Source organism: Artemia sp. Qi Xiang Cuo, chromosome 9 (assembly GCF_049724085.1).
Source record: "Artemia sp. Qi Xiang Cuo chromosome 9, ASM4972408v1, whole genome shotgun sequence".
Classification (NCBI taxonomy): Eukaryota; Metazoa; Arthropoda; class Branchiopoda; order Anostraca; family Artemiidae; genus Artemia; species Artemia sp. Qi Xiang Cuo.
This window is the reverse complement of record NC_142802.1, coordinates 45,751,882-46,040,239: the sequence shown is the minus strand read 5'-3', so window position 1 is coordinate 46,040,239 and position 288,358 is coordinate 45,751,882. Positions and strand designations below refer to the sequence as shown.

At 36.4% G+C, this 288,358-nt stretch overlaps 4 protein-coding genes across 5 annotated transcripts in view; 1 reads left to right on the top strand and 3 right to left on the bottom strand.

Moving 5' to 3' along the window:
- Positions 1-26,575: 26,575 nt before the first annotated feature.
- LOC148948713 (uncharacterized) lies at positions 26,576-39,164 on the top strand. The gene is made up of 2 exons (XM_089094057.1): positions 26,576-26,709; positions 37,329-39,164. Exons 1-2 carry the CDS (start codon positions 26,584-26,586, stop codon positions 39,096-39,098), a joined length of 1,896 nt encoding a protein of 631 aa, XP_088950183.1. The 5' UTR covers positions 26,576-26,583; the 3' UTR covers positions 39,099-39,164.
- Positions 39,165-69,708: 30,544 nt separating this feature from the next.
- On the bottom strand, positions 69,709-94,816 carry Rab8 (RAS oncogene family member Rab8). Its single transcript, XM_089094622.1, has 5 exons — positions 94,638-94,816; positions 78,001-78,061; positions 74,457-74,661; positions 71,606-71,746; positions 69,709-69,996 (listed from the first exon to the last, which is right to left on the bottom strand). The coding sequence occupies exons 1-5, from the start codon at positions 94,759-94,761 to the stop codon at positions 69,898-69,900; spliced, it is 630 nt and encodes a 209-aa protein (XP_088950748.1). The 5' UTR covers positions 94,762-94,816; the 3' UTR covers positions 69,709-69,897.
- Positions 94,817-98,445: 3,629 nt separating this feature from the next.
- Positions 98,446-221,565, bottom strand: IntS3 (integrator complex subunit 3). Its single transcript, XM_089094056.1, has 17 exons — positions 221,445-221,565; positions 213,311-213,478; positions 199,417-199,682; positions 183,575-183,846; positions 180,440-180,585; positions 169,005-169,236; positions 152,865-153,137; positions 151,206-151,376; positions 143,799-144,006; positions 136,213-136,356; positions 132,186-132,350; positions 129,070-129,160; positions 127,620-127,827; positions 122,475-122,637; positions 117,090-117,331; positions 113,406-113,740; positions 98,446-98,675 (listed from the first exon to the last, which is right to left on the bottom strand). The coding sequence occupies exons 1-17, from the start codon at positions 221,514-221,516 to the stop codon at positions 98,604-98,606; spliced, it is 3,228 nt and encodes a 1,075-aa protein (XP_088950182.1). The 5' UTR covers positions 221,517-221,565; the 3' UTR covers positions 98,446-98,603.
- A 29,749-nt stretch (positions 221,566-251,314) lies between these two features.
- The window catches only part of gish (casein kinase I gish), a 156,404-nt gene continuing 119,360 nt past the window's right edge, over positions 251,315-288,358 (bottom strand). For both annotated transcript variants that reach the window (XM_089094620.1, XM_089094621.1), the window contains exons 9-12: positions 277,836-277,919; positions 259,470-259,553; positions 255,365-255,471; positions 251,315-253,762 (exon numbers count right to left, since the gene is read on the bottom strand). In XM_089094620.1, coding sequence (XP_088950746.1) covers positions 253,711-253,762; positions 255,365-255,471; positions 259,470-259,553; positions 277,836-277,919 — 327 coding nt within the window. In that variant the 3' untranslated portion in view covers positions 251,315-253,710. The remainder of the gene's footprint in view (positions 253,763-255,364; positions 255,472-259,469; positions 259,554-277,835; positions 277,920-288,358) is intronic.

Genomic DNA, 288,358 nt, shown 5'->3' with positions numbered 1-288,358 from the left:
CAAATTAAATAGAGGCTCTGCAGTACAAATTGAAGGATGTAATTCGTGTCTTGAAGAGGTGTGTGACTCTCACCTTAGAGGGCACCTGTGCTCCAATTGTCACTATGATAAATATGATCAGTGGGAGAATACTTACCCCGCTATGATTGGAAAGAATCCCAAACGTGATTTTAGTTTATTTCTACGAGATTGGTATCGTCGCGGATTTAAATTATTCTGGGAAGAGGAATCTGGTCTACGATTCAACTGTTGGAGTAACAAGACAATTTGGTTTCTACGTCATCGATGTGACGACACTGCCTACTATGACTATAAACCAAGTGATTTTTATTTGGCAGTTACCCAATTTGATTCACCATTTGAAAACACTGTATGTGATATTGCTTCAAATAGACAGATTGAAACTCGTGAATTTCATAATATGAATGTAAATAGTATCATTGACTATACAAAGAGATATGACAAGAGTGAAGTTACATTATACTGTAGAAAATGTGACCCTGACTTTGCAGTCAATCAAGATCAATATATAGTGAATCCAAATGATTTACCAGCATTAGTGGATCACGACAGTTGCCTATACACCAAAGAAGAAGAAATCTAAAGTGAAGATTTAAAGACATTGTTGTATATATATATGCATTTTATTAATAAACAAATTCATAAACATTTTTTAAGCACTTTACTCTTAAGACACTGAAATCAATACTGTATAGGTCGTAGAGGATATTTTCCACTAGAAAGTCGTTCAGACGTGGATTTTCACTATAAATGTGGAGAAACTGCTTGTAAGTATAGCCGCGACATCGGAACACAAAATATAGTAGTGCATTGAAGCCACAGCTTTTAGTCGTTAGATCCTGAACCCTCTTCCGATTTTGAATAATAGTTTTCCCACTGCTCTCAATATAGTTGCTGATGTGAGGTGTGTAGAATGTATAGGGTAGGCCAAGAGGATCAAAAAATTAGATCGTCTTAATTGTTTGAAAGATGCACAGCCAATGACCCATCAGCACAGTCGACGGACTGCTATTAACAATAATCAAAGTGTTGTTGACACATTGAATTTTTCCAAGAAAGTCCGAGGGTAGACAATAGGATTTGTACTGGGACATGTAGGGGTCCATATTAAATACATTGATTATTTGACTGGCGTTCATGGCGCCAAGTCTAGTAGAACACTGCCTTCGGGAGTGATTTTCCAATAGGTTTCATATTGATTTAGTGAGATTAGTGCAATACTCTCAGCCAATGGGTCGGAAAATGTAAACTCTAAACGCACACTCCTCGTACGTACTATACTCATATCCTGTGTACCAGAGAAATCCAGTACAATGATACCATGTGTTTTAGCAAACATATCTTCGGTTATACCATTTTCAAATAGTTGCGAATCATGATCTAGGGTTTGCATGGTCAACTCATACAGTTTTCTATAGGATTTATCAAAAAATAGATTGTAGAGTGAAATACTGTTTACTTTGCACACAAGAGATGAAAGTCCAAACATCTCGAATTTTTGTGGGCATCCAGTCCACGAACCTATTGCACTAGCGCTTTTTACAAATGCCAAAGCAAGTTTTGACGGAATTTCACCATTGATAAAGGATGAATCGGTGAAGGTGCGTGAGCCCATTGCAATATGACGTTGATTGGTGATTGTATGAGGAACAAGTAGTTTAATATTATTTCCATTGGCTCTCAGTTTTTCCACGGCCAATGCCACAGAACTTATAACTTGTTGCTTTCGTACATGAAGTATGGCCAAGGTGAGGGAGAGACTTACATCAGGATTGGCAGCAACTTCCTTTCTCAATTTGAAATGGGATGCTGAAAGCGTCAGTTTTATATCCACTTTAACATTGGGTATATTAAATATTTCATGATATATTTTTCCAACTAGATGTAATTCACTAGTTGTAGCATTTTTAAGTGCATCTGTACTATCAGTATTAGTAATATATTCATATCCATTGAAACTGCCTCTCAGTTCTTTGTATCACTTGGATCTCATAAACAAGAATTGCATATAGCTTGTATAATTTGAGAGATTGTTGCTAGAGCTCACCAGTTTGTCATTGATGTACACAGATTTGACGAAATAAATTATGCAAAATACAATTTTGATAGGATATTCCCTCGGCCCCAATTGGCAGTGTATTATTGGATTTTCGGACTTTCATTTGCAAATCTATAAATTTTGAAGACATGTCCATAAAGTAGTCTTCATTGGAATAAATTTGAAAGTGGATATTATCGGAGAGGGGTTTTTGTGGATAAAATTGATCATAGTATCCATGCTTGACACTCACCTCAACATTTTCAGCATTGAATAGATTCAATGAGGCGGTGATTGAAGGTTGAGAATCCTTATGCGGTAGGTAGGACATCTTAAGAGAAAAAATCTAGTTTTGATGTAACAATTTTCTTCCTGTGGCTTCTTCTTCTGTTTACCGTACGTTTCGGCTTTTTCCTTATTTTCTTTGACAAAATGTGGGATATCTTTCGTTACCGACATGAGTGGAGACTGATGAGTGATGCATTGTTTCTCGACCATTTTAAGCCTTTACCATTTTGTTTTAATCTCTCGCCAAGGGTTCGCGCACTGGACCTAAGATTTTCCGTAGCACTTTTTGTAAAATCCTTGCCAGAGCCCCAGTCGTATAGTGTAGAGGATACAAAATCTGTTGCAGCCGGTACAAGATATTTTCTAGCCAGTGGTAGTGAAGAGCGAAACAGCTTAGCAAACCAACTGCCAAGACCGTAGCCAGACATTTACGAGCGACCTTTGTAATAGTCCATTCCATTACCCTGTTGTCTTGGGCCAAGAGTATTAATATAGCAGTCAATATCAGGACAAGTGAATACCACTTTTTTATTGGACATCTTGCTACTGAAAGATGGGACGAAAATGGCATGTAATCACAGCCAAACCTTTTGAAATTGCTATGGGATCACCCGATTCAGTTCTTAGTTTTAACTCACAAAGTTCCAAATAAGAAGTGTTTACGGAAATATATTGAAAATGCTTTAAATTGCAGTGGTGAATATGTTCTTGATTGGTTTTTCGTTCAAGAACTCGTAGGAGGGGATTATTTGAATTACCGACTCGAGATGTTTCAACAAATGAAGCGTAGAGAAATATACAAGTGTCCGTGGAGAAGGCAGGTCTGTGGTGAATATGCTCTTGATTGGTTTTTCGTTCAAGAACTCGTAGGAGGGGAACATTTGAATTACCAACCCGAGATGTTTCCACAAATGAGGCTTAGGTAAATACACAAGTGCGTGTGGAGAAGGCAGGCGGGTAGTCAGCAAAAATTAAATTAGTGTTACCGACCCTTTTACCATTGATTATACTGAGCTCAAAGCCAAGAACATCCTTTAGGTTATCATTGAGAATAACCTTTTCGTCGGCAATAGGTGAACTAATGTAGATCTTGCCCTCCTCCTTTGAATAGTTGAAATGACAAGCTCCTTTTTACGAGCAGAAATTCATTTATTATTAGAACGACATAAATCATTCATACAGGTGAGTTCCTCATAGGGTAATTCAATATAAGGATAATCCATCCAATTGATCTTATGAATTTGTTCTTGATCACTTGAGGATGGTGGTTACGGCCAATCATAGGGTCTAATTTGTATTTCATATTTAGGATCCCTTCTCAAGATGCCGTAGGTATTTTTGAGAATAAAGTCGACAAGAGCCACTTCATACTTTTCGTCAAATTTGATGGTGGGGGAGAGTTTTGTCCAAAAATCACTTGTTCCATTTTAGTCATTATAGAGAGGATAAGAACTGTTAGACATGAAAGGCACATGAAAATTATGGTACATTGCTAATGTTTTTAGTCCTAACTCAAAAACAAAAATCTGAGATGTATCCTAGCCAGCAAACAAGCAACTGTCTCTTGCCCCTACGAGTACGACTCTTTAATATCTTTTCAATTTTATAAATTTCACTAGTGTTTCTAACTTTTTGCAGTTCATATTCGTAAAAACCACCGAGAATGATTCCATCTTTTGTATCTCGCAGTCGATGTGCCGTGGGCTCGGTGTCCAGGATTTTGGACACTTTAAAAGGTTCGATGCTCCATAAATAATTCCCCTTTTCAAAAATATTGGTGGTTCTATTAATTCGAACAGTATCACCAACATTGAATTTCTTCTTCACATTTTTTTTTTCTTTTTCACCATTGGAATATTGCTTTAGAAAAGCGTCAAATATTTTTTCGCTGCAGTGAACTTCCCGAGGGCTTGAGTTGGACAGAGATCGATGAGGTCGCTGATTGTATATCTGCATGATTTTATCTAAATCATGAATAAAAGCCGGTGTGTTTTTCAGAGGACAATATCTTGAAATTAATAGACGAATCGTTCTTATTAATCGTTCAGCCAATGCAGCCTTTATTGGGCTGTGACTATGATAAAGTGAAGTATTATATTTGAAAAGAACCTTTTGCACATGGGGATTAACAAATTCACTACCACGATCCGATTGAATTTTTCTATATGAATCCTGTTAAAGAATACTTTCAATGGCCTGAGCAACTTCAACACCTCTCTTTGATCGTAATGGAATGGCATAGGCATAATTACTAAAGACACTGATAGCCACCAGAATATATTTGTAGGGTGCATTGTGACGCCATTGAATTACGTCTAAAGTTAAAATATCCGTTTGCATTATATGCAGAGGGAAAAAGGCTTTAGTTTGTCGATATTGTTTGCCGCGAAGCCTGTGATTCTGATGTAGTGTGTAAATCGGCTCATTTTCTAGACACTCTTTTGCATTTTTCAATGAGGTGCCAGAAAAAACTTTAGAAAGCGTTTTGGTAAAACTTAAACTTTCCGCTTCGCCGACATTTTCATTGAAACCTTTCAGAACTTCATCCATTTTGAACGTAAACGCGTAGTGTAATGTCCACTCCCCTTTTGCACACGGGAGGGTGAATCAATTCGTCTTCGCTTTTGACTAGCTGCCACAGGTGTTGTAAAATCATTACTGCTGCTGCTAGTATTTTCAAATATTGAATCTTCTTCTTCTTTTTTAAATGGTGTTGGTGCTGGTATTGTTGGAGGACTATATTCTCTTAGTTTCTTTAGAATTTGTTTATTGCCAATAAGACTTTTGTGGAAGTTTGATACACTTATAAAGGCATATAGATTATTTTCTAAGGATGTAAGTCCTTTACGATTCGTCACCATATCACGAATTAAATCAACTAGATTATAACTTTTTCCCTGAATTATAATTCGTTTCTGTGCTGTCGACTTGAACTTGATCACCAGTTTCCAACAGGAGATATGATGAATACTCTTTTACTTTGTTTACGATAGGTGAGTGGCAATAGGTTTTCAATTTTCATTACAATCGAATTCAATTCTTTCTCCTTTGAATGCACTGCTGCAGAATCTTGAGGAGATGTTTCCTGTTTAGAGGGATCAGTGGCGACAGCGACGGTGGGTCTCTCACGATAAGGTTTATGTTTGTCCACACGTCGCAATGCATCTTGAAGTAAAAGCAGTTTTTTGTCATCGGCAATATTCTCATCATTAATGAATTTGCTTAGATTGTCTTCAAAATGTTCGACGGGCAAAAGGACAGATTCAAATGGTGTCAATTTAAAGGGTTCAGCTAGGCTCTCTTTTTAGAGAAAATTGTTTACAAGTTCTGCAATTATTGGCAGTGAAAGTGTGAAAAATCTACTGCCTGCTTGAAGGAGCCGTGTTCGTTTAAAATTTTTCCCTTGTTTTTAAAATCTCACGCGCGCTCAGTAGAACGATGTTGCTTTGTCTGTTGTCTAAAACCTTCTGGCAGTTGAATATTACCCTCAGTTAAATTTAAACAAAGCTCAGATATTAGATTAATGAAATCATTGTCAAGACCATGTTTGAGTATGGCCCTCCTAAGCAAAGGTTTTGAAGTGCTTAAAACGGAAAATAAATGCCGTTGTTCGTGAAGTTTCTTCAGTATCATAATGGCAACTAATAGCCTGTTCTACGGTTCATCAGAAGATATACTGTAATTTCATTGTCAAAAATGTCGGTGACTACACGTAGATCCTCAGATGTGCTCTGATTAAGATCCAGCAAAATGTAACCTTAGGGTTTATTAGTCGCATGAGTGTACGCTGACCACAGAAATTTTGGGGCACCTGGATGGATTTGTTTATTGAGAGTTATGAGTGAGCTAGAATAGCGAACGACTCGATAGATAATATAGACGGTACAATTCAAAGCAAGTGTTCGCATACATTTGCTCTGATGAAACAGATTGTGTAGAACCAGAGTAATGGAAATATGTTAATAATGGGAGCAAACGGCGAACAGTTTTAGCAGTTTCTGCGAGAACTGTTCAATGGATTTAGCTAAATAATCAATTATCAGCGACGAGTTCGGGTCAATAATATCGGAAACAGCATTCATTAGCATGAATGGTATTGGTATGGTTTTGGCAATAGCTTTTATTTGATCATAGGACTTCTTCGAAATACTATAAGAATTAGTAAATTTCTTTCGCCTTTCCCAAAAAGATTTTATCGCAATTTTGAATTATTTTAGTTAAGAGTGATGTTTTCCCCGACATTGAGGGACCACACAGAAACGATCTGAAGGGTGTTTTAAATTGATACATGCTGCTGCTGCTGTTGACAACAGTCGGACTATAACTAACTGTAAATCATACGTGTCCAATGAATAAGTAGTAGTATTAACTTTTCCATAGATCTATCTAGTACGTTAACAAGAACAGCAACAACAAAAAACAATATTTCATGGCATAATTTATTTCGGCAATATGAAAACAAATATTTGTTCAACATGAACAATGATAAAAATAACACTTTATGTACAACATAAATAAAAACACTTTTTGTCCATCAACAACAACACTTATTGTCTTTAAACACTTTTTGTCCATCAACATGAACAACACTTATTGTCTTAAAACACTTTTTTTTGTCCATCAACATGAACAAGAGCAAGAACAACACTTTACGTACATTAGCACAGAGTAGCACACTTTTCTATACAACAAGAGCACTTGAAAACAACACTTGAAAAAAACAACAGAAAAAAAAACACTTGGAACATGAACTAAGCACAGTTGAACATTATCGTGAATTTAAATTAACTAACCCCCCCCCCAGAGCCGCGGGGCCGGAGGCCGGCCGCGGGCGGGACCCCCCCCCCCCGGGAGCCGCGGGGCGAAAATGGACTGTACACAATAGTTGTCTTCACTACTGCTACAGGTTAGTGGTTGGGTTAGTGGTGGTTAAGTTGGTTAGTTGAGGTTGGGTTAAGGTGAGGTTGGATTAGTTAATTTATGAAGGGGTTAGTGGTGGTTAGTTAATTTATGAATGGGTTAGTGGTGGTTAGTTGATTAGTCAGATTATGTTAATTTATCCAGACCAAGTTAATTGCGATAGTTTATGCAATCAACTCGGTCTGAAATACGGTAGTGGCCATGAGGCAGGACACTCACACCATTCTCGAGCACATAGACTTTGTCGGATATACACGACATTGCATTCTTTTCCACTCTCACAGTATAATTTCTATACTGTAGAGAGCGAATCGCAAGCACTTGTGCTCTCGGCACTAGGCTACTTTCTACACAGTCTATGTACACGCTCATGTTGAAATTGCTCTTTACAAAGTGTGTAGGCACCCCTTTACACGCCTGCTTTTCATCCCCATTATGAGTTTTAACGCAATAAACTTTAGGACCCGGGAACACCCCCCTGCATATCAAATCACTCCCCGTCTCTGATTTTAACATTAATAGTTGGTTGGGGGCTTGACGTTTCACCAACTCGGGGTAGAGGGACGGATTTCAGTTGGTGAAATCCATCCGCGAGCTGATGTGTTCCCCCTTTTCTAAATCACCCAATAAATCTTCGGTCCCATTTACCTTTAACAGCAGAGAATCTGTATCCCCATAGTAAACTTGAACCTCCCCTCCCGTGGCCATTGCACCTTGCACACATTGTAAAAAAAACGACAACATGAGCTTTTTTGAAATTTCTAGTACTGAACCGCCATCCGCTATATTCTTTTTCGGTACCACATTTCTCTTTCACCTGTGTAGAAGAACCATGCTAGCCTCTATGCTTGTTAGCGATGTAAAATTGTGATTAACACATATTTGCGCACACTCTCGAGGATCGGTCATGATATCACAGAGTGGTCTATTACATACGCTTTCCCTTATTTACGAGTCGCCAACTTTTGAATCAGCTCTTACAATTTCTTTTCCATCTTGGAGTTTTCTCTCGAGCATTTATTAACAAAGGTGTTAATAACAGTTTTTAAGTAAGGTCAATGATTGAACTGTAGGACCCTATGTATTTTGGTGATTTTGAAACCATTGTTCACCATCAAGTGCACAAGCACATCGTGAACAACGATATTCTCCTTAGGGTCCAAATCAGCAATCAGTTTTTGCTTAGAGGGAGTCCAGTGCATCCCCATATCCTCAACCAATGATCGATTGTAGGGGCTCAATGAGTCCCTGCTCACGGGTCGATTGATACAGGGAAAAACAAAATCTTTAACTGAGTCGTGAAGTACCAGCGGAATGTGACCGTCAATTTCAAAGAACCATCCTTGTGGCCCATTGTCCTCAACGGTGGTAATGTCGGGGAACTCACAAGGATTCTCAAGCCATTGATAGTTGCCACACGGCAAAGAGTAGTGAGACATTGCCGAGGGGTACAATGAGTTCATGTCCAAGAACACTGCATTTGATTTTGCACCGGTGCTTTGGCCGCTCGGATCGGTTGACAAGACGCAGTCCCCATGAAAAACATACCCTCCCCTCATTGAACGCTCTACAAAAAGGTGCTGATCTACGTCGGTGATTAGGCCTATTTCCTTCCTGCTAATTTTTAAAATCAAATCCATCACCAAATGTGGTGTGGAAAAATAATATCCTATATCTAACCCAAACTGTGAATAGATTTGGTCTGTGTTCTTACAGGCTATATCTAACCGAGTTAAAATCTCACTTGCTAAGTACAGTCTACAATAATCCAACCCAATTAAACAATCTCCTCTAGCCCACACCTTCGTGGCAAACTCATACTCCTTGACTCTGCATTCACTACTGGTCAGTGAATTGTAAAAAGCTTCAATTGGAGGTGGTTTCACCTCACTTAAGCGAGTGCCAGAACAGTAATTATCGTATGCGTTTACACCTTTGATGGTCAATAGGTCATACATTTCACTGTCTGGAAAGAGCTGTTTTAGAAAGGAAAAGCTATCGAAATTGTCGATTTTCTGCACTTGAATCAATTGACTCAATGCTTTGGGAAAAAACTAAAGGAATCTAAAAACCTGATTGTATTCCAACATGTATGCCAATTATCCACTGCCTGCCATTTCAGCTCGAGAAGCAACAACTTCTCGGCCGATTTGGGGATAATGTTATAGATAAATGAATTGTTTACCCATGGACTGTCTACTCCCCCTCCCTCTCCATGCGTACATGCCAGTTCCGGTAAAATAAAGTTAAAGTCATAACAGGAATTATGGATGAAAAAAGAAATAAAAAACTGTTGGCTAGCATCTGAGATACACGATTGATGCGCTATCCTTATAAACTTACTCCCCACTGAAGAGATTTCCTGCCACAAGTGATTATGGTCTCTGAATTTCCCCCTCCCCCCTCTTTTCCCTTTAGTACCCTTATCCCCCTCTACAAACTCCCCCTTACAAACCCAACATATTTTTTGATCTTTAATCGCGAGATGATCCTCTGCAGACAACACCATTGGGTAATAGGTATTTTTCAAACGAGAAATAGCGCCATTAGCCGTGCCAATTATTTTAGTCAGTGCCTTGACCATGCACTCGTTCTCATCTAATGTTTCAATTATTTCTAACAACCGCGTGGTGTTAGAACTATCTCTTTGCGTATGAGCACAGGACACTGCAATAGCTTGATGTTCTTTGACTCGGTTTGGAAATTGGGGATCGTTCACCTCCACCAGCTTAGCTTCACAATCCAAAGATATTTTGTTGCACTGGAGGACGGTGTTTTGAAAATTTTTAAAACGTAAAATGGACCTATCCCCTGATACTGTTTCCACTGTCTGGTATCCATGTCGGCTACAATACTTCATGTGATTGTGCAACTTTAGTTTACTTCAAAATCTGGAGAGGCCTTTCTGACAGGAGAAAGGCACCCCCCTCTGTTTCCCATCCCCCAGGACTCTCAAACGGGCTGTAATATGATTCATTTGACGACTTGCATTGGCAAGTTCATTAGGTGGTGTATACAACAAAAAAACACAATTTCTGACCAAATCAATTGACGGGTCTCTTACTGGGAATACTACCCCCTTCTTTTTTGAACGAGCCCCATCTTCAAATTCAGTTTCATGCTGAGCCACAGTAACGCCAATATTTAAATGGGCATTAGCCCTTTCAAAAATATCAATAGATCTTAGCGTTACTAGGTATTTTCCCTCTAAACAAGTGAAATCTACAATGGGGAAATTGGACCCTTCCTTCCCATGTACAGCCCAATCGTCTAAATTCATCTTGGTAGCGTCACGTGCTAGAGGCTCGAATGCTGATGGAAGAAAAGCATACTTGAAACATTTTTGACCTGCTTCAAAACAGATTCGCTGGACACCTTTATAACCTTCTAAATCTGGATTATATTTTAAAACTGTATCTCTTTTATACCCACCAGCCTCCCCTCTTAAAATAAAATCTTTCGTAAATTTACAGATATTAACACTTAAACTTTCAAAATATAGAACTAGAGAGCCGCTCCCATTTTCATTAAAGTTCTCGAGATGCGAAATAATTTGACCTACCCACTCCGAAAAAACACCCTCAAAATTTTCTAAATTCAGATAAACCAAACGCATCTTGGAATGTACATAATGATAATAAACTTCACTTTTCCTCTCATTTAAATAGAAAACTTTTAAAGCAATATAAACCTTAATTGAATCCCTACCCCCCCACAATTGAATTTGGTTCTCCAGCAGTGCACGAATTTTATCTACATATTCATGCACAATTTCTATGGGATCAAACACAAAATTTCCTCCTATAAGTGAATTAAAAGGGTCCCAAAAAGTCGCAGTGTAAACAACTATTGTATTTAAAATTGTGTTGGACAGCTGAAAGTCTGGCAAAGTTGTACCCCCCTCCCCCTCTTGTATATCATCCCCTCCCCCTTCCCCAAGTTGTTCAACAATATCTGGGGTATGTGAATGCTCCACTTCAGTTGTTTGAAGTGGATTCGTTAGGGTATCGGAGGTTGGAGGAGGAGGAGGAGGATTCCCTGTTAATTCCCGGGTAAAATCGTTCAAAAGATGTAGCGTGTTTGGACTTAGCAAAGGTAAGTCCCCCTACTCACCTGCGCTATAATCTATATTAAAATAATCCACGAAAAACTCATCAATATTTAACGACAACGACGGTATTTCCAATGAATTGTTGGAAAGGTCCTCTCCTTCTCCAACTGATGATGATGGTGATAATGAATAAGGGACCAATGGTCGTCCAACCTATAAATGAAAAATAGCTTATTTTCAAAGTGTTCAAATCATCCCTACTGTTTTTAAAATTTGGATTATTATTTAAAGTCAGCGCTTAGTAGTAGTAGTAGTAGTATGCACATAGTAGCATTTGGTTAATTCAACTGAAATTTGCAAAATATCAAACTTAATATAAGATATTTACAATCTAAAACACCGCTTTACATAAAATTGACAATTTGATTTTGTTCAAAAAATAGCTTATTTTCAAAGTGTTCAAATCAGCCCTACTGTTTTTTTTGTTTGTTTTTTTCGCGGCGCTTCTCGATCTCGCGACGCATCCTGTAGTATATCCCGCAGCGCTTCTCGGGCACTTCCCGACCCCCATCGCATGGCTCCCAGTCCCTCTACATAATGTTCAAAAGTTGAGATATTTGCTTAGACGGCATAAGTCGCTATTTCTCTCTCTAATTCCCAGTTCTACAGGTTTGGTTAACTTCTCATTGGCTCACAAATATTGTAAGCCGCCGTGCGAGTGTTCCGATTTCCAAGACTGAACTTCAACAGGCAGGAAAATACGCAATTAAATGCCGGGAACCGTTAACTCAGTATATTGTCAACATTTTTCCCCTCACTAAAATCTTGGCAAGGGTTTGTAAGATTGAAAGCTATTTTAAAAATATCCTTGCACAAATTAGACAGTCCATACGTGCCAGATAGATATATGAGATAATCTCTCAGTTTCTTCTTCTCTTAAAACTAGTGAATATTTAATTGTGGAAAAAATAGCATTCACAGAGTTTCAATGGCGATGAGCATTAATTGACTAGAAATTACCCATGAAAAATATTCGCTTATGAGATAGCGGCGAAGAGATAGCAACAGTGCAGTGGGGAATGCATAGAAAATACCAAAGATTAGAAAAAAGAGTGGAGGTTTCTTTTGACTAGCAAGCAAAAAAAAATACATTATATTTTGATATCTCTGAAGTGGGGGGGGCAGAGAAAAAAACGGTTGGGGGGGGGGCGAGGGGTTAATATTTTAATATCCCGCTGAGATAAGTTTATATTAGGTTGAAAATAAAAGTTTTGTTTTTATAAATTTCTATAAGATAGGCGGTAAGAAAAAATGCTCACATTTGCAAAGTCCGAGGGCAGTATTTGAATGTCCGAAGGCTCAGGCGAAACATGTTGTACCATCGGCAGCGGGCCTTGTGTAGACGGGGCAGGTAGTCCATAGAAAGCAGCTGTCCATTTACTCTTTAGTTTTTAACCTGGCTGCATTGTTTTCTGCACAGATGGTTGCACTTGGGCAGTTAACACTTGTTTTGGGGTCGGGCCAGCCTACTTAATAATGGATGGTCTTAGTTGGGGAGCTGCCTCATCCTCTCTTCTTTTCTTTGTGGGAGGCGGCATGCATACTTCATAATTATCCTTAAAAAAAGAGAAAAAAGTTAGTATGGACAATAATTTCACCCTTTTTTACAGAAGGAACACTAGTAACCCCCTCCCCCCCCCACACTAACCATAATTTTGTCTAGAAAAGCATTTATCTCATTTCAGTAAAGCAAAAAAATTTCGTGAAATATACAAGTCGCGTCCTTTTTTGAAGCTGAGAAAGATGATTTACGGCTCACTGGCCGTTCAAAATTCAGCCTATAAAAGTCGGCCTAGTTTGTTTCTAAGCTGTTTGAAGAAAATCTCCCTAATATTAAACGTTGAAAATGTGAATATATAGTATTTAATTATTTAGCAAAACATTGAAGCATTGATTAAAGCTGTGGTTTTTTTTCAGTTATCTAATAAATAAAAACAAGTTTTTTCTAACTGAAAGTAAGGACCACTACTAAAATTTAAAACGAACAGAAATTAATCTGTATATGAACGAGGGCTAAATAAAAGCTCAAATAAGGTATAATTCCCCCCTTTTTTTACAGAAGGAAAATTAGTACCCCCATCCCTCCACTAACCATAATCACTTGTCTAGAAAAGCATTTATCTCCTTTTAGTAAAGCACAACGTAAACAAATTTCGTGAAATATACTAGTCGCATCCTTTTGAATCTGATAAATATGAATTACGGCTCACTGAGCCGTTCAAAATTCAGCCTATAAAAGTCGGCCTAGTTTGTTTCTAAGCTGTTTGAAGAATTTCTTATTTTTAGGCGTTTCTGTTCTTTTCTGGTTTTAATCTGCATTGAGCATGCCTCGTTTGATGCATTTAAAGCATTAGCGGTATTTTTTTTATCTTTCCTTATCCTTTTTCGATAGCTTGTATTTACCTCCACGCCCAGAAAAAACAGCCCGAGGAAAATAATCCCCACGGAAAATATCCCTGAGAAAAGACATGGAAAAATACCCCCTCCCCCCCGAAAGATATCATCCCATGCAGCAGATTGGTCTCCAATCTCTTTGAAAATAATCCGTTTCACTTCTCCAAAATAGAACATTGCATAGGACTATGCTCAATTATTGCAATTGTCTGAAAGTGTTTTAATTTTGACGGAGAAACAGTTCCTTTGACTTGGCACCGCGTTCATAAACACATAGGAAAAGGGGGACAAAACTCATTATGTCAAACCAGAGCGGCATATTGCATTAAGAATTGGCAGAAGTCAGTGGACACTTTAAATCACAATAGAGAAAAAATAAAATTTACCGAAAAAATAATTATTTCTATTTGCGAGAATTTTGGTTGTAAAAACAATGATGGAGGGGGGTTAGGTTTTGAGGGTAAAAAGAACATATTTTATGTTTTCTATCGAGTATAAAGATTGTATAGTGATGTTTGTACTAGAGTGGGAAGGGGGAGGGAATTTACCTGAATATACTGGAGGTTGACCAAGGAAAATAATTTTATTTTGAAAATAAAAAATGAAAATTGAAATTGCCAAGGCTTCTAAAGAGTCAAATTTATCCATTCTTATGTCATCAATTATGTCAGTTGTTATATCCATTGTGTCACAATAGTTTCTGATAATTTAATCACAATGCATGTCCGTTATATACGAAATCTCAAGGGTGAATTGTTATGTAAGCAAGCCCGCTGATTGGCTGAGAAGGAAACACGTGATCTAACTGTTTCCTATTTCTGGACACCTTGACAATCGCTTCGAGCGTGCACTTACAACAACAACAACAAATAAATCGACCTTGGAAATTTAGGTCATTGACCCCATAAACCACGTGGGTCGTACCGGACTATAAGCCCTTATTTGGTGTACTGACAGAGTTAGACTAAATTGTAGATGGCAGCAGGGGTGAGCGTCACGAGTATAAGATAGCTTTCTACTGTCTTATGCAATAGTTTTTGAAACAAATTTTAATTTGCCATGTTTTTCTTTGGGAGGTACTTATATTCAGGGGTAGGGTGGTTTATGGAGCTAGGACATTCCTAGGCAAGGAAAACTTCTCCATTTAAGATATGTGTTACTATAAAAAATCTTTTTACGAACTTTCATTTTTCTTGTTTTGACATGGAGGGTTTGAGAGGAAAGGGGAGATGGGAGGCAAAAGAGGATTTGTGTGGTCCTTTTAGGTTTAATGTAGAAAACAACGCTAGAAACATGTCCAGAAGAAGGATAGCTTCCAAATGATGTGCTGTTTGATAAGCTTTGACAAAAAAATGAAAGACCTCATTAGGTCTACCTCTATACTACCTCCATAACAGTAAAAATAAAATTTAATTGAATATAGTCATGCGACACCTCATTTGAAAGCTCCTGACATAAAAGTTTTAAATATTCAAGTCTTATCCAATAGTTTTTGAACCAAATTTGAATTTGCCATGCTTTTCTTCGGGAGGTACTTATATTCAGGGGGGTTTATGAAGCTAGGGCATTCCTGGGCAATGAAAACTTCTCTATTTAAGATATATCTTACTATAACGAATCTCTTTACGAATTTTAATTTTTCTTGTTTTGACATGGAGGGTTTGAGAGGAAAGAGGAGATGGGAGGCAAAAGAGGATTTGTGTGGCCCTTTTAGATTTGATGTAGAAAACTACACTAGAAACATGTTCAGAAGAAGAATACTTTTCAAATGATGTGCTGTTTTATAAGCTTTGACAAAAATGAAAGACCTCATTTGGCCTACCTCTAGACTACCTCGATATCAGTAAAAACAAAATATAATTGAATATTGTCATGCAACCCCTCATTTGAAAGCCCCTGACATAAAGATTTTAAATATCTAAGTCTTATGCAATAGTTTTTGAACCAAATTTGAATTTGCAATGTTTTTCTTTGGGAGGTACTTATATTCAGGGGTAGGGGGGTTTATGAAGCTAGGACACTCCTAGGCAAGGAAAACTTCTCCATTTAAGATATATGTTACTATAAAAAATCTTTTTACGAACTTTCATTTTTCTTGTTTTGACATGGAGGGTTTGAGAGGAAAGGGGAGATGGGAGGCAAAAGTGGATTTGTGTGGTCCTTTTAGGTTTAATGTAGAAAACAATGCTAGGAACATGTTCAAAATAAGGATAGCTTTCAAATGATGTGCTGTTTGATAAGCTTTGACAAAAATGAAAGACCTCATTTGGCCTACCTCTAGACTACCTCCATAACAGAAAAATAAAGTGTAACTGAATCTAGTCATACGACACCTCATTTGAAAGCTCCTGACATAAAAGTTTTAAATATTCAAGTATTATCCAATATTTTTTTAACCAATTTTTAATTGGCCTTTCTTTTCTTTGGGAGGTACTTATAGTCTGGGGTGGGGTTTTTTTGGATCTAGGGCATTCCTGTGCAATGAAAACTTCTCTATTTAAGATATATATTACTATATCGAATCTCTTTACGAATTTTCATGTTTCTTGTTTTGACATGGAGAGTTTGAGAGGAAAGGGGAGATGGGAGGCAAAAGAGGATTTGTGTGGCCTTTTAGTTTGATGTAGAAAAAACTAGAAACATGTTCAGAAGAAGGATAGCTTTCAAATGATGTGCTGTTTGATAAGCTTTGACAAAAAGCAAAATACCTCATTTGGTCTACCTCTAGATTACCTCCATAACGATAAAAAATAAAATATAATTGAATATAGTCATGCAGCTACTCATTTGGAATCTCCTTACATAAATATTTTAAATATCTAAGTCTTATTATATAGTTTTTGAACAAATTTTGAATTTTTCATATTTTTATTTGGGTGGTAATTATATACAGGGGTAGGGGGGGGGGTATGGATCTAGGACATTCCTAGTCAAGGAAAACTTCTCTATTTAAGATATATGTTAATATAATAAATATTTTTACAAACTTTAATTTTTATTGTTTTGAAATGGAGGGTTTGAGAGGAAAGGGGAGATGGGAGGCAAAAGAGAATTTGTGTGGCCCTTTTAGGTTTGATGTAGAAAACAACACTAGAAACATGCTCAGAAGAAGGATAGCTTTCGAATGATATGCTGTTTGATAAGCTTTGACAAAAAATTAAAGACCTCATTTGGCCTACCTCTAGACTACCTCCATAACAGAAAAATAAAATGTAACTGAATATAGTCATACGACACCTCATTTGAAAGCTCCTGACATAAAGATTTTAAATATCCAAGTCTTATCCAATAGTTTTTTTAACCAAATTTGAATTTGCCATGTTTTTCTTTGGGAGGTACTCATATTCAGGGGTAGGGGTTTATGGAGCTAGGGCATTCCTGGGCAATGAAAACTTCTCTATTTAAGGTATATCTTACATTAACGAATCTCTTTACGAATTTTCATTTTTCTTGTTTTTACATGGAGGGTATGAAAGGAAAGGGGAGATGGGAGGCAAAAGAGGATTTGTGTGGCCCTTTTAGGTTTAATTCAGAAAACAACACTAGAAACATGTTCAGAAGAAGGATAGCTTTTAATTGATGTGCTGTTTGATAAGCTTTGACAAAAATCGAAAAACCTCATTTGGTCCACCACTAGACTACCTCCATAACGATAAAAAGTAAAATATAAATGAATATAGTCATGCGAAACCTCATTTGAAAGCTCCTGACGTAAAGATTTTAAATATCTAAGTCTTATGCAGTAGTTTTTGAAACAAATTTTAATTTGCCATGTTTTTCTTTGGGAGGTACTTATATTCAGGGGTAGGTGGTTTATGGAGCTAGGACATTCCTAGGCAAGGAAAACTTCTCCATTTAAGATGTATGCTACTATAAAAAATCTTTTTAGGAACTTTCATTTTTCTTATTTTGACATGGAGGGTTTGAGTGGAAAGGGGAGAATGAATGCAAAAGAAGATTTGTGTGGTTCTTTTAGGTTTAATGTAGAAAATAACGCAAGAACAACTTCCAGAAGAAGTATAGCTTCCATATGATGTGCTGTTTGATAAGCTTTGACAAAAAAATGAAAGACGTCATTCGGCCTACCTCCATAACAGTACAAATAAAATATAATTGAATATAGTCATGCGACACCTCATTTGAAAGCTCCTGACATAAAGTTTTTAAATATTCAAGTGTTATCCAATAGTTTTTGAACCAAATTTGAATTTGCCATGTTTTTCTTTGGGAGGTACTTATATCCAGGGGTGGCGGTTTTATGGAGTTAGGGCATCCCTGAGCAATGAAAACTTCTCTATTTAAGATATATCTTACTATAACGAATCTCTTTACGAATTTTTATTTTTCTTGTTTTGACATGGAGAGTTTGAGAGGAAAGGGCAGATGGGAGGCAAAAGAGGATTTGTGTGGCCCTTTTAGGTTTGATGTAGAAAACAAAACTAGAAACATGTTCAGAAGAAGGATAGCTTTCAAATGATGTGCTGTTTGATAAGCTTTGACAAAAATCAAAATACCTCATTTGGTCTACCTCTAGACTACCTCCATAACGATAAAAAATAAAATATAATTGAATATAGTAATGCGACACCTCATTTGAAAGCTCCTGACATAAAGATTTTAAATATCTAAGTCTTATGCAATAATTTTTGAACCAAATTTGAATTTTCCATGTTTTTCTTTGGGAGGTACTTATATTCAGGGGTAGGGGGGTATGGAGCTAGGACATTCCTAGTCAAGGAAAACTTCTCCATTTAAGATATATGTTAATATAATAAATCTTTTTACAAACTTTCATTTTTCTTGTTTTGACATGGAGGGTTTGAGAGGAAAGGGGAGATGGGAGGCAAAAGAGAATTTTTGTGGCCCTTTTAGGTTTGATGTAGAAAACAACACTAGAAACATGTTCAGAAGAAGGATAGCTTTCAAATGATGTGCTGTTTGATAAGCTTTGACAAAAAGGGAAAAACCTCATTTGGACTACCTTTAGACTACCTCCATAACAATAAAAAATAAAATATAATTGAATATAGTCATGCAACACCTCATTTGAAAGCTCCTGCCATGAAGATTTTAAATATCCAAGTCTTATGCATTAGTTTTTGAGCCAAATTTGAATTTGCCATGTTTTTCTTTGGTAGGTACTTACATTCAGAGGTAGGGAGGTTTATAAAGCTAGGACATTCCTAGGCGAGGAAAACTTCTCCATTTAAGATATATCTTACTATAACGAATCTTTTAACAAATTTTCATTTTTCTTGTTTTGACATGGAGGGTTTGAGGGGAATGGGGAGATGAAAGGCAAAAGAGGATTTGTGTGGCCCTTTTAGGTTTAATGAAGAAAACAACGCTAGAAACGTATTCAGAAGAAGGATAGCTTTCAAATGATATGCTGTTTGATAAGCTCTGACAAAAAGTGAAAAACCTCATTTGGTCTACCTCTTGACTACCTCCAGAACAATAAAAATATAATATAATTGAATATAGTCATGCAACACCTCATTTGAAAGCTCTTGACATAAATATTTTAAATATCCAAGTCTTATCCAATAGTTTTTGAACCAAATTTAAATTTGCCATGTTTTTCTTTGGGAGGTCCTTATATTCAGGAGTAGGGGGGTTTATGGAGCTAAGACATTCCTAGGGAAGGAAACCTTCTCCATTTAAGGTATACCTTACTGTAAAGAATCTATTTACGAGTTTTCATGTTTCTTGTTTTGACATGGAGGGTTTGAGAGGAAAGGGGAGATGAAAGGCAAAAGAGGATTTGAGTAGCCCTTTTAGGTTTAATGTAGAACACAACGCTAGAAACATATTCAGAAGAAGGATAGCTTTCAAATGATGTGCTGTCTGATAAGCTTTGACAAAAAATTAAAGACCTCATTTGGCCTACCTCTAGACTACCTCTGTAACAGTAAAGATAAAATATAATTGAATATAGTCATGCAACACCTCATTTGAAAGCTCCTGACATAAATATTTTAAATATCCAAGTCTTATCCAATAGTTTTTGAACCAAATTTGAACTTGCCAAGTTTTTCTTAGGGAGGTACTTATATTCAGGGGTAGGGGGGTTTATGGAGCTAGGACATTCTTAGGCAATGAAAACTTCTCCATTTAAGATATATTTTACTATAACATATCTCTTTACGAATTTTCATTTTTCTTGTTTTGACAAGGAGGGCTTGGGAGGAAAGGGAAGATGGGAGGCAAAAGAGGATTTGTGGGGCCATTTTAGGTTTGAAAATAAACTAATATGTAGAAAATAACCTTTGAAACATGTTTAGAAGAAAGATAGCTTTTAAATGATGTGCTGATTGATAGCTTTTGAATAAAAAACGAAGCAACAAAATTGGTCTGCCTCCACCTCAATAGGCCGAACAGTCAAAATAATATTTTTTTTGAATATAGTCATGTAACACCTCATTTGAAAGCTCCTGACAAAGTAATTCCAAATAACAATGAAAAATTCTGTGAAAAAAAAATTCAGTCATTAGTTTTAAGTTCACGCTTATATTTGTACTTTTAAGTAAAATATCAAATACAGCTAAAAAATTCAAAAACTTAGTATCAGTTGAGAGCTGTAAGTGTCAGCAGTTTTTTTAAGGATAATTTTTATTTTCAGAGCTATAGGGTAAGCAATTTCAGGTCAGGGAGATAAACCCGGAGATGGGAGCCAGGAGATAACTTCATCCTGGTATTTCAATGTCTATCTCAAAATTTTTATTGGATACATTTGGGGAACTGGTGGGCATGAAAGAGGGGGTTAGTTGCCCTCCCTCCAATCACATTTGACAATTACAAAGGGCATTAGCCCTTTGAATTTCCAATTGAATGAGCCCTTTTTGTAGTTTATATGAAAGCACCTTCTATAAAAACCTTATATGCCCCCAGGGCATAACTTACAATCTTTGAACTGAGGGTTGTGGGGGGAGTGTCCTCCTCAAAGACATAATTTCCAGGTCTTTCAACTACTTTGAACAACATGGCTATCTCAAAATTTTGATTGGATGTGTTTGGGGAAATGGTGGAATATATACCCTGAACTGGTGTTTATAAGAGTGGGGGTAAAATATATTTCCAACAATAATAGGCCTATTTTTTAGCACAAAGATCTTACATCTTTCTACAAAGATTATGGTTTTTTAACTCATCTTTGTTCAACAAAAAAGAAAGGAATAAGTACCGCAGTACCGGTACTTATTCATAGTACCGCAGATTTCATCCAGTTCAAACAGCAACCTTATAAGAAAATCGAAATATATTTTCTTGTGATTATTATCTCTTCTAATCAGCAGTTGTACTAAACCAATTCTGCTAAAGTCATCCTCAGGGCTATACTGTGGTGTTTATCCTCCCCATAGTATATTGCAGACGGTTTGATATCATCTATTTTCCCTTCTTGTTTTGGTTTTATTTTTGTGTTTAAAGCTTTTTCCAATAGACAACGATTAGAAGTCCTCCAAAAAATAAGTCCCCCCAGATCCCAAATCAAATTCCAGTGCAAGTGTCACAGTGAATGATACCCATCCTGGCTGGTCAAGCACGCTATCTCAAAGTTCAAATGACAGCTCCCATTTGGAGAATAGGACAATGATAAGTGTAGGGGCTAATGTAACCATAAATGATGATAATGGGTTTCAAGAGGTCCTCTCTAAAAGTTCTAAAAAAAGGAAAAAAATCTTCCAAATTAAAAGCATGTCCCCTCTCCCTTCCCAAGAACCTCCCTCCAAACACTTAGGAATTTACCTTAAAATTACTCCCACTACCCCCTTTGACATAAAAATGATCACTGCAATAAGAGTTGCAATTTTTAAATTGCTAAAATCAATGTTTTCTCTTAACATTAACCGTGATGGATCTCTGCTAATAGCTGTAGAAGATCAGAAATCAGCAGATATAATAATTAACCTTAAATCCCTTCTGAATAACCCAATTATTGCATCTAATTGGAACCCAAAACAATCACCAACAAAAATAGTAGTTTATAATGTTCCCCCAGAGATATCTACTCAGGAGTTAAAAGAAGGCCTTTCAGATAGGGCTGGAAACACAATCCCTGTTGAGGATGTTACCCAACTTGGAAAACCCAACTCTAATGGCCTAAAAACTAGTAGATCCTTCTTATTCACACTGAAGGATAAAATTGATATCCCAGAAAAACTATTCCTATTTGGGCAAATCAAACCACACAAGGAATACAAACCTAAGCCTATTCAGTGTCAGAAGTGTTTCAAACTGGGACACACGACAAACAAATGCAATGAAATTCTCCAAGAGTGTAGTAATTGTAAATCTTTCCATCCTAAAGAGCTGACAACTTGCAACAACACTCAGCCTACATGCATCAATTGCAAAGGCCCACATGAATCTACAAATAAATCATTATGCCCTGCATACAAGAAAAGAGCTCTAACACTCCAAATATCAACAGAGAAGGCCATCCCATACCCCTTTGCAGCAATGGAAGCAAATGCTGCCCAACGATACCAAATAAAGCCTGTAATGAAACAAACAAAAACTCCCAACTCAAATGCCCCCAATCCAGCAAGCATCCCATATAAAGCACCATCTTCTAATCCCTCTAGCTTAAATCCTTATAAGACGGAATCACAAAGCTAACAAGCCTTCTTTTTTTGTGAGATGAGGCCAGCCTGGCCCTCCCTCCCAAGAAGAAACAAACCAGAAACACTACCAGGAATCAATCCCTTAAACAACAAACAGGATGCACTACCAAAAATGCAATCCCCAAATATATGCTTATTCATTCTAAACTGTAATGCAGTTCAGGCCATGAACATACATCAACTACAGAAAACAAAAATTATTGCAGAATTGGCAAAAATCTACATCCCAGATGATATGCTCATTCAAGCAAAAAAAGATCTTGCTTTACTCTTAACAAAGCTGAACATTGATACACAGTTATATGAAGAATAAATCAACAACACAACCTTTATCAATACTCCAATGGAATGTAAGATCACTCACAGAAAATAAGCTAAATGAACTAATATCATTTATGAATAATAATTCAATTAATATTGCTTGCCTCCAGGAAACTCATTTAACCCAAAATCAACAAATTAAGTCTCTGGGATATACTATCCTGAGAAAGGATAGATCTTCAGAAAGAAAAGGAGGTGGTGTAGCTTTATTAGTTAATAATAATATAAAATTTTGTGGGATCAATATTCCAGATTTTGATAATGATGTTGATGTAATTGGTATAAGTGTTTGGCTGAATAATTTAAAAACCTACATAATAATCTTTTATAACACTAATGGCCAAACTACAGATGCCAAGGATTTATTTAATTATATAAATAATTATAATATGTTAAAAAATATAATTATTTGTGGTGATTTGAATGCCCACAGCCTTTTGTGGGGGAATAAACCAGCAAATAAAGCTGGTAAATTTATTGAGCATATGACTTCAAATAATAATGAATTAGTTGTTGCTACCCCTCCAAACCTGAATACTTATTTCAACCCCAAAAGTGGCAATTTCTCCACAATTGACCTACAAATTGTGTCTTTAAATTTTTTGAACAAAATTTACATAAATAAAATTGATAGTCTATGTACAGACCACTTTGCTATAGTTTGCTCCCTAAATGAACCTGCTGAAACTTTATCTCATACATCCAAATATATCAATACTAAAGCAAATTGGTCTATTTTCCAAAATAAGCTAAATGATGAAATTACAAGTTTCACCCAAAGTTCATGCATTTCTAACACAACAGTTGACACACATGCTGAAGCGTTGACATCTTTACTAATAAATACAGCTAATCATGCTATCCCCAGGACAACACCTAAGAAAACATTCCCTAAACAAATTCCTAAAGTATGGTGGACAAATGAGTGCCTAAATAAATGGAGGATAAAAAAGGCAGCTAGGACAGAATTCATAAAAAAACAAACACCTACTACATATTTAAAAAAATTACAAGCAGAATCTAATCTAAAAAGGACTATAATAGATGCTAAATATAAATACTGGAATAATTTTGCAAATAATCTCTCCAGAGAAACAAACGAGCCAATTATACATAAAGTCATAAGCCACATATGTGGGAAAAAGACTTCTCCCAACCCACTCCTGTATCAGCTTATACATAATAATACCCATTATGACAATGATACTGAAAAGGCTAATCTATTTGCAACTCTTTTTGTTAATAAGCTAACATCAAATAATCAAAGCAAACTGTCCACAATTCCTATGAACCCTTGTTGCCAACCACGCCCTGGATCCGAGTACATAACTAATCCATTTTCAATCCAGGAATTGAATAATGCAATACATCATATTAGGTCCAAAACTAGCAGTAGCTATGACAATATACACCCTACATGGATAAAGAATCTCACACCTTCATACAAACAAGAACTGCTAAATTGTTATAATCACGCTTGGGCATCTTCTAGGTTCCCCAATATATGGAAATGTTCGTCCCTCCTACCAATCCTAAAGAAAAATAAACCAAAAGATAACCCTGAGTCTTATAGGCCCATAATGATTACACCTGTGATGGGGAAAATAATGGAGAAAATGATTTATCACAGACTCCTCTGGTTTGTTGAGAAAAATAACATGATCCCACACACTCAAACTGGATTCAGGAAATACCACTCCTCAACAGATGCTTTCATTTTGCTAACAAATGCAATAAATGAATCTTTCTCAAAAAATAATATCCTAGTGGCAGCTTTCCTAGATTTTGAAGGAGCTTATGACAATGTGAACCACCAAATCGTTTTAAATAAACTTGCAAACCTTGGAGTACCTCCTAAGCTAGTATCCTTCATTAAATCCTTCATAGAAGTGCGAAGTTTCATTGTTTGTGTTGGTTCAGCCTCTTCACCCGAAAAGACAATATCCAAAGGCCTACCTCAGGGAGCAGTCCTCAGTTGCCTCCTTTTTGCCCTATATCTCTGGGACATGAACCTACCCCACACGAATCTACAATATGCTGATGATCTGGTGCTATGGTCATCTGGCAACACCTTTCAGATAGCAAAGTCAAATCTGCAAAAGTCACTTTTCCAGTTTGAAAAATTCTCTCAACATTCAGATTTACCCATTGCACCCACCAAGTCAAAAATAATCCAATTTCACCGGAAGCGAAACCATGTTAATGCAAACTAAATAAAACAACTATTCCAGAAGATAATAATATTAATTACCTAGGTCTCATGCTTGACCAAAAACTTAATTTCCACCTCCACATTTCAAACACAATAAAAAAATGCTAAAAAAAAGCAAATATACTAAAAAGACTTCTTTCCACACCCTGAGGATGTAAAGAGAAAATCTCACTCCCGTTTTATAAATCTCATATAAGACCCCATATTGACTCAGGGCTCATCGTCTATGGTGCATGTGCAAAGATCCAGATGCAAAAAATTGAAACAACACAAAATGATATAATACGTCTGATATTTGGTCTTAGGAGACCCACAAGCACCAAGTTTCTGCCTATGGAGAGTGGTTTAACAACAATAAGGGAGAGACGTAGCTTTCTCTTGACAAAACATCTTACAAAAATTGAATCAAAAAGCTCACAAACATTACATAATTGGTTAAGAAATCCAGCCATGTATAGAGGTATTGCAGATGAGTATGCCAATATTCAAAAGAAGTTCCCTGTACCAGCAAAGTCTATTGCACCTACTTTCCCCCAATCCCCTCCATGGAATTGGTCATTTCCCATAATAAATACTGAATTTTCAAAATGGAATAAAGATTTAACCCCCATTGCTTATGTCCAGAAAAAATTTGCAGAACTTAATACAATTACCCATAAAAATCACTTCCAAATATTTGTTGATGGGTAAAAAATGGATGAGAAGGTTGTAAGTGGTGTTTTCCTTCATCACCTGAAAATTGCAATGGGAGAGAGATTATTTAATAATTTATCTATAATGTCTGCTGAGTTAAATGCCATAAGCATGGCATTAGAACACCTTAAGCAAAACCAACCTCTGATTGAAAATTCGAATAATATTATCATCTATTCCGACTCTTTATCAAGCCTTGAGTTGCTGGCCTCAGCTCCTCAATATAAGTTGGACATTGACACTTATCATTGTCTCAGTATTATTGATAATCTTGCTTCAAGCGGCATAAAAACTTACTTTCAGTACATTCCTAGCCACTCTGGCATAAGTGGTAATCATCAGGTTGATGAAATAGCAAAAAATGCTATAAATATTGACCAGCCAAGTGGGAGACCAATCCCAATTAGAGATATTTACCGATGGAGGCTATCAGATATTAATTTTAATAAGATTAATCCTATCCTTTCTCCCTTTCCCAATAATCTTCTAAAATTTATCATAGAATTCGTTCTGGAACAAATGGACTAAATTTCCTTCATGTTTTCTAATTCAAGTGGTTCAACTCCCCTGTCCCCTCTTTGCAGGCATTGTAATATGAATAATGAAACAATTGACCATTGCCTATTTGAATGTAATATGCTGACGGCTGCACAACATACCTTGCTTTGTAAACTGTTAAAATACTTCAAACACCACAAAATCCCACTATCAGCCAAGAGCCTAGCCAACTATACCTGCACACAGAGCATAGAAATCGACATCTATCATCTTATATTTGAACTCCTAGAGTCGAAAGATCTGCTGAAAGATATCTGAATATATCTAATAAATATGAGGCAATCAAGCCAGTAGCTCTGTAGCCCACAGAGTGAAGCAAAAGAAAAGGGCTAAATAGTTATACTGAAAATCCCGCCTGCTGTTAAATAGAAGAAGAAGAGCACGTGGTTAAAAGCTTGCAAATATGTTAAAAGTGAATGGACTCGACCTTACCCTTTCTCCCTACAAGATAGCTTTACTTGCCATAATACCAGAAGTAATTAAAGATCTGGGGAAGTTTTGTCGACCATGCAATACAGGAAATTGTAGTGTAAGCCCTAAAAATAGCCTACTTTGGTTTTACCTTATTGTTTGACCACTTCTTAAAGAAGTAGTTGAAGAAACAAAATTAATTCCATTAACTTTCTTATTTTATGCTCTTTTTGTATATCATGGATGCTGTTTTGGCAATGCATTCTGCCCTCTCCCCCTGATGGTACTAAATACAGACTAGTCTATTCTTAAATATCCTAGGGTAAAAAACCAGTATACAATTGAGCAACATTATGTAAAACTAAACCCCTCCCATCTTGTTAGGCCTACCAAAGTGGAATTGAGAAGAATTTTATATATTAATGGATAGCTAAAAATTTGGTCAATATATACAAAATCATATTATTGAGTTAGGACTAAAGTGAATACACATTTCGATGCCTTTTTTTATGCTGATTACGAATATAATAAGCATTTCTATCGGAAATGAATTTCAGCCCCCCCCCCTATATATGCCAATTCAGGGTTAGGTTAGGTTGGGTTAGGTTAGGTATAGCCTATATAGGGGGGGGGCTGAAACTCATTTCCGATAGAAATGCTTATTATATTTGTAATCAGCATAAAAAAAGGCATCAAATGGTGTATTCACTTTAGTCCTAACTCAATAGGCCTAATATGATTTTGTATATATTGACCAAAAATTTAAGCTATGCATCAATAGGCTATGGTTATTATTAAAATGGTCAATTTTTTGCAGTTCATATTATTGACTTATGAATAAATTAAACATACCACTTGATGGCTTTTTATGCTCTTTCCAAATATAATAATCATTAGGTGCATTTTTTACTCATCAATATGCTAAGATCTTACATCTTTTGTCAGAAAATGCTTAAAAGTGAAATCTTTGAACAAAGATTGTACATCTTTGGTCATTTTGTGGAAACGTCTTTCATCATTCTGATCAGTGGTCTGAGAATAATGATGAGTAGATCATCAAAGTTCTCTCATCATTGTTCTATATGGCAGAACAGTGGCAGTCTTCACACTTTTTGCTAACATCAGTGAGCTGTAAGACCTTAGAACAAAGATGAGTTAAGAAACCATAATCTTTACAGAAAGATGTAAGATCTTAGTGCTAAAAAACAGGCCTATTATTGTTGGAAATATATTTTACCCCCACTCTTATATACACCAATTCAGGGTATATTTTCCACCATTTCCCCAAACACATCCAATCAAAATTTTGAGATAGCCATTTTGTTCAAAGTAGTTGAAAGACCTGGAAATTATGTCTTTGAGGAGGACACTCAGCCCTCAGTTCAAAGATTGTAAGTTATGCCCTGGGGGCATATAAGGTTTTTATAGAAGGTGCTTTCATATAAACTACAAAAAGGGCTCATTCAATTGGAAATTCAAAGGGCTAATGTCCTTTGTAATTGTCAAATGTGATTGGAGGGCAACTAACCCCCCTTTCATGCCCACCAGTTCCCCAAATGCATCCAATAAAAATTTTGAGATAGACATAGAAATTAGGTCTTTGAGGATGACACCCCCCCCCCCCCACCACAACCCTCAGGGAAAGGGTTGTAAGTTATGCCCTGGGGGCATATAAGGTTTTTAAAGAAAGTTTTGTCATAAAAACTTCAAAGAGGCCTCATTTGATTGGAAATTGAATGGGATAGAGCCCTTTTTAATAGTTGAAAGTGATTGGAGGGTAAATAACCCCCTCTCATGCCACCATTTCCCCAAACAAATCCAATCAAAATTATGAGATAGCCATTTTGTTCAACATAGTTGAAAGGTCCAGAAATTATGTCTTTGTGGATGACAAACCCCACATAGTCCCCAGGGCAAAGGTTTTAAGTTGTGCCTTGTGGGCATATAAGGTTTTTATAGAAAGCATTGTTGTACAAACTTCTAAAAGGGCTCATTCAATTTGGAATTGAGAGGGCTAATGCCCTTATAAATAGTCAAAAACAATCAGAGGGCAAATGCCCCCTCACACCCATCATTTCTCCAAACACTTCCAATCAAAATTTTCATATAGCCATTTTGTTCAATATATTTGAAAGGGTTGGAAATTACGTCTTTGAGGATAACAAATCCCACCAGCCCTCAGGCCAAGGGTTGTAAGTTATGCCCTGGGGGCATATAAGGTGTTTACAGAAAGCATGGTCATATAAACTTCAGAGGGGGCTCATTGGATCAGTAATCAGATGCTCTAGTGCTCTTTTTAAGAGTCAAAGTGATCAGAGGGCAGCTACTTCTTCCTCCCACACACAGCATATTATCCCAAAATACATCTAATAGAAATTTCGAGATAACCATTCTATTCAAAATAGTCTAAATATCATACAACAAGGCTTTTGGGGTTGAAACCATCCCCAGAGATTAGGGGAAAGGGTTGTGAGTTATGCCCAGGGGGTATTTAAGGTTATTAGGGATAGGGTGGTTTTTTAACTTTAGAAGAGGCTCAGTCTTTTTCCCTGAAAAAGACTATGTCAATGTAAACAGAACATTAATTAATTAAAAAAACTTTATCCACAAAATTAATTTTTCAAAAAAAGTAAAGAACTCCATTAAGCCAAAATGAAAAAAATAGAATCCAATAAACTACCAAGTATACAACTACCACAAATCAATAAATAAATGAAACCCAAGACAAACAGAAATTAAAATAAATAAAAGAGTCAAACTCAAAATAAGTAGAAATTCATATGAGTAGGGTTCTAAACCCCCATGCTTTCTAAAAGCCAGAATATATCAGCATATTATGTTTTAGAAGTAATTACTTGGCAAGAAAAAAAAAACTGTCATCCTAATCCAGCAATTGAGACAAATGTGCACTTGAACGAGGTTTTGACCTTACTCATCTATCCAACTACCTAGGACCAAACAGTATAACCGAACCATCAACCAAATAGAAATGTCCAAATCCATGCAAAGCCATTGTAAATTTAGCAATTCATTTGAATTTTTTTTTTTTCAGTAAAGTACAAATTATATTCTGGCTTTTAGAAAGCAAAGGGGTTTAGATCCCTACTCATATTAATTTCTGCTCATGTTGAGTTTAGTGTTTTGAGATTATTTTAATTTCTGTTTGTTTTGAGTTTCATTTATTTATTGATACTGATTTGTGGTAGGTGTATGCTTGGTAGATTATTTGATTCTATTTTTGTTCATTTTTGGTTTAATGAAGTTCTTTACTTTTTTTGAAAAACTTATTTTGTGGAAAAAGTTTGTCTTAATTAATTATTAATAGAAGCTAGACCATATGGGACTGTAAAAGTTCCTTTTGCTTTTTCTTCTTTGCCTGCAGTCATCATGTTAAATTTGAAATTTGGTTTCATTCCAAATGATTATTACATGAATTTGGTTTCTCAAATTGTCTTGAAATTTAGCTTCTTGAATTTTGAAAAAATCAAAGTAGGAATTTCTGATCAGCAATTTTTTTTAGATTTCAGGAAAGATAAAAAAGACAAGAAGAATATATTATATAAAAGTACAATTCAAAGAATCGATAAATATCTTGAAGAACGATACTTAATCTCACACACCAAAGAACATAACAAAACAAGAATATGAAAAAGGGAAAGACTTGTTAATAAGACAGTTAAAAAGATATTGTACCAACAATCAAAGACAAAATATTTTGACTTCACAAACAAAAGGCTTTATCAGCAGGGGCTGGGCTTAGCTTGAACCAACTTATAAAAAAAGGGAGAAAACATGACAAATTTAATTGATAAGAGCTGTACAAGAACAATCTGAGCATTAAAAGAAAAACTCAGACCTATCAATTTGTGTCAGTTCAAGAAAATTTATCATAGGGTAGGGGAATTTACTGTTGAACATCCCAAGGGAGGTGAAAATTTGTTGTTTTTTATATTTTTCTTTGAATACCAGGGCAGTGTCACGAGCAACCAATTTTCAGGTGGGCAAGCCTGTATTACATTAATTGCACCACATGTAATTTATATTAACTGCCATCCTCATAGACTCAACTTTGTGTTGGGTGATTCCATTCAGAGCTTGAGATGAATGGTTTCTTTTTTCTCAACTCTTCAAGAGCAGTACTGTTTAATTGCAAATAGCAGTACACCCTACCAACTGTTTGTTAATTATCTGAAAGCCATTGGCATAACTGGTTTTTATCTGAAGAAATCAATTACTACAAGATGGGCATACCGGAATAGATCGATGAACATATTTCTGAATAGATACAACTGTATTTTGGCAGTTTTATCAAATATTATCTAGTGACAGAGAATCTGCAGCTCAGGCCCGCAGACTCATAACCATACATCAAACATTTGAATTTATTTTTATACTCCACATAGCCGAAATAAAATTTGCACCACAAACTCTTTCTGAGCAGCTGCAGGAATTAGACCTAGTTTTATCTAGTAGCTACTGGTCTTATTGTAGGTACACAAGATATAATTATAGATATGTGAGCTGACAATGCTTTTGATAAAACCATTCATAAAGCAAAATAATTTTCTTTTGAGTGCAGTCGCACTAAAGACCTTTTCAACATTCTAATTCTTTATGTAAAATACCAAAGCGTCCGTAGCAATTAATTTCCAGCATTTATGATCTCGCAATCATGGCGACTTTGGGGAAAAGGAATCTTGCTGAAGTAAAAGTACCAACTGAAAATACTTTCAGAAAGAATCAATTATTTGTGACAGAGAGATTGTGCCCTTAAATTAAAAGTCGCTTCGTGAATCCACCTTGCACTGTACCAATACTAGCTGACTAGCTAGTATAGCATTGCAATACAAAGAAGCTTACATTGACACAACTCTGTTGGTCTTGCAAATGGATCTTGTGAGAAGATGTACAGTACACTCATTAGTTAATACGCAAAAATATTTCTTTGAACTTCACGATTGTCTGAAAGCAATGTCAATAGGTATTCCGAAGTTTCGACAATTATGTAAATCTTCATTGCTCTGTCTATTACAATGGCTAGTAATGAGAGATTCTTTTCTACACTAAGTCTGATTAAAACCTATTTAAGATCAACAGTAGGCAACAAAAGGTTCAGTGATCTGATGTTGATATTTAATGAAAAGGCTCCTATGAAATTGTTTGACTTCAATGCTATGGTTAAAAGATATATCGAATTATTGTATAAAATTAAAGTATATAAAATATATGGTTAGAAAAATATTTGTAGAAAAATGAGACCTTGTCAGTTCTCAGTGTTACAATAAAACTGTGAATTTAGTCCAGGACTTTTAGGGTTTGACCCGGACAAAATTGCAATATAAACGAAAATAGTACCAAACTGATCAGAAAAAAAATTCTCTACAACATACCAAAAGTCCCCATAAATCTGAGTGGGGCAAGTACCCGAAAAACAGGGGGAAATGCAGGGGAAATTGGGAAAAATGCCAAACATGCCCAGAAAATAGTTCAAAGTGAGTTTTCTGGGGCTTCCTCATACGCTGATCATGAAACTGACATCTAAAATTCAGTATAGAATAAAAGTACTACGGAAGACGGGGGGAAGAGGGGACAAAATTCAAAAATACAGGGTAGGGGTAGAAAGCACTTTGAAATATGTTTTCTGGGGTCTTTCTATCTACTGATCCCGAAACTGACATCTAAAATGAAATAAAGAACATGAACCCACCATAACGGGGGAAAAGGGGGAAAGAGGGGAAGAAAAGGGACAATTGAAGTCAGGGGTAGAAATCAGTTTGAAATGTGTTTTCTGGGGTTTTCCTATCTGCTGATCACGAAACTGACACCTAAAATGAAGGAAAGAAAACGAGAACCAGGAAAACCGAACAAAACTGGAGGAAATAACGGACAGGGGGAAGGGAAGCCTGACTCCTGAGCCAGGTTCTAATGGCTAATAAGTGGGCCTATGGACAAAATAACTCGCTTAAGTATCAAAATTTTACTTTCTTGAATCACAGACATTTCTTACAACCATTTTAATTACTAAACATAAAGAAAACAACCGCTTGGCAGTGATCACAGTATAAAACTTCCGATATTATACGTAAACTTTGTACTTTCGTAGGCAATATCGTTGAATAAAAAACTAAAAAAAGAACTTCAGTAACTATAGGTAAAATCTGCACTTTTTAAGGCAGTAGAATTGACTTGAAAAACACAGCATTGATGTCACTAGTCGAGCTCTTCGTCTTCGACAATCTCGTTGTCCCTGTTCAAGCAGTTGATATCCTGACATTCTCCGCACGCGAACGTACACGCTAATCCATTTTTCTTGCAGCTGCATCGCGAGTTCTCGCAGCCTGTCTTACAGTTGCATCTCACGACACTCAAAGGAGTCTGAGGTGCGGGCAACAAATCGGTCATCACAGGTGAGTATTTATGGTCTCTGAGGACCCAACCCGAGTCAGCCGAGTCGAGGTCAGCTGGTTCCCCTTTCCAACGGGATACTTCGAGGCACACTCGCTGGGAGTGGAATGAAGCTGCAGCTTTGGTTGGTGGAAGCCATTCGGGCTTAACAAACGCCGTAGTATTTGACAAAGAAACTTTTTCCAAGAAAATTTGATGTCGCAGCTTAGTGATATCTTCGTTTGGTCGTGCTTTATACAAGCTGAGGAGAAGATATTCACCCGCTTTCACAATTTCATCTTTAGACGATGATTCATCCAGAAACACTTCGCATTTTTTTTCTGAACACTTTGCTCTTCTTCAAAAGAGGTAGCACAGCTTGCTTTCCAAGTCCGAAAACTCGTGAGGTCGTGTCACATCCGAAGAGTTCGTGCCCTACCAGAAGTTGCCTAGATACTTCTCCCATTTTTTTTTTAACTTCGTTGAGGCACCAGAACCGTGTTATCGCTTCTTTTGCGTTCGTTGACGATTCGAAGTAAAGTGTTTTTGCATTAGGCGGGAGATGATACAAGAGTAGAATCAGAAGGTCAGTGTCGTTGCCAAGAACTATTGTTTCAGAGTTTTCTGCTTTCGTTACGGCAGTCTTCACGATTAGATAGTCAGCATCGTCTTTCACATGGACGACTTCAAATCCTTTGGCTCTGAGTTTTTCCCCGATGTAGCTTATAATTCGCTGTTTGTTCTGAGAGTTGCTCAAAAACTCTTCCTTCTTTTTCTTGAGCTTCATCCCTAAACTGAAATCGATCACTTGATGCTGGCTTCCCTTACACCGTCGGTTGTGGGTAGCATCTTTCGTGGTTGGACCAGCGCTGTATCCATCAAAGACAACAGTAGGGGAGGTACAGCGCCGAGTAACGAAACTAACATAGCTGTCACAGATTGAATCATAAGTATCACCAATCTTCCAAGGTACTTGCTGAAGCAGCCAACCTCCGTCAACTGCAGTGACACGATTTGACATTGGCAGGTGGTGAATCGAGTCCGTTTTCGCTTCTTACCATATTGCTTTCGCTAGTGCATGTTTGTCTGGTTGACGCATTATGCCAGAATTCTCAAACAAAGCGGGCGGATAACTGCACAGTTCGTAACGTAAAGTTTCTGCCATGTCATTTTCGGATGTATGGGTAGCAGTCGAAAGACGTTGAAAAAGCAGTGCAGGGTCAATACGCAAAATCTCGCCATCTATCCGTATGTTCCCGTCGGATTCCAGTGTAACGACTTTGTCTTTCTTCCTGAATGAAAAACTTTTGACAGATTGACCATCCATGCACGGGAACATCAGCTAACCTACAGCTTTAGAATCCTCTGCATTGACGCCTTTTTGTGCAATATGCCCGGAATCTATACCTCTAACCTCTGTGGAACTAGTGAAAGGACAGTTCTCTAGAAGGAATTCAAGAAATGTCAGTAGATCCTTAGTATCTCTCTTTATTCGTGCTGCGGTTGCAGTAACGTGCTGTTCACTAGAACTGTACTTTAGGCCCGTCAGTTTCTGCATTAGATCATTCAGTGAAGCGAGTACTGGCACAAAATTATGCTTGACTTAACAAAAAAATCTCGTCGTACCTTGATTTATCCTGCTACCATGTCACATGTGTAAGCATCCACGCAGACTGGGGACTATTGGATCCACTAGATGTCATTCCGTCAGGAAAGGTTTTGTCGTCGGCACTGGAACTCCGCGGTGACTAGTCTACCTTGCTTCTCTTACTGAATGTCGAATTAGAACAGGATTATGTTGACGAACCCACGCTCTTGTTGATAACGGCGAGGAATACGGAATAAAGTAATTTCAGTATCTTTCCGTATTTCTTTCTCGAGTTTTTTTTTGCCTTTTCCGAACCTATGGGGTAGCTGAACCTCTATAGATCTCCTGTATTAACATTTTTAAACATTTCCACATGCTTTCTACCCCTACCCTGTATATTTCCCTTTTTCCCCTCCCTCCCCCCCCCCTATTTCCCCGTTTTATGTTAATCATTTTTTTTATATCATTTTAGTTCTCAATTTCGTAATCACCAGATAGGAATACCCCAGAAAATATCTTTGAAACCACTTTCTAACCCTACCCTGTATTCTTCTCTTTTCTCCCTCTTTCCCCTGTTCCCCCGTATTCCTTCGTAGTCTTTTTCTATACTGCATTTTAGATGTTAATTTCATAATCAGCGTATGTGAAAACCTCAGAAAAATCACTTTAAACTATTTTCTGGGCATGTTCAGGTATTTTTCCCATTTTCCCCCGCATTTCCCCCTTTTCCCCTGTTTTTCGGGTACTCGCCCCACTCGGATTTATGGGGACTTTTAGTATGTTGTACAGAATCTTTTTCTGATTATTTTGGTACCATTTTCGTTTATATTGCAATTTTGTCCGGGTTCGACACTTTTTTGAGCTAAAAGTCCTGGACTAATTAGTTTCCTACTTAAGTTCTCTATGTATTCATGAAACACTTTTGAAATGTTTCTTACTATTACTAGTCGATCATGGAAGAGATCTGGGCTAACCACTATGGAGAAATATTGTCCTTCAACAACTGTGAGCCCACCCATTAGGGGGCCCATAGAGGTTGCTTTGCCCTCCCCCCCTTAGTTCAGAATGAAATGATGCCACTGATAATCAGTTACTTTGTGTTCTTGTTTTAACCATATAACCAAATTTCTGAAGTTGGTTTAATAATCACTTTGAATAAATGCTTCAACAATAAAAATTTGTAATGTCAAAAAGGTAGAAACTCTATGGTTAAGCCCTAAGATAAGCCTTGGCTATTCCCAAGAACAACTGGGTCACAAATTATTATACCGCAGTACAAAAAGAACCAGAGTACTATCATACATGTTTGCTGTAACTGTTTTATCAGCAAAGAGGACAGACAACTGCTATATGTGCCTTGACAAATAAGGGATGTTCTATACAATTTTGGTATGACCTTTTGACCTGGTAAATTTTACTAAACAAAACCAAAATTTTACCGACAGGTCTCCCGGCCAAGCAGCTTTAAATTGGCACTTGATTTATTTTCCTATGTATCATACCTTTACCTCAACAAAAATTGATTTTTTGAATTGTGTTTTTCTCAAAATTTAAAAAGTGTAGATACAACTTTTTTGCTATCAACCAGTAATTTCTCTATTGTTTTGCCTTTTTTGATGCATCATATTTTCTTCTTTATTAACTGGTTTTCTTACATTCCTGTGCTAGTGAAAACTGTAGGCTACACCAACAGATTTCAGTGCAAATTTTTGATAAATGGTATTTGAAATAATTTAAAGAATATAGATAAAAACGGTCAGAGAAACTATTTTTTCATTAACTGAAACGTATTGCATGGTAAAAATCAAGAATTTCATTTTGTGTGTGTGTGTGTTCGTGTGTGTTTTCTTTTGGTTTTATATACCCTAGGATTATATCTAGAAACATCAGAGAGGGGGGGGTGTAGAGGAATGTACAATGTTAGAAAAGCAACTGTAATATTTGGAAAGAGAATAAAATAAGGAATCCAATGATACTAGTTTTGTTTATTTCGTATGTTCTGTTAAGAAATGGATAACCAATAAATTAGTATTCCTACTTTCTTGCTTGCTAAGGCTGTATAAAATTTCTAGTTCAGTTATTCTGATGATATATATATATATATATATATATATATATATATATATATATATATATATATATATATATATATATATATATATATATATATATATATATATATATATATATATATATATATATATATATATATATATATATATATATATATATATATATATATATATATATATATATATATATATAGAGTTTTATTAATAGTTAGTGCTTTTTTTTCATAGGGAAAGGAGCCCTTGTAGAGAATGGCCGATATCACCTATACGCCCTCAGCTTATAGACGATTCGCATATGTGTTTGTTGTTTTTGTTTTTTTTTTCAGTTTATTGGTGATTGACCTGGAAATGAAGAAATGCTTTTATATTCCTTCAATAGTAATAGGTATTTATCTGTTTTCCTTCTAGATGCACGCATTAAAATTCTAGCGGATCTTTAGCGGATGCTACAAAATATTTAAAAAGTTTTTAATTTGTTATAAATATATGTTTGACAGACAAATGAATTTCTAGCCCATATAGGCAAATATGTTGACTTAGTTGTTCTAAGTTATAGATTAGAAATTCGTTTGTTCAAATTTCCTTAGCTCTTCTATGACCTTGCTACAATTAAAGGATTAAAACGGTTAAGACATCAATTCTTATATTTCAGTCTCTTTTAGTTTTGTCCTTTGTCATCTTTTTTTTTCGTAGGCACATATAAATACCTTGAAGATTGTCAAAGAAAAGAATCTACATTTTCTTTTGAAATGTCTCTGCCATGTTGATGATGGGGTTTCATTTCCAAATATTTATAAATGGTTAGAAGATATAGATATCCGAGGTCATTCATTGTTAGATCATGTTAAAAGGATACTCTCAAATTTGGCATCACTAGGTGTTGAAGGACTCACTGAGTTGATGGATACATGTGATAACTTGCTTGCTGGAGTCAAATCAGACCCGCTATCAAGAAACAGTGTTGTTGGGCTATTCATTAGGAGTATGATTCTTACATTCCAGAGAACTACATTTTCTGACAAAGTCAAAGTTATGGAGCGATTTCAAGAATATGTTGATACAAAACCTGTTAGTTTAAAAATGCCTGAAAAACCTAAAAGCAAATTGCTGACAATATTTGAAAAAATAGAAAAAGCCTGCCTCTCTGAAGCCATCCTTGAAACCCATTTACTTTTTGACAGACTTCAAGGGAAAAATGCAAGTTCAAAACTTCCAGATAAAATGGGTCAAGCCTTGCTTGTTCTTGCAAAAGTGTTTGAGCATTTTGGTCTTAAAAACGAAATTGCATACTCTGCAAGAGAGGCTTTGGTCTCAAGCCAGGAACTTCACATGGTTTCTACCATTGAAGAATCTAAAAAAATTTTGCTTATCAATGGAATTATTTCCTCGAAGCAATTATTACAGTTTAATCCATCTACTTTCGCTAATGATAAGTCTTGCTTGTTTAATTTAATTTCAAAACTGTCTGAAGTGAATACGGACAGAGCCAAGTTAATATCATTTCTGAATTCAGTTAAAGAAAGGAAGCATAATGTGAATTCAAAAATGCAGCTATCCAAGCTCTGGAATCTCTTGGGACAACCTGTGCTTGGTTCAGTGATTGAGAATATGCTGACGATTGTCACTAATAGTCGCAAATCTGATGGATTATCTCTTCATTCGAAATATGGCTCTGTTCAGCTACTTTATAAACTCTTAAGTTTTAACAAATCGCCTCTTAATATCCATTTAAACGGCGAGGACATCGAATATGCATTATTAAAACTTATTGCCACTGTTGAAAGTATGAATTATGAAATGAAAAAAATTGCTGCTACAACTTACATAGAAAGCATTTCAGGTGTTGTTCCAGCTATAGGTTTTCAGCTGCAAGGGGAAAGCAATGAAGGATTTGGAATCTTGGAGTGTTGCTCACCTCCACATAAGAGTGGAACACGTGTTGGATTTATTTGTGACAAACTGTCTGAATATGATTCTATTGTGTTACAACTAAAACATTTCTTATTCTGTGGTAATTATGGGAATGCCATATTAAAAGGAGCTAGTATTGATGGCAAGATACATAATTCTCTGAAAACATCTGACCTGAAAGCTATGTGTTCATTACTTAGATCAAGTAACTTACCAACATTTTCTGTTCAGCTCGCCATGTATTACCAGAATAGACCCTTTGGTAGTGATCTAGGCTGGGCAGACCTGCTTTTCGAGAGAGTTTTCTCGGAATTATGTGCTGCTGATATTGGAATGAGCATGGATAGTACAATAAGCATTGTGAAGGATCTGGAAAGATGTGCAGTGATCTTTAAAAATAATCAGTCATATCTTAAACTGAAAGATACTTACTTTTTGCTTTCTGTTGTGTATCATCAAGTTGGTTTGTTTGAAGACAGAAATTGTGCTGCAAAAAAGTTTAAGGATCTTGATGAAACCCATAGGAATTGTGATTTTGAGTTTTTCTACTAATTGGTCATATCTATTCATGTTTTGCAGTATTATTGTGTTACTTTGTTTTTGAGAAATAAATATGAAAACTTATTAGCAGTTCATTGTGTTTCAGAGAAATATGCCTTGGCATTTACTAATATTCCATATGAATTTCAACTTAGCTCATTCCAATAGATAATTCTGATGGTTGCTGTGATATTCAGGTAGATTAAACATCCTCCCCGCTAAGAATATTACAATATTGTAAGGAGTGGGAGGTACAGGGTACACATTGGACTTTTCCTCTTCGTCTTAATTTTTCAATATTGCTGCATTCTTTCATTTGACAAATTGAGTTTTGTTTTATATCTGTTCGTTTTTAATGTAATGCTCAGCCCTATCTAAGATATTTCATGTTCACAGCTTCTTTTATAACAAGATATTTAGGTGATTATCTTTTTATTATGTCACGAATGATTACCATCATATTTTTTTCTTTTTTTTATATATAGGCCTATATATAAGAACCGACCATTGAAGTTTTTTATTGCTTCTTGTCCTGACCAAGTAAAGATCCGTATAATTTCAATGTATTATTAGATTTATTTTCCTACAATTTCTAAACTTCTACAACCATCCCTTCCTTGTGAAGTGGGAACACTTCACAAGGAAGGAATTGATGTAGAAATTTTGAAGGGGGCTCATTTGAATGGGAACTGGAAGTTCTAGTGCCCTGTTCATGAGTCAAAAGTAATTTGAGGGCAACCTGCTCCCATCCAATGCCGGTTTTCGACATCGCTCATGGGCGCCGGCAAGGGGGGCAGGGGGGCCATGGCCCTCTTTGGAAATTTGGGAATATAAAGTAATTGTAAGGAAACCAAAGGAAAGAAAGCAAAATAAGGAAAAAACATGAAAAAAATGTTTGTTGCCCCTTTGTTGGCTGGCTGTCAATAGATTTTTACCCATAATAAGGAAAATAAAGGTTCTAATTTGTGACAGAGTAAACCTTAATCAGTTTTTCACAAACATTTTTTCTATATAATTTGGTTGGAGTAAAAAAAATCAAAATTCTTCAGAGTAATGAATGGTAAGTAAATAACCATCCTTGTCAATGACGAAAGTATAAGAGCATAACTATTGATAACATTCAGTCTAAGAATCAGCTTTTATGGTGATCCTAAATATGTGTTTGTTTATTAGTAATTAATGCAGTTATTAGAACACAATAGAGTTCGTATACTTATAGAAAACACAAGGAAAATAACTTAATAAGGGGCAATTTCGGTAAGAATATGCCGTCAACTTTTGCTGGCATTGCAAGAGTACCCATGAGCTGATATATGAAGAAATGTTTCCCCTGAACGGGATGCTGGAAATTTCTGTATTTTCCCCCTGAACGGATACGTTTTTTGTGTTTTATTATTAATTTTTTTCCAGGAGTGACGACATTTATTTAGTTGTCACTTTGAAAAAGATATAATTTTTTATAGTTATGAAGTGTAAAAGGTGTCAAATATACTGGCCTTTGGTATTCAAAATTAAATTAAAAATATTGAATCGAAAATTTTGATTTGATTTTCTTAATCTTAGTTTTAATGTTTTACTTTGAACAAACTACTTTGATAATGCGTTACGGTACTTCTTATAAACACTAAGTCTAAAGGCATTAATTATTTTTGTGTTTGATAACCAAGTTTAAAACTGTCGAAATTGTTAAAAAAATATTTTTAACAATGTCAATTATTTTTAAATAAATTGGAATTTGTTTTTTTTTTATGTGTTGTTTTTTGTAACCGAATGCCGTGGACATTTTATATGTTTTATTTGTTCCCTCTTTCGCACGCAAGGTTTCTTGTAAGAATTGGTTATAATGAATGAATCACCTCCAGGTACACTTGATTTTAAGGAGTTGGAAAGTAAAAAAGTAAGTTTTGAAAGATATAATGAAATTTTGAGTGAGAACGTTGATCCTGGTGGATGCTGTCGGCTGGCATGTGAGGATTCAAGGTATGTGTTTTTGAGTGATGTCCCTTCGGAGAGCCGGGGGGATGAGAAGCAGATCAGTATTTTCCATATAAATTGCCAAGGGTTGAATTCCAGCTTTGATTTTATTAATGATATATCTAGTCTCTCTGTATTTCAGGTAATAGGCCTTACGGAAACCTGGCTTAACAAGCATAATTCTGAATTGCTGCGGATTCCTGGATACTCTTTATTCACCAAAAATCGGGAGCTTCGTCAACATGGGGGATTGGCAGCGTATGTTCGCTCGGATATTAAGGTAACGGTAAAAAGTGATATGTCGGTTTATAAAGAAATGGTCTTTGAGTCGTTTTTGTTACAGTTGAAGATTTATAAATTACAATTTTTTTTTATTGTTGCATAACGCCCACCATCGAGTGCGTTTGATGAATTTGTGGACCTCCTTGAGCAGCAGCTAGAGAAGATTCCAGTGGAGACCCCTTGTTTTTTGATGGGTGATTTAAACGTTGACCTAATTGATCCTGGTCAAAAGACTAATCTTCTATTAGATATGATGATTTCTTATGGCCTGATTCCGTCAATTAATGTAAGTACTCGAGTAACTGCGTCAACTGCGAAGTGCCTTGATAACATTTTTACAAATGTACCGTTTTCTAATCCGTGTGTCCTGGTTAGTGATACCTCGGACCACTTTGGTGTTTTTGGCTCATATTCAACATCGACGCAGACTTCTCCTTCGGTAAATGGCAGGTTTAATAAGATTACACAAGTACTGGATCCTAGTGCCCTCCGTGATTGTAAAAACAAAATAATGGATGTTAATTGGGATGAAGAGCTAGCTCTACCTGATCATGCTGATGCGAAGTTTGTGAAATTCTATAATAAACTGCATAATCTGCTGATTAGTTGCACTAAAGAGGTACGGAAAAGAGCTCGCAGAGAAATGCCTAAGAAGCCGTGGGTGACAAAAGGATTGCTCAGATCAATAAATCGAAGGGATTTGCTGTTTAAAAAGAAAATGTTACAACCTAGTGATGTTAATGAAAGGATATACAAAAACTACAGAAATGCATTAAATAGACTTTTGCGAAAAGCAAAGGAAGCTCATTATAAGAAAAAGTTTGGTGATGCAGCTGGAAACCCCAATAAAACATGGCGGATAATTAAACAGCTCATAAATCCTCCCCACACAGTCGCCCCGGATCAGATTATTGGTCGAGTAGGTGCAGAATTATGTGACCCGTCTGATATAGCCCAAGAATTTGTTGACCACTTCGCTACAGTTGGACATAATGTGGCTGAGGGAGTAAGAATAGTGGATGGCGACCGCCCTTTCCAACATTACCTTGGAAATAGCGAAACAGAATTTTCAGTTTACCTGAAACCGGTGACCGAGAGTGAAGTAAAAGAAATAATTTTCGACATGAAAAATAGTGCAGCTGGTAGTGACATTTTGTCTCTACGGATAATTAAATATCTGTGGCCAGCTATATCGCATGTATTAGTTAACCTAATAAATCTTTGTTTTAAACAGGGAGTATTTCCATCTTGTTTCAAGTTGGCACGAATTACACCGGGTCATAAGGGGGGTGATCACAGTGAGGTAAGTAACTATCGCCCGATTTCCGTTTTACCGGTCATGTCAAGACTTGTGGAAAAGTGCTTTTCCCGGAGGTTGTACCATTATTTAGAGTGCCATTCAATACTAACATCCACCCAGTTTGGATTCAGAAATGGACGCACGACCGAACAAGCTGTGGCTTATCTCTGTGGTGTTGTGAACACTGCCCTGGACCTTGGTTTTAAAGTGTCTACCATCTTTTTGGACATTATAAAAGCTTTCGACACTGTAGACCATGGTATATTGCTTGAAAAATGTGAATTTTATGGGATTAGAGGGCCTGCTCTTGATTTCCTACGTAGTTTTTTGTCTAATAGGCAGCAGTATGTGCGAATAAATGGATCTACTTCTTCCGTTGTAGATATGAAATGTGGTGTGCCACAAGGGTCCGTTCTTGGCCCCTTGCTATTTTTGATATTTGTAAATGATCTTGTACTGTCCCTGAAGGATGCGAAAACTAAAATGAGCGACATGTTTCACAGTGACAGTGACGTTACAGTACCTCTATTTGCCGATGATACTTCATTGATTTGCATTGCAAAAACAGAACGCCTTTTAGTTGAATTAATGACACAGTGTTTAGATCAAGTGTCTAGCTGGCTAAGAGTTAATAAAATAAAAGTAAACCCATCAAAGAGCAGTTTTGTAATATTTTCGCGTACATCTAATTACTACCCATGGATCCAAGAAGTGAGTTACCTGGAAGGTAAAGTTAAGCGTGATCAGTGTGTTAGATATTTGGGTATTATGCTAGATGAAACACTATCTTTTAGGAAACATGTTGAAAAGGTGTCAGGAATCCTGTGCCGTAATCTGGGAACACTGCGTAAATTGAAACATGTATTACCCCCTTCTGTTCTTCGCACTTTGTATTTTTCTATTATACATCCACATATATTGTATTGCTCATCTATTTGGCTGAGTACGTTTCCATCAATTACTAATCGAGTTCGAGTGATCCAAAATAATGGAATCCGTGTGTTGACTGGTAAATCAAATCTTGTATCCGTTAGAGCTACCTATATTGATGTAAAAGTATTACCTGCTGCAGGCCTTAGAGATTTTTATAGCCTTCAATTTATGTTCAAATATAATAATGAATTATTACCGTCTTGCTTTTCAGGAATGCTAAAAGCTAGATCTTCGATTCATGATCATGAAACTCGCCAAAGGGAAAATTTACATGCCCCGCTCGTGGTGTCTGCCAGGTCGACATTCTCGCCTATTTATAGGGGATTAAAGTTGTGGAATGGGGTTAATAAAGAGTTAAGAGAAATAGGGGATCTGAAGGAATTTAAAAATAAAATAAAAGGAATGTTATATGAGAAATATGATTTTTAATTTTTTTTTTTTTTTTTTTTTTTTTTTTTTTTTTTTTTTTTTTTTTATGTACCTGGAGGACAAGTATGGTGATTTTGTGATTGGTGGTAGGAACTGCGTGCGAAGGGGAATGATTTTTTCTTTTATTTTATTTTTTTTTAGGCCTAGGTTGTATATTTCTGCTGTGAATATTAAATTTTGACATAGGCCTACCCTTAGTACAACCGGACCCCAGGTTCTTGGGTCGGTTGTGAGTAAAATTTTTTGTCCTTGTGTGTGTTAATAAATTAATATTAATATAAAAAAAAAAAAAAAAAATGCTGGGAGTTTATATCTTAATTTTTGTAAGTAGGCTCTTGTTTTCTGTATTTTTTTGTAATTACTTAATTTTTTCATTTTTATATTCTTTTACTTTAATTGACATACTTTTTCCATTGCCTTAAAAAAATTATTTGTCTCTAAGCTTCATTAAATAAAAAAAAAACATGTTTTTTCAACTGAAAGTAAGGAGCAGCATTAAAACTTAAAACGAATAAAAAATATTACGTATATGACGGGAGAAGTTACTTATTGTTCTAATTAAACGACCCTTGTGTTTCAGGAGTTGCTTATAAAGAAATGGGACGAAATTTAAACTTTAGCGTCAAGAGCGAGATGTTGAGGAGGGGACAACCCTCCCCCCATATACGTAATAATTTCTGTTCGTTTTAAGTGTGAGTGTTGCTCCTTACTTTCAGTTCAAAAAACTCGTTTTTTCTGATCGTTTTTTAAATAACGTCAGGATACCTGGCTCCACGTCCACGGAAAAATTTCCTTCCCCATAAAAGCATCCTCTGGAGAATTCATTCCAGGGAAAAATTTACCTTAGCAATTACCCATAAAATCTCCTCGCTTAAAATTGAATCAATAAAGAGAAAGCAGGACAAAGAAATTTCGTATATGAATTCTAGCAAATTCACCCAGTGTAAAAATTTCCTCTGAAAATTTTCACCCTCTGGAAACTATCCTCTCCATTTAAAATTCTCCCAGCAAAAAATTCGTCCTCGCCTCCCTACCCGAAAAATGTATGCATACTTCCCAATAAGAAAAAGAACAATGGGCGAATTTTATAGCCTTTCCCCAGGGGCTGTTGGGGGTAATTTTATCTCCAAAGACATAGTTATTGGGCCTTTCAACTATGCTGAACAAAAAAGCTATCTAAAAATTTTGATTGGACGATTTCGGGAAAAAAGTGACATGGGAGGGGGCATAGGTGCCCTCAAATCTTTTTGGTCACTTAAGAAGGACACCAAAACTTTTCATATCGGTTGGAATGATCCCTTTCCCGATGTTCTAGGCCCACTGGGTCTGTACGATTACCCCTGGTTAAAAAACACGAACTATTTGATTACCCATCAAAATCCAAACAGAGATAATTGAAATATTGAACGTTTTTTTTTGCGTTACCAAAATTATTGTATTCATAAAACTTTACAGTTTTACGAAATGTAATTAAACAAATAGAAATGGTTTCTCATCTAAAGTAAGGAGCAAGTTTAAAACTTAAAACAAATTTAAATTACTCTGTATATAAAAGGGACTGCCCCCTTCTCGACGCCTTGCTCATTAAAAAAACATTTTTAGTGCTTTGAATTTTTTTTCTTTAAAAACTTGGAAAAAAGCCAAACTTCACAGCAAAGAGTAAGGATCTAAGGAATAGACAGCCCCCTTCATACAAAGAATAGTCTGTTCAAATAGGTTTCAAATATTTTCCTTGCTTTCAGTTGAAAAGCTCTTCTTTTTATTTAATTTCTGATTGTTTTCCAAATCATACCCAGGCCTAACCAGCAAATAATTTGAGATACCGTTCCCTTACATCCCTGGTCAATTGCTTTTAAAATGTTCAAATCAATAATTGTACGTCGATAAATACCGTCCAACGTTTAAATTTGTCCCTACGTTTAAATTTATAATGTTAGGTTTGTATAAAATTAGAATTTACTTACAAAATTGGTAATGAATAACAAATTCGATAAAAATTCCTTGTTAATATTACTAATAAAGAAGTTTGGTTAGATGAAAAGGAGTATTATTGTTTGTATGGATGGAAATTCTATGAGACTTTTGATCTTCTACATAACTGAAGCCATCACAACCTCTACAATAGGTTTTCCATATCGATCAAAACATTGCATATATTTTTTTTAATACATTGAAGTACTTCGTGTAAATAGAAAACGAAAAATATTACCATTTAAAATTACTGAAGACTAAGTTCCTAGCAGTGCTTGCCACCCTAAAGAAATTTCATGGTAGGGCTGATGATGATTTGACTCGCATTTTCCACCTCTCTCCTGGTAAATATGGGAATGTAACATATTAGGTGTATAGATAAACATTTTAATTAGTTCCTACTCCCCCTTCCTCTTTTAACGTTTATCTGAAGCCTCATGAAGAGTAAGCAGTTTGTCCATTAAAATGTACTTTTGTAGGAATCTACCCTACCCCCACCTGGGCAATGACTCACCCCCCTCCCGCTTCATTATAGCTGATACGCAATTACAGATCATCAGACGTAGCCTAATTTCATTACAAATAAAGGGAATCAATTTGGTTGAATCCAGCACTACCACTGTGTGGCATTACTTCTTTTGCAGCTTGGAAGCCTAAAATATATTTATCGATACTTTGAAATCAATTAGCTTCTTAGGATTTTAAATTGATTGCAAATTCGTCCTCTTCGGGGTAAAGTCATAGTTTGGTGCCCTAAACCGCCTAAAGTGTCACCCAACCACCACAGCTATTTTGGCGTTCCCCCTGGAAAATTTTAGCCGGCGCCTTTGACATCGCAAACCCTCTCCCCCCCGCCAAGTAACCCTCGAGACACCTGATCAAAATTTTGAGGTTCCCATATTGTTCAGAATAGTCAAAAGGACCAATAAACATGCGTCAGGGAATGACAAAACCCTCAATGACCATGAGGCAAGGAACATAAATACTGCAAATTGCCTATTACTTACCCATTGGTTTTATAATGGAAAAAAGGATGCTTGTTTAATATTGGGTATTTAATTGGTTCGAAACGTCCACGAATCGTTCTCTGAGTCAACAGGATCAAACAATTTTTGTGGGGGGGTTGAGTTAGGAAGCCCAGAAACAAACCTAAAAACTTCCATCCCTAATTAGTTTGAAGGCTAGAGCCATCTACCTCGGACCAAGAAGAGCTTCATTAACAAAAACAAGTTCCTGTGCATCTTACCCCTCCCCCCCCCCCCAAAAAAAAAACAACAGCAACGGGGCCCAAAAATGGCCAGACAATTTTGTCCTAATTGGCTTGAAACATATCTTTCAGTACCTGGCCTAAGGGGGCACTAATGGAGAAAGCAAAATAGAAAAACAAATACTGGTCCCTCTCCAAAAGGAGGCATGATAAAAAGCCAGAAAAGGACCAAAAAATGTTTTTCCCCAGCAACTTCATATGGAAAGGGTAATCATCAAATCTTGGGAGAGGGCTCATACGATTTATAAGGACCAGAAGTGATTTGAAAGCAACCAGCTTCCCTTCTTGCTGTTCTGCTATTCTGTCCTCACAGCACCGTGATATTGTATCACAATTTGTGACAGCCATAAACACCAAAAGATCTAATAAGTAGGCCTCCGGGGTCAACATCATCATCCCCACAGTCCCAAGGTATGTCCATACATTATGTAAATTACCCATTATTCAGAGATAAGTTGTAGAAGGAAAGGTGTCCATGTTTTGTTTTTGTGGTCTAATCAGCATGGAGCTTTTAAGAATCGTTCATTTGGCCAAGATTTCCAGGTTTTCCCAAGGATATAATCTCGAAATGAAGTGCAAACCTGAGTCAATCAAAAGACACTATATGCATCCAAGGTCTCAAATTATTTACAATGAAACTATTTGCAATGCATCGGGAATTGCTTAGAAGGTCAAACTAAAGCTTTCAGGTAGTACTAGGGGGGGGGGGATTAAATGAATGGACTTAAAATTTTGACTTAGGGAGGGGTTAGATGTAAATTAAAAGAAACTGTGTTTATCCAGGTCCTTGAAATAACATATCTGTAAATTCTCAGGTATAGCTTGGAAAATCAAGTTGAAACTTTCAGGTAATGCTGGAGATAGGAAGGGCGGAAAGTAGGACAAAGGGATGTAAAATTTTTCGTTACAGGAGGGGAAAGGGTCTGAACAGTTTTTTATCTCTTATCGACCCAAACTTTTGTGCATCATATCGTCATATGGTGCTTCGATTCTATGTGAAGTTAAGTTTTGAGGTGAATCAAAGGACACTATGTGTTGTATAGGTATCAAAACGGTGTGTCTGCCGTATCTTGGGGAATGCCTTGGTTGTAGACTTGAAGCTTTCAGAGGTTGTTGAACGCGGACAAGTGGTCATTCAATTACAATTTGGGGGAGAGAATAGAACTAAATCAGAGGGCATTGTGTAAATCCAGGTCATCATGTCTATAGAAAGTACCATGTCTACAATCTCTTGGAAACTGCTAAGGGATGGATTTGAAACTTTCAGGTAGTGTAGGAGAAGGAAGAAAATGAGGTAGGGGGACTTCAAATTTTGTACATGCAGCGGGGGAAAGGCTAAAATGTTGTGGGTTTAATAAACCTAGATGTTTTTGCACTATACGCCCCAATGACAATTAGAATTTATTCAAGTTTTAATTGCAAGATAAACGCAAAGAACTGTGGTATAACGTTGTCAAAATAGCGTATCTTTAATACCATAAGCAGCCTAATAGCGCTTTTTTCAAAACGTTTTTTAAGACATTTTTTCTTCGAGACGTTTCAAGGCATTTCAGGACGTTTTTTTAAGACATGTTTCTTCAAGACCTTTTTCATCATAATCTCTTTAGTTTTTATGTAATATGGAATGTTTACCAGTGTTAAGTATGACGCATTCTAACATGGCTTGTTTCTTCAGGGATAGTGGGGAACCCTCGTATGTAACTGAGCACAGCACGCACGTGGGATGTTACATAATACTTTAAGAGATTTTTTTTCGGGATTTCTTTTTTCTTTTTGAGATTTCATTTTCTTTCAAAAGTTTTTCTTAGGCTACCTTTATATTCCAAAGATTTTTGTCCGCATTTGGATTCGAAAGGGCATTTCCATCCAATGGAATGGATCGCTAACCAGCTGGACCAAGAAAGCTTTTGTAATATTTTGATTTGAGAAATAGATTCTACGAAATAACCAATTCCACGCACGAGAATTGGAGAATCCCCTGTTCCACTTTCTAGAACAATTAAATGGATTGCATGTTGCCGACCCTTTCAACATGCAAGTGTCCCAAAGCTGTTGATTTTTGGTCTATTAGATACACCTGCCTGTTCTGCGTTATTAATTTCTAACATGATCTTGACAGGTTAAGTTAGGTATTGAATCAATGTACCCACCACCCCCCTATTGTGCAAATATATACACTGAATTGGTATATATATAGGGGTGGGGGTAACATTCATTTCCGACAAAAATGATTAATATGTTACTTAGCATCGGTTAGAGTCGCGGACTACCGTGTTTTAGGATTGACATATGACCGACAAGTTCCCTGGAGTCGCAGGCGAACGGGGAGACATCTAGTTTTCGAAGTGTTTGGCTATATGGCACTGGTAAACTGCGGGAGTAAGTTTGACTCTCTTATTGGACAAATGCTTGTGTGTTAGCTTTTGGAGAGGCACGCCCACCTAGAGTCTCAAGCAGTCGGACCAAGTTTTAGAATTGACACATGACCGTTAAGTCGGCTGGAATCTCAGGCAAACAAGGGTCCAGTCCAAAGCCTAATAGGGCTCATCCGCCTAATGTGTCAGGCCAGGTTTAGCACCCAATTCATTAGCTCACGCAGTTACGCTAACAAAAAATTAATTAAATATTAGTTAACCGAATAGTCACCTGAACTAGCAAGATAACAAGCGCCCGAAGCCTAAAAGTAGGGCCCGTCTGCCTAAAGTGTCAGGCAAGTGACCCAATTCACAAACTCAGACAGTTGCGCTAATAAAAAATTAACTAATATTGTTGGACCAACAAGTCGTCTGGAATTGTAAGGTAAACAAGCATCCAGAACCTAATAGGGCCGTCCACCAAGAGTGTCAGACGAGTGACCCAATTCATAAGCTCAGCCAATTACCCTAACAACAAATTAATTAAATATTCGTTGACCGACAGGTTGCCTGAACTCGCAAGGCAAGACGCGTCTAAACCCTAATAGGGGGGCGCGCCTGCCTAGAGTATCAGGCATCAAACATATCTAAAACATGAATAAAAGCATAGGTATTTTTCAATATGTAATATCTTGAAATTAAAAGCCGAATAGTTCTTATTAATCGTCCGGCCAATGTAGCCTTTGTTGGACTATGACTATGATAGAGCATTGTATTATATTTCAACAACGCCTTTTCTCCATGTGGATTAAAAAATTCACTACCACGATCCATTTGAATTTTTCTATAACAATCTTGCTCAAGAATAGTTTCTAGAGCTTTAACAACTTCATCACCTCTATTTGACCGCAATGGCATAACATATGCATAGCGACTAAAGACACTGATTGCAAGGAAAACATATTTGCACGGGCCTTTGAATCTCTTATAAAGTCAAAAGATCTGCTTGCATTATTTGCAAGGGGAAAAAAGCTTTAGTTTTTCGACAATGATTGCCACGAGCAATATGATTTTAATTTAGAGTGTAACTTGGTTCGTTCTGTAGATACTCTCTCGCTAGCCCCTTTTGAAGTCCAGTGACTTGAGAAAGTGCGGTAGGGGGAGTTAGACTTCCCACTTCACCAACATTCATAAACATGTTCCAAAACTTCAGCCGTTTTGAACGCAAATACGTAGTGAAGTGTCTACACTTTGCATACTAGTGACTGAGGGTAATGGCGATGAGTTGATACAAAGACGTCTTCGCTTTCGGCCCACCACCGGTGTCATCAAACAATTTATAGTGTCATTGTTTCTACTAGCGCTAGGTATGCTAGTATTTTCAAGAATGATTTAAAATCTTCTTCTTCTTTTAATTTGTAACTTCTGCTGCAGCTGCTATGTTCCATTAATCGTTTAGAATTTGTTTATTGGCAATAAGACTTTTCGGAAAGTTTATTGTGACTAAAAAGTTGTAGAGATGATTGTCAAATGATAAAAGTCTTTTAAGATTTGTAACAAAATCTGACATCAAATCGAGTAGATTGTAACTTGTGCCTTGAATTATAATCTGATTCCTTTTACTATCAATTTGAATGTGTTCACTATCCGAGAGATATGTCAAGAGTCTTTTACATTGCTTACGGTATGATTAGGGCAATAGGTCCCCAACACTTGACAAAATATTGGACAACGTCGACTCTTGTTCTTTTGGTCGTGCTGTTGCTGCTGTTCCAGAATCTTGATGCGTTTCCTTTTTGTCAGGACACTTATATTAACCGGTCTCACGCGATAGGGTTTATGTTTTTCCGCTCGTCGAAGGGTATTTTGAAGAAAAAGTAGTTTTTTTATAGTCGGCAATATTCTCATTGTTAATAAATTTACTGCAATTGTCCTCAAAATGTTCCATTGGTGAAAGGACGAGCTCTATTTGTGTCAATTTGTAGGGTTTAACCATTTTTAAAGAAAACTGTTTATAAGTCCTACAATTATTGGCAGTAAAAGGGTAAAAAAGCTACTATCCGCTTTGAGAAGACGTTCTCTTTTGAATTCCAAAATCCTTTCCCCTTGTTTTTGCTTACTGTTGCTTTGTCTGTTGCTTAATTAGTTCCAGCAATTGAATATTGCCCTCAGTTAAATTTAGACAAAGCTCTGATATGCGATTAATGAATATTTTGTCAACACCCTGCTTGAGGACCTAGGATGTAAAATAAATGAATTTTCATGTAGTTTCTTCAGTGTCATGATGGCAACTATTGACATTTTTTACTGGTCACCGAAAGATATACGGTAATTTTATTGTTAAAACATCTCTGACTACACGCAAATCTATAGGTGTGATCTGATTGGGATCCAGTAGAACGTAATCATGTTGTTCCTGAGACTGATCAACGGGTAAGCCCATTAGGCTTAGGTCACTTGTTCGCCTGTTCGTCCATGCAAATTCAGTCCCCCGTTCTGCATACAAGTCCAGTGGACATTGTCCGTCATGAGTCAACCCAAAAATCCCGATCATCCCATAGTTCTATGACTATCTACCTTATTTGTGACTTGGGATGGATACTTATCTATCAATAAGTGAAAATGACATCATTCTTAAACAATCCTGAAAAAGAATTGTTGAGAGACCTACTCTATATTATCATGTTCAAGTTTGAAATTAAAATCATTTGCCATCATTTGAATTAAAATCAAATTGCTATCAAGACATGGCTAATTGGAGAAAATCCAAAGACCAATACTCGTTGGGGGAAGAGCTGGCATAAGCCTTTTTCGGAATTGTTTAAAAATGATGTCATTTTCACTTATTGATAGATAGTCTATCATCCATCCATCGTTCTCTTTTGAATTCCAAAATCCTTTCCCCTTGTTTTTGCTTACTGTTGCTTTGTCTGTTGCTTAATTAGTTCCAGCAATTGAATATTGCCCTCAGTTAAATTTAGACAAAGCTCTGATATGCGATTAATGAATATTTTGTCAACACCCTGCTTGAGGACCTAGGATGTAAAATAAATGAATTTTCATGTAGTTTCTTCAGTGTCATGATGGCAACTATTGACATTTTTTACTGGTCACCGAAAGATATACGGTAATTTTATTGTTAAAACATCTCTGACTACACGCAAATCTATAGGTGTGATCTGATTGGGATCCAGTAGAACGTAATCATGTTGTTCCTGAGACTCTCAACGGGTAAGCCCATTAGGCTTAGGTCACTTGTTCGCCTGTTCGTCCAAGCAAATTCAGTCCCCCGTTTTGCACACAAGCCCAGTGGACATTGTCCGTCATGAGTCAACCCAAAAATCTCGATCATCCCTTAGTTATATGACTATCTACCTTATTTGTGACTTGGGATGGATACTTATCTATCAATAAGTGAAAATGACATCATTCTTAAACAATCCTGAAAAAGAATTGTTGAGAGACCTACTCTATATTATCATGTTCAAGTTTGAAATTAAAATCATTTGCCATCATTTGAATTAAAATCAAATTGCTATCAAGACATGGCTAATTGGAGAAAATCCAAAGACCAATACTCGTTGGGGGAAGAGCTGGCATAAGCCTTTTTCGGAATTGTTTAAAAATGATGTCATTTTCACTTATTGATAGATAGTCTATCATCCATCCATCCCAAGTCACGAATAAGGTTGATAGTCATATAACTAAGGGACGATCGTGATTTTTGGGTTGACTCATCACGGACAATGTCCACTGTCAATGTCCTGAAAAAGTCTGAGTGATAGGCTTTGCCTCTCACTCAGACTATCTGTCTTAGCTTTTCTCCCATTAGCCATGACCGGATGGCAACTTGATTTTAATTCAAAGTTCACCTGTGAGTCCATGCAAATTCAGTCCCCCGTTCTGCATACAAGTCCAGTGGACATTGTCTATCATGAGTCAACCCAAAAATCCCGATCATCCCATCAGTTCTTTGACTATCTACCTTTGTTCGGCCCAAGGATGATGATAGACTATCTATCAACTAGTGAAATGACATCATTTTTATACAATCCCGAAAAAGGCTTACGTCAACTTTGCCTCTCGCTCAGAGTATTGGTCTTGGGATTTTCTCCAATTAGCCATGGCTTGATAGCAACTTGATTTTAATTCAAATGATGGCAAATGATTTTAATTTCAAACTTGAACATGATAATATAGAGTAGGTCGACGAATTTACCTATTGATACCAATAGATATATCAAAAGAATTGGATTTTTATCCTGATTTTAAATTTATAGCTTTCGTCAAGTTTAGCCTTACCCTTCAAAATTACAAGCATGAGAAAATGTGCCTTAGGGAAACACCCACTAAAAGTCATAGAATCTTAATGAAAATCACAGCATCAGATTCAGCGTATCAGAGACCTTATTGTAGAGGTTTCAAGCTCCTATCTACAAAAATGTGGAATTTGGTATTTTTGCCAGAAGAAAGAACACTGATGCGTGGTCCCCCCCCCCATGGGTGATCGTATCAGCCAAGTGGTCCTAAAATGAACAGCTTTCTGTGATGTTCACGTGCCCAGCTAGCTACATAGGGAAAAAAACGAAAAAAGATGCTTTCGATGCAGAATAGCGTGGTTGCAGCCACTTTCCTTGTTTTTTAAGCCAATACATTTCCCTTCTTATTCAAGCCAAGGTACTGTAAGTCTCTTAAACAGGGTTTTCAGCCAAGGCTGTTCCAGTGGTGTAATTTTTGTTTCGATCAGACTCCATTTTTAGGGGGTTTTCAGGCTATTTTTTCACTATGGAACGTGTTTGGCTCTTGCTAGGGTGCAGCTACCACACCAACCACAATAAATAGTTTCCTCCTCTCTAACGTCTAATACTGGTTTCAACCTCCTGCAACCTCTAATAGGGAAAAAAACCCACTGTGCTATTACCTCTAGAAGAAATGGGACAAGAGCGAGTGTGGTAATTACAGAGGCATTAGCTTAGTCTCTGTAGGAAGCAAATCACTTACTACAATAATTCTTTTTAGACTTAGAGACGTTGTAAATAAAGCGGGAAGAGAAGAACAGTATAATTTGTAAAAAAAAAAAGAGAGGATATATTGACCACATTTTCAACCTTAGATGAATAATTGAGAAGTATCTGAGTCATTGGATACCTTTAGTCTGTAGCTATATAGATTATGAGCAAACGTTTCAATAAAAAGAGTTGTAGGTCCTGTAGTGGCGCAGTGGGTTTGATCTAAGCCCGGTGGTACGGGACCCAAAGATCGAGCCTAGCTGTAGCAACACACTGCAGGGCCTAGGATTTTGATCCCAGTGATGGGATTATGCGAACGCGTCTCCATATTAATCCAAATAGGATGAAGAGGGAGAAGAAGAAATAAAAGCTTTAGCGAAGGCACTATCCTTGTATCAACCCCCCTGGTTGATGCCTAAAATCAACCCTCTTACCTGCAATATACTGTGAACTAGGACTGACAACATTAGAAACTAAAATGAAGTAATTAGAAGCACAATATTTTACACGGAAGATGTTGATCCCAAATGACATCATCTACAAAGAACTTATTGAAACATATGATCAGAACCAAAGATTCCAACCTAAACCAACTCCGCCATACTGTTGAATGGTGAAACACATCTCTGAAACACCTACTCCTATCCCAACTCCTGATGTCATTGATGAGGTAGGCTCAGCTTCTAGTACAGGTATAAAGTCAAATATAGCACTACCCCCATTCTCAAGGGGTAGTCCAGAGGAACCACCAGAGCTGGAAAGAGCTAGGTGGCATGAATGGGTAGACCAGTGGACACAGACTGCATATTGGATGGTATTCACTCATGGATCATGCTTTGCCACTGGGGGTGGGGCTGCAGTTGTGGTCCCTGGACTAAGTCATGCACTGTCTTTTAAAGTAACAGAGAAGTTGTCAATCTTTTCACTTGAGTTGTATGCATTATTGAAAGCGTTTTAATTTATCGCAAGTGTTTTGCCAGTAGGTAAATATTTAATATGTAGTGACTCATTTTCAATATTGAACTATTTGATGCATCGTCATAGGCCAGCAAGAAAGTCAGTGCTGCTCTTAGAAAAGATACTGCTAAAACTGATGACAGCCAAGTATGAGATTGTAGCAACAAGGGTACCAGCACATGTTGGAATTAAGGGAAATGAGCAGGCAGATAAGCTGACAAAATGGGGTGCTAGGTATGGGGAGAATTTAGTGTGTCAGTACTCAGTGAATGATTTCTTATGTCATTATGATAAGTCTCTAAAGGAGAAGGAGAAAGGTTTTTTTTTTTTTTTATCAAAGGTCTCAGAACCAGATCCTTGATTTGTATGATTATGGTACCCCACCTCCTGATCTATGCCACCCAGTCAGACACCTGGCTATCAGTATATTCGGGCTCCATGCTCGAAATCACTGCTGCTTTTAGAAAAGATACTGCTAAAACTGATGACAGTTTTATTTAACACTCTGTTTTATTTAAATAAAACAGTGTTTTATTTAAATGGAAGTGATTAGATTCTCCATTATGTGAGGTCTCCAATGTGGAAGAGGATGTTAGGCATATTTTAATGTACTGTAAAAAATATGGGACACAGAGACTGCCACTTGAAAAAGCTTGCCTAAAGTGTTTTGGTGCATTCACACTCAGAAGTATCCTGGGTCATGCACAGGCACCACTGTGGGCTAGGAAAAAATATGTGGAAGTATTAGGTCGTTTTATTGTAGATACTAAGCTACACTTAGTGCTGTAGTATGCATTAATAATTGTATGTATTAATATTATTGTACATTGTTTTAACATTGTACATGTAAATTAATGGTATGTATGCGTATGTGTATAAATTGCAAGCCAATCTCATCGGTTTAAATTGTCATATCAGCCAGTTGTGTTTGAATTGTAAATATGGAGTCTCAAATGTGACATTAGATGGAGTTGAATATAGCTTGCCATTGATTTTGCCTTGAGACTCTTCAAAACCCTCTATAACCACAGTGAAAAAATTCAGATGGCTATTTATATTGTTTGACCCTTGGTCATGACAGAACGACAGCTGGACAGCTGAATATTGACGTGGAACACAATTCACCCTGAAAGGCTCTGATAAAATCGAGGAGACGTGTACAGTGGGCAGCTTGCCCAGGAGTGCATAAAAAAAAACAACAACACGATAACATGATGTGGTTCACCTAGTAAGAGGTGAACCACAGCCCATAGTAACAAAAAGTTGAAAAACGCGTTTGAAAAAAATCTGCATAATGAAAAAAATTTGCCATCTGGCACTGATTCAGAAATGGTAACTATTATTACGGTTAATCTTAAACGAAAAGTTTATTCGAATCAGTATGTTCGAAAATATTGTATAGAAGAAATACTGTTTTCTACCTGGAACAACAGGGAAAATCAGTGTTTATTCCGTTTGTAGCAATGGTGTGTCTCCCTTTCTTCCACATATCACCAAAAAAAAGCAATGAACCCCAAATCGAACAGAAATTACAATAAATAACTTGATATTATAATTTGATTATAATATAAGTTATTTGATATTACTGCCAATAATCTAAATAAATTCCTTGCTTCCATTGTCCAGAGCCTTCCAGCATTATCCGACCAATTACCAACAGGAGCCCTTTACACTTCTTCATCCACTGTTTCCCCGTCTGAGATAGAAAGAAGAATTCGAAAACTAAGAAAGACAAGTATTTGTCCTTTGGAGATCACCTTTCCTCTTAAAAGTTTTTCCGGTGATTTCCTTTCTAAGCCCTTGTCTTTCATGTTTAATGAGATTACCGAGTGTGGGCGAATTCTAACAATTTGGAAACAGGGTTTCATAGCCCCTTTGATAAACAAAAACAGAAAGCCTGGTTTTGAAGGCGTTCATCCTATTACTCTTACTCCTTTTTTTGTCGACACTTTATGAAGGATTCCTTGCAGACTGGCTGAAGCAAAAAGTCCTACCTTTTACTGACTTGAAGCAATTCGGGAACCTAAAATCCACCTTTACTTCCCACTACCTCGTTTCTCTTATTGACCACATCGAGAAAATCATCGAAAAGACTAATTACTGGCTAAATTTAATTTCCATCGACCTTCAAAAAGCATTTGACCTTGTTAACCATAATTTTTTAAATAAGAAACTTCTCAGCAAGTTCAATATTGATCCTTTACTGGTGAAATTGGTTGCCTCCTTCTTAACAATAGATTGCAAGTAGTCAAATACCAGAATCATTATTCAAATCCTCTCCCTGTTCACAATGGCATACTCCAAAGTACTCCTCTAGGTCCCCTACTTTTTTCAGTCATGATCAACAGCCTCACAAAGGAATCACCTGACCGATGTAATTCTGTTCTTGACATAACGGTTTTTTAAAGTTGATTCATAAATATAATACGCGACAAAATGAGCATCGTCAGTGATATTGAAAATGAAGTATTAGACTTATACATGATAGTAAACCGCTCAAGTCCGTGATTATGCCGATTTGTTTTCTCAAATCCTCACCCTATTTTCTTAATCCTATCCCTCCGGAAATTTCTGTGTCCTCATTTAAACTACTTGGCGTCACAATTTCTTCAAATTTAAAGTGAGATATCTACGTTAAAAACATCATCCACAGAGCTAATGTGTCTATCGCCCTCCTTAAGCTCCTAAATAAATTTAGTATCCCACTTCCCACTCCTTAAGGATTTACACGTCTTTTGTCCGCCCGCATCTAGAATATGCTTGTCCAGTTTGGCACCCTGGTATCTCTCGCGAAGAATCGCGAAAAAATCGAATCAATTCAAAAAAGAGCTTTGCAAATAATTTTCAAAGAAGGCAAGGTGCCATACTCTCTGCTCCTAAAAAAGCTAGTGTGGGAACCCTGCAGCGAAGGAGGGTTTCGTTGTGCCTCCGTTTTGCAAAAAATGCAATAACAAACACTCGGACGGCAAGCATTTTCCCCAAACGTCACTCCCCATCCAGCCTACGGCTGCCTCGAGCTGTTTCTGAGCCCATCCCTGTTTTGTCCCCCATTCGCAGCGTTACTTCCAGATACGAAAGAGCTTTTGTCCTCTTCATTACAGAAAAAATGAATAAAATATCCCACTAGTTTCTTTTTTTCTTTTTTTTAGCTGATGGTGCCGCCCAGGTTCTTGCAGTCATTTGCTTGTCCCTTCTCTTTTTTTTATGTTTTAGTTCCCCCCCGAAATTCTTTTATGTTTTATATTTCCTTCTCTTTTTTTGTTGCTTATTTATTTATTTTTGTCCCCTCCCCCCTCCCTCTTTTTTGACCAGTTTTTATCTTTTCAACTCTTTTATTGACTTCGTGTAGCTGAATTAATGACACTTTTTTAGTGCCCCTTTTAATTTATATGTATTTATGTTTCGTTCTTGTTTGTATTTATTCGCATATTTTGCCCCCCCCCCCTTTTTTTATGTCCCTTATAATTCTTTTTCTGATTTGTATTTGTGTAAGTTTAGTTTGACAGGTTTTTATCTTTTTAACTTTTTTAATTGAGTTTTTACAGTGTAATTATTGACTCTTAAATGGTTGTTCATTATGATTTTCTTTTTTGTTGTTTTTTGCATTTTTGCCAGTTTTAGTGCAACCATTAATATTGTCGACTCCGAAGTCAGAATTCGGTCCTTTGTGGGCTTGTGATAGAGATTTTTTTGAAATAGATATCTTATCTTATCCTAACAGATTTAAACTCAAAACGAGCATAAATTAACATAAGTAGAGCTGAAAACCCCGATACCTTCTCAAGACCATAATTTGCACTTTACTGAAGACAAAATACATTTTAAGTGTTTTCACTTTTTTTAACTTTACTAAATAAAAAATTATTAATTCTTTAAAGGAATAAATATCAGTATATGTATATTAAACTGACAACCCGCATTAATTTTTTTTTATAGTTATTAACATGAGTAGGGCTGACCACCCCCATGCCTTCTCAAGACTAGAACATAATTTGCACTTTACTGAAAAAAAAAAACAAATGAATGTGGCCTTAGATATCGCTTATATGCTCTTTGAAAATCTGCATGCATATAGTTTTTTCGTTTAATTGAAACTACCCCTAAAAGTTTCACCTTACTACCCTTGGTGTCATTAGTCACATAACCGTAGCAGTAGTATTAATTGTATACACATAGTGTTTTCTGGCTAGCCCAAAATCCACCACAACTTACCGTGAAAGGTCTTACTCAATAATGTAAGTCGTTCTTGAAATATTGCTTTGTCACCCTTTGACAATCTACATACTCATGGTTCGTTTTGATTTAGTTCGACATCTGCCTAAATATTCCGGGAAAATTTCACCCAGACGGCGTGTTGAGATTCAGTTCACTTTCCAACCTCCAAATTCCCTGAAAATTTCACCTGCATACCCTTAGGCATAGTTGTAATAATATTCACAGCAGTAGTATTAACATATTGCCTTTTGGTCAATTGAATACCCCTATCTTCAAGTCCTGGGAGTTTCAACTCAATAAAATTTGCAACTCAAACCCAGACATTATTCTGAGTAGATCCCGACCCTATACAGAACATCCGCAGTATGCAGCCGAAAAAAAACGGTGCTGTACCATCGCAGGATAATTATCGTGCTTACACTACTGGTGATTCTATCGTTAGTTGCGGCCCTACTCAGACACCGTTTTTTGTTTTGTTTTTTTTCTCTCTTTTTTGGTTATCGCGATCAACCTCCGGGTTTCAAGTGGCATCCTAGCTAATCTTTTTCTTAAAAAATGAATACTGTCATCTTGGGCTCGCCATGTATATCGGTTCATAGGAAGGAGAAGAAGAAATTTTTCTTGAAACAAAAATTCTACCTTCCACTTTAAAATTCTGTTCTTTCTGAAGTCTGTTCATTTTTCTTTCTGATTTTTCGGATGAAAAGAGGTAGGTAAAAGACCATTAGGCAATTCAGGATGTTGTCATAGGCAGTGCAATCGAGCTGTCTAAGTAAAGAACAATGTTGGCACAATGTATTATTTTTTTTTCCATATCAGGACAAATCGTATCGAAGGAGATGTCACAGAAACTTAAAAAAGGGCGCATTCGATTGGAAATTGGAATAATTAGTGCCCTTTTTAATAGTCGAAAGTGATTGGAAAGCACCTAACACCCCTTCCATGCCCACCGTTTGCCCAAGCACATCCAATAAAAATTTTAAGATAGCCATTTTGTTCAGAGTAACTGATTTCCAGAGAGAAAATATGTTTTTTGAGGAGGTTACTCCCCCACAACCCTTAGGGCAAGGGTTTTGTAGTTATGCCCTGGAGGTATATAAGAATGATGTTGGCACAATGTATTGTGCTTGTGCCCTTTTTAATAGTCGAAAATGATTGGAAGGCATCTAACACCCCTTCCACGCCCACCATTTCCCGAAACACATACAAATCAAAATTTTGAGATAGCCATTTTGTTTAACGTAGTTGAAAGTTCTGGAAATTAGGACTTGGAGGATGACAACCACCCTCACAGCCCTTAGGGTAAGGGTTGTAATTTATGCCCTGGGGGCATATACGGTGTTTATAGAAAGCGTTGTCGTTGAAACTCAAAAAGGGATCATTAGTTTGGAAATCGAAAAGCCTAGTGCCCTTTTTAATAATCGAAATTGAGTGGAAGGCTTGACATTTTTATAGTAAAGATCAATGTGGATATAATGTATTGTATTGTTGTTGTTCTTTTTGTTTAGACCAGGGCACTTCGAATCGAAGAAGTTGTCCTAGGAGCTTCGAAAAGGGCTCGTTCAATTCAAAATAGAAAGGGCTAATGCCCTTTTCAATAGTCGAAAGCAATTCGAGGGAAACTAATCCCCCACCCACCCCCACCCTCCCATTTGCCTTTATGTTTAAAAGGTAAATGTTGCCTTAAGATTAAATCAAAATGCACTTTGTTTATGCTAATTCCCAATAAGGCATCTCAGCAGTATTCCAAGAACGACTGAGGGTATTATTTTCAAACTTTCAGGGCTTCTTCTGCTCTTAAAATTTGACCAAATCAAAATAGCGTAAGTGTATTCAAGCTATCAAAGAAAGTAAACAAATTTTTTTGCGAATGTTATCAAGTTTTCCATTTCAAGTCAACTAGAGGAGGTATGAAACTAAATTAAACACTACTATTTGTGTCCAGATTTGTAAAGTACATAATTTGTACTTTACTGAAAAAAGTACGAATGAATATGCATTGTCAGTTTAATAAAGATAATTTCTTAAACCACATTGGCCTGACATCACATAAAGAAAGAAAAACGAGCAAAAATGGGGTTTTTATACGCCAAATGAAAATACTGAAAAAACAAAGCGAATATTTCGAGAGGACAAACGCCTCTCTTCTTCAGTGCGAAACGAGGTCTGTAATGTGGTCTGAAATCCCTTTAATGTATGGGAGACCAAGATAAACTAAATTTTCCCTTTGATTTGTGTTTTCTGTGGAACTATCTGATAATCGTTTAATGCGTTTTGCAATTACAGAATTTATTAAACTAATTGGATAACCATTCCCAAATAAAATATCTCTAAGGTGGTTGAGCTCTAAATCCAAGAAACGAGCTCTAAATTCCTTTCTTAGATGTTCTGGTGCACCGAAATGATTCATGTTTCGAGTTTAGTGTATATATAAAACCCACACATAATGACCGTTACTTAAGTTATTCCTCCAATCATTCTCCTGATGTGAAAAGAGGAGTTGTCACTTCTCTAGTTGATAGAGCATTGAAAGTTTGTTCAACACGTCGGCGCGCCGCCGGTACTTAATCACACATTCGCCGCCGTCATTTCGGCGTGGCGCGGCTTCGGGGACTACTTCTGATACTAGCAATTAAATATGCAATATTCGTTGAAAGGATTAGGCGTAAGATGCCATACGTACAAATTTATCAAAGCCAAATACAATATCACAGGCTTGATATTGCAAAAATGCACAATCACATGCTTGTGACATAGCTTTCAAAATTATTTGGATCACTCTATGAAGCAAACCTGTTTCAAAGCATCAGAGTGTCTCTCAAGCAAACCTGTTTCAAAGCATCAGACAGTCTCTCAATTTGTAAGAAAAAATGTGAGGATCCTTGTATATCCAAACTAAATTATTCACCGCATTCAAATTTCAATTTTCCATTAGAAATTCAGAGTTTTTCCACCGTAAGCATTGTACTATCAAACAAAGAGCTAATAGATAACCTTTGAATTATGCCCAAGCCATACGATAGTCACAACTTGTCTATATAAAGGCCAAAATTTATTAATTATATTCGTTGTTCTTGACTCTAATATCATACTTGTACTACAGAAGCAGAAAATTTAAATGAAATGAACTTGGTTTGAAAAGCTAGAATCAACTTTAATTTGTTCCCAACTATCACCTACTAAAACTTTGTCCTTGTATCGTTTTCCAGATTCATCTTACAGATCATAGGCAGCGCAATTGCGCTGACTAAGCAAAGAACGATGTTGGTACAATGTGTTATTTTTTTTTTTTTTATTTAGGCCAGGGCACTTCGTATCGAAGGAGTTGTCGTAGAAACTTCGAAAAAGGCTCATTCGATTTTAAATTGGAGTGGGTTGTGCCATTTTTAATAGTCGAAAGTGATTGGAAGGCAACTAACACCCCTTCCACGCCCACCATTTCCCCAAACAATCCAATTAAAATTTTGAGGTTGCCATTTTGTTCAGCGTAGTTGATTTCCAGATAAAAATTATGTTTTTGAGGAAGACACAGCCCTCAGGGCAAGGGTTGTAAGTTATGCCGTCGGGGCATAAAAGGTTTTTATAGAAAGCTTTTCGTAGAAACTTCAAAAAATGCTCATTCGATTGAAAATTAAGGGCTAGTGCCCTTTTTAATAGTCAAAAGTGATTGGAGGGCAACTTACCCCCCACTCACGCCCACCTTTTCCCCAAACACATCCAATAAAAATTTTGAAATAGCCATTTTGTTCAACGTAGTTGAAAGTTCTGGAAATTGGTTCTTTGAGGGTGGCAACCCCCCTCCCCCCCAGCTCTTCGCATACGGATGATTAGTATGGCCCAAGGGCCAGATCAGTTTTTTACTGAAAGTGTTGTTGTCTAAACTTCAAAAGGGTTCACTTGATTGGGAATTAAAATGGCTAGTGCCTTTGGGATAGTAAAAAGTGAATGGAGAGCAACTAACCCTCCTTCCATGCCCGCCATTTATAAAAAACACATCCAATCAAAATTTTTAGATAGACATTTTGTTCAAAGTAGTTGAAAGGTCCGGAAATTATATCTTTGAAGATGACACTGAGTCCTTTTTGAAGTTTCTACAACATCACTATCTATTAAAACCTTATATGCCCCCAGGGCACAACTTACAACCCTTGCCTCGAGGCAAGGGTTGTTATAAGGTTTTCATTGAAAGCTTTGACAACCCCCTAGCCCCAGCCCTCATGGTAAGAGATGAAGTTTTTTACTGTGAGCACATGAGGGTTTTAAAAAACGATTTTGTCGTAGAAACTTAAAAAGGGCCATTATGTTTAACTTTTGAAGTAGTTAGTGCCTTTTTTAATGGCTAGAAGTTATTGGAAGGAAGCCAACAGCTCTCACGCGCACACCCTTTCCCCAAACACATCCAATCCAAAGTATTAGATAGCCATTTGCTTGATAGTAGTTGAAAGTTTGGGAAATTAAATTGCTGAGGATGACGACCCCCGCACGACCCTCAGGGCAAGGATTGTAATTTATGCCCTGGGGCATATAAGGTGTTTATAGAAAGCGTTGTCGTAGAAACTCAAAAAGGACTCATTCGATTGGAAATTAAAAGGCCTTGTGTCCTTTCCCACAGTCGAAAGTGATTGGAGGATAACTAACACCCCTCTCACAGCCACCGTCTTCTCAAACATATCTAGTAAAAATTTTGAGATTGCCATTTTGTTCAACGCAATTGAAAGGTCCGGAAAATATGTTTTTTGAGGATGACACTCCGCACAAAGCCCTCAAGGCAAGGGTTCTATGTTTTTCCCTGGGGACATATAAGGTTTTTTTTATAGAAAGGGTTATATTAGAAACTTCAAAATGGAATCATTATATTGGAAATTCAAACGGCTAGTGCCCTTTTTAATAGCCGAAAGTGATTGGATGGCAAGCAGCCCCCCTCTCAAACCCACCATTTCGCCAAACACATCTAATAAACATTTTTAAAGTGCCACTTTTTTCAACGTAATTGCAAAGTCCGGAAATTATGTCTTTGAAGATGACACCCCCCCCCAGCACTAAGGGCAAGGGTTGTAAGTTATGCCCTGGGGGCATATAAGGTTTTTATAGACAGTGATGTTGTAGAAACTTCAAAAAGGGCTCATTCGATTGGAAATTAAAAGGGCTTGTGACACTTTGACGAAGACACTCCCCCACAATCCTCAGGGCAAGGGTTGTAAGTTATGCCCTGGGGGCATATAAGATGTTTATAGAAGAAAGCGTTGTCGTAGAAACTTCGAAAAGAGCTCAATCGATTGGAAATTCAAAGGGCTAGTGGCCTTTTTAATAGTCAAAAGTGATTGGAGGGCAACTAACCCCCCTCTCACGCCCACCTTTTCCTCAAACACATCCAACTTAAATTTGGAGATAGCCATTTTGGTCAACGTAGAAGAAAGTTCTGAAAATTAGGTCTTTGAGGATGACAACCCCCCCTCCCTACAGCCCTCAGGGCAAGGGTTATAAGTTATGCCCTTGGGGCATATAAGGTTTTCATAGAAAGAGTTGTCGTAGAAACTTCAAAATGGGCTAATTCGATTGAAAATTGAAATGGTAGTGCCCTTTTTAATAGTCGAAAGTAATTGGAGGGCAACTAACCCCCTCTCACGCCCACCATTTCCCCGAACACATACAATCAAAATTTTGAGTTGGCCATTTTGTTCAACGTAGATGAAAGTTCTGGAAAATAGGTGTTCGAGGATGATAACCCCCTCACAGCCCCCAGGGCACGGGTTGTAAGTTATGCTCTGGGGCATCTAAGGTTTTATAGACAGCATTTGTGTAGAAACTTAAAAAAGGGCTCATTTGATTGGAAATTGAAAGGGATTGTGCCCTTTTTAATTGTCGGAAGGGATTGGAGGGCAACTAACCCCCCTCTCACGCCTACCTTTTCCCCAAACACATCCAATCAAAATTTTGAGATATCCATTTTGTTTAACGTACTCGAGAGTTCTGGAAATTAGGTCTTTGAGGATGACACCCCCCCCCAGCTCTCAGGGCAAGGATTTTAGGATATGTCTTTAGGACACATAAGGTGTTACTTGAAAACGTTTTTGTAGAAACTTCCAAAGGGTTCATTTAACCGAAAATTTGAAGGGTTGGTGGCTTTTTAATAGTTGAAAGTCATTAGAGAGCAACTAATACCCCTCCCACGCCCACCATTTCCCCAAACACATCCAATCAAAATTTTGAACGGTCATTTTGTTCAGCGTAGTTTCAAAGTTCTGAAAATTAGGTCTCTGAGGATGACCAGCCCCCTCACAGCCCTCAGGGCAAGCGTTGTAGTTTTTGCCCTGGGGGCATATAAGGTGTTTATAGAAAGCGTTGTCGTACAAACTCAAAAAGGGCTCATTCGATTGGAAATTGAAAGGGCTAGAGCCATTTTTAATAGTCGAATGTGATTGGAGGGCAACTGACCCACCCCTCATGCCCGCCATTTCCCCAAACACATACAATCAAAATTTTGAGATAGCCATTTTTTTCAACATAGTTTAAAGTTCCGGAAATTAGGTCTTTGAGGAAGACAACCCCCCACAGCTCTCAGGGCACGGTTGCTAAGGTAAACCCTGAGTGCATATGAAGCTTTTTCAGAAGAATTTGTCGTAGGAACCTCAAAAAGGTTTCATTTAATGTGAAATTGAAAAGGTTATAGCCCTTTTTAACACTCAAAGGTGATTGAAGACCAACTTACCCACCTCTCACGCCCACCATTTCCCCAAATACATCCAATAAAAATTTTGAGATGTTTGTTTTGTTCAACGTAGTTGAAAGTTCTGGAAATTAGGTTTTTTAGGATGACACCCTCCCCCCAGCCCTCAGGGAAATTGAAAGGGCTAGTGCCTTTTTTAATAGTTGAAAGTGATTGGAGAGCAACTAATACCCCTCTCGCACCCACCATTTCCCCAAACACATCCAATCAAAATTTTGAACGGTCATTTTGTTCAGCGTAGTTTCAAAGTTCTGAAAATTAGGTCTCTGAGGATGACCAGCCCCCTCACAGCCCTCAGGGCAAGCGTTGTAGTTTTTGCCCTGGGGGCATATAGGGTGTTTATAGAAAGCGTTGTCGTACAAACTCAAAAAGGGCTCATTCGATTGGAAATTGAAAGGGCTAGAGCCATTTTTAATAGTCGAATGTAATTGGAGGGCAACTGACCCACCCCTCATGCCCGCCATTTCCCCAAAAACATACAATCAAAATTTTGAGATAGCCATTTTTTTTAACATGGTTGAAAGTTCTGGAAATTAGGTCTTTGAGGATGACAACCCCCCACAGCCCTCAGGGCACGGTTGGTAAGGTATACCCTGGGGGCATATGAAGTTTTTATAGAAGGAGTTGTCGTAAGAACTTCAAAAAGGTCTCATTCGATTGGAAATTGAAAATGCTAGAGCCCTTTTTAATAGTCGAAGGTGATTGAAGAACAAATAACCCACCTCTCACGCCCACCATTTCCCCAAATACATCCAATAAAAATTTTGAGATGTTTGTTTTGTTCAACGTAGTTGAAAGTTCTGGAAATTAGGTTTTTTAGGATGACACCCTGCCCCCAGCCCTCAGGGAAATTGAAAGGGCTAGTGCCCTTTTTAATAGTTGAAAGTGAATGGAGAGCAAGTAACCCCCTCTCACACCCACCATTTCCCCAAACATATTCAATCAAAGTTTTGAGATAGCTATTTTGTTCAATGTAGTTGAAAGTGTAGTTCAATGTCTCGAAATTATGTATTTGAGGATGACAAACAACCGAGAGCCCCCAGGGCAAAAGGTTTTTATACATAGCGTTATCGTAGAAACTTCAAAAGGGGCTCATTCAATTGGAAATTGAGAGGGCTGGTGCCCTTTTTATTACTCGAAAGTAATTGGAGGGTAACTAACCCCCCTCTCACGCTGACCATTTCTCGAAACACATCCAATCAAAATTTTCAGATAGCCATTTTGTTCAACGTAGTTGAATAGTCTGAAAATTATGTCTTTGAGGATGAAAACCCTCCCCCCCCCCATAGCCATTATGACAAGGGTCATAGGCTATGCCCTTGGGGTATATAACGTTTTTATAGACATTTTTGTCGTAGAAGCTTTAAAAAGGGCTCATTTGATTGGAAATTGAGACTAGTGCCTTTTTTATCTGAAAGTGATCAGAGGGCCAATGTCTGCCTCCACGCCTATCATTTCCTTAAACACTTCCAATCAAAATTTTGATATAGCCATTTTGTTAAGCCTATCAGAAAGGTCTGGAAATTATGTCTTTGAGGATAACAAAACCCCCCAGCCCCCAGGGCAAGGGTTGTAAGTTATGCCCTGGGGATATATAGGGTTTTTTATAGAAAGTGTGGTCATATAAACTTCAAAGGGGGATCATTGGATTGGTAATCAGATGCTCTAGTGCCCTTTTTAAGAGTCAAAGCGATCAAAGGGCAGCTACCTTTTTCCCCCTACACACACGCCATACTGTCTCAAAATGCGTCTAATAGAAATTTTGAGATAGCCATTCTATTCAAAATAATCTAAATATCATATAACAAGGCTTTTGGGGTTGAAACAAACCCCAGAGATTAGGGGCAAGGATTGTAAGTTATGCCCTGGGGGTATTAAAGGTTTTATGGAAGGGATGGTTATTTAACTTCAGAAGAGGCTCACTCTTTTTCCCAGAAAAAGACTATGTCAATATAAAACGAACAGAAATTAATTAAAAAAACTTTTTCCACAAAATAAGTTTTTGAAAAAAAAGTAAAGAATTCCATTAAACCAAAAAAAAACAAAAATACAACCAAACAACCTATCAAACATACAACTACCACAAATCAGTATTAACAAATAAATTAAAACAAAAACAAACAGAAATTAAAATAATTCAAACTCAAAACGAGCAGAAATTAATCTAAGTAGGATTCTAAACCCTATAATTTCTAAGAGCCATAAAATAATTTGTACTTGATTGAAAAAATTCTTTTAAATATTTTCACTTTTATAACTTTAAGAAATCCAAAATTAATTAACATTTTAAGGAATAAATATCAGCATATGTATATTAAACTGACAATACACATTTTTTTCTGGCTTTTAGAAGCATAGTAGGGTTTAAAACCCTACTCAGATTAATTTCTGCTCGTTTTGGGTTTGACTTATTTTAATTTCTGTTTGTTCTGGGTTTCATCTATTTATTCATACTGATTTGTGGTAGTTGTATGCTTGGTAGATTATTTGATTCTGTATTTGTTCACTTTTGGTTTAATGGAGTTCTTTACCTTTTTTTTGAAAAACTTAATTTGTGCAAAAAGTTTGTTTGATTAATAGGAAAAAACGGCTATTCAAAAATTGCATCTTTTCTAATTCTAAAAACACTATGACTGAAATATCAACTCTAATTGGTTACTCACAAATTTTAGCCTTGAAAGTTGAATATTGTTCAGTTCGAAAAATAAAGTACAAAACGGCCCATGCATTATTTTCCGTACTTTACATCACTAAACATCTCAAACAACGGAATTTCTTGGCAACATACTCTGCATAAAAAACACGAATCAAACCTTCTCCCTCCGTTCCATGGTAAAATCTTTGGGAATGCACGTTCAAAATGCATAAAACTAAAATTTGGGCAATATTAAGTCCTCCATAATATCTCCTGAAATAGACCTCCACCTCCCTCATTCTCACAAAATAGGTCTGGACTCTGTGAATTTGCGGTTATAAGTACTATCCATCTCTTCATTTTTCCCCTTTACTTCTTTTTTTTTAGATAATCGTGTAAGTGAAGAGGCGCACATCAAAAAAATTATTAGCGATACTGTCGAGAGCCACTGCTTTATTTATGTTCCTTATTAGCTATAGCTAAATCATGAAGAAAAAAAAATATTCAAATACTAATTTTAAAACTGAATTGAAGACAGAATTCACAAAATCAGACTCCAATCGCACAAATAAACAAACACAGTTCGTATTTTCAGTTCTTACAAAAAAATGTAATGAGTCAACAAGTTTGTGCCTGCCATCTGTTTCATCAAACACAAAAAAAAATCCGACACAAGAACCTTGTCATTCGATGGCATCAACGGTTGGTCAAAACAAAGCACAAAAAAAGAAATCACAAAATAATTTACAAGCAGTTTATTAAAGGATAGTGCATCTCGACAACCAATTCGTGACTTTGCTTTTGGGTGAATCGCTGGCTCGTAGCTGATGAACATTTCTTGTCAATTGATTATTTTCCTGAAAATATTTGGCAAAAAATTAACTGATAAGCAAAAACAATGGAAAAATCCTAACTTTTAGGTGGGATCTCGTGGCTTATAAGTTGTGTCACGCGCATAACCACTGGTCTATATGATATGACCTATCAACACACGATCTAGTCAACCTAATGAACTCAATTTAGAACTGTGGAGGTAATGTTGAATATCAGGCCAGTCTATTGACTCAACTTGCGATAACACCCCCACAGAAATTGTTGTTTTTTTTGTATTTTCTTTCTTTTTCTTTTTTTTAAGCATCGATCTTGGTTGCTAGTACAAAGGTGAACATAACACATGCAGAGAGGAATAAATGTTTTGAAGAATCCAATTACTGATATAATTTGAGCTAATCATAATTTAGATGATTGCATTCTCTCTGAAAGACTTTCCTTACTTTTAGGAGTTGCTGTAGGCTACATATTAAAGCTGAAAAATAAACGAAACATACTCAATGTACAAGTAAATATATACGAAACATACTAAAACATACTCGTAGTTAAAGCTGTATACGCTCAATGCTTGATATATACTCTATTTGCATGTAATTTTTCATTTGAATTTCAGACAGAAAACTTGTTTATTGTTCCTCCTTTATAATTTTGACGTTTTTATCATCATTCCTCAGCAATTCGAGTATGATAGTAAAAAAGTCGCATTAATAATAACAAATAAACAAACTACTGACTTGAAAAAAAGAAGTGGTTAGCGGTTTTTGAAAAAAAACATCAATACAAGCAAAATAAGACAATCGCAACACAATTAATAACGAAAGATCATCGTTGGATATCTTTGAAGAATGTTTTGTGTAAATCCTAGAAGTCAATATTTTCCAATTATTTAAACCAAGACAAATCAAAGAAAAATTTTCTGTTAAAAACTAAATTTAACAGCCCGTTTCGCTACTTAAGCAACTACTTCCATTTCCTTTACAAGAAATTATAATCACTGGTATCAAATTTGAATTTCCCCAAGAGTGGCTGGGGGTCATCATTTTCAACTTGATCAAATTGTATTGTAATCACAGCAAAGGTTTATTGATCCTGCAGATGATTACCTTAGTTGGCATGTTTTTAATATTTGTTTTTGAAGCGGAAGGGCTTCAACGGCCTATTAGTAGTCTCTTGGAGCTCCTGAGCGCGATCCTACGCGTCGGTATTACTTACAAAAAGATCAAACAGTAAGATAAACTAACAATTTCATCAGTATTATTGATCAAAATTTATTATTAAAGGTAACACTAATATGCAGATCAATCAGTCAAGCAGTAAGGATCTACATGCACCAGTGCATTCGTCCCAAATGTATTCCAGCGGTTAACCACATTAGACGGATGCTTATTATTCAATATAGATAAGCAGAATTCCATAGCACTACGGGTACTAATAGCCACGTAATCAATACAATTTTTGAGTTAAAAGAGGATTAAACACCAGGAAACAAAATAAGCCTCTCGAGTGATAAACTTACAATACATAGGAGGGATCATCATAAAAAAAAGAGAAAAACTTTAAATTTGCTGATAACCAAAATTTTGGCTGATATATAACATACAATGAAAAGAAGAAAATGTAAAGATGAATTAATACCATTTTCTTTTCAGTTTTCAACTTGATATCCCTGGCCAAGGTAATGAAAGCGTTTTCCACATTAATTGATGCTTTGGCAGATGTTTCCATGAATCGAATTCCATATTCTAACGCTAGTTGCTCCCCTCTTTCCTTTGATACCTATAATAAAACTAAAGTAAAAGGAAGAAAGAAAAAATCAGGAGGCATACTAAGAAAAACGTGCTTATGATCAAAAGCAGGCAAAATATTTTCCCTTTGACTATTTAAAAACTTATTTTCGCTTATTTTTTAATTTCAAAGTTCGTAAGGGGATATTACATAAATTTTGCATTGTATAACTTTTGGTGTTTTCGTACAAGCCATTCAGAAGTCAGTTTGGCCAAGTCCACAAGCTAAACAGTGAGTAAAATCCAAAAAGCCCATCAGTTGCCATTGTCATTCAGAAAGTGCCTGCGTGTGCTTATGTGCTTGAGCATGGAGAACGGATTTAATTTTTTTTAGTGAAAAGTTCTTAATTTGATCCAAATACCAAAGTCATATTCATTCTTAGCAAGAAAGATGACTCCAAGACTACAAATTCCGTTTTCTTGTAAAAAAAAAATATTTTGACTGAGCTATATCTAAAGGAAGACCTTACTTCATTGATTGATCTTCATTTAAACTTGTTTACTTGTGAAACTAAATGAGCTGCAGGTAAGAGATATATCACGTAAATAAGATCAAAGCCAGAGCCGTATTTAACTTCGTATCACCCCCAGGCCAAATGTTGTGGCGCCCTACTTGATAATTTTTTCTATAAAGTTGAATGATATTTGAAACCACAATTGAAGTTAAAATGATTTAAGTAATTTATTCAATGTTGAATAACCACTTATAAAAAATTATTTCTAAGTGATAAAAGTGTCAAGTTATCAACTTTCTAAAAATTTCAAAACTTCCAAAAATCTTCCTTGTAGAATCCTCAATTGTGGTACACTGAGGCAACAGATTAGATCGAACTTATTGTAAATACGACACTGATCATATTTACACACACGTCTGACCCTTGGGAGAGGAATAGTAAATCACTGCATTCTAAAGCCACCATTTCTCAATTTTCAAGTTAGTCCTTTGGATCAATCTTAAGGTGGATTGCCCCTCTCTGTGTGAAGCTTTTTTCAGAGACCATTCAGAGCAAAAAATGAAATTAACCTGAAACTCACGACCTATATACAAGTTACCCAGGACCACCAACAGGATTTCCAGGTCCACATACGATGCCATCAGGTTCACTGAGTAAATTTTTTAACAAAGCTTTCACTGTATATCTTTGTTATCACATATAGCTGATCGATGGCAAAAAGGAAAAAATAAAAGAAAACTAGAAATATGCAACAGAAGCAAAATATCACTGGATGATGGTGAAACAATTGTTTCTTTGTCTTACCACGTATTACAAAAATAGGAGTTTGGTTTTTGGATTGGAGACATCTAATTAATTCACAACCAATTCAAAAATAATTATTGTTTTAATTTAAGTGGAAAGCCAGCAGAAATGCTGGCTTTCCACAAATGCAAATGATGGCATATTCCATTTATGGAAAAATTGCAGGAAAATAATTTTTGAAATTGCTGATGATGTCTTAGGCAAGAAAGTTAGGGACGCAGTTAGGAGTATTAGTGAAAATGCTTTATGCTTAATAGAGAGGAGGCGGGACATGTACAGGAGTTATATGAGTGATAGATGACATGAAAATATGAGGAGTGTAAAGAAAGTAGAGAAAGCATTAAAATATGAACTAAGGAGGTGTGAAGTGGAGGCCATGGATAAAATTGCCGAGGATCTGGAAGATGCAGCTAGACGTCATAATCGTAAAATATTTTACGGGCATGTCAATAAATTGACAGGGAGTAGTCAATCTGGACTTTGTCCCAGTTAAAGATAGGAACGGGGCCACAATTAGTGATAAGGAAAGAGTTAAGGAGTGGTGGGCAGAACATTTTAAGAAGGTGCTAAACTAGGATAGAATTACAGGAAAAGATATAGAGGAAAATGAAGAAGTTTTTGACACCTTGGATGTGAAGGAAGATTTATTTTATAAGGAAAATTACTGAAAGGGTACTTGCTAATTAAATGAATCACACTCAAGAATTACGCTATGTAAGATCTGTTGAAGAACCGGTTCGACTAATGGTTAAGGGTGACAAAATCCATTAGACTTATATAATTTGGGCTATATATTTGCACATTAGGGGGATGGGGGTAAAGTATATCGGGTCTTCATGCAAAATGTGTCACCTACGATTATTCTGCATGAAATAAGAACTGTTTTCTAATTTCATGCTATCCAAATACATTAACCCCCCCCCCACTAATATGCAAATATATAGCCCAGATTATATAAGTCCAATGTATTCAATAGATCTTACGTAGCATAATTCTTGAGTGTGTTTCGTTTAACTAACAAGTATCAGTGAAAATACTAAAAGGCTTAAAAATAACAGGTCCCCAGGTGCTGAAAGTGTGGTAAATGAGTCTCTTAAATACGGTGGCTATAAATATAATGTAGAGAGAAGGGGCGATCACCCTGGGCCCGATTACGGTTATCAGCGGCCGTATGTATATATTTAGCTTTTTTCTCTCTTTTTTTTTGTCTCCTTCCACCTACTTGGGCCTTGGGTTTTGACTGTGTTTGACTCTATCATCAGATGGAAGAAATTTTTTAAACTGTGGGTTTCAGGACAAGAAACATATTTAACAATAAAGTGGTTTCTACCTAAAATCTGTAAGACTAACCAATTGCCTACTTGTGAACCACAGCTGCAGACTGAAAAATTTAAACACGTTAATCGGATTATTAGAAGACTGAAAAACTAAGCAACATCATACCTGTCGACGGTCATTCATATCACATTTATTTCCTAAAATCATTTTTTCTACGTCTGAAGAGGCATGTTCTTCAATGTTACGGACCCAGTTCTTAATGTTTTCAAAGCTTCTCTCGTTGGTAATATCGTAGACTAGCATGATACCCATTGCACCTCTGTAATAGGCCGTTGTTATTGTTCTGAATCTCTCCTGTCCTGCTGTGTCCCTAGAAAAAGAAATAAACGTTCGAAATCAAAAATTTATAACACTGCATTTTCTTAGTTGAAACGCGTTATAATTAATTCTTCTTCGATGCCGAAGTAAATTAAATCAGTAAAGCAAACAACAGAAAAAGAACATATTGTTGGTTTTGACTATACCTAACTATTTACGACTTAATGGAAGCATTCTCTGGCTAAGTCTAGGGCATTACTCCCTATTTTTCAAATTTTGTTAGATATTTAATAAAGTTCGTGGGCTAATGCAGCAATATTAATATCTATCCAAAGGGAAATATGCAGTTTTGACGTCCATCATCCAATGATTCCTACCTAAAGAGTATCTTCAGTGACTTAAAACATCTGTGCTTGGCGATTCAATATGGGATATGAAGAATCATTTTAGACTTTACAAGACCTGACATGTCTAGAAACTTTGACTTGAAATATGCCCCAAAGCCATCTTAAGGTAAAACTGCAGATAAGGAATCTTTCAATAACGTTTCAAACCGTTGAATTGAAAAAAATGAAACTTCCAGACATTAGTTAGAGCCGAAAGTGAACCCCGGGAAGGTATTTTCAAGTCCAAAAGAATTTCATTTGCAAAATTCCTCAAACGCTAGACAAAGCTGGTGATTTTTTTTTAAACCAACACCAGTTTTAATTCTTCCGCCAGTTTCTCCCACACTTTACTCCTGCCATTTTTCAGAAGAAGAGACTACAGTTTAGACATGTTAAACAAGGGCGTAATTTTCAATCGGGGAGGGGGGGGGGAACTGCCCTCCAGAGCAGACTTCCCCCCCCCCCAGCAGAAATTTATTTTCAAAAAATCTGCAAAAAATCTTGTCAAAATAAAGATAAGCCAACATAACTCAAGTATCTAGAGAAACAAGTCAGTTTTCTTTAGAATATCTTTATCTCTATGGTATTGTCTGACTTATTTTTCAGTTTTCACTGTGCCTTTCACTTGATTTGGAAAAATTGGCTCCAACTTTGCCCCCCCCCCCCCGAATTTTGACAAAATTACGCCATTGGTTTTAAATACTTCGGTTGTTACGCACAACATAGCTTTCATTTCTTAAAGAAACCTCCTAAAGATAACTAGGCTTATGTTGTCAGGCAACATAATCTTTTAAGTGCTACAAAAACTTTTAATCGGCTTCACCGACAAGCGTGTTGCAGGAGCAACACGGTCATTTACTTCTTTGGTAGTTTTCAACCCGTCAAAACTCTAAAATAGGTACATATCCAGAAGTTGTCCATAAAAAAAAAAAAAAAAAAAAAAAAAAACACGCACCAAAATAACAACCACCAAATACACCGTTCTTTGTTTCCTGATCCCCAATCAATGGTGTTACTTTTACGTTGCTGAGTCTAAAAAGACAAAACAAAAAAAAATTAGTTATTGTTCCCTATGCAATTATTAATGATAAAAGCGATCTGACTGTAAGTGTTTGCCTATTATTAAGTGATTGCCAAATCAACAATTCACTAGTAAAAGCAATACTACGACATTGAGTAAATTGAGTTGCATTATTACTTATTACGTAGGCATCTGCAAGAGGACAAGTTTCCCAACCCTAAAATGTATCAGTAAGGAATAAAAGATAGATAGCTAGATTTATTCAAGAATAAATTTCAACAGTACTAGAAAATGCCTCATCAAATTCTCAATGCAAGGCTTTATGGCCGGGAATAGAAACAAAAAAAAACCCACCCAAATTGAAACAGAAATGACAAGAGCAACAGATTACCAACCGAAACCAAGCCAGAACGATGTGCCATACGTAATAAACAACACCAACATATATTTCCACACATTTATCCAGAAAACCTCCACACTCGGGAATTACGATAAAATAAATAATAATAATAATTAATAAAGAAAAAAAAATGGAAATTTTTTTTCCAGAAATCATTAAAATGCCCCCCCCCCCCCAGAAATACAATCCTCCCAAACCTCAATCAGAGACAACACTGTAGTGTTACCTATAGTTAAAAGGCTCATTCAAAAGGAAATTAAAAAGTCTAGCGTCCTTTTTAAGTCCAAAGTGATCATAAAGCAATCAGCCCCCCACCACGCGCTTTTTCCCCAAAGACATCCGATCAAAATTTTGATATACTGTAGCCATTTTGTTCAAAATAATCCAAAGGTCCAATACTTATGCCTCTGGGGTTGACATAATCACCACAATCCCCAGGGCAAGGACTGTAAGTTCTGGAAGTTGTCCATTGTTTACATATAAGGTTTTTCTATAGAGAAAAGGGGGCATGGTTGATCCAGGGTCTCCAAAAAGGCTTAGGGTATTAAGGTGAAACACTAAGGAAATGTTGAGAGGGATTTCAAACAAAACACTATGTGTATGCTTGTTGTTAAAATGCCCTAGCAGCAATATCTAAGGAACGGTTTTCAGTATATGTTGAGAGAGATATTGAAAAGTGATTGGAGAGCAACCAGTCCATCACTCTTTTTAGATAACCTCCTCCCCTTACCACTGATTAATATTTTGAAAAAGCTATTTTGCTCAAAATGGCCAAAAGATCTGTCATTTTTTTCATTATTATTATCAGATGCTAAGTTGAGTTTCATTTTCTATTGGTTTCCCAGAATCCTTGCAATAAATAACCTTTTATATGACGTTTAACAACAAACATGAGTAGTTCGTTTTTAATTTGAAAAAGAGGGGGTATTTACATAAGTAGGCTATATTTAACTGATAAGTCGTCACTCCTTGAGGGAGGAGGCCCTGCTACAGATGGGCTAGCTATTTTAGCCTATTGGGAAAAGGGGTTCTTTTCAATTCAATCCAATTAATATTAAAGAGATAAAAAACACAACTAATATTTTTACAAGGTTTGGTAATTAACTTTATGAATATGCAGTAATGCTTTACTTTTCTTTAAAAACCTATTTTTGGAAAATATTTTTCAAATTAATGTATAAAGCATCTGTTTTGTACAGAGAATCTATATAATTTTGGTCCCTTGGCCCTGGGGCTGGTCCTTATTACGTTTCCCCTTGGGGTATATTTTTTTTTACTTTTTAACCATTCCAATTGAATTTGTTAATTTTAAATTTTGATCCGAAACCATATAGGGGTCTGGGGAACCCTGCGGGCGAATGAAGCATTGATGGGAATCAGTTTGTTTTCCAATTGGTTTTGAACCTTGGAAAAAAAAACTAAATATCAGAATTGGCAATCAAACGAGCAGACTCCTGTACTTTTTACAACCATATGTTCTATGTGATGACCCATGGGACAAATAATAGAATATTTTGGACACACATCACTCTTTACAAAGCAAATGCTATTGCATTCACAATAAAATGACTAAAAATAACTTACCATATCTGCAGCTTTATCCTTTTCCCATCTATTTCTATTGTCCTTATTTTGAAATCAATGCCTGGAAGAATAACAATATAAGCCCAAATTAACCTGCTTTGTGTTTTTAATCGAAACCAAAAAATTATTCTGTTCAAAATTGTTAATAATTATTCTTAAAGTTACCTATCTATTCAACAGGTAGACAGTGAGGTGGAAACGGGAGGAAAATGAAATCAAGGGAAACTCATTTTCCGGCAGTAATTTTCCTTTTTTATTGGAAGAGGGTTCTTTAAAAAAAATTGCAAGAACCGCAAATCCCTGTATTTACGGGTGGCCAAAATGATCATGACACTAATATACAAGTTATTTGTGGCCATGTCCACCAGCGGGAATTTAAGGTTTCTTTGCTCCAACAGCTAATAGGTCCCAATGCTTAGATTCTAGACCCAGTTATAAATCCAGGTTTTTAATTCATAATGCAGTTAATTAACAATAAAACAGGGGAAAATAAGCCCATATTTTAAAACAAAAATCAAGTCAAACCTTATTGTTTAAGAATGAATAAACGAGAAGTCAAAGGAGCACTTAGTTGACTTCCCAAAATATTTCTTGGCCCAATAGATCTGAGTAGTTTTAAAGTAAATTTAAAATTTTTGGATCATCCTCAAAAATCTACTATTTACAAGATTTTTACCCTATAGACTTTAGCAAAAGTTTCTGTCATAAAGGAAGATTTAAATGAAATAGGAATTTCCAGGGAGGGTCTAAAAGGGAGGCTTTGAATAGAATGGGATGGAGGAGGAGGGTGCGTAGCTGTGTTGGCCTCAGGCGGCTTGGTGCTGCGATGAGTTGTTAGTAGTAGTAGTAGTTTCCCCTATAATGTGTATATTGATGTCCATTTCAACCTAGCAGTTAATGTTAGACTACTGTTTTTTATTCCAAAATACTTTCTGAAACTGAAATGGCCTAATTTGCAGGGAATTGATTCTAGTCTTTGCAGGTAATAAAACCTCTTATCATATTATGTAAATAATCTCCTGAACAGTACCAAACCTGAGGAACAGCTACACAACCTGAGCACCAGAGAGAGGGCACCAAACCTCCGACACTAATGGTTACATTTCTATTATTTAAACTATAACAATTAAATACAACATATTAAAAATAAGAACATGCACTACAATTGTGTCTCAAAAAAAAGAAAAAAAGCCTGTTTTTTATAGAATTTCACAAATTCCACAATGAAATCCAGATAACGTTTTCTTTATCTATATTTTTGATGCATTTGAGTAAAGACAAATGCTGTACCCAAGAACGTTAAGACCTTTTTACTCAAATTAATCACAACAGGACCCAGAGGTTTTTAACTTTATATACGGATATGTTTTTATTGCAGAAATTTTAGGGTTTGTCTTTGTCTGGATAATCTCTAATCATGCTCAAAAGAATTTAGCTCACTTCATCATCTGTAAAATCAAAAAAATGGACTTGTTGCTATTTGCATGATGAACATAATCATATTAGACATTATTATGATGTGTTTTTTGTCGTTTTTGATTTTCCTTTTCTTTACATGTTTTCTTTAATTTATCGTAGTTGGAGTATTTTTTTTCTACTGTCTTAGTTAAAACATTATACCCATTTTTCTTTATTTTAATTTCGTTTTAATAAAGGGAGGGAGGAAGAATTTACAGGAAAAATTTTCCACAGAGAGGAGGATTTCCAGCAAGATTTGAAAAACGATTAGAAATAAAAAAAAAAGTCTTTTTCAAATGAAAGTAGGACTAAAAAAAATTTTCAGGCAGAATTGTCTGCACGAAATTTTTTTAGGGTAATTTTCAGCAGGGATTGAATTTTGTGGAGGAAGAGGGATCTTACATGGGAGGAACTTTCCAAGGAGGAATTTTCGTGGGGGCGGGATTTTCCATGAAGGGAAGAGCCAGGCTTGCCGGCATTATTTGAAAAACAATCAGAAAATAAATGAAAAGATTGATTTTTCAATTTAAAGTAAAGAACAACATTAAAACTTAAACAAAAAGAAACTATTATGTATATGAGGGGGGAGACCCTGTCCTCAATACCTTGCTCTTGACGCTAAATTTTGACTTTTTATCCCAATTTTTTAAATAATTGTATTTGTTATTGGGAAGAACAGATATTTTTCAAGAGGGGGGAATTTTGTGTTTGGGAGATTTTCCAAGGGGAGTATTTTCTGTGGGGATGGAATTCTCAAAATGGGAACTTTTAAAGAGATACTTTACACTAAGGAATTTATCAGAATCCCTATACAGAATTCTCTTTATTTGACTTACTTTCTCTTTGCCAATTCAATTTTACCTGTGGAGATATACCAGAGAAACTGCACAGGGAAAATTTCCAAAGAGGTTGAAATGATTTGGGGAAACTTTCCATGGGGGAGGGGATTTTCCGCGGGAGAAATTCTCCACGGGGAGTTTTTCACAGGAGAAACTTCCTATTAGGGCATTGGGAGGGCAAAGTTTCCAGGAAAATTTTCCACAGATATAGGATTTCCGGGATGATTTGAAAAATGACAAAAAAGAAAACGACCCCTTTTTTCACGTGAAAGCAGGCTAAAAACAATATTCCAGGCGGTATTGTCAGCAAAAAACTTTCTGGCAGGAATTTTCAGCAGGGATGGAATTGTCTGGGGGAAGAAGGATCTTATGCAGGGGAAACTTTCCAAGGAGGAATTTTCATGAGGATGGGATTTTCCATGGAGGGGAGAGGCAGAATTTCTGACATTATTTGAAAAACGATTAGAAAAAAAACTATTTTTTCAACTAAGAGTAAGGAACAACATTAAAACTTAAAATGGACAGAAATTTTCCTGTATACAAAGGGGGATGTGCCCTCCTAAACACGGGCGTCGTTTGGGGGAGGCAATGGGATGCAGTTGCCCCCCTATAATGTAGAGACTAAAATTATTATATATCCCATGGCCCTTCACTATCCAGATATGGACCCCTCTTGCCCCTCAATAAAAATGCTAGAGATTCGCCCCTGCTCCTAAATACCTCGCTCTTTATGCTAACTTTTGACTTTTGTCACACTTTTTTAAGAACAACTCCTGAAAGACAAAAAACTCTGGCGGGAATAGCAAAGTATTAAGGAGGTGTTACTCCTTCACATACTAAATAGTTTCCATTCTCTAAAGTTTTAATGTTGCTCCTTGCTGTCACTTGAATTTCTTTTATTTATTTATTTAATCACTGAAAGGCCCAACCAATTCTCAGGGGAAAATATTGACATGTTACTGATTTTGGATAACCAAAAATAGCCAGTAGTTAATTTTTCTTTATCCCAAGCTCAAGTAATTCTAAATCAAATGCTCAAAACGAGCAGAAATTAACGTAATTTGGGCTCAAAACCCCTATGCCTTCCCAAGGCCAGAACATACTTTGCACTTTACTGAAAAAAATATAAATGTTTTTAATTTTATAACTTCAATAAATCAAATAATACTAACATTTTGATTACTAAATATCAGTATATGTATATTAAACTGACAATGCACATTCATTTGCATTTTTTTTCCGTAAAGTGCAAATTATGTTCTGGCCTTGGGAAGGCATAGGGGTTTCTGCTCGTTTTGAGTTTCACTCGGTTATTTATTGTAATTTCTGTTCGTTTTGTGTTTCATTTATTTATCGATGCTGATTTCTGGTAGTTTCTCGCTTGGTAGATTATTTGATTTGATTTTTGCTCATTTTTTGTTTAATGGGGTTCTTTACTTATCTTTGAAAAACTAATTTTGTGGGAAAAGTTTTTTTAATTAATTTCTGTTTGTTTTATATTGAAATAGTCTTTTCACAGAAAAAGAAAATAATACTTTAAACCTTTTTTTTTTAGACTTTAAGGTTTGGCCTGCTATTTGTATGCTGGAGAAAAATTTTCAGCAATTTTTAACAATTTAACTTTAAATCTTTTCGTTATTTTTAAGAATTTACAGTTTGGTCTGATAATTGTATGCTGGAGAAAAATTTTCAGCAATTTTTAACAACAGACACCCTCTTAAAAATCTGGACACAAATAGTAGTGTTTAATTTAGTTTCATACCTCCTCTAGTTGACCTGAAATGGAAAACTTGATACCATTTGCAAAAAAATCTGTTTACATTATTTGATATCTAGGATATAGTCACACTATTCGGATTTGGTTGCATTTTAATAGCAGAAGCAGCCCCGAAAGTTTGAACATAATACCCTCAGTCGTTCTTGGGATACATCTGAGATGCCTTATTGGGAATTAGCATTAACACAGTGCATTTTGATTTAATCTTCTGGCAACATTTAGTTTGAAGCCCTTTTTGAAATTTCTATAACAACTTTCTATATAAACTTTAAATGCCCCCAGGCCATGAATTACAACCCCTGCACTGAGGGCTCTGAGGGGGGTTATCATCCTAAAAGACCTTATTTCAAGAACTTTCAACTACGTTGAACAAAATAGATATCTCAAAATTTTGATTGGATGGGTTTGGGAAAATGGAGGGGCTTTAGTCGCTCTCCAATCACTTTCAACTATTAAAAAAGGCACTAGCCCTTTCCATTTCCAGTTGAATGAGCCCTTTTGAAGTTTCTACGCTTTCAATAAAAACCTTATACGCCCCCAGGGATTAACTTACAACCCTTACCCTGAGGGTTATGGGGGGGGGGGTTGTCAACCTTAATAACTTAATTTCAAAAGCTTTAAACAAATTTGAATAAAATGGCTATCTAGAGAATTGTCTGGATGTGTTGGGGGAAAAGATGGGCAGGAGAGAGGGGTTGGTTGCCCTCAAATCACTTTTGACTATTAAAAAGGGCACTATCCCTTTGAATTTCCAATTGAATGAGCCCTTTTTCAAATTTCTATGACAAAGATATCAATAAAAACCTTCTGTGCCTTCAGGGCATAACTTATAACCCTTGGCCTGAAGACTTTGGGGGAAGTGTCCTGCTCAAAGGTATAATTTCCTGAACTTTGAACTGCATGGAACAAAATGGCTATCTAAAAATCTTTATTGGATGTGTTAGGAAAAATGGTGGGCGTAAGAGGGATGTTAGTCACTCTCCAATCACTTTCAACTATTAAAAAAGGCACTAGCCCTTTCAATTTCCAATTGAATAAGCCCTTTTGAAGTTTCTACGCTTTCAATAAAAACTTTATACGCCCCCAGGGCATAATTAACAACCCTTGCCCTGGGGGCTAAGGGAGGGTTGTCATCCTCAAAGACCTAATTTCCAGAACTTAAAACTTACATTGAATAAAATGACTATCTCAAAGTTTTGATTAGATGTGTTTGGGGAAAAGGTGGGCGTGATAGGTGGGTTAGTTGCCCTCTAATCACTTTCGACTATTAAAAAGAGCACCAGCCCTTTGAATTTCCAATTGAATGAGCCTTTTTTAAAGTTTCTACAACAACACCTTCTATTAAAAAACCTTATATGCCCCCAGGGCATAATTTACAACCCTTGCCCTAAGGGCTGAGGGGGCCTGTCCTCAAGAACATAATTTCTATCTGGAAATCAACTATGCTGAACAAAATGGCTATTTCAAAATCTTGATTGGATGTGTTTCGGGAAATGGTGGGCGTAGAAGGGGTGAGTCACCTTCCAATCACTTTTGAATATTAAAAAGGGCACAAGCCACTCCAATTTCCAATTGAATGAGCGCTTTTCGAGGTTTCTATGACAACTTCTTTGATACGAAGTGCCCTGCTCTAAAGGATAAAATTAATAAATAATACATTGTGCCAACATTGTTCTTATATGCCACCGGGGCATAACTTAAAACACTTTCCCTGAGAGTTGTGGGGGAGTGTCCTCCTCTTTACTTAGTCCCTGTTTCTTGTCTTGTTCTCGAGTGTCCCCGTTCTGTACTTAGGCAGCGCGATCGCGCTGCCTATGATTTATACAACAAATTTATATATAAACCTTATATGCCCCCAGGGCATTACTTACAGCCCTTGCACTGAGGGCTCTGAGGGGGTTATCTTCCTAAAAGACCTGTTTTCCAGAACGATCAACTATGATGAACAAATGGATATCTCAAAATTTTGATTGGATGTGTTTTGGAAAATGGTGGGTGTGAGAGGGGCATTATTTACTGTCCAATCACTTTCAACTATTAAAAAAGTCACTAGCCCTTTCAATTTCCAATTGAATGAGCTTTTGAAGATTCTATGACAACGCTTTCAAGAAAAACTTTATTTGCCCCAGGGCATAACTTACAACCATTGCCCTGAGGGCTGTGGGGGAGGGGTTGTCATCCTTAAAGACCTAATTTCCAAAACTTTCAACTAAGTTGAATAAAATGGCTATCTAAAAATTTTGATTGGATGTGTTTTGCAGAATGATGGGTGTGAGGAGGGGGGGGCTAGTTGCCTTCCGATCACTTTCGACTATTATTAAGGGCACTAGCCCTTTGAAGCCTTTGGAAGTTTCTATGACAACGCTTTCAATAAAAACTTTATATGCCCCATGGCATAACTTACAACCCTTGCCCTGAGGGCTGTGGGGGAGGGGTTGTCATCCTTAAAGACCTAATTTCCCAAACTTTCAACTACATTGAATAAAATGGCTATCTAAAATTTTTCATTGGATGTGTTTTGCGGAATGATGGGTGTGAGGGGGGGGGGGGCTAGTTGCCTTCCGATCACTTTCGACTATTATAAAGGGCACTAGCCCTTTGAATTTCCAATCGAATGAGCCCCTCTTAGAGTTTGTATGACAACGCCTTCTATAAAAACTTTATATGCCCCCAGGGCATAACTTAAAACCCTTGCCCTGAGGGTTGTGGGGGAGTGTCCACCTCAAAAATATATTTTCTATCTGGAAATCAACGATGCTGAACAAAATGACCGTCTTGAAATTTTGACTGGATGTGTTTGGAGAAATGATGGGCGTGGGGGGGGGGGGGCTAGTTGCCTCCAATCACTTTCGATTACTGAAAAGGGCACTAGCCCTTTGAATTTCCAATCAAATGAACATTTTTTGAAGTTTCTATGACAACGCCTTCTATAAAAACCTTATATGCCCCCAGGGCATAAATTAAAACCCTTGCCTTGAGGGTGAGGGGGAGTGTCCTCCTCAAAAACATATTTTCTATCTGGAAATCAACTATGCTGAACAAAATTGCAATCTAAAAATTTTAATTGGATGTGTTTCTGGGAATGATGGGCGTAGGAGGGGGGCTAGTTGCCCTCCAATCACTTTCGAACATTAAAAAGGGTATTAGCCCTTCGAATTTCCAATCGAATGAGCCTGTTTTGAAGTTTATACGACAACACCTTCTATAAAAACCTTTTATGACCCCAGGGCATAACTTAAAACTCTTGCCCTGAGGGCTGTAGGGGAGTCTCCTCATCAAAAACATATTTTCTATTTGGAAATCAGCTACGCTGAACAAAATGGCTATCTCAAATTTTTGTTTGGAGGTGTCTGGGAGAATGATGGGTGTGGGGGAGGGGGGGCTAGTTGCCCTCCAATCACTTTTGACTATTAAAAAGGGCACTATAACTCTCAATTTCCAATCGAATGACCCCCTTTTGAAGTTTCTACGACGACCCCTTCCATATGAAGTGCCCTGCTCTAAAGGACAAAAAAATAAATAGTAAATTGTGCCAACATCGTTCTTATATGCCCTCAGGGCATAACTTAAAACCCTTGCCCCGAGGGTTGTGAGGGAGTGTCCTCCTTAAAAACATATTTTCTATCTGGAAATAAACTATGCTGAACAAAATGGCTATCTCAAAATTTTTATTGGATGTGTTTGGGGGAATGATGGGCGTGGGGGGGGGGGGGGCTAGTTGCTCACCAATAACTTTAGACCATTAAAAAGGGCAATAGCACCTCGAAATTCCAAACGAATGAGCCCTTTTAGAAGTTTCTACGACAACTCCTTTGATACGAAGTGCCCGGGTATGGAGAAAAAAAATAAATAAACACATTGTGCCCACATTGCTCTTTACTTAGGCAGCGCTAGCACACTGCCTATGATTAAAACGGTGCATTATATGACAGATCACCTCCTCTGTTCATCCATATCAGATTTAAATGTTTGAATTCAAATTTCTGAAAATTTAAAGATTAAAATTTTTTTTAATTAAAAATCTATCACAGCCTGAAACCCTAAGAAATTAAATAACCAATCTATACCTATCAAATAAAAAAAAAACACACATAATTATTTGTTTTTTAAGGAGTATTTTGAGTCATATAGCCTACTTAATTTGAAGCGCACACCTACATGCATCTTTACCAGAGTTTATATTTGTCTGACAATTTTGGTCTTTATTTGAATATTTAAGGATGAATAGAAGAGGAAATACTAACGAAGAGCTCTAGACTGACAGGACTAGCCATTATCACATTCAGGGAAATATTGAGGTAGACATCAACCATGTAATAAATAGATATGACAGGAGTAGAAATAAAAAATAGAGTTTTTCTTATAAAATTGTGAATTCTAAAATTTAAGCAACATTTATCAAACTTGAAAAAGTGGAAAAATACACTAGGCTACATTAGTATGAAAAGTGAAATTCTGATTAGTAAATTTTTGAGATTTTGTTAAAGTGGACACTGTTTATAAAACACTATTTTTAAAAAGAAATAATGATTAGTTAATGTTTTATTGCCTAAACTTAAAACCCTTGTTTTAAATGTCTTCTATGTATTTCGATCTCTTTGTTCTATGTTTCTTGTTACACCCCCAAACAAACTAGTATTTAATGTTTAATCTTTTACACATACAATTGTATCTTCATCCCCATTTCCTACTCTTCATTGCCATCATAATGATTTAGCAATGCCACATAGTTAGGTATTAATTATCGTATTTTTTTTGTAGATGGTGAACAGCTCTTTGTTATGGTGGAGCAACTTTTACAACTAACTATTTTTTGTACCAAGATTTTTGCATCATTTTAATTTTAACAGGTTTATTATAACTTTCATCTTCACCAAATTTTATATTACATTTAAAACCATTTTCAATACCTACTTACAACATATAATATCAAAATTCCCTCCAAATTACTTGTATTTCTTTGTTTGCAAGTTTATCAGAGCAACCCATTATGCACCCTTACTAAAAAAAAAAAAAAAAAAAAAAAAAAAAAAAAAAAAAAAAAAAAAAAAAATCTTGGATCCACCCCTGACTGGTGTGTTCACCTTATTGGTAGGTCAGCAATATAAACCAGGGGTGGATCCAGGATTTTCTTTGGGGGGAGGGGGGGGGGTGCATAATAGGTTGCTTTGATGAACTTACAAACAAAGAAATACCCACAATTTAAAGGGAACCTCAACAATTATACTTCGTAGGTAGGTAGTGAAAATTGTCTGACATTGAATATAAAATCTGTTGAGGGTTAAAGTTCTAATAAATCTTTTGAAATTAAAATAATATAAAATATTGATCCAAAAATAGTAACTTATAAAAATCCCCCCACCATAAAAAAAATATAAAAAGCTGTTCACCATCTTTTGAAAAAAATGATGTTTAATATTTTCTACATAATTTTTTCTTTTGAACTTCTGACCTCTATAGCAAGCGAGTTTAGCTTTTTATTGTCAAAAAAAATAAGGTCTTGAACCATCTTTTGGGGTCATGCATTCTTTGTGACAATTTGTATAGGTCAAACCATTTAGCATGTTGCCTAACTTTGTAACTATGATAGTAATGAAGAGTAGGAAATGAGGATAAAGATACAACTTGTATATTTGTAAAAGATATACTAAACATTAAATAATAGTTCTTTTAGGGGCACAATAAGAAAAACAGAGCATAGGGATTGAAATGCATAGAAGACATTCAAAACAAAGGTTTTAAGTATAGGCAATAAAGAATTAACTAATCACTATTTCTTTTTAAAAATAGTGTCTTAATAAACAGTGTCAACTTTGACGAAATCTCAAAAATTTACTGACCTAGTTTTAATTTTCGTAACAACGTAGCGTATCTTTCCACTTTTTAAAGTTCGATATATTTTGCTTAAATTACAGAATTCACTATTTTATAAGAAAAAGTCTATTTCCCTATTTCTACTCCCACCATATCTATTTATTACATGGTTGGTGTCTACCTCAAAATTTTGGTGAACATTTATAATATCTAGTCCTGTCAGTTAAGAGCTCTTTGTTAGTATGTCCTCTTCTGTTCATCCTAAAATATTCTAATAAAGACCAAAATCGCCAGAAAAATATGAACCCCAATAAAGATGCATGTAGGTATGTGCTTCAAACTAAGTATACGAGTTGAAATAATCCTTAAAAAACAAATAATTATGTGTTTGTTATTTTTGTGTTTGATAGGTATAGAGGTGATTTAAATTCTCAGGGTTTGAAGCTGTGGTAGATTTTTAATTACTTTTTTCTAATCTTGACATTTTCAGAAATAGAATTCAAATGTTTAAATCTCAATATGTCTGTTGAGCACAAAAATAAAATTTGACTCAGATTTAGCACCAAGTAAGAGAATTGTCCTGTAAAAATTTTGATTCGTGAACAACTAATTGTGGAAATATGATTAGAGGGCATGTATCAAAATAAGTATAAAAATCCTCAACAGTATATATAGCATACAAAATTTATGGACAAATATATGCAACCCCTATACAAAAACATAACTAAATTTTATGACTGTTTGGTATTGAGAAGGTGAGAAATTCTGAAGTAACATTGTAGTTATATTCCGTTTCAATGGTCAACTCAAGTTGTGTGAATTTCTCCTTTTTTTCAATATTTTATTAGTAAATATTTGAAAGAAAATTGATGCCATTCTACAGATTCAAGATGAGAATTCAGAGACCCATCTATACCAGCTAAATAAAAAAAATAAACACATAATTATTTGCCTTCTTTTATAAACAATTTTTTTTAATCTATTCTTCTTAAATGATTACTTGGGACTTTGAAGAAGTATTTTGACTCTTATGCTTAGTTTTAAGTATATACTTATACAGACCTTTATTAAAGTTCTAAAAATTTGGACTTTATTTTAATGTTTTAGGATGAACAGAGGAGGTGATATGTCATATAGTGCAGAGCTTTAATTGGAGGAAAATACTCAACCAAAGAAAGAAGCAAGTAAATCAATATTTCTCTGCTCTTATAGCAAACGTTGACCAACTACCAAACAAAATTAATGAGCTGAAATCTTTGATATATGCAAATGATTATGATGTAATACTTCTTACTGAGGTGCATCCCAAGAATTCAAGAAACCAGCTTCTAGATTCACATGTCAGTTTGCAAGGCTACCATAAAGTATCCAACTTGTCATCCAATTATTGCCATCAGGGAACACTAACACTGGTCAAAACCTCTTTCACTGTCACCCCAATTAGCTACTCTACTGGATGCGCCCCTATGCTGAAACAATTTCCTTTGATATTTTAGTTACTGAGAATAAATGCCACCCTCCTGTCAGAATTGGCTGTGTATACAGAAGTCCATCTTTGCCATCACCAGAGGAAACAGGTAGGAAACTAGCAGAGCTCATCTGCAAGATTACAGACAGCCACCATGGGGACCTACTAAGTGCAGGTGACCATCAACCTGCCTAACATAACCTGAAAAGACCAGTTTCCCTCTTTATCTTCTGGTCCTACAAGCCCAATAATTGACATTGTTCATGATGTTCTTCTCCACCAAATTGTCAACCAGCCAACATATTTTAGGTATGGTCAGCAGCCAAGCCTTCTTGATTGGATATTTCTCCAAAGACCAGAAGCTCTGCTGTCCACCTCATACATGCCCCCAATTGGGAAGAGTGACCATGTGGATACACATATTAGAACAACTTTCCTCAGAACAACAAATTACAACATCAAGAAGACCTTCATTAATTATGAGAAGATTCAAATTGATCTTGGCAGTGTTGCATGGGATGATGTCTGGCCCTTTACCTTCCCCACCAAACTGTAATATAAAAGCCCCAGTGGAGAGCACCACGGTATCATTTACAGAGGTCCTTAAATGTTTATAAAAGTTGAATCCTAACAAGTCACCAGGACCTGATAATATACATCATAGGCTACTAAAATAAATTGCAGAAGTGATAGCAGATCCCCTGACAAGAATCTCCCACACATCACTTACCACCATAGAGCTCCCAGCAGACTGGAAAGTAGCCAACATAACTCCAGTATTCAAAACAGGTGACCACACCAAGCCTGAGAATTATCAACCTATCAGCTTAACCTTATTTGTGCTTAAGATGCTTTAACGCATAGTCAATGATTCATTTCTCGAACATTTAACCACAAACAAAATCTTGTAACCCAAGCAGCATGGACTCCAGTCAGGAAAATTGACTAAACCAAACTTGTTGGAACCATTTAAGATAATTACAAACATGATTGACCAAGGACATCCAGCTGACCAACTGCTGCGAGGCTTTGCTCATGCCTTTGACAATGTGGCCCCTATTTCAATGGTCTCGAAATTATCGGCTGTTGGTACCAATACATCCCTGATAGGCTGGCTGCAGAATTTCACCACTAATCGCAAGCAGAAAGTCCGTTTATTTGAGACAGGTGGCCAGCCAATCTACTCTGATAAGGCCATAGTAATGAGTGGGGTACTGCATGGAACTGTATTAGGCCCAACACTTTTCCTTAATTATATTAATGCTATTTTCAATCATGTGGATAACAAATATGCGTGTGTTTGATTATGATCCAAATTTTTTGGCATTGCTAAACCATATAAACTTCAACAAGGTCTAGACAGGTTACAGAATTGTACTTAAGGCTGGTTTCTCAAATTCAATACAAGCAAATGCTGTGCTTTACACCTTGGAACTAATAACTCCATGGCTACATACTTAATTTTAAATCTAATCATTAATAGAAAGGACCATCTAGTGAAAAAAGACAATGAAAGGGACCTTGGTGTGATTGTTGATGAGGGGTTGAGGTCCAGCATGTTGTCTCCCAAGCAAACTGTACCCTTGGCCTATTAAAAAGGATCATCAGTAGCCAAGAGGCAACAATATTCATAAATCTTTTTAAGGCTCTTGTTACATGCCATCTTGATTTTGGCAAGTGCCTGTCTGGTACTTCTTACTGGAAAGATGTTAGGCTTGTTGAAAATGTCCAGAGGCAGGCAACAAAGTGCATGAAAAGCCTAAAGTCAGCTTCATATGAGGAATGTCTCAAGCAGCTCAAGCTACCTACCCTTGCCTACAGAGACATGCATAGTGGATATGATGCTGACTTATAAACTCCAAAAGGATAACTCCATCATCTTCAAGGATGACCACAGTACCAGCCATCATCTCACAAGAGGACATTTAAAGAAGCTACCAAAATTAAGCTCCAGATCAAGAATCTGTCAACTTTAATTTTCAGTAAGAGTAATTAACCAGTGGAACAAATTGAGGGACTCAACCACAGTTTATATAATTAGGCAGTAAGTTTACTGCAGATGATTTCTGGCTCTTCATTCTTGGTGCAAACAAAAAGCTCCTCCCACTTATTTATGCATTAGCGGGTTAGTGTGTATGTGTCAATCAATGAAAAATGGTTAGAAATTGCATTATATATATATTATATATATATATATATATATATATATATATATATATATATATATATATATATATATATATATATATATCAGTGCATACAAACAGCTTCTCTCATTTGATCTGCCATTAGCAGTCCAATTACCCTGGAACACATATTTTGGCAGAAACTTTCTCAAAATGCCTTTAAAACCAATTCAAGACTTCAAAACCTACTTGTAATTCCTATAAACATCTGAACTAATTATATATATATATATATATATATATATATATATATATATATATATATATATATATATATATATATATATATCAGTGCATACAAACAGCCCCTCTCATTTGCTCTGCCATCAGCAGTCCAATTACCCTGGAACATGTATTTTGGCAGAAACTTTCTCAAAATGCCTTTGAAACCAACTTGAGACTTTGAAACCTAATTTTAATTCCTAAAAACATTTAATAATAACATTGCACAACTAATTACCAATTTTCATATATGTATTGGAATAAATTAATTTAAAATTAGTTTCTTCAAAATTAGTGTTCCAATGTTGAAGCCAAGTTTGGCATTCAAGAGAGATCTGACTTGTCTACCCATGAAAAGATCTAATGTCACTTATGTTTATATGTTCTCTGGAGCACTTGCACCTCGGTCCGGGTTTTTATAATGGGTGAGAAAGAGAAAGATCATACTGCTATTATATATACTGTAGACTCTACTGTCAGCACTCCTTCCATCTGGTCTTTCAAACAACAACTTGACAGGAAGTGGGAGAAAAAGCAGTGGAGGTTCAATTTGGAGTCATCAACTAAAGAGCACTACAGGTCCAGAGGACCTTAAAGCTCTCAAATGGATTAAGGTGATAGGCAGTAAAGTGGCAACCATTTGATCACACAAAATCCAAAAACTTAAATTAGTAAATTTTGCACTTCTTATACATTTACTTTCTATTATAAAAAATCCCCTAAAAAACAACAATGTTGTAAAAACCACCCCACTCAGCAAAAAAAGCAAACCCAAAAATCAAAACAGACAGCCAAAAAACTAATGATATCAATTTCTATGCCTTAGTGCCATAGCAAGACTCAAAAACAAATTTTTGACAGTAAAAAGAAATAAATATTTTGCTTTGTCAGCCCTGTTGTGACAGCACAAATCTGAAATATCATTTCAACAACCTAAAGAGGTTAGGATTTTAAATTTCCCCTTCTTGTTATTACAAAATGAAGTTTTTTGCCTCTCTGGTGGCGTTTGTGGTAATACAGACTGATTCCCTTGATAAACCTAAATTTAATTAAATACTTTTTGGCAGTATGTGCCATTAGTAAAATCTAACAGAGACCACACAAAGTAACTAAAATCTTGTTTCAAACTTGTTTACAAAAAGAACAGTCTTAATAATCAAATCTTAACTATTAAAAACCAATTACAAAAACAATAGCTTTTGTCCCAAACCAGAGCAAGCTGTCCCAACCACAAATCTGCCACTATGTTAGTGGGGGGGGGGTCCCTCTGCCCCCCTCTCTCCTGGATCCACCACTGCTATAAACTGCACCAAATTCACCCTAATCCTTAGAAATCAGAAATGGTAAACATAATTGCTCAGAAATAGCTTCCTAATCTTCAAGATAGCAAGAAGCTCCTGAACTAGAATACTAGAAGTATGTACTGTTATTTAGTATGTACTTTTTCAAATGTCATGGTTGCTTGGTAAATATATACCAAATCATATTATTGAGTTAGGAATAAAGTGAATACATCATTTGATGCCTTTTTTTAAGCTGATTACAAATATAATAATCATTTCTATCAGAAATGAATTTCAGCCCCCCTATACATGCCAATTCAGGGTATATATTTCTACATTAGGGGATGGGGGGTAAAGTTTAAACTTATCTCTCATTGACATCACAACCTAAATTTGCCCCCACCCCCTCTAGTGTAGAAACATATACTCTGATTTGGCATTTTTAGGGGGGGGGGGCTGAAATTTATTTCCGGTTAAAAATGTTGTTATATTCGTAATAATCATAAAAAAGGCAGTAAAATTCTACTTTAGCTACTTTTGACTATCTTGGCAAGGGGTTAGGTTAAGAAAATGAAACTTTCAGGGATGGGTCTAAGGGCTAAAGTATGTCCTGGGAAGATATTTTGAAGTACCCACCTCCACTCCTTCTCCCTCTAGACGGTCCTGACCTTTGATGACCTTTAAAAATATGTGAGTTATAGAAGTGAAACCTAGCAAAATAGATCTTCTGCTTAAATGAAGTACAACAAAATTGTTTTCAGCTTCACAACTTTGCTCAATCCCAATTTATAAGGTTTTAAAGATATGCAAATAAATTTCCTAAATTTTGGAAATAAACTATTTATATCTCTTAAAATTCTGATCAAATATTTGAAATTGCATTTTCAGAGCTAATGCCAGAGAAAAAGAAACTGATAACTGAAAATAAAGTTATAATGTTGTTTTTTCAAAATTTCAATGGGTACAGACCAGTCATATAGGCAAATTTCAGGACACTGTAGAGGGAGAAGGAGTGGAGGTAGGTACTTCAAAATACCTTCCTAGGATATACTTTGGCCTGTAGACCCATCCCTGAAAGTCTCATTTTCTTAACCTAACCCCTTCCCAAGATAGCCAAAAGTAGCTAAAGTAGAATTTTACCCAAATGGTGTATTCTCTTTATTCCTAACTCAATAGTATGATTTGGTATATATTTACCAGTTGTTTTTCTGACAATGTGCTAGGCCTATATCCCCCTGATGGTAAAAATATAGCCTAAGCATATTTATTGTAGGCTCTTTACTAAAACAAATTTCTGTAATTTTGTTTTGTCTGTTTGTTTAGCATGTTTTCTTAGTAGGTGAAACCCCCCTAAATATTTAATTAAAAATAATTTTTGCTTAAATTTAAATGTTGAAAAAAGACATTTTCCAAGATTGTAGTCAGCCAATCCAAACAAATCTATCAAAAAAAACTACACCAGATCCAGGTTAGGCACCTGTTGTTGATGTTTAGAGAAGATACACTTTAACAAGAAATTTTGTCCAAGACTCAGAACTGGGGGACTGAGCCTAGGCTAACCTACCCAATTCAAGAGCAAGATGTACCAACCTATGGTAGATATGAATGTGGAATTAAATGCATCTTCAGAAAATCGAAACAGAATGCATGTCTTCCCCACGCCTGAATCACCAATTAATAGTAGCTTAAATAAGTGGTCATATGTTTTGGCCATGTTTCTATTTTGAATGTGACCAAACCCAGCTTTTCACTTTTATCAATTTTAAGATTCTAATTGGGTAAGTCAGATATAAAGAAACTAAATTAATATAGATAGCATTGCATATCAGTTTAAAGCATTTACGTAGCAGGGTTGCCGACTGCCAACGTCTCAAGAGTGCAAATCGACCCAGACAGAGAGACTTGGCTCAAAAAGAGTGCAAGTGAAAGTCGGCAGCCGCTGAGCGCGAAGCCCCTATTATTGTAGTGATCTCTCTTTTACTTAGTAAAAATCCTTGAAATGGCTTATAATTATACCGAAATAGCACGAATTGCATTTTCAAAAACTAAAGCCAATGAAAAGAGGACCAAAACTCAAAAGTGAGGTAAAATATTTATTGCCAGAATTAATACAGATTCAAACCTGTATAGAAAGTATGCTTGGCTTTCACCATCTGCAAAATCCGTCATGTATACAATCGTCAAAGAAAGGGTAGATCCTTTGTTTTAAGAACTGTAGCTACGCTCTTGGTTGCGCCAAACATCTTTTAACTTCGTTCATTAAATTTGAATTTTCACTTCCCATGTTTCCAATTGTTATTTTGGCTAATTTACTTCTTCTTCAATGGTCGTTGGAAATGCTTGAAAGACGACTGGAAGTATCTACTGTTGTATCTCTTGGACTCAAATAATTTAATTTGAAGTTTTTAATTACGCTAGTACTTTTTTTATAATCATTTCCTAAGATTGCAAAAAAGAGGGATTTTCACTAAAAATTGACAGAAAGGGTACTTTTTCCATCTGTGGAGAGCAATGAGGCAAAAAAGAGTGTAAAAATTAAGAAAGTGCGCAAGTTTGCAACCCTAGTGCTGAATCTAAATTCAGATTTACCTATGACACTTAAGTAACACTGGGTGTCACACCTCAAATATATAAGAACTCTTCAACTATAAATTTATATAAACTTATTAATGTAATAAGTATCACAAGAGGTGATGGCAGTTTTCACACCTCACTTTTTATTGATTTTTAATGCTTTTATAGGAAATGCTCTAAAGTACCTTAGGTTATCATAATTTCTGCTTGCAGCAGGCTAATGATTTTTCCCTGCAGATAGATACTAGCGACACTAATTACAGGTGAATCGATGAATCATTGGGTTTTCAATTATACTTCTGTTTTAGGTTAATAAACTCTAAATTGTTAAATAAAAGAATTGAAAACTGATATCATATCTTCCCTGACTGGATTTCCGAGGCTGAAAGCTCCATCGAAGAAAAAGTGGCTATGCTGCTGTTTCAAACAGACCCTTTGGATGAGTGTATTTTATACCAGGTGGGGTATTTAACAGCGGAAGGGGGATCAGGGAATGTTTTTCTTGTGACTTGGCTTTTTTAGTATTGATCAAGTCCCGTCGTTTACATCTATAGTAAAAGTTTTGGACGCATAAATGATTTTTACTGTTTCGACTACTTTATCTGATAAGGGTGCACATAAGGGTGAAATATTCACCTATAATTGTGCTACTGCTACAACACTATTGTAAAAAGATCCACTATTCCTCTTATAGATTACATCTAGTGGATTGGTATGCCGTTTACTACCACTAGTTCGAGTTTGTCAGCACAATATTGGCAAAAGGACACAATTTGGTCATGCGAAGATTGTTATAAACTATGTATAATAGACATGCTCTGACCAAACTCTACCCTAGTTTTTGTGACCACTCTATAGTTTATTTTTTTGCCCCCCCCCCAGTTATTCCATATACGCCATTTTGATAGCCTGGGAGCACATAGTCTTTTGACTTACCTAGCTACTTATACGTGAATTGATTGTAAGTTCCATAGGGATTTCTAGTGCAAAAACGTTTATTTGGATCGGATAAAAAACCTTTCAGCCTCCCCGTCTTCACATTAAATTTGAGGTCTACCTGTCCCCTCTCCACCCCAATACTCCCCGAAATTACAATTTGAACTATACAGAGGGGTGGTGGTCCCTTCAATACCCTCGCTTTGCCAGCTTTTTTACAGAAAGGTAGGCATGTTGCACCTTGTTTTGAGGCACGATTATGCAATGACTTTCAATCTGTACATGTCTGTAGACATAAATTGGATGTGTGGCCACGTCGACCCCCCCCCCCCTTCCACAGCCTACTTTTTAGATACAATTTTTAAAATAAAACAAGCCCTGTCCGCTTTTAAAATCTCTTGTATTCTGTGGATAGTCTAATGTGGAATTTTAACGGGGAGCATTTAACTTCAAATAACCGTAAAATGACTAAAACTGTTCTGTAATTTTCTAAAAGGACAATTCTGCGCTTTGCTAATTACAAAGCTGTTTTTTTCTCTTGTGCATCTTTTAATTTATCTCACTATTCAAAGCTAGTGACAAAAACCATTTTTTGTAGCAGTACTTTTGGCCAAAATACAAACACCAAAAATCCGTCATGATTGATAGTCAGATTATTTCTGAAATTCATCTAACAATTAAAGCGCCACTTTGGCCAATTGAGAACAACCAACATCCACCATATTCAGGGATAAGATCAGTAATGAGCATCTTTTTTTTTAGTAGTCGGCAGAATTAGGGATGCGTCGTTGAAACTCTCTTGGGTAGGTAAAGCATAGATGAGCAGTGCATATTTTTTGTACCCACGCCGCACTAGGGACATTAAAAACAACTTCCAAAGATAGCGAAAAACTTGATTTGTCTCAGTGGTCCAGCTAGACCTCTGAGGGAACTTGTGTAACCTGTAGGTTATACATACAGTCTTGTCGTCTGTCATCACTAGTCAAAGCATATCAAAGAGCTAATGCATAGGGATTCTTGATTCGTTACTTTAAACATGAAAATAAGTTTAGAATAGTAAAAGATTACAGAAAATTATTGCATCTTATTCTTCCATTTGAGCCCCAGATTTCTAATATATTCAAGAGATAAACGGATGACAGAAGAGCCATAAGCGTCTTTTTTTTTAATCAAGATCAGCGATTTATTATTTACAACGATCTTGAGAATCTGGAAATAAGAATAAGGAACGTGGTAGACCGTATTCGAATTCCCGCTTTTCTTCACCGAAAAGATTTAACAATTATTTTTACATCTTGTCACCGTTCCAACACTTTCGATGATTGTTTTTCTTCGTAAAACAGAATCCCCCCCCCCCAAAAAAAAAAAAAACTGCAAAGCAAAAACAACAAACAAACACAACAGCAGAATTATATGCTATACATTTTGAATAATAATTGTAGACAAACCTAAAAGAGCTTGTGTATGAGTTTCTCAGCGTTCGCCAATCGATAGAGTAAAATCAATGTTCTACATGACAGGTCTAACCCCCATCCGTGAAAAACATACATTTCTTTTATTTTATTTTATTTTGTACAGCCCTAGAGCTCATTGGCAAGAGAGGCACAGGTAATTATTACTTTAAATTCATCTATATTCGGCATTCAGATTTGATTTTTCATAAGGCTTTTTTTGGAAACCTGCACCTCAGGCACTTCAAACTAATTAGGAAACTTCTTTTACTGAAAAACAAGCGAACATATTGTTATCGTTTCATCCTTAGTTGTCATATATGTGTACAAAAGAAATTCAATTATGGAAGAACGTAACCTTTGCTAAAGATCTAACATACTTTTCACTTCCCCTCTAATAGAAAATCCATCTTGGCACAATATAGCAAAGACACAGATGAAAAATTTGAACAATATAATTCCTCGGAAAAAAGGGGAGCGCATTAAAAACATGATAGAACAGACTTCCGTTAAAACGCCAAAAGTGTAACATATGACGTTACAAAAATTTCTTCGTAGAAAAACTGACAATGCAACATCACAATTGTTTAAAATTTCAATCACTATCTGATCCAAGTTGCGCAGCTTTCCGTCGCTTTTTGACAGGTCGTTGTTTTATCACCTCTTCCTGAAAAAAAAACCCAACAACATTCAAATAAAACTAAAAGAACCAATAAAGTAACAAAAGAACAGAGATAAGCAGGAGTGTAATAAACAATGCGTGACCATTGGTTAGCATAGTAAAGTCACAATGTCCAATATCTTTCTTATATCAATAAAAATTCAAAATAAATAACGCTCGAAGAAACATATTGTAGCAAAAAAGAGAGAAAAGTTAGATTCCGCAAAAAACAACAGCCATCCAAGTCCGTTCCTGTTGGATCACCGATTACAGGACACGATCGAAAAAAAAAAAACCTTAGTCCGCTAAAAAAGAACCGAACAATAATTTTGAAGGAGGGCTATTTGCCACACAATTATTTGCTTAAAAGCACTAATGTGACTGACCTTAGACAAACACAGCAAACCATAAGGTTTCACTTCTGTTTTAAATCAATGAGTAGCCTTCATGCAGGCATATTCTGCCCAAATCCTGTGTAGGATTTGGGTAGGAACAGGCATATTCTACCCAAGGAACAGTCAGTCCCTAAATTCACATCAGTTCACGCTAGGATTAGTAGGTATACATACAGAAATTTGTGCCAACATTCATTAAAAATTAGTATGAATGAACCTAATTAAACCTCAAAACTAGAAATTAAATGGGTCATCATATCAAATACCAAGCTGCACTTTCAAAATGTTTGAATTTAGCCTCGTGAACTGTCTTTCAATATTCCGTGCAGGAACTTTGCCTGCCTTCAAGTCATATCACCGTGCTCTGTTCAGACACGCAGCCGAAAATGACAACACAACTCTCCAACCAGTAACCTCAAACCGGATTCTGGTCGTGAATGATTTCTGATTTGAATAAAAATCCAACTTTTTAGCTTTGATGTTATTGAGGCTAAAATCTTAACATGAGCGTCCTAAAACATAACATAATATGCAGCATAAATCATCCGCAATTTCGCTTTGCGCATTTCAAATGCTAGGATGAATTACAGAAAAATGAGATTTATTAGTAAGAATTGTCAATACAATTGTCCTACCAATTTTTAGTCTCTTTGTTTACGATCTTGCTTTAGAAAATATTGCTAATTTTATTAATTAACGTTGAATTATTCATTCAAAACACATCTACAGGGGTCAGGAAAATAAGGCATATTGTGTGATTTTTCTAGAGTTTAGCCCAATGCCATTCCACCCAAGGCAGTTGCAAAACTGAGAAATTTGGAAAAAAAGAAATTTAAAATTTTGGTGGGATCGACTGTCGGGTGCTTGGTGGAGGGAGTGAGTGAGCCTCAAACGCAAGGATAGCTACATAGTGTTTATTGGTTTAAAACAGTCAAATTATGATTTTAGCTTCATATTTACAGTTAGTAACTTCAAAAACCATAGAATACCAATATTTTCGAAATCAACAGAATGTATGAAATAGCGGTTTTGTGACATCAAATTCTATATATCACTAATGGCTTTACGATCAACAAGCATAAAAAGCAATGGAGAAGGATCGTTGCAGAAAGTTTTATATTGCAGAAAGTTTTAGATTTTATATGTGAATATTGTAGACCATCTATCCATTGTGGTATTAGCCACACAATCCTCAAAACAGAATGCTTGGACTTTAATGCAAGTTGGAACCTATTTAAAATTTAATTGGTAATAAGTTTTGTGGGTGAGGAATTGAGTGCTGGGGAGTTGAGCAGAGAGCCAGCAAAACTTCTGGGGTTTCTAGGGAGGAGAGCCCTTAAAAAGCCTTCAGAAACCTGAAATATATCGAAAGAATTGCATGTTCACAGTGAATAAAATTTAAAGTTCTAAGGACAGTAAAAATAAAATCTGATTCTTTAAAATGGTTCAGTAGAAACGTCTTGAATAATTAGGAAAAACCGGTAAGCCAATTTTTAATGAAAAGACCAATTTACCGCCATGCAGTTTTAGCGTTTAGCGAGCGCCGAGTTTGAAAATAAGGAACGTGCAGGAAAACGAACGAAAAAATATATCATCGTAAAGCTCTAGAAAGCGTAACTTTCCTGATTGCTATAACAGAGATCAAATGTTGCCGTTAATTGGCAGTAAACTGGATAAAAAACAGTGATAAAATGGGTTAAATTGTGTATTTAATTGAATAGCTGAAAATCTCAGCTATTCATTAACTCAGCTATGCATCGGTTATTGTTAAAATTATTCAAGATCGACGCTTCAAATTATTAGTTAATTGAGGTCCCAACAAGACCATCTTTTTACAAAGACAAATTATCCTATTTATTTATATTTATCCCTTTGCACATATCCACAGAATCCTTATTTCTTCAGATTCTAAAAATGATTTTTTTCTTAACTTTTATTATTGAAAGTGCTCAAATATTAAATCCAATATTTTATGTCAGAAGTCATGACAAATATTTTCCAAACTGCGTTTCTTGTGTCATAGGCTAATAACACTTAGTGTAAACATTGGGAGTATTAACTTGATGTGAAATAACGTATGATTAACAAACTGGAAATCAACATATTGTCTATGTTTGAATTTTTACGAACGAGAAGCATCGTCAAATCCACCAAGTGAGTTTACGTCTATTTTTTTTTTTTTCTTTTTTTTTCACGGCTCAGTGTGAATACAATGGTGAAACTTTCAAAACCAAAATCTTGTTCATAATCTTGCAACAAACAAAAGAAAAATCATAAAAAATCCCGATTTCCAGGTATGAATATACCTAAAATGGAGCAAGGGGGCCAAAAAAAACCCTGTAATTCTTTTTTTACTTTTTGTGTCATGAAGCAATTGAATTGATTTATCGTCTTCAATCTGTTAGTCATACAATCTCGAAAGTTGTACGACCTCGAATATCCTATGTACATGTTCTTGGCAATGATATGCTAAGCAGGTAAAGATACAAATTCTGACAGGTTGATGGTCTCTGAACTTCAAAAGGAACCTCCATCTAGAATCATGCTGTGAGAGAAATATGGGATCATGGGACCAAGAACAGATGGGGCAGCTGTAATTACGTACTATCATTGCAAAAGCAATACAATAAGCCTCAACGCCCTGTATCTGAACAATGCATAATTTGTTTGCTGTTTCATGCTTGATACTATTTCCACGATGGGGTAGCACTACTCTATTTCCCGAAAAGAGTATATCACAGGGAAACAATGAAACACAAATCAACTAAATTTAACACCAGCTTCCTAGAGATCCAGCTCATTCCTAGTTGCTGACTGAACAATTTATAGCAGTCCCATAGTAAAATAGCTAAGAAGATGGTCCATTTCTTGAGTCTTAATACAAAATTTTATGTTCTGGGCATCGAACACTTGGACCGAAGGATTAGCTATTGTATGAAACGCGTCTCCATCTTGTAAAAATTGGTAGGAAAATGCAAGATGTTCAATGATAGGCTAGCTGCAACTTGAAACTTATCTTGTGTCATGCAGTTCTGAATCACCGACTCCATGTCAAGTAGGGCAACTGCAACAGGAATTGAAGCATAAACGAATTGTGTCCCAATTCCTAAGCTCTTGTTAATCTTCTTTGCCTCTGTCCTGGAAATTGCCAAGAATGGTGCAGTAATCTAGAAATCCCATAAGAGCAAGTAAGACTACGGGATGACAGATCTCAGCTTCAAGACCTTCAGACAAAATATTATTTAATCCATTTGTATCACCAATTAATTCTTATTTGATATCCTGAATACTTCCAATCACAGAACCTCTTATGTCAACTGAGGCAGATCATAGGGATTCCCACTATTTTTATGAAGCTCACAAATCGAAACGCACCTCAAGCTAGCGATGACTGTCTCGAAAAACTATGCCATTTGTTACTAAATTAATTAAAAAAACTTTCCGAAAAATAAGTTTTTCAAAGAAAAATAAAGGCCATTTTAAACTTAAGCTCAGCAGATAAAAATACCTGTTAAAATTCAAACTCAAAACGACCAGAAATTATTATTAAAGAATAAATGAAACCCAAAACGAACAGAAATTAAATAAAAAATCATAGCAAAAACATAGAACAAGTAATAATATAAATGAATAAATAGATCTAAATCGAGTAATGCTTAGATTGAATATGAATATCAAACTTAAAAAAAAAGAAGAAAAAAAAAAGAATATTTTCCTATTGAAGTATAAATGAAACTCAAAACGAACAGAAATTAGATAAAGAATCAATGAAAACAAACATAGAATAGATATTAATGTAAATGAATAAATAAATCTTAAAACGAGTGAAACTTAAATTGAATATGCAAATCAAGCTTGAAACGAACATAAAATTACCACAAACAAGAGTTTGGGTATGAACTCCTTCTCTCACTGAAAAAGTCTAAAACCTACTGCGTCATTGGCGCTTAACTGAAAACTATATGCGTCTTGAACAGTATTGGAAAGTATAAACAACAACAAATTGAACATTTGATGAATAATGATATTAATTGTTGAAAGATCCATCAGTTCAAGAATTTACAGTTCACTATAATTGTATTTTTATTTTCAATACTGTAAGAACTGGAAAAGAAAATATTTGTAACATAATCCGTTTTCAGTTAAGCGTCAATGACGCAGCAGGCTTTTGGTTTTTATTTACAGTTAGGAAAGGAGGCATTATCCAAACACTTGTCTGTAGGTAAACTATATTCGTCTTTAACAACTTTATAACGAGCTAATAGGTTAAACTGAATATTTTATATATAATGATATTAATTGCTGAAAGCTCAGTTCAAAATTTTACTATAATGTTAATGTTTATTTTCAATATTAAGTACAAAAGAAAACATTTGTCATAAAATTGGTTTTCAGTAAAGCGCCAATGACGCAGTAGGTTTTAGACTTTTACAGTGAGAGAAGGAGGTCATAACCAAACTCTTATTTGTGGTGATTTTTGTTCGTTTCAAGCTTGATTTGCATATTCAATTTAAGTATCATTCCTTTTAAGATTTATCCATTAATTTACATTAATATCTACTGTATGTTTGTTTGCATTGATTGTTTATTTAATTTCTGTTCGTTTTAAGTTTCATTTATACTTCAATAGGAAAATATTTCTTTTCATTTTACGCTTGATGTTCATATTCAATCTAAGCAATACTCGCTTTAATATCTATTTATTCATTTATATCATTACTTGTTGTATGTTTTGCTATGATTGTTTATTGAATTTCTGTTCTATTTTGGTTTTACTTATGCTTTAATAGTAATTTCTTGTCGCTTTGATTTTTAATTTTGACATGTATTTGTATTTGAAGAAACTAATTTTAAAATAGCCTTAACTTTTTTTTGAAAAACTTATTTTTCGGAATGCTTTTTTTTTAATTAATTTTTGTTAGTTTTTTATAACAAAAATTTCAATTTTTTCAAAATTAATTATTTAAAAAACAAAATAAAAAAAAAAAAAAAAAAAAAAATCAAATATTCATCAATGTATCAAAAATGATATAAAAGTAAAAATATAAAATTGAAAAAATGGGCTTGTGTCAACATCGGAGTTTTTATTATCTGATGTTTGAATTATTTTTAACAAAATTGCTATCTCAAAATCTTTATCGGATTGGTTCGGGGAAAAAGGGCTTGGGGGGGGGGACTAGCTTAAGCTTCGGTCCCTTTTGACTATTTAAAAGTGAACTAGAACTTTCTATTTTCAATCAAATGAGCCCTCTCTGAAATTTATACGAGTATCTCTTATATAAGAACCATATATATCCCCAGAGTATAACTTACAACGCCTATCCTTGGGCCCTGGGGGGTTGTGTCGACCCTGGAGTTTTAATATCTGATGGTTGAACTATTTTTAACAAAATGGTCACCTCAAATTTTTATCGGATGGGTTTATCCATCCGATACGCCCAAAGGCATTGAGGAAGGGAGGGGCTAGTTGCCCTCTGATCTTTTTTTACTCTGAGAAAATGAACTACAACTTTTAATTTCCATTCAAATGAAACCCTCTCTGAAGTTCAATACTTACAACGCCTTCCCGGGCCCTGGAGGGGGGTGTTTAAGATAAGATAAGGGTTTATTCCAAAAACAACACAACACAAAAAAAAAACAAATGACCTTCCATAAGCTAACGCTTATGGAAGGAGAGGGGTGGTGTTGACACAGAAGTTTTCCTTATATGTTCTCTGAACTATTTTTAAAGATATGACTAAACGTAAAGGTGTTTTTGTTATATAATCTTTGAACTATTTTTAACAAAAGGCTACCTCAAATTTTTTATAAGATGTATTTGGGGGAAAAGGGCTTGGGGGGCCAGTTGCCCTCTGATCATTTTTGACTCTTAAAAAGGGCGCTAGAACTCTCAATTTCCAATCGAATGATCTTCCTTTGAAGTTTATCAGACGACCCCTTGTATATGAAGTGCCTCTGGGAAAAAAAATAAATGGAGTGTGGGGGGAGGCTAGCTGCCCTCCGATCACTTTTGACTCTTAAAAAGTGAATTACAACTTTCAATTTCCCCTCAAATGAGCCCTCTAGGAATTTTATACGATCATCCCTTCCATAGCAACCATATATGCCCCCAGGGCATAACTTAAAACGCCTCCCCCCAGGCCCTGGGGGGTTGTGTCGACACCAGAGTTTTTTTTTATATCAGAACTTTGAACTATTTTTAACAAAATGTCTATCTCTAAGTTTTTATCTGATGCATTTAGGGCGTGGAGGAGGGGGGGGGCTAAATACCCTCCGATCTCTTTTGACTCTTAAAAAGTGAACAAGAACTTTCAAATCAAATGAGCACTCTCCAAAGTTTATACGAGCATCCCTTCCATAAGAACTATATATGCCCCTAGAACATTACTCATAACGCCTGCCTCCGGGCCCTGGCGGGTTCCGTTAACTCAGGAATTTTTCTTATCTGACCTTTGAACTATTTTTTATGAAATGGCTATTATAAAAATTTTATCGGGTGGGCTTGAAAAAAAAGGGTATGTTTGTGTGTGTGGGGGGGGGCGCCATTTTCCGAGCGATCTATTTTGAATCTTAAGATGTGAAATAGAACTTTAAATTTCCTATCAAATAAGCACCCTATGAAGTTTATATGATCATCCCTTTCATAACGCCCCCAGGACAACACTTACAACGCCTATCCCCCGGGCTCTTGGGGGTGTTTTTGTTATCTAATTTTAAAACAATCTCCAAAACACTGACTATCTCAAAATTTTTAGCGGAGGGGTTTTGAGAAAAAGAGCGTGGGGGGGGGGGGCTAGGTAAACTCTCTTGCCTCTTAAAACTGGACCTAGAACTTTCAATTTCCAATCAAATGAGACCTCTATGAAGTTTATACGAGCATCCCTTTCATAAGAACCATACATGCCCTTAGGGCATAACTTAGAACGCCTTCGCCTCTGCCCTGGGGGGGGGGTCTATTGACACCGAATTTTTTCTTATCCGTCCTTTGAACTATTTTTAACAAGATGCAGGGGTCGGACAGGTCGGTTCGTTTCAAACCGTAGGCTGTGTCCTATTTTTATAGGATTTCCCGGGCCTAAATATAGGCCTAATAAAGGATTCGGAAGTCTTCGGGATCTGATCTGTGTTAGATGGCGTTGGATGCCTAGTCACATATATTCGTCATTTCCCGAATGTTTGCATTTTTTTTTTTCACATACAAACTTTACAAATATTAAAAAATCAGATACACAAACTGTGCCAACGATTGACTGATACAGGTAAAATATTTGGAATCACTCTTGCTGCTTCTTGGGCATCAATTTCAATATGAGGTCAGTTTTTCTCTTTGCAAGAGACTGTTCCATCCTCGCAGATTCCACCATCTGTTCTCTTGCACTTGTTCTGGACTTCACAGCTCCTTCGAGCAAAGAAACAGCTAGGGCAATGTCTATGGAACTCTTGGACTCGGCAGCCTTCTTCATTCTGTCGGTCGCTTCCTGAAGTAGAGTATCTGCTACTGTTCTCTTTTCTTACTCTGATGCTCTAAGTTTTTTCCTTTTGCTTTCAAGGTCTTCTATTTCGTTCTTTTTGTCGTGGACCTCCTGCAACTTCCGCTTGCTGTCCTCTTCAAAAGCTACTTTCTCCTTCTCGGGATAGCTCTTCTTTTTTCTTTTCATACAGATATTGTTGATACCGAGGCCGTGCAGAAAGTGCAAGATTCAACAGCTCTTTTGTAATAACAAACCGTTCTGGTTTTCCTCCATAAAGCCTCAACGTGTCATATACCATGAGTCTCGCATCCAGAACGCGTTCAGACATCAAGGTCTGGTCTTCACCGAGAATCTTAACAGAACGCGAGAACCCACGCTCAACATATGCGTTGTCATGCGACAACGTAGGCACCGCTTTGATAAGCTTGGTAAATTCCGGGTACTTGCTGTCCCTATACTCATTCATAAGTTCAAAATAATGGCTCCAAAAATGATTGATCAGAGTAGTGTCCTCACGGGGTTCAGTTTCCGTTCGCAAAAGTAGCCACTCAGCCTGGGCGACGTCTGAGCTTACTCCAATCGCAATCTCGCGCGCCACAACCGCTATGTCTGCAATACTTCTTGAATCCTTCATGTTGATCAGACTCAAACAGCGTAAAGCCTCTAGAAAACCATCCTTTTCCAGAGGACATTTGTTCAAAATATGGCGAATACCCGCAATAAAATGTTTTCGCACACATACAAAATGGCCTTGTCTTTCAGTGTTGCTTTCTCACCGAAAGTTCGTTCCACATTTTCTGAAACTATGGGCTTTTCTGCAAATTTTTCAGCAAGGTTCAACATTTCTGGTGAGAAATTTTCAGTCTTGGTCACGAAATCTGGAGTAAAGACCCGTCCACAAGGGGTCACAACTATTCTTTTGATCTCTGAGTGCAGAACATGAATGAGAGGCTCTTCACTCTGGAATAGTTGGGTGAAACTCATGAACAGTTCTGCTGAGGCTAGAACAAACTCGAGCTGGGCCTTCATCGTCGCACTTTTGATATAAGCAACAATCTTCAGAAATTTGGGAGTGGACAGAAGATTCTTTCGTTTTTTCTCTCTCGGCACAAAGTTCAGGAAGTACTCTAAGATTGCCGGCAACTGCTGCAGGATTCTAGCGAGGGCACGTCCAATCGTCAGCCAGCGGCTTGGGACATGCTTCATGAAAGCATTCTCTGGCACTCCCTTTTTCTTTTGGTACTTTCGATAGTCATCACAACATGCAGGCCAGCCGTCAAAAAATGTATGCACAAGAATAACAAAGTCGGTACTTTCTTCTCTGAACACCTGAAGACCTTTCAAGAAAGCGTTGTGAATTATATGGATGCTGCAAGTACCAATGTTCAACATTCCCTTTCCCGTCACTTTCTTTTTTTCGGCATTGAACTTGTTCCAAACGCTTTTGTTGATGTTTGGTCCATCACTTCCAAGCGTGATTAGTTTTTCAAGTGGCAGCTGATTCTGCTCAATGGCTGACATAATCTTCCTATACAGGTCATCACTTGTCGCATGGCCCACAAAACTTGTGCATAAATGTCTGCTCTGGATTTCGATTCCGTATGAGGACCAATATCGAACACATATCTGTAACTCTTTCATACCAGCGTTGTTGGTTGTCTCGTCATATTCTAGTACAAAATATGACTGAATGTCTTTCAAGCATTTGCTTACAGTAAGGATGCAGCGCATCGGTGATCAGATACGTGAGTTTCTTCGCACATAGGGACATTCCGTGGGGGTCTTACCGGGGAACATCGCATGGAAGGTTGCGACAATATGGTCTGAAGAGTTAGGAGACATGGAACTCTGTACCGTCTGAAGTGCCCATATTAACTCAGCTTAATAAGCGGCATCCTAGGGATCATTGATCAGTCCCTGGAGTTGTATTTTATTTGTGTGTTTATATTGAATAAAGTCAAAGTTCAATGTTGGCATCACGCTCACAAAACATGTTTGTACCAACTAATGGTTTATCCTTGGTTGTTTCATCAACTCGAGATTGTCAGGTGAAGCTGTAGTGGATGTAGTTAAGCAGTAACTGCGGCTTTGTGTTATGCAGATCACACATGTTGGTTTAGCCGAGCAACCCCAGCTGTGCAACCAAGATTTTTCGAGCAGAGTTTGCAAAAGAACGAGTACTGGTCGTTCCCAGTCTTACACTATTCGCCAACCTTTCTACCGCTGTAATCCGTCTTAGCAAGCCATGAACTATTGAACTTGGTAGGCCCCATACTTAATTATCAAGCATCAGATTCAAAATAGCATCCTGCGATTAAAAGGCCATAAAAAGAAAAATGTGGATATGTCCGAAACTGGGCTGTATTCGCATCAGCCTTTTATAGCGTTCAGCCAGGTAACGCATGAGTCGCAAGAACTCACAATCTCATTAAGCAGAGACTGCTAGCCTATATACTGATCTCCGCTCATTTCGAACAGGCCCAACATGACAAAAAACAAAACATATGCTACTAAGTCAACACAACAGCATAGCCCAGACAGAAGTAACTTACTAATCCCAACACAAAGCATTAGTTAAGTTCAAACAGCTCAACAATTGTAATTAATTATCAATCTACACCGGACTCTTAAAAAAGGGCACTATTTATCAATCAATCTTGACTCTTAAAAAGGGCACTAGTACTCTCGATTTCCAATCGAATGAGCCCCCTTTGAAGCTTATACGACGACCCCTTCTATATGAAGTGCCTCTGGAAAAAAGATAAATGGAGTGTGGGGGGAAGCTAAATGCCCTCCAATCACTTTTGACTCTTGAAAAGTGAATTAAAACTTTCATTTCCAATCAAATGAGCCCTCTAGGTATTTTATACGAGCATCCCTTCCATAACAACCATATATGCCCCCAGGGCATAACTTACAAGACCTACCTCCGGGTCCTGGTGAGCTGTGTTGACAGCGGAGTTTTTTACTATCAAAATTTTGAACTATTTTTAACAAAACGTCAATCTTAAAATTTTTATCTGATGCATTGAGGGTATGGAGGAGGGGGAGGGGGGGCTAGTTGCCCTCCGATCTATTTTTACTCTTAAAAAGTGAACAAGAACTTTCAATTTCAAATCAAATGAGCCCTCTCCGAAGTTTATACGAGCATCCCTTTCATATGATCTATATATACCCCTAGGGTATTGCTAATAACGCTTGTCTCCGGGCCCTGGCAGGTTCCGTCGACACAGAAATTTTTCTTTTCTGACCTTTGAACTAATTTTTGTAAAATGGCTATTATAAAAATTTATCGGATGGGCTTGAAGAAAAAAGGGTGTGTAGGGGAGGGGGGGGGCTAGTTGCCCTCGGACATCTTTTGACTCTTAAAAATTGAACTAGAACTTTCAATTCCCAATCAAATGAGCCCCCTCTGAAGTTTATACGAGCATCCCTTTCATAAGAACCATATACGCCCCCAGGACAACACTTACAACGTCTATCCCGCGGGCTCTGGGGGGGGGTGTTTTTGTTATATAAATACTGAAAAATTACCACACCCTGGTCTGTTTACCACTTGGGCTCAAATAATCTTGGGGAAAAAAGACCGTGGGGGGGGCTGACATGACTCTCTTGACATAGACAACTTGACCCATTCCTTCACATGTACGATCCAATGATCATTCTAAGAAGTTTATGAGACGATCCCTTTCAGAAAAACCATACATCCCCTCAGGGCATAACTTAGAACGCCTTCGCCTGTGCCCAGGGGGATTCTATCGACACCGGATTTTTACTTACCCGACCTTTAAACTATTTTTAACAAGATGTCTATCTCAAAATTTTCATGAAATGGGTTGGGGGATAGCTGCTCTTGGACCTCTTTTGACTATTAAAAAGTGAGCTCGAATTTTCAATATCCAATAAAACGAGCCCTCTCTGAAGTTTACACGAGCATCCCTTTCATACGAACAATATTTGTCCCATGGCATAACTTACAGCGCCTGCCCCCGTGTCCTGGGGGGTTGTGACGACACCTCAGTTTTTTTATCTGACTTTTGAGTGATATTTAACTTCATGGCTATCTCAAAATTTTTATTCGATGTATTTGGGGAAAAGGGGCGTGGGGGCTTATTGCTCTCCAATATATTTTGACTCAAAAAAACTTAACTAGAACTTTCAATTTCCAATCAAATGAGCCACCTCTGAATTTTTTACGAGCATCCCTTCAAAAAGAACCATACAATCCCCAAGGGCATAAATTACAACACCTGCCCTTGGGCCCTGGGGGGCTGTGTTGACCCCCGAGTTTTCGTTATATGGTCTTTGAACTATAAAAAAAAAAACTATCTCAAAGTTCTTATCGGATGGGTTTGAGGAAAAAAGCGCGTGGAAGGGGGGGGGGGGTAGGTGCCCTCCAATCTCTTTTGACTCTTAAAAAGTGAACCAGAACTTTCAATTTCCTTTCAAATGATCCCTCTTTGAAGATAATACGAGCATCCCTTCCTTAAGATCCATATATGCCCCCGGAGAATGACCTCTAACGCCTGCCCCCGGGCCCTGGTGGGTTGTGTCAACAACGGATTTTTTGTTACATCAGCTTTGAACTATTTTTAACAAAATGGCTATCTTAAAATTTTTATTGGATGTATTTGGGAAAATAGGGTTTAGAGGGGGGAGGGCTGGTTACCCTCCAATATCTTTTGACGCTTAAAAAGTGAACTAGAACTTTCAATTTCGAATCAAATGAGCCCTCTCTGAAGTTTATATGACAATGTTGTCTATACAAAACCTTATATGCCCCCAGGGCATAACTTATAACCCTTGCCCTGAGGGCTCTGGGGGAGTTGTCATCCTCAAAGACCTAATTTCCAGAACTTAAAACTACGTTTAATAAAAAGGTTGTCTCAAAATTTTGATTGGATGTGTTTGGGGAAAAGGTGGGCGTGAGAGGGGGGGGGGCTAGTTGCCCTCAAATCACTATCGACCATGAAAAAGGGCACTAGCCCTTTGAATTTCCAATCAAATGAGCCTTTTCTGAAGTTTCTACGACACCGCCTACTATAAAAACCTTATATGCCCCCAGGGTATAACTTAAAACCCTTGCCTTGAGGGTTGTGGGGGAGTGTCCTACTCAAAAACATATTTTCTATGTGAAAATCAACTACACTGAACAAAATGGCTATCTCAAAATTTTGATTAGATGTGTTAGGGGGAATAATGGGCGTGGGGGGGGGGCTAGTAGCCCTCCAATCACTTTCGACTATTAAAAAGGGCACTAGCACTTTGAATTTCCAATCGAATGAGCATGTTTTGAAGTTTCTACGACAACACCTTCTATAAAAACATTATATGCCCCCAGGCCATAACTTAAAACCCTTGCCCTGAGAGTTGTGGGGGAGTGTCCTCCTCAAAAATACATTTTCTATCTGGAAATCAACTACGCTGAACAAAATGGCTATCTCAAAATTTTGATTGGATGTGTTTGGGGGAATGATGGGCGTAGGGGGGGGGGGGGCTAGTTGCCCTCCAATCATTTTCGACTATTAAAAAGGGCACTAGAACTCTCGATTATCGATCGAATGAGCCCCCTTTGAAGTTTCTACGACGACCCGTTCCATATGAAGTGCCTCAGAAAAAAAAATAAAATAAAAAAAATAATAATAAAACATTGGAGCCATATGGCCTTTATTATAGGCAACGCTACAGCGTTGCCTCTGATAGGAGCAATCTTGGGTCATGTGGTGGGACACTGCAACGTATGTATTAATTTACTTCGAGAGAGAGAGAGAAGGAGGAGGGGAGGGGTAAACAAAAGAAAAGAAGGCAAACTAGGTGAAATATGTGCAAAATCATCTAAAAGTCATAATATTTCGAGATATTATGACGGATCCAGGTCAGAAGACCCCTGCATACATGACTGACGAATTTATATTTTTCATACATTCTCGAACAAGCAGATGAATTGACGAGGGCGAGCCCGATATTTGGAAGGTGGAAATATTTTGTTTTCGTTACTAAAGTACCCAGTTTATTCAGGCTATACCAGTTAATAGAAATGGCGTTGATCTCTAAAGACGTTCTCGTCTGCATCCATAGGCAGGCATGATATACGTTGTCGACCAAAAATTAATGTGAAAGATATTTCCAAAATCGCACCCTTGTAAGAACAGACTAGGTTTAACCATAACATTTTTTATACCTAAACCTTAAATCTTGCTACTTTTAAGAGCTTTTCTAGCAAGTTTGACCTGAAACATAGCATTTACGTGTAAGCTACCTAGTGGTAACTTACCATGGGATAATATACGTTTCACACTTTAGGCCCAATAAATGCACGGATATGACAGTCAAACTAGATACAAACTTAGTGGTCATTTACAGTATCTTTATCGAATTCTATGCTCATTAGTCATATTGCAGCATTCTCTATTGACACATTAGTGAAACCAACGATTTTAGTGAGCCCGTTTATCTTGTTAAGGTGGAAAAATTCACAAGAAACACAGTCAAAGACTTCAAGAAATACTTTTTTTTAAAACTTAATTCAGCTGCCTTTTTATTTTTTTTCTTGGGAGAGATTGGCTCTACTAATTTTGATTTTTCAATCAGTTGTGTTCGTTCTTTTTACTTTCAAGCTATGGCTCTTGAAGTCATTTCTTTCCCTTTTACGGAATGTTTCTCATGGTTTTCACAATTTCGTTTCTTCTACTGTTTCGTCTTTTTGTGCTTCTTCTAGCACTAAGGACGACTTAATGGGGACTTTTGTAAAAGTATCTGCACTTTTCCTAATTTTCTCTTAAATAGCTGCAAAGTGCTGATGTTATTGACTTTTAGTTAAAAAAAAAAAAAAAAAAAAAAAAAAAAAAAAAAAAAAAAAAAAAACTGACCTCGCTGCTTACATCTGAGGAGTCAGAATCCTGTTTAACTATTTGTCGACCTTTCGACTTTGCTGGTTTTCGTCCCCGTTTCCCAGGAGGAGCTTCAACGTCGGTGTCTGCTAAGGCAAACAAATCACTAAAACGCCCTTTTTGAGGGTCTGTACATAAACTCTGCACTTGGGCTAAGGCATTTTGTAAATTGTCTAAACAAAAGAAATTCTCTTGAACCTTTTGATTGGCAGATGAGAGTCCAAGATTGTACACTAGGCACCCGTTTGTTCCAAGAACACATTGTCGCATTGAATCTAAATGACCAAGCATTCTTTCTAAATTTGCGTCCAAACCTAAAACACAGAAGGAAAAAGGTACTAAACAGATAGATAGGGCTATTGACCAATTTGATTATTCTAAGATGCAAAAAGTAACTATTTGGAGAACCAGAACACATTTTTCTTTTCAAGGGTAATGGCCATAGCCCTTTTTACACATACAACTTAATTTTGTCTCAAAACAAGCTTGTGTGATTAGAGCATCAGTGTATTTAGCTTCATCATAAACGTGAAAATGGATACACTCAAAAGCTAAAACATTTTAGGCTATCACCCTGTAATGTATTGAGTCAATGAACTAGTTAATGTAATCTGTCTTACTCAATGACGGTGAGTTCCAACCACTGTTGTACTTATGGAAAAAGAGCAACGGTTTAATAAAGACCTGAGTACTTGCAGTCAGGTTTAATTTAGCTTTACAATCAGTTTCGAGGATTTCCTAACTTAAACAACGAGTTTTCTAGGAGGCATTGGGCAAGTTCAACTTTAGTTTATAAAGAGGAATTGGTGAGCCCTCGTCACATTTATGGTAATATTTATTCCTTTTAAGCCTTAGCGACACTCTTTACTTTCGTTCTTTACTAGGTTGCGGTGCATACGGCAACGATGATGAGAGAAAAAGAACTTTCTATTTAATCGAACTGAAGGGAGAGGTATATGTTACCCCCTCTTGCTATGCCAACAATTTCCCGATGCATTTGACGAGAACATCTTTCCCATTCGCATCGATTCAACCCTTCTCTCCCAGCAACCAAGCCCCTAACGCAGCTGAAATGTAAAGACAAATTACATCACTTAATTTTATTTTCTTGTATGAATTTGGCTTGAAAAACAAGAAAATTTGCATAAAATACGATATTCTGCATCGACGGCATCTTTTTTTTCCGTTTTTTGCTTTCTCCTCAGCTAACTGGACACTGGAAAATCATAGAGCTGTTTAATGGCTCATTTTAGAGGAAATTACTACATCTAGTGCCTTTTGTAACCAAAAAATAGGTTTTAAAATAGAATCAGTTTTTACAAACAAACTGCATTTTCGTGCGCAAGCTTGATGAACGACGTCATAAACCTAGGTTGTAACCATATATGACATAATAAGTGAATGCAGTATTTATACACGCTTATCTTTCGAAAAGATAATATAAGAAACACATAATCACAAGAATCATTATACAGAACGAAATAGTGGTAGCCTTAGCTTTAGTGGCATCATTATCATCGGTAAACTTTTCTATTGTATTAATTCGACTTACTTAGCTGCTTGATTTTCTGAGGTTTGTCTCTTACTATTCAAGCTAAGAAAAAACCTACCAATATGTAATTTCAACGTAAGGGGAGATAAAGATTACATTAAGATATTATGTCTACTAAAAAAAATAAGTACGCTATAAGATATTTTGTTATTATGTAAACTGCAAAAATATTTATAGTATCAGGGGTACAGCAGTATCATGAACAATACCGATCCTTAGTGTAAAATAGAACATTTTATAGTAAAGAACGAATTTTGGCTCATAATAAATGAAAAACTATCATGGTTTCAGCTGTAGCTGCATCCTGGTTGCAGCGGTAGCTAACAACCTAGTAAGAGACGATCACGTCCCATATTAAAAAATAAAATGGCTCTTAACTCCTAAAACTAAAGTCAGATAAAAAAAAAGAAGTATACTATTAGAACCACCTTGTTCAATACGCCTATATAGGAAACTAACTGTCTCTTGGCTTGAGTAACTTGAAAATAACTTGCCTCTTGGCTTGAAAATTCATTAGCTTGAAAAACAAGAAAAGTGGCTCCAAGCAGAATATTTTGTATCGACGGCATCTTTTTTTTCCGGTTTTTATGTGTAACTGGCGGGGCACTGGAAAATCACAGAGAGCTGTTTAAGGGCTCCTTTGAAAGAAAATTGAGGCATTTAAAAACCTTTCATAATTAACAAAAATAATTTTTAAAACAAAATCATTTTTCTACAAAAAAACTGTGTTTTTCTATAACTCTGTAGTTGAAAATGTTATTAACATCTTCCTGCATACGAAAATCAAAATAGAATTTTTACCATTATAAAAAGCACGTAACTATAGTTATGTAAAAATACAGTAATTTTTTGAGGGTTTTGACAAAAATCTGGTTTGCCAGCTGAAACTAGAATGATTCTTGAAAATTTTAAATAAAATAATTTTATTTAACTGCAAACTGGAAAAATACTTTTGGTGTCTGAGCAATAATATCAATTTTTTAATTCAAACCAGACAAATACCTGGAAATTTTTAATTAGTTTTGTTTTTCGTTATGTTCAACTTTACGCGTGATTTTACTTTACGCGTGATTTTACTTTACGCGTGATTTTACTTTACGCGTGATTTAATGGGTATAACTTTAAACCCTGAAAAGATATGGTCTCAAATGAATTCAGACAAAAGGACCCAAAAAAGTTAAGGCTAAACGAAAAAGAGAAATACTATGCTAAAGAACTAAAAAAAAAAAAAAAAAAAAATCTTGAACACAAGCTTGGGTCTCAGAACTTACTATAAGACAACAAAGATACATAACCTAAACAAACTGAAATACTTCAAAAATCACCTTTCCCTTTACTTATTTTGAAATTTCAACTATTCGCTGCCTTTCTACGACTATGAGGGTTTATTAAAAGGAAACTTGAACAATAATATGGCTAAATATTTGATTCATTGGATTTCAGACAAATATAGTAAACGATATGGGACACATATAATCTGCATCTCAAGTCCACCATTATACAAAAATGAATACTTTGAGGCCCTTCATTCAAAATCAAAAGAAGATATTGAAAGTATGGTAATAAGCTCAAAGGAACTACAGAGCCTCAAATACAAACTACTCAATTTACCGAAAACCACTGATATACTCTTTCTTCCCTTACCGATAAGAAAGAAAGATTACGTTCTAATAACTTGTGATTTTCCACAATTCAAAACCATGGTGTTCACAGAAACTTCCGAAGGATATACAGAAGCACTTACTAGGTATATCCAGCACATGTTTTATCTTTTAACATCTTCAGAGAACAGATATAGAGGTCTAATTAATACGAGGATGCCAATGGAACCCCTCTCACCTAATAGTAGCACTCCAGTAGCACCACATACATAGACATCGTGTTAAGTCTTGATGATCGACATTAAAAATCTTAAAAAATATACAACTAATATAAAAAAGAAAGAAAAAAGCAGGCAATATGATCTCGTTGTGATAAAATGGGAACGGTGATTAACATATTAATAGCTATGTTCTATGTAACAAATTAATAGAAAGAATCACGTCTATCCAAAAACAAATAAGAATCAGATAGGTGTATCTTCTACACAAAACACATTCCATTTAAATTACCTTTAGGTTCGGGGGGAGGTTCGGGATCCTTAGTTTTTCCAGATTGCGTTGCCCTCTTCCGTTTCAAAGGTGAACTGATACTCGGCTTGGACTGAGATATTGACGTCTGCAACTGGTTAACAACTGCATCCGACAAGGCGCCTCTATACTGTCTTGACCAATAGGCAAGCAAAGAAGGAACTAGAGTGTCAGAATGATGAACTTGTCGCTTGAGAAGTAATCCAACCAGTTCTGAATTCGGCCTTCAAATTATAAAATACGAATTTTACTTTAAAAAAAAAATTAACGCTAAAGCATATAGAAACATAATAACTATGTTTATCTAATTGTTGATAATGTTTTCGAAACTAGGCAGGTCAAGTTCAAAATTGCGGGTATGAACTACAATCTATTAAAAAAAATATAAAATAAGGTGAACTATATTTAAAAGTATTGTTAGTATTCCAAATAAATAAAATTTAGTAATAACATTTTTTTCAATTAAAAAACAACAAACAATTGCTACTTCAATTAACTTGGAGATTAGAATCGGAATCACGCCCTTTGTATGTCAGACACCTCAAATGTGGAAAATGCTCACACAGATCCTTTAAAATTTAACAGCAATGGTGGTGCCTGTATGTAAGACAGCGGATTGACACATTCTGTAAGAGAAAGCGTTTGATTCAGAAGATCGTCAAACAATGGGGAGAGTCTTCCGGTCCTACAGCATTCTTGAGAAAGTAGTTCGTTCAACAGTTGCTATGTACGAAGAGACAGAATGGTATATCAAAACCTCTGATAGTAACACGCGCTACTTCAAAGTCTGATGCCAAGCAAGGTCGTGCCCTTTCACCTCCTCTCTTCGTCCTAGCTGTAGACTACATCTTTAGACAGGTGAATGGACATGGGATCTGAATTACAGTAAACATCTCCAGAATATTCGACGTCACCGACAATGCTGCGCTCGTAGGAGCCGACCAGCAGAAGCTTCAGGAATTCCTGAGCAAACTCTCGAAGAAAGCTGAACAGTTCCAATCATACACCAATGCTCCAAAGACTAAGGCAATGTCAATTAGCAGTTTACATACAGGTTTACATACATATAAAACAAACGACAGACTTCAAGTACTGAGGAAGTACAGTAACTTCCTGAGGCACTGAAAAAGGACTATGCATCAGAATAGCCCTAGCCAGAGCGGCATTTCAGAGACGTTTAACAGTCTTGAAATCCACAGTGAACTTTAAGAAGATGAAACTGAGGTTGTACCAGAGCAATATTCTGCCTTTTCTGAGTTACTCCATGGAATGCTGAAATTAACTGCACAACAAGAGCAACACATTCCTGCCTTTGAGAATAATTGTCTTCGCTGGATCCTAAGGATCCGCTGGAGTGGCCACGTCAGTAACGCTGAGATTCGTACCCACACAAGCCAACCAGAACTCGCCTTCGTTGGTGATATAGAAGTTGGCAATACCTTGGAAATATTCTTTTCATACCGGACATTAAACTTCCAACAATACGCCTCCATCAGCAACCGAAAGACAGCCATCACCAAGGAAGACTAAGGAATATGCCTCGTAATACGTACGGACCTGAAAGATGAGCTCTTCTTGAAATGATTTGATTGTTTTGTTACTTAAGAAATTGTTGTTTATTTGTATTTTTGTTTTTCAGGTGCTTGGGTCTAATATACTTACCTACAAATTGAATTGACGTAAGCCTAGCGACGAATCCATTGCATGGTGTCAGAAGCAGAAGTTTCAAGAGTTCAACATGGATAGCACAACAGTTCCAGCAATCAATTGGTCAAGCCCCAATCTCAAATCCAAATGGAGAAAATTCAGAAGACATTGTGAGCTCATGTTCTCGGGTCCACTAAGTGGGAAAACAGATGCAGTCAAAAGCTCGTACTTACTGATTTGTACTGGAGAAAAAGGGCAAGATATATTCTCCACTTGGACTTTAACCGACACATAGCAAAATAAGCCGAAAGTTTATCTGGATAAGTTTGAGAACTATATTCAACCAAGTGCAAACCCCATCTTTGCTAGATAGATTTTCCACCAGAGAAACCAAAAGAATGGAGAGACCATTAAATCATATGTTACTCAGTTGAAGGTGCTAGCAAAATACTGTGAATTTAGAACTCCAGAAGACCAGCTCGTTCGAGATCGATTGGTCTTTGGAGTCAAGAATGCAAAAATTCAAGAGCGGCTGCTCAGTGAGAGAGCCAAACTTACTTTGGCTCGAACAATTGAGTGCAGTCGAGCTATAGGAACTGTACAAGAGACGCAAGCACTAATGCTCAGCGAACAGTCTCAAATTCCAATAAAACAGGAGGTGGAAGCGGTTCAAAGACAGGAAAGTTCCCCTGCATGTTATTTCTGTGGTGTCCCACATTCCAGGAGCCACAGGTGCCCAGTAAAAGGGAAGCAGTGCAGCAAGTACAGGAAGACAAACCACTTCGCCAAAATGTGCAAGAGCAAGGTGGTACACGAACTTGAAACGAGGAGCGAAGCTGAAGAAGGGATGGGATTCATGATTGAGTCTATCTTCAGTGAAGAAAAGACGGAAAAGCCTTATGCGCTAACAAGGCTGATAGGGCATGATATGGAAGTTGCGTTCAAGATCGATACCGGTGCAGAGGCCAACATTTTACTAGTCAAAGACTTTAATAAACCGGCAAAAGAGGCAGCAATGTTGCCTAGTGCGGAAACGCTGACCAGTTATACTGGAGAACAGCTGAAGGTACTGGGGACGGTCAACCTAAAAGTTCAGTACAAGAGCCAAAATCCCCAGATCCACACTTTCCATGTGGTCTGCACGAATAGAGCACCCATCCTCAGCCGCCATTCAAGTGAACGGCTTCGGCTGATCAATTTTGTCCTCAGCATAAACAGTCCTGCCCCTATTAGACTAGGAGTACAACACCTTTTAGATTAATTCAGTGAAGTTTTTTGGGCATAGGAACACTGGCTGGAACCTGTAAGATACATCTGAAAGAGGGTACAATCCCTACTGTACAACCACCAAAGCAAATTCCGTTTGCTCTGCAAGCTAAGTTCAAAGAGGAACTGGAAAGGCTGGAGTCACTTGGGGTTATAGAAGAAGTGACCAAGCCAACACAGTGGGTGAATTCTTTGGTCCTGGTAAAAAAGACAGACGAGTAACGCAGGATCTGTTAAGACCCTGTTGACCTAAACAGAACAATTGAGAGACCACATTACCCTATACCCTTATTTGATGAAGTAGCAGCAAAGTGCAAAGGCGCCAAGAAATTCTTTAAGATGGATGCCCGAAATAGATACTGATCGACGGTGTTGGACGAACCATCCTCCGATTTGAAAACATTCAACATCATGTACGGCCGGTATAAATTGAATCGATGCCCATTTGGACTGATTTCGACGCAAGACGAATACCAGTGAAAGATGGAGGAGGTCTTTGGGGAACTGGACATCGAGCTGATCGCTGATGATATTGCAGGCAAGGACCGTAACGATGCTGAACATGACGCCAAGCTGAGAACAGTACTCCAAGCCGCAAGAGACAAAGGAATGCGGTTCAATAGAGAGAAATGTGTCTTCAATACTACTTCCATCACCTACTTTGGACACAGACTAACAACGAGCGGCATCGCCTCAGATCCAGAGAAAACCAAGGTGTTAGAAAACATGCCTGCACCCCAAAACCAAAAAGAACTACAAACGTTGTTAGGAATGTATACTTACCTACCCAGGTACATCCCCAACCTGTCGACTTTGAATAAACCCCTTTGAAACCTATCGAAACAGCAGAAGTTCGAATGGGCTCCAAGCCACGGGGATGCCAAGAGAGATTCAGGATGCAATTTATCAAAACCTCTCATACTTCGAACCGGAAGCCAAGGAGATCGAGGTGATTACAGATGCCTCCCAGCATGATCTGGGCGCACTACTGATAGCAGATGGAGCAACCGTCGTTTTTGCATCTCGCTCTTTAAGTGAGACGGAACAGCGTTATTTACAAATTGAAAAAAAAACATGCTTTGAATAACATTTACTTGTAAAAGATTCCAACAATTTATTTTATTTATTATTTATTTATTTATTGAAAAACCCGTCAAATTAACATACAACAAGACGGAGCACTTAAAAGAAAAAAGCAAAAAAAAAGAAGACACAAACTATAACAAACTGAACCAACAAAGAAAACGAATCACTGATTCACTGAATGAGCAGATGGGACCATTCGTGTAGTAATATCTGTTTGGAAGAACCATCTGCGTGACCACGGACCACAAGCGTCTGGAGTAGATCTTTGGGAAATCAATACAAAAGGCCCCTCAAGGCTACAGCGAATGATGTTGGCTGTTCAGCCATATGACATCAAGCTGAGATACAAATCTGGAAAGACCATTCCTGTAGCGGACGCCCTATCTCGCCTGCATCTTGCGGATATAGACATGGAGTCACAAGTGGACTTGGAAGTTGTGGTTCACTCAATCCTTCGAACTATACCCGTAGCAAGCCAAAGGCTAGTCCAAATACGCCAACAAACAGCAAAAGACGAAATTCTGAACCTCCTGATACAGACAATACAAGCAGGCTGGCTAAGCAATAAAAAGGACCTAGACACAAAACTTGGGCCCTTCTTCAATTACCGGCAAGAGCTGGTAGAACTCAATTGCCTTGTTGTAAAAGGAGAGCGTATAGTCACGCTCTCAGTATAGAGACAATTCCCACGAGACTGTGGGCGCCGTTGCAGCGGAGCCTCCACACCGAGGGTAGGCGTTAAAGAGAAAGAAGCAGAGGCCACAGACCCGATTCAGGCAGAACCGAATAGCTACGGAAGAAGCGCGACGGTCAATCGTTCTGTTCGTCAGGTCAAACCCTCGGCCAGGAAGTCATGGTTGAATTACACGAGAAAAAGAAGGAAGATGAAATGATTTGATTGTTTTGTTACTTAAGAAGTTGTTGTTTATGTGTATTTTTGTTTTCAGGTGCTTGGGTCTAATATACTTACCTACTATTTGAATTGACGTGAGCCTAGCGACGAGTTCATTGCACTTCTGTCGAGTCTCATCCCAGATTCGGAGGACATCAATATGGCAGCCCATTTGAAGGTAAGTTTGAGGGTGCTCACCAACACCCTGTGTGCCACTGGGAGCACTAATGTCTAAAGCAAGGGCGTGTTACAATCGCAAATATATGGTAGTGAATCCGCAAATAGACCAATCCATCGCAACACTAATTTAAGATTTTCTATCCCATTTCCCCTCCATGAAAAGTCTTCTGGTGCTCCCCCCCCCCGAAGATTTTGGCTCAACGTATGCATGATTCCAAGAATAAAAAGGCTAAATTTTATGCAGTGATTTTTTTCTTTTTTTTTACGAATTATGAAATGTACTGGAATAAACATACCTTTCTTTCCTTAGCATTATTAACAAAGACGTAATGGCTTCTGAGTTCTCTGGATATTTGACTAATGGTATAAGTGGTAATAAAGATTGTAGTGACACTCCATGAGCAGCTACAAGCTGCCACAACGCCATCTGCTCAAACGTGTCCCAACTTAAACTGGAATCTGAGAAACGAAGCTTAAATTAAACAAAATCAAAGTAACAAGAATAATCAATATAAAATGAACGAACAACAACAAAATACAAACCTCCCACCCCCAAAAAAAAATTATTGCTGCACCGATCACTCTATCAATACATGCCGCCAAGGGTACACAAAGGATTTTTTTTTTTGGGGGGGGGGGGGAAGAGGTTACGCAAAACAAAAATTTAAAAAGCGCATCAGAAATTTGTTTATATGCATTTCTGTTACATTTATACAAGTTGGGTTAAAATTTCAGGGGGGGGGGGTACAAACCCTGTATCCCCAAACCCTGGATATGGCCTTGTATGCTACTAATCTTGTCAGTTGCTATTTCTCTTCGGCTAATAGAACATACAAAATGTAATCGTTTTATGAGGTTGGATTGAGGTATGAAAATTTTTAAACACGGTTGCGTGAGAATAAACATAGCCCCCTCATGATTCTTATAATAATAATAAAAAATAATATTAATGGCATCAGATTTTGAACTGTACAAGCTTTGAAGCTTTATAGCAGAAACAATGGTTTTAGCAGAAATTAGATTTTATTACAAAGAGTTTTTTTTTGGTAATTTGTGTTTTAAACTGACAAAATGATGGACAAAATATTCTAAGAATTCAATTAACAAATTCCATTATCTGATTTTTAAATTGAATGCTATAAGAAGAACAGCTTTTTTTCAAAGAAAAGTTTATGTTTGAAATGTTGTGACTTGTTAGTTTTGTTGAATAGCGTTGGATCTAGATTATAAAAAACATCTAGGATCTAGATCTAGGAAAACATCTAGGATCTGGATCTAGATTATAATCTCCACAACTTATACAATATGTATACTCTTAGAAAGCCTAGCCTTTCAAACTCCAATGTAGATTTTTCGAAGCTCGTAGCTTACCAAGGTCAATGCATCTTCTTCCCCACTTGTTCACGAAACTTATTATCGTAAACGAAATCAGGGTGCTATTGTATCAAGTTCAAGATTCCAGCAAAAAAATAAATAATAAGGTAAACTATATAAAAAATGCTCCCGAACTCTAGTTCAAGTACTAAGGACAGTGAAATTTAAATCTCACTGAAATTAAAGTTTCTGAAATGAAACCTAGCAAGCCAACAAATCCAACAAAATACAAATAAAAATAGACTATCCAAAAAGCGAAACCAATATTACTATTACTTTTTTTTAAAATCTGGACACTTTATAAATATTTTCGAACATTATGGTCAACACAGTAGCCTTGATTCAATCAGCAAAGTGCGAAATGCCTTCCATGTATTTTTCCCTCTCATCATAAAGAACAGTGGTTCGTATTTGAGTTCGTATAATACCAGTTACTTCGTATAGTTTGTAGTTGGACTCATTTGATCCCAAAGTAAAAGTTGCTCTTTCTGTCGGCTGAAAACCAGAGGGAAGCTTGTCACTCGTTCAGCACCATGTATGAACCCACGCCCCCACACAGCATCAGTTCGAAAATGCTTTAATCTGAACGGTATTAAGATTAACAAAAAAGTACACCCAGGAGTTTTATGATAAGTGCAGTCGCATGGGTAAGTGACCAAGATAATATTAATAGAAAGGCGGAGATGTTACAACTTAAATGAGAACCTCTTTATGAAATCCAGATTATGGTTTCTAGTGATGGAAAATCTTTAAAACCACAGTATGTGGTCTGGACCTGGACCAAAAACACAAAGTGCACATTTGACAAATTGGGTTTAGTTTCCGCCAAAATTGAATTAGAAGGATTTTCAGCTTACTGATTACACACAGAAGACGAATAAGGAAATATAGGCTTCCAAGATGAAAACCCGTCAAGTAAATATGTTGTAAATGGCAGTCCAGAGCCTTTTGTTGAGCTATTCTCAAAGAGAGGATCAGAAGTGAAATCTTTGTTAAATTGGGGTTTGATTCTCCAGATTCATATTGGCATGCTGATTTTGTCTTTGAGAACAGCTTAGTAAACGGTTTTTGGCAATTATATCAAACGTGCGAAAATATCGGATATGACCATTGGACTCGACAGCTGGAAAATTGTTATTAATCATGGATCATTTAATAAAAATAGCTATCGTTGTCACAAATAGTGCCACAACTAATTTACGCTTTTACAACATACTAAGCACTAAGCACGATTTATCACACTAGTAAAAAAGAAAAAATGAATTAGTGAAACGATTAGTTCTGTAGTGCACTGGTTCAAGCTTGTTCTTGTGGCGTGTTTCGGTTGATTGCGGCGGCGAGGGGTAGTAGGGAACGGTGTTTATTACTCAAAAGCATGGAGTATTCGAACTTGTGCATCAGATGGTACCTGCGTTCCTAAACAATTGGAACAACAAAAACAGGCCTCAAATCAAGAGTTGAATGCGACGGTATAAAAAAACAATATATAGAATTGCATAGAAAAGACAGAACAATATACCTTGACAACTTCAAAAATAAGTTATTTTTTCTTTTGGCTGTCATTAAATACACTTTCAGCATATGTTAGCGGTTCAAAATATTCTATGTCAATTACTGAAAGTTTCTATCTTACTATACGTAAACTGAGATTTTATTTTCTTTGTGAAATGGTACTTAATCTTTCATCTTCTTTAGGTTAATTTTGTCGACATAAAAGCAATTGTCTAGGTTGCAAATTCCTATCATGCAAAAAAATTAACCAAAGAATAAAAAAAAGAGAAGATGATGTTCTAAATAATATGCTTCGGGATAGGAGATTTCTAAGAGAAAATTTAAAAGTCCTTCTTTTAAAATACACTCGGCGATCCTTAAAAAATTCAAAAATCTAATTATCGTTGGGCCGCCAAAAACTGAAACAATTGTATATAAAACATATTATAGGAAATGTGCATTGATTTTAAACAGCCTATTTGATCCCACAAATCGAATAGCGGATTTTCAACCTAGAATGTCCTCTTTAGATTGGTCTAAAGCATTACCCAAGCAATCCTGGAAGAAATTGAGCCTAAAACACATTTTCTTTAGTTTTGGACTTGAGTCTTTCTTCTTCTTAATGTTTAATCTATATAAACTAGTTTTAGCAATGTGGTGCAACCCTATTAAGCAGCTTATATCATGAATGACCATCGTTGAACTAAGCGTTTTCCCAATCTGGGTCGTTTTGAGTTTGGTTTAGTTTTAATGTCTCAAAAAATCAAGAGAAAAAGCCTAGATTGTATACAGAGTCAACCCAAATTTTAAAAAATAGGAACAAAACAGCCTGAAAGAAAGAACTTTGTAGACTTGTGGAGGTCGGAAAAAGGGATCAGATTATAGATCAACTTCCTATACATCGTAAATAGCTGAAAATAACCACCACTGAGCAACAATTTTATTTTAGCTATGCACCCCATCTCGGACCAGTATCAAGTGTTTTGGCAGGTTCTTATAAAAGATTGTCTGAAACCTGTTTTTCTTTCTATCCGCATCATTTTTAAGACAGCTATAGTTCTTTCTCCTTTTCAAGACTATATTTCAATACATAATGCTCTGTACTCCAGCGCAGCCAAGAGTAAAGCTCTTTACCGCACCCCTGTACAGTAAAAAAAGCTACACAACTATTTTCGACTTTTGCTAAGTAAATATTTAGACTATGGCGCAGAATCAGATGGTTTGCCCCCTTTTTTTATTGCTGGTTAACGAAGACCAAACCTTAACCTCAACCATCTTGGGAATATAGTATATCATAGGAGTGTATTTTAGTACTTCAGGACATTTCAACCTATTTATTTCATACAGTTAAAACACACTGGCCCAAACTGAGTCTCCATATATAAATTCTTAAACCAAATTTGTTAAAAACTGCTCTTAAATGAGATCCCACATTACTTCACCATATAAGCCCTGTAGTAGTTTTTCTGGAACTGACCTATCCGTCAATCACACCATCCAAGATCTTAAACATATCAAGATCAAAGTTTTCCAGTATACCTTTCAGTAATTCTTTTTTACCATCCATGTGGTGAAAGGGGTACTATAATAAATCATAATCTGGTGGGGCCAAAAGGGGATTTAATACCCTTGTAGGGAAATTTTTCCTATGAATTATTCGTTCTTTACTCGGTTACAGCTATCGCTGCAACCACAAAATTGAAAAAACACAGACAAAAAAAGAAGGTAAAATCAATAGATAAACAAAAATTCTGATAATCAATCAAAAGCCAGTTATACAACAGACTCCAGCAGATTTTCTGACAAAAATTCACGCGAATTTAGATTTAAAATTCCAAATTAAGACAAACCGCCATTTAAGCAACATACTTCTCGCCACAGAAAAAAGATGAAAGGATGAGTGACAGGTTACAACTAAGTATGAAATAGAAACAAAAACTATGGACCAAAAAGGAAACGTGTTGGCTAGCAAACACAGTGAAAATTAGGAGGGGTATTTTCAGAAAAAGGCATGGGCGTCCATAAGCTGAATTCCAGGGGGGGGGGGCAAACCTCGTCTAATTGGCAGTTTTAATGCTATATAATAGAAATCTCAGCACAAAAGTATACAAATAAAGCAACATCATTCACCCAGGGGGGGGGGGGGCGGTAGCCCCCCCCTGCACCCCCATATGGGCGCCCATGGAAAAAGGTAGTATTTTTCGGGACTATTGTGGCTTTAAGGATCATCCAGGAGTTTAGCGACCAATTTAAACACTACATACATTATTCAATTAATTATAGTAATGTATAGAAAAAGGTATCCCACATTGTTTCGAACTACTACATATAGAATAAACCTGGTTCAAAAGACTGATCAAGATTTCAAACCCAAGCTGAGCAAGGCTTTCGCATGAAATATAGCAGAATGGCTTGAGGCCATATCATGGAGCCGCGATTTTGTCATCAGTGCGTTTCAAAGAGCAGATGAAGCTAAAATAAATAGGGGAAGAAAAGGGAGAGAAATGTAAGATTAAAGGAAGAAAGATTCGTGATTCTACTACTATGCTACCCTAAAGAATTTCCAAATGCCTCACCTAATAAAGAGATCAAGGTACTATCTGGGGGAAGGATAACGAGTCTTCCTTGTAAAACTAAGGAAATGAGATCCACTAACTGTACCGAATCCACCGTTCCAACGACTAGTCGAAGCAGCTGAGAATTCCCCACTGTAACTAGAGGAAACCATGTATATAATACAGGAACAAGCCAGCAAAACAGTTGCACATCGTCTTCTTGACACACCTAGAACCAGGAAAATAGCGGTTCAATGAAATAAAAAGAAGGAAAAGCAAAGAAAGAAAAACACAGAGATGAAAAACTTGTCAACAGAGAAGCATAAGACAGCTTATTAGAAAATAATCGTCTTGGTTGCAAAGAAGAAATAGTAAAAATAAAAGACACCCCACCCTTCACTTAAATTTGCTTTCATTGGTTTGTTGTGGAGGAAAATCTTTAAACTACTTAAAATCCTCCTTACTATAGTACTGCATTAGGAATAACCTCCCCACTGCACTATAGCACAATATTTGCAGATGTTAATACATAATGAGTAGGAGATAATATTTCTAAGATAGTTCAAGCCTCAAAGATAATTAGCCTTAAGTTGCTTGGTGTTAGAATAAGTTGTTACTAGTACTAATAGCAATTCAGCTTAAATTGCATTAATACTGAGCTCTTAAATTAGTCAATAGTGTTAAGTCCTAAGTGGTCTAGTGTTAAGATAAGTTCTAGTGTTTCAATCATTTAATGAAAATTTTGTCCATATTTAAGATACGTTTCATCAATAACTCATTTTTGATTGAAATTTAAAGCAAGATCAATGCTTAAAAAATTGACATTTAAAATAAAATAATAAAATGAAGGATAAGCAGCCAAAGAATTGAAGAAGCTCGACTTTGTCGAAAATGACCTCCAAAGTGCATTTATCACTAGTTTTTTTTGGCCATTCAAGAGAGAGACAATTAGCATAAAGAGGTAAACTCTAACTTTCTCCAAGGATGCCTTAGTTGTAAAAACACTGATGAAAAGGCAAGGACAAATGAATATCAGTATCAAGAAGAAGAAAAAACACACACAAACTTAGCAAATGCCTATGGTTTAAAGCAATTTTACATATTCTTACTTTCATTCTTAAGAGTAATTTCGCTTTGCTATTAGGATAAAAAATAAAACAAAAAAGAAAAACCTACAACATAACATTAAGAAATTAGCACCGTCACTCACCCAAAAAACTCGATCAAAACACCATTCTGAATTGAACAAATGGATAGCTGGTTTGAAAGGGATCGCCAGTGGTTTTTAACCAGAGTACGTAGGGGGAGTTAAGGCTGGAAATAGGGCATTTGAACAGAGTTCAAATCTTTGTGCGTTTTTACATATTTTTTTCCCTCAACATCTTCAACAGGATGGCTGAAGAAAAGAAGTTCTAGGAAAAGCTCCTAGTGTTTACAGATATGCACTAAAACAATAAAAAGGTCTATTTACTTTCATGTCGGCATACAATGCTTCCATTAAAGGAGTCGCTCTGGCTTGGCAAAACGCCTCATAGACTGTAGAACGACCCTCTGCAGATCGACTAGAAAAGAAAGAGGAAACAAGTGTAAGATACGAATCAAAATTATAAATTAAAAAGTTACCAGCGGACTGAGTAACTTTCGCTTACTTCAAATCTTTCCTTCAAGGCTAAAATAGGATGTAGTCGGGGTCTCATGGCTAAACATGGCTGGAAATTGTGATCCAACCCTTGAAGTACCCCTTATGTCCTTACAATGCGATATTGATGGAAACTATGCAATCAAATTAAAAAAAAAACAAAAAAAACTTTGTTTTTTCCCGATACAATTAGCGCTGTTAAGTCGCTTTCAATGCATATTTCTTTTTATTCCTTGCTCTCCTATCCTTCATTTCTCTTTTTTATTACTTCAGCATCATTTAGACGCTTTTCGCATTAAACCAGAAGTCGTCATAGTTATCCCGCGCTTCAGGCCCCGCAGCCATGAAGTAAACATTAGATATTTTGCATTTAATGTAGGAGTGGGGGGGGGGGGAGGTCTCTTAGTGTGGTTTAAATGTCCAGTAACTAGTGTGTCTATATTTATAACTGAAAACTTTTTGGATTGAGAGGTCGTAACAAGGTAATTTAAAGCTTCCCTATGATGATTGGAAAAGCTTCCCTATAATGATTGGAAATCATCTTAATCATCCAAACGAGAGCATGAAAGAAAGGTACATGAGAAAAAAAAAAACATTCATACTAAATTTGAAAACTTTGCCACTTCAAGTTTATAGTCTTAGTCACTTATAAGTCGGAAAGTGACAATTCTTAATAATAGATTATAGGAGTGTTGAGGCTTCGCAGCATAATATTCATATTTCTATTTAAAATGATTTACTTTCTAGTTAAGATATTTGAAGAGAAAAGAAAAAAATGGGCGTTGGTCGCTGAGAAAATCGCCCTCCTTTCACTGAAAATTCTAAATCAACCTCTTTTTTCCTTTCCAACTCTTTCTAGTTCTATTCGCTGTATTCTCTCTTCTGTTTTTCTCTACTTCGAATAATGTTGTATAATTTATTTTCTCTTTGCGTTGTCGACTTACAGATGGTAAGCTAATGAGTCATAATATTTGCAATAATCGTTTTACTTCATTTGTTGTCTGTTAAGAAATAAAAATTGTTCAACTGATTGATCATCAATTATCTCTTGCTTTTATGACTGTGTAATAGATAGACTGATCCCCCCTCCCCAGGTGAGATCATGGCTACGTCACTGCTCAGGGACGCAACTAGTTCTTAATCCGCTACAATCACTCAAACAAGAATAGAAAAGAAGGAGGAATGCAAGGGGAAAAGACGTTTCTTAATGATAAAATGTTTTTTTTTCTCCTTTTTCTTAACAAATCACAGTTCATAGGCTGAAACTCACGTTAGTGGGAGCCTTCCTACGATAGTGAGGTAGAAATCCGAGTTCTCGCAAAATTCCCGTGTAACAAAAATCGTAGCATTACAAATCAAGTTTTCGGGGTTTTTGGACCTGTCAAGGGAAATACATTCCGTTTCATGGATGCAGCAGCAGCTGCAACCTAGCAAACGGCAAATCACAGCTCATAGTAACCAAAAGCTGAAAAACCCGTAAAAAAAAATACCTGAAGGGAAAAAAGTGCCATCTAACTGTGATTCAGGAATGGTAACTATTATTTCGGTTAATCTTAAAAGTAAAAGTTTATTGCGGAAACGAATTTATGGTTATTTCAAAAAAAAGCCTGAAACCACTCGAAAATGCCGTCAGCTTGAAATGAAAAGCGGCCTAGTGCATTAATCATGGCTGCAACAGTAGCTGCAACCTAGTAAAAGGCGAACCACACCCCACAATAACCAAAAGTTGAAAAACGCGTTTTGAAAAAAATCCCAGGGGAAGAAAATATGAAATTACGCAACTGTTGAAACGTATACCCAAATAAATAACCCGCTGTTCAAAAGTTGGCGAATGTATCTATATTTTTCTTGAGGAGAGGAAGTACATTTTAGGTCATAGTATTCAGTCCAAACACAGGGAAGGGAGAATCTCCATCTACATTCTAAAACCTACATGCAGATATGTAGATGTAATTTTTTAGCTTGAGACAGTTGAACCCCAAATCCTCGTTGTCAATGTAGCCTGTTAAGAGGCATTTGCTATTAAAATACCCTACGTTAAAACGAAACCTCTAATTTTCTTTTGAACGACGTGTAACCATTTGATATTTTGATTTTATCGACTCTGCAACTTGTTTAGCTTCGCTCAAAGATACAAGCATCAACTTGAGAATAAACACGCTAAAGGCCTTTGAAACATGAGAATGTGACGCAAATTTTCCAGACTTTCTGACTATGACTGACAAGAATTCCTAATGGTTTCGCCTGACTGCAAAAAAAATAAATTGACCAAATCGATGTATGCGAATAAAGGATTTTCGATCGTTACATGTTGCACACCTGCACGCAGAAGGAGGAGATAGAGGGCAGTCCCTTTGATTTATTTTTGTAAACAAGCAAATGCATGAGAATGCAAAGCTGAATATTTGGACTTGATAATATCCATTTTCAATAATCAGAACCACTTCATCTTTAACATAAAAACCTCTTGATCTTACACCTACAGGTGTAAAACACCAACAAATCAAACACTTAAGATTGCCAACCCCTTGGCAATCTGATAATTTTCGTCAAGCTAAAAACGTGGTGCCATTGAACAATTTAGCGAAGAGCTATACATATCTTGGTAATCCGTCATATAAGATACTATTGTCATATTAAATTACCAATGACATTTTATTTTTACTCAAGTCACAGGGAAAGTAAGTATATAGTACCAAATTAGCTGGGACTTAACACGGACATGATTTCATCTTTTCTTACACTGACATACATCTTATTAATACCATTTTTATCGGTAGAAGAATTTTCAGTATAAATTTCCAACAATGCACCCGAACTGTAGATGTCAGAAAGTGTGATTTTCCAATAGGATTTGCGAGTTAGAAACTTACTTTGGATAATATATGGTCTAAATTGAATGCAGCTATACGGCAAAGGCTAAAATCATATGGAAAATGAAGACCTACCTTGCTCTTAAAAAATAAAGAAGGTGGTAAGCAATTCGAGATTGAACTTTGTGAAGGCTTGCTAGGAAATCTAATAAAGGTTCTCTTCCAGGGTCATCATCCGTCATCTCACACAAAGCACGGAATAATACATGAAACGGTGAACTCGTAGATTCCTCCAGAGATCTGAAAAACAAAGTTTATTACATTTAATTTTATTCGAAAACGAAAAGAATGGAAACAAATTACCGAGTACTAATAGCAAAACCAATCGAACCATTTGCGTAAAAAGTAAAATACAGCAAAGCAACAAATTTTTAAATAAAAACAAAAATTGTGTTGAACTGATTGTTCGTATGATATTCCAACTTAATAATCCAGGCCTTGGCTACCCATGGCAATTCTTTGGATATTGTGTTGATTGTCGGCTGTCTTTTTTTGATACTAGACAACCATGTATGGATTATCCCTCACTGAAGTACGCGCTTGTTGCGTTTTCAATAAAGGAAGCAGTTCTTTCTTCTTCCGTTTGATCTTGTTTTATTTATTTTTAGGATTGTGATCTTGAAACTTTGCAAAAAGAAGTCCATCCTCCTTTGTCCATCTGTTCCAATGCAGTCCAATTCTCCTTTGTGGATCTTCCGCTCTAAATTTTACTGTATATATTTTTGCAAGTGTCTTTTGAAGGGTAAATATGTACCTTTTGTTTAGCCAGGCTCCCCTTCTATCATAGTTTCAGTGCACATTTTCGTTTTTTTTTTTTTTTTTTTTTTTTTTTTTTTTTAAATGCCTCCTAAAATAATGAGTGATTCTATTCCAGCCTTTTCTCCAGTAATCATTTTGGTTGTAATAATCTTGTTTTCTTTGTGATTCTCGGTCGTTGCACGTCATTTCGTTTACGATTCGATGCGATCCTCACTGTCAATTGTCTTTTAAACTAAATTTGCATGCATTCCAAAACTAATCGACCAACCGTTACGAATTATTGGACATATACTGTAGTTAACATCATAAGAAACACAGGCCGATCAGTTTTTATTTATACACAAAGTAAAAAGAAAAAAACTTAGTCTGCATTATTAGAGTGCTTAAAGTGGGATAGAAATACTCTGCTTCAAACACCAGCAACCCATACCTCCGGCTTCGTACATATACACGTGCTGTAACTATTCAAACTCAAGGAACCTCAGGGAATATTTTGCAAACTGCTTCAAATGACATCAGCTTAATTATAAAACATGATTTAAACCATGGTATGGCTCTGTCTAAATCTGTGATTCCCAACGTGGGGCGCAGGTCCAACCGCGGGGGCCCGACAATATTTTGGTGGGTCATGGGCAGGTCATGCACCTTTCGGCTAACTATACTTTAAGGACTTAATTAAAAAAAAAAAAAAAAGCTTGATGTCAATGACGTCACGTTCAAACGCTTTAATGAGCAAAAAATGTACATGATAGTATTGGAATGATGTTATACATAGTATAAAAGGTGTTGTATTCAGGCAATATTTTTCCTCAGTATAATATATGCCTAGAGGACGATCCCAAAAGATACCAAGTTAATAGCCTTTTAAGTTTCTTTCAGATGAATACACGTAAAAATTTGAATAATAAAATCTAAATATCAAGGGGGGATCAGGGTTTTAGAAATGCTCGGGTGGGGCATGGTCCGAAATCGGTTGGAAACCACTGGTCACAAACGGTACCTATTTATAAAAAAAGGGTTTCTACCAAATTTGTTATTTAAGAGTTCCTGTGTTTTCAGATAACATATCCGAGATTAATGCCTCGAGGAGAAAACCAAATAAAGCTAAGCGTGTCACAACAGGCATTAGCACATAACACTGTTGATATCAAAGTTGTGCAATCACTTTCGATCCATGTCATTGGAGGGTCCGAAGCGGGCCCATGTACCAGTGCCTCTTCTAACACCACAACCCACCCGAAATTCATAGAACGCTGAATGTTGTATCATTCGACCCAAGACCATTCAAAAATTATTTAGGGAATGGTCAGAAATGATTAAATGCGAATCTTTAAAAACAGTAATATGATTGCCTCAAATTAAATACACTGAGTGTATATTTCAGTCCCATAGATTGGTTTCAATCGAAATTTTTGATTTTCTGATCTAGTTGATTTCAGTTCCGAAGTTATTATTGCAAAATACGAGTCCAAAATCAAAACGAATAAAGTACATATTTCACAAATAGTGTTCGATTTCCAACAAAAATGGTATTTAAGGATTTCCGACTTTGACGAATAAAACTTTGGGTCCATAATCAGCTTAAACTGAAGTACATATTTTACAAATACTAGAAGCGCTACATCCCATGGAAAATCTGTCACCCAATATCTTTCAATACGCACGATTAACCAGGTAATTAAAGCATAATAAAAGCAAAAACTGACATTAGAAAAACTTACACATATTAATTAGTTAGTAATTTGATAAGAAAACGAACAGATATTCTTTTGCCCCCCCCCCCTATAAATTCTACACACACCCAAGATAAAGTCGAAAGAAGAAAGCGCTTTAGGTTTCCCACTCCGTAACTTACTGAAGTAAATTCGTAAAAAAAAAAAAAAAAAAAAAAAAAAAAAAAAAAAAAAAAAAAAATCGATTCCACTGGATATTAGAATCTAGTCGGAGAAGTAAATAAGAATTTCAGTCTTTTTAGATATGAAGCTACAATTCATGCCGACACGCCTTTTCTGAATTATTAATCAAAACAAACAATCATCAATCACAACTAATATTCCCTTTTTATTACTTGCGTCTATCACATCAAAACCCCGCGGAAATGCCCCTCAAAACGAAAGCCTTGATCAACTAACAGCTAGAGTATTTCTATAAATCCTTTTTCTTTTATTTACTTGGGCATGCTTTAACTTTAATTTACCAACATGCTAAAGACAAAAAGAAGGTTTTTATGAACAATTCAGATATTTGAACACAATTGAGCAGTGAATGAAGCATACTGGGTATAACCTGAAAATTTAAATTTTGCTAATATTTGTCTAATTGATTTGTTGAAAAACTAACCTTAAGCATCATTAGATCCACACATCACTAGCATAATTTATATCGCAGTATAACCGTCATCCACGGAGCAAAATTTCACAGACGGTATTTTACTTCTGCAAAAGTCCGTATTTCAATGTTTCTAAGTTTGTTGATTACAACCGGATGCTAGTATCGTAATTGAGGGATGCAACACCGTGTAAAAGTATGATCTCTGGAACTGATGGGCCATCTTTATTACTTTTCAATACTTCTGAGCCTAATGGCAATATCGCAATTTACTCGATGTAATTTTGGCCCTAGCTGTTTGGCTAAAGTTTTCGTTTGTGGCACAAAGTGGTAGAGAACAGCAATTTGCTGCGACAAGGTCTTTACTTTAAGAAAGGCACCACAACTATAAATTGTCATTCCAGTGAGCCCTTTCCCGATCTTTCTATGATCATTGGTTCGATAAGATAACAATACTTGAAGAAACCTTTCCCCCTTATTCCCACCAAAAATTCGAAAAAACAAAAACAAAAAAAACACGCATGTGTGTGTCTTACTTCTCGGAATAAACAAAAAATCTCGGACTTTTTTTGCATTTAGGATCTTGAGACCTGATGTACAGGGTCCTTGGAAATGCTGAATTTGATTATGTAACTTTCGCTCAAATCCCCTTTTCCTTGGAGTGCTCTCTCCTTTTCTAAAAATTATGCAATGTTTCTTATGCTAACAATTCTTAGAGATCAACTTTAAATATATTGAACTTTATATATTTGGAATCCCAATGAAAGGACATTCTTACGATATGTGCATTTTTATCCTAGTTCCTTTTTTTGAGTTTTCGTTACTATTGGTAAAGACCATTTTTACGTACAGTTCGGCACTACTGAGCGCTAGATCCCTCAAAGCTCTTCCCACTTTATTACAGGAGCTTCAGACAAATTATACAAAAATTGCTAGCTTTTCCAATTCTAAGGACGAAAAATTTTCGCTGTTAGACATTGAAATCTGCTATAAGAGAAGATAGAATAGAGCTTACTCAGGAGTTGGTAATTCTGGATAAATTTTACATTCCATTTGTGGAGATAGTATCACAGCAACACATTCAGCCAAGGCTAATCTCTCCTCTGAATCAACTTCGTCTTTTACTATTAATTGTACTAATTCTTCCACTATTTCACACCTGAAAAAATAATTAAGTTCAATTTACGACACAAATAACCATATAATCTATTGTTTTTTAGTAACAGGTCTAATTTGGTTTACTTGAGCTTTCTCCAGTTTCAAAATACTAACTTGACCAAAATAATTGTAACTACGCAGGCTATCAAAATACTTTTTTTTAGACGTTTGCAGAGCCATTGTTCAATTACTTCTTCCTGAGAGACAGCGACAGAAAAGATAAAAAAACGTGGAAGGTTAGAAAGCCCTAATAAGAGAACATAATCTGAAAACGAGTCGAAAGATTAAAGAAAAAATAATAAGAGTGCTCTGTGACCATCCCCTAGACAGGGTATTGTACCCAATACTTAGTATTGTGCTTTGATTGGGGAAAGGTGAATTAATTTTGAAAGTCAGTTTTAGGTAGACTTAGTCACCAAACAGTTCGCATTTTTAAAATAGTCATCTACATATCGGGGAAGGGAGTGGGCTACATGCACGAAAGCCCTCCTTTGGCGACAACCAAGGCTGTATCCGAGGGGAGGAGGGTGTTAGGGGGTCCCCCCCCCCCGGAATTGTTTGTCCTACTCTTAAAAACGTAACAAAAATGAATACAAACAATTTTTTGAGTTTTTTGTAATCTCCCTCCCCCGAAAAAAATCCTTTTACCCCCCCCCCCCGCCCCCAGAAAAAAATCCTGGGTACAGCCCTGGGTACAACCATAGTCCAAAACCTTCTTAAAATCAGGGATGTAGTCAAATCTTCTTCCAATATGAATCCAACTTATTCCAAAATCATTTCAAATTTTTCATTTTATCGGAAAACTTAATGTTATAAATTCCTGCAATTTTTTCCACTTGTTTTTGCAACGTTAAATATAAGTTCAAATTTAAAGCTTGAAAAGGTTGCAACACGTAATACTATCTCAGGTTTTTGTGTGTAAAAAAATGTACCAATTTAAATATAAAAATTATATCGGTATGAAAGTGCAGTCTTCCTTGCTTAATTAATTTATTTCCGTAAATATGAATTGTCATGAAATAAGTTTGAATATTGCCATTTTAGAGTCAGTGTCACGTAAAGGACGAATCTCGGCTGATAGAAACTCAAATTAGTTATTTTGAAATCTAATGGGACCGAAATATAAAATGCACCATCGGAATCACCATGGCCGAAAACCCTATACATGAGAATTACAGTACCCTGGCTTGAACTTCAAGGAAAATCACTTTTTTTGCATAGGAAGCACTTATGTGGCTTTTTTTTTATGAGGGCCTCCTATATTCTTATTACTTCCATTATACAGCTATGAAAATTTGGTAATCTTTTCTGTAGTTATGTCAAAATTAACCGCATACCTTTCAAGATATTGTTGAGAAATTGCGAAAAAAGGTAGCAAACATTAAACATGTTGTTTAAAACTTGGTAAACAAAAAAAAGTTTGATAAAACGTAGTTAGCAGAAACATATTGTGTTAGAAATTACATATCGAAAATAAACAAATGGTTCAGTACACTGAAACGAGATAATCTTCGACTTAATAATGAATAGCCTTATGATTTACTCATATTAGATCATGGGTGCAGCAGTAGCTGCAACCTAGTTCCATACAAACCTCGATCAACTGATTTTAACAACAATTTGGGAGCATTTTAAATTTATTGATGACTTAACTGCCATAGCACTGCGACTAAGCCCACTGACTACCGAACAGTCTGACTTGAGGAAAAATTTTAATGATTAGAAAGCTAAATTAGGACAGGTAAGACTGATTGTCAGTGAAACTTAAGAGCTCTTTTATGAATTTTTCCTTCCTAAACAGTCACACTTCTCATAATTCCCTACTACTGACAAAGAAAACAGTTAAAATACCTGGAATACTTTTTGACAAAATTTCAGATGGAACTCGCAGGTTGACTGTCTGACTAAAAACATTGCCCCGCTTTTACGTTATTTTTCCAACCTGAACAGATATGGTAGCCCAACTGAGGTATTACCTTAGTTGATCGTAGACATCTAGACACCGACAAATCAAAAAGCCTTACCCACAATTAATAACTTACCCAACCTCTCGTGATATCGTAAACCATTCGTCCCTTATTGGAACATTAAATGTTTGATATAGTTTATTTCAGGAATATACCTGTAAGCGTTTTAGAACTTAATTTTATGTTGAAATTATTCACTTAGTCCAAAGCGGCGTGCCAACTCATGTCTACGACTATCAAGTGAATTCAAGTTGAGTAGTTTCAGTAGATCATCATATGTTGAGTAGTTATGTTCAAGTATAATTTTTACAGCTCTTTTTTGTACCGTCTCAAGTCTATCTGATTGATCTTTCCTCAGTCTCGAATACCGAGCTGGGCATGCACATTCAAAAGAAGGTGTAATTTAACTTCATTATACAGATTTTTTTACACATCAGTTGGATAACCAAATCTTTTCAGGATAGAAAAAGAATGTAAAAGTGGGGCACCTTTTTTAGTTGGAAAGTCAACATGCGAGTTACTATAGGGCAGAGTCGCTCCTTACTTACAGTTCGTTGCCACAAACTGTTTGATTCAATGTGTAACTTTGACAAACGGGGCGAAAGAATTCCTTTCTTCCCTCATTTTCGAGGAAGAATCTTAACTTAACGTTAATGGTGCTCGTCCAAAGGCTGCTTACCGGCAGTCTTTGCGATTGCAGATATGTCGTAAAGTGCCACTGGCTATCGGGCTCGCCATCGGAGAGCTAAATGCACCAAGGGACGGATGCCCAACCTAATCTCCCAATTGGACCCATGCCTGCCCAAGGACGTACCCCTTTGAACATCGTTGACCAAGGTGGCATGGAATGTCCTGACACTGAACCAGCCTAGTTCTATGCTTCTTTTAGCAAAAGAATTAAGAATATACAAAGTGACGATCGCAGGAATAACAGAAACCCACCTTACGGGAAGTGGCGAAGAAGATATTGGAGAAGGCCGGACACTGCTTTGGTCTGGTGGACCCCAAAGAAGAGTTGGCCTTGTTCTCAACAGTTTCGCTCGGAAAACCTTATTGTCATTTTCGCCTATCTCATCACGTATACTGAGAGCGAGAATCGAGGGCAAGCACGGGAAGATAACTGTTCTTACCTGCTATGCACCGACATACAGAGGTACCGAGCTCGGCAATGCCGACCATCGTCTCGTCTCTGCAAGGATAAAACTCCGGCTGAGGGCCAATAAGAGTAACTCTTCATCCCCCATGAAGATAGACACCTCTCGGCTGAAGCAAGATCCATCGGTTCGCGAGTGGTTTGCAGCTGAAGTCTCTCACCACTTCGAGGCTCTCCAGCTGTGTTCAGATAGCGAGTCAGCATGGACCACTTTCAAAGACAATGTTCTCAGAGCAGCTAACGAAGTTGTTGGCTCCAGGCAACGAAAGAAGAAAGAGTGGGTTAGCAACCAGACGTTTGAAATAATTGGGCAGAGACGGCAAGCGAGATTAAGAGGAGATATGACACTCTACAGACAGCTCAACAAACTACGCAATTCCTTGCTCCACAGGGATAAGAAAGACTTGATCCTGCGCGAGCTGACTGACCAACATGCGATGACATCCACAAGCCTGAAAGCAGCGAAAGGAGAAACTATATACGATCATTCTCAATGTGTATATCTCTGGGAGAAACACTTTAATAAGCTGATAAACTCGGATCTATCCGGTCGCATTGACCAAAGGCTTGATCCTATTGATACAGAAGTTACCCCTGCTCCCGACGGTGCCAACTTTTTTCCTAATGATATTACATCGGCCGCAAGGAGAATAAAAAACAATAAAGTGGCTGGCACCTGTGCCATCACTTCACCGCTACTTACTACGGGCGGCCACGCAATGATACCTTGGCTGCAGATGGTGTTCAGCATAATCTGAGTCACTGAAACTACACCGTCATACAGCAAGAAAGAAATCCTCGTTCCAGTTTTTAAGCAAAAGGGCAGCAAGACAGATTGCAGCAGCCACCGTGATATCGTCTTACTCTCTCCTCCTTGAAAATTACTTGCAGTACTACAGATGAAACGTGCAATAGGTTTCCTAAATGCTTTTGCGCCACCCCAAACAATTCGGAAGATCGACGACTGAACAGGTTCATACGGTCAGACAGACCGTGGAGAAGACCTGCAATTCAGCAAGAAGGCTTACATACCTTTCATTGACTTCCGTTCTGCCTTTGACACTGTCGACAGAAAGTTCCTTTGGCTAATCCTGAGGGCTTCGGGCCTACCAACAAAGATAGTCAGCCTCTTTAAAGAACTCTACAGCAGCAAACAAAGCACCGTCCTTGTTAACGGGAAACTTTCTTCTTCCTTCTCCATCAAAAATGGTGTACGACAAGGATGCGCTGCTGCACCTGACCTGTTTAACTGTATCACCGACCACATTTTGAACAAGACGCCCTTTACATATTACTTCGGCCTAAGTTGTGCTAGAAGAAATTCGTCTGATTCTGGTTTTGCCCACAATTTAACCGTTTTTAGTAAATATCTTGACCGGCTTAAGTCTTCAATTGAGATGATCTCCTCAACTGCCTCCGCAGTTGTGCTGCAAGTCAACTGGAAGAAAACGAAGATCATGCCTATAGAAAAGACAGCATCGGCGTCACCCTTAACTGTTGTGATCAATGGCCAAGCTGTTGATGAGGTAAGACAGTTCACATATCTCGGATCAATTATATCATCAAACGTCACACTTGACGCCGAAATCTCAGCCAGATTAGCTAAAGAAAACTTTGCATTCAGATAGCTTTCTAGAGCAGTCTCCAAGAAACCAATTATCAGACATTGTACTCAAATCCACTTCAATAACGTTACGATATTATGCATCGGAATACACTCGATTGAGACATGGCCAATAGTCTTTAAGGAACTCAGAAAGTTCGAGTCCTTCTTAACCAAACACCTGGTTTGAATCCATAATTTCGAACGCTATGGGAAGACCTACACCAATAATATCATGTAGACCAATAAGCTAGCGAAACTCTCCACCCGTGTAGAAGCTCGTTCTCTAAGATGGTACGGACACTTACTCCGCCTCCCACCAAATACCCCTGCAAGGATCATATCGGACTTCAATCCCTCGATTGTCTGGAAACGTCCTCGAGGGAGGCCGCAAACCAGATGGGCTGATGTTATAAATCAACGCCTCTTTAACCGCAACATCGACCCAAATTAGGCCCCATCCTTAGCCCTGGAAAGGGCTGCTTGGAGAAGACTGACAACGCTCTCAACCAGTTCCCTCTACGCTGGCGACCTTGATGAGCAAGAGCGATAAGTCAAAAGTAAGTTAAATCTTAACTCAGCACATAAGGTGACTTCATATAAAAATTTCAGGGTTCTGTATAAATCTTGGTTTATGTAAAATGTGACAGACTAATTTATTTACTTAGAATGTTTATAATGAACTCAATTATTATTCTTGTGGCTCTTTACAGCAGCAATATTGATCACTTGATATATATATATATATATATATATATATACCGAAAGTATTCCAAGTACTTTAACTGTTTTCTTTGTCGGTAGTAGGGCATCTTCGTATGATGAATGACGTCATTATCATATGATTACAACCATAAATGACGTCATAGCAAAACTATTTGATGGTGGCGTCAGTTTCAATGACGTTAGTACCATCATAAAAGGTCTACAGGCCAATCCAATGGTGAAAGCTACTACAAAAAGATTCAGATCTGCAAAGCTGAATAAAAAAAATAAATAAAAAAAAATAAATAAATCAAATAAACTGAAAGGAAGCACCAACATCAAAACTTAAAACGAACCGAGATTACTAAGTATACGAGTGTAGTTGTCCCTACCTAAAGTTTTTATCAGTATAAAAAAAAACATACTGTTCTAATTAAACGGCCTTTGTGTTTCAGAAGTCATTATTAAAGAATTGGTACAAAAAGTCAAACTTTAGCGTAAAGAGCGAGGTTTTAAGAAATGGGCAACCCCTCTAAGATACGTAATAATTGCTGCTAACTTGAAGTTTGATATTGCTCTATGCTTTCAGTTGAAAAACCTTGATTTTCTATTTTATTCTCAGGTCGTTTTTTAATTAATGCCAGGAAATTCGGCTGTACCTCCATGGAAAATTCGCTCCCCCACGGGAGTTCCTCCCACGTAAAAAATCCCTGCGCCAGGAAAATTCCCCCAGGCAATTCCATTCTCGCTGAAAATTTCCCCCGGAAATTTTTTTGCACACGATTCTGCCTGAAAAATTTTTCACAGCATACTTTCATTTGAAAAAGACTTTGGTATCCTAATGTTTTCCAAATCATGCCAGAAATCCCCCTCCGTGGATAATTTTCCCCGCAAATTCCCACTAGTAGAAAACCACTCCCCTACGGAAAGATCCTCTGGATAATTCGAACCCCGTGAAAATTTTCCTTTAGTAATTCCTCTTAACATCTCAACATATAAAATTGAGTCAACAAAGAAAAAGTAAGACAAACAAAAAGAATTTCGTGTTGAAATTCTGGCAGATTTATCCAGTGTAAAATTTCCCCTCGAAAGTCCATTCCCGGGAAAATTTTCCTCATGGAAAAATTCTTCTAGAAGAAAATTCACTCCCCCTTCCAAAAAAATCGTTGTATAATTCGCAATAATAAATACTATATGTAAACAATAGACATACTTCTTGACTTACAGATCATTCCCTAAGAGCTGTGGGGGGGGGGGGGGGGTCATGTTATCCCCAAACGCATACTTGTAGCTACTGGACCTTTCACCTATGCTGAACAAAATGGCTATCTCAAATTTGATCGGACAGCTTTTGGGAAAAAGGGGCGTGAAAGAAGAGCTATTTGCCCTCCAATCTTTTTGGTCACTTAAAAAGGGCACTAGAACTTTTAATTTCCATTTGAATGAGACCTCTTCCGATATTCTAGCACTATTGTTTCAATACAATCACGCCTGAAAAATAAATAAACAAACAAGCATCAATGATCTTTCTTCTAGCAAACAAAATACAGGGGGTTTCCCCTCCATTATCTAAAAACAGGCAAATTTTTCGAAGTCGTAGCTTTCGATATGTAACACTAAACTTTACTGAATCTTATATATTTGGAATCAACATAGTACGCCGATTCTTTTTATGTATCTATTTTTAAGAGTTTAGTTACTATTGAGCAGTGCTACTTCTTACTAAAACCTCGTAACCACGAACTGTTTGGTATACTTTAAATGGTGCATTGGGTAGCGAAAGTAGGCATAAAAAATCAAAGACCAAAATTCAAGAATAAAGACCGACAATTCAAATCTGATTGCGGCTGCATAGTCAATGAAAACAAAATATCACCTAAGAAGGGAATTTACTTCAGAATCAATACGTGTCAATACGTGTAAGATCCGATAGGAATTTGGCCTTGTAAAATATTACAAATAAGCTTTCAAATTAAGTTGTGAGTATATTTTAATCTAAACTTCTGTTTGATTACCTTGTTTCGTCATCAACTTCGTCTCTTAACTTCTCAATGCATGAGGTAAGAGAGGGCTGCCCTTCTAATGCTGCCATAGATGTAGGTAAATCTATTTGGTCTGAAACAACTGACGTTAAGATCTGATTCAAAGAAGGCAAAGGAGCTTTTGAAATTGATACTTTAGGTACAGGACTCGATCTTGGCTTCTCTTTAACTTCCGAAGTTACTGTAGAAAAAAAGATCAAAAAGTTTATTCTGGGTTATAAGAACTAGACAACACTAAATCAACACTGTTCGTAGTGCATAAGATGCATCTCAAATTCTTGTATTTGGCTGTTTTGATATCACAAATTTCAAGGAATCAAGCTACCTTCAATCAAAACAAACAGCCATGGTGGCATGGGAAACCATACAAAAGAAATAATATTAATAAGACTTATGTTATGTAGACGCAGTAGACACAGAGACTAAAGACATGTGGGCCCCGGGCACCTTATTTTTAGTCGCTCCCTGACAAATGCAATGCTTCAATATTTACAATATTCCTAGAGCTACTTTTTCTAAAATTTTATTTGAACTTTAAAATTTGTACTATGTTTAATTAAGTTTAAAAACTTCAAACATAAAAATCTGCAGAAGTCTTAATTGGACCCCAACCTGAAATGGATCCCCATCTAAAGCAAAGCTCCAGGATAGTTCTTGCTCATTCTTGAGCCAGAAGTGGAGTTTGTTAGACGGGTTTAGAGAGCCAACGTTTTTTCAACCATAATTCTGCTTTCGTTCAAGCAGACGAGCTCCGTTCAAGTTAACAAGCAGTTCCAAATTGAGGTTAAACTAAAATCTAGAAATTTTAAGATATACAGGAGCCGTTGCCAAAACATCTTCTTAGGATAACAGATAGAACAACTAAGAGATCCAAAGAAGAAATTTTTCCATGGGCTTGAAAGGGTTGTCATCTATGATAGTGATCATTTGTCCCAGAATCACGTAAGAATTACCGTATTATTAGAAGATCTTGTGGATCAATGGCCCTTCAAGCCTCCTGCCCGTCTAGATTTTTTCCAGAAATTAAGCATGATAAATCTTGCTGGAAACATTATTCTCCAAATCATCAAAATGAGCCCGTGGCTTTTCTGACACCCGTCCTCCACCCAGTTTTTAATATGGAATTTTTTTTTTGCTCAAATTATAGAACAACTTTAAAACTGATATGTGTTCCCTCCACCATATTTTTTTGTAGAAAATTCTGCTATCGTATAGCACCTTTTTTTTAGAGACATCACGGAAGTGTTTTCAATCAGTATGACGAAGAGTCGAAGTGCTGATCACCAACCCTGCCATCTTTGACGGTCAGTACAAAAGTAGGCATGTGGACCACTGTCTGAACCGGAGTCATGCAAGAATTTTCAACCTGTCTGATTGGCGGCAGACGCGGGCACCATTGCAAGTAAATGCTACAATCTGCTAGAAACTAATGTCTTGGGGTTAAGGTAGGAAATTAAATGAGGTTAGCAGCTGATTTTGCATTGAATCACGAATTAAGCAGGGGTGGGTCCCAACTCAATTTATAAGGATCATTTTGATGCCTTATTTCCTAAAGAACAAGACAAAGGTTATGGTAGAGCATGGAATTAAATGGGAAGGTAAAAATTTTTCCTGCGCTTAGATTATGTAATGATTCGAGTGTCCTAGATAAAAATGTCCGCAAAATGAATGATCTTTTGGAAGTTTTAAGAGCTCAGGGGGCAATAATAAGTTTGAAATTAATCTTAAGAAACGCAAGAGGCTTAGAATAGGAATAAGTGAAGGTGAAGAGGTCGTGATGGGTAACCAGAAGATCGATCGCGTGGATAACTTCACTTGCTCGTCCTTTTCGGACATTCACCTAGGGCCAAACGACGAGCAGGTAGTCCCTGGGGTGGGAGGAGGTTGGTAAGGAAATATTTAAGGGAAATTGGAACGTCCTTGGAAGGTGTAAAGAAGGAAGCTTTGAATACATTAGAAATGGAGGAGTGTGGCAACTGTGTTAGCCTCGGTCAGTTTGGTGCTTCAAGGATTATTAGTAGCAGTAGTGGTAGGTCAAAGGATGCATACTTGTACTTATTGGTCAATTTTTTAAATTGTTTATGAGAAATTTGAGAAGAGGAGAATTGTTCTTCATGGAGACGATTACACAACAGTTATAAATAATAATGCAATGCCACAGTTTCGCAACTATTGGTGAAGTACTTAAGAAGCAATCGAAAGGTGATTAACACAGAATCAAGTTATTCTTATCACCAATTACGTCAAAAACAAATAATAGGTACTGTTTTGAGGTAGAATAACGCAGCCGTAGCTTAAGCATGCTGCATTTTTAGAAATAAAAGTATTTGTTGTGTGGTTTTATGTTTTGGGCAAAGTAATAAACATTAGCTTGTATACATGGTGCATGTTAAAAGTAACAGCATTTATTCACTGTCAATAAATAAAGAGTAAATTTGGTTTCAGCGAACACAGTGATTTTCAGAAAGATTATCTTTTCAGGAACACGCTATAACTGTTTTTCTCTATTTTAGAAAAACAATCCCCTGGAAATATAACATTTTTTATTTTGCGGGGTTTAAGGTTGCAAGATTAAATCGATGGCCGAGAATCAAAAGCAAATTTTTGCTTCCAAGTGTACTGGTTGTTTCCAAAGTGTCTTGCTTCGCCGATAATTCTGTCAGCTACGTTAACATGGAACTTAAGATTGCACAAGCAACGGTAAATCAGGTTAACATTCATGCTAAAAGTTATTCCAAGGCCGATTCATTCTCAACCTTTCTTTGAACCCTTTACTGGAAATAAAAAGATATCATAAAAGATATTTTTTCGAACGACAACTAAAAAACCTGTAGGCCTTGGAATTAGCTGGTTTACAAAAAAAAAGAAACACTGTTGTGACGATTCATTTGCTGAGCCTAACAGTCGCTCTAAGATAAAAATACTATGACAAAGAAATTATGGCAATTTTAAAGCAAAATAATATTGTCCCTTTTCTATTAGAATTTTTTAAAAACACTATGTATTTTATAGAAAAAGATTGTTTTCCTGTACGACACATAACATTTTTGTAATGATATAGATCAGATTCGCCCTTTAAAAACCATTATAGATGTTCATTTTTCTGATGGATGTTTCTGTTTGTTGTGAAAACTGCAAAATGTTTATGTGAACTTGATCACCAATTTTTCAATAACAATGTTCCATCTCCAACAACTGATTGATTCATTAATGTTACTTGGTTCCTAAAACAATTACTATGGTTACAGTTTTTACATCCGGGTTGCAGCCGTAGCCAGCAACCTAGTAAGAGACGATGACGTCCAATGTTAAGAAATATAAAAACCCATAATTCCTAAAAAACAGTCAGATCAAAACAAAAAGTACACCATTAGAACCGCTTTGTCCGAAACCTCTAAAAAGGAAACTTTCTGTCCTTTGGCGTGAACAACAAGGGAAATATATTGGCTTGAAAATCAAGAAAAGTGGCAGATACTACAGCATTTTGCCTAAACGGCATCTTTTTTTCCATTTTTCTTTTTTTTTCCACAGATAGCTTGGCACTGGAACATCGTAGAGTTGTTCAATGGCTCATTTTAAAGTAAATTAATGGGGCTAAAAACCTTATGTAATTAAAACAAATTATTTTTAAAATACAATAATTTTTTTCGAAAAACTGCATATTTCATGTTAAAGATTGATCAATGACGTAACAATCGTATCACAGTAAATAACAAACTTCCAGTCCATAGTAACTAAAATAATATTATAATTTCATGTTAAAGATTGATCAATGATGTCATAATAGTAGGTTGTAACCGGGTCGTCTCTTACTATTCCAATTAAGAAAAAACCATAGGCTTTTTCATGTTTGTAATACAGTAAGGATTTCAGTAAAGGGACGACAATAATAATCCCCATGACAGAAATGACGACAGCAAATATGAAAATGATAATGAAGGTGATGACGTCAGTCTCCAGAAAAGTCTAGGGATCATACGGTTCAGTTTTCTCCTCCCAGACAAATAGAACGATTTAGCCCTACGATTGGCTTTGCTGACCCTTGAAATAAATCTGCAATTTGCTATAGGATTCTGGTAAGCTTAGAGGCTTACTGTATATAAAGATTAAATAAAGGATCGATTAATTATAAATGGGAATTATGTAAGTTTCGTTGGTATCATGACTGCAAACTTAGCTGAAACTTAGTGAAGAACAAACCATGGCACATATTGGACTTAGTTAGTGGCCTCATTATCTCAGGTTTGTCTCTTACTATTCCAAATAAGAAAAAACCACAGGCTTTTTATTAGTGAATCATAGGCAGCGCGCTGCCTAAGTAAAGAACGATGTGGGCATAATGTATTATTATTTGTTTTTCTTTTTTCTTCTCCATACCCGGGCACTTCGTATCGAAGGAGTTGTCGTAGGAACTTCGAAAAGGGCTCATTCGATTGGAAATTGGAGTGGCTAGTGCCCTTTTTAATAGTCGAAAGTCATTGGAGGGCAATTAGCCCCTCCCCCCCCCCCACGACCATCATTCCTCCAAACACATCCAATCAAAATTTTGAGATACCCATGTTTCAGCGTAGTTGATATTCAGACAGAAAATATCTTTTTGAGGAGGACACTCCCCCACAACCCTCGGGGCAAGGGTTTTAAGTTATGCCCTAAGGGCATATACGAACGATGTTGGCACAATGTATTATTTATTATTTTTTTCTTTTTAGAGCAGGGTCTTTCATATGGAAGGAGTCGTCGTAGAAACTTCAATAGGGGCTCATTCGATTGGAAATCAAGAGTTCTAGTGCACTTTTTAATAGTCGAAAGGGATTGGAGGGCAACTAGCCCCCCCCCCACTCCAGTCATTCCCCCAAACAATTCCAATCAAAATTTTGAGATAGCCATTTTGTTCAGCGTAGTTGATTTCCAGATAGAAAATATGTTCGTGAGGAGGAGACTCCCCCACAGCCCTCAGGGCAAGGGTTTTAAGTTATGCCCGGGGGCATATAAGGTTTTTATAGAAGGCGTTGTCGTAGAAACTTCAAAACAGGCTCATTCGATTGGAAATTCAAAGGGCTAGTGCCCTTTATAATAGTCGAAAGTGTTTGGAGGGCAACTATCCCCCCACACCCATCATTCCCCCAAACACATCCAATCAATATTTTGATATAGCCATTTTGTTCAGCGTAGTTGATTTATAGATAGAAAATATCTTTTTGAGGAGGACACTCCCCCACAACCCTCAGGGCAAGGGTTATAAGTTATGCCCTGGGGGCATATAAGGTTTTTATTGGATAGCGACTAACGCCCCTCTCACACCCATCATTTTCCCAAACACATCCAATCAAAATTTTGATATATCCATTTTGTTCAACGTAGTTGAAAGTTCTTGAAATTAGGTCTTTGAGGAAGATAACCCCCTTAGAGCCTTCAGTGCAAGGCTTGTAAGTTATGCCCTGGCGGCATATAAAGTTTATATAGAAAGTTGTTATAGAAATTTCAAAAAAGGCTCATTTGATTGGAAATTGAAATAGCTCTTTTTAATAGTCAAAATAAAGTGGAGTAATTAACCCCCCTCTTACGCCCACCATTTCCCCAAAAAAAATTCAATCAAAGTTTAGAGATAGCCATCTTGTTCAACGTAGTTGAAAGTTCTGGAAATTACGTATTTAAGAATGACAAACCCCCCAGAGCCCCAAGCGCAAAGGTTGTAAGTTATGCCCTGGGGGCATATAAGGTTTTTATAGTTAGAGTTGTTGTAAAACTTGAAAAGTGGCTCACTAAATTCGAAATTGAGAGGGATAGCGCCCTTTTTAATAGTCGAAAGTGATTGGAGGGTAACTAATCCCCCTCTCACGCCCATTATTCCTCTAAACACAGCCAATCAAAATTTTCATATAGCCATTTTGTTCAACGTAGTAGAAAGCTCTGGAAATTAGGTATTTGATAATGACATTCCCTCAGCACTCAGGGAAAGGGTTGTAAGTTATGCCCTGGGGGCATATGAGGTTTTTATTGAAAGTTTTGTCGTAGAAACTTCAAAAGGGCTCATTTAACTTAAACTTGAAAAGGGTTAGGGCCATTTTTAATAGTTGAAAGTGATTGGAGAGCGACTATCGCCCCTCTCACGCCCACCATTTCCCCAAACACATCCAATCAAAATTTTGAGATAGCCATTTTGTTTAACGTAGTTGAAATTTCTGAAAATTCGGTCTTAGAGGATGACAACCACCCTAAGACCTTAGGGTAAGGGTTGTAATTTATGCCATGTGGCATATAAGATGTTTATCTTCATTCTCTTACTGCTTTCTTCATTTCTGGGGATCTGTAAAATTTGAATAGTCTGTTGGCAATTATCGCAACTCATTGTCAAGTTTTTCGAATGGATCAACCTGTTTACTACCAGTCATCTTTTTAATTTTCGAGAAATTGGTGGTCTTTTTGTCCATCTGAGCTGAATTGTCACTTTCCAAATGCAACTTTTTGACATCCGGTTCCAATTTAGAAGGTCTAGTAGATTTAGAGACATTCCTTTTCTCCACTACTGTGCTCTTCTCTTCAACAGGAAGCCTTATATCTTTTTTCTTCGGAAAATTTGTCATTTCTTGATGAAGTTCACTTGACATGATATCTTGTTTGCTTTGCGGCATATAAAATACTGATTTTAATAGAGAAGTTTTTGCGGAAAATTTTTTGTTTTGAAGTTTGAAACCTTAGTTTACACTTGAAGGTCCCATTTTTTAATTTCCATTCAAAACGCTTATAGAAATTGTAACAAACCTTTTCTTTCAACAATTCTATTTCTTGCAGATTACAGAAAGTTATTACTAGCAATAGGGATGTTGGAAGTAAGCCTATATAATCTGAAAAATATGGAAACACAAGTTGATAAACTGAAACAATAGTTTACTGCTATTTCTTTCTTAGTTCTGTTCATCCTTATTACTATTAACACTGTCACTTTAACTAAGGACTTTTTAAAACTAGACTGCTCTGTTGACTGATTCATTTTTATTCCTACAAACGAGAAAACTAAATTCAAGTTCTTCTTCTTTCCCAAATTAAGGCATCCAAAAAGAACTTGATATAAATTGGCAAAATTTCAAAATTTATTTAAGCCTTGCCAAGCCGGGTGGTGCGGGCCTCCCTTAAATCTACCACAGCTTCAGGACACCAAAACGTTCAGACTCTCTGGTAAATTGCCCTTTTTAGTCCAATGCTGCAGGTTATATGAAAAATAAATAAAATTTAATTGCATCAAAACAGGCAATCAAATCATTTTTATTAAACGAGCAATAATTCTACATATCTACATTTCCAAAAGAAAATTCTTTTAGAAGAAATAATACGGAAGTAATGGTAAGCAAGTTAGAAAATGTTTCTTGCATTTGATTTTACCTTGTTGAACTTTTAATTTGGATTCGTCAGAAGATTCTTCGTCGTCACTGAAAACTGGTTCATCTAGAACGGTTGACCCGTGATTTGTTTCCATTATGTCGGAAAGAACATCACCAGGAGTCGGTGAACCGAAATCAGTTCTTGCTATGGTTGCATCGTCTAGTCGATGAACTGAAACAAAACAAAAAATACTATACATTCGGACGATAAATTGTATCAACAGCAATGATTTTGAACTACTTTAGAAAATGGGCTCAACAGGCTATATCATGGAATCCCAATTTGTTGGTCCATTGTAGAGGTACTTAACCAGAGATACAAGTATACCTTAAAGACACTTATTTTATATTCACAGACATACGTCATACCAAATTAATCTGAAGAATAGTGACTATTGTTTTGACAGTCAAGGGAAGGAACAGTCAGATTTGGGCGGAGGGGTTGGCTAGAATTTCGATGAAGTTTATCTTATGCAAAATTAAACTGGCCCAAGCCGGGTGGTGCGGGCCTCCATTAAATCTACCTCAGCCTCAGGACACCAAAACTTTCAAACTCTCTGGTAATTTGCCGTTTTTAGTCCAGTGCTGTAGGTTATATGAAAAATAAATAAAATTTAATTGCATCAAAACAGCCATTCAAATCTGTTTTATTAAACAGGCAATAATTTTACATATATCTGTATTTTTTTTTCGAAAACAGCATAATTCTTTTTTCTTTGAATTGTCATACCACCATTTTCCGGTAAAAAAAAAAAAAAAAAAAAAAAAAAAAAAAAAAAAAACGATCTAGACAGTTCACGACTTTGGGAAAATTCCCCTTACCCCCTCCCAGTACCCTTAATATTTTTAATAAATCGTCTCCTTGAAGGTTAAAAGCCTTAAGCATGAGTAGGAGTTCCCAAAATAAATTTTTTTTTTGGAAAATCAGTTGATTCTCAAGCTTTTAGAGAAAAAACATTCCCGTTTGATAGCTGTGAAGTTAGTCGATTCTTAATTGCTTCGCATTAACTACTACACATTGCGGCAGAAAAATTATAATACTAATTTGTATACCAGAGAAAAGAGCTTCGCTCGGTGATTATTGTTGCTTTTCCAGTGTGAAAAACGATCTAGATAAGACACGACTTTTGGAAAATTTATTGAAGGCTGTAATTAATTTTGGAAAAATTGTTTTCGTATAAATGACGTGACAATTATCCAGAGGTTCAAAACCCTAATGGTTTTCCGTTCTACAGCGAATAAAATAAAATATAACTAAATTTGTTTTTGCAAAAGAGAATAAAAAACTGCTTCTTTTCACCGAGTGAAGCTCGGTTCCCTGGTACAATTCCTCACAACAACAAAGAATAAATTTTGACCTAGGGTATGTCATAGTTCTACTCCAATTGTCAGAGAGGGTAAGACTTTTGAAACACACACGAAAAGAAAATATTGGTTCCAACCTTTATCTTGAAGGGCAGCAATATCATAGATGTCATGCGCGTTTGTTTGCCATGTTTGTCCACGTTTGTTTCCCTAGGCTGTTTGTCCAACAGACTCTTAGGGTAGTTAATTGATATATGGTCCACGGGCCAATTAATATGTGGTTATAAATAAACCTTTGACATATTTCAACACAAATTATATTTACAATAAATAAGACTTTGTTTAAAGTACATACCTTCACCGTCGTTGGAAGTGAGAAATTCTGGGAACATTTCAATCGCCAGGCTCTTTAGATCTCTTTCAATTTTTTGATTGTCCACAATCGGAGTTAAAGATGGCAGCACCCCCTTTTTCAATATTTGCCTCAATGATGTTTGAATGCCTTGTCTCACACGGTCAGATAGTGATGGATAAAAGTTTGGCGTTATCCGACATAAAAAGTCGAGCAAAGACACCGTCGTTAGCGGGTGATATTTCATGGAATTTACCATGAGCAGTATAGCTGGTTCTGAAAGAAAACAAAAAACTTGAACGACCTAAAATACAGAGTATAGAAACATATGTCATCAATTTATTAGCTACTGAAATCCCGGAACATCCAATAAAGATAACCGTACACCAGGGAAAAATTTTGGTACCTGCAATTTTCCTTATAAATGACATAGACCTCAACCTTACCAAAACTCTGCATCACTTTGCTGATATCACCTACACATGCAGCTGTCCCAAAACAGGAGAACCCAGCCTAAGCTTCCCTACCCCTCCAGACAGATCTTTTGAAAATTGTGGTCCGATACACGGATAACCAAATTCAATGCATCGAAAACAGACGAGCTATTCATCACCCGATCGAACGAGCCAGGCATACATCCCAGCTTCATCTTCACGAATGATGCTATGAAGAGACTCGACGAGCTTTGCCTCTTAGGGTTCGACTTCTCCATAGATATTTCTGGAATACACACGTCGGTCTAGTGAAAACCACCTACGCCAGAAAGCTGGAGGTCAGTCTTCGATGCGAAACCTTTCACAACCGAGCTTGATCATCCCACTTGTCAGGTCTTGCATAAGACCCATTGCTGAATATTAATGTCCACTTTATGCTGGTGCTCCGAAAACTTGCTGGCACCTCTTCAAAAAGATCCAGTGAAAGGCTAATATGGCAGGTTAACTCGTTACCTATGACTCTCCAGTCTGTTAGTGAAAGGTTTCATGTCGCGTCGATGGCTGTTTTCGACAAGTGCATAAATTCCACCTTTTTCTGTAGAGCTTTCTCGTGTTATGCACCCCACAATACAAACATGAAGAAACACGATTCGTCCGTAATTATCTTAAGGTTGACATGTCGAGAATACAGTACATGAAAAATAGCTACATTTGACGTTGCAGTTTGATCTGAAACGATCTTTGAGGACACATTTTCCCTGAAAGCTTCTCTACTGACTCCTTCAAAAGAAGATTCAACAGTCATTTAAAACCTCATGATGGAGCGATATACAATAGTAGCTACAAATCATACACTTAAGAAGTACCTAGTGCTACAAATGTAGGAACAAAAAAAAACAAGAAAAAAACCATCAGCATTTCACAGAAAAAAGGCTGTCTTGTCAACCCTTGAAATCTAGCCAAATACCCAGGGCCTTTCATAACCGCCCACTAAGCTCATATAGTTGCTTCTTTGGTCTTCGCGTCCCTTCCATAGCAAATAATTCCGATATTTTGGTAATACTATCCTTTGATTTTTACATAATTATCTTTTTCTACTTCTCTATTCTGCTTCTGCTTCATTTAGGTTGTCGCTTCAATGAAGTAAATACAAAGCAACTGATTATTTCCCACTACATCATCTCAACTTCATCCTTCAAACGAAGCCATCAAGAGAGTTGGCAAACCTCTACTAATTGGATTTTAATTCCCAGCTGATCTTTCTCGGAGTGCCGACCTTGATTGGTTCCGATCCTCCTATGTTAAAAAGTTGTGCCTAATTCTCAATCAATCCTTAATAGGACAATATTACTTCATAAGATCAAGGGTAGAAAAGGTTGCGTCATTTTGAAAACGATATATCAGGCACATGTTTAACAAAAACTCACATATGCCTTCCCTGTTTAGACCCATCTGGGAGCAACACCCACTTACAAGGTAAGTTCAGGAAAGAACACTATCAATAACAAGCGGTAGGGAGTCATGGATTACGAAAACAAACTGATGACTATTATGCTAATGCACTTAATACTAGAAAAAAAATGCCAGTTACTTTTAACTCTTTAGGAGGACATTGGACCTCTTAATTTTCAATCGAATGAGCTCTTGTGAAGTTTCAACAAACACCTATTGCATGTAAAGTATCTCTGGGGGAAAAATAGAGTAAATAATAATGACAAATAATACGGAAAATGTTTATGGCTCTTTACAACAGGCAACCTTAGAGCATCACCTATGTTGGTAATTTCTGTTTAAGTTTGAATTATTATATAAATTAATTTTTGCTCGTCACAAGTTTTAACATAGCTCTACTTTCCTTTAAAAAAATTTCTTTTTTTAACCTCTTTTTTAGTTATTCTGTTTTAAAACTTAATATGTTTTACTGGTTTTAAAACTTTATGTTCTTACAAAATGCAAAGTTTCTGTCACAGACATTAAAGACTTGTAGCAATAAATATAAAAAAAATAACTGGGAGCGGAAGGTATAGATCCCTACACCTTTAGCACACTAAGCGAGAGCGCTTATCCCTGAGCTACACCCCCTTGACAAATCTGTTGCTAAATTCAAGTTAAAATATATATCGAACTTTTAGACAAAATAAGAGAATCGAGCGCTAAAACATTTAATTTTGAAATAGAGTTTAGATTGCAACTAGTGCTATACATATACACAGACAGTGACTAATTGGGCAAATAAACGAGAAGGTAATTTGTACTATATGACCACTTCTAAAGGCACTTCTTTACTTAGGCAGCGCTATAGCGCTGCCTAAGTAAAGAACGATGTTGGCACAATGTACTATTTCTTTTTCTATACCCGGGCACTTCGTATCGAAGGAGTTGTCGTAGAAACTTCGAAAAGGGTTCATTCAATTGAAAATTGGAGTGGCTAGTGCCCTTTTTAATAGTCGAAAGTGACCGGGGGGCAACTAGCCCCCCCCCCCACGCCCATCAGTCCCCCAAACGCATCCAAGCAAAATTTTGAGATAGTCATTTTGTTCAGCGTAGTTGATTTTCAGATAGAAAAAATATGTTTTTGAGGAGGACACTCCCCCACAACCCTCAGAGCAACGGCTTTAAGTTATGCCCAGGGGGCATTTAAGAACGATGTTGGCACAATGTATTATTTATTATTTTTTTCCTTTAGTGCAGGGCACTTCGTATCGAAGAAGTGGTCGTAGAAACTTCGAATAGGGCTCATTCAACTGGAAATTGGAGCGGCTTGTGCCATTTTTAATAGTCGAAAGTGATTGGAAGCCAACTAACACCCCTTCCACGCCCACCATTTCCCGAAACAAATACAATCAAAATTTTGAGATAGCCAGTCTGTTCAGCGTAGTTGATTTCCAGATATAAATTATGTTTTTGAGGACAATTCCCCATAGCCTTCAGGGCAAGGGTTGTAAGTTATGCCCTGGGGGCATATAAGGTTTTTATAGAAGGAGTTGTCGTAGAAACTTCAAAAAAGGCTCATTCGATTGTAAATTCAAAGGGCTAGTGCCCTTTTTAATAGTCGAAAGTGATTGGAGGGCAACTAACCCTCCTCTCTCGCCCACCATTTCCCAAACACATCCAATAAAAATTTTGAGATAGCCATTTTATTCAACGTAGTGTTAAGTTATGGAAATTAAGTCTTTGAGGATGACAACCCCCACAGCCCTCAGGGCAAGGCTTGTAAGTTATGCCCTGGGGACACATAAGGTTTTTATAGAACGCGTTGTCATAGCTTCAAAAAGGGCTCATTCGATTGGAAATTGAAATTGCTAGTGCCATTTTAATTAGTCGAAAGTGATTGGAAGGCAACTAACACCCCTTCCACGCCCACCATTTCCCCAAACACATCCAATCAAAATTTTGAGCCATTTTGTTCCACGCAATTTAAAGTTCAGGAAATTATACCTTTGAGCAGGACACCCCCCCCCCCCACAGTCTTCAGGGCAAGGGTTATAAGTTATGCCCTTGGAGCATATAAGATTTTAATTGAAATCTTTGTCGTAGAAACTTGAAAAAGGGCTCATTCGATTGGAAATTCAAAAGTCAGTGCCCTTCTCATCTTTGTCGTAGAAACTTGAAAAAGGGCTCATTCGACTGGCAATTCAAACGTCTAGTGCCCTTTTTAATAGTCGAAAGTGATTGGAGGGCAACTAACACCCCTCTCACGCCCACCTTTTCCCCAAACACATCCAATCAAAATTTTTAATGGCCGTATTGTTCAGTGTAGTTGATTTCCAAATAGAAATCATGTTTTTGAGGAGAACAATACCCCACAGCCCTCAGGGCAAGGGTTGTAAGTTATGTCCTGGTGGCACATAAGGTTTTGATAGAACGCGTTGTCGTAGAAACTTCAAAAAGGGCTCGTTCTATTGGAAATTGAAAGGGCTATTGCCCTTTTTAATAGTCGAAAGTGATTGGAAGGCAACTAACATCCCTTCCACGCCCACCATTTCCCCAAACACATTCAATCAAAATTTTGAGATAGCCATTTTGTTCCACGCAGTTCAAGGTTCAAGAAATTATACCCTTGGGCAGGAAACTCCCCCACAGTATTCAGGGCAAGGGTTATAAGTTATGCCCTGGGGGCATTTACGGTTTTTATTGAAAGCTTTGTTGTAGGAACTTGAAAAAAGAGTCATTCGATTGGCAATTCAAAGGACTAGTGCCCTTTTTAATAGTCGAAAGCGATTGGAGGGCAACTAACACCCTTCTCACGCCCACCTTTTCCCCAAACACATCCAATAAAATTTTTTAGATAGCCGTATTGTTCAGTGTAGTTGATTTCCAGATAGAACTTATGTTTTTGAGGAGGACACTCCCCCACAGTCCTCAGGGCAAGGGTTTAGGCCCTGGGGGCACATCAGTTTTTGATAGAAAGCGTTGTCGTAGAAACTTCAAAAAAGGATCATTCGGTTGGAAATTAAAATGGCTAGTGTCCTTATTAATAGTCGAAAGTGATTGGAAGGCAACTAACACCCTTTCCACGCCCACCATTTCCCAAACACATCCAATCAAAATTTTGAGATAACCATTTTGTTCCACGCAGTTTAAAGCTCAGGAAATTATACCTTTGAGCAGGACACTCCCCCACAGCCTTCAGGGCAAGGGTTATGAGTAATGCCCTGGGGCATTTAAGGTTTTTATTGAAAGCTTTTTCGTAGAAACTTCAAAAAGGGCTCATTCGATTGGCAATTCAAATGACTAGTGCCCTTTTCAATAGTCGAAAGTGATTGGAGGGCAACTAACACCCCTCTCACGCCCACCTTTTCCCCAACCACATCCAATCAAAATTTTGAGATAGTAATTTTTTTTCAACGTAGTTTGAAGTCCTGGAAATAGGTTCTTATGGAAATAAAGATGACAAACCACCCCCCACAGCCCTCAGGGCAAGGGTTGTAAGTTATGCCCTGGGGCCTATAAGGTTTTTATAGAACGCGTTGTCGTAGTAACTTCAAAAAAGGCTCATTCGATTGGAAATTGAAATGGCTCGGGCTCTTTTTAATAGTCGAAAGTGATTGGAAGGCAACCAACACTCCTTCCACGCACACCATTTCCCCAAACACATCCAATCAAAATTTTGAGATAGCCCTTTGTTCGACGCAATTTAAAGTTCAGGAAATTATACCTTTGAGCAGGACACTCCCCCCGCAGTCTCCAGGGCAGGGATTATAAGTTATGCTTTGGGGGCATATAAGATTTTATTGAAATTTTTGTCGTAGAAACTTGAAAAGGGGCTCATTCGATCGGAAATTCAAAGGCTTAGTGCCCTTTTTAATAGTCGAAAGTGATTTGAGGGCAACTAACCCCCCTCTCACGCCCACCTTTTCATCTAACACATCCAATCAAAATTTTTAGATAACTGTTTTGTTCGTAGTTGATTTCCAGATAGAAATTATGTTTTTGAGGAGGACACTCCCCCACAGCCCTCAGGGCAAGGGTTGTAAGTTATGCCCTGGTGGCATATAAGTTTTTTATAGAACGCGTTGTCGTAGTAACTTCAAAAAGGGCTCATTCGATTGGAAATTAAAATGGCTAGTGTCCTTTGGAATAGTCTAAAGTGATCGGAAGGCAACTAAGACCCCTTCCACGCCAACCATTTCCCCAAACACATCCATTAAAATTTTGAGATAGCCATTTTGATCCACGCAGTTTGAAGTTCATGAAATTATACCTTTGAGCAGGACACTCCCTCCCTATTCCACAGTCTTCAGGACAAGGGTTACAAGTTATGCCCTGGGGGCATATAAGGTTTTATTGAAATCTTTGTCGTAGAAACTAGAAAAAGGGCTCATTCGCTTGGAAATTCAAAGGGATAGTGCCCTTTTTAATAGTCGAAAGTGATTTGAGGGCAAATAACCCCCCTCTCACGCCCACCTTTTCCCCAAACACATCCAATAAAGATTTTGAGATAGCCATTTTGTTTCACGCAGTTTAAAGTTCAGAAAATTATACCTTTGAGCAGGACACTGCCCCCAAAGTCTTTAAGGCAAGGATTATAAGTTATACCCTGGGGGCATGTAAGTTTTTATTGAAATCTTTGTCGTAGAAACTTAAAGAAGAGCTCTTTCGATTGGAAATTCATAGGGCCAGTGCCCTTTTTAATAGTCGAAAGTGATTAGGGGGCAACTGACCACCTTCTTACGCCCACCTTTTCCCCAAACACATCCAATCAAAATTTATAGATAGCCATGTTGTTCAATACTGTTGAAATTTTTGGGACTAATGTCTTTATTAATGACACACCCGCCCCCCCCCAACCCACAGGGCAAGGGATGTAAGTTATGCCCGGGGGGCATGTAAGGCTTTTATAGAAAGCAATGTTGTAAAAACATCAAAAAGAGCTCATTCAATTGGAAATTAGAAGGGCTAGTGCCATTTTAATAGTCGAAAGTGATTGAAGGGCAACTAACCCCCTTATCACGCCCATCATTTCCGCAAACACATCCAATCAAAGTTTAAAGATAGTCATTTTGTTCAACGAAGTTGAAAGTTCTGGAAATTATGTAATTAAGGATGACAGACCACCCAGAGCACTCAGGTCAAAGATTGTAAGTTATTCCCTGGGGGCATATAAGGTATTTATAGATAGAGTTGTCGCTCAAAACCCCTATGCCTTCCCAAGGCCAGAACATAATTTGCAATTTACTTTCAAAAATACAAATGAATGTGCATTGTCAGTTTAATATACATATACTGATGTTTAGTAATCAAAATGTTAATACTATTTGATTTATTAAAGTTATAAAAGTAAAAACATTTATATTTTTTTCAGTAAAGAGCAAAGTATTTTCTGGCCTTGGGAAGGCATAGGGGTTTTGAGCCCAACTTATGTTAATTTCTACTCGTTTTGAGTTTGACTCGGTTATTTATTGCAATTTCTGTTCGTTATGGGTTTCATTTATTTATCGATGCTGATTTGCGGTAGTTTCACGCTTGGTAGATTATTTGATTTTATTTTTGCTCATTTTTTGTTTAATGGAGTTCTTTACTTTTCTTTGAAAAACTTTCTTTGTGGAAAAAGTTTTTTTTTTTAATTAAATAAAAATAGTACATTGCAGATTAAGGAAATAGCCTGCTGAGAAAAAAGCATATTATTCACCAACTGTATGCCCCACCAAACAGGACGAGATTTAATCTCATAGTTGAGCAGATAAGGTTCCAAACCAATCAACTGTTACATCGTTTTGCTCAATTATTGAACTTCTGGGTTTTAGAGTTGATATTGGACCAAATTAGTCACTCATATACTTAAAATCCTCATTCTAAAGAAATTGCCAAATTATGCTGCGAAATCAACCCACGTCACTTACGATTTCAAACAATGATTTAAGATCAACAGACCTCATCAGCTTTTTAGAGTTTTGTCTAAGGGGCTGAACAAAGATGTTGTCTGGACTGTAATTTATCACTTCCTCACTTATATCTTATTTCAATGATTTTTGTTCTCAAACTGTATCACTACTAAGCTATAGAAGTATTACTTCATAACTTTAAAAAAATATTATAAAATATGAAGCACTAAAATTTGCTTGTATTGAAATAGTTCTCGTCAAAAACGCTAAAATGTTTTATAACAAAGTTTCTAAACACATTTCTTTTCATTGTGCATCTTGTTTACTGACCCATAATATATAAGTGATCCTTTCTGCTGTATTCGTATTAACGATTGTGTTGTTAATTTTGCTGCAATGGTAAACAAATTAGCCATGCTAAACATTTGTTTACTGACTAAAACCATACCTGTCTCTATGGCTGCAGTATTTATGCTGGGGCTCCCAAAACACACTTGGCAACCCTTCAGAAGATCCAGAAAAGGGCTAGCGGGGCTGGCTTTAGTCCCAAAAAGATCAAGTATTATCTATAAAGACAACAACGTTTGATATGGTTTCAAACAATGTCTTCTATAAGTACATTCTCTACTCGTCATTTTCTAAGGGATTTTTTTTTTCCTTTTTCGAGGAAGCAGCATAAACGTGTAGTCACACACTTTGCTCTGACTTCTTCCGATGCTTAGCATTTTTAATGTAAGAAGACCCAACTTCAATTGTCATCGATAACGCTCATATCAATGGATTCCTTGCATTGGCTGCCAAACACCAAAATAAATATTAATGAATCTATGGAAACACTTATTATAGATGATAACATTTTCCTAATATTGGTTAAGGCAGTGACGTCTGCGTTAACTGAACAGAATCCCTTCGTTCAACACAGAAATAATGAAACTAAAAGTTTTCTTCTTCGATTTCCATACTTAAAGATTAAAAAATAAATAAAATAAAAATACCAGGAAATACTAAATTTCTATTCAAAAGTCAGCCTGTCACTGTTACATCTTTTCTCATCAAAATTCATAGGAACTATTCGGAGCAAAGTATCTCCGGGCAATTAACACTTTTTGAAATGCTGAATAGATTAACGAAGGGTATTTTTATCTTGATGAATCAGCATAATACTCCCTAGCAAGAATAATTGCGTCATTGAGTCTTCCTAAGATCGAGTGACATCTTTCAATGTCTTCTGTTATTAATCCTAATAGATATAGACAACGTTTCCATTTACCAAGTGTAGGAAAGGTAAAAAAGAAAGTAGATATGATTTCAAAATAAATAGCAAGATGATCATTTTTAAATATATTAAAAAAAAAAGATTACAAAAAAAAACAACTAAACTCCTTCTAAAGTTTCCTCCTTGCTAGACAAATTTCCTAGCCAGAGGGATTCTTCAGTCCTATACACAGATTACTGAGTTTGTTACACGTGGTATTTCCGTGTGATTTAACAGACAAATGCATATTTCAGTCACTGATCACATTTCTGCACGGTTGAACTATAGCGCAAGTGTTAGTACTTTGACTAATTGAAAAAAAATGACCAGTTCACTCCCCCCTAGATTTGTAAAATGCATTTTGACATTTCAGACGCTATTGATACTATTACTACGTATAATGAATTTGGAAAAGAGCCCGAAATAAATTTTTTTACTAAGAAAAGGAAGTACAAACTACATCCCATCTTTAATGTCCAATTATGAAGATAGGACGACTAAAGTATATATTTATGGTACCCTAAAGACTAATAAAACTGGGTCACACTCGAAAAAAAACTTGGCACAGGCATCATTTAGGCCTCAAAATAACCGAAAGACTGTAGATGGAGTGTCCCTTCTCCAATCCCTTAAGCTATCTTACAGAAGGATTGACATGTTGAACAGAAATGAACAGGGAGGGAGAGTAATTTTTGTACGACTCTTAAAAACGTAACAAAAATGCATTTAAATAAATTTTGCTGCGTTTTTTTGTGCCCCCCCCCCAAAAAAAATCCTGGATGCGCGCTTGATTGTTCCCCTAGATTCATTGTTCAAACAAGGCTCAGGAATGAATAAACATTATTTTTGCCGAAAGTGGAGTATTACAGAATTAAAAGAAAAAAGTAAAACGCGTTTGTGGAAATGGCTAAAACCCTATCCTTAGACCGCATCGCAAACAGATGGTGAATGTGTTAAATGAGCAAATAGTAACTTCTACTTAAATTTACTTTCCAGTGTCATAAAATGACCAATTTTAATTCAAAAGTATTGGTAATTGCATTTATTTTACTTAGTTTTGGGAAAAGCTCGTCCACAATATAAGCTAAACGAAAGAAGAGCCCCATAATCAATCATGAAATTAAAATCAAGATTACGGTTGACAAATAATGAGAGTAACTGTATTCTCTCTGGATTACCAATATTCAACTTTTGCAATTTCGTTACTACTAGTACTTAGTAATATACGTCGTTTCACGTTATTAATTAAAAAGAACTTTCCGAAAAATAAATTCTTCAATGAAAAGTAAAGGCCATTTTAAAATTAAGCTCAGGAGATACAAATACCTGTTAAAATTCAAACTCAAAACGACCAGAAATTACTATTAAAGAATAAATGAAACCCAAAACGAACAGAAATTAAATAAACAATCATAGCAAAAAACATACAACAAGTAACAATATAAATGAATAAATAGATCTTAAAGCGAGTAATGCTTAGATTGAATATGAAAATCAAGCTTAAAACGAAAACAAATATTTTTCTATTAAAGCATAAATGAAACTTTAAAAAAACAGAAATTAAATAAACAATCAATGAGAAAAAACATACACAACATATTGACGTAAATGAATAAATAAATTTTAAAAGAAGTGGAAATTAAATTGAATATGCAAATCAAGTTTGAATCGAATAAAAATCACTACAAACCAGAGTTTGAGTATCGTCTCACTGCAGAAGCCTAAGACATACTGCGTCATTGGCGCTTTACTGAAAACAATTCCTTGAAATATTTTCACTTTTTTAACTTTAAGAAATCAAAAATTAATTAAGATTTTAAGGAATAAACATCAGCATATATATATAAAATTCACAATGCACATTTTTTTCAGTAAACTCATTTGAATTTTTTTTTCAGTAAAGCACAAATTATATTTTGGTTTTTAGGAAGCATAGGGGTTTTGAACCCTACTCACATTAATTTATGCTCGTTTTGAGTTTGACTCTAATATTTATTTTAATTTTTGTTCGTTTTGGGTTTCATTTATTTATTGATACTGATTTGGGGTAGTTGTATGCTTGGTAGATTATATGATAGTCCGGACGCTAGGTGTTGAAAATGTGAACCATACCACGACGGAATGGGGCTGCTACAAGAATTAGCCTACCCTCCACCCCCTAAATTGACCATGCGGATTCAAAAATACCAATGGCACTTGCTTGCGAGTGGTGGAACACTCCGAAACTTGACATTTTATTATATTTTGGTGTTTCATGCAAGAAATGCAGGTTGCACAAAGTTTGAGGTGCAGTTTTCCGCTCAAATGGAAATGCCTAGAAGCAATAGAATGTTTTCATAACAAACTAACACGATTAGTTACAACAAATGGCAGAGTTAAAAAAAATGGCAAAACTATACGAGTCTTGAACAGTCTTGGAAAGTATAAACAAAATCAAATTGATTATTAGATATATAATGATATTAATTGTGGAAATATCCATCAGTTCAAGATTTTTTTTTCATTTTAATTTTTATTTTCCTTTTTAATGCTATAAGAACTTGAAAAGAAAAAAACTGTAATATACGAGTAATTCGTTTTCATTGAAGCACCAATGACACAGAAGGCTTTAGGTTTTTACAGTTAAAGAAGGGGACAGTATCCAAATTTTGCTTGTAGTGAAACTATATTTGTCTTGACCAATCTTGAAAAGAACTAATAAATTAAGCTGAATATTTGACGCATAATCATATTAATTGCTAAAAGCTCATCAGTTCAAAATTTTACTGTAATTTTAATATTTATTTTCAATATTAAGTACAAAAGAAAACATTTGTAATATAACTCGTTTTCAGTAAAACGCCAATGACACAGCAGTTGTTATGCTTCTGCAGTGAGACGATACCCAAACTCTTGTTTGCAGTTGTTTTTATTCGATTCAAACTTGATTTGCATATTCAATTTAAGTTTCACTTGTTTTAAGATTTATTTAGTCATTTACATTAAAATATATTGTATGTTTGTTCGCATTGATTGTTTATTTAATTTCTGTTGGTTTTAATTTTCATTTATACTTTAATAGCCAAATATTTGTTTTCGTTTTAAGTTTGATTTTCATATTCAATCTAAGCATTACTCGTTTTAAGATCTATTTATTCATTTATACTATTACTTGTTATATGTTTTTTGCTATGATTGTTTATTTAATTTCTGTTCGTTTGGGTTTCATTTATTCTTTAATAGTAATTTCTGGTCGTTTTGAGTTTGAATTTTAACAGGTATTTGTATCTCCTGAGCTTAAGTTTAAAATGGCATTAAGTTTCGTTTCAAAGACTTATTTTTCGGAAAGTTTTTTTAATTAATTTTGTTCGTTTTTGATTGCAAAAAGTTTCAAGTTTTTATGGCATGGGGGGGGGGTGCTTACTGTCCGATTATTATTGACTTTAAAAAACGGATCTAGAACTTTCAATTTAAATCGAATGAGGCTTTTTTCAAAGGCGATACGATTATCTCTTTGATAGAAACCTTATTTATGAACAATAGACAGCTAGCATAACTTGTGGCCAGCGATTGACAACAATGAATGGATTGAAAAAATAGCCCCAATATGGGGGTTTAGACCATTTCACTTGCTGACACAAAAGGATCACGACTGTTTGGAATTGACCTTAATAGGATTTTTTGTGCCAATCACAGAGTATGTATTTTATATATATAATTGGACAAATATTTTAGATGTCTTCTTAGTTTTCCGCGTTCAAAACCCTTTCCATAGTTTATACACCCATCATAATAAGTGGTGCTACAGGGGATAACTTAGAATGCCTCTCCCGGGGCAATGTTTGGCTGTGTCGAAAGTGGAGTTTTTTGCTACCAGAACTTTGAACTATTTTGACAAAATATCTATTTAAAAAGTTTTAGCTGATACATTTAGGGCGGGGACGAGGATGAAGAGCTAGCTGCCCTTCAATATCTTTTTCCTCTTAAAACGTGAACTAGAAGTATCAATTTTTAATCAAAAGAGCCCTCTCTAAAGTTTATACGAGCATCCCTTCTATAAGAAATAATATGAAGGATTCGGAGAATCCTTAAATTACAACCCTTGCCCTGAAGGCTTTGGGGGAGTTATAATCCTCAAAGACCTAATTTCCAAAACTTAAAACTACGTTTAATAAAATGGGCGTGAGAGAGGGGTTAGTTGCCCTCAAATCACTTTTGACTATTACTAAGAGCACTAGCCCTCGGAATTTCCAATCGAATGAGCCTTTTTTGAAGTTTCTATGACACCGCCTTCTATAAAAACCTTATATACCCCAGGGCTTAACTTAAAACCCTTGCCCTGAGGGTTGTGGGGGATTGTCCTCCTCAAAAACATATTTTCTATCTGGAAATCACCTACACTGAACAAAATGGCTATCTCAAAAGTTTGATTGAATGTGTTTGGGGAAATTAGGGCCGTGGGGGGGGGCTAGTTGCCCTCCAATCCCTTTCGACTATTAAAAAGGGCACTAGTTCTTTAATTTCCAATCGAATGAGCCTGTTTTGAAATTTCTACGACAACGCCTTCTATAAAAACCTTATATGCCCCCAGGGCCTAACTTAAAACCCTTGCCCTGAAGGTTGTGGGGGAGTGTCCTCCTCAAAAATATATTTTCTATCTGGAAATCAACTACGCTGAATAAAATGGCTATCCGAAAATTTTCATTGGATGTATTTGGGGAAATGACGGGCGTGGGGGGGGGGGGGGAAGGGGGCTAGTTACACTCCAATCACTTTCGACTATTAAAAAGGGCACTAGCCCTTTAATTTCCAATCGAATGAGTATGTTTTAAAGTTTCTACGACAACACCTTCTATAAAAACCTTATATGCCTCCAGGGCATAACTTAAAACCATTGCCCTGAGGGTTGTGGGGGAGTATCCTCCTCAAAAATACATTTTCTATCTGGAAATCAACTACGCTGAACAAAATGGCTATTTAGAAATTTTGATTGGTTGTGTTTTGGGGAATGAGGGGCGAGGGGGGGGGCTATTGGCCCTCCAAACAATTTTGACTATTAAGAAGGGCACTAGCCTTTTGATTTTCAATCGAATGAGCCTGTTTTGAAGTTTCTATGACAACGCCTTCTATAAAAACCTTATATACCCCAAGGGCATAACTTAAAACCTGCCCTGAGGGTTGTGGGGGAGTGCCCTCCTCAAATATTTATTTTCTATCTGGATAACAATCAACTACGCTGAACAAAATGGCTATCTGAAAATTTTGATTAGATGTGTTTGGGGAAATGATCGGCGTGGGGGGGGGGAGGGGGATAGTTACACTCCAATCACTTTCGACTATTAAAAAGGGCACTAGCTCTTTAATTTCCAAAAAACCTTATATGCCCCCAGGGCATAAATTAAAACCCTTGCCCTGAGGGGTGTGAGGGAGTATCCTCCTCAAAATATATTTTTTATCTGGAAATCAACTACGCTGAACAAAATGGCTATCTCAAAATTTTGATTGGATGTGTTGAGGGGAATGATGGGCGTGGGGGGGGGCTAGTTGCCCTCCAATCATTTTCGACTATTAAAAAGGGCACTAGAACTCTCGATTTCCAATCGAATAAGCCCCCTTTGAAGCTTCTACGACGACCCTTCCATATGAAGTGCCTCAGGGAAAAACAAAAAAATAAATAATAAAACATTGGAGCCGTATGGCCTTTACTACAGCGTTGCCTCTGATAAATTCTATTTTTGGGGCAACCTCCTGATGTAAATGCAACCTACTTTTCATGCATGGTTTCAAGTTTATTTCGTGCGAACAATCACCATAAAAGGGAGTGTTTCTTAACCAATTCTTCCCCTGTTCACGATTTAACTTACTTTGTGCGCCTTGTTTAATTTCCCCTAATTCACCCCCAAATCAAGTTAGGGATGAATTTGTTCCAAAACAAAATCAATTCTGTTTTTTTCATTACCTTTGAGCGAGATAGTCAATTAACTGCAGGATAAAATAAAACTAGAAACCTAATAGGATTTCTTCAAAACTTTTGCTCAAGAGATTAAATCATCATCAAACGATACTAAGAATAATAACAAATAACAAAAAGTGGCTGGTTTGACTCAAGAAGTACCAATGATTCTTTTAGCCTTGAAAGGAAAGACTAAGAGAAATTACACGAAGTTAAGCTTTGAATTGTAATGAATAGCATACAGTCATGTAATTAAACCTAACATTTACCTTGTCCAGTTGAAAATGTTAGTTCAACCACGTAAAAGCTTTAATCAAGAGAAGAAAAACAACAAATATAATTTTCAAACAGATTCAATGGGACGAGCAGTTCTTTTATCTCAAAAGAATCTCAACATAAAGTAACAAGAAGACGTTGATGCTAGTGATAGTGGCCAAAGAGGCCAAAGGAGTAGCCGAGGATGGCACCAAAGAGTATGAGCAACTTATAAGAGTGGAAACTGGCGCTAGGACCTAAACCACTAACACCATCTAGCATTTGGTATTTTTTCAAGCCTCGTAATTGCGCGTTGTTTCAGAATCTGAGATAAGACACTTATTACTACAGAAATTGTGCCAACTACAATAATTTGCCTTATCATGACACTGACAAAAAAATATTCAAGAAACGGCGATGCTGTTTTTTTTTTATCAACACTAGCGTCAGGGGTGGTACCAGGGTACCACTCTTGGGGGGAGCTGGAACAGCACAACCATCATAACAAAACATTTGATTTCCAGCAATATTTTCTAGATATATTTTATACGTGCGTGGTAGAAAAAAAAATACAAACGGTTCTTTGCAGCACAAAACCACCTAAGGCCAACAAAGCAATGTCGTTAGTTGTTGAAAGAAAATTACAGGAAAGCGAATTGAAAAACAATTTACGGCAACACTTCGATGTATTATCCCAAAGTCTCAAAATCATTTTTTTTTTTTAGATGTGCCATATTAGAGTACAGCACCGGCAAGATAGAAACGAAGAACAAATCAACTTAAATATAAGTCTCTGTTAGAACCACAATATCTTCTTAGCATAATGTATCGTCTAATTTTCAATGAACTGTGTGGGAAGTTTTTTTCTGTAAGTAACAGACCGAATCTAAAAGTAATTAACAAAACGTTGGAAATTCAGAGAAAATGTATAGATTGTCTTACCAATATTCATTATATTATCTTTTTCTACATCGTAAAAGAACCAATCATAAAAAAGGGCGAGTTTACAGTTAGCTGTAACAACACTAACTGTACACGTGGTGAGAAGCCAGCCAATAACCGCCCAACGTGGCATTATATCCGATGAAAGTACTTCGTTGGGTGGATGTATAACTCCAACTATATAGCGTATCAAGTCGCACCGCAATGTTTGTGATTCTGGTGTCGATAAATACTGAAATAAAAAATAAATGAAAAAAAATCCGGCTGGAGGTTAAAGTCAAGTCAAGCCATTAAAGCTAAATATCCGACATACTAAAACATCAAAATTATGAACTAGTTATCCTCAAACCTCTTGCGGCCAATGGGAATCGCAGTTTATTTCTAAAGAAGTTAGGGATGTTCACAGCTAGTTTCGTAATTTGTTTCAGTTCACAGGAAAATAAAATATCACTGTATGCCCACATTTGCCTCCCGCCCTCTGCATAATTTTTCTCAAAAACGACTCGATATTTTTTCTGAAAATTGACACACTAAAATTTTCTGGCCGGCGAAAAAAGTACGATCAGAATATGTAACGACTTTGGGAAAATTTGTTTTCCCCACCCCAGCGCCCTTAATATATTTTTCTATAATTTTCCTAAATTGGAGACTTAAATACTATTATCAGAGGTTCCGATCTGAGTTAATTTTGCATTGCATAAATTTAAGTTGGCAGAACAGGTTAATTGAAATTCGAAAGGTTTTTTAGCAAGATATTCAATTATAAGTATTATTACTTCGGACAGGATTTTAAGTAAAGTAAATTTATATTTACTTTGCATAGTTCGGGGACACCAATTCACGAGCCGACTGGCCAAAAAATAAACGAATGTCAATACAACTAAATCTATAAAAATTACACAAAAAGATTTTCCCTTGCGTAAATCAGAACATGGAGAGATTGAGTTTTCATGGGTTTAATTTCCCCGGGGGGGGGGGGGGGTTCAATGGTTGGGAGAAACTCGCTAGACACCATTTTTATTTTTAAAATTCGCTTTACTGAGCGAAGTTCGGTCATCTGGTATTCAAACTTAAAACGAGCAGTTCAATAATGGTTCAAACTTATAACGGCGCTTGATTAACGACTAATAATATTTTTTTTTTTTTTATTGACAAACCCTGCAAAAAAAAGAGTAAGCGATTATTACAGAAATTAGGATTTTTGTGTACAAGATAAGCTAATCCATAAAATTACCCGGGACTCTTTATTTTTATATGTGTTTTTCTACAAGCGTCGAAATCTGTATTTTGGGTTTGGTTTGATTTTGTCGTTTGCAAAACTACATGGCATTTAATACAAGCAACTTACAATTAGAATAAGATCTTCCAGCCTCTACACTTGCCAGGGATACCAATTGGAGGGGAAGAACTGACCCCTAGAGTTTGATAGATACTTCCCCTTTGTGTCTTTGTTTCATAAAACAAAATCTAGAAAAATTACACAAAGAAGCTTTGCGTATAAAGAAGCTTAATGCCATCCCAAGGCCAGAACAAAATTTGCACTTTCCTGAAGAAAATATAAACGTTTTTACTATTATAACTTTAATAAATCAAATAATATTAACATTTTGATTACTAAATATCAGTATATGTATATCAAACTGACAATGCACATTCATTTGTATTTTTTTCAGTAATAATTTGGGACCCACCCGAAGGATAGTGCTCTATTTCAGTTTGTGAGTGGTCAGTGAAATGACCGAGATTTTTCTGTACCAAAGGACAGAGCATGACCTGCTGATCCCGGGAAGGCCCGCTATACCGGTGTCAGATGCTAGCATCAGCAGCTATAGCAGTTCAAAGTTGCCTTTTCACTTTTTTTCTCGGCTAGCAACGCCATCTTGAGAGTACAAGATACATGCCCTAAGTAGGCAACGCTATTGTCGAGGGAAAGTATCTGGATAGAATGATCCCACAAAAGCCAACAAGCTAATTTCATTATCTCATACATCCAGCATATATCAGTATTTGTCAGCGTGTTTCAGGCTTCATCAGTGATTTATCAAGTGTAGTGTATCTAGCAAGCGTAGCCTAGTATTAGTAGGCTATAGCATAGTAGTAGGCTATAGCTATAGCATAGTAGCCTAGTATTTCAGGGGTTGACAACCTTTTGCATCAGCTTCCTGTTCAGTTCCGAGCACAGTTTATAGAATTAGCTGTATGATCATTCCCTATCTCACCGATTATAAAATTAGTGACTTACAAATAAAGTAAACATACTACTTGATGCCCTTTTTATGCTGTTAACCAATATAATAATCATTTTTGTCAAAATGAATTCTCTCCCCCCCCCCCTAGGCTATATATACCAATTCAATGGATATATATTTGCACATTAGAGGGAGGGGGGTAAGTTTTAAACTTACATCTCATTTGTATCAGAAATAAACTTTACCCCCACTGCCCTAATGTGCAAATATATACCCTGAAATAGTATTAATAGGGGTGGGGGTAAAATTTATTTCTGAAAAAAAATGATTGTTATATTTGGAAAGAGCATAAAAAAGGCATCATGTACTATGTTTACTTTATATGTAAGTCAATAATATGAACTGCCAAAAATTTACCCAATCAGAATAAGAGGGGTATTGTCTGGGTGACAACTATCATGCTGAGAAAGTATAAATTTAGGAATTTAAAAGTTTCAGTTGTATTGACATGCTTCAGGATTTAGTTGTAATAGCACTATTTCTTACATTTAGAAACAGTACGCTAACAAAGGGGGAATAATTGATATTTTTTTTTTTTTAACCTTGTTTCCATCAGGGGCATAGCTCCAACATTTGATAAAATTCTACTTAAGCTACTTTTGGCTATCTTGGAAAAGGGATAGGTTAGGAAAATGAAACTTTCAGGGATGGGTCTACAGGCTAAAGTATGTCCTGGGAAGGTATTCTGAAGTACCTTACTCCCTCTAGAGGGTCCTGGCCTTTGATTTTGAGTGAAACCTTGCAAAATAGATCTTCTGCTTGAATGAATTAAAACAACAAAATTTTCAGCTTCACAACTTTGCTCAATCCCAAGCATTAAGATTTTAAAGATATGCAAATACATTTCATATATTAAAAAAACAACATTAATATGGCTTAAAATTCTACTCAAATAACAGGAATTATATTTTCAGAACTAAAGCCAGAGAAAAAGAAACCAATAACTGAAAATTAAGGCAAAGAGTTGTTTTGTCAAATTTCAATAGGTTCTACCTGTCATGTAGGCAAATTTCAATACCCCTTAGTGGGAGAAGGAGTGGAGGTAGGTACTTCAAAATACCATTCCAGGACATACCCTAGCCTGTAGATCAATCTTTCTTTTTGGTAAAATTCTTCTTTAGCTACTTTTGGCTATCTTGGGTAGGGGTTAGGTTAGGAAAATGAAACTTTCAGGGATGGGTCTACAGGCTTAAATGTGTTCTGGGAAGGTATTCTGAAGTACCTACCTCCACTCCTCCCTCTAGAGGGTCCAGACCTTTGATGACTTTTAAATATCTGTGTTATGAAAGTGAAACCTAACGTAAGTCTATCGGATCAACCTATTTTGGCCCCCCCCCAAAAAAAAATCCTGGATCCACCCCTGAAACCATCACACCTATTCCACCAGTTATTAGAAGAAAAAAAATCCTTATTTTCACAAATTTCATCATGAATAAGTGGGAGGAGCTTTTTGTTCGCACCGAGAATGAAGACCAGAAATGATCTGCGGTAAACTTACTGGATAATTCTATAAACTGTGGTTCCGAGTCAGTTTTCAAATGATCTCATGGTTGTGTTCTTTACTGAATGCATTTTTTGGAGCATGTTTGTTTCCGTGCCCAACACAGTTTCAAATGTCTGGCTCTGTGTTCATACCATGTTGGTAAGAGCTGGATTTTGGGAAAAGGACACTGAGGTCTGAGCATTCGCAGAAATTAATTATCTTTTAGTTGTTTTGATGTGCATTCTGCAGCTCCAATCTTTTTCTTGGATGGTTGGTAAGTGTTAAGCTAACAAGCGACTATCGTAAACTGGATTCCATGCTTGTATTCTGCCATGAAATACTTTCCTGGAAACTTTTGTAAACAGGAAACTGGATCCAGACACAGGAATCGGAGGTAAACATGGTGGTCCTGAAAACTCACCGCTACTGGAAGAGGCCTATTCTTGTGAGCAACTTCATAGAAAAAAATTACCCAAATTTGGGATACTTCATCTGTCCAACAGACCAAAAAGTTCCAACAAACATGAGACTGTCGCATCCGTCAGACCATTCTCTTTTAATTCTTAAAATCAAAAACAGTTTTGGCCGAAAGGAGAAAGAAATACTTGAGAAAAACCACGTGATATCCTAACTAGGCGTACACTAGTGTTAGCTATTTCTGGCGGTTGATTAATTACCGGCATTTTGAACTTCATTTTTTGTACTTTAATTAGGGAGTTCCAGATATTTCTGGCTATCTCAAAAATTGATAATTGGCTTCAACTTTTCACTTCTTTTTTTTTTTTTTTTTTTGTCTGTTTTGCCTTTTTTTTGTCATGATGGTGAAATATATAATCATAGAAATGGTGTTAGGGTTTTGAAAAGGTGCCTGCCGTCTATTTTACACTGATCTGTGTGCTCTTTTCAGACATGGAACAGATTATTTCAAAGAAGCTGCAGTATGGCTCAAGTCCAAAGAAAATTAAAAGACTGAAGTTCAGTGAATGTGTCATCTGCCAGACAGAAACGGACGAGAAGCTGTCAAGTATGAAAAGTTCTGACCGGGTTTTGCAAACGCTTCAGAGCTGTCAAACCAAGCAGTATATGTACTAGCTGCTGTCAGTGGCATTTTTTCCACAGCTTCAGCTCTAAGGACCATGAAGACAAAGAAAACGTTAGACCAGGGAGTTCGAGGAAAAGAACAAGATTGTTTTCCACAGAGAGCTCATTTTCATATGGTTCCTGTTGTTTGTTCTGTGGCAAGAAAAAGACTTGAAGAATAAACAGAACAAAATGAGCAAGTTCGAGTCTTCCGACGTCTGCCATAAAGTGCAGGAAAAAGCTAAGACACTCATCTCTTCTAATCCAGAAGTTTTAGAGAGATGTGCAGGTAACGACTTACTTGCCCACAGTACTTCTTACCACATGAAGTGCTACAAAAAGTTCATGGCGTCAAAGCTTAAGGATGAATTTGGAGATTATGATCCTCTTAAACTTGTATACGATCAGTTTTTGCAAGACGTTGGATCTAGAATGCAAGAGGGCAGAGTGTATTGCATTTCTGAGCTTAAAGTTAAACTAAAGGAGGTCCTAGAAAGCAGTGGCTTTGCTTTGGTCAGATCTAGCATGAAGAGAATGAAGAGAAATCTTGGGCATCGCTTTGGCAAGACACTTGGAAAGTACGTATCTAGTGGCAAATCCTTTTATTATCTGAAGGGAGTTACTTCACCAGGTGCAGTTATTGCCCAAGTGAGAGAACTGATAACGTCGTTGGAAGAGACAATTGTAGTAGTGCAGTCGTCTGAAGAAGATAGTGACGGAAATGAAAGTTCCAAAACCAGTTCGGACGTTGCCTCACAGAGCTATCTGGAAAATTGTGAGACCGATACTGAGGCATCTGTGGACGAGCAATCAGTGCCAGTTGAATCTGGCCCTAGCTTGACTGGAGCAAGTGGCAAATCTGATACGTTTGAGGTGGAAGATGGAGACATTTTCACTACTTGATGTTGAAACTCAAGTCTCAAATGGTAGAGAGTGTCCAAACGTATCAGTCTTCAGGAAGTACGGTTAATCTTTCGTACGATGCAGCAAATGATCTTGTTCCTCCACTGCTGTTCAATATCTTGGCATACTTGGCATACTTGGGTCTGTGATCGTTGCCGAGCTTCAGACCGTAAAACGGTTGCTGCTAAGTGTGGATTCAGCGATGGATGGTGGGTTGGAGCGTTTGAAGGACTTATTGTCTTATTAACTTCTACCGTATTCCCCAGCTCTGTTTGAAAGAAGTGGTGACTTGGGCGACATATTTCTTCGCAGTGGAGCTAAGTCACCATTACTGGATTATATCAGGTGCAAGGCTGGCTTAGAGTTGGCCTGAGTATTCTTGCTCTAGTGCAGATGTACTGGTTATTGATTCCATGGCCTATTTAAGAAGCCATCCCCCTAGTGATTTCGAAACAGTGGAAACGTACTCCCAAAGAATGTTGAAACAGTGGATGTATGCTTCTTCGGATGTGCGAGAAATTCACGTTGTAGCTGACAGATATGACGGTTTATTCGGGTATCGAGATGCCGCTGGAAATCATGTCAGCTTGAAAGACAGCAGCGGTTGCCACGAGCACAGAGGTGCAAACGCTAGAGCACAAATATTGCTGGGAAGGAATTCAAAGCTGTCCAACTGGACCTCCATCTTGGCGAGTTCGAAGACAAAAAGTCAGCTCCTTGAGGTTCTCTTTGAGATTTGTGAAGGGTCTGTGGATCTCGTCAAGCAAGGTGTGACACTGTATCTCTCGGGAGGCTTTTCAGATCGGATGAAAGTTGCGAAATTTTCAGCAAATGTGAGTGCAGAAGATTACGAAGAGCGTCTCAGCTCAAACCATGAAGAAGCGGACACAAAAATAATTTTACATGTCCTTGATGCTCTAGGGAGAAACTTCAAGGAGATTGCTGTACTAGCAAATGACACTGACATAGTTGTTGGACTTCTGTATCACTGCTGTCAGCTATTTGAAAAGAAGGAGCTGGTTAGTCGTGCCATATATGTGAATTTTTAGAAGTATTCTGTGCCAATTCACCTGCTTTGTGAAGTCCTGCCTAACAGTTTGCTCAGTTACCTGCCAGTGGTCCACTGTGTGACTGGGTGTGATACCGTCAGCTATTTTTATGGCAAGGGCAAAAAGTTAGCTATGAAAGCAGTTGAAAGATGGAACCTCTATGAGGATATCCGGAACGTGATTTTGAGGCTAAGGTGTGACGATGCCCAAGCTGTTTTGGAAGAATTTACATCTGCCTGCCGAAAGGTAGTCGTAGCAATGTACGGCAAAGACCTTGGTGACTTCCGGTCTTTGATTGATTTGCGCATTCACCTGTACCCGAGAAAACGGGAACTGAAATACTTGCCTCCGACAGATGACGCTTTTTCTTTTCACGCTATGCGTTCTTTGCTACAGGTCAAATTCCTTTTGGAAGCAAACTTGCCAAGGCCTTCGCCAGTTGACCCTACTTGATTCGGCTGGACTTTTTCGAAAGGCAAAATCTGTCCAGTTCCAATGGGGGGAGATCCCTTCCCACAAGGTACCAGTCCCGAATACTGCCTTTGCCGAGCTTGCTCTAGAGCCTGCCTGTGTGTTGATAAGAACAGAGGCTGTGATTTGTTGTGTCAGTGTGCAGGAAAATGTAACGAATCGGCCGATGAGTCCTCGGAAGACGAGTTTTGAAATTTGGACGATTCGTTCTTATATGTAATAGTCATTTGTTCTTTTAGTTGTTTCATTTTGAGTTAAAAGTTTCTTAGCTGTTCAGTTTCTCCTCTTCTCTGCTGCGAGGTGAATTCGCAACGTTTCCTGTATCAGGTTTCTAGAATCGATGCATTTCTGGCTTTACTTTGACACTTACACATTTTATTCGTTGCTAAAAGCTGAAGAAACCTAAAACTTTGGTCTTACAACGACACGCTAGCATTTCTCAACAATACAGCGGTCGTTTCCGGAATCAGCATGGTCAGTTACGTTGGGTCCAACCTCCGATTCGCGGTCATCTCGCTGACCACACCTGTGTCAGTTTTCAGAGACTGGGTCCTAGACTATAAAGTGCAAATTTTGTTCTGGCCTTGGGAAGACATAGGGGTTTTGAGCCGAACTTATGTTAATTTCGGCTCGTTTTGAGTTTGACTGGGTTATTTCTTGTAATTTCTGTTCGTTTTGGCTTTCATTTATTTATTGATGCTGATTTGTGGTAGTTTCACGCTTATTAGATTATTTGGTTTTATTTTTGCTCATTTTTTGTTTAGTGGAGTTCTTTACTTTTCTTTAAAAAACTTATTTTGTGGAAAAACTTTTTTTAATTAATTTCTGTTCGTTTTATATTGATATAGTCTTTTTAGGGAAAAAGAAAATAATACTTTAAACCTTTTATTTTTTTTCAAGACTTTAAGGTTTGGCCTTCTATATGTATTCTGCATAAAATTTTTCAGCAATTTTAAACAACGTACACCCTCTTAAAAATCTGGACACGAACAAAGCTGTTCAATTTAGCTTCATAACTCTTATTGTAGATCTGTAATAGAATGCTTAATACCCATCGCAAAAAAATCTGTTAATCTTTTATTAAAGTTTGTTTACGCTGACGCTATTTTGATTTGGTTAAATTTTAAGAACAGAAGTAGCCAAGAATACTCGAACATGGAGCCTCCAGACGGTCTTGGAATACTGCTGAGTTGCCTTATTGGGAATTAGCATTAACACAGTGCATTTTGATTTATTCTTAAGGGAACATTTAGTTTTAAAACATAATGGGCAAATGGGAGGGGATTAGTTGCCCTCCAATTCCTTTCGAATATTAAAAAGGGTATCAACCCTTTCAATTTTCAATCGATTAAACCGTTTTCAAAGTTACTACAACAACTCCCTCGATACAATTTGCCCTGCTCTAAACAGCAACAACAACAACAACGAAAAATACATTATACCCACATCGATCTTTACTATAAAAATGTCAAGCCTTCCAATCACATTGAACTATTAAAAAGGGCACTAGGCCTTTCGATTTCCACTCGAACGAGCCCTTTTTGAAACGACAACGCTTTCTATAAACACCTTATATGCCCCCAGTGCATAAATCACAAACCTTTCTTTAAGGGCTGTTAGGGTGGTTGTCATCCTCTAAAACCTAATTTCCAGAACTTTCAACTACGCTAAACAAAATAGCTATCTCAAACTTTTAATTGGATGTGTTTGGGGAAATGGTGGCCGTGAATGGTTAGTCGCTCTCCAATCACTTTCAACTATTAAAAATGGCACTAGCCCTTTCATTCTCCAATCAAATGAGCCCTTTTGAAGTTTCTACAACGACACTTTCAATAAGAACCTTATATGCACCCAGGGCATAACTTACAACCCTTGTCCTGAGGGCTGGGGGAGGAGGTTGTCATTCTCAAAGACCTAATTTCCAGAACTTTCTACTACGTTGAACAAAATGGCTATCTGAAAATTTTGATTGGATGTGTTTGGAGGAATGGTGGGCATGAGAGGGGGGTTAGTTACCCTCCAATCACTTTCGACTATTACGAAGGGCACTAACCCTCTCAGTTTCCAATTGAATGAGTCCCTTTTGAAGTTTTACGACAACTCTATCTATAAAAATCCCCCAGGTCATAACTTACAACCCTTGCCCTGAGGGCTCTGGGGGGTTTGTCATCCTCAAATACATAATTTCCAGAAATTTCAACTACGTTGAACAAAATGGCTATCTCTAAACTTTGATTGAATGTGTTTGGGGAAATGGTTGGCGCGAGAGGGGGGTTTATTACTCTCAACTCACTTTCGACTGTTAAAAAGGGCGATTTCAATTTCCAATCAAAAGAACCCTTTTTGAAACTTCTGCAAAAACTTTCTATATAAACCTTATATCCCCCCAGGGCATAATTTACAGTCCTTGCACTAAGGGCTCTGAGGGGGTTCACATCCTAAAAGACCTAATTTCATGAACTTTCAACTACTTTGAACAAAATGGATATCTCAAAATTTTGATTGGATGTGTTTCGGGAGATGGTGGGCGTGAGAGGGGCGTTAGTCGCTCTCCAATCACTTTAAACTATTAAAAAAGGCACTAGCCCTTTCAATTTCCGATTGAATGAGCCCTTTTGAAGTTTCTACGACAACGGTTTCAATAAAACCCTTATATGCCCCCAGAGCATAACTTACAATCCTTGCCCTGAGGGCTGTAAGGGGGAGGGGTTGTCGTCCTTAAAGACCTAATTACCAAAACTTTCAACTACGTTGAATAAAATGGCTATCTAAAAATTTTGATTGGATGTGTTAGGGGAAAAGGTGGGCGTGAGAGGGGGGGTTAGTTGCCCTTAAATCACTTTCGACAACTAAAGAGGGCACTAGCCCTTTGAATTTTCAATCGAATGAGCCCCTTTTTAATTTTCTACGACAAAGAGTTCAATAAAAGTCTTAAAAGTCCCCAGGGCATAACTTATAACCCTTGCCCTGAGGACTGTGGGGGGAGTGTCCTGGTCAAAGATACAATTCCCTGAACTTTAAACTGCGTGGAACAAAATGGTCATCTCAAAATTTTGATTGGATATGTTTGTGGAAATGGTGGGCGTGGAAGGGGTGTAAGTTGCCTTTCAATCACTTTCGACTAATAAAAAGGGCCCTAGCCATTTCAATTTCCAATCGAATGAGCCCTTTTTGAAGTTCCTACGACAAGACTTTCTATAGAAAACTTAAATGCCCCCAGGGAATAACTTGCAACCCTTGCCCTGAGGGCTGTGGGGGGGGGGGCTATAATCGTCAAGACCTTATGTAAAGAACTTGGAACTACGTTGAACAAAATGGTTACATCAAAATTTTATTGAATGTGTTTGGGGAAAAGGTGGACGTGAGAGGGGGGTTAGTTACCCTACAATCATTGTCGACTATTACAAAGGTCACTAGCTCTTTGAATTTTCAATTGAATGACCCTTTTTTTAAATTGACCACTCCTTCTATAAAAACCTTATATGCCCCCAGGGCATAACTTACAACCCTTGCCCTGAAGGCTGTGGGGGAGTGTCCTCCTCAAAAACATAATTTCTATCTGGAAATCAACTACGCTGAACATAATGGCTATCTTAAAATTGTCATTGGATGTGTTTCGGGAAATGGTGGGCGTGGAAGGGGTGTTAGTTACCTCCCAATCACTTTTGATTATTAAAAAGGGCATAAGCCACTCTTATTTCCAATTTGATGAGCCTTTTTCGAAGTTTCTACGACACCTTCTTCGATACGAAGTGCCCAGCTCTAAAGGAAAAAAATAATAAATAATACATTGTGCTAACATCGTTCTTATATTCCCACGGGGCATAACTTAAAACCCTTGCCCTGAGGGTTGTGGGGGAGTGTCCTCATCAAAAAAATATTTTTTATATAGAAATCAACTACGCTGAACAAGATGGCTATCTCAAAATTTTGATTGGATGTGTTTGGGGGAATGATGGGCTTGGGGGGGGGGGGGGCGTAGAATCACTTTCGACTATTAAAAAGGGCACTAGCCACTCCAATTTCCTAATGAATGAGCCCTTTTCGAAGTTTCTACGAAAACTCCTTCGATACGAAGTGGCCTGGTATGGAAAAAAAAATAATGCATTGTGCCAACATCGTTCTTTACTTAGACAGCGCGAAAATTTCGCGCTGCCTATCATTAAAAAAGGAGATAGGCATGAACGTATCTTCTATTACCTGCCTTTGGAACCAATCTTGATATCGTTTGTGGTTGCCGAACCTCACACTAGATGTCAGAAACAGTATTTTCTTCTCCATGTCAGGAGTAACTCGAGAAACTAAGTAATGACGCGACGTACGTGAAGATAACAGTTGAGATACACCTGAATAAAATTAAATTTATGATAAATTGTTGGAGAGAAAATAATAATCATATTTATTTCCATTTAGGAACGATGAGTGAAGACAATGACATACCACATTAAAATACCATTGATGAGGATTACAGTGCTTATAAACAGCTTTTTGGAACTTGTTCCCAGGGGGTTATTCCATTCCTGCTGGTACGAAAATAAAGTTTTAATCGCTCTAAGTTTATAAGAGACATATAGGAGCTTAAAAGTTTCATGTTTTTTCAGCAATTCTAGATATATGATACTCATCAACTTCAAAGCTACCCAAAAGAAACAATTTAGACAAAATATCTCTGAAAAAAGGAACTCTCTAACTTATATAAGTACCACATGAAAATATCATTTGATTGGTTTGAGGCTAAACATAAGAAAACACCTATATTTCTAATAAGCATTGAAACAGAAATATTTTTCACTAGTTGGAAACACACAAGGGGTCAAAATCGAGAATTAAGTTTTGTACCTTGATTTTGCAAATTTAAACCCCCTGCAGACCAGTGCTTTATGTCACCGCTGCAGCAATGCTTCGGGACGAGTGGAAGGGCTTCGTCGACGCCCTATGCGCCACCAATGGCTAAGGAGGAACAAGGTCTAAGGTAAGTCCAGTGCTATCATATTGTTTTCATATTGGACCAAATAGAGTGGAAGGGAGCTCGGGGAGCACTTTCTTAAGGGGGGGGGTCCTAATGATTATATTGGTAATTCTTTGTAACCAAAGAAACCATTCACACTTGGAAGCTCAGAATTACAAAAACACATCAAATGATGTGGCATATCATAAGCTTCATAGAAGAAAAGGGTCATAAATGCCTTCTTTTAACAAAGAAAAACTGATTTTCAACTATTTACTATTTTTTACTGTTAAGTTTTAAAAATAAAGTTTTTTTTACTATATTTGGTATGAAATTAACATTTGAAACTATTAGTATTTAGTATTGCTTATCACGGTGAAATAGGACATAACATTTTCATTCAGCCCACATTGCAAGAAGCAACTTTCTATGAAATAGTGGGTCACAAGAGTTGTAATTCTGTAATGAGCAAAGAAAGAAAGACCATCTGAACTATAACGCGCTTCGGCTGTTTGTTTCCTCTGCATTCCTAAAAAGGAGGTATACTCTTTTTTTTACTGGAAGATAAAGCTTCAGAAATTTGGTCTGAACAATGTCATACTCTCTAAATTTGACATCATGATTCAAGGTTTTAAAAATGTAAGGATCCGACACTATACTTTGCAGTAACTACCGGTGGTGCTGATCTCTGTGCCTTAGCCCTTCAGCCAAGAGACTGCAATAGAGGATTGGAGAAAAACTACCATGTGTTTTCGCACACCCTTCCCCGAATCATCTTGTTTACCTTCCCCGAATCTCTTAAGGTACCAATTTGCAGGTGAATGGACTCTGGCTAGGCTTAGAGATTCAAATCACTGACCCCATCCCAGAGCAAATAATTGAGTTGCAAGTGTGCGAGGCGATATTTGTGAGGGCCGAAGACCTGAACATGCTTAAAGAAACTGGCGTTTCTTTAGCCAAAAAAAGTGCATTGGATTAGTTTACTCTATACAGAAAATTCCGCAAAGAAAAGACAATTATTACCATTTCAAAATATTTATCACCAAGAAATTCGTTTTATTTTGTGTGAGATTCATCAGTGAAATAATCAATTACTACTTGCATAACGCTATGCTTTTTCTCCCTAGGCAAACATAAAAAAAAGAAAAAAAACCGCATACATAGCAAACACTGTCATTCATCCAAATATTTTTGTACATCGAAGTTAAAAAATACACGTATAACAGGTTCCTTTTATTTAAAAAAGATAACACTGTTCGAAAAGAATTGCAAAGATATCGGAAGAAAACAGTATGTGACACACCTAGTGTGAGGTTTTATCATGCCCTATTTAAATGCAGTGAGATTATGTGGATCCAAGGAAGGATATAGATGAGTGCTTCTACTCTTAATATCCACTTCTTGTAATACGGTAGTTCGTAATTTCATAAAAAGGCCACATGCATTCGTTTGTTAATTCTGAGTCTAGTCTAGTGAGTAGACGCTCTCCTTTATCAATCCGAATTTATTGATTTTTTTTATGATAATTTTGCTAAACTACCAATTCTTTTCCTCTTTATTCTGTATTTTCTCATACGTAAATTCTAAAAATAAAAAAACAGTCTAAACTTCTGAGCTGTGAAACCACGATGAATAAAAATGTCAAAAAAGAGTTTCAACTAAGAAGCAGTTTTCTGTTTAGAGCTTTTATTTGGTATCCACTACTCGCAGCTCAGACTCTTATATTGAAAAGTTATTTTTCAACACGTTTTTAAGTTTTCGGTTAGATCGGCAGGAGTTCGTTCTTTACAAGGCTGCATCTAACACAGCAACTATGACTAAAACATCGACAACTGAAGGGGAGGACGGGGAAAGTTAGTAAGAAAGCATTCAATTTTAAAAATGTTTTTGGAAAAAAAGATACCAAAAGAAAGGACCCCCCCCCATCACACCCCAAAATGATAAATAAATATTATTATCAATCCCATATTCAGCATATCGTTCTACGCTGACAAAACTAAAATATAGTCAATTCAAACATTATGTTCTATATGTTATTGCTTTAAAATCCGATCTAATACGCATAATCTTGAACACCAAGTTCTTCTAGAAGATGATTATGTAACGTGGCTACACTACATTAAGCTTATGTTAGAATAGAGATGTCTTTCATATCTTTCTCTAGAACGCATCACAAAAACTTGGTGACATGCAATAAGACAAATCGTGTGATTTCATTCAAACGATTGTTTTTTTTGTGTTCTGTTTTTAAATTGTATATCTTTTTTATATTTAAAAAAAAATAGAAAGAACATTTAGTGTAACAAGGCAGACAAAATCATTCCTGTGAATTGACTTCTGCGGAAAAAAATGTTTGAGACGCAATATAGAGTAGGAACTTCATTTACCTGTTAAGTTTGTAGCTAAGGCTTTGGGGTTCCACAGCAAATCCTTCCATATAGATTCAAACTCTTGTAATCTTGCCACATTTTGAAGGGCCCGGACCAAATCTCTTCCGATAGAAATACAATCACCAAATCTTTCTCTGATTAATGATGAGATGAAAGAAGCTTCTTTTCTAAGAAGGCTGTGGAGGTTAGGATACATATGGTCCTCCATAAGTCGTAGGTAAGTGTATACTACGGACGCGACCAATAAAGGGTTTCTGTCCAACCAAGCTCTGAAAAACGAAAAAAATAGTAATCAAAATGCTATCTATAATAACACTATTTTTTTTTTTTAAGAACATATTTAAAATGCTTGTTTCATAAAGCCATAAACATCCCATTAGTACGCGTCACTGCACTGTAATACTAATTTCTAAAAAACAATCCTAAATTTGCTTAATTATTCAACTCCGAGCATCAGGGTTCCGAGCCGAGCGCAAAAAAAGTTTGGTAGCCATTTTCAGGGGGGGGGGCGTGAGTCCCCATCTAATTTTTTTGTTTACCATTGGGGTCTCTTGACCAGGGAGCTGAAGAATGCAAGTTTCAAACCATCCGAAGAAAGCTTTTAGCGCTTTTTCGGGCTAACGAATACTTTTTTTTCATTTGTCTGTACACTGGATCCTTCGACTCAAGGATTTTAGTTTCAAGCCAATTTTTCAGTTTCAAGGCAAAAATTGTTCGTCCTTGTTTGAGTCCAACCTTGGGGGCCCTTGCCTCTTCCTTGTCTTTTTGTGCATTTGAGTAACCCTATCCCACTGATTAACACATCAAAGTTTCAAAAAAAAATCAGATACAAAAAATCGCTTGGCCTATTTTCGGGACCCCTCACCTTAAATTCTCTAACCCAACACAAGCCTCTCCCCATCCCCAAAAATTTGAAGCCTCCTTCTTCAACTTCAAGCTTATCGGAAAATAGTCCTTTCAGATCCAATCTTTGGCTATCAGAGAAATAAAAATGCCCCTTTTTCGGGAGCATTTGTTAGGGGAACAAACTGTTTTTGTCAGTCCCCTGAGGTCCCTTAGTCCCAAAATTTATGGATACAAGTTTCGAGCCAACCGGCAAACTAGGTTTGTTTGCCCGTTTTCAGGATACCCATACCACAATCTAATATTTTTGTACGTTGTTTTGGCCCTGGAACTTACGGATATATGTTTCAAGACGTTTGAAACAAAAATTCGTTAGGTCTATGCTCCAAAACTGAAATACATAATTTCTTGCCGTTTTCGAGAACACACTTTTTTTTGTCTTTTACATCGGGCTTATCTTCATCCAAGGGCTTCAGAACAGTAATCTCGAATACGACACAAATTCAGTTCCTCAACCCCCCCCCCCCCGACAAAACTCGCAGTCTCATTGGCTCAGGGAAGTTTCAAGTCGAACGGAGAACCATGATCAAACATCTCCGTCTTTTTCTATTATAACCTATCAATAAGCAATGGGTGATTTTAATAATTTTAAGGCCTTTGACCCTGGGGCTGTGTGCACCATGTCATCCCCGGAGATATATAAAAATTGAATATTCAGACAATCATAAGAAAAATAGCTATCTTAAAATTTGGTCCAATACCAAGGGGGGTTACTGGGTTTTCCGGGAGCAAAAGGGCACGGGCGGGGACTGATTGCCCTCCAATCACCTTACATCCCTAAAAAGAGCATTAGAACTTTTGATGCTCAATCAAACAAGCCCCCTCCTAAGTTTCTACGACAAACCCCCCGTACGTAGTGGCAAATAAATAATAAATGCAAGATACTTGCTGTTTACTAAGTCAACACCAGTGTGCTAACTACTATAAACAAATTTCAATGATCCTTCCATTAAGAAGCTGGTGGAGCAGATATCCCTGTGAAGATACAGTGAAACAAATAGAGTAAAGGCAAAACATTGGGGATTTAAACATTTAGCTAAATAGTAAATAGAAAAATATTCAACCTGCCTGACAAAGGGAAGCAAAGGAAGCCGGGATCCCAATACAGTGTGTTTAGAAAACCCAGTAATTCTTTGCAATTTTAAAATTATAGCTTTTATCCATAATTTACACAAGAACACGGACTTCATTTTCCTTCTCGTAAAGGCGAATGTGGAAGAAGAAGCACTTCGCAAAGTGAAAATAACTTTAAATAAATTCAGCATTTTAACGGTCATGAATTAGACAAAATGTGAGGACTCTTACTAACGTCAACTTACCTTGTCCATTGGGCCTAGTGGAACTGAAAACACAAACAGGAACTGGAAACCAGTTTCTGGGAACTTGTAAACCTGTGCAGTGCTCATGCAAATCAAGATTTAGAAATTCACTTTTTAGGAAAAATTAATAATGAGACTTCGAGGGAAGATGAGGAAAAGAAACCCATAAGTGAAATAGAATGCTTTTCTGTCTCAATTTCTAGCAGATTCGGCCCCAAAAATTCTTTCTTCGAGGCATTCAATTCTTTTCCCTTTAAAAACTTTCATTCCCTTTCCCTCGAGCTAGTAAATGTGTAATTTATGCTGTCTCACCTATGGGATCATCATATTTCAAGTGAAGGGGGGAAGGGGTGTATAATAGGCAGTATTAGACTTTACCTAGAAAAAACATAAGAGAAAACAACAGGAAATGTCAAAATAGACATAAAGCAGCACTTCCTATATTCATCACAAAGAAAAATAACGAGATACGACAACGTGTAGTCGATTGAATTCAGAAAACCTAATTAGTATCTGTTAATCAAACAGTTCGTGGTAACGAACTGTGACCTGCGACCCGGCTCAATGGTAACCGAAACTCTAAGAAACGGAATTTTGATACCAATAGATATATCAAAAGAATCAGATTTTACTTCTGATTTCAAATATATAAGTTTCATCAAGTTTAATCTTACCTATCAAAATTTACGCGCCTGAAAAAAAAGAAAGACCCCCTAAAAATTATAGAACCTCAATGAAAATCACACCATCATATTCAGCGTATCAGAGAACCCTACTGTAGAGGTTTCAAGCTCCTATCTGCAAAAATGTGGAATTTTACATTTTTTGCCAGAAGAAAGATCACGGATGCGTGTTTATTTGTTTTTTTGTTGTTTTTTCCCCCGGGGTGATCGTATCGACCTAGTGGTCCTAGAATATCGTGGGAAAGCTAATTGGATCGAAAATTAAAAGTTGCAGTTCTCTTTTAAAGTGACCAAAAAATGGGGGGCAACTAGGCCCCCTCCAACGCTCATTTTTCCCCAAAGTCCCACGATCAAAATTTTGAGATAGCCATTTTGTTCAGCATGGTCGAAAATATTATAACTATGTCTTTTATGATGACTTAATCCCTCGAAGCCCCCAGGGGGAGGGCTGAAAGTTATGAACTTTACCCAATATAAAAATATAGTATTGGTTATTAGGAAGTATACAGAAGTTTTCAGGGGGAATTTTTTCTGGTAGTGGGGGGTTGGGGTGGGTCGGGGGTTATATGGGAGGATCTTTTCATGAAGGAAGTTTTCATGGAGAAAGGGACATTGCTATGAAGGGGGCGTCAGATTTCCCATCATTATTAAAAAAAAAAATCAGAAATTAAGCATAAAAAAACAAGTTTTTCAAACGAAAGTTAGGAGTAATATCAAAGCATAACAAGGACAAAAAAGTATTAGCTAAATGACTAGGTTTACCTTCTATTCACGACCCTGATTATCAAGTCTGGTATTTTTTAGCTTTGTCGTAAAATAGATCTTTTTTAAGTAGTGGCCATGGTAAGTAAAGAGTCATTTTTAAAGAATCGTAGCAAAATTCAGACTACCTCTTAAAGTATAAGACAGTGACAATGATACGAGCCCCCTAATATATGTATTAAAAATATATGAATATAGAAGCTCGTTACGTAAGTTAATTCGTAAGTTACGTATATTTATTACTAATAAAAACGTTCGTAAACAAAATTCAACAAGTTTCGAGAAAGCCATTTAACCAAACAAAAGTAAAATTAATATGCAAATTTTGTTTTAATTATTCATGTACGGTGAGCCAAAATCAAAACCTGCATTAATTAAAACAAATGAAATAAAAAAAACAAGTTTTTTTTAACTGAAAGTAAGGAACGATGTTAAAACTTAAAACGAACAGAAATTATTCCGTATATGAAAGGGGTTGTCCCCTCCTCAACGCCTCGCTCTTTACGCTAAAGTTTGACTTTCTCACAACTCAATTTTTTTTAAACAATAAAATTTTGTTTTAATTGCAAATTTTTTTAATTAACTTTAACGAAAATTACATTCAGCTTATCAGAGAACCCTATTAAAGAAGTTTCACGCTCCTATCTGCAAAAAGTTGGAAATTTGCATTTTTTGCTCGGAGAAAGATCACGATGCGTGCCCTCCAAAAAAAAAGAGGGCAACTAGGCCCCTTCCCACGCTTATTTTTCTCAAAGTCACCCAATTAAAATTTTGAGATAGTCATTTTGTTCAGCATAGTCGACAATCTTATAACTATGTTGTTTAGGATGACTTAATCCCCCATAGTTCCCAGGGGAAGGGCTGCAAGGTCTGAACTTTGCCCATTGCCTACATATTGTATTGGTTATTAGGAAGTATACAGACATTTTCAGGAAGGATTTTTTTCTGGTAGGGGGGGGGGGCTGGAGGAGGGGGTTACTCGGGAGAATCTTTCCGTGGCAGATGTTTCTTTGGGGTAAGGGACATTACTATGAAGGGTGCGCCGGATTTCCCAGCATTTTTTAGAAATGATCAGAAATTAAATTTAAAAAAAATCCATTTTTTTCAACTGAAAGTAAGAAGCAACATTATAACTTAAAACGAACAGAAATTATTACGTATATGAGGAGGTTCTCCCCAAAGTCAATACCTCGCTCTTTACGCTACAGGTTTTTTTTAGTGGTTTCAAAAGATCTATCTATACTAATTAAACGATCTTAGTTGTTCAAGGGTTTGTGAATCAAATTTTTTTTTTACTTTTAACGTAGAGAGCGTGGTATTGAATAAGGGGAGACCCCCCTCATATACGTAATAAAAAAAAAAAATAAATAAAAAAAATAAAAAAAAACAAGCGATACGGCTCAATAGTAATCGAAACTTTTTAAAACGGAATTTTGATGTCAATAAATGTATCAAAAGAATGGGCTTATAATGCTTATTCTAAATATATAAATTTTATTTAGTTTAGTATTACTCATCAAAGGCTACGAGCCTCAAAAAATTAACCCGATTTTTTAAAGAGGGAGGAATCCTCCCCTACTAGTGAAAGAATTTTAATGAAAATCCCACCGTCAGATTTAACGTATCACAAAACCCTATTACATAGGTTTCAATCTCATATCTGCAAAAATCTGCAACTATATCTGCAACGTATTTTTTGCCAGAAGAAAAATATACGAATATAGAAGTTCGTTACGTAAGTTAATTTGTAAATTATGCTAGAACCAAATTTAGAGACAGCCATTTAGCAAAAGAAGGGTAAAATTTTTATGCAAATTTTGTTTACTTATTCGATGACGGTGAGCCAAAATAAAAGCTGCATTAACTAAAAAACGATCAGAAATTAAATTTAAAAAAAACAAGTTTTTTAAACTGAAAGTAAGGAGCGACATTAAAACTTAAAACGAACAGAAATTATTCCGTATATGAAAGGGGCTGTCCCCTCCTCAACGCCTCGCTCTTTACGCTAAAGTTTGACTCTTTCTCATAACTCTACTTTTTAAAACAATAAAAAACTTTAGCGTAAAGAGCGAGGCGTTGAGGATGGGACAGCCCCTTTCATATACGGAATAATTTCTGTTCGTTTTAAGTTTTAATGTCGCTCCTTACTTTCAGTTAAAAAAACTTGTTTTTTTTAAATTTAATATTAGAAAAAGATTCAGCCCAATAATAGGAGTTGCATTTTTCCTCTCTTTTATTTGTCTCGTCTTCTTTTTAATAGGATTTTCGCATTCAAATTTACTGTAGTCCAAAACACGCAATCAATATCAGTTAAATATTTCGCAGGGTTTTTGTCCTTTGCAAAAGCTACATCAAGTATCTTGTTCTATAGAATCTTTAAAACATGTTAAAGCCATTAAATTTTATACCATACAACTGGTTCTCTTGTTGCATCTCGCTGATTGACTAATCAAATATAATATTCGTTTAACATTTCAGAAATACTCTATGGTGGTTACTGAATTAGACTAGTTAATAATAATGTAAGTCATGGATGTTCTATGTGGACTTCTTCAACAAAATTTAGCTACGCTTTGTAGTTGGCTAAAAATTAGAAAGTCATTCAAAGAAACTACCAAAGAGTTTTATCACGATTATATTTTATGTGACGTGCAATTAAATTAAATGCATATTTGAACAGTTCACTCAGACTATTAATAGTTCCAAAGTAGTAATAATAATAAATCGTTATTTCTAATGATGAACTAAAAATCACATATAGTATTACAGTAAAAAAAAACGATTAGATGCATTCCTTTTATGTTAGGTCAAGGGTGCTACTATCATATTCCAGGTGAGATTTTGCTATTCCTTTTGGCTGTTTTGACACAACTAACAAATACTAGAAGAGCATAATTTCCTATCCGAGGTTCTAAAATCTAGAACGCTCCAAAACCTAGAACTGATTTTTGATTTTATTAGCAATGAAGAAATTCAAGTTTTTATACATTCATCCGGGTTGCAGCAGTAGCTAGCAACCTAGTAAGAGACCACCACGCCCAATGGTAAGAAATATAATAACCCATAACTCCTAAAAATGTTTGAGTCAGATCAAAACAAAAAGTACACCATTAGAACCGCCGTGTCCGAAAACCCTATATAAGGAACTTTCTTTCCCTTGGCTTTAACAGCAAGGGAAATATATTGGCTTGAAAAACAAGAAAAGTGGCAGCTACTACAGCATTCTGCCTAAACGCCATCTTTTTCTTTTCCACACAAAGCTTGGCACTGGAACATCGTACAGAGTTGTTCAATGGCTCATTTTAAAGGAAATTACTATATCTAGTGCCATTCGTAATTAATTTTTTTTTTTTAAATAGTTAACAAAAGGGACCAAGAGACAGGCTAACACTCTCCACTATCCCATCTTGGATAGATTATGTTATAACCGCCTTTGCTAAGATAAGGTTGAGAATGAATTATTATGGGCTTGAGAGAAGGTCTGCTTGCAATCCAATCTCTTGTTACTCTTAAAAAGGGCACCAGAAACTCGCGCCGTATTTGGAATGCAAGGAGGACTCCTCCTTCATATATCTAGTAAAAACATTCAAAACAAGTAAAAACAAAGTGAAAACACTTTAAATATATTTTTTTTTCAGTAAAGTGCGAATTATGTTCTGGTCTTGAGAAGGTATGAGGGCTGTCAGTGCTACTCATGTAATTTTTTGCTGCTTTTGAGCTTGAATCAGTTGTTTATTGTATGATTTAAACAAACAAAATACGTTTAAAATGTTCTAACTTTTTAAACTTTAATAAATTAAAAATAATTAAAACTTTAAGGAATATATATCAGTATATGTATTCTATACTGACAATCCAGTGCCATTTTGTTCAGTAAAGTGCAAATTATGTCCTGGTCTTGAGAAGGTATGGAGGTTGTCAAAGACATAATTTCACCCTTTCCATAGGTACCTTATATGTCCCCAGGGCACAACTTACCTTGCCCTAAGGGCTAACGGGGGGGTGGGGAGGGTGTTTCATCCTCAAAGATATAATTTCGGTCCTTTCAATCACGCTGGACGAAATGGCTATCTCAAAATTTGGTTCGATATATTTGGGGAAATGGTGGGCGAGGGAGGGGGGTAGTTGCCTTCCAATCACCTTCAACTAATAAAAAGGACACTGGCCCTTTCAATCTCTAATCGAATGAGCTGTTTTCAAAGTTTCTACAGCAACAAATGGCCATCTCAAAATTTCTATCAGATGCTTTTCGGGAAAATATCAGGTGTAGTGGAGGGTATCCACCGTCCGATCACTCTGGGTCTTAAAAGAGCCGCTAGAACTTCTTATTACGAATCTATTGAGCCCCCTCCAAAGTTTATACGATTACCCTTTCTATATATACCTTATATTCTCCCAGGGCATGACTTACAACCCTTGCCCAGAGGGCTGTGGGGGTTACCATCCTCAAAGACATAATTTCTGGACCTTTCAATTACGGTGAACAAAATGGTTATCTTAAACATTTTATTGGATGTGTTTGGGGAAATGGTGGGCGTGGAAGGGGGTTAGTTGCCCTCCAATCACTTTCGACTATTAAAAAGGACACTGGGCCTTTCCATATTGAATCTAATGAGCTGTTTTTACACATTATATGCCCCCAGGGCATAACTTACAACCCTTGCCCTGACGGCTGTGGTGGGTTGTCATTCTCAAAGACACAATTTCCAGACCTTTCAGTTACATTGTACCAAATGGCTATCTCACAATTTTTCTTGGATGTGTTTGGGGAAATGATGGGCATGGAAAGGGGGTTAGTTACCCTCCAATCACTTTCAACTATTAAAAAGGGCACTGGCTTTTTAAATTTCCAATCAAATGAGCTGTTTTCGAAGTTTCTTCGACAACAAATGGATATCTCAAAATTTCTATCAGATACGTTTAGGGAAAACACGAGGTGTCGGGGGGGGGGGGGGTTTATCCATCCTCTGATCACTTTGAATCTTAAAAAGGGCACTAGAACTTCTGATGACTAATCCAATGAGCCCCTCCAAAGTTTATAAGATCACCCTTTCTATGTATACCTTATATGCCCCCAGGGCAAAACTTACAACCCGCCGCTGGAGGGCTCGGGGGGGGGGGTGTCATCCTCAGACATAATTTCCAGACCTTTCAATTACGTTGAACACAATGGATATTTAAAACTTTAGATTGGATGGGCTTGGGAGAAGGGTGGGCGTTGGAGAGGGGTTAGTTGCCCCCCAATCACTTTCGATTATTAAAAAGGGCACTATCCCTTTCAATTTCTAATCGAATGAGCTCTTTTCGAAATTCCTATGATAGCAAATAGCCATCTCAAAATTAATATCAGATACATTTCGGGAAAATATGAGGCGTGGGGGAGTATCAACCCTCTGATCACTCTGAATCTTACAAAAAGCACTAGAACTTCTGATTACCAATCCAATGAGCCCCTCTCCAAATTTATACGATCATCCTTTCTATACACACCTTATATGCACCCCAGGACATAACTTACAATCCTTACCCTGAGGGCTCTGGGGGATTGTCAACCTCAAAGACCTAGTTTCCGGACCTCTCCACAATATTGAACAAAACGACTATCTCAAAATTTTGACTGGATGTGTTTGAAGAAATGGTGGGCGTGGAAGGAGGGTTAGTTGCCCTCCAATCACTTTCGACTATTCAAAAGAGCTTTAGCCCTTTCAATTTCCAATCAAATGAGCTCTTTTCGAAGTTTCTACGACAACAAATGGCCATCTCAAAATTTCTATGAGATGCATTTCAGGAAAATATGAGGCATGGGGGAAAGGCGGATATTCACCCTCTGATCATTCTGAATCTTATAAAGAGCACTAGGACATCTGATTTCCAATCAAATGAGCCCATTCCGGAGTTTTACGATCGCCCTTTCTATAAGTTAATTAAAAAAACTTTTTCCACAAAATAAGTTTTTCAACAAAAAGTACAGAACTTTATTAAACCAAAAATGAACGAAAATAGAATCAAACAATCTACCAAGCATACAACTACCACGAATCAGTATCAATAAATAAGTGAAACCCAAAACGAACATAAATTAAAAAAAATAACAGAGTCAAACTCAAAACGAGCTGAAATTAATATGAGTAGGGTTCAAAACCCCTATGATTTCTAAAAGCCAGAATATAATTTGTACTTTACTGAAAAAAATTCAGACGAATTTACTGAAAAAATGTGCATTGTCAGTTTAATATACATATGCTGATATTTGTTCCTTAAAACCTTAATTGATTTTTGATTTCTTAAAGTTATAAAAGTGAAAACATTTAAAAGAGCTTATTTTTCATTTATATTCATTTTAAAAATTCATTTAAAAGAATCTAAAAATTTTTATTGGATGTGTTTGGGGAAAAGGTGGGCGTGAGAGGGGGGTTAGTTGCCCTCAAATCACTTCCGACTATAAAAGAGGGCACTAGCCCTGTGAATTTCCAGTCGAATCAGCCCCTTTTCAAGTTTCTGTGACAAAGCTTTCAATGAAAACCTTATATGCCCCCCAGGCATAACTTATAACCCTTGCCCTGAAGACTGTGGGGGGGGTATCCTGCTCAACGATATAATTTCCAGAACTTTCAACTGCGCAGAACAAAATGGCTATCTCAAAGTTTTGATTGGATGTGTTTGGGGAAATGGTGGGCGTGGAGGGGGTGTTAGTTCCCTTTCAATCACTTTCTACTATTAAAAGGGGCACTAGCCATTTCCATTTCCAATCGAATGAGCCCTTTTTGAAGTTTCTACGCCAACGCTTTCTATAAAAACCTTATATGCCCCATGGGCATAACTTACAACCCTTGCCCTGAAGGCTCTGGGGGAGGGGAGGGGGTTGTCATCCACAAAGACCTAATTTCCAGAATTTTCAACTAGGTTGAACAAAATGACTATCTCAAAATTTTGATTGAATGTCTTTGGGGAAAAGGTGGGTGTGAGAGAGGGGTTAGTTGCCCTACAATAACTTTTGACTATTAAAAGGGCTCTAGCCCTTGGAATTTCCAATCGAATGAGCCTTTTTTGAAGTTTCTACGACAATACTTTCTAAAAAAAAAACGATATGCCCCCAGGGCGCAACTTAAAACCCTTGCCCTAAGGGCTATGGGGGGAGTGTCCTCCTCAAAAACATAATTTCTATCTGGAAATCAACTAGGCTGAACAAAATGGCTGTCTCAAAATTTTGATTGGATGTGAATGGGAAAATGGTGGGCGTGGAAGGGGTGTTAGTTACCTTCCAATCACTTTCGATTATTAAAAATGGCACAAGCCCTTTCAATTTCCAATCAAATGAGCCCTTTTCGAAGTTTCTACGACAACTTCTTCGATACGAAGTGCCTGGTATAAAAGAAATACAAGAAAAATAAATAATGCATTGTGCCCACATCGCTCTTTACTTAGGCAGCGCTATTGCGCTGCCAATGATTTCTGTTCGTTTTAAGAAAAAACTTATATGAATTTATCCTGATTGTCTTAGGTTTTAATATTGTTCTTTAATTTTCTTTGAGAAAAATAAATTTTTGTATTTTATTTTCAATTAATTTTTGGGATTTTTAATCGACATAGTTTCACTATATGTTGGCATAGCAATATTTTCATCTTCTCTTTTTTTTTTTTAGTTTTTCTGCTTAAGAGTTAAAAATATTGGCTTGTAGGTTAATTTTAGACAAAATTTTATAATTTAGTCAAAGTTTCTAATCAATAGTAATTTTATCAAATAAATATTTAAAATCTATATATATATATATATATATATATATATATATATATATATATATATATATATATATATATATATATATATATATATATATATATATATATATATATATATATATATATATATATATATATATATATATATATATATATATATATATTTGCAATTAAATATTGTCTAGATGGGCAGGGGATTACTTTTCACAAAATTTAAAAATCGGCGTAATTTTTTGCCTTCTATTAGGCAGAAGCCATACTGGCCCTCATCCTCAAGATTATCTATCATTTTAATTTTTTTAAATAATCTTTGTATTATGTATAAAAAGTTGTTTACTGTTTCAATAAATACATGTCAAAGTTCTGTTCTGGTGTCTTCACTGTACTCATAAAGGTCCCCTTGGTCCAGTCTACTCTATAAGTTTGACGCCTATCGGCCCATTTCGCAGTTTCACAAATTGATTCTACCCACTTTTTAAAAATATTTTTTCTTATGTTGATAGCCGCTCAGAGACAGAGGATATTTGGACGTTATATCAATGCAGCAATTTCTTTCTGTAAGTTTTGTCTTCATTAAGGTTCCTTCTCTCTGTCTACATGCCCTGTAAGCCTGAGCCAATCCGAAAAAGACAAAATTTTGGGCCAGTATCAATTGTCACAAATACAACCGATTTTCGGGCATAATAAGCCGATACAGAGAAAAATTAGCTTCAAATTTGTTCGCAGCATAGAGAGTAGCATAGCCAAGAAACTTATGAATGTTAGGGATCTGATGGGAGGTATGTATTTTGGTCTGAAATGTTAACATTATTTTGCTAACCTGGTTAACTATATTGTCTTTTAATTAACATCGTTATTACACAGCCAATTGATTTGGTCCCACAGAGACTTCTCCGATACTTCTGGGAAAATTTAAGGCAAAATATATTTAGACCTTCTCTGCTCCATCCCCAGGGCCACTCCCTCGAAAGAAACACCTTGAAACTTTCAACTTGATCTCCAGGCCGTTCCCAAAATATTGCAGACGGGCTATTTCGATAACCTGCCAGCACACAGTGTTTGTGAATAGATGCTTCGTCAAATCCTACTAAACAATTGAAACTTTATGTCTCATAGCAACCTACAGTGCAACAGCGTATAAGTTGATTGAAGAAATAACACATTTAGAAGTTCCTCTCCAACAAAAAATTTGAAGACCCCCTAGCCCTACTCCTGCACAACCTGAAAGTATCAACTTTATTCCTCAAGCCGTTCCCGAGAAACTTCAGGTAAAATATTTTGATAATCTGGTTACATGTAGTTTTGATCTAACTCTAACCTCTCCCCCGAATCACGTCCACTTGCTCTCCCCTTCAATAATCCCTGAAAGTTTCAACTTAATGCCCCAAGCCGTTCCGGATATTAGAGATTTGCCATTTTGATGACCTGCTTACAAATGGAGTTTTTTTATTTACCTCGCTACTGAAGTACGCATAGATTACAAATCTCGTAGAATATAATAGTTTAAAAACGTTCTAGCGACTCGCAGAAAAAACATTTAACCTTTCCTACTTCCCCGACATAAAATCTGAAGCCCCTTGCCGAATCCTACCCTTCAATTCCCCAACAATACCTGAAAGTTTTAGCTGCATATATGCAATTTAAATTGCCTAGATAAACATAGTCTATTTGGATTTACCCCTATTTACCTCAAGTCAAAATTTTGGTTCTCCTGATTCTAGGGCTGTATCCAGGATTTTTTTTTTTCGGCAGGGGGGGGGGCAAAAACTTAAACTGGCTCAAAAATCTGTTTATATACATTTTTTTTACTTTTTTAGAAGCTAGAGCAACCCCCCACCCTTGGGGGGGGGGGGTGATGGTAGACCAGGCAAGAAAAAAAGACAAGAGCATGGTTCTGGTTGACCTCTGGTCACTTTTAGCTCATAGAAGTGGCACTTGAACGTCAATTTTCGATCGAATGGGCCCACTTTGAAGATTATACGATCACCGCTTCGATGCAAAGTGGATGGGAAAAAATATATAAAAAATAACACATTGGAGGTATATGACTCATTACTTAGGCAGTACTCCAAGGCTGCCTCTAATGCAAACTAACTGAAAAAGCTAGCTTATCCTTTACCATTATATTTCAATTAAATAGGCAAAACATTAACACAGAAAACATCAAATTAATGCTGACAAAATTAAAAGTGAAATTGTAGATCATGCATGTTTTTGTTTTCTTGATCTTGTTCCAATAAATAGTTAACTTGATGAGTTGAACGAAGACAAAATATTCCGAATCGAAGGGTCATCCACAGTCAGTAATTTTTCTTTTCTTTTTTTTTGTCTTATAATTTTTATTTGGCGAAACATAACAGGTTTATAGATGAGGACATCAATTGTTTCACTTCCTGTTTAGCTGAAGAGATTTCTACTTTAGCAATGATTCCAGGGGGATACAAATCTTCAATTCAATTGGATTAAATATTGAAATATTCAGCCCAAAATACTAAAAATATTACAATATGTAGTACTTAGAAGTTTCGAAGAAGCCCAGAATTCAAGAACGTATTCAGAATCTTTTTTTACAAAAACTTAAAAAAAAACATCAAAAATGTTATATTCATTTTTGTTACGTTTTTACGAGACGGACAAACATTTCAAGGGGGGGGGGGGGTTAAAACCACTTACCCCCCCCTGGATATGGCCTTGTCAGAATTTCTCTCAGTCCAATCCACTTTCTTACTTACTCACTCAGTTTAGCCTAAATAACATACTTAGTTAAAACAGAAGAAGAATATTCAGAAAAGAGCAGAATGAAAAAACTAGCCATGATATATGAATAGCCTATTTGGTGCATACGATAGTCAGTCTAAGCTAAGATTTCCTAATGGAATTGAAGGTTTTGGTAGTAGGCATTGCAACAAGTTTACGAAAGTGTTTTTGTCTTCTTTTTTTTGTGTCTTATTTTGAGAGCTGCTAAAATAACCAAGAAATTGACTCCTAAAATGAGACCAAGTTCAGCCAGTTCTAAGCAGGCAGGCACCTTTCAGAGAGGTAAAAAAGAGTTACAAATGAATAAATACCACACCTTCGTAGCCCTAACATGAGAATCTGTTTTCCTATTTTCTCCATCCTCCTCCTCTCGGCATTTTTTTTATTTTAACTGACGTAAATTTTGAGGGATTTCAATGAGCCCCTTCATTTTTCAGCCAGATTTCAGCAAAGGTAGCAAAATTATCATACAAAACTAATTATTAGTCTAATTCTAATTCACAGAGCTGCAAAGACAAGTTTTACTTATACCTTTTGACAAGTATGGCTGCAAGCTACTTACCCTAAATAGTAGTCGTTTGTCTTCTTTTTTTTTTCTTTTTTTTTTGAAGTTACTGAGAATTTATAGCAAGATGATTTTATCTGTTAGAATTTCTTAAGAACCATCAAATAAAATCCACTCTTCTCAAAAAACATCAGAGCTTACCATTCAGGATATCAATTGCAAAAACTGGATTTCATTATTTTCAAACGCTGTTTTTTTTCTTTGGGGATCAAATTCATGCTAACTTTCATGCTATCTGTATTGATTTTTGTAGATGGGAAACCCTCACCCTCCATTTCGATAACATTGCCAACTCTTTCAGTCTATAGTAACATATCCATTCAGCTCTTTTTTGTTTGGAAACAGAACAGATGAAAACATTAAAAATAACTTTTTCTGAAACCATTGTAAGTTGAATGCTTTTATGAAACCAAATCTAAATATACTTGTGATTTACTCAAACCACTTACCCCCCCCCCCCCTGGATATGGCCTTGTCAGAATTTCTCTCAGTCCAATCCACTTTCTTACTTACTCACTCAGTTTAGCCTATATCACATACTTAGTTAAAACAGAAGAAGAATATTCAGAAAAGAGCAGAATGAAAAAACTAGCCATGATATATGAATAGCCTATTTGGTGCATACGATAGTCAGTCTAAGCTAAGATTCCCTAATGGAATTGAAGGTTTTGGTAGTAGGCATTGCAACAAGTTTACGAAAGTGTTTTTGTCTTCTTATTTTTGTGTCTTATTTTGAGAGCTGCTAAAATAACCAATATACTTGTCTAAATATACTTGTGATTTACTCGGGTCAGGCCAAAATGTGAAGTAAACTGAGAAAATATAATGCCAAAAAATGTGATATGTAAGATAGGTGTTACAGAACGAGCGGGAAATTTATTTTAGGATCAAACTTCTGGTCAGACGTGCATTTTACCGTTATTTCGCAAAAAATAACACACCCCAAGAAGGAGAAGTCTTTGACAATATTTCCCCTGTGTTCAGAGGCTCTTTACCGGGTATGCACTAGGTTAGAATTTCCCGAATCTAAGGCAAAACAGGATTTGAATCGTATTAGATTCTTGTCATAAAACATATTTATTCTTGTTTTGACATGGAATGAAAACATACCTCTGCTCTATAAATATATCAAGGAGATGATCCGCAAGCCATAAATTCTTTTGTGATACATCTCCACCAGCAATGTTCCGTAGAAGACTGAACAGTAGCCGCTCGAAATTAGCACCTCCAGCCCTGCTTATCTCCCGTGTAAGCCAAATCAGTTGTATTCGTCCAATGTCTGTTAACTTCAGGTACTTCTCCGTGGATATTTGATTTAACACGTTGATGATAATCTGGAATCCGTCTCTGGTTATCAGCGAGAGATCTCTATAGCTCTGAAAAAAAAAAAAAATCAGATTACGATCGTAGTTTCTGAACCATATGTGAGGAAACAACAGCATGAGCAAAGAGCTGCATATTGATGCAAGATAATTCAAGCTTCAATGCTAAGGAAAGCTGTTCTCTTTTTGATAAGAGAAGATAGAAAGACATTGAAAAAACGGTTCAAAAAAGCACAAAAAGCTAAAAGCCTATCTCCCGTGGATATTTCCTGCCAATACTGCCGAACGTAGATAATTTCGGAGACCACACTGCCTTTCCATGACGATAAAATAAAAGTCCAAAATAGGGATAAAATCCTTTTTAATAGACAGTGTATAATAAATTTCACAAAAAATACCAGATATTTCGGTCACATATACAGTGACCGTCATCAGTAGTAAAACTTTTACTACTGATGACGGTCACTGTATATGTGACCAAATTATCTGGTATTTTTTGTGAAATTTATTATACACTGTCTATTAAAAAGGATTTTATCCCTATTTTGGACTTTTATTTTATCAATACGGAACGGGAAAACCCCAAAATTCTTTTCAAATGGAGACAAGAGCTGCTACTTCAGTTAGACAGAAAAAGCGATCAAAGACGTTATTTCCCGCAGGATTGCTGAAAATGGAAAATGGAGACTAATTAGTTGCGGAAAATTTATGTTTGAATGTTTTCGCAACATACCAAATGGAAAAAAAAAATTGTTGATTTTTTATTACCTTAGAGTTTCTGAAATATCATAAGCACCAGCACAGAAAACGATTTTTTTTTTTTACCAACCTGTTGAATTTTTCCAAACCCAGGGTTCATGTTTATACACAGCTGAAATTTAGTGTCTTCCAGAAGGACGACTTTCCAGGAGAAGAGTAGCTGACGTTTTAAAAGAAGTCCAATACAAGTCCCAGTATCTTGATTTTTTATTTTAGTGTCTTAAAAAACTGACATAAGGGCTTTGGATTTGTTTTTAGAACAGTCCTCTCCTGTCCCATTTTCTGGGAGTTCCATTATAGTATTTGCGTCTAGCCCTATGATCTTCTTTTCAAAGATGCCTTCTAGAATGAATATTTATGTGATAGTTGTCTGCATGTCAAAAATAATACTAACTTAGATACATGAAAGGCTTTATAACTTCGTGGCAAAACTTCAAAAAATAGTAAATGAGTACTGAAATTGATAACATTGGTTTACTATTAAATTGAGCCAACTAAAAAAAGAAAAGAGAAAGTGTCCAAATCAGAGCAGCCAAGGTTAAATCACAACAGTTAAACCTTAATATGAGTGAGGCTGCTGCGTATGAGATAATAATCGAATTCTCTACTCAGTCCCGTTCTTTCCTTCAACTCTGTATGAGACAGCTGACGCAGGGCGGCACAACAGAACTTGTGCACCTGTTTAACTTAAATGGCACCAGTAAACAAAGTGATGGGATATAAACGACGCCGATCCAGTTTCGTCTTCCTTTATCTGTTGTCTAGTGAGCAAGATGAATTGTCACACGAATCATATTTCTTTTTTATCAAACTCCGTGTTTCTCTGATTAGAGGGCCATAATATCCAAAAATACATCATAACCAGACACTTAGTTATCTGGTGAGCTTAAACCCAACCCCCTTTTTTCTTATAGAAAAGTAAGATGCATAGCAATTTGATATGCATAGAACAAAAAAAATAAATAAAACGGGTCATCTCGAGTTTTTCTCATTTCCACTTCAACTACGCCTATCAATACAAGATTTCCAACTGATTCCTTATTTTGAGCATCTAATTTTTCAAACTTTTCAGAAGCTCTAACAGAATTTCTGAAGGGCTAGTGGTTAGCATCAAAATGGGGGCAATTGAATTTTTTTTTTGTTGAGAACCTGAATTCCAGGACTTCAAATACCCAGATTTTGAGACAATGACAATGCATTTCTTTGAAAATACTTGTATTTCTTTTAATATTTTCCAAAAAAATTTAATTATATTTTACAGCTGCCTGCCATGGTGAACAATTACTTTCTGGACAAACTCCCTTTGAAATTTGAAAAAAAAGTAGTAGAGCCAGTTCAGTGAGACTTTCAGAAATTAGCTCAAATTTCTAATTCTGTCTCTTTGTGTCATTGATCTAGCTCAACAACTTATCTTTATAATATTAAAGAAATTTGACCGGAAAAGGATTTTTAACACTGCCCTAAAATCAAAAACATTAAGAAGCACTTGCCGTTGCATTTCGAATAATGCTAACATCTAGAAAAAACTTGCTTTGGTCAGGCAAATACTTCCGTAAATTCTTGACAAGAAAGAAGAAAGCAATACAATAACATTATATGCTATGCGTTAAGCAATAATGTTATAATCTATATGTATTAACTCATTTAATGGTTGAAAGTAAATGACCACGATTAATAAAAAGAAAAGACAAATCCATTGATTCAAGAGAAAGATACGTGTTTTGAATCCTCTTACTCTTAATTCCTGTCTTCATCTGACTTTTGAGGCGAAGTTGGCTATGTGACGTCGAAATCAGTAACCAATCAGGTGCACCAAAAATAGGGTGGTTCTGGCCCAACCTCCATCAAGGCGTGCATCGATTGGTCATCAGTTTTAATGGTACGTGCCCAACTTCGCCTGAAAAGGGCAAATGAAGAGGCGGCTTTACTATAATAAACTGAACATAGATCATCAAGAGTTAATTTCTTCTTACCAGGAAAAGAAATTACGTTTTAATAGCTCTGAAAGAATTTGCAGTTTGACTACAAATTTTGAGCAAGGAAAGCAAGATCGGACGCAGATGCAGCAGGATGTTTCAAAGGGAAACTGGTAGCCATATTATATTTAATCAGGGAATTGGCACAACTAGTGACTATGCTAAATAACATCCATATCATTACCGGGCCGATAAAGGTAACGCTCTGGACACCTAAAAAGACTAAGCTCGGCCACTAGGCTAATCTAAAAAGACTAGCTAGGGCCACTAGGCTAGTCTAAACAGACTAGCTAGGGCCACTTGGCCTAATTTTTAATTCAGTGGCGGAGCCAACTCATACACTCTTGGTCAAGGCTCAAGCCTCACAGGCCCAATGCCGCCACACCAAAAAAAAATAACAAAAAAAAAACTGATTATTGGTAGGAGGTACCAAAGATGGATTTGCCCCCGCCCCTCCCACCCTTATCATATACTTTGCCGGCTGTATGACTCTTCCCTTCCCTGCTATGTCCTCCAGCTTAACATTTAACTCACAAAAAATCTCCAGCCGATGTCTAATCCTTGCTGAACATTCTTCTGCCAGAGGCATCCTTGTTTCCACGGCCATTTTACTTTTTGGCGAAAAGAGAATCAGCCCTCCAAATACGGGCAAGGCGCTTTCCAAAATTTCCAATTCCAGTAAGGGCTTCAGTCAAAATTCATTCTTTACCTTTTAGCCGAAGTACGTGTTTAGTCAGCGCGGGATTAAACTTTAGAAGCACTTCCTTTGTTTCATTACATCCCACCTTCACATTTCAATTCTATTCCGGTCTTCCAATACTCTACCTCCTTATCGCCGCTTTTCAACAGCTCTGGGAGATGGGAATGAAAGGTTCTGGTCCCTAGCCTGTCAGTGATGTTCCAGTCTTGGCTGCTTCATCTGCTATCTCATTAACTTCAACCCCCGAGTGTCCAGGGACCCACATCAGGGTAATTCTATTTCCTTTGATTGACAGACTATTCGATGATAACATTCCAACTCACTTCTTTACTAGCTCTTTATTTTCTGAAGAGCCTCAAGGCATGCTTGATTATCATAGGCAGCACTGCCTAAGCATAAGAACGATGTCGGCACAATGTATTATTTATTTTTGGTTCTTGGTCTTAGACCAGGGCACTTAGTATCGAAGGAGTTGTCGTAAAAACTTCGAAAATGGCTCATTCGATTGAAAATTGGAGTGGCTTTTGCCCTTTTTAATAGTCAAAAGTGATTAGAAGGCAACTAACACCCCGTCCACGCCCACCATTTCCCGAAACACATACAATCAAAATTTCAGATAGCCATATTGTTCGGCATAGTTGATGTCCAGATAGTAATTATGTTTTTGAGGAGAACATTCCACCACAGCCATCAGGGCAAGGGTTGTAAGTTATACCCTGGAGGCATACATGTTTTTTTTGTATAGAAAACGTTGTCGTAGAAACTTCAAAACAGGCTCGTTCGATTGGAAATTCAAAGGGCTAGTACTCTTTTTAATAGTCGAAAATGATCAGAGGGCAACTAATCCCCCTCTCACGCCAACCTTTTCCCCAAACACATCCAATCAAAATTTTGAGATAGCCATTTTGTTCAAAGTAGTTGAAAGGTCTGGAAATTAGGTCTTTTAGGATGATAACTTCCCAACATCCCTCAGGACAAGGGTTGTAAGTTATGCCCTGGGGGCATATGAGGTTTTTTTATAGAAAGTATTGTCGTAGAAACTTCAAAAAGGGCTCATTTGATCGGAAATTGAAATGGCTAGTGCCCTTTTTAATAGTCGAAAGTGATTGGAAGGCAACTAAGATCCCTTCCACGCCCACCATTTTTCCAAACACATCCAATCAAAATTTTGAGATAGGCATTTTGTTCAAAGTAGTTGAAAGGTCCGGAAATTATATTTTTGAAGATGGCACTCTGGGTTGTAAGTTATGCCCTGGGGGCATATAAGGTTTTTATTGAAAGCGTTGTTGTAGAAACTTCAAAAGGGCTCATTCGATTGGAAATTGAAAGGGCTAGTGCCTTTTTTAATAGTTGAAAGTGACTGGAGAGCAACTAACATACCTCTCACGTCCACCATTTCCCGAAACACATCCAATCAAAATTATAAGATAGCCATGTCGTTCAACGTAGTTGAAATTTCTGGAAATTAGGTCTTTGAGAGTGACAACCCCCCAGCCCTCAGGGCAAGGATTGTAAGTTATTCCCTGGGAGCATATAAGGTTTTTATTGAAAGAGTTGTTGTAGAAACTTCAAAAGAGCTCATTCGATTGGAAATTGAAAGGGCTGGTGCCTTTTTTAATAGTTGAAAGTGATTGGAGAGCAACTAACATCTCCCTCCCACTTCCACCATTTCCCCAAACACATCCAATCAACATTTTAATTTTGTTTAAATAGCCATTTTGCTTAAAGTAGTTGAAAGTTCTGGAAATTAGATCTTTGAGGATGACAACCCCCATCACAGCCCGCAGGGCAAGGGTTTTTAATTTATGCTATTGGGTCAAGGTATTTATAGAAAGCGTTGTCCTAGAAACTCAAAAAGGGCTCATTGGATTGGAAATTGAAAGGATTAGTGCCCTTTTTAATAGTCGAAAATGATTGGAAGGTTTGACACTTTTATAGTAAAGATCGATGTGGGTACAATGCATTATTATTTTTTTCTTTTTTCTTTTTTTTTAAGACGAGGGCACTATGTATTGAAGGAGGTGTCTTAGGAACTTCGAAAATGACTCATTCGATTGAAAATAGAAAGGGCTAATGCCCTTTTTAATAGTCGAAAGTAATCGGAGAGCAACTAGTCCCCCTCCCACGCCCACCCTCCCTTTATTTGCCCATTATATTTAAAAACTAAATGTTGCCTCAAGATTAAATCAAAAAGCACTGTGTTAATGCTTATTCCCAATAAGGCATCGCAGCAGTATTCCAAGAACGACTGAGGGTATTATGTTCAAACTTTCGAGGCTACTTCTGCTCTTAAAATCTAGCTAAATCAAGATAGTGTAAATGTATTCAAGCTATCAAAGAAAGTAAACAGATTTTTTTTTGCGAATGGTATCAAGTTTTCTATTTCAGGTCAACTAGAGGAGGTATGAAACTAAATTAAACACTACTATTTGTGTCTGGATTTTTAAAAGGGTGTATGTTATTAAAAATTGCTAAAAATTGGAAAAAGGTAGTATAGTAAAAGTAAAGGGTGTAAATTGGTTTTGTATTTTGCTTTGAAAAGGGGAATTTTATAGTTAGGATGATGAAAATTTTATATTGAAATCAGTTTTTTTTTTTTTATTTCAGAGGTATAAAGGAGGAGAAAATAGAAGAAAAGAAGTTTTTAGTGATAGTATTTGATTGAAAATTGTAATTTTGTTGAATGTATTTATCAACAAAAAAAAAGAAAGGGGAAAAGAGAAAAAAAGAAAAAATAAAGAAAATACAGGATAAAAATACAGAAAATGATAAAGAACACTAAGACTCCTCATTAAAAAGGTTGAACATGCTAAATATTTATAGTAGCATACCTTGTCTTCACCAATTATGTTTGGCTACCCATTTTAAAAATAAAAAGACGTTTTTAAATTATTACAGGTGACATTGAAGTTTGAAATTTAGTGAAAAAGATTATTATGTCACCGAGAGGAGAGGAGGTCGGATTTATATATAAAAAAAAATTGCTGAAAATTTTTCTCCAGCATAGGCTACAAATAACAGGCCAAACTATAAATCTTAAAAAAACGAAAATATTTAAAGAATTATTTTCTTTTTCCCTGAAAAGACTGTCAATATAAAACGAACAGAAATGAATTATAAAAAAAATTCCACAAAATAAGTTTTTCAAAGAAAAGTAAAGAACTCCGTTAAACCAAAAATGAGCAAAAATAAAATCAAATAATCTACCAAGCGTGAAACTACCACAAATCAGCTTCGTTAAATGAATGAAACCAAAAACAAACAGAAATTACAATAAATAATCGAGTGAAACTCAAAACGAGCAGAAATTAACATGAGTAAGGCTCAAAACCCCTATGCCTTCCCAAGGCCATTGCACTTTACTGAAAAAAATACAAATGATTGTGAATTTTTCAGTAAAGTGCAATTATGTTCTGGCCTTGGAAAGGCATAGGGGTTTTGAGCCCAACTTATGTTAATTTCTACTCGTTTTGAGTTTGACTCGGTTATTTATTTTCATTTCTGTTCGTTTTGGGTTTCATTTATTTATCGATGCTGATTTGCGGCAGTTTCACGCTCGGTAAATTTTTTTATTTTATTTTTGCTCATTTTTGGTTTAATGGAGTTCTTTACTTTTCTTTGAAAAACTTATTTTGTGGAAAATTTGTTTTAATTAATCAGTTAAAATACAGATATTTCATAGTGTACTTTCTTTCTGCATCTATTCCAAACATTTCAGCTTGGAAAATCGTAGCCAATCTTCCTAGATGATAACTAATCAGCTCCTTCTCCAAATCAGGTGTGTTCCGGTGCATTATTATTCCAGTTCCCAAATTCCCATCAAAACGCGAGCCATCAGTGGAACAAATTATTGTGTTATTCTAGTGGATCATCTCTACCTACTGCTCCACTTTTTCTATATCCTTTATGGCGATATGAAATAACTTTTCAGGTTTTACTTTTGGGATGATGTTACCCCTAGACGTCTGCAGCCCCTGGCACTTAAGCATCATTGAGTTACAGACACCAACATGACTTTTAATTTTCCCATTCCGTATCTGCTGTCTTTCCATCCACTGACCACTGTCAAGCCTGACAGCACTTTTTACTGCTTCTTTTTCTAGAAAAACTTCCATAGGTTGAAGTCCTAGAATTAGCTCCATGGACGCCGTGACTGTTCCATGGAATGCTGATGTTAGCATTAGGCATGCTAGCCTTTGCACCCTTTTTAACGTGGTTTTGTGGTTTTTTGTCCGGATTCGAATTGATCCATACCACTACTCCATATGGCGAAATTGATTACAGTCTTGAGAAGGTACATTGTCTTACTAGGAGCTAAGCTCCAGATCTTTCCCACCAGTCGTTAACGCTGGATTAGGGAAGCTATGGCTTTCGATGCTTTCTCTGTGCAGTAAGCTTTCCAGTTCCGCTGATGATCAAACATGAGTCAAGGGTGCTTCACCTGTCTTTTCAGGGAGATAAATTTATACTGAACATAGCTATCTTTCATAGCTTCAAAACTGACATTATGAAATGCACCTTCTATGTCATAGGCCATGCTATAGCGTTGCCTATAATAAAGGTCGGAAGGCATCAATGTTTTCTTATCTGTTTTTTCCCCAGAGGCACTTCATATGGAAGGAGTGGTCGTATTAGCTTCGGAGGCGGTTCATTCGATTGGAAATAGGAAATTCTAGTGCTCGTTTTAAAAGTCAAAAGTGATCGGAGGGTAACTACCCCGCCCCCCCCCCACAAAACCCTTTTTCCCTAAATAAATCCGATAAAATTTTGAGATAGCCATTTTGTTACAAATAGTTCAAAGATCAGATAACAAAACTCTGGGGTCGACGAAATCCCCCAGAGTCCGGAGGCAAGTGTTTTTAAGTTAAGCCCCGGAGGCATATGGAACGGTGAAGGTGTTTATGGAACGATAGTTGTGTAAACTTCGGAGGGGGCTCGTCTGAATGGAAATTCAAAGTTCTAGTTCCCTTTTGAGAGTCAAAAGTGATCGGAGGGCAACTGCCACCCACGGTCTCTTTTTCGTTAATGTATCCTATCGAATTTTTTAGATAGCCATTTTGTTCAAAATAGTCCAAGGATCATATAAATAAAGGTTCGGGGTGAACACAACTCCCCAGAGCCCAGGGGCAAGTTGAGTAAGTTATGCCCCCGGGGCACATAAGGTTTTATGGAAGGGGTAGTCGTGTTAACTTTGAAGGGGGCTCATTCGATTGGAAATTGAAACTTTTAATTCTCTTTTTAAGAGTCAAAAGTTATCAAAGGGCAACCAGCCTCTCCTCCAACCCCTTTTCCCCAAAGGCACCCGGTCAAAATTTTAAGACAGCTATTTCGTTCAAAATAGTCCAAAGTCCAAATCCTTATGCTTCCAGGGTTGAGCCCCCTAGTCCCTGGGGGAAGGGCTGAGAGTTATGCAAGTTGCTCATGTTTACTTTGATAATTGGATTTACGGGCAACTTAGGTTTATGGGACAAGGGCTGTAAGTCACACAAGTTGCTTATTGTTACTTTGATACTGTGTCTGCTTTGATACTTTGTTACTCTGGTACTAGTTTTGATTATCTGATAAAAGTTTGACGTTGAAAAAAAAAATGGTTTTAAAATAGAGAATTTTGAAACACTTGAAACTTTGGCAATCAAAAACGGGCAGAAATTAATTTAAAAAAAAAAAACTCCGAAAAAAAAGTTTTTCAAGGAAAAGTAAAGGCCATATTAAACTTAACATCAGCAGAAATAACAAAAAAATGATAATTCAAATTCAAAACGACCAGAAGTTACTATTAAAGAATAAATGAAACCCAAAACGAACACAAATTAGATAAACAAACATAGCAAACAAGCATACAACAGGTACTAATTATAAATGAACAAATAAATCTTAAAACGAATAAAACTTCAACTGAATGTGCAAATAAATAAAAAATAACCAAAAATCAGTTCAAGATTCCATTTCACTGTAATTTCCATTTTATTTTCAATATTATAATAAATACAAAAGAAAATAGTTGTAATACAATTCGTTTTCAGTTAAGTGTCAATTACACAGAGGGCTTTAGACTTTTAGTTTGGGAAGGGAGAAGTAGCCAAACTCTTGTTTTTAGTGAAAACTATATGTGTGGAACAGTCTTGGAAAGAACTAATACAATTAAACTCAATATTTGATATATAATAATGCTGAAGGCTTCAGCATATTAATTGCTGAAGGCTCATCAGTTCGAGATTTTATTTCACCGTATTTTTTTTCAATGATGTTATAAGTTTAAAAGTAAATATTTATAATTTGATTCGTTTTCTGTAAAACGCCAATGATGCAGTAGCCTATCGACTCTTACAGTTAGGGAAGGGGGTAGTAGCCAAACTCTTGTTTGTAGTGGTTTTTGTTAGTTTTAAGCTTGATTCGCATATTCAATTTAGGTTTTACTCGTTTTAAGATTGATTTATTAATTTATGTAAGTACCTGTTGTATGTTTGTTTGCTATGATTACTTATTGAATTTCTGTTCGTTTTGGGTTTCATTTATTCTTTAGTAGTAATTTCTGATCGCTGAGTTTGAATTATTATAGGTTTTTATTTCTGATGATCTTAAGTGTAATATGGCCTTTACTTTTCTTTGAATAACTTCTATTTTCGGAAATTCTTTTTTTTTAATTAATCTAGGAAAATGACCTACACACATTCCTCATTTCCAAAGGCTTGCTCTATGTCAACTGATGCATCTCAGCTTCAGTGAAGCTTCCTATTTTGAATGCCATTTGGTTTTTACAAATCATATTTTTAGTCACTGGATTACTTATTAGGTACCATTGAGTGAAAAGATGTTAAAGTGATCATTCAACTTGACCCAGGTTTCGAGTAATCTTCCTTCCCTGGCGTAGGTATAAAAACACCTCTTGCTCTTAGGGGAACTTCACTTAGATTTCACCTAGTTGAATGTTGTAACCAAGAGTAGCTGCTGGGGCTCACTGTTCTTGATCTAAAAATTGGGTTGTTGTTTAAAAAATACCGATTTCAAAACTTCGGTTTAAATATCTGTTCTTACTTTATAAATATCCCTAATTTCAAAATGGCCAAGAACAAAACTGCATTGAAGTTCAAGCTAGAGCTCGTTTGCGTTTTGCTCAGATGGTGGCATCGTATGGAGCTATACTTATTGAATTCAAAGCGTCCCTAACTTTGTGCAATACCTTTTATTGGCTGAATTGCAAAATTCTTATTTAACAATCTCTTCAAGCAGAAAAAAAGGCTAAAACATGCAATTATAGTCACAACAGACATGCGAAAAGTACATTTAGTCAAATACCAGTGAATTTTGTGTTGGGCTGGGCACAGTTATTTGTAAGGGGACTGAGTTAGCTACTCTACTTTCTGGAATTCTGAATAGCAAGCAAAGTATTTCCCATGGGAAGGAGGTATGAAGGCTTGAAAAACTGATATTCAATGCTGAGGATGAGTTTACAGCTGTTTTTCGCGAAAAAAATTGGCAAGTCACAAAATCACTTGAAAGTGTCTATCAGAGATAAGAACTTGCACATTCTTGATTCGACACAGGCGTAACATATCTAGAATGACAAGATGAGGGAAGTTGGCTTAATTTCTAGCCCTCAGTCTAAGGTGTTGATACTGAACCGATTATATTCATCCAAACCCGATTCTAGTTCCAACAGGATGTAATATGCCATTTCAACTATATTTGTCAATGAAGCGTGAATGTGAGTCAAAGATCATTCCCTGTGTGATTGGGAATGAGAAGAGAAACAACACACCAACATAGACAGATTTAAGAGATGGGGTATTCTGGTCCTATGACCCCACCTGGAACACTCAAACTAAACAAATCTTCAATCCTGACTTCAGAAAAGTCTTCAACAGCTCAGGCCCTACACATCCACCTGAGGCCCTCAAATTTACCAGTTTTTAAGTCTGTCATAAGGTAAAACTCATTCAATTACACGTATCTATGATGCCCCCTTTTTCAAATGGGATATCTAAATAGCTTGGTGCCAAAGACTCTAAGATAACAGTTAATTGTGCTCCCAGAGGCGTAATCTTTAGGTTTTGAAAACATCACACCCTGTTATTCGTTTAGTTTCTTACAAAGGGCACTAGGTCTCAGTATTTTCAATCGAAGTAGCTTTCGCCTAAGTGCTTAGGTTTATCCTGTCTAAATGAGGCTTAGAAAAATAACAAGACTCGTAATACATTTGACTCACATTGCTCTTTACCAATTCAGCATAACTTAGTAGATAATGAAAGCAAATCCTTGATTATTATTTGTATTCCAAACTTCAGAACTATTTATAACTAATAAAATGAGAATCTTAATTAATCTTTTTAAGAAATTTGATTAAACTACAAATTAAGGGTTTCAGAAGAGCACGAAGTTTGATTACCAAAATTGAATCAGTAAGAAGCATGCCTTGGTTCTAGAAACCTTAAAGAGTGACCAATTAAGGTATTTTCCTGCTCAGTCCCATCACCATGTCAAATACAAGTGACACCGAAATGTAATCCATAATCTGTTGTCTAACCCATATAGACTATAAAAGGCCCCTTTTTTATGACTGGGTGGATGTATTGACATATAAGTATGTAAGTTTGTCGAGCAAATGCTAGGTTCTTAATAATATTAACTAAGAAACAATAATTCTATTTCTACAATGGAATTCCACAGTTGTATCTAACTTAAATGGATTTTATGAATCATTGGTGATCGCAAACAAGAAAATACTTTATTTTTTTTTAATTAGTTTTAAGGCTATCTTGCTTTTGCAATGCCATCTATTCTGAATTTTTTTTTTATTATTATTGGCAATCTGGACTGCACCTGAAAGTAACTCATTTGGCTATTTGAGAATGTTTAGCTGTTTGAGAGATTTTACTTACAGCAATTCACCTGCTATGAAGCTCCTTTACTTTAATTCTTTAATCAAAATAAAGAATTAAAGAATCCTTCGTTTTAATTCTGTAACATTTGTTTTAGAAAAAAAAACATTTTTTAAAATTTAAAATAGGATAAGGTCCTAGAATCCCCTATTGAGTTGGTGAGGGAGGAGGGTCTATTCGTCCTAATAATTGACATTATAATTGATATTTTATTGACAATAACAACATGTATTGATTTGTTTTCTTTTGTTTTTCTCCCAGCCTTTTGCTAGGCAAAAGCTGGATCTTTGGCCAATTATCAATTAAAATAGCTGATATGTTTTCCAAAATCAGAATTTTTGTTTCCTAGATTAAAATTTGCTTTATTTTCCAAAAAATATATCAAACAGTGCTACTATATTAGATTAAAGCTGAGAAAATTGTGAACTGCTTTTTGTAGCTTTTAGAGTAAAAAGCATACAGTATTTCTTGGGTCAAAACAGAAAATTTTCACCGGCAGTTTAAATCTCTCAAATCCTTTCTACCCTCTAAGCAGCATAACTTTTAATACAAAAATCTCAAAAGTTTCAATATATTTGTAAAGCACTGAATGGGCCACAAAATACTCTTATTTTGCAATATCTTTTACTTAGGATATTGTATAAGCATCAATAGTTACTTATTGATATCTATGATATCAGTAGATCAACAGCCCAGTTTACAGGGCTATGAAAAAATCCACATAAACCCCCCAGAAAAACACAATTCACCAGTCCTATAGACATGTTAGGGCAGTGCCTTTTGGCCTCTGCCATACTGAAATCTTAAGTTTTTGCAACTGATTCTACAATTTCTTATAGGCCTGCTATCCATACAATTTGTCTATATGGCAGTATTTATCCAATTAATACTACCTGCTCTCTAAAAAAAAAAACTTTGCCCCTCCCTGTGAAATAAAATAATATGCATTTCCCCCTAGGTTTATGCCTATTAAAAGAGGCTAAATATTTTGACCAAGACTGAGAAGCCCTGTCTATGAGCAACAATCAATGAAATAGAATTGACTACACCTCATTAAACTTGCTCTGGGACCAGATCTTTTATTCCTGTCTAATTCCACAAATCTTACCAAGCATTCCCAGAAAAATAAAATCTAAACTGTTTTATAATTAAAGTGTGTTTCTAAAAACAACATATGAAATTAATAGCTTAGTTTTTTCTGTATTTGCTTTCAGAAATTGAAACAGCAAACATATAATTCCTAGCAGGTTTTTTTCGCAACTTGGGTTCAATATTTATCACATTTTTTTGTATTTAATACAAAAAGATCAGAATTTTTGCTGAAAGTGAAAAAAAAAATTGAAATAAAATCCCAAGAAAGAAAATTACCTTGGGAGCAGAGGTATGGTCTGTCAGGACAATATATGTTAAACCAAATGATATTTCTTCATTAGATCTGGCATCCTTACATGCTGCACTTATTAAAGCATCATGAGCATCTTTATCAGCCAATCCTTTAGTCAGTTCATTTACACTATGAACGCATCTTTCAAACTTCTGCAATGAAAGACAATTTGTTTAGTATTAGCACACCATGCCCCAAGTTAACTTGAGAATCATTCAACCTAAAAGAAACTTGGTTAAAATTCAAGAATCATTCACAGCTTTGATGGCCCACTGAGTGGGAAAAGTTGAAATTACAATATGGATATTTACTAATCTCGTTGGGGGAAGGATAAAGACAAAATTGCAGCTTATTTTTTAAGATTTGATGAATACTTCAATAATCAATAATATATTTGTATATTAAGTATTATCAGCAAGAAGGCAAAGCAATTGAACAGTACATACACTCAACTAAAACTGCTAGTACGTGAGTGTGCATATTCAACCAAACCTTGTGACAAAACGTTTTGTGACAGACTAATATGTGGAACATAATCTTACAAAATATGTGAGAGACTACTACAAGCAGAAGCTGATCTTATGACATTAAGATTGAGCAAGATTGCTTGCAGTCATAAAAATAATTATTTGTCAAGATATATCCTAATTCTGTCCAGTAACCCTTTCCAGAGAGAAACAATTTAAGTGGACTTGCAAGCATGGGCATATAGACTCGTGAAAATAATTTAGTACTTCCAGATATAAAGATATCAATTTGCCAGCAGTTTCTAATAGAGGCTGCACTGCCAATAGTTTGAGAGTTTCTTCTGCATTGAAGTCTTTGAACAGTACAGAAAAACATACAAAGAGTTACAAGTCATACTGTTTAGTCACATATATTTTGATCAATACATTTATGGTTGTACATTCAAGCAAAATTAATTAAAAAAAACTTTTTCCATTAAACAAAAAATAAACAAAAATAGAATCAAATAATCTACCAAGCATACAACTACCACAAATCAGTATCAATAAATAAATGAAACTAAGATAACAAATAAACAAATTTTATGATACAGCAAGAAAGTTGAACAGTCTAGTTTATGGTGTCTTCTGAACTAAAAACCTAACATTTTCTCTGCAGGCTGCACCAATTTTTTGAGTTGATAAGAGAGCTAGAGATGTTCAAATTTGATAAAACTCCCCTGAGTCCTAATTGGGGGTGCAGACACTTTCCTTGGAAGTTGATTGACTATTCTTCATGTGTATTAAATGATAAAGGAAAATGAGTTGAAAAGCTAGGCAAAGAAAGCATGAGGTTGTTCCTAAGGTTTTGCTAAGTCAAAACTGATTTTCTTATCCTTTTGTTTTCTTACTTTTTTTTTACCTAAATTAATATAATCGGTTCAGTTTTATTCATGGCACTTATAATGTTTGTTATAGTCACTTTGAGAATAAAACTGCATATTATTTAAGCAGTAGATACCTTAGAACACAATTTTTCCAAGTTCATCTAATCAGTACAATGGAGTAGTAGTTGAAACAGCCTTCTATCTTTTATGTGGGCTGTAGATCCATCCATTCCTTAAAGCTTCATTCACTAAGCATAACAAATTTCTAAGTCCAAAACAATAAATCACCAAATTAGAATTTTGTCCCAAAATTTACTTTCTAAAGAAGAAAATTGCTCCAATATTTACTGAGTATTTTCTCTTCAGTTATTTTCAGAAATAAGTGTTTTTCTTACTTACAATAACATCACACATATTGGTGATCTTCAAGACCATTCAAACCCTATTTCCTTAGAAACCTAGGGCATGTTGTTTCTCCATGTATGAAACTTTAAAATTTCTTTAGAGTAATCCTATTTTATTATGCTATCTGTATGGGTGACAAAGTGCAAAGCTTTTAGAATTACTGTGACTGTGCTTTTAGAATTAAGTGACATAATGATGAGTTGTAGATTAATTCAGTAGATTGATTTAAAAAAAGTTTCCAAAAATGAAGTTTTACAGAAAAGTAAAGAGCCATATTAAAACTTAAGATGGTTAGAAATAAAATCCTGTGATAACTCAAATTTAAGCAACCAGAATTTGCTGTCAAAGAATAATTGAAACCCAAAACAAACAGAAATTAAAATAACTAATCATGTCAAACATAAAGGTAACAGGTTAATCTTAAGTCAATCTTAAAACAAAAAAAATACTACAAAAAGGAATTTGGCTACCCCCCCCCCTCCTCAACCAAAAAGAGAATTGAAAATGAAAAAAGCCTATTATGTTGATAAAAATAAAAAAATGAACTGAATGTTCCTGGAAATCTCAGCAACTCAAGATTTTATTTAACAATAATTTTTAAATGTTATAATTATAAAACTATGCTTAAAACATATCCTGTTTTAAGCAAATGATACAATATACTTTGAAGGTTTATGGTTAGAGAAAGGGAGGGCCTTAGCCAAACTCTTGATTTCAGTACTTTTTGTTCATTCTAGGTTTGACTTGAGTAATCACTGTAATTTTTCCTGATTTTAGGGTATTATTATTCATGTATGTTAATAACTGTTGCCTTTATGTTTAGCATGATTATTGATTTAAAGTTCTGCTTGTCTTGAGTTTGAAATATTCTTTGATGTTAATTTCTAGTAGTTTTAAGTTTGACTTATTATAGAACTTTATTTCTGTTTGTCTTAAGTTTTGTTATGGCTCTTTTTTTTGTTTTTATTGCCAAAAGTTATATTTTTGGTTAACATATTAAATATGTCTCCAGTTTTTTGGGTTTTTGGCTTAAGAATTAAAATATACGATTCTAGTTTAAGTTTTTAAACTGCATAAGGTGATCCGAAAGTTGTCTCTTATTGCATTCAATATAGTCATTGTGTAAATTCTGTTCAACTTGAAATCAAGGCTTGAAATGGTTCTCAAATCAAGATTTTAATACAACAGTAACTCATGGATAATACACTAAAAAAAACTTCATGGGAGAATGTTCAAAAGATTACATGTAAATGGAAAAGGACAATAAATATATAAAAAGGTTATCACAACTCTTTTTATTTGTATCTCAAAATTCTCTAAGGTTAAAACTTTCAGGCAAAATTTCCCTTTTTGCAAATCATGTCTCATGATTTATTTCAATATCCTCCCAACCATTCTTTGAAAATACTGACTTAATACTCCTGCCATTCCTGACATATTACACACAATATTTGGAAAAAAAGGATTAACATAACATCTTTGAATTAATTCATCATTCCCCTCATTGTTCTTTGAAAGGTTCAACTAGATGCAATTAGCTATTCCTCGGGTGTTGCAATTTAATCCTTTTGAAAATTGTGGTGCACACAGTGTCTTTTGATTAAGTTCAAGATACCCCATCACCATTCCCTGAAATTTTCAACTTAATACCCTTAGTTGCTCCCAACACATTGTAGACATACCATTTTGACAACCTGGATGCAGCAGGTACCTTTTGATTAAGTTGAACATCCCAGATGAAATTTCCTATAAGTTCCAACTTCATAATCTTAGCCTTTCCAGATATTGCAGATACACCGTTTTGACAAAAGGGATATACATGGTCTTTTGGTTTCATTTCAACATCCCTCTCAATATTCCCAGAGATTTTCAATTTAAAAATCTTATGCATTCCTGAGATATTGCAGATAAACCCTTTTGACAACCTGGATGCACAAATTCTTTTGATTGAATAGTAACAATCAGTAGCAGTAACAGTCAAAATCACAGTAATAGTAGTTGCAGTAGCAAGCATCCCCCTTGCAGTTGCAGTCTTAAGTAGTAGGTTAAAAGCAGTCACAAATAGTTGCAATTGCAAGTAATCTTTGTCACAGTAGCAGTGGCCCAGAAAAATTCAAGTTAATACCCTTGGTTGTTCTTAAGATACTGCAGATCACTTGTTTAGATAACTTGTATACAGAGTGTCTTTTGATTTAGTTCAACATTACCTGAAGTTTCAAATTATTCCCCTCAGTATTTCCAGACCAACCCTGTATCAAACATTAACCAATTTTCCAATAAAAAAAAATCAGTAAGTATATGATGAGCAAATTGCATAAATGACAACCCTTGCACTGAAGGCTCTGGGGGGGGGGGGGGAGGGATCACACCATCTGTGGATGTATATTTATTAGACCTTTTGACTATTCTGAACAAAGGGGTTATCCCAAAATGTTGGTCAGTGTTGAAAGGAAGCACCTTAAAATGGTATGTAGGCTGGTTGCTCTCTGACCACTTTTCAATGCCTCCTAAAAATTGCCCTGAAAGTTTTAAAATAATACCCTCAACCATTCCTAAGATATTAAAAATATGCCCTTCTGATAATCTGGTAACCTTTTAATACCCTTAGCCTCTTTGGACCCAACCAGGATTCCCTTTCAAAACAATAAACTCTATGTATAAACAATGGACAAATTGCATAATTTACAACCCTTGGACCAAGGGCTGTAGGGGTTCATATCATCCCTGGAGGCATAGTCATCCAACCTTTTGACTATTCTGAAAAATTGCTACATCAAAATTTTGATCAGTGTTAGGGGAGGGGGTCAAAATGAAAAGGGAGGCTAGTTGCCTTCCAATTACTTTTAAATATCTCCCTCAACATACCCAGAAAGTTTTAACTTAAAACAATCAGCAGTTCCTGAGATATTGCTGATATGCCCTTTTGACAACCAGCAGACATTTAAGTGTGTTCAATTTTATTCAACATCCCTCTAAACATTTCCTGCAAGCTGGGGGTCATGCTATTCCCAAGGGCAGAGTCATTTGACTTTAAGAATATTTTGAATAAAATGTCTATCTAAAAATTTTGACCAACCCCTTGAAAAAATATTCCCTTCTTTCCCATTAATAAATCTTATATCTAAACAAGAGAGGAAACTGCATAAATTACAATGCTTGCTCTAGGGGCTATGGAGAGCAGGGGGTATGTGATCCCTAGAGGCACAGTCATTGGATCCTTTGACTATTCTGAACAAAATAGTTATGGCAAATTTGTGCTGCAAGGAGAGCAAAAAAGCCATGAGTGGGGGAGGGGGCTTGTTGCCCACTGATAACTTTACAACATCATCCTCAACATACCATAAAAACTTCAACTTAATATCCACAGCTGTTCCTAAGATATTGCATATACAATCTTTTGATAACTTGGATATATATGGTGTCTTTTCATTTAGTTCAACTTCCTCCTCAACCTTCCCTGGAGTTTCACCTTGATACCCTTAGCCTTTTTGAACACACCCTAAATCAAACATTCTCCCCTTATGCAATAATAAGCCTTATATCTAAATAATGGGCAAATTCCATAACAAAATTCCAAATAGGAATTCCAAATAGGGATAGGTCCTTTTATTAGACAGTGAAACAAAAATATAAAACAAAGACTCTCTGGTCATGGAGAATAATAGTAAAGCAAATTCCATAATTTACAATATTTTCCTGAGGGCTATGGGGTAGAGATGGTAGTGTTAAGCTTGAATCCAGGGCCAAAAACATACTCAGGGAATGTATTAACAAACTTCTATGTTAGCCCTATTCTGATTCCTAAGTCTTAGGTCAGCACCCTTTAGAGGGAGAGGAGGTAGGTACTTCAAAATATTTTCTCAGTATATACTTTAGTCTGTAGATCCATCCCTAAAAGTTTCATCTTCATAACCTAATCCCTTTCTAAGATATTGAAAAGTAGCTTGTCTAAAATTTTACCAAAATATCTTACTACAATCAAAGGAGATTTTTTGAACAAAAGTTATCAAACTGCCTAAACTATTAACATACAACTATTTTGGGAACACAGCTGATTTCCAAATCAGTGCTGATTTTAAAAGAAATTGGTACTGATTTGAGCTTGAAAAAATTTTCTAGTTTTCAGCACCAATTTTCATTGCAATCATCACAAAAATTAGGGATACAAATAAATAGTCAGCCAGAGATGTCTGTGGTGAAAGGCCCCACTACTGAGCTGAGAAATAAGCCAAGATCAATCATACAACTATTAATAAACTCCAGCTGACTATTTGTGTCCATGATTTTTAGTTTTGAAAATCTTGTGCAATAAATTTTTCTTACCACTATCATTTGTCCACTGAGCTGCTAAAATTGGTTCCTGAAATCAGCTATGTGCACCCAGCCCTTTAGGTTGAATGTAGCCTATGGTAAGATTACAATTAAGCAGTTCTCCTTGGATTTCTGAATTTTTTGTCTTTCTATACATAATTGTGGATTTCATAAAGTTGCCCCCCCCCCCTTTAATTTCTGACAATCTCTTTACAGCCCTAGATTTGAACATACAAAAACTAAAAGAAAACACTAAAACAATGAAATTCTTATTTTAAAATAAGCAACATGTTTCTACTAATCAGATAAAAAAAAAGAACATATTTCCTTCCACTGTTATCCACTTTTAAAACCATTTTGAATAATATTCACAGCCTGTCTACCCTTTTATTGTTGTCATCCAGGCAAAACAAGATATCATCACATTGAGAACATAGAAACCACATTCAACAGAGGCCTTGATGTATTACAACATTACATTAATGGTAAAACATATTAGGCTCTTGGGACTATTAGGGATCAACAGGGGGGAGGGGTGTACATTGTCCAAAAACTGACCAAGATGTCTTGAAAGTCTGAAGTAGTCTATGTAATTGCAATGTTCTTAATTTACTATACTACCATGGGATGCCACCAGATGGCTAATTTGACAGTGTATATATACACAAATCTTTGAATTGGCCAACCAACCAACCAGTATTTTAAGCCTAGGAGTCCAGCTTGACATAAGGAAACAATTCTTACTCCATAATATGCAGAATAATCCTAGTTGACACATTTTGCAGGGGGAGAGCCTTTATCTTCACTTCTTTCCTTGTTTCTCCAGTTTTTCTAAGAAATTCCCCCACCCCCCTAATGTGCAAATATATAGGCTACCTAGAATTGCATCCTCAATTTAAATATAACATCCATTTGCACCACAAATGAACTTTACTCCCATATTAGCCATGTGGTAGATGTTTGACTACCACCCATAACAGAATATTTCAATGAATGAGAGCCCATGTCCAAGACTGGGCAGCATTTTCCAAGTTTAGGCACAAGCTTCAAGTGTAGCCTATGCCTGCAATTAAGTTCTACTGTTGACTACCAGTGTACTTAGAATTGTTAGAGAAGTATATGGTTGATATTCAAGAGAACCACTTAGACCCAGCCTACTTTTGAAGATATTTAGACAAACCAAATGGAGAGACAGTCCACTTTCTATGTTGGATAGGCCTAAATGTTAGTTAGTTGAAGTGGTGATCAGCAGTCCAACTGGGTTAATGAGTATCTTACAACTTTAGGTAAAATTCTACTTTAGCTACTTTTGACTATCTTGGAAAGGGGTTAGGTTAAGAAAATGAAACTTTCAGGGATGGGTCTACAGGCTAAAGTATGTCCTGGGAAGATATTTTGAAGTATCCACCTCCACTCCTTCTCCCTCTAGACGGTCCTGACCTTTGATGACCTTTAAAAATATGTGAGTTATAGAAGTGAAACCTAGCAAAATAGATCTTCTGCTTAAATGAAGTACAACAAAATTGTTTTCAGCTTCACAACTTTGCTCAATCCCAATTTATAAGGCTTTAAAGATATGCAAATAAATTTCCTAAATTTTGGAAATAAACTATTTATATCTCTTAAAATTCTGATCAAATATTTGAAATTGCATTTTCAGAGCTAAAGCCAGAGAAAAAGAAACTGATAACTGAAAATTAAGGTAAAATGATTGTTTTGTCAAAATTTCAATGGGTATAGACCTGTCATGTAGGCAAATTTCATGACCCTCTAGAGGGAGAAGAACTGGAGGTAGGTACTTCAAAATACCTTCCCGGGACATACTTTAGCCTGTAGACACATCCCTGAAAGTCTCATTTTCTTAACCTAACCCCTTCCCAAGATAGCCAAAAGTAGCTAAAGTAGAATTTTACCCAACTTTATTCTCTTCATTTGTTTTCTGTTATATACAATGGGCTTGAACAGCCTAAATAAAGTAGCTTACCCTAAGTGCACAACTTGAGAAGATAGGCCTAAGAATTCTGCTTTCAATGAGAAAAAAATCATGTGGTGATTTTTTACTTTATTACCTCTTCGAGTTCGTCTTTAGGGTCTATAGCGCTTGTAGAAAATAATCGTCCTTGGGTTTTAAGTACTTCCATTTATATTACTTGATCTATAATTTGACATACCCTCCCACTTATCTCTTTGGCATCTGCAGCGAGACTGATGATGGTGGTGTACACGCTGTAGGAACTAGATTCAGACCACAGCTGAAGTCTGCCACAGCCTTTTTGTCTTTTCTCAGTTTCTCTATACCTCTTTGATTTTTCCTTTTAAGTGGATATTACCATAGATTCAAAATAGCTTTACTGAATTTCAGAAACAGGAAGCTTCGTTTTTCTGAATAACTAATAGCAATAGCCCCCAAATAGCCACAAAAAAAAGCCTAGCACTTTTTTAAATGGAAAATAGATGGCAATTTTCCGCAAATAATTTGACTTTTTAAACAATGTTGACAAAGCATTGTCCTAAACTTAAAACATGCATAGAGGGAGAGGGACGTAATATCCACAAAGAATAAACAAAAGAAACCTAGTAAATTCCTGAAACAATAAAATCTAGATAAAACTTAGTAAATAATAAAAAAGACAAGCATTTAAGCGGGGAATTTTGAAGTCATGCGAACCTAACAGTATTAGCAAATCGCTAAAAATACAAAACGTCGTAGTTAGTACAAAGCAATATTCCTGGCTCTTAATTAAAAGGGACATCGCCCTCACCCCATCTCCCAGGGCAGGGGCTGTTTAGATATGTAAGTTGCTCATTGGTAATATATAAGACTTTTATGGAAGTAATGGTCGCACAAACTTCGAAAGGGGCTCATTCTATTTGAAATCAGAAGTTCTGGTGCCCTTTATAAGAGTCAAAGGCGATCAGAGGGCAACCAGCACCCTTTTTCCAAAGTACATATGATCAGAATTTAAGTTGACAATACCCCCACAGCCCCTAGGACAAGGGCTGTAAATTATGTAAGTAGCCCATTGTTAACATACAAAGTTTCTGTGGAAGGGGCGGTCGCATAAACTATAGAAGGTTCTAATTTGATTGGAAACCAAAAATTGTAGATACTTTGTTAAGAGCCCAAAGTGATTGAAGGGCAATCATCCCCCTCCCCTTTTTCACTTTTCCCCCAAATGCATCCGGTTAAAATTTTAAGATAGCCGTTTAGTTCAAAATAGTCCAAATGTTGAATAATTATGTTTCTGGGTTTGGCCCCCCCCCCCAAAAAAAAACTCACTGGGCAATAGCTTTAAGTTATGCAAGCTGTCCATTGGTAACATATAAGGTTTTTGTGGAAGGGATGGTCTTTGGAAGCGACTCATTCGGTTGCAAATTGAAAGTTCTAGTTCCTTTTCTAAGAGTCCAAAGTCATCGAAGGGCAACCAGTCCCCCCCACGCCCTTTTTCCCCAAATATATCCAATCAGAATTTTGAGATAGCCATTTTATTAAAAAAAACAGAATGTCAATAACAGACAGTCAACAACAGAAAAAAGAAGGTCAAAGTCAAAAGAGATCAAAGGGTAACCTGCCCCCCTCCCCCACGTCTCTTTTTCCTCAAATGCATCAGATCAAAATTTAAGACGGCCATTTTGTTCAAAATACTTCAAAGGTCAAATGACTATGCTTGACACACCTCCCCCCAGCCTCCAGGGCTAGGGCTATGAGTTAAGCAATTTTCCTATTGCTGACAAATAAGGATTTTTATTAGAAAAGAGGGTATGTTTGATCCTTGGTCTCTAAAGAGGCAAGGTATTGAGGCGTAACTTTAAAAAAATTTTGAGAGGGATGCCAAGCACAATACACTATATGCTTGCTGATTGTGAAAAGGGAATATCAGCAATATGTAAAGAACGCCTGAGGGTATTAAGTTGAAATTTTCAAGGTATGTTAAGAAGAGAGATTTGAGGGCAACCCCCTTCCCCTGTTCTTTGTAGGTACCCCCTCTGATCAACTCTGATCAAAATTTAGGAACTGTTATTTTGTTCAAACTAGTCAAAAAATGTAATAGCTATACTTCCAGGAATACCATGTCCCCATAACCCACAGCAAGGCTTGTAAACTATGTAATTTTGCCACTGTTTACATGCAGGATTTATCATTAGGAAAAGGGGAAATATTTGATCCTGGGTGTATCCGGAAAGGCTATGGGCTTTAAAGTGAAACTTTGGAGAATGTTGAGGCGCATGCTCTACTACGTTAAAAGTCACTATATGCATTAAATTTATCCATGAAGATGATCTGCAATATTTTAAGAACGACTGAGGGTATTAAGTTGAAACCTTCTGGCAGACCCGTTCCTAGGGTTGGTGCTGTAATATTGATTACAGCCCCCCCCCCCTCTCGACTCAAATATAAGCAAAGAAAGCCGAATCAAAGCGAAAAATTTGTACACAGTGGGTATTCCACTAGTCGCAGGGCCCCCTAGTTGCGGCACCTGGGGTATCTGACCCAGCCCCCCCATAGGAACGGCTCTAATGTCAGGACATGTTGAGGGGGTGTTGAGAAGTAGTTGCAAGTCCGCTGGTCTGTTCTCATGCCCTTTTTAGTTGCCCCTTTCAAAAATGTTTGATTAAAAGTTTGAAATAGACATCTTGTTCATTTAGTCAAAAGCTTAACCCCCCCCCCCACACACACACACACAGAGCTTTCGGAGACAGATGCCGAACACAATAAAAGATACTGTGTGCATGCTGATTGTCAGAAGGACGTATCATCAATATCTAAGGAACCGCTGAGGTATAAAGTTGACAATGTCAGGGGAACTTGAATGGGGTGATGAAGAGCTATCGGAGGGCAACCAACCACCCCTTGCCCTTTTGGATGCTCCCTTCCCTCATTACTGATCAAAATTTTGAAAAGTGAGTTTCAGCTTTCGACTAGATCTTTAACTGTTCAAAATAGTCAAAAGGTCTAGTAAATATGCCTCACGGGCTGCAATGCAATGTCCCCCAGAGTCCCCAGTGTAAGGATTGTATATCATGCAATTTACGCATTTTTACATGCTGGATTTATCATAGGCAGCGCAATAGCGCTGCCTAAGTAAAGAACGATGTTGGCACAATGTATTGCTATTTATTTTTTTTTTCTTCCATACCAGGTCACTTCGTATCGAAGTAATTTTCATCGAAACTTGGAAAAGGGCTCATTCGATTGGAAATTGGAATGGCTAGTGCCCTTTTTAATAGTCGAAAGTGATTGAAAGGCAGCTAACACCGGTTCCACGCCCACCATTTCCCCAAATACATCAAATCAGAATTTTGAGATAGCCATTTTATTAAAAACACAGAAGGTCAAATAACAGACAGTCAACAACAGAAAACAGAAGGTCAAGAAGGTCAAAGTAAAAAGAGATCAAAGGGTAACCTGCCCCCCTCCCCCACACCCTTTTTTCCTCAAATGCATCAGATCAAAATTTTGAGACGGCCATTTTGCTAAAACTAGTTCAAAGGTCAAATGACTATGCTTGACACACCTCCCCCCAGCCTCCAGGGCTAGGGCTATAAGTTAAGCAATTTTTCCCATTCCTAACAAATAAGGATTTTTATTAGAAAAGAGGGCATGTTTGATCCTTGGTCTCCAAAGAGGCAAGGTATTAAGGCGTACCTTTGAGAAAATGTTGAGAGGGATGCCAAGCACAATACACTATATACTTGCTGATTGTGAAAAGGGAATATCAGCAAAATCTAAAGAACGCCTGAGGGTATTAAATTGAAATTTTCAAGGTATGTTAAGAAGAGAGATTTGAGGGCAACCATCCTCCCTATTCTTTTTAGGTACCCCCTTTGATCAACACTGATCCAAATTTAGGAACTGTTATTTTGTTCAAACTAGTCGAAAAATCTAATGGCTATACTTCCAGGAATACCATGTTCCCATAACCCAGAGCAAGGCTTGTAAACTATGTAATTTTGCCACTGTTTACAAGCAGGATTTATCATAGGCAGCGCGATCGCGCTGCCTAAGTAAAGAACGATGTTGGCACAATGTATTATTTATTTATGTATTTTTTTTTCTCACTTCGTATCGAAGGAGTTGTCGTAGAAACTTCGAAAAGGGCTCATTCGATTGGAAATTGGTGTGGCTAGTGCAATTTTTAATAGTTGAAAATTATTGATGGGTAACTCGCCCCCCCACCCTCACGCCCATCATTTCCCCAAACACATCCAATACAAATTTTGAGATTGCCATTTTGTTCAGCGTAGTTCATTTCCAGATAGAAAATATGTTTTGAGGAGGACACTCCCCCACAACCCTCGGGGGAAAGGTTTTAAGTTATGCCCTGAGGGCGGATAAGAACAATGTTGGCACAATATATTATTTAATATTTTTTTTCCTTTAGAGCAGAGCATTTCGCATCGAAGAAGTTGTCGTAGAAACTTCGAAAAGGGCTCATTCAACTGGAAATTGGAGTGGCTTGTGCCCTTTTTAATAGTCAAAAGCGATTGAGAGGCAACTAACACCCCGTGCAAACCTACTATTTTCTCAAACACACCCAATCAGAATATTGAAATAGCCAATTTTTTTAGCGTAGTTGATTTCCAGATAGAAATTATGTTTTTGAGGAGGACACTGCCCGCAGCCTTCAGGGCTAGGGTTGTAAGTTATGCCCTGGGGGCATATAAGGTTTTTATAGATGGAGTTGCCGTATAAACTTCAAAAAAGGCTCATTCGATTGGAAATTCAAAGGGCTAGTGCCCTTTTTAATAGTAGAAAGGGATTGGAGGGCAACTAGACCCCCCCCTACTCCCAGAATTCCCCCAAAAATATCCAATCAAAATTCTAGCCATTCTTTTCAGTGTAGATAGCCATTCTTTTCAGTGTAGTTGATTTCCAGATAGAAAATATATTTTTGAGGAAGACACTCCCCCACAACGCTCGGGGCAAGGGTTGTAAGTTATGCCCTGGGGGCATATAAGGTTTTTATAGAACGCGTTGTCGTAGAAACTTTAACAAGACTCATTAGATTGAAAATTCAAATGGCTGGTGCTCTTTTTAATAGTCGAAAGTAATTGGAAAGCAACTAACACCCCATCCAAGCCCACCTTTTGCCCAAACACATCCAAACAAAATTTTTAGATAGCCAATTTTTCCCACGACGTTCAAAGCTCAGAATATTATACCTTTGAGCAGGGCACTCCCCCCAAAGTCTTCAGGGCAAGGGTTATAAGTTATGCCCTGGGGGCATATAAGGTTTTTTTGAAATCTTTGTCGTAGAAACTTGAAAAAGAGCTCATTCGATTTAAAATTCAAAGGACTAGTACCCTTTTTAATAGTCGAAAGTGATTTGAGGGGAACTACCCCCCCCCCTCTCACGCCCACCTTTTCCCGAAACACATCCAATCAAAAGTTTTAGATAGCCATTTTATTCGACGTAGTTGAAAGTTTTGGAAGTTAGGTCTTTAAGGATGACAACCCTCCCCCAGAGCCCTCAGGGCAGTGGTTGTAAGTTATGCCCTGGGGACATAAATTTTTTTTATTGAAAGCGTTGTCGTAGGAACTTCAAAAGGGCTCAATCAATTTGAAATTGAAAGGGCTAGTGCCTTTTTTAATAGTTGAAAGTGATTGGATAGCGACTAACGCCCCTCACCCGCCCACCATTTTCCCAAACACATCCAATAAAAATTTTGAGATATCCATTTTGTTTAACGTAGTTGAAAGTTCTGGAAATTAGGTTTTTTAGGATGATAACCCACTCAGAGCCCTCAGTGCAAGGGTTGTAAGTTATACCCTTGGGGCATATAATGTTTATATGGAAAGTTTTTGTAGAAATCAAAGGCAGCGCGATCGCGCTGCATAAGTAAAGAACGATGTTGGCACAATGTATTATTTTTTTCCCATACCAGGGCACTTCGTATCGAAGGAGTTGTCGTAGAAACTTCGAAAAGGGCTCATTCTATTGGAAATTGGAGTGGCTAGTGCCATTTTTAATAGTCGAATGTGATTGGAGGGCAACTAGCCCCCCCCCCCTCACAAAAACTCATCATTCCCCCAAACACGTCCAATCAAAATTTTGAGATTGCCATTTTGTTCAGCGTAGTTGATTTCCAAATAGAAAATATGTTTTTGCGGAGGACACTCCCCCACAACCCTCGGGGCAAGGGTTTTAAGTTATGCCCTGGGGGAATGTAAGAACGAAGTTAGCACAATGTATTATTTATTAATTGTTTCCATTAGAGCAGGGCACTTCGTATCGAAGAAGTTGTCGCAAAAACTTCAAAAAGGGCTCATTCAATTGGAAATCGGATTGGCTTGTGCCCTTTTTAATAGTCGAAAGTGATTGGAAGGCGACTAACACCCCTACCACGCCCACCATTTTCCGAAACACATCCAATCAAAATTTTGAGATATTCATTTTGTTCAGCGTAGGTAATTTCCGGATAGAAATGATGTTTTTAAGGAGGACAGTCCCCCACAGCCCTTAGGGCAAGGGTTGTAAGTTATGCCCTGGGGGCATATAAGGTTTTTTTTATAGAAGGCGTTGTCGTAGAAACTTCAAAAAAGGCTCATTCGATTGGAAATAAAAAGGGCTAGTGCCCTTTTTAATAGTCGAAAGTGATTAGAGGGCAACTAACCCGCCTCTCATGCCCACCTTTTCCCCAAACACATCTAATCATTAACCTTGAGATAACCATTTTATTCAACATAGCTTTAAGTTCTGGAAATTAGGTCTTTGAGGATGAAAATCACCCCCCCCCCACAGCTCTTAGGGAAGGGTTGTAAATTATGCCCAGGGGCATATCAGGTTTTTATAGTATGCGCTGTCGTAGAAACTTCAAAAAGGGTTCATTCGAATGGAAATGGAAATGGTTAGTGCCCTTTTTAATCGTCGAAAGTGATTGGAATGCAACTAACACTCTTTCCAAGTCCACCATTTCCCCAAACACATCCAATAAAGATTTTGAGATAGCCATTTTATTCCACGCAGGTTAAAGGTCAAGAAATTATACCTTTGAGCAGGACACCCCCTCCCCACAGTCTTTAGATCAAGGGTTATAAGTTATGCCATGGGTGCATATAAGTTTTTTATTGAAATCTTTGTCGTGGAAACTTGAAAAAGGGTTCATTCGATTGGAAATTCAAAGGGATAGTGCCCTTTTTGATTGTCAAAAGTGATTTGAGGGCAACTAACCCCCTTCTCATGCCCGTCTTTAACCCAAACACACCCAATCAATATTTTACATAGCCATTTTATTCAACGTAGTTGAAAGTGTTGGAAATTTGGTCTTTAAGGATGTCAATCCCTCCCCCCCACACAGCCCTTAGGGCAAGGGTTGTAAGTTATGCCCTGGGGGCATATAAGGTTTTTATTGAAAGCGTAGAAACTTCAAAAGGGCTCATTCAATTGAAAATTGAAAGGGCTAGTGCCTTTTTTAATAGTTGAAACTGATTGGAGAGTGACTAACGCCCCTCTCACGCCCACCATTTTCCCAAGCACATCTAATCAAAATTTTGAGATATCCATTTTGTTCAACGTAGTTGAAAGTTCTTTAAATTAGGTCTTTTAGGATGATAAACCCCTCAGAGCCCTCAGTGCAAGGGTTGTAAGTTATGCCCTGGGGGAATATAAAGTATATAGAAAGTTGTTATAGAAACATCAAAAACGGCTCATTTGATTGGAAATTGAAATTGCCCTTTTTAATAGTCGAAAGTGAGTGGAGAGCAATTAACCTCCCTCTTACGCCCACCATTTCCCCAAAAACATTCAATCAAAGTTTAGAGATAGCCACTTTGTTCAACGTAGTTGAAAGTTTTGGAAATTATGTATTTAAGGATGACATGCCCCCAGAGCCCTAAGGGCAAAGGTTTTAATTTCTGCCCTGGGGGCATATAAGGTTTTTATAGATAGAGTTGTCGTAGAACTTCAAAAGAGGCTCGTTCAATTGGAAATTGAGAGGGCTAGTGCCCTTTGTAATTTTCGAAAGTGATTGGAGGGTAACTAACCCCCCTCTCACGCCCACCATTTCCCCTAGGGGCATTTAAGATTTTTATTGAAATTTTTGTCTTAGAAACTTCAAAAGTTTCATTTAATTTTAAATTGAAAGGGCTAGGGCCATTTTTAATAGTTGAAAGTGATTGGAGAGTGACTGCCGCACCTCTCACGCCCACCATTTCCCCAAACACATCCAATCAAAATTTTGAGATAGCCATTTTGTTTAACGTAGTTTAAAGTTCTGGAAATTCGGTCTTAGAGGATGACAACCTCCCTAACAGACCTTAGGGTAAGGGTTGTAATTTATGCCCTGGGGGCATATAAGGTGTTTATAGAAAGCGTTTTCGTTTCCAAAAGGGCTCATTCGATTGGAAATCGAAAGGCCTAGTGCCCTTTTTAATAGTCGAAAGTGATTGGAAGGCTTGACATGTTTATAGTAAAGATCGATGTGGGTATAATGGATTATTTTTTGTTGTTTTTGTTGCTTTGAGCAGGGCACTTCGTATCGAAGAAGTTCTCGTGTGAACTTCGAAAAGGGCTCATTCGATTGAAAATAGAAAGGGCTGATGTCCTTTTTAGTAGTTGGAAGTGATTGGCGGGCAACTAATCCCCCTCCCACTCCCACCCTCCCGTTTGCCCATTATGTTTAAAAACTAAATGTTGCCTTAAGATTAAATCAAAATGCACTGTGTTAATTCTAATTCCCAATAAGGCATCTCAGCAGCATCCCAAGAACAACTAAGGGTAAAAATCGAATAAGGAACGAATAAGGAATCGAAAATCGAACGAATAAGGGAACGACTATAAAAACCTTATATGCCCCCAGGGAATAACTTAAAACACTTACCCTGAGGGTTGCGGGGGAGTGTCCTCCTCAAAAACATATTTTCTATCTGGAAATCAACTACGCTGAACAAAATAGCTATCTCAAAATTTTGATTGGATGTGTTTGAGGGAAGGATGGGCGTCGGGGGGGGGGGCTAGGTGCCCTCCAGTCACTTTCGACTATTAAAAAGGGCACTAGCCCTTTTAATTTCCAATCAAATGAGCCCCTTTTGAACGTTCTGCGACAACACCTTCTATAAAAACCTTAAATGCCCCCAGGGCATAACTTAAAACCCTTGCCCTGAGGGTTGTGGGGGAGTGTCCTCCTCATAAATATATTTTCTATTTGGAAATCAACTACGCTGAACAAAATTGTTATCTGATAATTTTGATTCGATATGTTTGAGGGAATGATGAGCGTGGCGGGGGGGGGGGATAGCTGCCCTCCAAACACTTTCTACTATTAAACAGGGCACTAGCCCTTTGAATTTCCAATCGAATGGGCCTGTTTTGAAGTTTCTACGACAACGCCTTTTATAAAACCTTATATACCCCCAGAGCATCACTTAAAACCCTTGCCCTGAGGGTTGTTGGGGAGTGTCCTCCTCAAAAACATACTTTCTATCTTGAAATCAACTACGCTGAACAAAATGGCTATCTCACAATTTTGATTGGATGTGTTTAGGGGAATAATGGGCGTGGGGGGGGGGGCTAGGTGCCTTCCAATCACTTTCGACTATTAAAAAGGTCACTAGAACCCTCAATTTCTAATCAAATGCATAACCTACAATCACTTTCGACTATTAAAAACGGCACTAGCCCTTTGAGTTTCCAATAAATGAGCTTTTCTTGAAGTTTCTACGACAAGGCCTTCAATAAAAAACCTTAAATACCCCCAGGGCATAACTTAAAACCCTTGCCCTATGGGTTGTGGGGGAGTGTACTCCTCAAAAACATATTTTCTATCCGGAAATCAACTACGCTGAACAAAATGGCTATCTACAAATTTTGATTGGATGTGTTAGGGGGAATAATGGGCGTTGGGGGGGCTAGGTGCCTTCCGATCACATTCGACTATTAAAAAGGGCACTAGAACTCTCGATTTCCAATCAAATGCATAACCTCCAATCACTTTTGACTATTAAAAAGGGCACTAGCCCTTTGAATTTCCAATCGAATTCCAATTGAATTTCCAATCGAAAAACCTTATATGCCCCCTGGGCATAACTTAAAACCCTTCCCATAAGGGTTGTGGGGTAGTGTCATCCTCAAAAGCATATTTTCTATCTGGAAATCAACTAGCCTACACTGAACAAAATGGCTATCTCAAAATTATGATTAGATGTGTTTGGGGGAATGATGGGGGTGGGGGGGGGGGCTAGTTGCCCTCCAATCACTTTGGGGGAGTGTGAGGGAGTGTCTTCCTCAAAAACATATTTTCTATCCGGAAATCAACTACGCTGAACAAAATGGCTATCTAAAAATTATGATTAGATGTGTTTGGGGGAATGATGGGCGAGGGGGGGGGGCTAGGTGCCCTCCAATCACTTTGGGGGAGTGTGAGGGAGTGTCTTCCTCCAAAACATATTTTCTATCCGGAAATCAACTACGCTAAACAAAATGGCTATCTAAAAATTTTGATTGGATGTGTTTGGGGGAATAATGGGCGTGGGGGAGGGGGGGGGACTAGGTGCCTTCTGATCACATTCGACTATTAAAAAGGGCACTAGAACTCTCGATTTCCAATCAAATGCATAACCTCCAATCACTTTTGACTATTAAAAAGGGCACTAGCCCTTTGAATTTCCAATCGAATGAGCTTTTCTTGAAGTTTCTACGACAACGCCTTCAATAAAAAAACCTTAAATGCCCCCAGGGCATAACTTAAAACCATTGCCCTAAGGGTTGTGGGGGAGTGTCCTCCTCAAAAGCATATTTTCTATTTGGAAATCAGCTAGCCTACGCTGAACAAAATGGTTATCTAAAAATTTTGATTGGATGTGTTTGGGGGAATAATGGGCGTGGGGGAGGGGGGGACTAGGTGTCTTCCGATCACATTCGACTATTAAAAAGGGCACTAGAACTCTCTATTTCCAATCAAATGCATAACCTCCAATCACTTTCGACTAATAAAAAGGGCACTAGCCCTTTGAATTTCCAATCGAATGAGCTTTTCTTGAAGTACGACAACGCCTTCAATAAAAAACCTTAAATGCCCCCAGGGCATAACTTAAAACCCTTGCCCTAAGGGTTGTTGGGGAGTGTCCTCCTCAAAAACATATTTTCTATCTGGAAATGAACTACGCTGAACAAAATTGCTATCTCAAAATTTTGATTGGATATGTTTGGGGGAATGATGGGCGTGGGGGGGTGTTAGTTTCCCTCTAATCACTTTCGACTATTAAAAAGGGCACTACGAACGAATAAGGGAACGACTATAAAAACCTTATATGCCCCCAGGGAATAACTTAAAACACTTGCCCTGAGGGTTGCGGGGGAGTTTTCTCCTCAAAAACATATTTTCTATCTGGAAATCAACTACGCTGAACAAAATAGCTATCTCAAAATTTTGATTGGATGTGTTTGGGGGAATGATTGGCGGGGGGGTGTGTGAGTTTCCCTCTAATCACTTTCGACTATTAAAAAGGGCACTATCCCTTTGAATTTCCAATCGAATGAGCCTGTTTTGAAGTTTCTACAACAACAGCTTCTATAAAAACCTTACATGCCCCCAGGGCATAGCTTAAAACCCGTGCCCTGAGGGTTTTGGGGGAGTGTTCTCCTCAAAAACATATTTTCTATCTGGAAATCAACTACGATGAACAAAATGGCTATCTCAAATTTTTGATTGTATATGTTTGGGGGAATGATGGGCGTGGGGTGGGGGACTAGGTGCCTTCCAATTACTTTCGACTATTAAAAAGGGTACTAGAACTGTTGATTTCCAATCGAATGAGCCCCTTTTGAAGTTTCTACGATATGAAGTGCCCTGCTCTAAAAAAAAAATAATAAATGATACATTGTGCCAACATCGTTCTTATATGCCCTCAGGCATATAAGAACGAAAAATGTGGGGGAGTGTACTCCTCAAAAACAGATTTTCTATCTGGAAATCAACTACGCTGAACAAAATGGATATCTCAAAATTTTGATTGAATGTGTTTAGAGGAATGATGGGCGTTGGGGGGGGGGGGGGGCTAGTTGCCCTCCAATCACTTTCGACTATTCGAAAGGGCACTAGCCACTCCAATTTCCAATCGAATGAGCCCTTTTTGAAGTTTCTACGATAACTCCTTCGATACGACGTGCCCAGGTATGGAGAAGAAGAAGAAAGAAAAATAAATAATACCTTGTGCCCACATCGTTCTTTACTTAGGCAGCGCGTGAAAAATGTCAAGCCTTCCAATCACTTTCGACTATTTAAAAGGGCACTGGCCCTTTCAACGCCGAATCGAATGAGTCCTTTTTGAGTTTCTACGACAACGCTTTCTATAAACATCTTATATACCCCCAGGGCATAAATTACAACCCTTGCTCTGAGGGCTGTGAGGGGGTTGTCATCCTCAATGACCAGAACTTTCAACTACGTTGAAGAAATTTGCCATGTCAAAATTTTGATTATCCAATCAAAGTTTGGGGAAATAGTGGGCGTGAGAGGGGGGTTACTTGCCATCCAATCACTTTCGACTATTGAAAAGGACAATAGACGTTTCAATTTCCAATCGAATGATTCCTTTTTTAAGTTTCTACGACAACGCTTTCTATAAAAAAAAACTTATATGCCCCCAGGGCAAAACATACAACCGTTGCCCTGAGGGATGTGGGGGGAGGGTAATCCTCAAAAATATAATTTCCAGACTTTTTAACTGCGTCGAACAAAATGGCCATCTCAAAATTTTGATTGGACGTGTTTGGGGAAATGGTGGTTGTGAGAGGGGTGTTTGTTATCTTCTAATCATTTCGACTATTAAAAAGGGCACAAGCCCTTCTAATTTCTAATCGAATGAACCCCTTTTGGAGTTTCTACAACATAACTATAGAAACCTTACTATAAAAACCTTACTACAACATCTATACAAACCTTATATGCCCCCAGGACGTAATTTACAACCCTTATCCCGAGGATTCTGAGGGGGGGGTCTTCAATCTCAAAGACTTAATTTCTAAAACTTTTAACTACGTTGAAAAAAATGGCTATCTAAAAATTTTGATTGAATGTGTTTGGGGAAAAGGCTGGCGTGAGAGGGGTGTTATTTGCCTTCCAATTGCTTTAAATTATTAAAAAGGGCACTAGCCATTTCAATTTTCAATCAAATGAGCCCTTTTTGAAGTTTCTACGACAACACTTTCTATAAGAAACCTTATATCCCCCAGTGTATAACTTACAACCCTTGCCCTGAGGGCTGTGGAGGGGGGTCACCCTCAAAGACCTAATTTCCAGAACTTTTAACTACGTTGAACAAAATGACTATCTCAAAATTTTGATTGGATGTGTTTGGGGAAAAAGTGGGCGTGAGAGGGGGGTTAGTTGCCCTCCAACCACTTTCGACTAATAAAAAGGGCACTAGCCCTTTGAATTTCCAATCGAACGAGCCTTTTCTGAAGTTTCTACGACAATGCTTTCTATGAAAACCTTATATGTCCCTAGGGCATAAATTACAAACCTTACCCTGAGGGCTTTGGGGGAGTGTCCTCCTCAAAAAATAATTTCTATCCTGAAATAAACTACGCTGAACAAAATGGCTATCTCAAAATTTTGATTGGATGTGTTTGGGGAAATGGTAGGCGTAGAAGGGGTATTAGCTGCCTTGCAATCACTTTCGACTATTAAAAAGGGCACAAGCCACTCCAATTTCCAATCGAATGAGCCCTTTTCGAAGTTTCTACGGTAACCTCCTTCGATACGAAGTGCCCTGGTCTAAGACCAAGAAACCAAAAAATAATAATGCATTGTGCCAACATCGTTCTTTATTTAGGCAGCGCTATTGCGCTGCCTATGATAAAAAACAGCTCAATGCTGAATATTTTCAGTTCTGTTATTTTTATCATATCTGTAGTTGTTTTATTTTTTCGGTTTATTAGATTTTTTAGACTGCTGTTACTAGTAGGCTACTACTAATACAACCTACTACTCCTACTACTGCTCCTACTGCTACCACTACAACAGTGATACTGGTACCATTAAGACTAATTATATTAAGGGGAAAATTTGAGAGAATATAGAGGGGATATGTGAACTAAATCAGCACACATTATATGCATGCAGATTGTCAAAAGGGCGTACCTCAGAAACAGATTGGGGAATTGAGTTGGAACAATCAATGCTTAGAAGAGAAGATCAATTGACCAAAAGGCAATATGTGCACGTTACTAATAATACTACGACTGCTGCCATGGGCGTAGGCAGCATCTTATGTAAGGGGGGGCAGCCGCTTCTGTGATGGAGGGGGGAGGGATCTTACTAATACTTCCCGAGGTCCTTTGAGTATTGGTCTTTAGAAACTATTCATTCTATATTTCACTAAAACTCGGCCTTTAATATTTTCCATGTTCTATTTTTCCTGCAACAGTATAACATAAGAGACTATCCTACTTCCAATTTCCAGCAAAACATAAACACCACAAAAGCGATTTGACACAAATCACATTATGGTTAGATTACAGCTTCTTCTAAGAATTCAACTCAAAAGTTTACAGTTGGGCAAAATTAAATATTAAAATTGGTATAGGGGAGACCGGCTCACTTCTAGCCAAAGTAAACAGTTTCAATACAAAAATCTATGGGGCTTCTGGTGGATTATAAACGCTCTGACAGATTGCAGTGTAGTTTTTTTTTAAAGTCTGACCTTTATTAATATTTTTACCAAAAATTTCAGATTGGATCAGCTTTTATGGTGATTAACTCTGGAATTTTGTTCAATTTTGTCTGAAAAACTACGCCTAATTACGAATACTAGAAAACTCGCGTTGTAAACTCACATTATATTCTCGTATTATTTGCCAGTTTTTGGCAGCTTCCGAGACGTGCCATCTTCACCAGTTTGCTGTTAGTATTTTTTCATCCTGTGGGATAGTGAACTCCCATGTTCGGCCACAATACCCAGGCTAAATTCGGCATGCCTTACCAAGGTGTCCAAAAGTGGGCTATGCTTGTAAAAGCTGTGTAAACAGCATATTTAAAGGTTGAAGGTAAGCTTAATACCCAAAACTGTGTTATTTCTGGCGTTGTTTAATCCTGTCAGAACAGTAGGTGAACTGAAGTTCTTTTTTTTCTGTTAAATTTCATTCAAGATAAAATGATTAAAAGTAAAACAGAAGAGAAAAGAAAGAACGGTGGCTGTGATCCCGAAGAAAATAAAATAGCAGTTTTTTTCTGATTTATTCTACAAGAAATCAGTTGGATTCTCTGGAAGTACCATGGGTGTCCCTAGAGGAACGCTGCAAAACTACATAAGAAAAAGTTGAGAAGCTGAATATCCCTCTAAAAAGTCTGGACCTGAATTTCCTTACACCCTGTTACAACCCATGATCAATATTTACAGAGGAACAAGCAAAAAGACTGAAAACTTACTTGAAAACGATAGCTTATATGCTTTCGACTGTATTCCCCTAGAAGCGTGTAAATTTGCATACATTTATGCCATTATTAAGAGCATAAAAGTACCAGATAACGGAACTGCAAAGGTAGTGGAAACAGTGGAGGAATTACAGGTAAAGATTGGTACCGTGGTTTTATGGATTGACTTAAAACTCTATCAGTAAGAACGTCAATAAGTACAAGCCTATGAAGGACAACTGCTTTCAACTGTCATAGATTAGGAGCTTTCTTTAACAACCTGGATTGAGGCCTATATAAACACATGTTCAGACCACAAGACATTGGAAGTTTTGACAAATCAGGTCTGAAAAAATCCACAAGCCTGGTAGAATCATTGCACAGCGAGGCCAGAAGTAAGTAGAGAAGGCACATCAGCAGAAAGAGGTCAGTTGACCACGTTAATGTGTTGGGAACACACTCCCTCCTCTACTTATTTCCCCACAAAAACAGGGTCCGGATAGTTTATTCATGGGCGCTTTACTAGAAGCCATCATGATAAGGCTCGGAAAGTAGTTCTGGCTGGATGATTGCTCCCCACTCTTTGTTTTAATTTGAGCATTTTATCAAGTACGTCAGACCCAAAAAATCAACAGAAAAAAATATGAAAAATTCAGAAGTGCTCACTGACACCCCTATGACAGAATGCATTACTCCTAGAATAAAAGCTGTACCTGCCAAAAAACCCTAGTCCTGGAACGGAAGAAAGTCAGACAAGTGAAAAGACCAAAAAGCAAAAGGCGTGTCTCTGACAACAAGAGTTACAGGTAGAGTGACGATTCTGACGTAGATGATCCTGTATACAGCAACTCTTCAGACCCCAGCATAGACATTGAAGACAAGCCCCCTACCAGCAAGTTCTAATTTGACACTGAGAAAGTCAAGACTGGTGATTACATTCTGATTAAGCTGAAGAGAAAGATAGGGAATTCTGTTCACAATGTTATCATTATCAAAAGTAGCAACTGAAGAACTTAAGGTCCTCTTTTAGAAGAAGACTGGAGCAAGAGACTTTGCGCTAACTGACGAGATGAATAGTGTCTTAAAGACAGAAGTTGAAATAAAACTGCCATCACCGAAAGGTAGAACACCAAGATTAGCGGAGCGGCTTACTTTTGGTGTTGATCAGTCAATGTATAATTTGAAATTAATACTCTTCATTTCTTTAAACCTTAATGAAATTCATTTTGTAGTTTTTTATGCTGACCATATTCGAAAAACAAGCTTTAATCTTCCCCTGGTCACTTTTCTTTATCTTTTAAGGCAGAGACGACTGAACCAGTGCCGGGATGGCCCAGGTTTGGCACCCTTGACCACTTGGATAGAGAGGTATCCAGGTGAAAAAAAGGCGGAGTATTTCTAATTGTCTTTGTCAAGGATGGTATTTAATGAGTTACTTTTGCTTTGACATGCTCAGCAACTTCTTAACGCTTGAATCAATTCATGGAGAATTAGACAAGTCTAATCCTATCTATATCTATCAGTCTCCTATCTATATCTATCAGTCTCCTATCAGTCTCCTATCTATATATCGGACCGAAAATCAATATTGAAGATCGAAACGTAAATGTTGATATTGCAAACGATATTTGTAAATTTCTGTTTATTTCCAGCTTTTTTAACCATCTACCAGGTAACATCCAACAAAAAACTCCAACATATGAAAAGTTATCGCTAATATCTATCGTAAATTTGAAGTAATAGGGGTGGGGCAGCTGCCCCCCTGCCCCCCATCCCAACGCCCATGACTGCTGCTACTAATTAACTATAACTACTCCTTCTACTGCAACTATTACTAACGCTAGGAGCATCAAGATGAAAATTTCAGGTAGTGTTGAGCTGGAATTTCAACTACATTAAACATGGATACACAAATAATCAAAAAGGCATATTGGTGATGTCATAGCAATGGCTATTTGTATTAAGTTGAAACTTCCAGGGCTTAATGAAGGAAGTGTTCAACTGAATAAAAGGCAACATAAGATAAAATATTTATTTCATTAAATTTCTATCACAAGCCCTGAAGGGCCATGACTTTTGGAGTCATAAATAACAAACAATGCCACAACAACAATAATAGAATAAAGAATCATCCCTAAGTCAAAGTAATCAAAATGTGGAACATTTTAATGAACGAAAACAAACTACGCGCGTGTTGACTGTCAAAAGGGGTTTAACGGCAATATCTCAGGAACGGCTTACATTATTAAGTTGGAGCTTTCAGAATATGTTGTGGCGGATTTTGAACTAACCAAAAGGCACTATGTGTATTCTACTAATGCTGCAACTACCATTGCTGAAGCTAATGAGGCTAGGGGTATTAAGGTAAAACTATTAGGTAATGTTCCGGAGGAGGGGGGTGGTTTAATTAAACAAACAAACTATAGGCATATATTACTACCACTACTACAACTACTCAAACTAGTACTTCTATTGTATCAAGGCTACTATCAAGAGAATTAAGACGAAGATTTCAGAAGATGTTGTGGGGAAAGCTGAACTAAATTTAAACACACTATGAACATCCAGGTTATGAAAAGGGCACATTGGTAATATCATTACCACCGCTAATTGTATTACGTTGAAACTTCCAGGGCTTGATGAAGGGGATGTTCGACTGAACAAAAGGTCATACGTCAATATTACTATACTCCTAATGTTACTACTAAAGTTTCTGTAACTAATGAGACTAAGGATATAAAGGTGAAACTTTTACAGAAAGTTTAGGGGAAATTTCAATTAAACGAAAAAAATATATGCATGCATGTTTCAAAAGAGACATATAAGCAATATAATAGGCAGCGCGGAGCTATCTTAGAAACTTGTAAATCAGTTAATCCATCTGGAGTTAAAAGTTCTACGCCTAATTTTAAGAGACAAAAGTGATTGGACGGCAGGCAGATCCCCCCTCTAAGCCTATTAATTTTCCAAATTTTTCCAATTAAAATTTTTTCAAGTTATTTCATTCCACATAACCTAGTTGGAAAGCCAAGTATATATATCTCCAGGGATGTTGGGGATGTCAACACCCTACAGCCCTCAGAGCATGCGCTGTAAGTTATGCAATTTCCCTATTGTTTTATATACTATTGGCCATTGGGAAAGAAGGCATGTTTGACCATTGGTGTTCAAAGAGAGCAAGTGCATTCAAGTCAAGCTTTCAGGAAATGTTGAGGGGAGTGTTGAACATAATCAAAATATGGTACGTGCAACAAGGGCGCCGGCGGAAAATTTTCCAGGGGAGAGGCCAGACGACAAAATAGCAGGGATGGTTGGGTGACAGTTTAGGCGCTTTAGGGCACCAAACTACGATTTTACCCCGAACAGGACGAATTTGCAATGAATTTAAAATCCCGAGAAGCTAATTGATTTAAAAGTATCAATAACTATATTTTAGGCTTCCCAGTTGCAAAAGAAGTAATGCCACACGGTGGCAGTGCTGGATTCAACCAAGTTGATTCGCTTTATTTGTAATGAAGTTAGGCTACGTTGTACTTTTCTAGATTCCTACAAAAGTACATTTTAATGGACAAACTGCTTACTTTTCATGAGGCTTCAGATAAATGTTGAAAGAGGAAGGGAGATGAAGGAATTAATTAGAATGTTTCTCTATACAGCTAATGTTACATTCCCATATCTAACAGCACAGGGATGGAAAAGGCAAGGCAGGTCATCATCAGCCCTGCCATGAAATTCCCTTGGGTTGGCAAATACTGATAGGAACTTAGCTTTTGGCAATTGTAAATAATAATATCTTTCTTTTTCTATTTATATGAAGTACTTCAATATATTTAAAAAATATATGTAATGTATTTATTGATAAGAAAATCCTATTGTAGAGGTTGTGATGGCTTCAGTTATATAGAAGGTCAAAACTATAACAGAATTTCCATCCATACAAACAATAATACTCCGATTCATCCAACCAAAATTCCTTAGTAGTAATATTAACAAGGAATTTTCACCAAAATTACTATTTATCGCCAATTTTTAAGTATATTCCAATTTTATCCAAAATCGAAATTACAAATTTAAACGTAGGACGTTACTAATCAACGTATAATTATTGACTTGCACATTTTAAAAGCAATTGATCAGGGATTTAAGGGAACGGTACTTCAAATTACATCTTGTTTAGGCCAGGATATGATTTGGAAAACAATCTGAAATTAAATAAAAAAAAGAGCTTTTCAACTGAAAGCAAGGAAAAGATTTGAAAACTATTTTAACAGATTATTCTTTGTGTGGGGGCTGTCTTCTCCTTACTCTTTACTGTAATGTTTGGCTTTTTTCCAAGTTTTTAAGAAAATTTGTAATTGGAAAACAATTCATAGCACTAACAAACTTTTTTTTAATGAGTAATGTGTCGAGAAGGGGGCAGTCCCCCTTATATACAGAGTAATTTATATTTGTTTTAAGTTTTGAGCTTGCTACTTACTTTTGTTAAAAAACCTTTTCTATTTGTTTAATTACATTCCTTGAAACTGTAAAGTTTTATGAACACAATAATTTTGGTAACGTAGAAAAAAGCGATCAATATTTCAATGATCTCCGTTTGGATTTTAATGGGTAATCGAACAGTTTTTTTTTTTCCAGGGGTGATTATATAGACCCAGTAGGCCAAGAACGTCGGGAGAGGGCTCATTCTAACGAAAATGAAAAGTTCTAGTGACCTTTTTAACTGAACAAAAAATGGGAGGGCAACTAGGCCCCCTCTAATGCCACTTTTTCCCCGAAATCGTCCGATCAAAATTTTGAGATAGCTTTTTTGTTCAGCATAGTTGAAAGGCCCAATAACTATGTCTTTGGAGATAAAATGACCCCCTACAGCCCCTGGGGAAAGGTTTTAAAATTCGTCCATTGTTTTATTGGTAGTATGCATACATATTTCGGGTGGGTAGGAGAGGACTAATTTTCGGCTGTTCTGCTCTCTTTCCTTTGGTTTGCTTATTAGTTTATAATCCTAAATTTCCAGGGGGAGGGGGGTGCCCCCCCTTTGCCAGCACCCATGACGTGCATGTAGGTTGTCAAAAGGGCAAAACCCAGGAATAACATTGGAGTACTAAGTTGGAACTTTAAGGGAATAATCAATTGAACAAGGGCATGTTGAGGGAGATGTTGAACTAACCAAAAGGCACTATGTGCATGTTACCACTATTACAACTGCTACAATTATTACTTCTATTGAGGTTAAGAATATTCAGGCGAAATTTTCAGGGAACATTTCGGGGGGTGATGAAGTAAATCAAAGCACATTGTGTACATTCAGGTTGCCAAAGGAATGTATGAACAATTTCTCAGGAATAGCTTAGAATATGTACTACTACAACTATTAATAAGTAATAGTTGTAATAAGTTGTAATAAACTATTAATAAGTAATAGTTGTAATAATATAAACTAGTAATAAGAATTAAGTACTGCTACAATTACTAACACTACTACTACAACTTCTACTACTACTATGACTGCTACAACTACTACTTTGACGACTATTACTAGAACTACTGAAGCTAAAAATATTACAGTGAAGCTTTAAGGGATGATCTATAAGGATAGTGAACTAAATTGAAATAAGCTATGGGGATGCAGGTTATTAGAAGGCCGTAACAGTTATATCTCGGGAACAGTTTAGAGCATGAAATTGAAACTTTCAGTAAATGTTAAGGGTAAGATATGTATACTAGAAGTAGCACTTTTTTTTTTTTTTTTTAATTTTACTTTATCCCCTTGTTAATTTTACGAGTTTTGGTTTTTTTTTTTACTTTTTTGCTGACTTTACATTGGCCTTCTAATTTTATGAATTTAATTTTTTTTTTGTTTATAACATTTTTACGTATTTAACATGACCCTTTTATAATTTTCTGTTGTTGTTTGATTGTTTGTTTTTGCTGTTCTTTTTTTTTGCTTTATTTGACGCTAAAGTGCGAATTCGGCCCTTTTGGGCTTGTGATAGCCGTTTTTCAGCAATAAATCTTATCTTGTCTTACTACAACTAATACTACTCTTAAGGCTTAGGTAGGAAATGTTGAAAGAGATGTTAAATCGTATTGAAGCTTGCTGTATGTGCATGGGCTGTCAAGTATAAGTATCAGCAGTATATGAAACAACGACTTAGAGTATTAGATTGAAACTTTCAGAGCATGCTGAGGGGTATGTTGAGCTAGTAAAACCGCACTATGTGCATATTACTACTAACAGTAGTAGTACTACTACTGCTATTAATACTAATATTACTAATGCTATTGGTACTAATTTGGAACTTTCAAGGACTGTTGACGGGGATAGTGTGCTCCATCAAAACACATTATGTGCATGCAGGTTATCATCAGGATGTATCAAAAATATCTCAGATACGGCTTAAAGTTATATTTTGAAACTATCAGGGCAGTAGGAAGGGATGTTGTACTAGACCAAAAAGGCACAATGCAAATGCCATTACTGCTTACTACTACTGATATCATTAGTACTGCTGCTATTGCTCCTACTGTTCTTTCTGCTAGGGTATAGACTGTAAAGGGTGTACTATATAAAGATGAATCTTTCGCGGAAAGTGTATGTTGCTTTAAAACTTAATCAAAAAGTGCTATGTATTCTGGCTGCAAACAGAACATCTCACCAACATCTCAAGAATGACTAAGGGTATTAAGTTGAAGCTTTCAGGGCTACTACTGTTACTTCTTCTGTTCTAACTATTGAACCAAATCGAAAGAGTGTAAGAGCATCCAGATTGTCAAAAGAGCATAGATACACTGCTTTGGTAATGGTACGTTTTCCAAAAAAGTTTTATTTTCCCAAAAAAACTTGAGGTGTAAAACTAAACAAAACAATACTATGCTTGTCCCGATTTAAAATATTATCTTTTCTAATGAAACAGTATATGTTAATAAAAACGAACAGAAATTAATTTTAAAAAAACCTTTTTCCACAGGTAGCTTTTCAAAAAGAAGTAAAGAGCTTCATTAAAACAAAAATGAGCAGAAAAGTCAAACAATTTTTCAAATGTAAGACTACCACAAATCACCATCAATAAATAAATGTTTCCCAAAACGAACAGAAACTACAATAAATAACCGAGTCAAACTCAAAACGAGTTTCAAGTAAGATGAACAGGGCTGATCCCCCCCTCCCTATGCCTTCTGAAGACTAGAACATAATTTGCACTTAACTGAAGACAAACTGTATTTTAAATGTTTTTCACTTTTTAACTTTAATAAATCCAAAAATTTTTAGACTTTAAGGAATAAACATCAGTATATGTGTATTAAACTTTCAATCCGTATTCATTCGTTTTTTTCAGTGATCTTGGTTGAGATGGTGTTTCTTTTAATTTCCTTTTCGATATTATGAGAAATTAAATAGAAAAAACAAGTTTTTTAAACTGCAAGTAAGGAGCGACATTAAAACTTAAAACGAACAGAAATTATTCCGTATATGAAAGGGGCTATCCCCTCCTCAACGCCTCGCTCTTTACGCTAAAGTTTTTTATTGTTTTAAAAAATAAAGTTGTGAGACAGAGTCAAACTTTAGCGTCAAGAGCGAGGCGTTGAGGAGGGGACAGCCCCTTTCATATACGGAAAAATTTCTGTTCGTTTGAAGTTTTAATGTCGCTCCTTACTTTCAGTTTAAAAAACTTTTTTTTATATCTAATTTCTGATCGTTTTTTAGTTAATGCAGCTTTTATTTTGGCTCACCGTCATTGAATAAGTAAACAAAATTTGCATAACAATTTTACTTTTCTTTTGCTAAACGGCTGTCTCTAAATTTGGTTCTGACGTAATTTACAAATTAACTTACGTAACGAACTTCTATATTCGTATATTTTTTCTGGCAAAAAATACAAAGTTGCAGATTTTTGCAGATATGAGCTTGAAACCTATGTTATAGGGTTTTCTGATACGCTGAATCTGACGGTCAGATTTTCATTAAAATTCTGTCACTTTTAGGGATGTTTCCCCCCTCTTAAAAAATCAGGTAAATTTTCTCAGGCTCGTAGCCTTTGATGAGTAAAACTAAACTTAATAAAATTCATATATTTAGAATCATCATTATAAGCCCATTCTTTTGATACATTTATTAACATCAAAGTTCCGTTTTTAAAAGTTTCGATTACTATTGAGCCGTATCGCTTGTTTTTTTATTGTTTTTTTTTTATTACGTATATGTTATTACGTATATGATGGGATTCTCCCCTTAGTCAATACCACGCTCTTTACGTTAAAATTTAAAAAAAATTTTAATTCACCAACCCCTGAATCAAAAAGGCCCTTTAATTAGAATAGATAGCTCTTTTGAAAGCACTAAAAAAAACTGTAGCGTAAAGAGCGAGGTGTTGACTTGGGGGAGACTCCCCTCATATACGTAATAATTTCTGTTCATTTTAAGTTCTAATGTCGGTTCTCACTTTCAGTTGAAAAAACTTTTTTTTTTAAATTTAATTTCTGATCGTTTTTTAAATAATGCTTGGAAATCCGGCACCCCCTTCATAGAAATGTCCCTTACCCTAAAGAAACATCCTCCACGGAAAGATTCTCCCGAGTAAATCCCTCCTCCAGCCCCCCCCCAGAAAAAATTCTTCCTGAAAATGTCAGTATACTTCCCAATAACCAATACAATATGTAAGCAATGGGCAAAGTTCATAACTTGCAGCCCTTCCCCTGGGAACTGTGGGGGATTAAGTCATCCTAAAAGACATTTTTATTAGATTTTGACTATGCTGAACAAAATAGCTATCTCAAAATTTTAATTGGGTGACTGAGAAAAAAATGAGCGTGGGAGGGGGCCTAGTTGCCCTCCATTTTTTTTGGTCACTTAAAAAGGGCAATGGAACTTTTAATTTCCGTTCCAATGAGCCCTCCTACGATATTCTAGGACCACTGGGTCAATACGATTACCCCTGGGGAAAAGAAAAAAAACAAACAAACAAATACACACGCACCCGTGATCTTTCTTCTGGCAAAAAAATGCAAAATTCCACATTTTTGTAGATAGGAGCTTCAAACTTCTACAGTAGGGTTCTCTGATACGCTGAATATGATGGTGTGAATTTCATTAAGGTTCTATAACTTTTAGGGGGTTTCCCCCCATTTTTTCGAAAATCAGCCAAATTTTCTCAGGCGCTTAACTTTGGATGGGTAAGATTAAACTTGATGAAACTTATATATTTGAAATCAGAATTAAAATCTAATTCTTTTGATATATCTATTGGTACCAAAATTCCGTTTTTTAGAGTTTCGGTTACCATTGAGTCGGGTCGCTCCTTACTTACAGTTCGTTACCACGAACTGTTTGATAGAAACATTCAGCTCGAATATAAGGATTGTTGTTGATTTTGTAGAAGTCGTAGACAACTTTTCTAAATAATTGTGTGCGATGATTGCCTAAAACAAGTAGGTATTCCCACTGTAAGGCTTAAACCATAAGCAGCCATATCTGAAAGTAAATCGATGACCTCTTTCCTAAGCAGACTATGTCAATGTTAAAATCCCCCCTCGCCCCAAAAAATATAAGTATCGTGGATTTGTCGCCTTGCCTTATCAATTATAGACTCAAGATGGTACGAAAATTTCGAACGGAAACAGAAGTAGGGCAATAAGGCTCCCACACGGAAACATTCTCACCATGGGCTTTTAATTTAAATCTAGAAACAGCCATTCAAAAATACTTTCAACATTTATACTAAAATTATCTTTCCGAAACAAATACAGGAAGTCTCTTCCGTGAATTGAACTGCTCTTTATAATTTCTACGATCTAAAATACTTAAATTGGTAATTTGGGAGATCATTAAGAGTTGCCATTTGTTGGTTTTAAAATGCTTCACAAAAGCCAAATAATGACAGATATGCCACTTTGGCCGAAAGTTGAATCTCCAAGTGACGGACATAACCGGACAATTCCTCGCAAACCAGAGAAAACGGCAATGGCTGCAGTTCCCTTCGTATTTCGGTACAAATCATGAGATTTGGGATATTTCCCAACCTTAAATTTTTTTTTTCAACGTTACTATCAATTTCATGATCAAACAGAGGATTAATATCTATCCTATTTTTCTCCAACTGAGCAAAATCTTTACTGGATCTACAACCATTGCTAGTTACTAGACTAGTGAGAATTTTTAAATGACTCACCCTAAATCAGAAGATCTACCCGAGTGCCTAGTCGAGAGAACAAGGAGGTCTACCTGAGATAGGTTTGATTATCCCCATCTTTTTTTAAATAGATTCGTAAATATTTTCTTCCTTCAATGACTTGATCCGTTTTCAATCCGTTTTTCTGCCTTTTGGAGACATACGTATCTATTCACAATTGCAGCCTATACGAGTATCGAGGTAAAGTTGAGTCAAAATAGGTGTTATGGTTGTATGTTTTCAACTATAGAAGCTTAACAAGGGCTTGTATTGAAACTGCTAATGCTAAATGCAAAATGGAAAGGCTTTATTTCAGAAGTGTAGAACCTTACATTCGTCAAGGGATGTTAAACGAGGACATTTTGAACGCTAATCTAAGAGGTTCTTAAAGGTGGGTCATACAAACCATGATGACTAAATTGAAGGTTTGTTTCCAATATAGGTACCACGCATATTCTTTTAAGAAAGAACTATCATTTCGAAGTGAGAATAAGATCGAAACTAAAACTAAAAAATTGAGAGTAGATTCAAAATTAATGTAAAAGACATCTATTTAGGTAGGAATTTCAGTTGGGTTTTTGTTATCAAAAGCAAAATAAGATGATTTGCAAATTAAAGGAAATTCGTTTATATAGATGTACATTTTCGTAGGTTCATGAAAAAGATTTGACCAACTAGTTGAAGATTTGTTTTTCCGATACAGTTTTCCACAGCGATTCTATCAATAGAAGCCGCCACTTTATATATAGTGATTTTTTTATACACCTGGCCAAAAATCTTTTTCATACTTGTAGTTTTGGCCAAGAAAATACTAAAAAGGTGTAGCAAGATAGAATTTTACACAGTTAAATGGCATAAATTAGTCCAACCTAATTTGTAATGTTTAGGGCCAAAACAAACAAACTAATAAATTTATAACTTAAATAATTAAAACTTCAATAAGTCCAATTAAGACAGCATTTTTTGCAACATGCCTACAAGTAGTGTAACTCACACCGAAAAGAACAAGATGTGTATATAATTCGATTAATTAGTTGCAAACCTATCCATTCACTGAACCAGAATTATGATACCGGTTAAACATTTTCTAAGAGAACGATCTAACATTCCTCAAAAATAGGAAAACCTCCTTATTTTGGCATGCTTTTGAAGCCTTTTTGACATTTTTTTCAACATAAAAATGGAAAGAAAATTTCAAAAAATTACTTTGGAGGATGTACAAAGCTGAATACCAGCTTTTGAATGATTGAAAAATTTTCATCATAGTTTGAAATATTAAAACCGTGGGCTGCAGAGAAACAACACGCCAAAACATGCAGAGGAAACATAAGCCTCATTTAACGTTTCGGAACTCACAGACGACTTCTAGATGTCACATATGTGACGTTTGCAACTAAGGGTACAGAATGCGGGAACAAAAGTTAAACGCTGTTCTCATTCTATTTGTTGGTAGCAAAGTTTTCTAAAACCACGGATTTAAAAATCTGATTTCCTTAATGGTCTTATTTTCGATGCAGGTATACCAACGTCTTCAGGATCGGGTGCCGACGAAATAGTATTCCTATTTACTACGCAAAAATATATGAAAATAGTTTTTTTTTTTTTTTTACAAAATTATTAATCAACATGAGAAAAACAACATAGTCAGCCTTGTTGGACTTGACAGTGTCCTGTTGACAGCAATAATGACAAAACAAAGGAACTAAAATTTTATTGACATGCTTTCGTCGACAATAAACCAAAAAAGAAAGACATGTCTACAGTCTTCAGTAGAACTTAAAAGATTCATCACATACCCCAATTAGGCTGAGCTGCTTAGCATAAGGCAAAAACATTTCCGTGATATATTCATTGCTGGAAGTGTGGCGATATTGTTTATATTTTTATACTCAATGACGATATCTATTAGTCGATTCCTGTTAGTATATTTTAAAAATTAGAACGTTTTTATAGCATAAAGGTAAAGCCGAATATTCTCACTGCTATAAAAAACCGAAATGTTTTTGTATTACTATCAATTTTGGAATTTTCCCAAAATTCAAAGTTTTCTTTACCGACAAAAAGACAGACTGACATTTTCTATGTTTGTTTTTTGTTGTCGTTTTTTTTATATCCAGAACATATATGTTGACGAGAACAAATGGAGCGCTCGAAGTTACGGCAACTATTGAAATAAAATGCACAATGGCAACAGGGTTCACAGCTCAACGGGAGATTACCATTCCATTGCTATCAAACTAACCTCATTTTAGTTCATGTTTTTTTCTGATAGTAAAAGAGAAGCCTTGTAGCTTCTAGTGGCAATTAAAAGAAAAGATCTTTGACAACCGAGAGACACTGATTATCAAATATTTGCAGATGAAGTGCAAGATAAAATGACTAAATTAGAAAGCTTAAGACTCCTAATAAATTCTCATAGTAGGCTTTTAAACCTTAAAAACTATTTTGCGTAGTAAGGACACAAAAGAGGAGGATTTCATATGCAGTTTAAATTTAAGACATAACTGGATGTACACAAAAGTTTTTAAGCAATCAAACTTTTTTGGGGGGAGGATAATAAGTAAAGAAAGGTTAAAAACGTCACAGAGAAAAAATAAATTAATTAAAAAAATACATAAAATGACATTAAAACAACCCTAACATAACCAGTCAAAACGATTTCAGCTACGACTACTAAAATGAAATTAAAGAGAAAACCATATTTTAGTAAGTAACATATGCCCCATCTAATTAAAAGATCGGAATATTTTTATTGATTTTATTTTAAATTGTATGCTATGCTTTAAAAAAGAATCAAAATCATGCATAGGAAATAAAGTTAATTTTACAGTTTTCCTTAGTTTTTTTTCTTCTGTAAGAACGGGTATTGGTTACTGAGCCAAAATATACGTGTATAATAGTTTGGGTGTCACTGGCGAGGTAGAAGAAAGTCATCACTTCTCCTTTGTCAACGAGATTGCTTTGCTCCTTTTTGCTCTTGCACATACAGATCTATATCCTTAATCGATTCTTCATAAACCCTTGTAATAGAACACTCAGAAAAATCTTCATTTCATTTCTTCATTTATTCTCCTCAAGGAAATAAATAGCACATACGTTAAAAAAGGGATATTTTTTTTGCATAAGCTACAAACAACTTTTCAAGCGAATTCAGTAAGCATTAATTTTAAATAGAATATTGATTAAAATGCTGATCTATTTTTATTTCACGGTCTTAATGAGCAGCTAAACATCACAATACGAAGAAAAGAACAAAGTTAGTGTCAGTATCTGGGAGGCATCCATATCGTCTCCTGATGAAACCAGACTGCTGAAACCAGACAATGAAATTTGTAAATAAAATAAATTGTTAAATCTAATTATAAAAATAATTACGACAAATTCGAAATTAAGGTTTATGTTATGCAAAATACTAGGCCCATTTTTGGTTGTCAAACTAGTCTCTCTGAATTTAATAGTTTTTTTTCGCAACTAAGTATAAAAGCAGAAAAAAACAACAACAACTACAGAGGATTACTCTTAATATTGCCGGATATCCACTTACAAAAGAAATTAAGTTAGTACATCCAGCCCCAAACAGGAGACAGACTCACTGAGGACTTTAATAAAATTCTCGTTAAACTCTTATGGTTAAAAATAGCTTGAAAACTCAATTTTGTGATAAGCTTAAAATCCATAGGTTGTCATCAGGACAGTAAGGCCTCAGTAGTTTGGTAGACAAAAAACAGTCCAATTATTCTAATAGAGCGAAGTAGTGGAGCTGTTGATACATATCGATACCGCTAACATACAACTAGATGTATCTTAAATCTCGATTAAAACTTTTTTCTTTGAGAGAAATGGCCCATTTACTTACAGCTGTACAATATTTTGCATTTTATTTAATTATTGGTCTTCCTGGGGAAGAGTTAAGGGAGTTGAAAAATAACTACGTATATCATACTTCGACAAAGATCCTCAGCACTGAAACAATGTTGCAAATTTTAATTTAATTAGCAAAACACATCTGGTCACTAAAACACAGAAAGATTTCGCACTTCCGAACCAATTCCGAGTTATAAAGATCAGAGAAATTTCATGTCGAAAAATTAAAGTTTGAAATAAACTGCCGAACATTCATAAATAAAAATACATTGAGTCTGTGTTATTCTTTAGGGCGGTTAAGGACTCGTATGAATTTTGTACAATGGATTATGTTTGATATGAAGGTCAAATTCTTTCGATATGGTATATACACACACACACAGACACACACGCACATATATATATATATATATATATATATATATATATATATATATATATATATATATATATATATATATATATATATATGTATATATATATATATATATATATATATATATATATATATATATATATATATATATATATATATATATATATATATATTCGGTATATAAATGTATAAATTCGGTAACGATGCAGTGAAAATTTTTTTAAATTAAATTCTATTCGCTCTCTTGCTCTCTCTATCCTCTTACAGATGAAGGATTATAGATTGCCGAAGATCGTTCTTGTTTGCTATCCATCTGGAGTCAAGCGAAAACCAAGTCGTCCCCGAATAGGGTGGGACGAGGCCATAAGAAAAGGGAAATTTGAAGTTTATGAAAGGGGAATAGAGTGAAGCTTTAACTAGATTTGGGCCGAGGAGGAGCGGGCGAAGTTATGTTGGCCTCAGGCGGCGTGGTGCTGCCAGGACCTGATAGTAGCAGTAGCAATAAAACAATCAAAGCTCCAAATGGCTCACTGCTTTGTGGGAAACGTGCACAAGTAGGTAAATTTACTTAACAAAAGCTAAAAAATCTCATTTCTTCCCTCAAGTATCACCCTTGGGAGGGGAAAAATCCAACCAAACGAAAACTAGAAATCTAGAAAAGCAATCAAAATTCAATTTATGGGTTTTGATCTGGGACAACCGTACTATGCTTTTCCTAAAAAAGTATCTCATAAAGCTCCAAGTTTCAGTCATGAGCATTCAACTGTACCCAGTCTCCACAACCTTTTATTATTGTACATCCAGGCATTTTCATTTTAAACCATTCATCTGATGGTCTTTCTGAACAGCCGTTCACTTTATTAACCATACCGTTGGGACACCACACAAGTAAAAGATGTAAGTATCGATACATATAAAAATACGATTGGGTAAATGGGGTCTTTTAGATCAGTTTATTCAAAAAGCTATTACCAAATCAAGGAGTTTCCTGTTATACGACTTTTGTCCTTAGGGAGGTAGTTTAATCCATGAATTAATGCAAACGAATGGAGAGAGGCCTGACGTAAATTTTCAATACATTTCTCAATTACGACTTTAAAGTCACAATCTCTATATTTGACTTTTCTATGTATCTCTATTACCGAACAAAAACTAAGTAAAGATTATATTTTCACGTTAAATTATTTACTCTTGATAAAAGGTATCCTCCAAAAAACATTCATTAGCAATCTATGTGCTCTCGTTTCTTACCGAGAAAAAAGAAAAAAAAAAGAAATGGAAACCCAAAGCCGGCATTGATTTCATTTAGTAAGCGCTTCAAGAGGTATGGTTTCATGGATGGACAGACCTTTGCACAGGGAGCTCATTTCGTGGTAAAAATTTGGCACACGTATTATCAGGGGAAAATAAGAGCAAAAAAATTAAGACAAACGTAGTCAGCGGGTGTAGCTTTTATTTATTTTTTTTATCAACGACAGTTAACAGGATTCGTAAATTATAGGGGAAATATTGCCTTTGTTCAGTTCTGTACCGGTAGCAGTTTAACATAAATGCCTTTTTTTTTATTTAAAAATAACTATTATTAAGATAAAAAACAGTGAAAAAGAATAAATAAAGGATCTGATATTACAAAAGTGAAAAATGATCGCACATACAAATGAAAAAAAAATGATATGTTCCGTTCTTTGCAAAACTCAAGGAAGAAACTGAAACTATCCTTCATTTCGATGTCATATTTTTAACTTAAAACGAGGTGAGGATGACGAGTTACTAAGGAAAGTCGCTTCTTCTACAATAATAAGAAAATGACCATCCCAGTTTGGGTAGAAACAGCATAGGTAATTTTCTTTTCTTTAACAGAATCATAGCGGCATCGACATGCATCAAATAAACTGCACTTTTTAAGATTACAGCCCAACAGACGTAAAAGAAAACTGATCGGTTTCGTTACACCTATAAAACTTTCATTTTTCCAGCTAAAATAAAACCGTTAACTTCATTATGCATAAAATTAGATTTCCAAAATTACGGAGTTAAATATTTTGAATTTGAAATACAGCCTATACATATTAAGGGTGGAGAAAACAAAAAGAGAAATAATTCTGTTATAGATTAGGAAAAATTATACTTATTATTCAATTTATTTATTTTTACTATGATACTGATTTTCATGAGACGATATGAAAAAAATGGATATCTAATACGACAGTTTCTATATTAAACCGTACTAAACACAAAATTATATCACACTCTTTTAATGAATGCCGAAAAGACAGACGGGACTTAACCCAATTAAAATTAACGACACGATTAAGTCTTTCGAGACTGACGTCTTTGATCAGGGCAGTCAAGATTAGCCGCGAATTTTCAAGAACAAACCATCTTTTAATTTGAATTGCACTGAAAACTGGAATTGCCTCCGTTCACTTGTTCTATAATTGTGCCTTAGATGAGATGGGTAATTCACTGTGCAAGGAAACAACAAATTTACAAATCTTTCAATTAAATTTTAAGTAAAAAAGAGAGAAAGAAAATCACTAAGCTGAGGAACGTATCAAGTTTAAAAACAGACTATCACTTTTGACGATTTGTTTTCTTCTTTTTCCTCTTGAAGAAACAACAGCACCTGAAAAAACAACAAATCTAAATCAAGCCTTTTATTGAATTCGTTCATTCATAAAAGAACCCACCTGATTAAAGTAGATTTACTAAAAAAAAACCTTTCAAGTTGCACGTTCCAAAGCTAAGGACTTAGAGCTAAACCCCTCACTTGTGGTTGTAAGTGCAAAAATAAAAAACTCGTAACTGAAAATGATTAATATTATATATTTTTTTCAAAAGACCAATAGGTAAATAATTAATTATAGGGTCCGTTGGTTGTTCAACTTTGGAACATGACAATCTGTCTTAGAAACGTCAGCTTCAACTTATTCGATTCTAGGTAAGGTTCAGTTACATTCAGGAGAGTTTGAACCCCCTGAGCTGATTTTGCCACTATAGCTGGGCCATCAACGAACAGTTAATAAAGAAAATAGGGTATTCGCTTCTACAATACAGGCCCATCTCTCTTCAAATAAAAAAAAAACACTAATATCCAGAGTGAAGGTTTTGGTGACAATGTACATCCTTGACAGACTCCTCTAAAGGTTCAAAATGGCCTAGATATACCCTGTTTGACAATAATAACAACAAATAAAGTTATCTCACAGACATTAGTTAATAAAATGAAAAAAAAAAAATCTGGGTAGGCCTAAGATGACTTATTGCTTGGACATTTTCTTGGAGCATGGTCCTTAACTTCTTAAAAAAGAGGGCAATTTTCCTATTTCGTTTGTTTTTTTTTACTCTTCAACATATTTTTAAACACAAAGGAAGGGAAAACATTTCCAAAAATTTATTTTGGAAAATGGACAAACCTGAATCCCAGCTATCGAATGACAGAAAAATTTACATCTTACGGTGAGACATTAAAATACTACGGAAACAAAGTATTTAAAACTTTTACAGAGACCATAAACTATAAGAAGTAAGTTACTATCTCGAAATATAGATGGCGATATGGTACTGTAATAAAATCAGCGTTAGAAACTATAAATTTTACCATCACTATATGCCCAGCACCAAAAATATTAATACCAGATTTGATTTTGGACAGCAAAGTTACACATTAATATATTGATTCCTTTTCTAATCATCCAAAATGGATTTTATTCTTGTCCATGGTCTTGTATCATTTTCAAAAATACTTTGTTTTCAATCTACTACTATTACGTAAGACCTTCTACAAGGTAATTTTTTAAAAATTTAGTTAGTGGGTATCTAAAAGTAGTTTCTTAACACGTCAAAATGAACACACAGAGACAAAAGAAAAGATAGAAAACAGCAATATTAAATCTACATCTAAAAAACCCGTACCTTGGTGTACGGGTTTTCTGATCAGACAATAAGTTTTAGGTGGGATTCTAAATGTAATTATAATTCAATATATATATTTGTTTTTATTATATATTTAATATTTATATTTACATATAAATAATTGTGTGATAAAGCAAGACAGAAAAGAAAAAAAGAAAGAAAAGAGAGAGAGAGAGAGAGAGAGAGAGAGAGAGAGAGAGAGAGAGAGAGAGAGAGAGAGAGAGAGAGAGAGAGAGAGAGAGAGAGAGAGAGAGAGAGAGAGAGAGAGAGAGAGAGAGAGAGAGAGAGAGAGAGAGAAGGTAAACGAACTCACTTTGTATCGTCAGAAGTGTCCACTTCTGGTTGTGCCGTAATTGGAGTGTTACTATGGCCAGCAGTGGGATCATCTCCACCTAATTCCCCGTTGGTAGAGCTCACAACCTTTATATAAAAAAAAGTAAGAAAGGAGTCAAACCAAAAAAAAAAAAAAAAAAAAAAAACACAAATTATCATGTTGCTCATGCAATATGATAATTATTATTCCAACTGGATATAAAAATCTCAAATTCCATTTTATCTTTTTAGAAGGGTTGCACAATATAATGGACAGGCACATGCATGTATGCGTATCAATAATTTATTTATAACCCACTTCTGTACAAAAAAAGCGGAGTAAAGTACAAAAAAAAAAAAAAAAAAAAAAAATCAAATACACAGAAACAAAGATAACTTAAACTTAATCACTGACAAAAACACACGGATAATATTATGCTTTGGGACTAGTGAGACAAATTCATTTATTTGTAAACGAGTAATACGAAAGTCACAATTTTGTATTATGTATTTATGTAATACATTAAAAATCAAACTCTGAGTACTATGTGCATTGGTAATTTAAGTAGCATTCTGTATATATATACCATACCCAAAAATTAGACGTCTAAAAGGTATGAAATCAATAAAGACTACCTAATAATTAGTGAGCCTACAGACGTTATTCACACTTAATACAACAGTTTATTTGTAGATCGGCGAGACTATTTTGCACGGTTAGGTACAATTTTCGCATATCCGATATTCAACTTTTCTTTAACATGTCTCAGAACTTGAAGTCGCAAACAAGTGAGTGTAGAACAAATACTAATTCCTATCCGCTGTAAACTTGCAACATTGCAAATTACTGACGATCCACAGGGTCGATTACGAGCTAACTATTTGGGATTGAAAACTAAATATTCGCATTTATCAACATTCAAAAACAGACCAACATCCCGAAACACCATTACATTGCACCGATAATGCCAAAATAGACTTGGTTCGGGTTAAAACTAGCAGGTCGTCCGCATAGGCAATATAAGACACATCAGATAAGTTATAAAAATACGAAGGCTTGATTCCTAATAACAGATTTTGAATGCAAGCATTAAATAGATAAGGTGATAGCACCCCACCCTGTGGTACTCCAGATTGAACTGGTATATTACCGCAGTACCCTGTACCAGATTTTAAACGAAGAATCGAATTGCTATACCAAAATTTAAGTACATGTATGCCAGAAGGGTTCACTCCAAACTCTGACAAAGAGTGCCATATTTGTGCATGGCAAATACTATCGAAGGCTTTAGATAAAACCAAAGCGCAAATATGTAATTCATAACCTTTAGACTGGACATCATAAAGAGTTGAAGCTAAAACCTTATGCACATGTTGGCACCCAATACGAGGTTGAAACCCAAATTGGTTTGAGTCTCTCACAGTTCGTTCAATAATATATGGTAGCAGAACATATTCAAAAACCTTACAATATTGCAAGCAACAGTGATTGGCTTATATGAACCGCAATTAAAAGTGTCTCTTCCGCGTTTAAGAATCGAAGTTACCGTTCCGCAAAGGAAGGAATCAGGCACCAGACAAACATAAACAGAACTGAAAAAGTAAATGAAGATGAGCGACTAGTGCCGGACAATCACAACATAAATGGTGAGCGCTAATCCCATCAAGATCGCTCGATTCAGACTTAAATTTAAGCATACAATTAACAATACTTTTAGTTGAGACGGGAATAACATGACGGTGCAAAACTTTTGGTGGCAAAAATTTAGAAACTAAGCACTGAAAATGATAATGAACACTATACTCAATCTTAAAAAAAATATTTTTATAATACCCAAGCCAAGACGAATCTGGGATAACATCACTGATCCCTAATGAATCAAATTTAGACGTATTAATGACTTTATTCCATTGTACTGCACTTATTGAGAAGAAACAAGCCATGAAGTGCTACTTTCAATAGGTAGTCAATACGTAGGAGTGAATCACCAATTCACCAAGTGTTGAAAAACCATATAGTGACTAATATGGGCCCAAGCTTACACAAAACCTCTTGGGAACTACACGGCCCGAGTCCTTCTTGCTGTCTGATCCTCTTTATGTAGACTCAAAGGGAATTACTGGTCCCTGATATGCACTGATGACTGTCTGTCAGGCCCTAATGCTTTCAATAATTCATATAATATAAACACTGCAGCATTGAAAGAAAAAAACCGTTTTCATATTTTGATTTGACAAAATCCAACGTTTTGAAATGGGCTTCTTAATAGGTTCTGAAACTCTTCTACAAGGGCTAGGAAACATGAAATTAGGCAATATGGAATTTAATTATCCAGGTAGGATAACAGTACCCATGTACTCATGACGATCAAGACCTAAGTCTTGTTTAGGTTGTGAAAATGTTAATAATAGAATTCTATTTGCAATTTTAAGACTGATAAGCGAATTATATCAGTTACAGTGGTATTTACCGACTGGTAAATTTATCGGTGGGACCGACAGACAGAGATATTAAGAACTCGGATGAGCTTTAAATGCAGTTGCCGAACAAACAGACAAGATCCCATGATAAAAATATAGTATTTTAATTAGGGGACTTCAATGCCCAGTTAGTACAAATTGGTGAAGGTGGTATCCTAGCATACGCTATTATAGCGTAATAAAGGAAAAATAACAATGTAATAGACGTCTACAGTTTTGTACAATAGCCTAATCATATCTATACATTATTTAGTCATAAAATGTCTCATAATTTAACATGGTACTCGCATGATCGTGAGACAGATAACCTTATTAATTATACCATTGATAATCGATGACTGGGATGGTTGATACTAAATACAATGCTATATGGAAGCGCTATTATTAATAGCGCTATAAGACAAAGTCATTAAAAATAGGAATGAACGAGGCTAAAAAGGTGATATAAAAAAGTAAGATAAAGATCCTTCAGAGCCATTGCTGGCGCATATGGCGTCGAATCGACGTTTCAGTTGCTGGGTCTTTTTTATTTTTACAAAAAACAGTGGGTCAGGGACAGGTAGCAAGCTTGTCGCCTAACCTTGCTAAGGGGGGGGGGGGAGGTCGAACCCGGGGCGCCGTAGCACCAAGCAGATCATTAATCCACTGTGCTGCAACAGGGTTGAGGTGATATTAAGAACCGGAAACATTTGACAGAGTGGACAGCTTTTCGAACCTAGGTAGCATTGCTAGTGAGTAAGGTGGATGCAGTGAAGACGTAATTTGTAGAGTAGCCAAGATCCAATGCTTTGTTAAGAGTAAAAAGGGAAAAGGCTCAGAGAATAGGAAAACAAGCCTTAGAAATAAGACGAGCATGCTAGAAGCCACTTTAACGAGACTTGCGAAATACGGACCCAATCATAGATCTGGAAAATCTTTGTACGGTTTGAATTCCAACAAAGAGCACACATAACTTTCTACTAAAACGCTGGCATAGCGGTTTTTGAGGGGCCATGATTCCCTTCAGCACACCAATCATATAGATAAAAAAATTCTTGAATAATTTCAGCTGAAACAAGGTACAGTATTACAACCATTTTGCTAAACCGTGGCAGCAAGGGTTCAAACAAGGTGTAATGTGCCTAACTTTCTGCTAAAACATTGGCGTGAAAGGGGAGAGGGAGTCACTGGCCCACTTTATACAACAAAAAATACAGATTGACAATCCTTGCATAATTCTTGTTTAAAAACGGTGACCCATACCAACCTTTCTGCTAAAAAGTTAAAAAAAAGAGATGTAAGGAACATCGGAGGAGATACTGACCTGATATTTGAGATCACTGAGATATTTGAAAAACAATTTAAATGAATTTGAATGAGATTTTTAAAAAAGACCCATGAATGGGCTGAAAAATGATCTATCAGTCTGCATATTAAAGACACTTAACTACCCTTACCGTTTTTACAGTATACTGGCCCCTCTCATAATAAAATACTGTACAACACCTTACCCGGGGACTGTAAATTAGAAGTCTAAGCCAATATACAAGAGTGATAATCGTAATCTCCGTCTCCAAAAATTATAACTAGAAAGAGAATAAGAATTACAATAAAAAATAAGAAAGAAAAGAAGAAGTCATAAGCACCTGAACAGATCCGTGACGGTCAGCGGGTGTGAGATTTCCACATGACAAGCCAGCTTTTTGATCGGCCCAACTTTTTCCACCCGTCTAAAAATAAACGTTGAATTAAATTAACAGGTAAAATGAAAAAGACTAGACAACGAAAGTAGCACTAAAATCTGAACTTAAAAGTATAAAGAAGTAAAAACTTTGCAAATTGAGTAATTATGTTTCAGTAATGTATTAGAAGCCCCTAAAACTGTTCTTCCTATATTCATAAAAGCAAAGCACACAAAATACATCTTAGAAGGAAAATGAGCTCCCCAAGACTTTTTCCAATGCCTCAGTACAGGGAATTAGTATTCCTGAGTTGACTTTTACAGATTGTACGTCTGGAATAGAGATCATGGTTTTTTGGATATCATATTCATCTTCTATTCATTCAACAAAACAACATCGGAGTTTACAGAATGATCATAACCCCTGCTATACAAAAAGGCTTATAAAAATATGTAATTTGTTCACAACAGATTTATGGTCCAATTTCAAGATTTGAAATTAAGTTTACGAATAGACTTATAGGGTACATGAATCTTAATGAGATAAATAATTAAGCATCTACTTTTTCTCTGTCCAAAAGCTAGCTAAAAAAGGGAGCAAAAACTAATAATTATCTTTGTAAAACACAAAGCTATATTTAGATTTTGAATCAAACAATAATATTAACACAAATAAATTTATTTCTATTTTGTGTCTTTTTTGGTTACATTATTAAACCGAATTGCTATATTTACTCCCTTTTGTAATTAACAAAACAAAACATTAAAAATAGGAATAAAATACGATTCTATAATTCAAATATGTACCTTTCAATCGGGAAGGCCTAGTCTTAGTTCAAAGAAATGGGCTCTTCCCCATGGAAAGCTCATATAAATACCTCTTAAATTTCTCGTCTTAATGAAAAATGTTTTAGTAATCGGTTGACCCATTTTTTAGAGAAGTTTAATTTGTTGAATAATAATCAGTTCAGTTTCAGAAAAGATAAGAAGACAGAGGATGCCTTGATATGATACAGTTGTACTTTTGATACAGTTGACCATGGCCTACTCCTGGAAAAATGCGAGGTCTATGGGATCCAAGGTAAAGCTCTTGACCTTATACGGAGTTTTCTTAGATACCGGTACCAGTTTGTAGAGATGACTTGTATATAATAAGGACCCCCGGCCAGTGGTTTGTGGTGTCCCGCAAGGGCCAGCTCTTGGTCCGATTCTTTTTTTATTAATTAAAAAACTTTTTCCCATAATAAATTTTTCAAAGAAAAGTAAAGAACTCCATTAAACAAAAAATGAGCAAAAATAAAATCAAATAATCTACCAAGCATAAAACTGCCACAAATCTGCATCGATAAATAAATGAAACCCAAAACGAACAGAAATTACAATAAATAACCGTGTAAACTCAAAATGAGCAGAAATTAACATAAGTTGGGCACAAAACCCCTATGCCTTCCCAAGGCCAGAAAAAAAACTTGCACTTTACTGAAAAAAATTTATATTTTTTTGCTTTTATAACTTTAATAAATCAAAATATATTAAAATTTTGACAACTAAATATCATTATATGTATATTAAACTGACAATGCATATACATTTGTATTTTATTCAGTAAAGTGCCAATTTTTTTCTGGCATTGGGAAGGCATAGGGATTTTGCGTCCAACTTATGTTAATTTCTGCTCGTTTTGAGTTTGAATCGTTTATAAAAATGGCTATCTCAAAATTTTGATTGGATGTGTTTGGGGAAATGATGGCGTGGGGGGGGGGGAGCTAATTGCCCTCCAATCACTTTTGACTAGTAAAAGGGCACTAGCGCTTTGAATTTCCAATCAAATGAGCTTTTTTGAAGTTTCTACGACAAAGCCTTCTATAAAAACCTTATATGCCCCCAGGGCATAGCTTAAAATCCTTGCCCTGAGGGTTGTGGGGGAGTGTCCTCCTCAAAAACATATTTTCTATCGGGAAATCAACTACGCTGAACAAAATGGCTATCTCAAAATTTTGATCGGATGTGTTTGGGGAAACGATGGGCGTGGGAGGGAGGCTAGTTGCCCTCCAATCACTTTCGACTATTAAAAAGAGCACTAGAACTCTCAATTTCGAATCGAATGAGCCCCTTTTGAAGTTTCTACGACGACCCCTTCCATATGAATACCCTGCTCTAAAGGAAAAAATAATAAATAGTACACTGTGCCAACATCGTTCTTATATGCCCTCAGGTCATAACTTAAAACCCTGCCCCAAGGGTTGTGGGGGAGTGTCCTCCTCAAAAACATATTTTCTATCAGGAAATCAACTACGCTGAACAAACTGGCTATCTCAAAATTTTGATTGGTTGTGTTGGGGGGAATGATGGGCGTAAGGAGGGGGGGGCTAGTTGCCCTCCAATCACTTTCGACTATTAAAAAGGGCACTAGCCACTCCAATTTCCAATCGAATGAGCCCTTTTCGAAGTTTCTGCGACAACCCCTTCTATACGAAATACCCGGGTATAAAGAAAAAATAATAAAACATTTAGACCCAGGCGCGACGCCGGCGGATCGACCAAACGCCGCCGATGAGGCCCGGTCGAACATCGCCGGTGCGCCGAAAGCGCGCCGCCACCGGCAGAGGTGGCGGCTTTCGGTCGACTTTAAATTAATTTTGCGGCAATTCTTTATTGCGTCAACCGCAAAGTCGGAGCTTTTCCTTCTCGTGTGGTTTAGTATTTCGATATTCCTGATTAGAAATCAAGCAAGACTTGCACTATCCCCGAATTTTCAGGTATTTTCCCCGAAAATCTATGCGTCACCCCGAAAAAAATTTGCTTCTTCGAGTCCCCGAAAATCACTCAATCACAGTGCCACCCCTAGCGATTTATCACCAGTGACTTTCCCTGCCAAATATTACTTTGCATACCATAATTCTTCACTACTCTCTTGTTCATTAATTTTCGTCTCTTTTGTTACTTTGCATAAAAACCAGACAGATGCAATATGCAATTGCAAATATTGCAATATACATAGTTTTTCATATGTTGACAAAAAAAGAATCGTCTTTAGGAAAAGAGTTTAAATCATTTTGAATGCAGTTTCCCAATCGCTATTTCTTACATCATTCGTAGTCAAGAATTTTATTTTCAAGCTGAATAGAATTATAGAACGCAGACAGATTGTTTCTACACAAGAATTGTAAGTTTGCAGATTTTTTTTTTGCTGTTTTTATATAAGATTTTCTTTATGTTTAATACTCAATTGTTGAATGCCTGATAGAAAATACAATCTTCTTTTTGAAACATTTTACCCCCCCCCCCCCCAAAAAAAAACCTTATATTGAGACCAAATTTAGCTATAGACTAAGATAATGTACAAGGATGGGGAATTAAAGATTGAACCGGAAGTTATCCCAAAAATATGATTAATAAATAAATTGTAAATTATTGCCTATAGGGGGGGATATGGGGGCTATCATTTTTAAATGATAATACCTCATTTTTTTATTGACAGCAGAGATGCCAAAAAGATAATTATTTTTTTCATTTAAAGTGGAGACAGAAGAAAATGATATCAAATTCCGTGGGAAACCATTGTAATATTTTGATAGACCTAGGGCCCCCCATTAGGACTTGTTCATTGTCTTGGGTATTTTGCGATTTCTCATAGGTTACTGGCCTAATTTGGCTTTTGTGTGTGCTCCCTTTTAATTAGTTTCTTTGGATCTTATTGAATGCCACGGCAAATCTATGACTCAGTTTTCTATAATTTGAGATATATCTAAATAATTTCGACATTTTTGTTGTTGTCTTTGTACCCCTTTACTCATACCGTCAATTTTTTTTTCAAGGAACACTAAGCTGTTTAACCTTATTTTGCGTGTTTGTTTGAACCATATAGTGACCTAGTTAATTATTAAGTGAATTATTTTCCAAATGTAAAGCTGAGACAATATCCTATCAAGGTTGTATCCAAAGGGGGGGGGGGGTATGGAGGTATTACATTGAAATGATAATATCTCGAAATATTTTTATTGAAAGCAGGGATGCCAAAAAGTTATTTTTTTTTAATTTAAAGCATAGACGGCATCCTAGCAAGGTAGTGAGCTATCATATTTAAATGATAATACCTCGATTTTTTTTTTGAAAGCAGGGGTGCCAATAAGTTTATTATTTTTTCTTTATTTAAAGCAGAGACGGTATCCTATCAAGATGGTATCCAGGGGGAGGGGCATAGGTTATATTTAAGTGATAGTACCTTGATTTTTTTTTTTATTCAAAGCAGGGATGCCAAAAAGTTGAAAAGTTGACAAAAATTAACAAGATTTTCGTGAGTTATACTTGATATAGCACTTGCATGGTTTTTTCGTCCAAAGGGAAAGGGACATATGCGTCCAATCCGTTTTTTTTCTTATTGATGAAACGGGTTTAATTTGAAAACATTCATTCATAAGCACCAGGCAGATTCACACTAAAACGAATTGGTGTGACGAAAAGCGATATCGACATCCCCACCTAACGTTGCGCTCGAGTGATAATGGTGCCCTTGGTCCAATGCCCAAGTTACATTAAAAGGCCAGGTCATAATAAAAGCTTTCAATTTGGGAGGTTCAAGGAGGAGTCTTTGACAGTCTTATGACCTCAGGGTACTAGATGTTGCAACGTTCTTACGTATCTACAGTGGTTTAAAAATTCGATCACCCCACAAATGATTACCAAAAATATGCACAAATATAACAAATGTAACATTTGGAATATTATAACACTTTTTTCAAAGCTTTGAAGAAAAGCAAAAAAGGCTAAATACCCCTAACTACGCTTGAAAGCAATTTTAATAAGACACTCTTTGGAGATTTCCATGGAAATGACCATAGCAGAAGCTTTGAGCCTGGGTGGGGATCAAAGAGGAGTCTTTGAGTATTTTGACCACACGTGACTTACTGTTGCTACTTTCTTTAAATTTGGTAATTTTTGTGAGCATTTGGAAATCAAAGCTTAAACTCAGTAACTGATACTAAGTGTCCTAACATTTTGCTTGGATTAAAAGTGTCGAACTAGAATGAAAATCTCAACATCTTCCTGGAGCTACTTCAGTCTGCATATTATTTCATTTAATTAAATTTAAAACGGATGAGCTTTTCATTTTTACCTCATCATGTATTTTTCAATTCGATAAATTTACTCCATTTAAATGCAGTTTATAATTTGACTGATATTAGGTATTTATCAGTTTATAATTTGGAATGAACCCCGAAAGAAAAAATGAATACTATCCAAAAGAGCAGCCAAAACCAATAAAAAAGCAGCAGTTCAGCCTAAGCCTACATGTCAAGTATTCTATAAAGAAGCCGAAAAAAAATTTAAAATGCATTTTTTTTAATTGTTATTAAAAACCAGTTTTTAATAGAAGAAGGCTATTTAGGAGTCCGAAAGAGCAAAAAAAACACAATCAATATCAAAGTCACCCATTTCAACTATTTTTAAGGTGATAAAACAGATATAGGCAAAGGGCATTATGAAAAAACTAAGCTTCTAAGTTCAAAGTTATATTCAAAGTTTTTACCCAGACAACTGACGAATTTTGTGATACGGTATTTGAATTTTTGTAAGCAGTAATGCTCGATGAAAAAAACTACTAATTTTGATAATTATTTATGTTAAGAATACATAGCTAATAGATATTTCAACTACTCGTATTACGCAAGGGTTCTGAAACGCTACAGCTATTTAGTTTCTACCAGATTTCTACTTTTCTTGATGAATAACGAAGAAGACCAGTTTCCAGCCAGCGACTTGTGAATTTTTGAACTCATGAATAGGCTCGAATTTGTTGTAAATTTAAGCTGTGATTTGAGAAAGACTGATGAAAACATTAATGTTTGCGGTCAAAATTGATCGCGCCGGCGGCGCGCCACCGAAAACTTACCAGCGGCCCACCACCGACATCTTACCGGCGGCGCGGCGCACTGTTTTTGGCCCCACCGCCACCGGTCTTCCCTCATCAGCGCGGCGCCGGGGTCTAAATAAATTGTGCCCACGTCGTTCTTTACTTAGGCAGCGCGATCGCGCTGCCTATGATTGTTCATTAATGATATGCCTAATTGTATCCGAAGTTGCGTTGTAATGCTAGTGATATGGCTAAAAACCCCCGGAATGAGACGGTATCATTATTTGCTGATGACACAGTTGCTGTTAGTACCGCGAAGACAGAAGAATTACTTCAGACATCGATAAAAGATACTGTTGAAAGGTTAAATTCATGGTTGAAGGTAAAGAGGTTAAAGATTAATTTGGGTAGGACTAATTTTGTTATTTCTTCCCGTTCACCAGATTTTTATCCATGGATTCAAGATATTGTAACGCAGTATGGAACTTTAAAGCGGGTGTGTTCTTATAAGTACATTAGGGTTTATATTGATGAAGTTTTATCATTCAAGCGCCATGTACAGTATGTTTGTAAAACTGTGTCTGGTAACCTGGGTATAATGAGAAAACTTAAGCATTTTTTTCCTCATTTTTTTATGCGCCTTCTTTATTTTTCCTTTATCCATCCATATATATTGTATTGTATAAGCATTTGCCTTGGAACATTTCCTTCTATTGTTCGGCCAGTACCAGTTCTACAAAACAACGCTGTTCGGCTGTTAGATGGCCTACAACCCTGGGATTCAGTACGAAAAGCGTATGAGCGTGTAACGATACTGCCAGATTCCGGATTACGGGAGTTGTATACACTTCCATCCATTTTTAGGATTCAAAAGGGTATAAACCTCCCGTGTTTTGATAGCTCAGCAAAGCTGGGATCTTCCGTCCATGATTATGATACTAGGTCATCTGTAGAGATTAATATTCCGCTGTTTTTTTTCGGCCCGGTCGATGTTTTCTTTGCTTCATAGGGGGATCAGAAGTTGGAACCATCTTGATTAAAATATAAAAAATACAGGTGATATTTCTTCGTTTAAGATAGTAATTAAGGGATGCTTTTTAGTAAGTATTTTTTTTTAAAGATATTTAATGAAAATGTTAAGGTGTTTGTGGTGCTATTTGGGTACTGTGATATAGAGGTTTTTTTTTTTTTTTTTTTTTTTTTTTTTTTTTTATTTTTTTTTTTTTTTTGTTATGTTATTGTATTTTTGCCACCCCCGTGGACAAGTTTTTACTTCTTGGGGTGGCCACTAAACCGATGTTAAATTGTTTGTTTAGAATAAATCTTTCTCTCACTAAAATAATATGACTTTTCACTGTGTTTTGCAACAAAATTATACAAAATATGAAGAAATAAGATTCTATTACTTAAATGTATACCTTTCAGTGAGAGAGGCCAGGGCTTGGCTGAAAGAAATAGGCCTTCTCCATGAGATGCTCACAAAAATACCTCTTAATATAAATTTGCACTATAACTTGTCACGAAATTATACAATACACGAAGAAAATACGATTCTATGATCCAAGTGTGTGCCTTTCACTCAGGAAGGCGTAGTCTTGACTCAAGGAAACGGGCCATCTCCATTAAAAAACCTCAAAATACCTCTTAATATGACTTTTCACTGTGATTTGCAACGAAAGTATACAATACGAGGTAAATCCAATTTTATGCTTTAAATATGTGCCTTTCAATTTATAGTAGAAAACGAACTCTTGCCCATAGTAGCCAAAATATTAAAATAAATACAATTGTCTTTTGACAAGATGATTTAACAAGTACCTTTTGAAAAGTTGCTTGTCTGGGGTATGGTGTCATATTTGACTGACATCGCTGCCTGATCCCCTGCGGTGCGTTCTTTACTGTTCTAATTAAGAAAAACTCGAAGGATTTTTCTCGTGTTAACAATTACATCTCTACCTATATCCTTATCCTTATATTTAATAAGGATAAATTGCTCGAATTAAACCAATGGCCTTATAGTACTATAATTTTCGTCAAAAATTGCATGTTATTTTAACATTTCGGTTACCATGGACTAGGAGTTCGTTCTTTACCATAAATTGAATGGCAAACATATGAATAATTGAATGATATTTTCTTCGTATTTCTTTATGTCCAGTGGTGATGCAGTGGGTTTGACCTTAGCTTGGTAATACGGGACCCAGAGATTGAACCGACTGTAGCAACGTGCTTTCTTAAAAAAAACAAAAAAAACTGCGGTTTCTGTGCCTGCTATACTATATTTATAAGTCGAACATGAGTTCCATGTTGTGTGTAGAGCATATAATTGGTAAAAACAGAAAAAGGCGGGAAAGATATTTGATTTGTCAGTCTTAGTGAATATTTTCCAGAAAGGCAAAACATGCAGGATATGATGTCGTACGACAGCGTTGTACAGACTGGCAAATTGAAAACGCTTAAAACGATGTTTCTTGGAGACAACTGAAACATATAAACAGATAGTCGACGAGAAATATGAGCCATCAAGAAACTGTAAATTTAGAGCCGATAGGGATATCAAGGAATGAGAGACGGTTAACTATCTTAATAACGAAGGGAAGCACCAAGGGAAATAGCACGAGACAAGAAATCGTCATATAAATTAAAAAGAATATTTTCTGAATTTTTAGACTTGAATTCGAGCTCGATATTAGTACAGAAATAGGCTCAACAGTCCAAATTGGATTGAGGATATCATCAGTACAGGAAAAAAAGATTTTGCTGCTGCCATGAAGAATGCAAGATGCAGGGCAAGAGCTGTTTAGCAAGAAGCTAATTGTAAAACAGGATAAGAGAATTAATAGCCCTTCGCCTGGCTCTTTTGAGAACACGAATTTGTCTTCTATTTGCAACAGGAGGACAACTGTTGGATTGAGGAATCTTGATGCGGATATTAAGACTCGAGTGCAAATTTCTTAGCAGTCTAATGATTGCAGGATTGATTCCAATTTTGCTAGCTTGGAGCAACATGGTGGCGTAAATTAGGGAATTGGGAGGGCACTTTACGTCGTGTCCTCCTATGACCAATTGAGAACCGGAAACATTAGTATCAATTAATCCGCACGCAAAAAAGAGAAAACGTAGAACAACGGAGAGAACTAGGTAATTCACAGCCACTGAAAAAAGAAGAAACGTTGAAATATTTCAGCGAAGACTTCTCCTCAATCGTCCTCAGTTCAAAAACATGAAGAAAGACGTAAATAAAAGTCCACGGAACAAAATAAAAAGACAAACCTTAAAACAAACATTAAAAAACGGCTTAGCGGAAGTTGAGCCGTCCTAACCCAGTGGTTATTACGCTGGACATGTAATCCTATGTCCTTTGGGAAAGGTTCTAGAATCCTGTTGTCGCTGATTATTTGTTTTGGGACTGGAATCCCCGGTATGACACTGCAAGCACATACAGAACTGACCTGGTACCAAAACTGGTGCCTGAACATATCTGGGGGGGAAAAACAGAAAGCGTCGGAAAATTTGCCCACAACTACGCAAACCGCATACGGGCGAAGGTAGAGAACCAGGAGATCGGCATCTATATAACGCGAAAAATTGTCTGCATGCGTAGAAGATTTTTTTTATTCGTATTAGTATGTGGTTCTTATAGTACTTCTAGTACTTCGCATGGTACTACGTTTAATTTTACAGTTTATTACATTCTATTCTAGTGTTTCAGTTACTATGTGCTGGAGTTCGTGCTTTACTATAATAAACGACACCACCGCAAATTACCAACTTAAGCTGTTACGGGGACGTGACCTGACACCCTTTTATATACTGGCAGTGTGACAAAATTATGTTATCTTGTATACAAAGATGCATTTTTTGTCAAAAAACTTTACTTTCAATATTGTGTTTAATGTTTAAAATGACATTAAATATTGTGTTACATGTTTAAAATTAATAATTAAACAACTCTCTAGGATGTTCCAGCTCCCCGCTAGAAGTGGAAAAAAAGAGAGGACACATCAGAGCTTTCCATGCAAAAAAGTGATTTTCCCGGTTGTTTAAGCCAGGACTTTAAGTTCAAGTATAGGGTTTTCAACCAATGCGATTTCAATGGTGTATTTTTATTTTGATCCGATTTGTCTTCAAAATAATTGATTTTGGGCAACTAAGGGTCATGGTTCATTCCTTACTAAATGTCATTCCCATCTATTTAATGGTTGCATAAATGGAAAAAAGAAACCGTGTCGGTCATATCCAAACATATTATAACGTTAAACATGATAATACATCTTAAAATTAAAAGCTACTACAGTGCAGCATCTATGAGACTCCTCTGGAGAAGGAAGATCGAGGTTCAAGTCGCTCTGTAGTAACGATTACTGTCTTGAGAAGTGTGCCTTGAGCTTCATTTCTATCCTTATCTCCAAGTTTGGAGTATAGCATTGTCTGTCCAAGGTCACATTCGAGAAGTTTTTGAACTAATGATGTCTTAATGGATTGTTGAAAATATATCAAAACTCTCATAAAGATTTAGTGACTTTACAGTGCAAAAGCTACACCCCAAACTTCAGAAAGTCATACACTAGATACGGTAATGATGAAGATATTGAAAAAAAATTTTATCTAGTAATGTTTTATGCCACTTTTTTAACGGTAGTTTTCACCATATGAGGGAAATTTTGTACCAAATACCTGGTGTACGCTTCAACATAAGAGGCGTAAAGACTGTATCCATTGCTTCAAATACCTTGCGATTTTAAGGAGAGATATGAAAAAGGGACTTTACAACCCATTTTTACCTACTAAAGGAATTAAAATATCCTTTCACGGGGACATTAAAAGGAGTTAGGTTAATAAGGAAAGGTAATAATTTTGTCGTTTTTTCAGCTAGTTTAGATGAGGAATGAGGCAACGAGATTTTCCAAATTACTCAATAAAATGTCGTTTTTACGTCATAGAAAAAAGCATAATAAGTGATAGCGATTTTGTCTTTATACCTGTTTTTGGCGAGAGGTGAGTATGCAGTTTTAAAATGACTAACGTACACGTTACATTCAAAGACACTAATGGGTTTTAGCAGAAACGACGAAACGATAGCAAACAAAATTTCAAAACTCAAACAGTTGTAGCAATATATAAAATATGCAGGGAGAAAAGAAATTCAATATAGTGAAAATTGCAAGGTTATACAACCGAAACTAAAGGGGGAGGGGTCAAATCACATTGAGAGAAATTTGATGCGTCAAAGAAGCAATCTTAGGCCACAGATCTGATTCCCATATCTTACTTTTTTACTAAGCCCTTTTGGGGGAAACTACCCTACCCCCTCTTTTGCCCAAATTCGGTGAACATAGCAGAAATGAAAAGTATCTTAGGCCGTATTTTTTTTTGTTGAGTGACACCATGCGATTTTTTCATTTTTTGTAATTACTAAGCAAAAGCTTTGATTAAAGCCAGTGCAATTTTTTCACCTACGGTATCCGTATCCATCTAAACAATTTCAAAATTTTTAGAGAAAAACTTAAAAAATATAGAATTTCACTGGAGTAAAATGAATAAAAGAGGAAGCTAAAGACACAAAGTGGGGTTAGTCAAACAACATAAGATTGAACTGATCAGACCTCGATAATTAACAAAGGCTCTTCATCCTCACTTGAGTAGTCCTGTTAAAAAGAAAGAATAAACATGCAGCCAGAAATAAACATCAATATAAACATTATGTAAGACAGAACTTCCTCACAAAACAAAAAGCAAAACGTTCTTATGTTACTAATGCTAAGATGCTTGATGGATCGCGGATTTGTTGAGAGACAACGTAGAAAGGAGAAACCAAACCCTAGCCTTTATGAACGAAATGAGTATGCCCATTGAGTATGTCAATTTAGAAGCAGAAGCTTCAGTAGCTAAAACATACCCTCAGACTGAATATAGTATTCCTAAGTCATAATCCACAAAGGAGTTTTGAAAAGTCTGGACGTCATAAGTTGGGCTGGAATGCGATTACACAGAATAGCTTAAACTCTATAGGAATTTATCAGGAGGTAACGAAAGTACAGTGAAGCCAGATGGCGTGGAGCAAGAACTTATACTTATAGATAAATATCCAGAGAGCACAAAAATCGTCCACCTTGCAAACTATATCAATTTGCATGATGGAAAATCCCGAGTTCTGTCGTCACTTCCGTCTACATTAAAAATCTGGAAACTTAAGTTGTCTATAGTTTGGACATATAAATTCTTAACTTGTACTTTTGGCATATTCAATGCTACACAATTACTACTACTACTACTACCCACTCACGGCAGCACCAAGCCGCCTGAGGCCAACACAGCTACGCATGGTCCTCCTCCATCCCAATCTATTCAAAGTCTCCCTCTTTACACCCTCTCAGGAAGTTTAGATTTCCCTTAAATCTTTCCTTACAACATGTTCTCACCCAAATTGGGGACGATATGCTTTCCGTTTAGCCCTAGACAGTTGGCCGACAAGAATAATCTTTGGTAATCTGCCATCCTTCCTTCACAGAATGCGTCCAAGCAATCTCAGTCTTTCTCTTATTATAGCACCAGAAAGCAGGATTGAACAACATTTTCCGTACAACCTACTGTGAGATAGTCAGTCAGTCGGGTACCCAAAACAATCCGTAGGTAATTTCTAAGGAAAACATCTAGCATATCCTCCTCCGTTTTTCAGAGTGCCCACGCTTCAGAACCGTAATTGACCACTTTCATGACTGTAGCTTCCACATATCCTAATCTTGGTTCTTAGACTTACCTTTCTATTCTTCCAATTTTTTTTTTTTCAACTGTGATTACTCGGCTATTCTATTTTTGCTATAGAAAATCGAGACAAGTTTCGGTTTCAGCTGTTACAGATAGCAAGATACTAAGCTCGTGCCGAAGGCTCATGCATAATACTTATTTGGTAGAAGTTCAGTTTGCATGTCATGCAGAACCTACTGAAAGCAACATTTTTTCTGGATTTTCTTTATAGCCTGAGGCAAAATATCATTATCATTTCTTGTGCAGTTTTGTGACAGGCAAATGGCTATTTTTGGGGATAAAATATTCAGTACTACTAATACTACTTACGACTCATTGCACCAACAGGCAACCTAAGGTCAACGAATCTTCACACAATATTTTTCCACCCCGCTCTGTTCAGAGCTTCACTCTTTGCTCTTTCTCCGGAAGCTTTTATTTCCTTTAGCCATTCCTTACGACCCATTCCCAACCCACTCAGAAACATCCACATTTTCGTTTGAATTCAGCTGAATTACCAAAGGACCCGATTTTGGCCGCCTAGCATCCTTTTCTGTAAAACATGAGCTAGTAATTTTGACCTTTCTTTCATCAAAACCCCGGAAATATCTAATCCTTACCCAAAAGTTGGCAAAATATAAACACGCTTAGCATAAATCAGTAAAATACTTTTTTTTTATTTCTAAATACGTGGCGCCAGGTATAATTAAAATTTTGATTTACCGCTGGTCTTTAACAGAGAAACTTTTAAGGAAAACTTCTCCAGGAAAATCATTCCAGATCAAAGTGCAACGTCGAATGAAGCTATTTTTCGAATACTCTGTTCTCGGCGTACCAACCTTAAGATAATTAGATCAAGCTGTGTGAATTCGTGTCTGTCTTGTCGGAGGGGGGGCATAATACAAGAAAGCTCTAGAGAAGGAGGTGAATTTATGTACTTGTAGAAAAGAGCCATCGAACGTACATCAAACCTCTCAATAACGGACTCGAGAGAGTCGTAGGGAACAGTTGATCCTGCCCTACTAGCCCTACACTGGATCTTTTGAAGTGGTGCCAACAACGTTTTCCAAGAACCATCATACAGCGGAGATCCATATTTAGCGATGAGCGTGATTTAAGACTTGTATAGTGGAATGATCGTGCTGTTGGGGAGATGGTTTTTGCAGTGAAGGGTGATCCGCAGCTTTCTTGCGCAGAAGGTTCTCACCCGATCTAGGTGGAGATCTGTGGAGAAGTGGATCCTGACGAAAAGAAGCTCGTCGACTTTCTTTAGGGCTAGATTCATGAAGATGAAGTTGGAGTGCACGCGTGGCACTTTCGTTCAGGGGATTATCAGCTTAATAATTTTGATGTGTTGAACTTGACCATCCAGGAATCGGACCACTTTTCAATTTCCAAAAGATCCATCTGTAGAGGCAGGGAGGCTAAGATTGGTCTTCATGTTTTAAGATGACTGCACGAGTCGTGGTGTCACCGGCTAAGTGATGCAGAGAGCTCACAAGGTTGCGTAGGTTCAAATATAAAACCCTGAGGTACGCCTGCCTTTATTGGATATTCGATGAAAGTGAACCCATCGGAAACAGCCCGCAGTGAACGATCAAAAAGAAAGCTTTCAATCACTTTTAACATACGTCCTTTGACACCATACGCGTAAAGTTTTTTCAGTAAGCCACGATACCATACTCTATCGAACGCTTTGTATCCTATCGAAAGGATAAACACTAACTCCATGTCGTATCCTTTTGCTAAAAACTTTATCCACTCCTAGTGTTGGGCCATTAAGCAGGCGAGTGTTGAACGATTCCGGCGGAATCCATATTGGCGGTCACCTAAAAAGTCATTTGACTTCAGGTACTGACAAAGGGAACGATTGGCAACGTTTTCTCAAAGTTTAACAATGCAGGAGAGGAGGCTAATAGACCTATATGAACCCACGTTTATTGCATCGCCATCTGGCTTAGGTATAGGAATGACAAAGACAGATTTCCATATGCGTGGAAAGGTTCCAGAGGAAAAACACAGCCAGGGAAAGGGATGACAAAATGTATACTGTCAGGACCTATGGATTTAGTCACATATAAAGAGACAAGGCTCTGCAGAATGTTAAGGATATTTGGAGTGAATAGTTCAAACGATCCATTATAGCATGGGTTTCATCAGGGAAATCAGAAACTTCTTCATTGTCGTCGTCCAGATTTGAGTATTCGGAAAACGTCTTGGCAAAAGCTTTGGTCTTTGCCTGCGGGTTTGAAGGATAGGACCGTCATTTATTTTTAGGGAAGGAATTGAAGTTCCTTTACTGACGGCAAAGCTTCTTTGACAATGCTCCAAAAAGCATTTTGGAGCTTGGTAGCAAATTTCTCTTGTGTGCCTTTTGTTTTGCTCAAACAACCTTTTTGGACTGGATGTTGAACCAAGGTTTGTCCTTGCTGGACACATTGATGCGCTTCGGTGGGTTAAAACTTGCGATACAGTTGGCTATAGCCTGCTGATACTTTTCTGCAGCTTTCTCGGGCCCTTGAAGGAAGCACGCCCCCCTCCATTGCAGAGAAGCAAGTGTGTTTCTTAAGCACAGATCCGTTTTGGATCTACGCCGATCCGCTTATTTGAAGATGATTCGTTGAGGCAATGATAGGTATGGTTGAGCCATGGTAGTTGTTCAAACTCATACGAAAGGGAAAGATCGTACAAGTCAAACCCCTCCTTATCAATATTTTTGCTATGGAGCCATACGCTATGATGGATGTTGAAATCTCTATGGAGGATGATGACAGAATTAGCGTATTTGCCCCTAGCGTATATGACTATAATCAAGCGAATATTTCTTGGTAGCTAGTGATCTGACAGGTTGGAGATTTATAGTCCCAATGATCACAAATTTATTTGGAAGGGTCACCCTAACCCACAAAGGTTCTTCGCCAGTTGAGTTTGAGATTCAGACAAGAGCATGGTATCTGGCCCTTTATATAAACAGAAACATCTCCTACATATTACGCACCGTCAGTGCGTACTCAGTCTTGCCTGAGGAACGTTTATACCAGTATGGGAACCTCGCTGAAAATACTTCTCTCTTTAGCATTTGCTGTACCGACTTATGTTGTTTTTTAGGGTAAAAACCAATCACTTATCTAAGAACTACTGGAATGTGCCATATTTCGTTAACAGGTATTTTTGCTTTCCCGCTAAACCCAACCAAACCTTGACATATGTCTGCAGGATTGAGTTTAAACTAATTTTAACCAAACTTTGACACAAGTTTGCAGAATTAAAAGATTATCGACAGTCTTACTTTTATGTAGTACAACAGGATGCATCACAGACTTAAATATCAACCTATACCGAGCATGAAATCTGAAACTTAAAACTAACCTTGTTTTCAGTATCCTTAAGTGTAAAACAATTTGCGCAGCTAATAGAGGCATTATGCAGTCGTTATATTTAACCCGAGTAGTGCCATTGTTTCGAAGAATTTATTCAACCAGGTTTAAGATCCAAATGACTAAACTTGTTTTTAAATATTCCACCATAAGTATACAAATTCAGTTTCAAGTTGAAATCAATCAATATGGAATTTTATTCGACCAAGGCCAAGTTTTAATTTTAACGCACAGGGTGAAATTCAAAATTGGCAACGAATTAGCGATATATGTGCATTTAGATTAGAGACAGCATTTGCCTTAACGCTGCAACGAGTTTGTTGTAGCAGTTGTAGTAGCGTATTTTACCCATATTATAAAGAACAAATTTTCGGAGATTATATAAAAGTATACTGGTTATCAGAGGGAATGGGTTCTGAATATTTGAACTTTGTTTTAAAAAAATTTGCTACTGCAGTTTAATTCTATTTTTCTAACATTAAGTTTTCAAAACTAGATCATTTTCATTATAGCAAATATGATGTTGGTTTTACTATCACACCTGAACCTACTATAGCCGTTTTTATGGTTTTTCAAAAACAAATCGTTGCTAGGTCCACGACAAATTTGAGGTTGAAAATGATACATACTTTGATAAATCATGAGGGCTATAATGACCTGGTTATTTGGGATACCGGGTTTAAACTTTGGTTTAAACCTGGTTTAATTTCACGAAACATCTTTAATTTCACCTAGATCTTGGAAGCTTATTATGTTATTTTTTATTATTATTAAGCAATTTCAATCAAATAAACGATAATATTCAAAGAAAAAGAAGACATTTAACTGGAATCTCCTGAACAAACATTTGCCTTGTGACAGATTTAAATGTAAATCTTAGCTGAAAAGTGAACATAACCCAAATGCATTTCGACAAAATAGTCAGTAATTCATTATGGTTGTTTTAAATTCGATTGACGGACAACATTCAAAACTTTTCCGGGACACATATTGTACCCATAAAGGGCATATAAAGGACATATAAAGAAGAAACAAACTGAAGAATTAGGCAATGTAAGACAAAGACTGATAAGACGCCAAACAAATAGACAAACAGTTGAGTCAGCTAAATGGAAGCTGTCGCATAAAAAAATCCCACATCAATAAAAACTTAGGAACACCTTAAAGTATCAAATTTCAAACGATTATCAAATGAAAAAAGAGTAATCAAATACTTTGACCGCTTGACATCAGGACGACAGGAGATATCTGATTCTTAATCTTTAATGCCTCGGGAGACCTAATACTGAAGCTACGAACTGTCACAGCTGGAGAGTACTATTCATTTGTTACTTCAATAGGACGTTTTTTAAAATATAACTTTAAAATGCAAATACACCTTTTGGCCTTCGCCAAGAGGATACGCAAGAAACGTCTCTTACGTTTAAGAATCTCAGAAAATTAAAACTCAACCTCCGTAAAACGTTCATAAATGTATAGATGATTCAATTTCACAATCTGAAAATCCCATAAGCAATTTTCAAAACAAATACACTTTTCTCGGATCTTATGTCATGAATAAAAGGTTAAATAACGGAGTCTTCCTCGTTAGCTATTTGACCAAAAAAGAACTTCAAAATTACTGGCACAAGGCGTCAATTACAAAAAAACAGATTAAGCCCAAATTTAACAAATAATTAAATAAAATATTAAAGAGAATATCATTCAAAATTGCAGATAACAACCAAATGAGGAACAACATTTAGTTCTATCTACATAATTAAGTAGCCCTCAAAACTGGTTTCTAACAATGTAGTCTGAATAAACTGGAGCTCGCCAACTTTTATGAAGAATACTTTCAAAAGTAATAAAACAAAGCCTTACTTTTGTTGCAACATACAAAAAAATTTTTTAGACTACAAATCTTATTAGCGAACTATTTTGGTTCGACAGGATTTGAGTTGTTGAGGTCAAAAGTCGAATGATTAGATTTTGATTTAGCTTTATCTGCCTCTCAATTCAATGTTTTTCTGCTATACATGGTCTCAACATGTCAATACCATTTAGAAAATTAAGGCCAATCTACAAAATTTCGAGTGGCAATACATTTGTATCTTAACAGAAAAAATTATCTATTCTCTGTGGAAAAATTTATTACAGAATATTTTTTTTTTTCTACAAAATAAAAAGCAGCTGGAACTTACAAAACCAACAAAGAGCCTTAGAAACATGAATGCTCCGTTATATGTACAACGACACTAAAATCCTTCTAGTTTTAGAAATGTCACGCTTTTTATTATACAGAGTTTTATAGTATCACGCTTTTCTCCAACGTTTTCTTTTAAATATTTAAGAAGCTTTGGACGACACTTACCCTATTAGTAGTGGGATGCCTTTCTCTGTTACTTGGTGATACTATAACTTCTTGTCCAGTGGCCAAAGATCCAATAGGAGTAGACTAAGAAAAACATGAAAATTATAATTAATAAAAGAAAAAGGTAAGACAATTGACACATAAGCGGTAATATTAAAAGCAGGAAGACAACTGTAAATGAAGGATAGATCCAAGTACCTTTCCTTTAAATCCATCATGCAATCCCCTTATATTTTTGCATAAATAGGAGTAACAAGCTGTACCAAAATATACTTAAGAAGTATGAAGCATACTGCTTTGGAAAACCCTTTAAATAGAGACGTTCAACTCAATAATCCGATGTTAAGATTTTTCCGGTGATCTCTCATGAAAAAAAAAGTAGGAAAAGTAAAGGACATAAAGCAAGAGAATATCACTATGAATAAAGAAATAAAACCTAAAACAAAAAGAAAAAGCCATGAACAATACAACAAAGCAAAGAAGAACAACCATAAATAATTAAGAAATCAGGGTAAGGTGGGTGATATTTATCCAGTTAATAAAACGAAAAGCTTAAGTAGACATTACGGCGAAGACATCCATAAAGCCGCCCTTAGTACAGTATTTTTTTGAAGTTACCCAAAAAGGACTGATGAAAAAATGAGCCACGAACGAAAGGTCGTTCAAAAAATGGAGTGGGCATGATTTCTTCATCATGCCCGTTGGCGATGCAACCTGTCTACTGAAATGATGTGTATTAAGACGACTAACTGATCTGTATTTGAAAATAGGAGGAACACGAGTTTGAACCTCTTTGCATTCAATTGTCATAAATAGGTTTATAAAATATCCCCAGTATCTCTGTTTAAAGCCAGGTCTTTCTGTATGTAGTTAAGCATATTTTACAAACATAAAGACCTCGCTTTAAACATAGATACTGGCAATATTTTTGTGAGATCTGTTTACGATAATTCAATACAAAGAGAATGAACTCACATTCCTTCTTTTTCCAAAAAAGAAAGAATTCCAGGGAAAGAGTTCATGCCCAATCCATTTTTTGAATGATCTTTCATTCGTGGCTTGTTGTTTCATCAGTTGTTTTCTTCTTTTACAGCGAGGACAGCTTGGAGGAGGTCTTTGCCGAAATATCTACTTTATCTCTTCGTTTCATTGACTGACCGAAAACCATCCTCGTTTGGTTTTTTGTTACTTAATAATTTTTCTACATTCTTTGTTGTTTTTTCGTCCTTCATGTGTAACCAGTGTGCTCTTAGAGAGCACAATGGAATGGAAAATGAAGCCAATCTTACAACACACACAGATTACTAATTATAAAACATACAGATTACTACAGTTTAGGATGGTGGCGCAGCTAAATCAACAAAATCAAATAAAGCAAAACAAAATCCATGAAGATCTATGTTATAGGAGAGTGAAACACTGCTTTAGTGTTATTTTAATTGAATTCAGAATTTTTTCAAACAGTTTGGGGATTATGTTTTATCGACGTCGTAACAACTCACTGAAATTAACTAAATTATTAGCATAGATATATTTCTACAGATTACCCTAAAAAAGAAAGTACAAATAGCTGAGAGGGGGGGGGTCAAAAATATCAAAGGAACAAGCTATTGGACAAAATCACTAAATAATTCTAGGGTATTCACAGCACTCGTTTCAAACCTTTCCCGATCTCACAACATTAGATGGTGGTGCATTACGAAGCAGACGTAACTCCTTGAAGTTTGAAGGCTTTTTGAAAAAAACAAAAAAATCAATTTTATATCAGAAGACAAAAAAAAAAAATATAGATCGGTGCACGTAGAACGACCTATAGTGGAAGGGAGTCAAAAAGGTTTTTCCTTGGCTTTTTGATGCTTCAAAAGTACGTCATGAGGGAGAGAATTAACATCTTTTCACGAGGTTTCTTCAAACGAAAGGAAATGTTTCTGAATAAAGGATGGAAGAAGAATCCCGTCTTGAATTCGAAGAGTAAGGCAGAATTTCTCAACCTTTTAACTACTCCAGTCCCAGGATGAATTGTTCAATATAGTCCCATACCCTCTTCGGTAGACCATCATAATAATCATCACAACTCCTTCCACTAGTTTGTAGTCTGGCTTCCAAACCAAGATCAAGCCACATATCAAATAATTTAACAAGTTTTCCAGACGGGATTGTTCTTAAACATTTGACTCCCACATCTCGAAAGAATATGAATGTCTCTGATTACGAGCCCTTGACTTACATCCCAATAAACTTATATTACTTACAAAATAAAATTGATAATTTTTGCTTTAAAATAGAAAGAATACACAAGATTGAAAATTTTTCAACATGCGATAACACAAAAAACCTCTAAACAGCCATTGCCGTACAACATAATAAAACATTAAGACCAGTCGAATCTTACGAAATTTTTGGCGTTTCAGCTTAAGGAAATTTCACAAAATATTTACAACAAAACTGTGAACGCTAGTAACGACTTAATTAAATTTTTAGTCCATTCAGAAAGTTGTGTCCGGCAAGCTTTCTTAAAAAATAAGTTTTGTCCGAAATTCCTAATTTTCATAAAGAACAGACATGAAAAAAACAAACATACTATGCAGAAACTGTGAATGATTGCTGGGCAAACAGTTCCATTGTAACTGAACCACCGTGTAACAGAAACACTGTAACTGAACCACCGTGCAATTGAACCACCGTGCAACTGAACCCTCGTGCAACTAACCCTCGTGCTACTGAACACTCATGCAACTGAACCCTCGTGCAACTCAACCCCATCTAACTAAACCCCCGTGTAACTGAACCACCATGTAACTGAATCACCGTGCAACTGAATCACCGTGTAACTGAACCCTCGTGCAACTCAACCACCGTACTTACATTGGGTAAAACACAGGTTAGAATCTCTACACGTTCAACCTTGTCGGAATTGTTTGCTCTTTTAAGTCTTTATATAAATTACTGTCAAGATGATTTATAAAAATGTCTGTTTTCTTGTCACAAAAACAAAGAAAATCGGACGTCATAAACTCTTAAATCCAGATTTATTTCTCTTTTTTATGTCTGTTAATGGGGGTTCCCTTCTACGGGTCTAAGCGTTTACCCCTCACCCACGCCGAAAATCCCCCCCTCCACCCAGGGAAACCCCTCAACTGCAAAATACCTCTCTCGCGGAAATTATCGTTTTCAAAGATTTAAAAATCTTCTTTAAGTCGTGTTATTTTTTAATTTAATTGAGAAGTTCTAAGGGAAGTGGAAAAGAGGAATTTATGTGTAAATCTTGCCCCCCCCTCCGTGCAAATACATTCTTCTCGTGAACAAACCTCCAGAAAACCCCCACGCAAAAAAATTCCGCATGTTTCCCAATAACAAATACTATCTGTAAGCAATAGACAAATCAAAAAACTTAAAAAAGGAACTGAAACTTCTGCAATGGGGTTAGCTGATTGTTTTGTGGCTAGGAAGAGAGGGAGATACCTCAAAGGGTGCATTTTGATGCTAAAACATCTCAGCTCTCATTGAGTCTTCAAATATATACAGAATTAGCTCTAAGGGAGAGACGACAGAAGGATGGAGGTAGAAATTGTTTGATAATCCCCAGGCATTTCTAGTCTTTTTTTATTATAAGCCGAAAGTGATTGGAGATTAACCAACCGCATGAGGTTTTTTTTTTGGAGGGGGATTATCCACGGGGTATTTTCCTCAAGGGATGTTTTTCAGGGGGGGGGGGTGAACGGGGGCTCTCACCGTTTACATACTGTAGTTTTTTTTACCACTTTGCTTATTTTGTTTTTATTTTTTGGTATTTTCTACGCTCGTAGTTGGTTATCGTTTGGTTTGAAAAATGTTAATTACCTGCTTAGGTGGAGCAGACACAAAAGCTACTTTCTCTTTGTGTTTGGAAACTTTTGGTTTGATTTTTTTTTCTTAGATGAATCAGGCCTTTCCTGAACGTTGAGTAATAAACATCTTTACTGAAGATATCGGAACTTTGAGAATTTATGTAATAAAAAAGTCGCTTTTGATTGGGCTTTCTTTAAATTAATTAAAAAGATTCTTTCGGAAAACAATTTGTCAAAGAAAAGTAAAGAGCCATATTTAACCAAAAACTAGCATAAATAAATTCCTATAATAATTCAAACCCAAAATGATCAGAAATTACTACAAAAGAAAAGAAACCCCAAACGAACAGATAAGACAAACGATCATAGAAAACATGGGGGTTTTGGGGAAAACAAAAAGAAGGAGCTATACATGCTGAACCCCAGTTCTAACAAACCCCTATTTAACTCAAGCCTCCATTAACCCAACCCTCATTTAAATCAAATCCTGAACCTAAGGCAAGGCATAAAAATAACTTTGAATTAAGGCTAATTAAAAGCTCAAAATCTATTTCTCGCTTCATTTGCGGTTTCTAACTTGTATTACTCATCAGTGTAACCCCTAAACCCTCTAATCTGAATGAAACATTCAGGATTGGGCCTATCGCCAAAAGCACGCCCTGATACAGTGTTCATTTTCGTTTTATTGCAAACTATGAACTTTCCATTAGTTCGAAGTCTCCCACCCACAATTCATCCTGAAAAGTCTTACTTATTAATGGAAGCCGTCCTTGAGGTATTGCTATGTAACCCTTTTGAGAATACGCATAATCATAGTCAATTTGAACCAATTCAATTGCCGCTGAAATATTCCTTGACAGCTTCACCGTAATACCCTTAGCTTACGTAGTAGCAGTGGTAAAATTAGTAGCAGTATGGATATAGCACCTTTTATTTTCTTCAACACACCAAACTTTCCCTAGGATATTACTGATGCGCCCTTTTGACAACCTGTATACAGATGGCGTGATGTGATTCAGTTCACCTTCCACCCTCAATATTCCCTGAAAATTCCACCTTCATACCGTTCATTACCGGTAGGTACAGTTGTAATGGTTAGTCCCAGTAATAATATTAGTAGTAGTATTAATAGTAATAGCACTAGAGCTAGTGGCAGCAGTGGTATTAACATATTGCCTTTTGTTCAGCAGAAGATCCCTCTCATCAAGTTCTAGAAGTTTCGACTTAATTCTTCATAGAAATAGCTGTTGATAACCTATTTCCGATTAATCCTTCTGATAACCTATATATTAATGAAGTTGCTGAATTTTCCAATTAATGATTTAAGCTTAAAAATGGTTACGATAAAAATTGCTGTCGAACTAGTGGTATTCGTAGTTGTAGTAGTAACAGCAGTAATAAATGTAATTAAAATAGGAATAGTATTAGCAGTAGCGTGCACATGGCCGGATTTAAAGCTTTGACACTTAAGAGCCAATCGTTTTTGCCACTCCGTTTTTGCAAGATTTTCGGGGTTATTCCCAAAAATTAGGGGCTAATGGAAGCAATTAACAGGAACACAACTGTAAGCGAAAAGTGATGAAAGAGAGGGGTAATACCGAACTCTCAGCTACCATTCTTGGGAGACATCTGACAGTTTATAAGTGACCATAAAATTCCTGTGTTGTTTTAAAGTTACTTTTCTGTGAATAGGCAGCGTGGTAGCAGAGTGCACCTGGCGACGATAAATCACATCAGTCCAGTTTTTGTTAGGAAAAAATTACTCAGTGATAATTTATTGCTCCCCCTGGCATTATGTGTCCCTAGGTCCGGGCCTAGGGACCTAGTGGTAAATCTAGGCCTGAGCGTGCACATATTTCTTTTTGGTGAATTGACTTTCCCTTTAAGTACTCTCTGAAAGTTACAACTTAATACACAAATCCTTTTTTAAGACATGCCATTTTAAAAATATACATGCACTTAGTATCTTTTTACTTAGTTGAAGTTCCCCCCTCAAATTCCCCATTCGGTCAAATTTTCAACTTGATATGCATAGCCTTAATAGCGCTAGTTTAATAGTAGTAGAGGTCGTAGTAGGAGCAGTAGTAGTAATAATAGTGTTGAATTAGTGGTAGTAGCAACAGTATTAATAGCAGTAGTAGCAGGTAGATGCCCCACAAGTTTCATCTTGATACGCTAAGCTGTTCCAAAAAAAAAAAAAAAAATGCTGATACACCTGTATCAGCAATCTGTATGTTATTGCAAGTTACCAATAATTAAAATTTAAGGTTTTTATAGAAGGGATGGCCGTAAAAACTTTGAAGGAGGCTCATTTGATTGGAAATTGAAAGTTCAAGTTCAATTTTGAAGAACCAAAGGCAATCAGAGGAAAATCCGCCTTTCTCTCTTAACCGACACCCCCCCCCCCCAATACATCCGATCAAAATAAAAATAAACATTTTGTTCAAAGTAGTTTAAAGGTCAAATAACCATGCCTTTAGGGTTAATAACCCCACCAGCAGCATCTGGGGCAAGGGCTGTAAGTTAAGCTAGTTGCTCATTGCTAACACATAAGGTTTTTGTAGAATTTTTTTTTGTATGAACTGGGGGGGGGGGGGACTCATTCGATTGGAAATCAAAATTTCCAGTGAACATTTTCAGAGTTAAAAGTGATCGGAGACCTCCTACCCCACCTTATTTTTTCCCCAAATACATCCGATCTAAATTTTGAGACGGCCATTTTATTTAAAACTATTGAAAGGTTAAATAACTATGCCATAGTTAAATAACTATGGTTCACAACCCTCAGCCTCTGGTGCAAGAGCTGTAAGTTATACAAGTTGCCTATTGTTAACATATAAGTTTTTTTTATGAAGAAAAGATGGCATGTTTGATCCTATAAATAAAAAAAAGCATGCAGCATTAAGGTCAAACCTTAGGGAAATGCCAAGAAGAATGCCAAACACAATCAAAAAAGCATTTATTCCTTTATTGGTTGTGAAAAGGAAATACCATTGCTTTGGAATTTACGTTCGTAATGTCATTCAAACCATAATTTACAAAGGCAAGCTTCTTTTTTTAAGACTAGTATAACATTAGTAATACGGTATTAAATAGCTTTTCAGCAATCCACAAGAATTCATACATGGGCTATTAAAAAAGGTACACTAAATGTATACCCAAATAAAAAATATAGACAGAATTAGCTGAAGAACGCTTGTAGTATTTTTTAAACAAACACTAAATGCTACAATGCAATTAAGAGACATAAATAATAACATAGATACTTTTGGATTGACGAAAGTTTATTCCAATAAAAATAACACTCTCCCTCAATACCGGAATAACAAATAGGGTAAGTCTATTACCCCTCTAGTCCCTATACTTTACAATTAAAATAACTTTCCTCAAATACGATTAGATAATAACCCATATTTGCAAAGCAATGCAAAAAAAAGAGAGAAAAAAACACATCAATAGCTCATCATAGCATAAGGCCGCCCTGGGCGAACAGAGCAGAGTAGCGCAAAGCTGCACCAATTTTTGGCGATTTTTACCTGGATGACTGCCATTCTTTCAGCACCTCGCGACAGGCAGGTTTGAACCCTAATTCCTAGACTTTCCAGACACGAGTGGAAATATAACTGGCATGCACAAACGAGTACGAATATTTAACTTGAAGTAAAATTCTGCTTCAAATGTTAGCTTAATTTTCAGTAGTTGGTTTATTTGTATTACAGTAAAACTTTTGTCAAGCGAAAATTTAAGGGAAATGGATATTATTCTGCTGAAGATAGGCAATCCAAGTACGAGCAATATCAAACAGCAAGGGTTGATACCAAAATTAAAGATTTTGCTACGAGTTAAGTTCCTAATACAATTACACGAATAAGTAGGAAAAAAATGAACATAAACACAAAATAATTTTTTTTGAATGAATTCTATTTGTAGGAGAAATCATGGCTGTTAAAACAGCCACCTACTACACGTGCAATTCAAATAAGAGGAAAAAATACCCCCCCCCCACTTGTCGCTGTATGATGAACAAATTTCCTTGCATAGAATTAAGATTGACGATAGAATTTCAACCATAAAAATAATTAGGTAATACCTTGTATTATTCATTGTATTATTCCAATATTTGGGAGACATTGCCACTAAAGCAAAATATTATGTGGAAATGTTTTTCACGATTTAAGAGATAAAAGGGACAGTGACTAATGAAGGTTTTTTTTTTCTTCTTGTTTGAATTAATATGGAGACACTTTCGCATAATCTCATCACCGGGATCAAATTCTGAGCCATGCAGTGTGTTGCTGCAGTCGAGTTCGAACTCTGGTTTCCATATTACCTAGCTGAGATCAAACCCATTGCTTCACTAGAGGATGAAGGTCTTACTGCACTACTTTTCTATTTTCTGGGGCTTATCTATTACTGAATACTCCCTTTACAAGTTGATAAAAAAACAAAATAGAGGTCTTCCCACAAACTTCTTTTTAAAGACAGGACAAATAGTCGCGTTAAAAAACAATTAAGTCTTATTAGATAAAGGTAAATAAAGCAAACACAATAAAATTGCGCTTATATATGGTTTATGTTTCCTTAGCACTGTTAAGTTTATGCGTCAAATTTTGAATAACAATACTGAAACATCTTTTGCTAATATTTTTGGCTCTGATGTCATTCATTATTATAACACGAGGCTGGTTGATGATATTAGGATGCCAATAATATGCTCAGCGCGTTCGGAATTCTCTTTTTCTGTCAAGGGGCCCCAAAAATTGGTCTGAAGTGTTGTTACCCCTCACACTTTTGAAAATAATATTAATTAAATGTTTTACTTCATATATGGTCGTTAGTGGTGCTCTTCAGTTCATGTTTTTTTTTTACGTTTGCATGGTTTTAGGTAAATTTACAGGTTGTGATGTTTTTTTCATCCTCTTTTGAATAGTTTATGTATTTCTCAAGCTCATTAGGATTACAATAGTTATATAACCGAATGTGTTTGTCCATGTTAACTTTTTTTTATTTATTTTTTTCCTTTTTGTCTCTTCGCTGCTTTATATAGGAATTTATTGCGTATTTTAGCCGCGCCGGCGGCCTAGAGCTTAATGTCTAATCATTTTCATATATTTTGTTTATTGTTTCCTATTTTAATTGAGTGATAAATTCTGTAAGTCCTTTCTTTACTGGCAAAGCGAGTATATTGATTTCGACACCCCAGGGATTTGAACAGCAAAAATCATTCTAATGTTCTGAATGCGTTAACACCCATTAGCTGACAAGAGAGGCCCACTAGCCCAAGACTGACCGCTAGATGATTATTTTTGTCTCGGCAATGTTCCATTAATATCCAACATAGCGGTTACAGTCATAGTCAGTGATCCAAGGCTCGCTATCGTTCAAAAAAGGGAAGGGGTGGCTCACATCAGCTGCAGTTGATTTGAGGGTAGATTCTAGGGTAATCGGGGATGCTTGCAATGATCATCGGGGTGCACAAGCTCGCACGCGTTGAGAAATTGTTCACTTTAACCTATAAAGTCACATTTGGTATTTGGCAAGGCTGTAGTGGTTTCTATTTTTTTACACTGTAGAACAAACTAAAAGCTTCATAAAAGTGATATATGATAGATCTCGAGGAAGTGTACTTTTATGTAACATTTTTAGTGTTTCCCCACAACCTTTATTTTTTTAGTCAACCCCTATTCAATTGGGAGAACAAGTTTTTTTTAAATATACTTTTTCTTAGTTTTTTTTTCGGTTTTCTGAAATTAATGCCTACATAAGTATATTTTTTTATGCTTTATTTGAATTCTGTTCGTAATTACGAGTCAAACCATGTGCCTCTTTTCCAAAAAAAAATTAATTCTTGAGCAACTATTTATTTTTTCTAAATAACGTCATAGCTTTCAGAAATTAGCCTACAATGATCGAATTTGTTTTAATTTAGTTTAGCTGTTAAAAAAAATAAAAACGAATCAAACTGCACATCATTCGAACCGTCAGAATATCTTTTACACGCTGTTAATAAAAACAAAGTCGATACTTGAAAGAATATATAATCGTTTGAACAAGAAAATCAACCCCCCCCCCCAAAAAAAAAAATTATAAATAGTGGCGTTTTACTCGAAATATTTTCAATAAAACCTATAATTTTTATCTTGCCAAACGATATATCACTCTTTTTTTAATCAAATCATGTACTTACATTTTATACATCTAATATTTTTAACCAGGAAAAAAACAAGAGATTCCTCGTTCTTTGATCGCATGCGCGACTTTGGTATCCATAGCAATAAAAAAAACTGAAGATCTTACAAATCGGGTTTTAGTTGCATAAAGTAGCGAAAGTTACAACATAAAAGGAAAGGATTTAGAAAATTTATCTGATCAAGCTATAGGTAAGGATTCCGGCAACAATGGAGGCAGTTGTTGCCGGAATCCGTTGTTGCGGTTGTGTCAGTTGTCTTGCGTACACCATGTTTTCTAGCCTAGCAATGTAGTTTCATTGTTGTGTTTTCATTCTCGGGTTTTCATTCTTGTGTTACAAATGTTGTGTTTTCTTCTGACATTCAGTTTGTTCCGTTTCCCGTTTCCTTCTGACCGAGGGGTTCAACAACTTGGGACTGATTTACATTCTGTGTCTAAATTAATCCAGATTTAATATCGGATTTTTACTTTTATTGCACATTTTTGTGATGAATTCTGATTTTTAAC

Excerpts from the sequence above, each read along its gene's own strand:
- LOC148948713 (XM_089094057.1), top strand. The coding sequence starts at position 26,584 with ATGTTAAAAGTGAATGGACTCGACCTTACCCTTTCTCCCTACAAGATA. Across the intron at positions 26,710-37,328 it reads GCAATACAGGAAATTGTAGT|GCACATATAAATACCTTGAA; the intron begins GTAAGCCCTAAA and ends TTTTTTTCGTAG.
- Rab8 (XM_089094622.1), bottom strand. The coding sequence starts at position 94,761 with ATGGCCAAAACATATGACCACTTATTTAAGCTACTATTAATTGGTGAT. Across the intron at positions 78,062-94,637 it reads CACATTCATATCTACCATAG|GCATTGATTTCAAAATAAGG; the intron begins GTTGGTACATCT and ends TTATTCTTCCAG. Across the intron at positions 69,997-71,605 it reads TGAAAACTGAAAAGAAAATG|GAAAATAATCAATTGACAAG; the intron begins GTATTAATTCAT and ends AAATATTTTCAG.
- IntS3 (XM_089094056.1), bottom strand. The coding sequence starts at position 221,516 with ATGGAAGTACTTAAAACCCAAGGACGATTATTTTCTACAAGCGCTATA. Across the intron at positions 136,357-143,798 it reads GAAGTTGATGACGAAACAAG|GTGTGAAATAGTGGAAGAAT; the intron begins GTAATCAAACAG and ends TTATTTTTTCAG. Across the intron at positions 98,676-113,405 it reads CCTCAGATGTAAGCAGCGAG|GAAGAGGTGATAAAACAACG; the intron begins GTCAGTTTTTTT and ends TTTTTTTTTCAG.